The sequence below is a fragment of the Parambassis ranga genome, chromosome 19 (assembly GCF_900634625.1).
Source record: "Parambassis ranga chromosome 19, fParRan2.1, whole genome shotgun sequence".
NCBI lineage: Eukaryota > Metazoa > Chordata > Actinopteri > Ambassidae > Parambassis > Parambassis ranga.
This window is the reverse complement of record NC_041039.1, coordinates 6,867,053-7,083,626: the sequence shown is the minus strand read 5'-3', so window position 1 is coordinate 7,083,626 and position 216,574 is coordinate 6,867,053. Positions and strand designations below refer to the sequence as shown.

Here is a 216,574-nt window from a genome sequence, read left to right as displayed (position 1 = left end):
AGAGGCCACAAGGGGGACTGCAGTTTTTTCACTTCACTGTCACACTGCATAGGTTGCATTTTTTAGCTCATTGCAAGGCAAAGTTCTCCCATCTGCATCTACCCTTTTCCTCAGCTACTTGGTGGCAAACCCTGATCTGTCCTGAAGGTTTTACATACACTAAATTCACATGGCCACAGGGTGCACTAGGTCAACACAGGTTGTTTTAATATCATTTCAATATGGCATATTTTTCTATGTGAGAACGTGTCAGTTACAGTTTTCTTCTCACATTTATTAATCTCGTTCAGTGATACTTTTATCACATACTTATTAGCCTTTAAAACAAATTTACTTGTAGCTTTTCCATCTATGCAGACAGATCATGTCCGTTTATCAAGGATTTATAGCTTTACTAATCTGCCTCTACAAAATTGTACATGTTACCCTACTCTAAATGTGTGTTCTACCAGAATATTCTGTGGTGTTTTAACTGCGCCAGGAAGACATGGAGGAATGTTATTATTTGATAATGCCACTTGGTCCAAAAGGTCAGCCCAGTATGGGGATGGAGGAGGGTAGAAAAAGGGAGGAGTGAGGGAGGTGGTGGAGTGGCGATTGTGGACAGTCCAATGGGAAACCAGGTGGTGATGTTGAGATAGTTTCCATAGTAACTCCTCCTCCTCCTCCTCATCGTCTCTTCTTCTCTCTTTTCTCACACATAAGAGCACACACGAAAACATGTGAACAACTGCATGCTCAGACCACCCGTCTTTATCTCAGTGCTGGTCCCTGTGGTCAACCCCTTTTGCTTTAATATCTGTTGCTCGAATCAATTCGAGCCTTCATGTTTCAGCTTTGTGGTCATACTGATTCACTGTGGCTCAATCATAAATCTGCCTCTCTAACAGTCGTCTGTCTCGCTGGTGTAAATATATACATAAGCAAATATCTCAAACCACCAGACAGCCATTTGTCGGAACAATGCTCTGCAAACAGATAACAGGAATAAAGATTGTGTGTGTAAATGCATCTGTATATCAGCACTGTAAGTGCTCCATTCATTGCTTCGTTAGAGTGCAGCTCGAATTGGCATCACCATGGAGGTCAGGGATGTTCTTTTGACAGGATGCCCCAGTCTTCAGTTGCCAATTTCGCAGCTCTAGTACAAACCTTTCTCCTTCAGCTCCTGCACCTAGTGACAATGACGGTGTGATAAAACGGTGCTGTAGTAAGGAGTACAGCTGGCCAGTCTGAGACAGATCCAGTGAGAGAAAAAGAGCAGTGGCAGCAGCAGCAGCTGGCCCAGGGACACCAGGGAGAGCACCTTTGAGCAGGATCAACACAGCTGGAGTCTCTCCCTGGGACAAATGGGGATGGGAAAATGATCTTGAATATATACAAACAGTATATGTGGACACTTTGTTGGGATATGCCCGGTTTGCCTGTAGGATGTGATCAGAGTGATGAAGGGCCTATAAAAAGGTTTAAAATTTGGTACTAAGGAGCCCGTATCTAGACCATGCCAAGTAAAGTGTCCTCGTGCCTTCTGACATGTAACGCAGAATATGGCTGTTCAGATGGATTTTGTGTGTGTTCTCTATGCTAGAAGAGATACAGAGGTGTTTCTTTCTGTTTCCTTTTCTCCTCCCTAAAAATTATTTCTTTACATTCGCTCCTGTTGCGCGAGAGAGGTAAAGGCCACCATCGCTGTCACTCACGGGTTTAATCACTCGGATCTACCCCGGGTTCTCGCCTTGTTTTCTGCCTCCGGTAATAGCGTTTGTTTCTCGTGCGAGGCGGAGAGTGCGCGCTGTCCAAGGTGCTGCAGCAGCAGCAGCAGCGCGCGGCCCCGCCCATCCTCTCGAGCTCACCCTCTCTCTACCTCTCTCTTTCTCTCGCGCACGCACACATTCACACTCTTCCTCTCTCTTTGTGACCACGTGACGCTCCCTCTGCCGAGTCTCGCGGAGAGCATCAGACTGCACCTTTTCCTCCTCAGGAGAGCGGAAAGAGAGAGAGAGAGAGAGAGAGAGGGGAGAGAGACACTGAGAGTGAGCGCGAGAGGGGGAAGGAGAGCGTGCGAGAGAGAGAGAGAAAGCGCGAGGCGGAGAGCAGTAGCACCTTGTCGCCTTGGGGCGAGCCTGTGATAGTTTTGTCACTGTCCGGTAGACCGGTTCTCTCTGCCACCAGGCGCGCGGTTGCTCTTTCCTGTCTCGCGAATTCCATATTCTCCTCAAATGGGAAAGAAAATCGATGAGTCGCGCGCGGCACTGTTGCCACGGAACCGCGGGATGTGCGTGAGGTAGGTCAGTTCTAGCTTCATATACCTATTTACTGTGGGGAAAGGGTGGTTGTATTGTTTATAGTTACAGATGAAATATGAATTAAAACAGTCGGTCTGGTAACTGGTAATTAGCCGCCGCGTTACTGGTAAGTTACCGCTAAATGCTATAGGGCTCAGGTGATGTGACTGAACCTCCGGTGTAGTGAAATAGCGGGTGCCTTGAAGAAAAAATGGAGAGGAGGTATGGCCGCAAATCGAGAATCGATATTTCAACCGCATTCATTCACCCTGTCCATCAATAACTGAGATGTCGCTGCTTTGCGCCTTTCAAAAGACTCCGAGAAGAAAGTACGTGTAGCATACACTGTGTGTATGCATTTGCAGCCAGTGTGTGTGTGTGTGTGTGTGTGTGTGTGTGTGAATGTGTTCAGCTGTTAGAAATGAGCTCTGAAGCCGTTAATTCGATAAAGCGAGGCGGTTTGAGTCATCCGCCGCAGCGCGCGGTGCTGCTCACGCTCTTTGTGATGTAGATAAGATATTCAGTGGTGAGGTTGTAAATTTATGTTGAAAAAAATCACCACAAAAGTCTTTGCTTTCAACTGTTTCATGAAGATAGAACGGTGAAACATATGCTTAGTGACGTTAAGGCAGTCGCAGGTATGCCACCTTATAAAAATCTCCTGCGGCATGATGGGAGCTCTACTGTGGAGGTGCTGTTTGTATACGTCTTCGTGTACGTGCGCGCGGGTGCCTGTACTGTAATTGTCGGCATGTAAAAGTAGAAATCTTGTTTTTTGTTGGCGTGTATGTTGATTAAAAAGTCTAAACCTGGGCCTGTTAACTGAACAATGTGATGTCTACGTAAAAAGCACAAGTTAGTTAAAATAACAGCAGGATCATCTTGTGTGTGTGTGTGCGTGTGTGTGTGTTTGTGACCCTGGTTGATTGTGCCGTCTCTGTTCTCTCTGTAGGTCGCTGGAGAGAGTGATGACGCGGCAGTGAGAGACACACATATACCTTACTTGCACACACACATGCACGCACATATTTGCCCACACACACTTTAAGTCTTGCCCTACTAAGAGAGGGAGGAGGGGGAGAAAATACTGCTATGACGGTGTCATTTCTCTCCATTACCAGTGTGTGAGACACACACACACACGCACACACACACTTATACTCGTACTCCGTGGGGAATTGCCTGCATGGGGGATAAGGCCCTATCTAGGGCACAAAGATGGAGTTCACATCCTATTTGTCACATGTCTAACACTCACACAGACATACACAAATACACACACCTGGAATCTCATATGCGAGAAGTGAAGAATGAAAGACTGAATGGAGAGAAGGCATCTTAGAGAAGACACAAACACCACACCACGGCAAAAGATGTCCCAAGCGTGTTAAAAGGACGGAGGGAGCTGCTGTGTAACCCCTTCCCCCACTGGAGCTGTACAGGAGCCCCCCCTCCCAATAAAGTGAAGAAAACAGGGTGTACGGGAGACACAGAGAAAGTGTTTTACAAAGTGCCCTACAGTGGTCACCATGAGCTGTAGGCTAGAGGGAGCAACCCAGCTCTAGCCTCTATCTCCTCCTGTGTGTGTGAGAGTGTGAGAGCGAGTGTGTGTATGAGTGTAATGGCGGTTTGTGTTTGGGCGGCAGCCCCCCTACTCTTCCTGGGGCTGTGCCTGTGCAGTGTGGGGGGCCAGGCCCAAGCAGAGGTCCTGGAGTTTGGAGGAGTCTCCAGCCAGTGGGGGCGGTTCCCAGTGTGGAACGCCTGCTGTGAAAGTGTGCTGAGCTTCAGCCTGCGGACTCACAGCCAGGAAGGCTTGCTGCTCTACCTGGATGATGAGGGTTTCTGCGACTTCCTGGAGCTGCTGCTTCTCCATGGCCACCTTCGCTTGCGCTTCTCTATCTTCTGTGCTGAGCCGGCTGAGCTGCAGTCAGGCGTGGCGGTGAGTGATGGACGATGGCATGCAGTGCGTGTCAAGCGGGACTGGAGGAACACTTCATTAGAAGTAGATGGGCGATTGGAAGGATGGGCAGAAGTGAAGAGTAAGAGAAGAGACATGACGGTATTCAGTCACACCTACATGGGCGGGATAACACCAGATCTCCACTCCTCGCCCCTGCGCCTCACCTCTCCATCAGTGCGGGAACACGCCGCCTTCCGTGGCTGGATCACGGCAGTGAGCATCAACGGCTCGCTGGTGACGCTGGACAGCTCAGAGGGCATCACAGTAACGGCTGGCTGTGGGCCAGACCACCAGTGCCAGAATGGAGGGGTGTGCAGTGTGGTCAACGACCAGGCCGTCTGCGACTGCTCCGACACTGGATACCAAGGCAATGACTGCAGCGAAGGTAAGGCCCAAAACCATGCTGACTCATCATATGCATTTCATCCATACACACAACTTGGTACACACCCACACTTTAAATCTTGCCACACACAAGCCTAACAAACATATACATTTAATTTTCATTCATGCCTGCACAACCACTTTCAGTTGGTGTGTATGGACTAGCAGCATTCACAAACAGTACAAAACATGCATACTGATTTTATATTGATTTATCATGCTTGCCAAAGACTCTTAGTTTAGTACAGTCCTACAGAATCCAGAGGTGGGGCTACACCAGAAAAATGAAATCAGTAAAGCTGGAGATAAGAGCTTCAGAACAGCTGATATGCTGCATTCAGACTGAAATTTCTTAAACTGACTGAGATCTAGCTTAACCTGGCTGGCAAGAGGCTCTGTTGGTGTATTTGGCAAAACGCAATAACCCTTATAGATCCATTATGGACGTGGTTTGTTGGCTCCTGTTGAGAGACTTTAATTGGAACTGGGCTGAGAGGCTGGAAATCAGTGGTTGTTACATGCCTGACACCTGGCTGCCTGTGTTAAATAGATTTCCATTGATTCTAGTCAGCCTTCGGAGGTTCCATGCATGGGAGGAAGAAATGATGTGTGCACAATCCATCACCTGCCATTAATTTGAACAGTGTGTAGCCTGTTAAGATGTCTATGTGTGTCTGTGTGAACATGTATAGTATGCATTTTCGTGTCAGTCCTTAAACATAAAAAAGAAATAGTGTCCTGTTAGTAGCAGATGGTAAATATAAAGAAAGAGGCACTAGAAGCAGTTACATTGGACTTGACAAAAGAAACAATTTTTCTTAGGTGATTTAATATTTAACCCTATATACCTCTCCTTTATAGGGTAGGCGATTTTGAAAACTCAGTGAGAGTCAGCCAGATTTTGAAAGTAAACACACACCCCTTTCTCTCGGAACTCACCCCGAAGCCACGCCTCCCAACCAGTCTGTGACTTCGGCCATCATGCACGTACCTCTCTGGTGCACGCAGAGCAGGAAGAGAGCAGTCAACTAGCCAATAGTCCGTGCAGGTGCGCCTCATAGGATTGGCTGATGTTTTTAGCATTTTATAGCTTCCACAGATGATTAATGTTCTTCGTTTTAAAGCAAAACTGCCAAACTAATCGGTTGCTATCGGATTGTAAAGAGAAGTTACACTAATTTATCAAAAAGTGCATCAGAATGAAATATCCTACCCTACCTTTAATACTGCTAAACAAGTTTTGTGAGTACAAGTGCCAACACACAGGGTAGTATAATGACGCATTTACAACAAAGAGATGCCTAATAAACCGAGTTACCTTTTTTAAGCTGGATCCATACTCCACGAGAACAGAGAACTCCCTTCCCCCTGCCGACGTTACGCCCCCAAATGACGTAATTTTCTCTCTCGGACCACCCGTTGTGCAGCGCTCTCGGACACATGGCCCGGGCAGAACTTTTTCTCCCAAGGCTGTGCGTCAGCCATGCTGTTGGTCAGAATTTATTGTGGGCGTGATGAATGTGGTGAAGCGCAAGAGCTTCTTCAGATGCAGAACACACAGACAGAAGGAGGAAGTACAGCGACAATGGACAGTTTAGATGAGCAGCCGGCAAACAGCTCCTGGAAAGAGAAACACGGCGCACAGAGCAGAGTGTCTGTCCAAAAGGTGGCGATAAAAACTAATCCCAGTATTGATCACGGCGTTACAGTGGCTGGACGCACATTAAACACCGGGAGACGGGATGTATTATTGCAGACAGTCATCCACACGTTCACAGAATTAAACTCACACAGACCAGAGGTCTGCTACAGTCAGCTACACTGATCTTCTATCTATTGTCATGCAACCACGACTGTGCTCACAATTTGCAATACAACTGCATTGTAAACCTTTTGTGTGTGACGTGTGCTGCGTGGGAGGGCCGTATGAGGAGTTCTGCACACACACGTCTCATGGAGTATGGTACCTCCGTGCCGAAACAAACTTTTTTTTTTACTCTTACCACCCGTGGAGCGAGTTCTCTGTTCTCTGTTCTCATGGAGTATGTAACAGCCTTTAGCCCCCCACCAAGTCATGCCTGTTGTCAGCTTTTCTTCAGTTCATTCAGAGCCAGTCGGTATTCTTAATCAATAGCTCTACAAAGTACTGTATTTTTGTTGTTATCCACTAAAGTTACCTTTCAGCTTTGTCCTATCGATTGTTTTTTTAATGGCACAAACGCATCTGCCAAAAAAAAAGTGTGGCCAACACTTCACACCAACCTGACCTTCCACCCCTCCCAGCACCACTGTCAGCATCACACTTCCCCTTTAGCTGCCTACCACAATCACACCTAAGCATTTAGTGGACAGTGGAATGGACCTAGGTTACCATGGAGACATGACTAATAGGGAGACCTCATGCCAGGAGTGTTTCTTCATCCTTGCAAACCCTCTCCTCCCCTGCCCCTGACACTCATCTTTACCTGCAGCTTTTGCTTAGCTTTTAGTGACTTCAGGCATCATGCTGCACACAGATCTACTGTATCCACATGCTTGTGGTGGTGTGTGTATGTGTGTGTTTGTTTAAATGAAGAACGCATCTACTCAAGGCAATAATAAGTAATTTAGCAAGCAGGTGTGAAAGGTATTTGTTCACCAGTGCTGAAATAATTAGTCCACTGAGAGAGAAATAATGAGCTGCAACACTCAGTCAGTTAATCGATTAGTTGATGGAAATAAATTAGCAACAATTTGTGAGCAGAAATGCTAATAACTTGCTGTTACAGGTTCTGAAATGTGAGTGATTCATTTCATAGCCCTATAAAATGGTAACTTTAGACTGTTTTAGATATGGTCTTGGAGTATTTTTCTATTTAGTAGTTTTTAGATTGAGCATTAGCCAGCTTGGAAAATTTTCTTTTCTTTTATATATATGTATGATTTAAAATTGAATATCTTTGGCAAAAAAAAAAGTCAAATGATGACTTCACCTTGTTCTCTGGTCAACAGTGACAGACATCTTTCAGCAGGTTTGGGATATTTTATTAAAAAAAAGTCTGATCAATAATAAAATAGTCATAGTGCTAGCAGCTGCATGTGGGGGTGACTGCACGTTTAGGAAGTGACAGGTGAAGCTATCATCAGCAGAAACTAAGTGCTGCACTGAGAATTACGTGTAATCACAGCCAGTCCAATCCAGTCTGCTGTATTGTTGCTGGTTGGGGCAAACTCAGAGTCACATACAGCAGTCACAAACACACATGCGTGGATACATGTAACACCAAAAAAACCCAAAATTATTTTCTATATGTTAATAATGTGATCTAAACAAAAAAAGGTGGAAGTTAACAGTGTTTTTAAAAATAAGTATGAATGGACATCCTAAATTAAAAATCCTGATGAATTTTGGGGGAGTGCAGGCTATACGTGTGTCCTTTGGAACTGGCAGTTGGGGTCCATGGTCTAAACAGTGCATGCTCAGTCAGTTTAATATTAGGATAGAGAAAACGACTAATCAAGCTAATACATTCAGCACCATTTTCTGTAAAATAAAAAAATAATTAGTAAATGACTTTATTTGGGCAACTGTCAACAATATGTTTTAATGGTTACATTGGCTTCAATGACACAATGTCAGTTGTTTCATGTTGTATAATTTGTATCCAAAATGAGATTCCAAATTAATACAGTTATTGTCAGTTGTCATTTTATTAAATCAAAGTCTGGATTTTTACAGGCTTTTAAGGATGATTGTTGAGATGATGTTAAAAACTGAGACAAGTGGCTAGATAAGTGGAGATTAATGGCTGGTTTGGAAATGATAATTCATGTCTTGCTGTCAGTTACTCACTGGTGTTTAACATGTGGACATAAACCAGTGGATATTCAGAGCTAGTTAACAAAAACAGAAACCTAGGAGTAGATTATTAGCTTATCTTCTCGGATTCATGTTGTTCAATCTTAGTAAATAGTGCAAAGCGGTCTAAGGGGGACTGAGGAATGTCTGGACCTAGGCACTGTTCACTTTTGGTCTGACAAGATGCTGTCTCAATACCTCCAACCACAGGATCTGCAGGCTGAGCTAATACCCAGGCATCAGTATCAGAGTACCAACGCATATATCTCAAAAGAAATCTCATTTCAGGTATACTGATGCACTGCAGAAGAAAAAGAGTGAAATGAAGTAGAAGGCAATGAAAGCTGGAAATAAAGGCACAGGTTAAAGTAAAAAACTTGCATTAATCTAAGCTTGATTCTGTGTTGTAAAACTACTGATTTGTCTTTAAATACCAGGATGATTATTTGCAAGAACAAGGGTTCATGATGTGTAGTTGTTTTGTAAGGCAGGCAGTCAAGTTTATCGCTTATAGTACCTTGAACATTTCTTGTGTTATTTTGAACCCAGCAACCTCGCTGTAGCTGCACAATAAAGCTTTGAGATAAAATTATAACCCTCTGAAAATTAGAAAAAAAATCTGTTATGAATCTTTAATACAGAATGAATCTGCTCTGCTAGAGAAAAAAAGATTCTTGGCGCCGTGTCTGAAGCCTGATATAAGCAATTTGACTGTGGCAGTGTGAGTTTCCGCATACGTTTACAATTACACAATATCTTCAAGGCTCCCTAATGATTCACTTTTTATTCCTGCTCATATGTTTTGCAGATTTGTTTCAAGCTTAAAATCATTTGCAATGCAATATGATGTTGTTATTTGGTGCCGGCATCCTATTCATCCCCTGAAAGACTGCAGTATATTACATGTTTCACACCATCATGAGAAAGTACTATTTATGATGGTTTTGTTCCCAAGCAGAAACATAATTATTTGAGAGTATAGATGTAGCAAGTGTAGACAGTTGAGCAGGGCTGTGTATTACTGTAATTACTGTCTAAGCTATTTTGCCCTCCAGTGAAGGCAGAGTGAACCTGGCTTGTTAGGCCTGGCCTGGCTTGCATTGTCCTTGAGGGCAAACTGCTGTTAGCATGCTAATGGCTCCACCTGTTTCTGCCATGATACTAGCACAAGGGCAGAGGCAAGGAAGCACTCAGATGAGCTCAAAATATAAACACACGCACACACATGCACACACAAAACCAAACATCCATAACCACGCACACACACAATCTGTCCAGTATTGACCCATGCATGCTCCTTGTCTTCCTGCACTGCTAATCCATCCCTACATGTTTACCCTGCTATTGCACATCATTATAACTGCCATAGCTAGTGTGCGTTTGAATGTTTGTGACAGACAGACACAGTGTGAGAGAGGTTTGCAAGGGTCAGTGTGTATGTGTGGATGAGTGTGGTGCATGATATTTGTTGGGGGCTCTGGGGAGAGGAAGCAGCTACAAGGTAAGTTCTGGGGTAAACGGCTCTTGAATCCAAACCTACAGGTAGGAATGTATATATATACCCCCACTCCCCACATCCTTTCCTGTCCACCCCCCCCTCCCCCTTCTCCCCTCCTCCACCCTCAGTACCTCCAAGTGTGGGTGGGCGTGTAGGTGATGTGAATTTGTACACACATTGGAGAGAGATTTATTTATCTATATATATGTGTATGTATATTAGACAGACCTCACTTTTGGCTACCAGTGTAGCATGGTATCCAGTGTGTGACGTTTGGCGTGGACTTTGCATGTGTGTGTTGCCACGATAACCCTGGACGGGTGTGCATGTACAGTAAGTAGCCATGGTAACCCCAAGGGCTGAGCATGCATGTTAATGAATGTCTGTCTCTCTCTCTTCTCGCCTGGCCGCGACACCCTCCCAGAGCACAGCTACACTCCAGGTAGGTTGCACTGTCTATCTGTCTATCGAATCTATTTCTCAATCTGTATTTCAGTTTCACACCTTTCTTTCCTTCTTCATCTGATTACTTCTATTGATCTATTTATTCCTATATACTCATTTACTTTTTACTGTTTTCACCACCCATCTTCTATCTTTAACATTTTTTCAGTTTTATCCTTTATTCTGTGTCCTCCTTTCTGGCCTCCTTTGTGGTAAATACAGTAGTACTAAGTAGCCAGGGTTCAAGGTAACCAGCAAACATGTAAATACTGTAGGTGTCGGTCTTTTGTGGGTATGTTGGGGTTGGTTGCTGACATCTGGTAAGTACTACATCCCATGTGCAATCATCTGAAGTGCCTCAAGGTTATATAGACACAGACATACAAGTACTGTACTGTACAATTTAGGTCATGGCTGTGTGCTGGAAACGTCTGTGTGCATACCTGTTTGTACATAGGATCGCCGTTTAGCATTAGTAAGTGTCTTCAGAGAAAGGTTTTTGTATAATTTAGATGACTTACACCAACACAGTGAACTTTAGCTCCCACAAACATAGCTAACGCCTGTTAACTCATATTATCTTACACACACACTTCACGCCCCATGATCCTTGCTGTGCTGACTGTGCTCTTGTCTTCCTTTAAGGTCTGGCTCACCTGATGATTGGCGACCAAGGTATGGCCTCCTTATACCTCACTTCCTGTTGTCCTCTGCTATACCATCATCCTTTATACCTTCTCCCCACACACACTCCTTGTGTCCCCCCTCTCCCCTCTCCTCCACCTCATCACCACCTGGGGCGGAAGGAAGTTGTCTCTCTAGGCACTGAACTAAGGTCAGTTTTTTCTGTAACGGAGGTTTAAAAAAATAGTCAGTTTTATTTTTTAACTGATTTATAGTGGCGGAATTAAATAATAAGAGTATTTAGGTTTGATTTTTTGAAGATGGACCTGAGAGCAACTTCTGCTAATATACATTGCTCATGGCTGCTGATGTGGGAGGGAGGGTGTTAGATGGCTGCTGCTTGACAGTGCTTGGCTCTGGGTCATGGAAAAGGCCAACGACTGACACCATGGAGGGTTTGATTTGGTTTTTACTCTTCCACATCATTTCATTTTCTCTCATCTGTATGTAAGAGTTTGATTGAGTGGTCTGTCATGTGTATGTTTGTGCACGTGTCTACATATGTGGGCATGGGTTTAAATCAATGATTGTGGCAGTTTTCTCTCATCCACACTTGTCCATGGCTTTTTCATTGGCTTCCAGCATGTCTCGCTCTGCTGTCCCTGGTGCTCACATGGGCTCCCTTTTATATGTAGGTGGGCGCATGTGATTCTAAAATATTCCTGAGCTGTGAAAGCAATGCTGTTATACCTTTAATCTAACCCCCAAGTTGTGCATTGTTTTTTTAAAGCCCTAAAAAACAAGTGCCACTGGTTTAAAAAAAACTGTCCACACTCTAACTAAATCTCATAGTGCCACCTCTCTCTTCTTGCCCTCTTTCTTTTCCTTTGTTCCTGGAACACCATCCTGTGTGGTTTTAGGAAAGCTCAGAGGTACCCCACTGAATTTTCTATGTGTATGGCTAATGGGTTGGTTTGGGTGGTTTTAATATTGACAGGTTCTTGTATGTACGGTAACATAGCCCTTTAGAGGTGTTCAAATTTCTACTCGTGAGTTTGGAAAAATATTGTTCAGGTAACCTGTTGCATGTCGGTCTGAGCGAGCTGAGTTTAAGCATGCATGCATATGCGTGAGTAAATAGATGCTCCCAGCCTACTGTGAAAAAACTGAAAGGTAGGTGTTGCCCGATCGGTCGGCTCTGCATGACGCTGATGAATACACTGATTGGCCCACATGAAGACAGGCCCTACTGTGACAGGCTGATCTTTGTCTATTGTGCTCTTTGATTGGATGAGAGAAGACATGATGACGGCTGTCTCCCATTGTGCAGGGCTGCCATGTTTTTGGCATATTTAATGAAATGTTCATCCAAGCTGGTGGATAGAAATATCTTGAAGAGCACAAATGATGTCTCTAGCCATCTATCATGTGAGACATCTTTATTATGACAAGTATATTTCTATCTAAGCATTTTTTTCTTTGTATGTGATTTTGTTTTGATCACTAAATGAACTCCCCCTTGCTATGAATCATCCAGGTGGCAGTGAAAACTTAATTGCTTCATCTGGCTTATGCTCAGCATTTTAAATCAGCTACTTAAGGGGCAACATGTATTAACATATGTTTCTAGCATTATTACACAATGTATTCAGTGTATTTTATATAGTGGATGCTCTCACTATTACAGATGTTTGGATTGTGATAGGCTGAAAGTAGAACCAGTTCTTTTATTGTTATTTCTTTTAAACCTTTGAAGTCTCTTTCAGAAACTGTACATATGAAAAAGCTGTGTGTGTGTGTATTTGTCTGTGTGTGTGGGTGTGTGTTATTGCTCTGCATACTGAGATGTAAAGGCTGTCAAATGGTGCAGACGAAGCCTAGCTTAGGTTAGCTCAGCGTAAAGAGGCTTTTTGAGGAGCCTGCAAAGCTGAAATGAGTTTCTTTGAGGGGGCGGATTGGGTGCGGGGAGGGGTGTCTTAGAAAGATATATAGTGTGTGTGTGTGTGTCTGTGTGTGTGTGTGTGTGTGTGGACTGAAGAAATTGAGAAAAAAAGACTGTGCCTGTGAGAGAAGAGCTAAAGGAATGAATGATAGAGGGAGCAGAGGGAAAGAGGAAGCGAGGGAGAGATAAAGTGAGTCGTCTTCTCTTCTGTGATGTAGAGCAACTGCCTGTATCTGCAAAGGGACAGCGGTGCTCCTGTCTGCCCTCCCAGCCCAGTCATTCTACGAGGTACATCAGTCCTGATGGGGAGTCCTGGACCTTTTCCCCTCCTCCATAAAACACAGTTATCATTCTCCCTGGAAATGATACCCACAGATCACTAATCACTTTGAGTGGGTGAAAATGCACGAATTGTGGAGGAAAAAAAGAAAAGACAGAGCCAAATTGGATTTTCATAAGTATCAAGCAGCAAAAGGAAGAGGGGGAAATGGATTTTTTTCAAAAGTATTGAGCAGCAATAATCTGGATGGAAAATGTGCTTAAAGCCAAGTAGCAGATTTTGCCCTTTTCTCTTCACTCTGTCTGGCCAAGAAAAGACTGTGAAGGGTTCTGGGTGAATGAGTGATTGTAGATTCTGAATAGGATTGAGGAGTGGTTCTTGGACGTAATTGGCGGCTTTGCTTGTTTGTGATATTTATATGTTGTTTTAGCTCTGAGGCACTTAATAATGGTTGTTTGTCAGCATGTCCAAGGGCTCTCGATATCAATCCGATCTATGCATAAAAGAGACAAGTGGTCAGCTTTGCTTGAAGTGACCTTTAAAGACGCGCGTACGTGAACGGACGGACAAACAGACACACACACACACTCACAAAATAACCTTTAGAGAGTGCCCGCTGAGTAGGTGAGTGAGTGTGCGTTCGGTGTAAATATGCATGAGTAAGGCTGCCTGCACATATTCTTCACGGTCAGTGGATGAAGGCAGGAGAGAGTGCGGTGTGTTTGTATGCTATATGTGTGTGTGTTCAGGGGAGGTGGATTGTGAGTCATCACTTGTGACTCATAAAGCGTCGGCAATCAAAGTGGCTCATTTTAACACATTGTCTTATGGTGAAAACACACAGATGGACGCACATCACACAAACACACACACACACACACACACATGTTTAGTGTCGTACTCTTAGAATTTAAATTCTCTCTTTAGCTTTTATCCCTCCAACATCTCCCCCCTTTTGTTTTCTACTGGATGTACACATGCTTGCGCTTTGCTCACACACTAACACACATGCATATGAAAGCACAGCGGATGAGCTCCATGCTGACTCGACCATATGTGGGGTTGGGAGCGGTAGCAGACGCCAAGACAAGAGGAACTAGTCAGTACCAGTAAAGTACAGCATGTCTCCTACCTCTTACTCATCATCATCTAATAGGCCTAATAATAAATCACACACAGGCTGATTACATTTTTTAATAAACTTCAAGCCCACTGAAACTAAATTAAAAACATCTTTCTGTTTAATTATGCTTGCACTATAATTTCTCATCCTGCTCTTATGTCAGTGTTGTTTTACGTTAGGTAAGATTTAATGCTGTAAATAAAAATGATGTAAGTCAGCATAAAGCAGAACGTATCTCTTAACTGATTATTCTCAGTCAATCTACAAATTATTTTTTTGATCAGATTATATTTTATCTGTTAAATATGAAAAAAATATGTGTTGTTTTGTATAGTCAAAAATCCAAATTCTTTTTCCCTTCATGAATGACAAAGAACAGCACAAGAACTTGAACAAATAATCAATAGGGTTATAGAACATTGAATTGAATTGCAGTGATCATTTTAAGTAAAGAAATATACATTGTATATAATCTCACATCAATCTGGTTGACATTGAAGCATAACATGTGGCACTATTACACATCAACACTCGCATCACTGTACTTGGTTGACTGTCCAACATAGCAAGTGGTACAATTGCATTTTAAAAGTTGCTTTTGTACAGTTACACGCACTCTCTACCACCTGCTCTTATATTTTGAGTTAAAGATAAAACCTTCTAACTTTCATGCCTACTAGTAAACCCTGCACAGTTTTTTTTTGCACTTTGTTGTCAACAAAAGCTATATGTCAGATGCACGTCAGCCACCATTGCAGCCACAATGCTTACATAATTCAGCAAGACGGGCAAGTGAGCAGCGAGGTGAGAGAGAGACGCTTGGTGTTAAGAGGCAAGTGTCTGGTGATTGGCTGCCTGCCTCACTGACTGGCATGAAGTTGGCTCCTGATGGTCATATCTTGAGTTGTGAGAAAAATGTGGCCATCAGCTGTGGTAAAGCAATTGCAGCAAAGTTTTATTGTAGAATGTAAGATTTTCCTAGATTTACCCTCTCAGCTAATGGTGCTAATTCTGCCTCTACAGTACTGTAGTACAACACTCATTAATTCTTAACACCCATGCAGTTCTTGTAATGAAAGTCACAGTGCCACATACAGAGCTCTGCCCCCACATTATCAGGGAGATGAACAGTTACCGAATACAATATGAGAAATGTGCAACAATCCCACTGGTAAATGTGTACTTTTACTGGTAATTGTATGCAATTACCATCCTGTTAGCAAGTGTACACATTAACATTTTTGAACATTCACTGCAATGCTAATAGGGAACACAGAAAACCAATGCAGCCTGTAATCGCCTAAAAATAAAGACATCAAACGGACTCACCATTTACAGAGGATGAAGGGGAAAGATAGAGTGGAAGAGGCTGGCTGCAAGTGTGTAAGGGAGGGTGGGAGGAGGGGTGGGCGTGACGGGGTAAAGCAGTGTAGAAAAGTGATGGTGAGGAAAGATAGGAGCACATTCAGAAAGTGGGAAAAGAGAGGTGGAAAGAGAAGGTCGGCGACGCACTGGGAGACAGGAAGGGAGATAAGACTGCAGCGTTTCTCAGCAGGAGCACCACATGTCTCCTTGGGCTCCCCGACTTGATACAGTCGCACATCAGCCAGGATGGTATTCATCAGTGATGCATATGCTTTATCCGGCACACACAAACACACACATCATTTTTTAGAAAGGAATACTCTACTTGGTGCTTCAATTGTTTCCTACCTGCTCTAGCAGTTTCTATTGTGTCTTGGCGGGTGCTGAGTGTAGCGGCCCAATTGGCGATTCACTCCAGTACCCCATCTGGCATTTGAAGTTAATTTCTTTGCTGTTTGCCAAAACAAGAACAAACACTTGAACAATATTACACACACACACACACACACACACACACACTCATTTACTCATGGCCTGGCATACAGAAATAGCCATGTTATTCATTAAAAACCCATTATATTACCTTTATGTAAAGATGTCTTTATATCCTAACAACTTGCTGTAAGAGGGGTTTATTAGGTGTGTGTGGGTGACATTGCATTGTGTGTGTTTCTTCCTTTTTTTACAGTGTGCATTCTTTTTCAGCTGTGCATATGTGCTGTGATGTATGTATGCATGTTTGTGTGTGTGTGTGTGTGTGTGTGTGTCTAAAAGGGATGAAACTGACTCTGATCTTATCCAGCTTAAGACAAATACACTGTTCTGCCTGAAGACATTGTCATGGAAACAAGCTGGTTTCCCTGGGTACCAGAGAGAAGGCCAAATTCGAGTGACAAACAGACAGAAAGAGAGAGAGAGAGAGAGAGAGAGAGAGATGAGCACAGATAAAAGGAACAAAAAGGGACAAGAAATGGAAGAATGAACATAATGACAGGAAGTGTGCTGTGCAGTGTTTTGCCTTAAAGAAATCCAAAAGGATTGATAATATAAGGTATTATTTAGGTATGCTCTCTTTGTGTCTCAAAAATTAAATAACTACTATAAATTTTATACAATTTGTCAAGTAAAAGTGATCCTTTGTTCCTGCATGTTTAATATGTTTGATGGACATTTTAATTATACAGATAATTCCTTTTCAGTGCAGATTGTGTGTTTAATATTTATCAAATTGTCAGTTAAAGCTGCAGCAAACAATTTGTTGATGGGGATTCAAGTAATTAAAAGAAACTAACCAAGGGTTATGGCCTCTCAAAAGTTTGAATTTGCTCTCTTCATATGAAGTTAAGAAACATAAAGACAACTTTTCAAACTTCACACTGATATTTGACATTTAATGAAATGTCACTTATTCTTTAGTAAGTGAAAGCACAAACAGACTGGAAAAAATATAAAAGGGCTGTAGTAAAGAGTGAGAATGGACACCTATTTCCAATTCTTTACAATCAGTTGAATAATGAAGTTATTATTGTTGTTAGCTATAAATCACCTGAGATACAAAGGGACATAAAACACTATATACACTAAAATACAGAAAGGCAAATGACAAACATCCCACACTACAACACATACTCAGTTCAAGTGGATAAAACTCTTCTGTACTAGTCTTCACTTCAAACAGTATATCTCATATTGAGAGTGAATGCCTTCAATTTAACAACAGAAATAAGAGATCAACAACCTAGACAACCAATCTGTCACTTGTGTCCTGACAGTAATATCCTCCTCTACAGTATTGCTCCCTTGGCTGCGATGTGATAGTCCAATCGGTTCCAAAGCCAGATGCTGTATATCACTGAATAGAGATGGAAATGGCAGTCATAGCCTTTAGTGACTGTGTGAAATTCCTCACTTTAACTTAATATAAGGAACTATGCATATGTTAGCATACATTTACATGCAATTCCAGTTCTGGTCATCTATCTGTATACTGTACAAGAGCATAGTTAATCCACCTGTCTGTTATTAAGAAGGGATGCCTTCATGCAGGATGTTTAGGCTCTGTGTGTGTATGTGTGTGTGTGGGGACAGTCTGAGAGGAGGTGATAGCAGAACTGCATGGTGGGCTAAAAACGAAGTGCAGGGGAATTGCAGTGTGCTATCTTCAGAATGACAGGGCTGCCATGATTGAGGTTTGCTACACTAGGATTTAGATACACCAGCATTTTTCTCCCTTTCTCTAGCAACCTATCCCTCGTTCCCTGCCACTCCCTTCCCTTGTCTCATCTTCCCATCCTTGCACCTCGTCCTCTCTTCCTTTTTTTGTTCCTCGTCTCAGTGAGTTTCACCATCTCCTCTTTTTTATTTCTTCCCTTTTCAAATTCACCCTATGCATCTTGTGCCTTCTCTCCTCCACCTTGCTTCTTTCCACCCTGCTCCCTCTATCAGGTGCTGTATAATGTAGGCTCCCCTGATGTGCTCCCAGCCTCCATCCGCCATTTTGATTCAGTACAGCTGTCCATGATAATGTACTGTTCACTCAATCACTCTTTCTCTCTCTCTCTCCCTCTCTCGCCCTCCTTCTCCATCTCTCTTCCTGTCTCTCTCTCTCTTTTTCTGGAACACACATGCACATTCGTATTTGCTGGAGCCCCTGTAACACAGGGTTGCCATGGAAATTACAAATTAGTGTGTGAAATGTTGAGAAGGGGACCCACACGAAAAGACAAAGCCACAAACAACACACATGATCACCATATCCACACAAACACACATAAAAAACAAGTGATGTGTGTTTGATCATCGTAGGGGTGGTACAGTTGCAGCTGGCCCCTAAAGCAGCAACCATCAGATCACTCTTTTTCTCTCTCTCACTCTCAGTATCTATTCAGTGTCTATCCATCTTTCCCAGTGCATCCCCACAGACTCCTTTATTCCTGCTTTATTCATTAGAGGAGTAGTTTAATGATAGCCCTTAAGGTCTAATGCCAATCACCTTCCATCTTTACATTTCTGCCTATTCCCAACGCTCCTACAGTATAGCCTTTATTTGTTACTTCAGCTCTGTTGTAATTTTTTGTCCTTGTAAAATCTTCAGGTAATTCCTTTGACAGTTTCCTCCTTCCCCTCTTTTTTAATCTTCATCTTGTTTGCTTTTCTTTGTTATTAAACACATATCCTGTGTGAGATTTTAGTTTTCAATGCAAAGCGAGAGGCAGGTTCCAAGGCTGCAGTTCTAACTAACTTCCGCAAATGTTAAAATGCCCAAACTTATAGGTCTTTGTAATTAGACAAATAGTTCTGGATCCACTACTTAGGCATAACCTCTGCAATGTAAATAATTCATTTTGTATATAAAATGATATGATCACAGTGAGCTTCGAAACCAACTTGAAAACTTGATATATGCCAATGGCTACATAAAACCCCAAATTGTAGAAGCTTAAAGCTAGAAAAAAATACAACATTACAGAATTAGAAGGAAGCTCACTCTGAGCGTTTCTCTCCTGCATTTATTCGATTTAATCAGGTTGTGTTGTTAAGATCGGGCTTTGTTTGGTAAGAGAGAGACCTCAAGGCAAAGATCTCACACCATGCCATCTCAGTTAAACACATAACAGAAAAGATTACTACTTATAAAATAAAATCAATAAAATTATACTGTGTCAAATTCTCTTAATAAGTATTTAAGGAGGACTTTCTTTGCCTTCTGCTCACTCTCTTTGATGGACAGTGCTTTCCGCAGGATGAAGTGTGACATGTGGTGTGTATGTCAGTGTCTGTCTCACTGTTTACTCTGAGCTAATACTGACTCACTCCATTAATCTGAGCTACAACAGATCCACTCCAACCTGCTCACTTGAGAGTATATGTGTTTCTGTGCAGCGTTGATGCTTGTCACATGGCCTTCTTTGTGTCCGTGTCACCCAATGTGCATTTTCTTGTCTGATTTGAGTGTGTGTTTGTGTGTTGCTGATGTGCGTGTGATGTAATAGAACAAGGAGTGAGTGTTTGTGGGCCACAGCTTCCAGATCGATACAGAGATGCTTTATGTGCTCCTGTCTGGTCTAATGACGTGTCTGTAAATTAGCAACAGAATGGTGGAGCACCACACTGAAACCTAATGGCACCTCTGTAAATTACCGCCAGAATGCTGCTGGACGGCTGTGTGTGTTCTCATTGTGAATAACTTGCCCCCCTCCCTCACTCCCCTCCTCACTCCTCCACCTCATCTACATTTGTCTGCCCGTGTGTGTCATTGAGTATGTTAACATTTTGTGGCTGTTCTGTCTGTGTATGTGTGTGTTTATGTGTGTGTGTCTCCCTCCTCCTCGCTCCTCTCAGTAAAGTCTAGCCCGAGGCCCTGAGTTGGTAATAGCTTTTCTGACAGCAATACACCAATATTTACAGAGACCAGCACCCACCCACACCCAGCACATTTCATGCACACATAAAAAGCATATAGTGTGTCCGTGCACAAAGTCGCTCTTTTTTTCCCTCTCTTTCTTTTTGAAGCACACACATACACACTCTTAATTAACATTTTGTGAGGGAAGGAATCACACACTAGTGGGAACTCACACACGCTGGCAAACAATGTGTTGTTTCTCACTCATATATTGCATTCACACTTTGGATTTTTTTTCATGCAACAAAAGACACTTTGCAACAATCGGTCTTTGAATTGTGATATAAATTTATTGTTCACTCTGTGTGTTATATTCACCTGTGTGCGGCTGATACCATTTTAACTCTCCTCTTCTGTCTCTCACCACTGTAATAACCTATTACACCTTAGTATATTTTTAATGTGTATTCCCCCCATCCTCCTCATGCTCTCCTCTCCAGCGTTGCCTCACCAAGTTGTTCCAGCTACACCTAGTGTGTGCGTCAATCCCCCACCTCACAATTGTGAACTACAAGATGGTGGTTATGTGCCAGAGGCTCCACGGAGCAGAGAAAAAAGAGGCCAGCGTGATGTGCAGAGAGGAACAGTGGCATGAGGCCAGGAGGGAGGTGTTAGAGATGTAGGGATGGTGGCGAGGAGAACGCTAGAGAGGATGCAGAGGAAGGTTGATGGGGGATGGGTGTGAAGGAGACAGATAATGTCGCCCCTGCTTGTCTATGCCAGCGCAGTAGTATGATCCTTTCTGCTCGCAGATGTGTGTGTAGGTGTGCATATTTGCTCCTCTGCTGGCTTGCGTATATGGTTGTGTGAGAGAGCAGATAAGTGAGTGTGAGCTTAAGGATGATGGATTGCAAAACCTTGGTCTAGTGTCCTTGGGGGTCACCAAGGGTGTGCAAGGTAAGTTGCTATTGGCTGTTTGCCTGTTACTCTGAATTCTAATTGGCTACTCCTGCCTGCTTTGGCTGCCATGATGTTTGCAGGCTGCTGTTCTCCATCTTCATCATCAGTTTCCTCAAAACCCTTCTAACCTTTTCTGCACATACACACACACACACACTCTGGCATTTAATGAACGCCATCAAATGAGCCATGTTGTCAAACAAGACCACCTCACTTCAGACTGCCAGCACAGCTGTTCTCTCAAAAGAGAGGATGGCAGGTTTCATAACAAGTTTGGAATGCTACAGACTCACGACTGTCTCTGTCGCATCCACGCTGTTTAATCTCTAACCCACATGACTGATCAAAGCTTGTTTACACACCGCTCCATGGTACGATTAGAGGTATGGAAGGAAGTGTTTCTTCCAAGTGCTGGCATCAGTGAGGCTTTGCTTGACAACAACATTTTCAGCATCTTAAACAATGTGTTTTGTACTGCGCATCCGAATCAAATTTACCCAGGCCCAGCTGAGCTTTGTTTTACTCCGCTGGCTCCACTGAACACCCACCCATTTCATCACCTCTGAACATTTTGTAAAGACCAGTGTGGGAAGAAGCAGCATAGCTTGAATATTGTTCTAATCATTTTAACAATGTTCAAGAGCAGTCTAACACTTTCTTACTCTTCTCTCTTCCACCTCTCCTTGCCAGCCCGTGAGGAGTATGTCGCAACCTTCAAGGGCTCCGAGTACTTCTGCTACGACTTGTCGCCCAACCCTATCCAGTCTAGTAGTGATGAAATCACGCTCTCCTTCAAGACACTGCAGCGCAATGGCTTGATGCTGCACACCGGCAAGTCAGCTGACTACGTCAACCTGGCACTGAAGAATGGTGCTGTATCGCTTGTCATCAACCTCGGCTCTGGGGCTTTTGAGGCCCTGGTGGAGCCCGTCAACGGCAAGTTCAACGACAACGCCTGGCACGACGTCAAGGTCACCCGCAACCTGAGACAGGTAACCAGACAGTAGGAGTTGGAGGACTGAGCAGCCCAAGCACAGAGGAGAGGAAACACAGAATTGGTTATGATATTTGACACAACGGTGGGAAAAAGGCAGCAAGAGTATAAAAGGAATGGAATGGAAGTTTTACTTATTAGCAATTAAAGGAAAAGTTTGACTGCTATAATAATTAAGCAAAATTTGCCGTATATAGTTATTTGGGTTAAGAGATACAAGAGGGAAAATTGTGTGTTGAATTTGCTTTTTCGTGAAATAATTATCAGATTTAATCAAATGACAATGTTTATTAGTTCCAGCATTTAATTTTGATTCCTTGTGAAATAGTTTCAGTGTGTGTCTGACTGCTATGACTGCTGCAGATGCTCCAGGATAAGTGGCAGCTGAAAAAGACTTTAGTCCACAGCAAGAAACTAATCAATGTAGAAGCTACGGTCAGTGGTCTTTTGTCCAGCTGCAGTGGTGCTCTGGTAGTGAGGAAGTACCTGAGGTTTTAATCTTAGTTTACAGTGGGTTAACCACCAGACCAGCACTGCTTTCAGCTCTAGGTGAGTGTTTTTTTAATTGTGTGAGTGAGTGAGTGAGTGAGTGAGTGAGTGAGTGAGTGAGTGAGTGAGTGAGTGAGTGAGTGAGTGAGTTAGAGAGCATTGAGGGTCACTTGCACTCAGGTGCTTGTAACTTTCCTGTGCACTACCGTTTGCCTGTCTGTACTACTAACTTGACTACTAACTTTACTAACCTGCTAGTGAAACTAACCACCATCCATGGAATGATTCATTCTACTAACCTAACCTGTGCCCTTCTCCTAGCGAAACCACTCCAACCAACCTACTAACCTCACCAGAGGCCTTCTAGCTTTCCTTTTTTTGTTCCCGAAAGTTGTTCTGTTCACAGTTTTTTGCTTTCCTTTCTCCCCCTCTCCTACAAAGCACTCAGGCATTGGACACGCTATGGTAAACAAACTCCATTGTTCGGTAGATATCATTCTAATTGTTTCTTAGTTTGGGTTTGCCCCGTGTCTATTTCCTTTTGAACCATAGACATCAAAACTAAACCAATAAAAGGATAAATGCGGTTGGTAATCTTTTATGCTTAAAGAGCCCCTGTCCACCCTCCTTGCCAACCACTTTTTTTTCTTTAAATTCCCTCTTTACCCCTCCTCCCCTCTATCTCTACTGTTTTTTCCCCACCCCATCACTCTGTGACTGACATTTAGGCGTGCACTGATTGGCTCATCTCTCACCTGCACGCAAATGGCGAGCCCCCCCCCCCCCAAAAAAAAAAAAAAAATCCCACTTCCTGCATGGCGTGACTCAGAAACCCTTTGCATCTCTGATTAGTCCATAAATGGACAGAGAGGTGCCTCCTTCCCTTTTTATTTTATTCCTTTGAATTTTTCGTCCTCCACTCTGCCACTGCATGTTCTCCATGGTGCCTCTGATTCATTGTGTCCTCCGTGGTTGTTTTTTATCTGCTGTGTCCTCTTTGCCAGTGGTTGCATGCAGAGAGAGGAACAGGCTGCATGTTTATATATTTATGTGAGAGTGTGCCTGTGGAATGAGGCACAACCCATCTAACACCTGTGTGTGTATGTGTACATCAATATCCGTTTGTTCGTCAGTGTGTCATCTCATTCAGATTCGCTGATCTAACAAACCCCCCCAAGACCACAGACTAACGCCATCATCACAGCTCACCCTTTAACAATACAACAACATGACATCATTGCAACTACTAACAGCATTCAAATCATTAACCCTAACCTCAGTAACCCAACACAGCTTGGCCTGACACAAGTAACACTACTGTGGCTGCTAGCAGTGCAACAACTAACTACTACTAACAAGTAAATAGTACTAACAGCTACTGTATAGCACGAAGATGCCTGTGAAAACTTACTAACACCTGCCTGGCTGGGCAAATTTGCCTGGCAATGCCAAGCACCGTCAGTGAGAGTGCACTGTTTTAAAAAGCTCACAACACTTATAGGCAGTTGACGTGGTCAGTAATGTACTGTAGAATATTTCCGCACTAATTGCAGCATATTCATGACAGCAGTGGATATCAGTGACAGCTTTTATTTTTATATCATAGGATAACCAGTGTCACAATAGGCAAACGTACATTAGAATTACGTTATCTTACCTAACACTAAAGAACATAAGGCATAAACATAAGGTGGAGTTCCTCTAAGTGTTTACGGCTGCAAGAATTGTTGCATTAACAATATTAGTTCTATGTAGTAAAACTTTCAGCTTTCTGTTGAGTTTCGGTGAATCTTTATTAATCAAACAGGAATTATGAATCATTTTGATTTACTACTACTGATAGGCCGAGACTCCGGATTCCCAGAATATACAGGTGGTAGAGGGACTTCAGAGTGTGTTACTACAGGAGGACTACATTTAGCAGAATAGCACAACAGTTCAGGAGGCAACACCACACAGCCAGCACTGATACATCTGCACCAAATTAAAGGCTCAACAGCACAACTGGCCAATTCCCAAAACCAATCAGGCCTTCTCCCCACCAGAATGCATATACATTGGTTACCAGAGTAACGGGGGCTAATTTGGCTGGTCAGCGCCTAGCTAGCGCTTAGCGCTGCCTTTGGTGTGAGTATATAGCGTGTCCTTTCCCTGTGCTTTGTTGTGTAGGTCACCATCTCTGTGGACGGCATCCTGACTACCACGGGCTACACACAGGAGGACTACACTATGCTGGGCTCAGACGACTTCTTTTATGTGGGAGGAAGCCCCAGCACAGCTGATCTGCCAGGTTCTCCAGTCAGCAATAACTTCATGGGCTGTCTCAAAGAGGTGGGGTGTTTGAATTATATATATTTTTATTTGTTGGCAACAAAGTGTAACTAACGTGTAAAATAACACGGTTAATACATTGAGTTTCATTGTGGCACATGCATCTTTTTGGTAGATGGAGGAGACAAAAGTTTTGCATTGTAGCCTTAATTTTGTAGTTAAAACTATAATTTGCAAAGAATTATTATTATTTTGGAAATAATTTGCACATAGGTTACTAATAATTGAACTAGACCAGAAAATACTGAAATTGAAAGTCCATTGTGATATTTAATTACCCAGAATATCTGATAGACTACTGCTGCAACGTTTTAAAAAATGTTCGCCTTTTTCGTTCTCTTTCCCCACTTCTCTTTCTATCACACAAATATTTTACACACATTATCTATATGTCTCTCTCTCTCTCGCTCTCTCACACACACACACACACACACACACACAACCGCTTCCATTTGGCAGACTCACACAAACAGTTCAAACACACACACTCTCCCCAGCATCAGAGAGAATCAGTGATGAATGTCGTTGAGGGAGTAGATACAGCACTAAGCACTAACATGCTAATTAGCTACGCCACAGAGATGTTCCATCCATCCGCTGAGCTTGAAATGGGCCACAACGCTGCAGCAACACAAAACTCACATGACACACACTGACGAGAACACACTGAAAACACAATCTTTGGCATGTATACACAGATGTGTGCACAAAATGCACAAATATTCCCGGTAAAACACAAATAAACATACACATACATCCCATTGAATACACACCCTGTTTGACTCTCCCTTTCATTCACACAGAGGCATAAACAAACAACCAAACAAACCGACAGATGATGTGCCAAACAGAGAGCTATCTGTATCAGCGTTGAATGCACTCTGTGTTGCTTCATTAAGACTGATGGTGTTTAAACGAGGCTGCCGCTGTCAATGCGAACCCTCCACTGGCACATTTACATATTTAACACGATGATATGATAATCCGTGTGAGCGAATTAAGATGTATGCAGTGAATCACACGCATGAACAATCATGGCTGCAACAGTTCTGTGTGTGACGTGGCGTGGGCGCCCTCCTCCACGTGTAACGCCCTTGCACTTTGCACATTCAAGAATCACCCTCTACACCATCTGCTCAGACACAAAAAGTTTACAACTGAGGTGAAAAGCCAGTGCAGCTTTCGATCATTCACAGGGTAAAGAAAGAGGTGTGATTTAATAAAGCAGAGCCAGTGTGTGCTCGTCTTGTCTCTCAACATCAAAATGCTTACCACAAGTGCACCCCTCATGGCGCTGCTAAGTCAGAGAGCTGATTGTGTTAGTGAAAGAGAAACAGTAAAGCAAGGGAAACAGATAGAAGTGTGAAAGATGAGGCTAGAGTGGCTTGCTGGTCTTAAGGTTGTTACGTTTGTATAAAAATACCAGAGCTTCAAGTAAAGAAATGGATCTCTGGCTCTGGTTTTTTTTTAGCAGTCTCTCCATTCAGTCTATTTCTGATTGTTTGCCACAAGAAAAGGGTATATATCCTATCTTATTTCTCATGTCCCTCCTCAATCCTCTCCCCTGAAGGTGGTGTACAAGAACAATGATGTGCGGTTGGAGCTGTCTAGACTGGCTAAACAGGGAGACCCGAAGATGAAGGTATGCCCCTACAACAGCATGCAAGACTTTAGCCAGACAATACATTATCCACTTAAACACACACACCTTTTTTGTATCAACCTCCTGTCAGACCCTGAGAGACCGTAAGGATTTTAAGTAAATGGGATTATATTTTTGAAAGGTAGCCACAAGCTTTTGTCTTGTAGGCAGTCCACAGCTGGCTTTATTTCAGTCACAGACTACAAAGAACCCATTTTCACAGCAGTAATTTACACTACCCAATTCGTGTTAATCATTTGATCCTCTAAAACATTTGTACTTCCTGGATCTGTTCTAGGTAAGTGGGGTTGTGTCCTTTAAGTGCGAGAGTGTAGCAACGCTGGACCCCGTGACATTTGACACTCCAGAGTCCTACGTGGCGCTAAGTAAATGGACAGCAAAAAAGGCGGGATCCATCTCGTTCGACTTCAGGACCACAGAGCCCAATGGGTTGATGCTTTTCAGCCATGGCAAACCCCGACAGCAGCAGCGCAAGGATGCACGTACGCCACCCACACTCAAGGTAAAAAATGTGTTGTGTGTGTTGTGTTTCCATGGATTTTATCATAAATGTGCCTTGTTGTGGGTACTTCTGTCCCTAGTCTTATTATTTTATTCACCACCTGCTCTGACTACAAGTCAGGGTGACAACATAGCTTGGTGAATTGAAATCTTTACCATCTAGCCTGAGCACACCGGTCTGCCATTGCTGTTAATACTTCCCAAATCTACCTATCCAACTTGCACTCTTTTTAATAAGATAGAGATACTTAATTGTCTTCTCCAACATGCTACTGATATCTGGAGTGCTCCTGGCTTTAGTCTGCAATGGGAACAGTACAGTTGGCATTTATGTCAATGAAAGGAGTTTCACACAGCTTCCTGTCCTTGCATGTGTAATCATCCTTATTACTGTTTTTTACATAATATGCCTACTGTACACACAGGTGGATTTTTTTGCCATTGAGATGCTGGATGGGCACCTCTACCTGCTGCTGGATATGGGCTCAGGAACCACTAAAACCAAGGCTATTGACAGAAAGGTCAATGACGGAGAATGGTATCATGTCGACTTCCAGAGAGATGGACGCTCAGGTACACTCACAATGCTCTTAACTGTGATGCTAACCCTGACCACAGAGGTTGGTTGATGGGATGATGAGCGAATGTTTTTTTTTTTGATTAAGCAATGGCGTAGGAAGCTCATTTGGCTGCTATCTGTGAATCAGATATAGACCTTATTAACACAATTCATATCTATAGTAGCATTGTCAGGTTTATTATAATGTATTGATATAATTACAGTAACACAGAAGGTAGAATTAAAGCTACAGGTGGCTTCTTCTTGTAGACATTCTCCGTCACTCAATTATACTTTATTTGTAAGGCACTTTTTTAAGCAAATAATATGCTGACAATGAGCCAGAGCAAGTGTTGACAATAAGAATAAATAAATAAAATTACAGTCAGAAGATGTTTAAATATTTTGTAGTCTGCCATGGATTTCACATCATGTATTACACAGGGTATTTGTATTTTCAAATGTACCAGTATTTGTTTGCAACTCTATTAATTACAGTGTAGAAGTACTCAGTAGAGGCTGCCAGTCTTCTCAGTGGGGGTCTTGTTGTTTGCTGTAACTGCACTAAAAATAAACATATTAATGATTTATTGGTGGCAAAACGTTTGACGTTGCACTTTTAAAACAGCATGGACTACAAGGCAGTACCAGATGACTAAGGCCTGTGTCATTCTGCTTCTTATTATAGCTGTGATATGCAATGGTGGTGGTGGTGATGAGGAGACATACAAAGATGATGATGATGATGATGGCATAATGGTGGTGGTGGTGATGATGATTGTGATGAGGATGTTCTCCAGTGAAGGTCATATTGATTACTACTGTTGTTTTGATGTCTTGTGGTGTGTTCAGGAACTATCTCAGTGAACAGCGTAAGAACAGCATACACGGCCCCAGGAGACAGTGAAATTCTGGACCTAGACGACACCTTGTACCTCGGAGGGCTGCCGGAGGACCGTGCAGGACTCATCTTCCCCACAGAGGTTTGTGTCTTTACAGTCATGAGTCTACGGCATTTGTTTAGTTTTTCTGAGCAGGAAGACTAAACATTTGATGGTCGCAGCTTCCTAAATGGTTTTGGGGTTTTAAACTTGGGGTTTTAAACTGGCAGACAAATTCTTTCTTAATAAAAATACTTGTCGGTCGCAGATCTTAATCTTATTGTTATTATTAACAATAGCAACACAGGGACGGGATTAATACAAAAAATATAAAATACAACATATTAACATTGTTGTTCCTCCTCGTCCTCAGGTGTGGACAGCTCTGTTGAACTATGGCTATGTAGGCTGCATTAGAGACCTGTTTGTAGATGGGCAGAGCAAAGACATCCGGCGACTGGCTGAGGCCCAAAGGGCGGTGGGTGTGAAGCCCTCATGCTCCAGAGAGCCACCCAAACAGTGTCTGTCCAACCCCTGTCAGCACAACGGCATCTGCAGAGAGGGCTGGAATCGCTACGTCTGTGACTGCTCTGGGACAGGCTACCTGGGCCGCTCCTGTGAGAGAGGTGAGTGACATGTCTATTGTGACACTCAACAGAGATGAGTAAGCCAGCATATTACAGTCTCAGACATTACCAATACTTCACAATGTGAAAAACCATCAATATGACAGCTTTGTCATTCGGTCCAAGAACACTGAGTCATGCCAAAGGGGTGAGTGACAGAAGACAGATGGCGTAGGGTAGAATGTCTTAAATTACTCCATCAACTGTTGAAAATTTATTAAGATCATCAGTTATATTGGGCAGTAAAATTTCTAGTCATTAATGTTGTGTTTTTTTTTCCTTTTAAAAGGTCCATTCAGCAGATTACATCAGTCTGATGCTCTTATAGGTGCCCTCATTAAAATTAATCATAGGTAAAAATGTGACTAGAGTATTATTCAAAACAAAAGCTGGGTGACTCTCCACCACATCCCATGGTGATGGAGAATTAATTCTGAAAATGAAAAGAGGACAGTATGGCGCTGTATGAATAGGTGGCGATGGAAAATAGGAGCAAGGAAAAAAGGAGTCTGCTCGCTTAACAACAAAAATAATGTTTTCTATCTTTGGATGTTTTGGCTTTATTCAAAATTGCACATTTTCTGTGTCAGAGTAGTAAAATAAACACAGGAAAAGAAGAGGAGGATAACAGGTGAAAGAGAAGAGGTGGGTGGAAGCAGAGCCAGAGACTGGACTATTGAACTGCTATGGATGTAGTGACTGGGAATCGATGGGAGAGGAAATGTGCAGAAAGCAGAGAGCAGGAGCTGTGACAGAGGAGGGTGGAATCGCTGGGCTGGAACCACGGTATGACAGCAGGTGGGGAGATGAGGAGGAATGGGAGATAGGAGTAGAGAACCTGACAGAGACGGAGAGAGAGAGAGAGAGAGAGAGAGAGAGAGAGAGGATATAAATTCAGGGTGAGCGAGAGAGAGAGAAAGAAATGGAAAGCAGGAGAGATTGGCAGACGGACTGATACAGGCCTGTTGAAGGAGGCGAGATGCAGTCAGACAAGAAGAAGAGAAGAAATGTTGTTTGTGCCACAACTGCTGATGCGTCTCAAGTGATGATTGTACTACCATCTAACAGGAGATATATATGCACACAGACACACACAGTCACTGAAGGGTGTAGATATGAAACTTTTTTTTTTCATTGGACAAACATCCGCAGTGTATGTTTATCATAGCCATGCATCCTCTCCCTGTCTTTTCTTAGCCCTTTTTGTATCTTTCTTCATCCTTCTCTGTGTGCACTGAGGGGTCACTAACTGGTGGTTCAGTGGATTAAAGGAAGCACAGATGGAGAAGCAGATGGAGAGAGTGATTGGCCATGTTTATGCCTTCTACCTGCGGTTTCTCCCTCTCTTTTTTCCCCTCCCTCACTTTTTCACCCTCTCCTTTGTTCCCCCTCTCTATTTTAATGAATCACATTCCAAGATTGCTTTTTACTTTTTAAAGGGGGTGTATACTAACATAAAACAAGCAGTAAATGTGATGAAATAAATCAAAATTTAGACTTTTTAGTGGAAGATAAATCATGTTGATGGGTCACAACCTTGCACCAAAAAGACGTTTGATATTTATATTCATATCCATCACACAAGTGCCTTGAAATATGTGACAGTGTACCTAGAGTAAGAGGTGCTTTTTGCAAAGATTTGCTTCATTTTGTGTGTGACTTTCACTTTTAGGCTGCAAAGCAAAATGATCACAAATCAGTTTTTTCGTTCTTGAGATAGATACATATAAAAACATTTACAATTGAATTTGATGTAGCATCAACAATAGTACCAGGATTAAGGGGTAGCAGGTGCAATGATGCACACATATTTATGTTTACTGACTGTTTAAAAGCACAGCAGCCACCACCACAAGCCTGACCAAAAAGAGCTGCACTAATTGGCATGTAACAAGGCAAGCTGGTCTGGCTGAATAGCATCGTCCAGAAGTAACTTCTGAAAACTTTTTAGATTTAGCAAATATTATCTAGTTTATTTTTATTTATAAAAAGTGGGAGAGAGCCTGCCGCCTGAGGTTTGTTTTTAGCCTTGCTTGGACCCCTGGCCTTTTGCCTGTCTTCTTTTTAAAGTAAAAAATCTTCACTCAAAACTCCTTTTAATTGTCAGTGAGTAAATAAAAACAGGGTATGTCTTCAGCCGGGTTTCAGACAGTGGATAATATAGATACATAACATATCACTGGTTTTATTATTTTGTTGGTATGGTACTTTGTGAGCATGCTACAGCTGTCACGTGATACAACAGTATGTGGTACAGCATGTGTGCATTGTACTCTCAATTAATTTTTATTTCCTGGCATAAATAGGCCTTCATGCTTCCTCTGTCTTCTGTTTGGTAGAGTCAGGTGCCATGGTGAGGAAAATTTAGTCAGCTGTCTCCCTCATCAGAAATGTGTGTGTCTGTGTGTGCATGCATGTCTATGCGGGTGTATGTGTGGCTGTTAGTTATGTTATCTGTGATATAACAGGCCAACCACCTTCTTTTTTCCTCAAGTTAATGAGGGTTCATTTGCATTTTAGCCAAGAGCTTCTCTCCCTTCTCTCCCCACCCCTCGTTCTCTTTTCTCTGTCCCTATTTTCTTTCCCCCTGCTCTCACTTTACTAAACCCTCCTCTGTTCACACTTAAATTCACTCACTTATTCTGACATGCACACACACACACACACACACACTATCTCTCTCTTTCCCTCCTTCTTGGCTCATCAGTATTCATGACGCCTTCCTCTCTTCCTGTTCTCTTGTTTTTGCCTCGGCTCCAGCCGTCTCCCACAGAAACAGGGAGAGTGAAAGCGAAGGAAGACTGGAGAGGAGAGATATAGGAAAGAGGGAAGAAGAAAGAGAGGAAGAGATAAAGACACAGAGGCATGGAGAGTGTGTTTAGCTGCGTATGTAATTGGCCAATAAAAAACAGGGTCCTCAGAGGTAAACAGTTTAGTGGTCGGGGATTGGCCCCAGCAGGTAGCACGGAGAGAAGATTATGAATATGTAAATGAGTATGCAAAAGACATTAAAGCGGGATCACCTGAGCTTGTTACATTATGACTCCAGGGTCTGGGATGTCAGCGACAGCGGCTAACACACTCACCACTGTGCATTCTGATTTAACCGGATAATAGGGACCGTCAACCAGCTGTGGTTATTTTTACATCCTCCCCTGTACGGAGGAGGGAGTGATGATGAATTAGGATGGAAAGTGATGGGATAATTTTGTAGGGAGCAGGTTTTGAGTTTCAACATGTCGTGGCAGAGGATCAAGGGAGTGCAGCCCTGCTGCAACATACTTTGTCATGTTTAAATCTGATTCACTGTGTCAGATTGCCATTGTCTCCTCCCTCAAACATTTTTGCTTATCAGTCATCTCTTTTTTCTATCTTCTTCCGCTTCTCTTTCACATTCCCCTTTTGCCTTCTCACTCACCTCCTCTCAGATGCAACAATCCTGTCCTACGATGGCAGCAAGTTTATGAAGGTGCAGCTGCCTGTGGTGATGCACACTGAGGCAGAGGACGTCTCGCTACGCTTTCGTTCCCAGCGGGCCTATGGCGTTCTCATGGCAACCACATCCCGTAACTCTGCAGACACCCTTCGTCTGGAGCTGGATGGGGGCCGTGTCCGACTCACTGTCAACCTAGGTACACACATGATGCACACAAACATGTAGAATCTCACACATTATTTTAATTACTTGTCATGGGAATGCAGCTGATACTGGCCTCATGGCTATTTCTTGCACAGAAGTGTCATTAAATGTTCATTAATATTTTTATTTAATCCCTTTAAATACATTCTTTTTTACAGTAATAAAAATTTTAGACGTTTTTAGTTCATCTGTAAATGTGGACGTATAAAAACATACACAGTTGAATGTTTTTGGTTTTGTGTTGAACAGAGGGTCAAGCCTCAAGCTGCATTCTATGCTCACTCCCAGATGACCTTTGCATCCCCAACACCTTCAACAATCAACACAAACACACCCAAACACACACAACACAACACAACAGTCATTACACACACACAGCTGGTGTAACTTCTTTCAGGTTCACACACCTTTCACAGACATTCACACTTCCTTACAGAGGGGTGCATGTGTTGGTCTCTGGTTGTCTGCAACCACGTCTTTGCTGTGGTTGACGCCACACGACACACCAAGGCATCTTGGGAAAAGAAATTTAAAAAAACTACAAGGGTTGAATTGTCCAACCATTTGTGCTCTGGATGGGCGACAAAGTAAATGGGGTGTGTTCAGTACCTATCAAACTGACACACTAACCCATCTCAGTCTCCTGGTGCTTTTTATTGGTGACTGAAACTGTTGCTCAGGCCAGAGCAGCCAATGAGCATAAGGCTCATGCTCTGACAGAAATCCACCAATCATTACTCAGATTTAACTCCAAAAATTACAGAAAAACTGATTTGGTGTACACTGTTGTGAGTAAACATGCGGCCCGTCTTGTGACGAAGGAGAGTGTGTGTTTTCTCCACAGTGTGCGTTTGTGTGTAAACCCGCACAGGGTGTGTCGATGTGTGCGTCCCCAGGGCGTGGACAGTCTATGTATGTGTGCAGCATTAACCCTCTGCTCTGCTCTCCCTCCAGACTGTATCAGGATAAACTGTACAGCCAGTAAGTGATCCTGCATCTCACCTAACTCCTCCCCCTTCCTTCTTCTCCTCACTGTGTGTGTGTGAGCGTGTGTGTGTGTGCTTTGTTAATGTGTCTCTTTTCCACTCTCTTTTATCCTGTCAGTCCACTCGATCTCTTATTCAACATATCTGTGTGCCATGTGTCTGTGTGCAGATATGCCTGTGTGTTGGACAGCAGACGGAGGTGTACATATGCGTGTTAGTGTCTGCATGTTCAGCTACACTGCAGGAGAGGTGCGATTTTTGCTGAGGGCCAGGGTTTTCCAGGTCGGCCATTTTAGCAGAGACGGATACATGGAAGGGAGCATGGCAGGGATTGAAGGGAGGAGGAATTAAAAGAAAGACAAGAAGAAGTCAGAGCTAAAGAGCAGTGGTTGCTGCTAATTAGGCTAATTACTTCTCCTTCATGCTAGAGACAAAAGACTGTTATCCCTGTGTTTCTCTCCATCGCACCTTCATCCTAGCGTCTGTCAGGTTGTTTTTTTTTTTGTTTTTGTTGCTTGTTGTTTCTCTCTAAACTGTACATGAGGGATTTTAGTTTGTTACATTCAGAGAGTTCGCAGTGTGTGCCTGAGCGTTTTCTATTCTTTTCATTGCCAACCATCTGTGTGTGTGTTTTCTGGGTGTGTTTGCCTCTGTGTGTGTTTCTGTTCATGCTGCTGTGAGTGGAGCTGAATCCCTGATGAAGTTTAATTCCCTCACGTGGAGTTTCTCTCTGTCACGACCACAGAGAAAGCAAGAGAAAGAGGGAGGGAGAGAGAGAGAGAGAGAGGCGAATGCTCTGTGACGGCAAGGAGGTGGTGAAATGGACGACTGCAGTTGCCATAGAAACCCTACTAGCCACACAGCATTGTTGCTATCCTGCATGTCTGCTGGCCAATTTTAGACCGGTTGTCCCAATGAACATTTCAGTAGGCAGGCACTTTTCTGGCACACTGTGTGCATACAATAAATTATACATATGACATTCAAGGGGGGAAAGAAAAAAATTATTTAACAGTCAGGCGCCACTGAAATAGTCCACTCAGCAGTCAAATAAAAGCCTCGGCATGGGAGAGATTTGTGGCTTATCCTTCAGAAAAGCCATTTGTTATTTGCAGCTAATGAAATATGAAACGCTTTTTGTCATTTTGTTTTCATTATCCTGCTTTTATAATCTGCAGTAGCTCTTGTCGCTTGTCGCTTGGTTTGAATTGTATTTCCTCTGCAACAAAGGACCCCTTTGTCTTTCTGTTCCTCATCATCTTATAGTTTAACCTCCAGAGTGCAGACTTGTAGCTTACTATTAGCCTTAACTCACCATGCTGAATGCTCTTTTAACAATGACCCAATACAGGTGTGTGCACTTGTGAGTCTGTGTGCGTGTGTCTCCATCATTCCCAGGTTGACACAGATCACTGCCCTTCTCCTCACATCAGTCTGCTCATTCTTTGACTGTTCAGTTACATGTGCAAAAGCACACATACATACACATATTCTCTCCCTCACTCAGCGCTAGGCAGTGATCCATGGTAACAGGATGAGATGCTCATGCCCAGAGCACAGCTGAGTCTCCTCAGGGGAACCCTGTGTCCTCTCTGAACACACCACACACTCTTTTTAGCTTTGCACACACTCATTTCACACTGACATATCCATTTTGATTGACTTCTCAAATCTAATTATGTTTGCCTGTCAACTTGCCTGTATGTCTTGTCTGTGTGTGTGTGTGTGTCCGTGTGTCTGCCTACCTGTGTGCCTCCATGATTGATGTAGGCATGCTTGACATTTTCTGCAGCAGAATCTGTTCGGGTCAGTTTACTTCTCACCTCCCCCGTCATTACCTCCTATAGGTCACTGTAAGCAGCCACACTCCTCAACACAAGACAAGAAAGAAGGAAGGGGATGTGTACGTGTGTGTTGTGTTCAATGTTGGTGGGGGTTGGGCGCATAAAGAGCCAGAGCAAAGGGACGGTGAGGTTTTGGAAACAGTCAGTCTGTCAAATGTGTGCAGTCAACTATGCAAAGATATGAGCTGGTAGATAGGCAGAGAGAGAGACATCATGAGAGGACAGCTCAGCTTCTTTCATTCTGTTTCACATCAGCACCTTGGAGAGGGCTCTGACATTTCCACTGTGTGTCTACTGCCACCATGAGGCTAACGGTAGCATTGCGCTCCAGTGGAAAATAAAAAGAAAATGTGTATAACTATATAGCTTATGCTTTTCAGGCTCAAAACTAAACTAAACTAAACTAGTGGAGGCAGGAGAGTTTGTGGGGTGGTCAGGTCAGGTAATTGCACTTTCTGCGCGTGTGTGGGTTGTAGGTGGTCATCATGGACGATGTGATCTGTCCACAGATGGATTGTCTCAGCGTGAGTCTGTTGTGACTCACACTCTCCATCTTAGGCACCCACAGCATTCATTTATGTTAATCTTTCTGTTTGTCTGTGTCAAATCATCTGTCTCTGGTGTATCTGAGAAGATACCTGTCTATCTGTGAGTGTGTCTGCACTGAGGTGTTTGTTTCCCCCAGGATATGTATGTCCTCCCCCACCCCCTCCTGCTGATAGCTTCCATTTCCTTTAGTTTCTGTCTTTAAATTTTTTCTCAATCTGCCTGGCTTTCTACTTTTTCTTCTGGCTCTCTTTTTGTTCTGTCTCTGTCTCTGCCTCTGTACATTTCTGTCTCTCCCCCACCTCCCTGTGCATTATGTTAATGGTGCTCTGGGCTATGTGTAGGTAAAGGCCCAGAGACCATCTTTGCTGGTTCAGGCCTCAATGATAATGAGTGGCACACGGTGAGGGTAGTCCGGCGTGGCAAGAGCCTCAAACTCACTGTGGACGACCTGCAGCCAGTTGAAGGTAACCACAACCGATTATTTTTTTCCCCTATTAAAGGACACGTCACACATATTTAGACATTTGTTGTATTTTATGAAAAAAATATATTGATTTGTTATGTATGTAAATTATTATTATGTAAACAATATTAAGGATTTAATTCCCTTTTTAAGAGATCATCTGTGCCTGTGTAAGTGAAAATGATCATTTTATTTATGGTTGTGATGGATGATAGCATATCTGAATCAGACCCAATCCCATTGCCTATATTTTCCTCCCACATGTGGTGTCCCTTAGTGATTGAAATCTTCCCCTACAAAAGGAACAACCCTTCAAGATGGCTCTTTGTCACCTGCAGCTGATGTTTTTTTTTTTTTACCTACATACCTCATTTCAGTGATGATGTATATAATAATAATGATGTGATAGCTAGATACCCAGCTGTTCAGGCACTTGTAAATTCCTTGCAGTCCATTTCCCTCCATCCCAACAAGAATCGGGACACTCTACTCCTTTGAGGTGTGGGGGTTGGGCCTCAGTGTCTGTAACATATTTCAAGTCGGTCTGTCAGTGTTAGCTAGAATACTAAAGTAAAGTTTATTTTAAAACAGTTTTACTTAAATCCCAATTACCTGTAGCCCTCACCTTTGAGGTTTACACCCTTCACCAGGTCAAATGGCAGGCGACCACACCCAGCTGGAGTTCCACAACGTGGAGACGGGCATCGTGACGGAGAAGCGCTTCATGCCAGCTGTGCCCTCTAATTTCATTGGCCACCTCCAGGGCCTGACACTGAACGGCATGCCCTACATTGACCTGTGCAAGAATGGTGATATCGACTACTGTGAGCTCAATGCAGTCATTGGCTACAAGAGCATTGTGGCTGACCCCGTCACCTTCCGCTCCCGATCCAGTTTCGTCACACTGCCCACTCTGCAGGCCTACTACTCCATGCATCTCTTCTTGCAGTTTAAGACAACGTCACCGGACGGTCTCATTCTCTACAACAGGGGGGACGGCAATGACTTCATAGTGATAGAGCTGGTTAAAGGGTGAGCTGGACAACATAAGTCAGTCAGTCCATGTTACTAATGTTTGCTTTCTGTTTGACTTTTCCACTTTCATGTGGCTGTAGTGTTAACATTATCCTTAATGAACAAAAAAGATACATTCTTGACTAAAGTTCATACAATATGAAAAAGGCACAATTCAGGCAGCTCCTTTTCTACTCTTGTAATTAAGCTTCTACAAGACCAATAATATTACCCTGCAGTGAATAACCCTGTGTTGTTCTTGATCACAAATTCGATTTATTTTCCTTCTCCCTTTTCTCTTGTTTAATCCTCCATCCTTTCTTTTCCTTGTTCCTCCTCTAGCTACCTTCATTACATCTCTGACCTGGGCAACGGAGCTCACCTGATCAAGGGCAACTCTAACAGTCCTCTGAACGACAACCACTGGCACAACGTGCACATATCTCGCGACACCAACAACCTCCACACAGTCAAGATTGACACCAAAGTCACCACACAGACCACCATAGGTGCAAAGAACCTTGACCTGAAGGGTATGTAGAGAATACAAGCAGTGAAAAGGAAAAAGAAAAACAGGACCTTGGGTATTTATATGGTTTCCTAAAGAAAATTAGATGTGAAGATTGATAACATTGTCATGTGTGCATTACAACTGAGGGCATACCATCAGTCTAAAATCCCTAATTAACACCTGTTTGAAAATGAATGGGCAGCATGCAATTGGTAATTTATCATGCAAAGATTTCTTGCATTAGAATAGTCTCTGGTAAGAATTCAAGGGCCATGGGCTCACAGAAATCACAAGATGTGTTTAATAATTGTATCAGTCAATAATAAAAACTGGTTATTTTTTGCATTCATATTACCAATACAGTCCATGGCTCATAAAGCTGCCGTTCGTTGTGTTGCTTCCTGACAGGTGATCTGTACATTGGGGGTGTTTCCAAAGAGATGTACCGAGACCTGCCTAAGCTGGTCCACTCCCGCGAGGGATTTCAGGGTTGCCTAGCAACAGTTGATCTAAATGGCCGGCTCCCAGACCTTTTGGCTGATGCCTTGGCAACCATGGGACAAGTGGAGAGAGGTTGTGAAGGTGAGGTACAAACACAGCAGTCAATTTGTTCCAGGTCCCCCCACCGTGTCCCTACTGCTTCTTTCTTTCAGTTTTCATTTATCTCATGCTCTCTGTTATGAGGATAACCCACTAACCCAGCTGTAAATTTTACTCTGTTCTCATCTCGTCCTGTCTTTCTGCACATTTTCTCTCTCTGTTCCACACTTTCAGCAGTTCACAGGCATCTGTGTGCATTGACTAACCATCTAACTTGATTTGCTTGTTTGCTTTTTTGTTTGGCTGACAAAAGTTACATTGATGAAAGCTGACTTGCAAGGTATATCGCTTTGTGTGAGCATGTGAGACACCTGTGTGAGGGTGGGGAAATGTGTGTGTGCGCTCGCGTGCGTTCCTGCGTGCGTGCGTGTTGTGTGTGAAAACTACCCAGTGGTGTCCAAGTCTTGTTTGGATCCCAGTGATCCAGAGTCAAAGGTCAGAGGTGACCTGTCCTCTCCTAGCCACCATAGTGAATTCATCACAGTAGTGACATCACCACCACTACAGCAGCATGCTCTTTTAACCGTTCCTACGGACACACAACTTAAATTTCAATACTCAATTTGTGAATCATTTCATGCCTTTTCCCTACATTCCCTAGTGTTGAAAGTGCAGCAAAGGAGAACTAAGTTAGAGCTTGGGCATTCTCCTGTGTGGTTTCAACACAAGGTCGGGAGAGAATGGTGACAGGCTGCTCAAGAGAGAGTATTGAGATGTAGACCTTTAAACATAATGTTGTCCTCTTATGTTTAACTCCCGCTCCTCCTGTCCTGACCCCACTCATGTAGCTTTACCAACTGCATGCTTCACACTTTTCACCCAGTAACACAGTTTCCAGTCAGTTCTCTTAATATAGGAGCTAAAGTCTCACATAACATAACGTTAAAACACAATGAGTCTACTCAGCCATTTCAAATGGCTGGGAAATGCGGTCTAAGAAACACTGTCATAATGTTGAAAGCTCCTGACAAAACTAAAAGAAAAAGTGTGTATTTTTCCCTCTTCTCCTAACCTCTGCACCTTTTCACCCCACCACATCTGTCACTGCAGGTCCCAGCACTACCTGTCAGGAGGACTCCTGCTCAAATCAAGGAGTTTGTTTGCAGCAGTGGGAGGGCTTCACCTGTGACTGCAGCATGACTTCCTATGCTGGGCCACTGTGCAATGATGGTGAGTCTGTACTTTCAGGTGTTGTTTCTCTCTCTCTCTCTCTCTCTCTCTCTGAAATACAGGTTGTTTTTTCAAATGTCTACCATCTATCCTTTCATCCATGTTTAATGACTTAATTATTTATTCATTCATTTATTCACTTATTTATAAATCTATTGTGTTCTGTCTGACCATTTATGTTACATTATGATGTTTCATTGTTTTCATTTGTTTTCTTTGTAATCGTGCTTCACAAATGAATCATTACTTACATATTTACATTCTGTTAGTAGTGCTACTTTACAGTTCTCTCAAACCTTAACCCCCCCCCCCCCCCCCCTGTAGATGGGACACTGCTGAACTGATTTCATGTAAAGCACATTCTTTGTGTGCATTTTATACGAGCCACCAGGGGAGGGCACTATCAACTGTTGATTTTGATACGGCAAAAAATCACTACTTCCTCTGCTAGATTTTCTAATCTGTTATATGTCTGCAACATTAAATAACCTCAACATTCTCAGCCATAAATTATCCGCTGCAGCCTTAGAAGAAGCAAGATATTTATATACAGTATATGCTGTGGTTGTAGTCACCCTGTGAGTCACACAATTGCACAAGTTGTTATTTGTATGAGTCAGTTATTACACTCAGCCTCTTGCAGTATTGTTGGAGTAATTTGGGAAACACAATGGAAGGCCCTAAAATGTTAAAGTTTGAATGATTACAGAATGAGTCATGTATACAGCACCGTTAAATTTTTTTATCTGTGTGGACCAGCTGGGACCACTTATATCTTTGGCCGTGATGGAGGCGTGGTGGTTTACACGTGGCCCCCTAATGAGCGTCCCAGCACCAGGGCGGACAGGCTCGCCCTCGGGTTCAGCACTCAGCAGAAACATGCCATCCTGCTGCGGGTGGACAGTGCATCTGGCCTTGGAGACTACCTTCAGCTGCAAATAGTAAGTACATACAGTCAGTCAAAGATAAATAGTATAGTTCTGCATCCACACTATTACACTATTAGCCTAGCTGAACAAATGAGGCATTTTTTTTTATTTTTCTGACTGAACCAATGGTCTCAATAATGATCCATGTTGCTATAAGCTCCCACAAACCCTCATTGGCAGAATTGGCAACTACTGGAAATATGACACACAAAAAGGGTATCTGACAAAGGCTGGGCAAAAGTTAATGATGTCTAACAAAGCAGTTCACAAGATTATCTGTCATCATTTTGTTGCTGGATTTGTTTGATCTAACGGGAAATTTAATCACAGTAATCACAGTTCTTGCTTGTTTAAAAAGCACCTGATAAAGATTCCCCTACCTCTCCTCCTCCTTCTCAGGACAAGGGCAACATTAGAGTAGTGTTTAATGTTGGCACTGATGATATCAACATCGAAGAAAGCTCCAAGTTTGTCAACGATGGGAAGTACCACGTAATTCGGTTCACTCGCAGTGGTGGCAATGCAACCCTCCAACTGGACGATCTGCCGGTCATAGAGCGTTATCCCTCAGGTAGGCCCTTATATAAGCCCCACCCACTGACTCATCACAGCACTGCCTGTCCCGGGGCAGTGCTGAGAATACCTTAGTCCCAATCAGTCCACCTTCTGATTGATGATCAGTGTTACTTTCCATGTTTTTATTCACCACACTAAGGTTGAGAAATACGATTGCAGCTTTTGTTTTATGTTATTGTGTTTGAAATGAAATATGTGTGATCTGACTTGAAACTTTTTAAACAATAAAATGAGACAGTTATCATCACAATAGCTTGTATAGTAGCCAGCTATGTTATGTTAAATAGTGTTAATTTATGAAATTTATGTAATTTATGAAAATATTAGATACAGGTTGTTTTTCCTCACCATAAAAGAAAATAATAACAGTTGGTGCCTTTTTGGACAAATAATAATTAAAAAACATGTCATATTTTGAGATAAATGTTAAACTAGAGAGAAAAAATAAGAAAAAGAAAAAAGTGTATTTTGTTGAATATAGTCTTTGTTTTTATATTTGTTGGTTTTATATTTAAAGTGGTAATCTTAGGCAGAAGTCTTTAACACGATGAGGTTCAGGTTTTTAGGTAGCTGATAGCTAAAATGCTAAATGCTAGTTGTTGTGAGGTGTTTATGAGGGTTCTTCCTGTATGTAACTCTAAACTCAGTCACTCATATTAGACAGTATGTGGCAGCTGTAACATTATTTCCCTGTGGTCTTGCAGATGTTAACCCCTGAAATGTCTCTTTAAAGTAAACCCAATGAACAGAGAGTAAGAGTCCGCTCAGTGGAAATATAGTGAATTCAGCTCCTCTTCTTTTCAAGCTGACCTTTAACACAGTGATACGCTAACAATGAGCAGACCATTACTTTCTTTTCATTGCTGTTCTTTTTGTATCCAGCTCCTGTACCACGTTTGGATGTGCGTAATTACTACTGTGTTTTCATCTCTAAATTAAAGGCAACAATGATAACGAGCGCCTGGCCATCGCCAGACAGCGAATCCCCTATCGGCTCGGTCGAGTAGTTGACGATTGGCTACTCGACAAAGGTAAAAACCCTGATTAAAATTCCTTAAAACTTTGAGCTTAAAAAATACAATTTGAAGGCAGTTGACTATACTATATTGTGCACCATCAACTAACATCTAAAAATCTAAATCCATAACTAAGTATTTAAAAGTTGGGCAGCTGTAGTGTGTAATACTGTGTAAACTGTAGTGCCTGTGAACGTATCTTGCTAGTGTGTATATGATAATATCAGGTTAAAGGGACGATGGAGAGATTTAAATGTGAATAAATCAGAAAATAGAAAAGTACTGATAAAAGATGCTTTATTAAGAGTGGTAAATAATGTCTGTATATCATCAAATTGTAAACAATAAAGCATTTACTAAAGATTATTATGTTGTAATCAAATTAAAATACATGCAAAGTATTGTGACTTGTAAGAATTATGTAAATTTGAAATGACTAATAGAGCAATGCTTTTTGAAAAAATGTAAACTCCTAAACTTCAGCAGAGCTCCTTAAATTAGCCTCTAGTCCCTTTAACAGTGAGCAGTGCTAGAGCTTATAACCTGTGCATGCTTCATAGGGCTGTGACAACAGTTCTCTGTAGATCTCTGTCTCTCTGTCTGCCTGTCTGTTGCTTCTTCAAATACAATGTCGTGCTGCATAGCCATCACCATAGCGACCATCTGTCAGCCCCGTCTTCTCAGGGCCCTCTGACTCCTCTCATCTGCTGACTTTTCTTCCTCCTCATCCTATTCTTTGCCTCCTCATCCTCCTCCTCGACATTTCCTCACCCCCCCTCACCCCTCTGTTTTCTGTTCTCTTATCTCTCTCAGTCTCAGCCTTCTCCACGGTTCTCCACGGCTTCGATTTGCTCTGCCATGCTTAATCTATCCCATCCTCTCACCATAGCTTGGGGGTGGTGGATTGTGTAACACTCAAACACTCTTGTGTGTGTGCGTGTGTGTGTGTGTGTGTACGTATGTGACCACTGGTACGTATGTGTGCACCTGTCCACTTTTTCTCCCTGGTGCAACTCTGTGTGTGTGTTTGGTTGAACGTGTGTCTGTGTAGGGCGCCAGCTGACCATCTTTAACAGCCAGACAACAGTGCGAGTGGGTGGAGGTGAGCGAGGCGCTGCCATGTTCCAGGGACAGCTGTCTGGCCTTTACTATAACGGACTCCGTATCCTCAACATGGCTGCTGAGGGACACCCACACATCAAGGTGGAGGGCAGTGCACGACTGGTTGGTGACATGCCATCCTCCTCCATCACCCCACAGTCCAGTGCTGCGGCTGGAGGAAATCGCTCAGATTCTGCCCCCTCCATCAGTGACATCACAACCACCACGGCCACCAACAGGAAGCAGGGAGCTACACAACAGGTCAGAGTAGGACCAAGCTTTTCTCTGCTGTGTGTGGTCACGTAAAGACCTGCAAATATAATTCCTGTTATCTTGTATGTCTAATCACCTCACTGCTAATAATCACCCCTCAATGCAACAAATGCAACAGTAGGTAATTAAAACTTGGTCATTTGCTTTCATATGTTCCTTCTCAAACACAATAAGAGGATTGGCATGCATGCAGCCTGCTATTCAATGACCAGAAGATAGCAAGATATATAAGACAAAAGGAGTTTATCCATGTGACGTGTGAGGTGTTTCACAAAATGCAATAAATATAATGGTGGATGCTCAAGATCCAATCAAAAGAGTAAAGAAGTTGATCTTAGTTTGCTCAAATTGTTCCCCACTCAAACTCAGTGTTGCTCTAACATCAACAATTTCCACCTGAATTTAACAGTGTCAGCAAAGTCATGATTGAAATAGAATGTGGCATCATATATGTAAAACTGAACATTGAAAAAGTTTGCAGTTGCAGTTTTGATTATTAGTTTGCTCTTTTGTGTGACTTCTCTATTTTAGTTGTGGTAGCAATTGTATGCGAGAGAATAAATCATGTCAGATGTCTTTAAAAAGAAATGATTGCTGTTCTTTGAGGTAGGTGTTGCAGGATTTTTTTTCTGATGAGAGATCAATAGTTTTTTATCTGCTCTGAATACTGTCTGTCAGGCACAATGCCATGTTTCTTTTGGAGTGCATAAATAGATTGGAAAGCAAGACTTCACAACACAACTAAGTGGTCCCTCCCTATTAGATTAGTGGAGGAGAAATGTCTGTCCTAATGGAGAATGTAATAGCTTTTCTGTAATACTTGTTTAGTAAAGGGATGCAGATGGGACCATAGAAACACATAATTGTCATTAAGGTGTATTTGTGCTGGCTGTAGAACAGAGGCTGATGTAAGGTGAAAAATTATCCGCAGGTACACTTCAGACTCTTTTGCTCTATTGTTCAGATCCCTACTGAAAATGTTATCAAGCTCTTTGTGAGCGTGTGCTGCAGTTCTTATTCTGTGTTATAAAGCTGTGTGCCTGCCGCAATGAGAAGATTTTTTTCCTTCCCAGTTATACAAGTTGCCATGGAGATAGTGAGCCCCGCTACCGGCTGCTTGCTTTCACTCTCTCCCATCCAGACTCCCACAGAGACTAGCTCCTCTGTGTATAAACCGCCAGCTGTTTCAGACATAAATAATAGAACGCAGAGAGCTGTGAGCTAAGCCTCAGGCATCAATAATGGATATGAGAGGTGGATGGATGGTGCTGCAGAATGACAGTGTTGTCACAGGGACTTGTTTTCACACTTCACCTCTCAATCCCTCCCTGTTTGTGTGTGTGTGTGAGAGAGAGGGAGAGTGATCCAAACTAACCATTCCTGCTCTTGTAATATACTGATGTCAGTGCTAAATCTGGGATGCAGAGCTGTGCTGTGGAGTCAGGATGAGAACTAGGTCAAACCCACTATATGCTCAATATACTGCAGTGTGCATGTTTGCTCGTCTGTGAGTCGAATCACTCTTTGGCCCCTAAACTCTGTGTGTGTGTGTGTTAGTGTGTATTTGTCTTGTTTTAGAAGGATCTACAGCTTTTCCATTGAGGTTGCCTAGTGTTGCCTGGCAACCAACCTGGCCTTAAGCAGCACACATACAAATGAAGAGATGAACACGAAATACACACACACAAACACACAGGTGGATGGAGAACAATAGGTTTGAGTTTCAGTACATTGCATCAGAGGAGGGGTAGTGAGGGATGTTTTGCAGAGGTGCGACGGGTTCAAGCAATTTATTGATTTCATGCACACGCCTTAAGTTTGGATGTGTGTGTACTGGGACTGGATCCACCTAATTTGCCCCATGGGCTTACTCCTGCCGTCAGTACTTTGTGCAGCAGAAGTGTGTTATGCACTTCCTCCTAAAGTCCACAGTGTGTTGATTTTTTTTTGTGTGTTAAAAAGTAGAGGGGATTAATAATGCATGACAGCTGTGCACCAGCAAGGAGGAGAAGAAGAGAGGGAGAGATTGTGTGTGAGTGTTTATGCTACAGGCTTTTCTGAGTCACAAGGTTTCAGTTTTTGATGTTTGGTGTGTGTCGGTGGATGCGTACCTGTGTACATGTGTGTTTGATGGGAAGACTGATGGAGGAAACCTGAGGCTCAAAGCAAAGCTCCCATTGACTACTGGGAATTAGCTGACCTAGACACTTCCACAAGCTTTCTAAACATCTCCTTTGCTTCCTTTCTTTGCTCCCTCCATGTCTTCTCTTTGCTTTTTTATCCACTTGCTATCCATCTTCTGGAAATACTTTCTCTCCCTTCGCCTGCTCACTTTCTCTTGCTCTTCTTTGCTCCCCCTACCTCCATATCTTTTCATATTTACTCATCACTCCCTCCCCCTTCCTCTTCTCCCTCCCTCTCTGTCTGTGGTTGAGCTCCAGTGATAGGCTGTTAATGCAGGCGGTGTATGAGTCTATCTCACCATCTGCAGTAGTGGAGCTAGCTCCTCTCCCCTCTCTCTCTCTCCCTCGTCAGGATCTCTTTATCAGCCTGCCAACTTCAGCCTGATTAGGTGTATGCTTGTGTACCCGTGTAGATGCGTTTAAATAGAAATAGACCAGCGGAGCATGTTTTGCTATCGTAGAGTGTGCATGTGGATGTGTGTGTGATTTCCAGTTGTGAAAGTAGCAGACAAGCTGTTGAATCTTCTGCAAGAGTGTGTAAGGACAGAGTGAAGCTACTATGTGTGAAGTAGGCAGTCAGGGAGGCATGGACGGCCGTTGGCACTGTTCGGCTGCTCAGGTAGAGATTTTGCTCTTTAAGCATGCAGATATTCTTCTCATCACTACTGTCTCATTTTTCAGTGTCTATCTGTGTCCATCATTACATCTGCATGCTCTATGGATGGGACAAAGAGGGAGGGGCTTTATTGATGCGATTTAGGTCGTGTTTGACACATCCCAGGTTGTCCTCGTGTCCACTGTCTCCTATGCGATAGGTGAATCGATACTCCAATTGACACCTTCCCACTTGAATGGGATGGTCAGCTGACGAGGTGATGTCACTGATCAGGGGAAGGAACTTGTAAAATTTTAGTCAGCTGCGTTTGTTTGAATCGATTTTCAGATTCTACACAGGTGCCATTCAATCAATAATAATAATATAATCAAGCATGGTGGCTTGACATTGATTAGTGACAGATGTCAAGAGGTGATGTGTTTCCTACTGGCTGATTGGCCTGTATGCTATTTGGATCCTGGCAAAGGCACAGAGGTTTATTGACTGGCTGGATTCCAGAGGCTAAGCTTACCCGAGCAGTATTTGACAGCCCAGTGGGCAGAAATGATTGGAAAGGCAGTGGAGGAGAGAAACAGAGTCAAGCATCAATAAACTAATGTATGTTTCAGGCCAAACTAAACCACAGCAGACTTATCAGGACCAGCACAAAGCCATAGACCAAGGCCAGTGCAGGCTTTTATTTTAGTTGAATGGACTGCTCCTCTAATGTGATTTACGTGAGAAGAAGATGCAACTAAATGGAACAAGAAATGTTTAAAGAATTTCTGTTTGAAACACTGCCTATGATTTAATGCCTAAGACATCATCGACCACTTAGCGCTTTCCTTTTGGTCTGTATTCTCCTCCAGTTTGGTTACTGCCTCTGGAGCTTTTTGTCTTTTATAGCTGTACTGCACTCTCCCCTCTCTTTTATTCTGTGGGTTACTAACATCTACTGCAATGCATCACAATCCAATTTTAATTTAGCACTCACTGGCACTGAGCGCCAAGTGTGGGTAAAACACACACACACATGCACACATATTTCTCCTGCCAAAGCGTCATGGCGGGTGATGTTTAACAGTACTTCATGAATATGCGGAGCACATTAGCTCAGTGTTAAGTAAAGACCACAGCACTTTGTAGTCATCCTTCTTCTATCTATCCTGTTGTCTTTTTCTCCCCAGTCGCCCCCTCTTAAAATTCTTTTTATCATTCCATCTATCTTTCACTCCCCTCTTTTCCTCTCTCACTCTGGCTGGAATCGCAAATCAATGCACAGGTCCCCACTGAGGGTGCACACTCCCTTTTTTTATTCCTCATCATTTTTAACAGCCTGAACTTAGAGTTGCCATGGCAACAGGGGGATCAGGGATGGAGAGGAAAAAGGGCGCCTTTCCCATTGAAAGAGAGCGAGGCACCGCTGAGATGTCAGTCTGTTGATGCAGGTTAGAGGTTGAGTATAAGTAGGATATTGACAGTGCTTATGGAAGGGTGTTTGAATAAAGGAGATTTAAATCACTGAGTGCTTCTCTGCAATATTTACCTGGTTTCCTCACAATGCGCATTTTCCAATTTATGAACACTGCCAGTATCAGATGGTAAGGCCAGAGAAGGAAAAGAAAGAAAAAGAGTAGGAGATGATAACTGGCTGTCCCATGTGGTTTTACACAGGATTGAGTGTTCCTCCCTCCTTCTCCTTTCTTCTTCTCTCCTCAGTTTTGGCCGCATGCCCATTGCTGGGGGCTGTAACAGGCAAAAGTGTTTGTGACCAGCTGGAAAATAGTGTGGGCGATGGATAGATGCTTTAGAAAATAATAAATAGAAGGTTTTTTTTAATGTATCTGTCAGAGATGTTTGTGGTTAATGTGTCTGTATATGTGCATTTATCTCTCTTCACAGTCAGCAGACGACCTGCTGGTGGCATCCGCTGAGTGTCCGAGCGATGACGAAGATATTGACCCCTGTGACCCCAGTTCAGGTGAGAAACATCAACTGACAGACACGCAATGTCTGCCTTCTTTGGCTTTTTGTCCTCCACACTGCCGTGCCATTGTACCCCATTGCTTTGTCATTTGCCACAATGAATTTTTCATTTCCACTTAGGTTTCTGCCTCCAGGCAATACCTAACGTTTCCCATCCTCATCTCCATCTCCATCCGTTTCTTTGCCCACACCCCTCACCTTCACTTATCCATTGTTATCCTATCGTTTCCTTTCCCTATCTTCTTCGACAGCTCAAATAATTTATACGTGAATTATTGTTCAAACAATCGTTCCCTGCCTGTGTCTGTCATAAAATGTCAGACATATGTAATAAAACTTGATATAATGTGCTCTGGCCTTTCTCTCAACACTGTGTAATGTAATCTGTCTCCACATTATGTGATAATATGTAAACAGCTTCGGCTCTAAGCTGTAGCCTTCCCGTGCCAGCGTGTATCATTATGCAAAACGCACGTCAAATAATACATCATGGTGATGCATTGTGTCATCCTGTTCCAGCTCTCCACCTACCACCTTCACATGTAATCCAAATTAATAATGCATGCAGCAAGCTGTAAAAATAACATTGCTTCCCTCCGCCCTTTCAGCTCGCCCTCCTCTGCCGGATGTGAAGGTTTTCCCGGGTCCTTCTGAGGTGGTGCGGGAAAGCAGTAGTACCACAGGCATGGTGGTAGGCATTGTGGCAGCCGCTGCCCTCTGCATCCTCATCCTCCTCTATGCCATGTATAAGTATCGCAACCGTGATGAAGGCTCCTACCATGTGGATGAAAGCCGCAACTACATCAGTAACTCAGCCACACAGCCCAATGGCAGCGCCAAGGACAAGCCGCTGGGCATCGCCAAGATCTCCAAAAATAAGAAGAACAAAGACAAGGAGTACTATGTCTGAGGCTGAAGACTTCCGACATATACGCATACACCTTTATATATAATGGTATATGTACATAAATAGATATATTCTCCAAAAAATACACACATACACACTGACATAGACATGCTGATGTTAATGTTTACTCTCCAGTAATCACACCTGCACACATGCTGGCAAGCACAAGCATACAGTATACACACATGCATACACACATCCAAGCACAAACATACACACAGACTGGCCTAAGGGCACAAACCCTTACTGTACAGTATTTACCAATGAGCAGAGCCTCCGAGAAAGAGAGGCTTGTTTTATGAACACAAACACCATTCCAAATGATTTAGAAAGCACCAGTTCAACTCCCAGTTAAGAACCATTTTTGGGGCAGCCAGAAAAAAAAATAAAAAAGTCACTCCCCTGCCACCTCTCCAGTTGAACTCTGAGAGGTCAAGGAAGACGTTAAAGTGAAGCACATGGCAGACTGAGTGTGCTGAGCGAGAGGCAGAGCACCAGAACAAAGATGATGTAAAAGCACCAAGCCAAGCACTAAGTGTCTCTTCCAAGCTTTTTGGCCTTCCTCCCTGTTAGCAGACAGGACTCAATGAAGCTCTGAGGATGCTGAGGAAACAAGCACACCCAACGGTCCAAGTCTATCCCCAAGCAACAGGACAGAAATTCAGGATGTAGCCATAGAGACAGTGAATAACCAGCGGGATAGGCAGAGGCAGGGCTGGTGCCCGGTAATGTAATGGATGGGCTGTGGTTGTTATGCTGCAGAGCTGATGTTTTACGGTACCCTGAAAATCACAAAGTCGGAATCAGTGGAGATATTTTCTTCGACAGGAAACTTCAGATGCTACCTACAGACACCAGTCATGGAGGACTGCGGTGTCACACACACACACAACACACATGTATACATACAGTACCCATGCAGACATACACTTACCTGTGATGCTGAGGACCCACCATATCTTCATAACTGACACTGAAGACTATATCAAAGACAATGGTGAAAATGACAAAGATCATGATTATGATAGTTGTTACGGCAATGATACTGATAAATATGATGAACATTTGGGCAGAATAGACTTTGGGTAAGGGAGGGGGGATCTTATTGCACGTGAATTATCTTACTCCGTGTGATTTATATCTGCAAAGGTTACACCAAGGCGTACCACCATCATGAACTTACCACCTTGGCTTGAAGTATTCCCTAAATATGGTTTTTCAGTCTGTGGGATTTAACTATGATTTCCATCCACTCTCGGTTAAAAATCTTCATTGACAAAAGTGTGACCATCTTGAGTGCTGCATGCCTGAGTCTGAGCTGTGCTGTGGAGTGGTGGTGAATATGTCTATGGGAGGAGGAAGAGGGTGGTGTGGGTTGCAGTGTAACTCCGGAGCAATGCCTGGATGTACGTGGCCACATCCTGTTTTCTAGCCTGATGTCTTATAGGCCACACCCACTATACCTGCTCTAACCAACCACCTTTTATAGCAAAAACCAGCGAGGAAAAGAATCAAAAACACCACAAAGTAAATGTTATCATGTGTTGCTGATAGATAGAACGGTCAATTTATTTGATGCCATTGGCTATATTACAACTTGAGTTGTTTTGGTTTCATTGGCTCTCTCTCTCTGACTCTTTCTCTTTGCATTGTCATGTTTCCATACTATTGGTTGACTTGACCTATCAATACAGCACAGACAGATGTGTGGGATCTGTTCATGAACTTCTGCAGCATCTGAGCCCTGCAAAGCTCAAGAAGTGTAGCCCTATGAGACATCAATATATACAAACAATGCCATGATGTGAACAAAGCCCTGCAGTTCTTCCAAGCAATGTAACTAACCAGTCGGATGCATGCAAAATGGACCAGAACAAGGAAGGACATGAAACAAGACTGTGAGATTTCAAAGTGTAAGCGTTAAAATTTAACATTTTCCCATATTCTCTTCACCCTCTTGGGCCTCTCTGACCTCCCCTGTCCCTTCTCTTGTTTAGTACTGTCTGTTCTCCTACTTCCTCTGTGTCTCTCGCTTTCTTTACCCTCTATTCTCTGTTGTGTTGCCATCGGAAACAAAGGAGGTGTCTCAACCAATGGGATTCTACATCTAGGTGTTCATTAACCATGTTTATTTTCTATATGTACAATTTTTCTACAGTATTTACTTTTATTTTTATTGTTACGGTTCTTTGATGAACATAAAGTGGAAATTTATTATGAAAAATAGTTTTGAAGATTAATGAGTAAATAAAATATTACCCAAGTGAGCCTGGAGTGTGTGTTGGTTTTTGCTCTGCCTGCAGGGCCTGTTATCTGCTGTCAGCTGTGAGAGCACAACAGTGTCTTATTCAGACTAATTGGATACTAGAGAGCAGAAAGACAGTTTCTGGCAGAGTTTTGAATGAGAAGATTCTGGCAGATTAGAATAACATGAAACCCTAAAAACACCAATCCTGGAAAAAATGTCACGTCTGAACTTAATCTAATTTTGTCTTGTTTATCCATGTTATCCAGTGTAAAAATAGCTGAAAAAATGCTAGCTGCCAGTGTGGCGATACCACCAATCCACCTGGTCTCCATCTATCAGAGAGAGTAAGCTGCAGTTAGCTTTGCCCTGAAATGTTGCATTGAGGGTCTGAAGTTGTGCTGCTATCATCTTTGGACTTAGCCGTTAGGCTGGAAGAAAGAGAGTGACGAGGGGGTTCAGCTCAGCTAACAATGCTTGAGACAAACAAAATGAACAAAGTTCACGATGATTTTAAATTTCCATTTCATATCATAGTAATATTTTTTCTGTAATAATTACAAAAATCACAAAAGTGTGATTTTAATTTAAACATAGGGATGTGTTCTGGTGTCAAAACCATTTGGAATATTTTTTTTGGGGGGGGGGGGGGGGGGTGTTTTTGTTTTTTACCAGGTTTAAAAAAACACATGCAAAGATGTCTTTAAAAACATGATTGTTATAAATCTTTTCATCTTCATCAGGAAGGGATTAACTTCCCACCGACTCAAATCTACTAATTTCAGATTCTCCACGTTCTGTCGTTTCACTTTGTGTTTCATCAAAATGTCTGTCTGGGACTGTAGACACACATGAATGCTGTCACACAGTGAGCGAGGCTTTGAAGTCTGACTCAGTGCAGTAAACTATATGAAGTCTCTGCAGAGTTGCTGTTTGCTGCATGAAAGATCTCTGAGACTGCAGAGCTGAGCATGCATCCTCAGGTGAGAGCTATTTCAACAAACACTTCCCTGGACCTAACTATCTTGTTCTCTGGCTGTTTCTCTTTTTCTTTGTGTCTTCGCTGTACAGCCTGTGCTCAACAAAATGGCTTGTGTGAGGCTGTAGCCATCTGCTGCATCGCTGTCCTTGACCACAGCCAGAGATAAAGAAGAAGCCCCCGACTATAGACAGCAAAAAAAATCTACAGAAAGAGCAAACCCATACAGTTAGACCTGAAGAGATTGTAGCAAGAATGCAACTGTAGATTTTTGGATTTGTATCTTGTTAGTGGCAGACATTTTGACTCAATGTGTATCTAACAGTATTATTGGCTCAGAATGGCTCTTTAGACTCCATCCTCCTCTGCACAGGTGTAGCACACCCTTTCCTCAGTCCTTGGTGCAGTGTTTGACTTTGTTTATTCTATCTCACTCGCTTCTGTTTTTTGCCTTGTGTTGCAGCTGTGTGTGCGTGTGTGTGCGTGTCTGTCCGTGTCAGGAGCTCAAGGCTACATTTTTCCTGCTTTATAAATCACAAAGAGCTGTTACTCCACATGAAGTTCCCACAGTAAGACACAGGAGACAAAAACATGCATGGAAAGGAGCGGCTTAACATTTAAAGGGGTAATATGAGTGTGTATATGCATGTGCGTGGAATGTGTGTGTGTTTGTGTAATGTAGAGCGTCCTTGCACACTGGCTGCATATCCTGTGTGAGTAGTGGAGCAGAAAGGAATATTATGTCCATTGTTATCGAAACATGCTCATCATGCAGCACAAATATGAGACAGGAGTCAAAACTGATTCACACCTGGACCATATCATTTAGTTAATGATACAACTTGAAGCTGTAATGGAGACAATCAGCCAGAACAATCATATTGTCTCTGTTGTTCTCTGCAAATCTTTTTACTAAAAGTGATTCAATCCCTGTAGAGCTCTATGTTAAAAAGGCTGACTTTACACTGATAAACGTGTTGACAGCCTTGTAAAAAATACATTTTGAGTTCCCTCAGAGTCTGTTATACAGTTTAACTCATTTAATCATATTAGTATTTAGATTTTCCCATAATTTTGGTTGTCATCTTCACTATTAGCCAACACTATACAAACATGTTTTTGGAGCTTTGAAGTAGTTTTTACATTTGAATAATGTCTGTCACAGCATCCTGTAAATATCCATGCTCTGGTGACTTTTACTGGGCAGACAAACACACACACACATACACACCCCAGCAGAGACCTCCTACATCCTCATACACCCATAAAGCTTTTCACGCCCCCAACATTCGCCGCTGCATGGCAGAAAACACCTCCCATCGCTCCTCTCTCTTCAACCTGGCTCTGAGTTTGATAGCATGTAAACACAACGTGGGAGACAAAATCAGAGACACTGAAGAGTGAAATGACGACAGTACTGATCATGCTGATGCTTGTCGTGATAAAGGTGTCAGAGGCTGCGGCTCTGGGCTCAGAGATGGACATCAGACCTGGATCTGAGACCGTTTTGGCCAAACAATCCTTTTACTCGTGCTTCCAGGTGAGATTTGGGGCCACAGCGATTCCCTCCAACATCTCCAGCAACACCCACTGCCTGTAAGTACACACTGACACACACAAAACACTGCAGGAGACACAAACAAATGTCCGATGCTATGCCTCCTCCACCTCCTCCTTCTCTGACAACCTCTTAGAATACTAATGACACGTCAAGTCATGTTGTGGTGTTAAGGTAACAATCCTGCTGCTTAATAACTTCATAATTCAGCTTGACATCTGTACCAAAAACACAGGAAGGGTTTTTTTGTGGAGAAGTACTTCCATTCTGAGACAAAGCCTAAGATATTCTCTTGTGTTAGCCAAGCTACAATTATATAATAATGAGGTAATTGATGGTTCATTTTAGACCAAAGAAAGCACAGAAAACAGCTGTGTTTCTGAGCAGAACACATTCAGGCCACGTGCAGCATTCACACTTCAAAGAGCGTGCAGAATCATTAGGTTCTTCTCACTGGTCACATCTTTGGTTAAAATTTCTGCTCAACTTGCCAATGATGGTTTTATTAAAACTTCATTAACTCAGGGAATGTATTTAAGGCACCTGCTCACATTCAACATCCTGCAATGCAACCAAGGTTAGTTTAAATCCAGTGTCTTCTCTTTGCACCAAATGCACAAATGCATTGGCAAGAATTGGCAGCTACACAGCAATGTTATGCTAAAGTTAGCTAACGAACTAACCAAAATTTACTTTGTGGCCTTTCCAGCTGAATGCTGATTTCATCGTGTATGTCCACTAAACAGGATCCTGCTGGGAAAATTAGACAACATATGAATCTATATAACTTAGTAGAAGGCCAGCTGTAAAGCCGCAGTTCCACAGATAGCCACTGGAGGCTGTCTCTAAAGGCCTTTACAGCTGAAATAAACAAGTTTATAGTACAGCTTGGTACAAAAAGGGACGTGGAGACGTGCAAGAACATACGCAAATAAGACAAGGACACACACACACACACTTTGTGGCAGAAGTTGAAACTATTCTCAAGAGATATGTTGTGAACTCCCAGACGGCAATGCGTGTGTTCTCAGTTGTTCTGTTCTGCTGGAAGGTCAAGGCCAAAGCACAGCTTGGATATTTACAAGTGTGCAGGGTGGCCATTTCAGATGTGGTCTGTAACAAACAGGATGTAGCGCAGACATTCTTTATACACCACGGCTCCATCACGTGAGTGAGTGGTCACCTTTATTATTTGATAAGAAACGCTGATGAGTGCGGCTATTTCTGCATCAACAGGGACGTTCGGCAGACACAGATCAGAGTGATTTCCCACAGCCCCCTAACCAGCCTGCAGCACCTCAGAAGAGTGTGAGTATGTAGCTGTCGCTCATGCTTAGTCATTGATGTTGGAGCACAATGAAGAGAGGAGGTGATGCAGATCAGACCAAGAAGACATCAAGTTTGATAAAAGTGCATTCATCATTTTTATTCCTCTCATGAAAATGTAACTTTGAATCTTTTTGTTGCTACTAAAGACAAGGATGCACTTCACTGTGATGTTGTTATTGTCCATTATATGGAGATAATTTTCCAGATTATTTTGTTTTTTTTTAGACTTTATTGACTGTGAGAGCTCACCATAATGCATAAACAACATCATCATCTATCTATCATCAGAAAATCCAAGAGTCTTCAAAGATATGCAGTGTGTTGTACTTTCCAAACATGTTTGGAAGGCACCAGTTTTTACCCATCAATCCATTCTGTCCATTCTCCAAACCGCTTAATCCATCAGGGTCGTGGTAGCAGCAGGGACGCCCAGACCTCTCTGCCTCCATCAACTCTCCCTCCATCTCCTTCTGGGAGATCCCCCAGCTGATCCCAGGCCAGCTGGGAGATGTAACCCCTCCAGTGGGTCCTGGGTGTGCGTGGGGTCTCTGCCTAGATGAGACCTCTAAAGAGAGGAGCCTTTCCTAACCAGAGTCACCTCAGCTGGCTACTCTCGCTGTGGATGAGCAGCAACAAAAAACGTTAACATTTATCTCTTTTCCAACCTCAGTACCATCATGGAGAATGACATGCTTCAGAGTATCGGTGAGTTTGCCTTCGCCAGCCTCCCTTGGCTCACTAAAATGTGAGTATACTGATTCCTCGAATTCACCCACATGCAACAGATTTAATCCGTCATGCTTGTGTGTTTAGTCTTTGTAGAGGAACAAGAAGAACTGTTGAGGAGGGGGGTTGGAGACAAAATATGTTGAAAAATGAATGAAAGCCTGATGGCCTGTTTTTGACACACACCACATTCTTCTGTTTCTTTTAGTTTGATATCTGAGAATGTTGCTTTGGAGAGCATCGGAGCTTTTGCTTTTTCTGATCTCCCCAAACTCACTGAGATGTAAGTATATCTGGCAGCATAATGGCAGTGGCGAACCACTGTAATTGCAGAGCCAGCCTTTTATATTAATGAGTACATGAATGACCGTGTTTCTTTCAGAATCATAACAAAGTCAAAAAACCTGCATTTCATCCACTCCGATGCATTCAGGGACCTTGTGAATCTACAGTACTTGTGAGTATTCATATCTCCTTAAGATTGTGAGTCCAAAATAGGTCATGGTGGGTGACAGGCCTACTTCTGAAGACTCACACAACCGCACACATTATTTTTAATTAGATTGGATCCCCGAGAAGAGAAATCAAACATAGATGGGAAAGTTAGAGGGGGAGAAACCTTCCGTTTCAGACATGTCACACTTAAAAAACACTGTGATACTGTGCATGTTATTATAAAGCTAAAGTTCCTCTCTGGCAGTCTGATAACTATACCTGTTATATTTGCCCTAGTTTGGGAAAACTGGGACACGTAAACAGTTTATGGTGAAAAAAATACATTTTGTATCTATTTAGTGGAAGAACAAGAAAAACCCCATCATCAACAGCCAGTGTTGTTCACAATTGTTGAAATATGAATGATATATGAATGAACAACAGTAATTCAAGATAAGTGTGTTTATGTAAATATCTGAATTTATCTGTTTTTAAGTTGTACTATGATGTATATTTAGATATTTACACTGAGGTCTCTTCTCAGTGTTATGGACTGTGAAATATTTTACACTGACACTGAATGTGTGATTTGTCTCTCTGTCACCTTCACTTGTTAGTTTTTGTCTCAGTTAATACAATGAGTGGTACATTGTGTGTGATTTTTTTCACTATGAGTGTGTCATTCAGAGGTTGTGTGTTGTGTGAATGTAGTAATATTTGGCAGCTGAATCTTCACATCACAGGGCCATCTCCTACACAGGGCTGAGGATTTTTCCAAACTTCTCCAAGATCCACTCCATGTTCCACAATTTTGTCTTGTAAGTCTCAATGAGTGCTGGAATACACACATTACACTACTATTCCCCGTGTATAACTGAGTTTATAAGCTTATTTCAGGCACACAGAATTGATTTATGGTTGTAACACTGCAGTCTAGTCCTCACAGAAAGCAGATCATCTGTCCCTAATGTCTCCAGCCTTTAAAAATCCATGTTTAAACTGTCAGCCATCTGCCATCTATCAGCTTCAAAAACAAGATTTCAGCATGCTTTTGTGCATATATTCCTAGTGTATGTACACCTGCTGTTTTTCTACCTGAAGACGTCTCGGTGTTTGTTGTTTATTGACTGTTTTTGATCTCAGTGACCTGGAGGAGAACAGCTACATAAAGAAAGTCCCCGCCAATGCCTTCAGAGGCCTCTGCACTCAAACCATCTCAGAGATGTAAGGGATTCATCATTTTTTAGAAACGCACCCCGCTCACACCGATCCGAGTAGGCAATGCATGCGCAGGGATGAATGCCTGCCTGAGATGCTCTCTGCCCTCTTTACTGAGTCTATCTGCTCCTACTTCTTTCTGCATCTCCGACACTTTTACTTATTTTTTCTCACTTTTCCTTTTGCAGCAGATCAGAAATCCTGCTGAAAACATGGATCCCAGTTCAATTAACATGCTTTAGAATGTAGATATTTAATGACATATAATATATGACTGTATATAAAGCCTGTAGATGTAGTCATGCCTTTTGGCTCCTAAATTGTGCAGATTTTCACAGAATCCTGGTAGAAAATGGCTGGACGAGACACCAGACAGTACCTGTGCCTGACCATTCTGGCACACAACACTTACAAAAACATGATAATATAATTACTAATGATTCCTTGAAGCAGTGGCAGATTTTTGTTTTTACATCTTTTGGAGATAGTCTTTGTCTGAGCCGAGGTAACAGGGTGTAACTCATTTTCATGGTAATGTTTTGAGCACAGAGAGTTGGTTGGGAAGAAAAGACGCCGCCGAGAACAATCATTTACTTTGGGGCGTTCGTCTAAATCCTGTTTGCTTGTACAATCATCGGGAACAAAAGAAGTGCAAACACTAAAATTAGCATTGCTGGTCCAAATAATACGTTTACTGTTGGGAATGTTCTGTGCTGGCGCAGCGTGGCTGTAAGTTGGCTTCTCTTTCTAATGACAGACGGCTCACCAGAAATGGCATCAAGGAGGTGGCAAGTGACGCCTTCAATGGAACAAAGATGCACAGATTGTGAGTCACAGGCAGAGACACAATTACAAACATGAGATTTACACAAAAAATATTTGATTCCTCTCCTTCTCTCACTCTCTCTCGCTCTCTCTCTCAGGTCTCTAAGAGGCAACAAACAGCTTACTCACATCCATCCCAATGCTTTCGTGGGTTCCAGTGAGTTGGTGGTACTGTAAGCATAACAGAAACTCATGACTACATGATTCACCCTCATCATCATCATCACTTAAACTCTGAATGTTGGAGAAAACAACAAATAGAAGTAAAATATAGAGAGACTTTAAAGGTTTAATGTAAAGATGAACGTGATGAAATGAAACTGCAGAGAGGTTCTTTAGCTGTTTATTCCACAAACAGAGGCAGATATTTCTACTGAAGCAGGAATCAAACACAAACATTTGCTTTTTTCTACTGGGCTGCAATTAATGTTGTTTTTTTCACGTGGCAATCAAACAACAGCTCCTCAATGGTTTTATTTCTGTACCCTGCTGGTTGCGTCCTATGAGAAATGAGTTTGAGTTCATAGGTCTTCACATAAAAATGTTATGGATTCTAAAATTAAACTTGTTTGTTTGCCTGTTTGCTATTTGCAGGAACGTCTCCCAAACAGCTCTGAGCTCTCTGCCGCACTCCATCCTCGGTGGACTCAAGAGGCTGATCGCAGAGTCCACCTACAACCTGAAGGAACTCCCTCCTCCGCATCTATTCACCAAACTGCGCCGAGCCCAGCTCACATACCCGTCGCACTGCTGCGCCTTCCGAAACATGCACAGAAACAGGTGAGAGCAGAAAGGCCACAGTGCCAGCTGCATCTTTAAGTAACACTACTGACATGTGTTACATCATGTGTGTGTGTTGTGCTTTAGATCGAGTTGGAACATCCTGTGTGCCAACCAAGAAGCTAAGAAATACCCTCACTTCTACAAGGACCACTGCTCCAACTCCACCTCCATTACCTGCAGCCCAGTGCCCGACGAATTTAATCCCTGTGAGGACATCATGTCCACCGTCCCCTTACGAGTCCTCATTTGGATCATCTCTGTGCTGGCGCTGCTGGGGAACTCAATGGTTCTCCTTGTGCTTTTAGGTATGCGACTGACACTCGCATGAATCTTCAATGTTTAATTTGAATCTCGTGTGTATTACTGCTAATATGTGTGCTCATGGTGTCATCAGGCAGCCAATCCAAACTGACTGTTCCCCGTTTCCTCATGTGCCATTTGGCCTTTGCTGACCTCTGCATGGGCATTTACCTGGTCGCCATAGCAACAGTAGACATGCTCACCAGTGGCCAGTATTACAACCACGCCATAGTCTGGCAAAGAGGCCTGGGCTGCAGCACTGCAGGCTTCTTTACGGTGCGTCACTGGGAGTTCATCGCATTCTTCGGTGCTGAGTAGTTAATGACTTTGTGTTTGTGCAGGTGTTTGCCAGCGAACTGTCCATTTTCACACTAACTGCCATCACCGTGGAACGCTGGCACACCATCTCACATGCCCTGCGGCTTGATCGCAAACTTCGCCTGAGACATGCCTGTGTCATCATGACGGCAGGCTGGATCTTCTCCTCGATGGCCGCTCTGCTGCCGACACTCGGGGTCAGCAGCTACAGCAAAGTGGGTACTTCTTTCAGCCTCTGTTGTACTTTCCAGTTTTCTGTCTTGGGGTCTGTGCAGTTTAGGTTACAAGTAAGATAGAATATGCAGACTGCGTGTAAAAATGCACACTGATTGTGAAACTAATAGTTATTTTCATTTGTGGTTAAGCTGAGACACTTTTAGGCCCCTGAACATGTGTGTCCTCCTGCAGGTGAGCATCTGCCTGCCCATGGATGTGGAATCTGTGGTGTCCCAGGTCTACATCGTGTCTTTGCTGCTCCTCAACATCCTGGCCTTCTTCTGTGTGTGCAGCTGTTACCTCAGTATCTACCTGACCTTCCGCAAGCCCTCGTCTGTGCCCGCCCGTGCAGACACCCGTTTGGCTCAGCGCATGGCCGTGCTCATTTTCACTGACTTCCTCTGCATGGCTCCCATCTCATTCTTTGCCACCTCAGCTGCCCTCAAGCTCCCTCTCATCACTGTCTCGGAATCCAAGTTCCTGCTGGTCCTGTTCTACCCTATTAACTCCTGTGCTAACCCCTTCCTGTACGCCTTCTGCACACGCACCTTCAGGCGGGACTTCTTCCTCTTCGCATCTCGATTCGGCCTGTTTAAGACCCGGGCACAGATCTACCGGACAGAGAGCTCTTCCTGTCAACAGCCAGCATGGACCTCTCCAAAGAGCAGCCGTGTCATGATGTGCTCACTGGCCAACACACTGAGTCTAGATGGGAAACAAGAGTGCTAACTGTCGACATAACACCCACGGGTTCTGAAGAGTTTGTAACCTAAGAGTTTAAGCAGCACCCACATGGTGTCCAGCATCAGACCAACAGGTAAACTCCGCTGTGTGCACTATAGCAAAAATGACACAAAATGGCTGCAAAATCTAGGTCAAATAGCTGTCCTACATACTCCCTTGTGTTTGCATAAACTCTAATGGAGTGCTAGAAGGATGGAGTTCAGTGCAACACAACAATTTAGAAGCAAAACTAAATGACTTCATCTGCTGTCTTATGTAACAAACACCATCCATCTGGTGTCTCAAGATAACGAAACTTTGTGAACAAAAGTTTGGTACTTGGGATGTCAGCTGTGTGTTTAACATTTATGGGTATGTTTGAGTGATATTCATCAGAGCAAGGACCTGCTGATTAATAATCTGCTCATACACTCAGTCTGCTGTAGCTCTCCAAACCCCCTCCCTCTCTTCACTCTCTCTGTTTTCCCTTTAAAATTGAGGTCTTGTAATCTTGTTTATTGTTTGTAAATGAGTCATCGTGTCCGAGCCTTTGGTACAAAATATATCTTTTGGATAATTTTCATATAAAGTTGTTTCATATATCCTCTCCGCCTGGGTACATTTTGTGCTCTCAGACACACAAACAGGCTGTCTATCTTTATCTAGCTGTGCTGTCCTTCACAGCATCCAAAGCTTTTCAAGGACAAAGTGATCCTGCTAACCTCTGCTCTGTGTACCAAGGTGTAGGAGGAGAGACGACACAGCTGCTCTTTCTGCTTATTACAGGAGGATGGATATGGCAGCTAGATAAGGTGTGCACACATACACACACAGAGCGGCAGCAACCGAGCTTCAAGGCTGCAGCTGCAAGAAGGAATCCGAGCCCATCTCATTGATATGGAGACACTGCCTCCTACATGCCAACACAGAACATGTGCGTGCAGTTATACACTTTGACCACTAGATGATGCTGGAGTACTGTGATCTCTTCTCTGCTGGGACACATTCAGTGTATAAAAGCTAACAAACAATAGATTGTTAAGGTAAAGCACAAAAAAACAGTGAAGCTTGGAATAAACTGGATTTGAATAAACATCATTAAAGTTAGATTTTTTAATAAGAAAATTGACAAATTACACACAAGAATACATGAATTCTTTTAAAATAAATAATGTACTCACATCTCAGAACTCCTGCAAGGTTTACGTCACTGAGGCATACCCACAACAAATTAAAAAGGTGGAGCACAGAGACTGATGGTATCTTGTAGCGTACGCTATCTACCTGCATGTCCCCCCAGCTTCAGTTTCACTAAAAGAACTTTCTGTCCAAAAAAGGAATTGCATAGAACTACGACTGGGAGCCATTAGCTAGAAACCATAACAGAAGCACTGCATGGAGTGTGTCCTAATCCAAGAAACAACCTGAGCCTGCATTTATTGTATCTTGAAATGCTTTCAGTGTGGCATTTTTATTCCTGCAACTAAAGTAATTGCATAAATGCACACATGCACATGCAAACATTTATGTTACCCTTGCTTGAGGTCAGGCCACCATATATCTTTTGTATTTTTAGGTAATATTTATCTCAAATGTATTAACACAAGAACTGAAAAACAGACATGTAGATTTTCTCCATAGAGAACAAAAAGGATAACACAGTGTAAGAAACAGCCCCAGTCTGCTGCATTTCCATAACAAAGTTCGCAGACAATCAGCGCCCTCTGGTGGACAATTTACATCAAAACTTACTGATGAAAACGTGTTGAGTAAAGTGATATGCCACCCAAAATAGATAGCTATTATGTTATTATATTATATATTTTATCAAACAGAATTCAATGAAAAGCTGTGAAGAACTTCACATTACTAGGAATTTGCCTTACATACATAAAACATGAAACATAAAGCCAAACATATAATAATATAATTTAATAATTAAAAGAAGAAGTAAGCATGGGGTAAGATAAAATAAAATAAGTAAAAACTGATACATTGACTTATTGACACATTTTTAAATGACCAGAACAATGTGTAAGGGGCTCATACTTTTTTATGTTTTAGACCTAGAACGTTAATGTCCCGCTCATTCTCTTTCCAGACCTCAATACATGTGCTACTCTAAGATTAATTTTGTAATCATTTAAATGTAGGTAAGCAGTATACACAAAGTAATTGTCATTGCTGCACACATTTTTCTAAAATATGTTAAATAATAAATATCACCTCATCATAGGAGAGTGATTTTTTTTAATCCAAGCCAGTGTGTTCAATGATAATAATATGCACTGCAATGATCACTTTATTTGACTCCACATGAAGATGAAGTCCTTTGGTGTTTTCATGCATTGATCAAATCGCCGCTTGACCGATTCCGAACCCCAACAGAAAGGTTTGTCAAGACGTCTGATACGAGGCGTCTGATTGGCTGCCACAGGAGCAGTTTATAAGACATCGAGCCTGATTGGTCAAAGCGACATTAGTTTTTTTTTTCCTCTCGCGATTGTTTCCCGTGTGGGTTAATGGCTCCTCCTGCTACAGACTGAAACGGAGCTGGCACGGAGCAGTGAAACGGGGGGAGCTGTGACACCACGGAGGAGAAAAAACGCGATTACACCCCAAATACCAGCGGGTTTTTGATCGCAGTTCTTTGGGTGTATCTGGGAAAAGGCTGTCCGTGAGGACAGTTTGGGTGGAGGGCTAAATTTAGTAACGGAGGGTCGAGGATAGCGGTGTATTTTTCAACAACCAACTCCCCAGATGAACTCCGTCAGAGCCACCAACAGGAGACCCAGGCGAGTGTCGAGGCCGCGCCCGGTGCAGCCCGAACGGAACAACGGGGATAGAGGTAAGCTAGGCCACGGTCAGCCATTGATATCACGCGAAGCCGTGTCAGGCGACGCCAGTCTTTACATAGCCCCTGTTTTTGCTGGCTTGTTCAGCACGCATAGAGGCGGCGGGTTCAGCAGGAAAACCCGAGGCTTCTTGCTCTGTGGCTCAGGCCAGGCCGCGCTTTGTTTGGCTTGAGTGATTGGGGCTAGCTAACACCGCTAGCTAGCTTACCAGGTTAGGTGGAGGTTGGGGGTTGTCTTCGCTTTAACGTAATGCGTATGTAGCTACATGGACAACATTAATGGCTCATATTCAGGTAACCTAGGCAGAAGGCAAAATTATCGACTTCTCACACTGTGTTCACAATATTCATGTGTGCTCGGCTGCTGCATTCCCAGCTGTCACTACAGTTTCTGAGGGTGTAAATCTGCGGTGTCTTTGGACTGCCATTTTTGGGGTGTAACGTTAACAAAAACATTAGCAGCGAATGGGGGCAATGCTAGCTAGCTGCCCCAGCGTTGAGAGGCCACACAGATCAGCTGTGATAGATGATACAGTGTGATTTGGATGAATTTACCGGGTCCATTTTGTTTGTACGCGGCAATAGTTTGAAGCTAATGTAGCCGAAGAATGATCCATTATCCCCTTCCTTATTCTCGGATACTGCTAGCCGCGGCTTGATTTGTTTACACCGCGGATTTGCCTGCTACGCAGTTCAGTTTTTAGCCATTAGCCACACGTATGATCGGAATCATCTGCGGCCCTTTATTTGACAGCAACAATAGAATATTCTGCTAATGTAGGACCGTCCTAGAGACAAATGCACATTGACTGACATCTATTGGGAATGACCTAACATGAAAGACTGCGGCTGCAGGGGGTGCATCTGCCATTATCAATCACTAACCTTTGTCTGCCTCACCAACTAGTACCCTGTCTGTAAGCCTGCGCAGTTGGCATGCAGCGTGCAAGCTAAATGTGCACCATTGTGTGAGACATGGTAAAGGAAATTATCATTTTAAATGGTGCCGTTCCTGCAAATCTTTTAGGTGTGGAAATGATCAAAATAGAACTGATTAGTGATGGTTTATATTTAAATTATTATTGGAGACACTGCTCTAAATAGCAACTTTGTTCATTTAATTGCCAATTTAGAAAGTGGCATTTTTTGTATTGTTTTTTATCCTTACAGATTTATGTATAGTATGCTGAGTACCTGTACATTGTTGCTACAACAGTGGAATTTCCTTTTTGTTTGTGATCAGTAGATACTTCTATCTATCATGTATCTATATTTATCAGAATTTCTCCTTTTGTGTCCAGATGAGGAGGCTCCTGCAGCAGCTGCAGCAGAAATGGCTATTGAGGAGTCTGGGCCAGGTGCTCAGAACAGTCCCTACCAGCTTCGACGCAAGACCCTGCTTCCCAAGAGAACCGCCACTGCCTCTGCCACCGCCTCTGCCTGCCCCAGCAAGGGCCCTATGGAGGTTCGACCAAAGCATTTTTGTTTGGATTTTACTGCATGTGTGTGTTTGTGAAAGGCTGAGTGTACTCCTCCACAGGGACAATGATTGTGTGACAGAGCTGTAAATTTTCTCAGTTGATTACTTAGTGCCTGGATCTCAGCATGAAGTTTATATCCTGCTCATTTTCTTTTGCAGGGAGCTTCCACTTCATCAACAGAGGCCTTTGGCCATCGAGCCAAGCGGGCACGAGTGTCCGGTAAGAGCCACGACCTGCCAGGTGTGTGTTAAATCTCAGCTGGGCAAGGAGTGTTTTTGCTTTTTTGAGTCTTTATTGATTTTTCTGTGCCTCTTAGTAAATCTTGTTTATTTTCAGTCCATAAAATAGCATGACACTGTGGTTTAATGCGCTTGAGGTAGAGGTTTTCCCTAAAACTTAAATTTTGTGTGTATGTGTGTTTTTTTAGCAGCCCCAGCAGAGCAGTATCTGCAGCAGAAGCTTCCAGATGAGGTCGTTTTGAAGATTTTCTCCTACTTGCTGGAACAGGACCTTTGTCAGGCAGCTTGTGTCTGCAAGAGATTCAGCCAGCTAGCAAATGATCCCATCCTATGGTCAGTGCTGCTGAGGAGATAAAACCTGCTCACTTCTCTTTTTTGCATATTACAGTCACTAAAAGACAATTTTGTTTTGCATGTGGTATTTAATATCTCAGGAAGCGCCTGTACATGGAGGTGTTTGAGTACACGCGCCCCATGATGCATCCTGAACCAGGCAGGTTCTATCAGGTCAGCCCTGAGGAACATGAACACCCAAACCCATGGAAGGAAAGCTTCCAGCAGCTGGTATGTTGTCCTCTATGATTTTTAAGTGTTGTTGTTGTGCATTTGAGATACTGTGTCTTAAGTTTGACGAGTGCTTAATGTCGCTGGAAACTGCAGCAGGCCACAATAGCTTTCCTGTATTGCTTTTACAGTCCAGTTCAGTTTTACAGTGAAAGCTGCAGAGGCTGATCAGTTAATGTCATTTGTGTGTGTCTCTAAGGCTATGCCGATTATTTACACTTGAAGACTACCATGTTAAATCCAAAGTAAAAAAAAAAAACTTTGCAATTATTCAGTAGTTCCATTGTAGCAGGTGTTCTTCTCCTTGCTACCGACTGTGTGTAAATTTATGTTAAAAGTTAAGGAGTTAAGATCACTTTATTGCATTGTTGAATGAATGTAAGGTTTCTTTGCATTAGTAGTTTTGTTGTAAGTCATCAGACAAATGATGGATTAGAACACATCTCTTCTAAAGTATGGTTAGTTTTTATTAGACTTGAATATTGGTGATCACACAAAACTGACAGTAACTTTTTTTGTACAGTGGCATTCTCATATTTTATTTGCACATCCAGAAATCTACCAAAAATACTGACTTTGTTGCTCTGTGTGTTGCAGTACAAGGGTGCACATGTAAAGCCAGGCTTTGCTGAGCACTTCTACAGTAACCCTGGCCGATACAAAGGCAGAGAGAATATGTTGGTGAGTTATTTGTGTGTTGCACAACTAATTTAAACATGCTTTTCCAGTCCGATTAAGTGTGTGTGCGCCTTTCTCCTGCAGTATTATGACACCATCGAGGATGCACTGGGTGGGGTACAAGAAGCCCACTTTGATGGCCTCATCTTTGTCCACTCTGGCATCTATACAGATGAGTGGATTTATATAGAGTCCCCCATTACTATGATTGGTGCAGGTGAGCCTGATGCCTTTACATCACATTTCCCTGATGCCAGTGTTGCATACAATCAATATCTCTTGTTACATCAGGGATGTACTCTGAACTGTGTATATATCAGTGCATTTTAGGGTTTTAATGAGTGCTCTCTGCTTTTCCATCAGCGCCTGGTAAAGTAGCAGATAAGGTGGTTATAGAAAATACCAGAGACTCCACATTTGTCTTCATGGAGGGCTCAGAGGATGCGTATGTGGGATACATGACTATCAAGGTACATGACCTCACTTTTACCTCTTTCATGTAGCCACACTAGAAACGTTCAGTATTGTATTCTGGCTTATTCATATTTAAAAATAAAATAATAATGTCCTTGTTTGATATGTTAAAGGACATATATGGAGGTTTTAATGATTTACAAATTGTTATTTGAGAATTTTTTTTGTCAGGGTACAAAAAAATTAAAGCATTGCAGTTAATGTGATTATCTTGTCTAGTTGTGTAAAAAAAAAAAAAAAGCACAATTTCCTGATTATTATCTTTGAAGTGTTAGCGGTACTAATGCTGTGTGGAGTCCAGCGTGATTGCAGTGGGTGGACAGAACCTTCAAGTCTTGTCAGTAACCATAACCTTTGTGTGACATCTGCTGCTCTTCTTCTCATAGTTCAATCCTGATGATAAGTCTGCGCAACATCACAACGCCCACCACTGTCTGGAGATCACGGTCAACTGCAGCCCCAACATCGACCACTGCATCATCCGCTCCACATGCACAGGTATCTCGCACTCATACACCAGCCTTTTGTTACATAGTGATACTGTAGCTGTACAGGCCATGCACACATTAACATTTAGTGTAGGCTCTTTTTCTGTTTTATTGCCATTACATTGTTACAACTTGCATTGTGTTTTATGTGTGCTAGTTTTTGTTTTTATTTATTTTCATTAACTATGTTCCTTTGGCAGTAGCTAATTTTGTGTCATATTCAAAGGCACAAACATTTCTGTTAACAGTTGATTGCAGCATGTATGGATTTGACAAAGTCAAGTAGTTTTCTTCGGTGTGAAGGGGGATATTTTATATATGCTGGGTCAGATGCAGTGAGATTAAGAGCATGTACCATAAAATATCATGGCACAATGGATCATGGATCATGGATCATGGATCAGTAAATAGCAGGTCAAGGAAGTAATTCAAATTCTGTGGAATCCAGTTTGTCCCAGATTGACCTTTTGATATGTTTTGCTAATGAGTGCAGCAGACAGGATTATTTCTAATGTGAGAAGCACTGATTAATTTGCCTGCTTAAAAATGCTGAAAAGATGTGGTGGCTAGAAAGGACAAATTTGTTGATATACTCTTTAAAAATATATGGATGTTGGTTGGCCTCTGTGGAGCATCTTTTAGAATTTTTTCTTTTTCTTATTAGTCAGTTGATGATAAAAGTGAACATCACTCATAGCCTTGCTGTTGTGTGACCCTTCTATGTTCTGCTTTGTTTAGTGGGTTCAGCAGTGTGTGTGAGTGGACAGGGAGCATGTCCAACCATCAAACATTGCAACATCAGCGACTGTGAGAACGTAGGACTGTACATTACAGACCATGCACAGGTAAGAAAAATATATATACACATAAAGCATTCATGCCAGTGTAACATACACACAGAAATACTCACAGACTTTGCATCTACCCAAAATTCTGTTGTAGGGCATTTATGAAGACAATGAGATCAGCAACAATGCGCTAGCAGGAATTTGGGTGAAAAACCATGGTAACCCCATCATTAGACGTAACCACATCCACCATGGTCGAGATGTTGGAGTGTTTACATTTGATCACGGCATGGTAACTATCATCAGTTATGTCCTGAACATGTTACAGGGAAAAATCTACACCTGTGCTGATCTTTCTTCTGTGTTTTAGGGATACTTTGAGAACTGTAACATTCATAGAAATCGCATAGCAGGCTTTGAGGTGAAAGCATATGCCAACCCCACCGTGGTGCGGTGTGAGATCCACCACGGTCAGACAGGAGGCATCTACGTTCATGAGAAGGGACGGGGACAGTTTATAGAGAACAAAATCTATGCTAATAACTTTGCTGGAGTGTGGATCACATCCAACAGTGACCCAACGATACGGTAAGAGCACACTTCACAGGAGGCCACATTGGTGGTAATGTAAAGACAAATTTAAAGATTTTTAAGACATTTTTGTTTCACTACAGGGGGAATGCCATATTCAATGGTAACCAAGGAGGAGTGTACATATTTGGAGATGGGCGGGGTTTGATAGAGAGTAATGACATCTACGGTAACGCCTTAGCAGGAATTCAAATCCGAACCAACAGCTGCCCTATTGTACGGCACAATAAGATCCACGATGGACAACATGGCGGCATCTATGTGGTACAAGCACTCTACAATTCTAAGTGACGGCTAATGTCAAATGTCTGAGTTGGTACTTTATTTCAGTTTGATCCCACTTTGTGTTACAGCATGAGAAAGGCCAGGGAGTGATTGAGGAGAATGAGGTTTACAGCAACACGCTGGCCGGAGTCTGGGTGACCACAGGCAGCACTCCTGTCCTCCGAAAGAACCGCATCCACAGCGGCAAACAGGTAAAATGGGACAGTGAGGATGGCCACATCATCTAGAATCAAATAATAACATAATAACAATTATAATTTTTGTCATATGACACTCATTTTAAGACAGACACCTAAAGTTATTTATAAGCATCATAATCATGAGCTGTGCTGACCTTTATTGTCAGTTACTTTACTTTCAATCGTGGGAAACTGTAGATGCTGATTATTTTCAGAGATTCCTGATCTGAACAAAGATCAAGTACACCGTTTGTGAAAGGCAGCAGCAAAAATGTGTCCCTATTTACACTAGCAGTTGTCAAAAGGTGTCAACATTTTGTCAAAAATACTTAAATATTCCTTTCTAAAATATAAAACAGCCATATCACATGGACTATTCTTTTTATCCCCTTTTTCAGGTTGGTGTATATTTCTATGACAACGGGCACGGTGTGTTGGAAGACAATGACATCTACAATCATATGTACTCTGGTGTGCAAATAAGGTAATGTTACCTTCTTTCAGGTGTTTTTTTCTCACTGGTTTTCTTTCAGTTAAGGACATTTCCAGTAATTGTTGTTCATTGTTCACAGAACGGGGAGCAACCCAAAGATCAGGCGCAACAAAATCTGGGGAGGCCAGAATGGAGGGATTTTAGTCTACAACTCAGGTTAGTTACAACTCAACTCAAGTTACACTCCAATAGTCTTATTTACAGTCCGTTTAATCACTGTCTAAACTTCCTGTTAAATGTAACAGGTCTGGGCTTCATTGAGGACAATGAGATCTTTGACAACGCCATGGCTGGAGTGTGGATCAAGACGGACAGCAATCCAACACTGAGAAGAAACAAGATCCATGATGGCAGAGATGGAGGCATCTGCATTTTCAACGGAGGCAGAGGTGCTCTAGTCCTTAACAAGCCTCGCTGCACTCCACATGCTGTTAAAATTGTACCAGTTCCAGTACACGTGTAGCTTATTATGAATTCTCATTCTCTGTAGGTCTGCTGGAAGAGAATGATATCTTCAGAAATGCTCAGGCTGGTGTGTTGATCAGCACCAACAGCCATCCAATACTCCGCAAGAACCGTATTTTTGATGGCTTTGCTGCAGGTTAGGCTGTTGAAAATGAACTTTATTGAAGCCTGGTTTAGTCCTCCATGGTGCTCACAGCAGATGTGTCATTTGCTTCCACAGGTATTGAGATCACTAACCATGCCACTGCAACTTTGGAGGGCAACCAGATCTTTAACAATCGTTTTGGAGGCTTGTTTCTGGCCTCTGGAGTCAACGTCACCATGAAAGGTAAGAAGCTGCCTTGCAGGCTTGGTCCTAACCCTGTCTGCTCTCTAACCACCTTCTCTTTCTGTTTCTGTCAGACAATAAGATCCTGAATAATCAGGATGCCATTGAGAAGGCTGTGAGCAGAGGACAGTGTCTCTACAAGATCTCCAGCTACACCAGTTACCCCATGCATGACTTCTACAGGTAAGCAACATTAAATAACGAGCTCAGTGGTACTGGTATGTTTACGCAGAGCAAAAACAATAGTTCAGATATCTGTTCAGCAAACATAAATCTCCAATCTGTTCAGGAAACGACTTTGGTTTAGTATTTGAAAAAAATAGCTACCATTTTCATTGTTTTGGGTAATATGGGTAACAGAATGTGTAGAATCTACCACTGAATGCTTGAACATTTGAACATTTATGGGGCATTTAGTCCTCCGTGAGTGTCACTGTGGGAAAACACTCTATGTGATGAACTCTAACCCAGCACAGAGTGTTACCAAGAGGAATGTGGACACTGTAATGGCTGGGTCATTGTGTATGTGTGGGCCCTCTGCACAATGTTGCACAGTCTTGCTGTGTGATGTCCAGTCAGCAGCTTGTTCTGACATCAAACTACAAGCCTTGTGGCGCTCACCTCGTCCGTCTACTGTTTCTATGCCATGGGCTTTAGTTTATTTACAAAGCCAACACCACACCCCTGATGTCTGATAGCTGATAATCAGTGCAAAGAAGTTACTGTAATAACTTGTCATCGCAGGCCACTTCATTTTTCTTCAGGAAAAAGTGCTTTGGTGTAGGATTTTTTTGTCTTTTATCAAATATTTGCTGCTGACTAATAAGACACTGTAATAAAGTCCATATCTATATAGGGAGATCAGAACATACATTAACCAGATTTCACAGAAAGAAAAGTGTGTAAGCATGGAATATATGATTCTGTAAAAGTTGGTTATTTTAGTTTTAATTCTAAAAAACAATTCTTATTTCTGCAGATGTCACACCTGTAATACAACGGATAGGAATGCCATCTGTGTTAACTGCATTAAAAAATGCCACCAAGGACATGATGTGGAGTTTATAAGGCATGATCGGTAAGCTGCATGTTGGTGTGCATTTCTAAATTCTACAGTTGCTATCTGAGTAACAGTATATTTCTTTTAAAACTGCAGACGTAGCTTCTGTGAAGGTTGTTAATAACTGGTATCTTTTTGGCTCCAGTTTCTTCTGTGACTGCGGAGCAGGAACGTTGTCCAACCCCTGCACGCTGGCCGGAGAGCCCACACACGACACAGATACTCTGTATGACTCTGCACCGCCCATTGAGTCCAACACGCTGCAACATAACTGAAGACGTGACACTCTCTCACATGAGCATACAGACACATTAACATTGCACACAGCCGTAAACACATACAAATATGGACACACACCCTTACATACACACTTACACTTGCAGCCATAAGGACCCAGAGAGACTCTGATTGCAGCGCTCTCAGGCGGGCTCAAGGAGAAAGAGGCTGCAGGGGAAGCAGCTTCCTGCCGGCTGCAGTGCAGGCAGACATCACAAGAGGGAGCAGTGGAGCTGAGGGTAGACTGACCGAATGGCCACAAGAGATTCCTCACTGGAGTGTTTCTTATTTTGCAGCCTGTAAACAAAGATGGGAAGAGAAGGGCAGGGTGTGAGGATAGGATCCCCCCCCTCCTTGGTGTTAGTCCTCAGCTCCTGGCCCACTTCCTCCTCCTTTTCTTTTCAAGAACTGCTGTTAAAAAGACTTCCTGCTTCCTCACAGCTGCCATCCCTATTGGCTGCCCAGGCAGTTGTAACTAGGCAACGAATGGGTGGATGTTGCTCTGTTGTGTGTGTGCGTGTGAAGATTGTGTGTGTGTATGTGTGCGTACGCGTGTGTGTGATGGAGCACTTGAGCTTTTTTTTTAAACAATATATGTTCTGAACAGTGGATTTTATTTCAATGCTTTCTCATGTAGTTTTGTATTTTCAAGCAAAAAGCTGACTGTATTTGAATGTCTTTTATTTTATTATATATTATTATAATTATTATTATTTTTCTTTGGTTAGCATCCCTCCTTTCGCCCAAGCACCCCAGCAAACTGCAGACACTCTGACATCCCAGTGGTGAAGTTCTTTCTGTGAAAGAGAATCTTGTTTAAACACTAAAAACCCTCTCCAGTTGTTAGCTTAAACGGCAGGTGGAGCTGCTCCGCAGTTGTATAAAGGTGTGTGTGTAACTGTGTCTCATGTACAGTGCGTGTGTGTATGCGTGTATATGTTTATAAGTCAATGCAGTCAGTGTTTTGTGGAGAGGGTTTCAATAGGAGGCCTCAGAGCTCCTTCGAACTGGAATTAAAGAGTCAACTGCAGTCCCCTCCTGTCCTCACCCCCACCTCCTCCCCCTTCCTTGTGTATCGTGGTGACTGTGGCTCCTCATGCAGCCTGAATCGTATGCATGTACCATAACATCTAGACTTAATATATTGTGAAGTATTCAATAACCATTATGTAGATGCTAGTTGGAATTCAAAAAGGGGTATACTTTCTTAGAAAGACAAAAAAAGAAACAGGAAACTGGCCATTTCTAAGAAAATAAAACTTTATTAGATCAGAGGTGTCTGTGCTTCAAGTTCATGTCCTGAAGATTTAAAATGGTGTTTGCCAAAAACTGGGATGATGCTTGTTTTGTAAAGATTATTAGCCATCACGTGAAATTTTGAGATCTGCTGATCATGGTGATGAGCATGACCTGATGGGCTTACAGTCATGTTCAAAAGTTAGTACTGCCTCTTATATTTCTTCTGACAAACAACATATGTTTTCACTGTGCCGTTATTGATTTAGCAAAATGTATGCCACAAAAAAGTGTTTAATACGAAGTGTCCCCTTACTACTGCCACAGGATGTAGGTGAGCTGCAGCACCTTAATGAATTGATCATCAGCAGGTGTGCAGACGTTTTGGCAGTTTGCTGCTCTGGAACATTCTGGTGTGTGTTAACACAGTGCCAAGAGGGAAAGACCACAGCAGTTGTGAAACAAAGTCCTGAGGACAGATGAGAAGTAGAGTTGCTTGGCCTTAATGCAAACCACCAAACACCCACTCATGAATTCAGCCTGTTTTGCAGCCACAAAACTTTCATACAGAACTCATTAGTACAAATTATTGCTGCTAAAGGTGAATCTACAAGGTGTTTTATTAATGGGCCTACTTTTTTTTTTTCCTTTTTGGCTTTATTTTTGCTAAATAAATAATGGCATGATAAAAGCTATATGTTGTTTGTCTGAGGTTGTAATTGCCTGTAAAAAAAAACCTACTACACTCGATTTTATTTCACAAATTCAAAACATTTTTTTAAAAAGTAGGCACTAACTTTTGAGCATTACTACTTTCAGAAACATCCATAGATTAAATCCCGATGGTCAAACACATGAAAGTGTATGTTGATGGGCATTTAATTATATTGAATTATAATTATACTTTAGATGCTGTTAGTTGAAAACAAAATATAGTTGCTCATATTCTACTGCATTTGTAATTTTCATAAGGGATAAACATTACAGTAGACAAGAGGATTGGCAAATATTGGGCAAATAATATCTATAATAATATATTTCGAGGGTTTGAGTGGCTAAATACTTGTGATATCTGCCTCCTCAGATTTGTGGGGGCTTAAGTTTCAAAGACGGGCTGCTCTATTGAGCTCTAAGACTTAGTTAAATCTGTGCTGTCCTGAGCAAGGTCACTGCTGTCCTCTGAAAAGCTGCAGTTCATTTTTTGTCCACTTGAGGTCAGCTTAAGTCCAGTAGAGGTCAGTACATTTGGTTTTAATGCAGGACATGGTCTGTCAAAAAGCACACTGATTTCAGATGGAACTAAAGTCATTCTCTATGAACACATCAAAAGAGGTGTCACTGGTGTTTTAATTACTTAGTAATGTGACAATGAGGATCACTGGTGTGCAACAACAGATATTCAAATGACAGTGTGGGTCAAGAACATTCAACAGAAAAATCTTTATTGAAAAACTAAACAAAACAAGCGCTGTAGTGTGGTTTTGCGAAACCTAAACAAACCTCCAGCAGATTTCACAGGAACTCAGCGTGCAAGGATCTCACTTATGTACAAGTTATTTTTGGTGAGCAACTCCTGCTTCATTCTCTTGAGCTCTTTCTTCACCTCATTGTCAGTCATGCTGGCAGCAGGAAGCGACTTCACCTTAGACAGGAAGTCCTGGATCAGGTTTTCACCAACCTGAAGGAGAGACAGAACATTCAGAGTCAGGCTTTATGGATCGTTAAAGCAACATGAGCCATCAGCTGCCCTAATCATTGCCAAATAAAAAGTGTGACAGAATATGAGGTCACTGCATGTATCTGTCATCAGGACAACAGGATGGTGAAAAACTGAGTCTTACTTGTTTGTCCATCCGTCGCCTCTTGGCCTCAGGCTCCTCCTGCTCTGACTTCTCCCCTGCAGGATCCTGGAACTCCTCCAGCTCCTCCGCCTTCTCTCTTGCCACAGCTAGCACTGACGGTGGGAAGCACGCCAACTCGGCAACATGGATTCCAAAGCTTTGGTCACACACACCTGCAGTAATGGTTAAGTTAGGTTAAACAGTGAGTTTGTATCAGGATGGAAAAATGTGGGTGCAACTGACCAGGTTTGACTCTGTACAGCATTGTGAGCGTGTTGTGAGACGTTAGGGCGGTGACGTGCAGGTTGTGGACGGCGGGCTGCTGCACTGCGAGTGCTGTCAGCTCATGGAAGTGTGTGGCGAACAGGCAAAAGCAGCCGATTTTAGAGGCGATGTGCTCGCTGATGGCCCAGGCCAGGCCAAAGCCATCGTATGTGGATGTGCCTCTGCCGAGCTCATCAATGATGATGAGTGAGTTCTTTGTGGCCGAGCTGGAGGGAAAATGTAGGTGTTGAGAAACAGTGGTAGTATTTGTGTACTACTGTAAATTTCAGTCACACTGTTGGCTCTTACCGCAGAATAGTAGCTGTTTCCAGCATCTCTGACATAAAGGTAGACACTCCTTTCACCTGGCTGTCTCCTGCTCCCACTCTGGCCAGGACACTGTCAATCACACTAAGCTCTGCCTTTTCACACGGCACAAAGCAGCCGATCTGAGCCATCAGAGCGATCACGCCTACCTGCCGGATAAACGTTGACTTGCCGCCCATATTTGGTCCTGCAAACCCAAATCATGAAACTTAGCCAGTCTTTATCCTTCAGTAAACATTCTTTGCTCACACTGGCTCCATTTTCACCTGTAATAATGTAGAAGCTCTTCTCGTCCTGGATGAAGGTGACATCATTGGGGATGAAGGCGGTGTCGGCGTCCATCTCCATGCAGGGATGTCTGGCCTGCAGCAGCTCCATGCGCCTGCAGCCACCCTCAACTAAGAGGTGAGGCCGGACAAAGGGCACAGGAGCGGAGACAGAAGCAACGGCAAAACTCACAACTGCGTCCATCTGAGCGATTACATCGCTTAGTGTCTGCAGGGGATCCACGTAACCTGGTGGTTCAAGAGTTTAAAGATCACAAGGAGGAGATTTTTACTAGATAAAAAAAAGTCAGACCACAGTCATTTATCACAAGTTTAAAAACTAGCCATTGTAGAAAATGTGAGTGGAATCAATTACTAAATGTCAGCCCACGCTTCATCATCGCAGTGACCAGCATGTGATGGCATTCCTCACCTGAGGCGATCTTGATGATCTCCTTGACGATGGCATTCTGGGCCTCCTCATACTCCTCCCTGCTCTTGGTGTAGTCCTCGTTCAGTGAGCTTAGTTTGCTGTGGACACGTAGAAATACAGCAGAGCAGAGCATCAGCTGACTGCGTGGTTAATCTGGCGCGCTGATATTGATGTGTGGCAGACCTGTTCGTGAAGCGCACTCCATTCTTCGCTACATCCAGCGTGGTGAATTTCTTGTTGTTCCTCAGACTTTTCTCCTCCTTGCATGTGACTCGCAGATAAAAACCAAGTACAGCGTTCGACTCCAGCTTTACCGTTTTAGTAGCTTCAAGACCTAATATTGAAATGAGATCTGTGAGATTAGGTTGGATTAAATGCAGCTGTGTGTGTGTTTGTGCTGTAGTTACCCAATTCATTGGCTGCACTGTTGAGCACCGCCTGCATGCTCTTCTCCAGAGCGTCCATCTTTTCTCTCAGCTCACTCAGCACTGGATCGAAGGATGCTTTCACCAGAAACTCATGGTTGTCAATCTGCACATTAACAACGCACAGAATAAGCATTCTTACGTTTTACACATTTAGATATGCAAATACATAAGGGAGGAAAGTACTTGGTTCATGTCCAGTGTGGTTTCGATCATCTCCTGGTATTTGGCGAAGTCAGCCTGCAGGTCTCTGAGTGGGGAGATGAACAATGCGTGCAGCAGAACCTCATAGCTCCCTACAACACAAAGGTTTAGAGAGGAACAATGCACAACTGGACACCACACAGGTGTTCCTAGAGGTTACCTGAGTATCTCTCCAGTGCTGTGATGAGGGAAGGGATGTGGCTCACAGCCTGGTAGACACGGTAGCAGTCCTGCAGCGAAGCCGTGTGACGATGGAACTTCTTGGCCAAGCGGTGAAGATCAGGAAAGCGTCGCAGCAAATCCTCCTGACAGGTCTGCCTCAGCTCAGAGTCACACACAAAACTCTCCACCAAGTCCAACCTATACACACAAGGTTTAATTTTAGAAGGCGCAGGACAGCTGCTGAGGTATTCGATCTGGTGTTTTTGTCCACCATCATGCTTTACCTTTCCTCTATTCTGGCTTTGTCCATGAGTGGTTGTTTGATCCACTGGTTGACCAGCCGCTGACCCTGCGGCGTACGGCATTTGTTCAACAGGCCAGCCAATGAGTGAGCTCCATTGGTGTCGTCAGGTGAACCCTGGAGAATGTGGTTCAACAGGCAGAAGTGTCAGGATTTGAAGCTTCTGAGAATCCTCAGCTTGAATTATTTCATCACAGTTTATTCTACATGTCTACAAGATTCTGTGAAACAAAATATTCTCCCATGTTCATTCCTAGATTGGTAACAAGTATGGGTACTTGGAAACACGTTGTACATGCTGATTCCAGATTATTTTTGTTTTTGTAAAATCAAGAATTAAAAAATTTATATAATTTATATATTTACGGTATATCAAGTTAGTTCCAGCCATGGTTTTCATGAGAGGTGCAGGATTTATTACTGAAAAAAAGCTTGATACTCAGAGGAATCATAGTGGAAACTAGGCCTGTCATGATAACAGATTTTGCTGGGCGATTAATTGCCAAGCAAAATTATTGCGATAAGCGATAATATTGTCGTTTTGAGACCATGTTCAACTAATATAATGATAATGACATATAATGCAATACACCCTTTCAAAGATCAATAAACTTTAATTTCTAAAGGACATTTAACACTGGAAAGGCCCCCAATCATCAACATTATTATTATTATTATTGTTATTGTTATTATTAATGATATTAATATTAATGTTGATATTATTATTATGAGTAGTGGTAGGCCTATTACCATGGCTTATCTGGGCATAGTCAATGGAGTTAAGTCAAACCAACTAGCATGTCATGAGCAACAGAGAGCCAAACAGCAACACGCACTCTACCTGCTGCTGGGAGTGGGCTCACCTGTACACACATAAGTTTTTGTGTAAGCACGCTAGGCTTGTGCAAAATCGTATCGTGTGCAATTAATCGTCAGAAAAACTGTCATCGATTAATATTTGCCACTTATCGATTATGGCGATTAGTGCCTCGTCATGATGACGCATTTTTGTGTGCGGCGTACTCTCACCATCACCCGCGCACATGTGAGTCCACAATAACAATAATGGCGGAAGGCAGTGGTGTTCAGTTAAATAATGCGGAGCAGCACGTTCCTAACATAAGTTCAACGTCTGTCACCATAAGCCCGAGCACGAAGAAAGCACGAAGAGGACACAACGCCGGCTACAGCTGTATATAGTGCCACGACATGCATTAGGTGAAGCGTGGAGCGTTGGTTGTTGCCATAGTAACTGAATTTTTGCTCGTATCAAATGAATGAACTCCGATCTTTATTTACAGACTCCACAGCAAGATAGGAAACATTACAACTGCGAAGTCTCCTCTAGCAGATATTGGACAGAATTCCACTCAGCTGAGAATCCGCGATACGTTTAGTCATCGTGCTGCTTACGACCAAACGAAGCGCTGGAAGATTGTAACGCAGGTTGATTTGCACAGACACACGTTTAAATGTGAAATTGTCCGGTTTGTTTATTTGTTTGTTTTTTCTGCTGCTGTCTGAGTGAAAACATGCACTAGTGTGTGACATATTCCAGTCACAGGTTCATTTGCGCAGACACATTTTTTAACTTGAAATAATCACTGATGTGACTTTTCTGAACTTATTTGTCTATTTGTCTGTTTAATTTTAATGTTGACATGCTTTGTGACCTTAAGATAAAAAACATTTGAAGGACAAAGTTACTTTAAATGTTTGCTTCATTATTATTTTGAAGCAGTTTGTGCCTCAATATTATCAATACATATTTCCATGGCTGGTTGGTGCCTAATCACTACTCACCAGAATGAAGTAGTTCACTTGACTGATGATTTGTCGGTATCATGCTAGAACACTGTGCCAATTTAGAGTCAAAAACATGTAAGTGCAATTGTCATCAATTAATCGTCAAATTAATCGTTATCGGCTAAATGCCACAATTAATCATGATTAATTTTGCCAATATCGCCCAACCCTAAAGCATGCGTTTGCGTGTGCGTATGCGCATCAGGCCGTTGCAGACAGCTGCAGTGAATTTTAAAAACGCCACCATGTAGAAACACATAAAAGAAACTGATAGCAGAGATGGCACAAGAGGACTAGACTGGGTGGCGCTGCAGCGAGTGCCGCCAGTAAGAAGGCAGAGGACTTCACTCCTACAACATGGACTCTCTCTGATAGCAGGGTGTATACATAAGCATGTTTAGTCTAGTGGTGAATTGTGTCAAAGTGTTGAACCTGTGTTGTGCAGCTTCACAGCCCTCTGTGTTGCTGTAACCAGCATCCAAGCCCTGCAGCACTGTGACGCACCGTGGCGACGCAGACGAGCTGACGGTGGTCTGCTCAGAATGTCACGTAAACGTTACACAATGAGTTAAAAAAATAAGAACTACCTAGTGGCCTAGTGGAAACTGTTACAGCCTGTGACCTCACTCACAGTCACTGACCTGGAAGAGGTTAAGAGCTCTGATGGCAGCATTGTCCAGCCTCATGTACTGACTGAAGTCCAGCGTGGTCAGACTGAAGGAGTTGAAGTTGGAATTGTCTGAGAGCAGCTCGAGGAAACGTACCACTGCAGCCAAACATGACATGGCAACCTGAAAATGAACCCACATACACACCTTCAAACATGGAACTGACTTCATGTACACAGACAGTAGGAGGGTCTTTGTTTTGTTCACCTGCTTGTCCAGCTCAGGCAGTGCATTGCTCACCACCGTCTCTCCTTTCTTGGCTCTCAACAGCCTGTTCAGATCCTGGACCATGTCCTTGCTGCGGAAGTCTGCCCTCTTCCTGTCAGAGACGAGCACGCCGCCACGCTGCACCACCTGCACAAACACGTCTTTACTCCAAATTCACACAAACACACAGAAAAACGCAGCCCATCACATACCTCCCGCAGCTTGGTCCCCTCAGCATTGCCTTCTCCCTGGGCCAGCAGACACTCTTTGGGGCTGATCTGAACAAGCAGGGACTCCAGGTTGGAGAAGATCTCGTTGTCTGGAAACTCACACACTCCCATCGTCCTCTGTGCTGCGTCCACATAGCCGACCCCAACCACGCGCTGTCCGTCAGTTCCTGTTGCATATCGCACGGCTACAACCCCTGCACAGCCCTCCGCTCCTAATCCACCTCCAAAAAGGATCTCCTCAAGCTGGGTCAGGTTCCCAGGAGAGGCCTGCCACAACAAGACAACAGAGATCAGCTCACGTTGCAGAGTTGTGTCTGTTTTGTAGTGGCATGCATATCTAATAAAGTTGTTAAGCACACCCACACACTACCTTGTACTCGATCTTCCAGTCGTGCTCCTTGCTGCTCTTGCTGTGGTTCTTGTACACCTCCACTCTGTACTGCCTCACCAGCAGCAGGTCCTTCACAAAGGCCTCAAAGTTCAGCTTGCTCAGGATCACACTCTCCAGCTTCCGAGTCCCTGGTAAGTACGTTAGCATAAGGAACAACCTCTACAAACCCGATAGCACTGAAGCTGATGGATGCGCTTGTAGCTAGCTTAGCTTGCTAAGTATATGCCTCCAAGTGCAATTAAATTAACTTGCCCAACGGGACTGTTAGCACTCCGCAACCTTTAGCTATGCTACATGCACAGTTACATATACAGCTAGGCTGTAAACTAGCTTACCTGAGCCCAGATATTTGATGACCCCATTCGTCTTGAAAACCTCCTTAGCTGCGAATATGGCGTCTTTCCCGTGGACGGTGTAATAGTCGTTACGGTCAAATATTCGGAAGGTCGTGTCCGGTTTCTCTGGCATGGAGAAAATAAAGTTTAGAAAGCTTTTCTCGGCTGCACTGTCCATGGACAGGTTGTGTTTCGGCTGCACCGCCATGCTGCAATCTCCCGCCACCACCGAGACACAAACAGGAAGTACGTCTGATCGTGACGTGTCACCATGGAAACGAGAACCAAGATGCTGCTCTGCTTCCTCTGCTTTATTGTGAGTGACACTAACATTAACAACCGTTACTACCATCTATAATTTTAATAAAAATAAGATTAAGTTTCATTTTAGCCACTTCTTCTCCTGGGGGATATCACTGCAGCAGAAGTTTTATTTAAGTGACAGCAGCTTCAGGTTCAGCATGAATTGACTCCAAGCTGATACTGCAAGGACTGTCCTATAAACATCTCTCCTGTAGGGTTCAGTTAAGTCTCCCCTAAGTCACTGATCCACCTTAAGATGTGGTGACTGAAACACACCTGTGGAGGAGACTGCAGGATCTGCAGGAGAGGGGACCAAAGCTGATCCAGGCATCAGTGTGTCTGCCCGGGCCACACCAGAGCCAAGCATCCTGCAACAGTAGGAGTATGCTGTTCTCAGGGGTGTTGCCCACTGTTTGAATGAAAAGTGTGCTTTTAACTTTAAAATATTGAAATAAAAATGATTAATGTACTTAAAAAACACTGCAATGGCACTGAATTATTATTTTGTATCAGTCAATATTCTCTCTGAATGGACTTATCAATAATTCTCTAATTTTTTTCTAAAAAAAAAAACAAAAAACGATGAATTCATATAATTCTTAACTGGTTGCAATACAATTGTACATTTTTGCCACGTAAAATAAACATCTGCAGAGAAAGAACAGAGACTATAGTTTGACCTTCTGACTGAATGAACATCAAAGGTGGCTGCATGTGACACATTCTCCCAGGAACTGTAAAACACATGCAGCCATCATGATGCCAGGAAGGCTGTCTGCACTAATGACGTTAGACACAGCCCATCACACACACATCACACATTCGCTTTCCATTGTTAACTGTATGAGGGGGAGAACTAAATGTGAATAATGCGTGTAGACGTCCCCAAGGGCCACTCTGTTAAACATACAGGAGTTACTGTGTATAGTAGGAGGCCATTTCTCTCATCTTATTCTCTCCAATAACTTCAATGAACATTATTAATTTTGCTGCAGCTCTTCGAAAATGTATCGTCTTCATACATGTTGGAGCACAACTGCAATCACTCGGCGGTCTTTCTCTTTATGCTGCATGTGATGTACATTTATTCACTATCACTCTTCCTCGTGGATATAAAACTCTTTATATAAACTGATTTGCGTGTAATTTGAATTTAAGGGCCCCACAGCCTGACTTCCCCAAAAAAACACATGCGCGAGCTTCACGTGAAGTCATGAGCATCACTGGAACAAACAGAGATAAAACACGGAGGGTGTCAAATGATTGGTTGCATGTCTAGCTTGGTTCGGTGCGGGTGGACGTGCTCTGTGATGACTTGTAACCCCCCCTCCACTGACGACACTCATATTGTTTTGACGTATGCGTCCCCCTGACGAATAGGAAGCTGATGCGCACCCGGTCCCCGGCTTTAAAAACTCGGTGAGCACCGGCAGCAGCACACCAATCTAACCGGTGACATCTGTCAGACGTCTGTGCCAGAGCCCCAACACAAAGACATGAACAGCCACTGCAACGGGAAGGTCAGCGACGCCATGGAGCTCTGCAACAACGGCTTCAGTGAACTCATCATAGACACCAAGAACTCTGGTGTGCACCGCAAACACGAGACGTCCCGCAAAGAAGCCGAGGATGTGTCCCGCTTACCGGCGCTGGAGGCCGCCTACACCAACATCCTGCGGCACCTCGGGGAGGACACGGACCGAGAGGGGCTGCTGCGCACGCCGCTGCGCGCCGCCAAGGCCATTCAGTTTCTCACCAAGGGCTACCATGAGACCATCGACGGTGAGTTCCCCTCTGTATTTACACCGGGAGGTACTCATGTGTGATAGAGGCACGCGTGGGTTCATTTGTAGGACTGCGTGGAAGGCAGAGAGGTGACACATGTTTGTTTTTCCTTCATCCTGCTCCTGATAAAATGACTGACCTGCAACCCATTTAACACTCATGTAAACACCTTGTTTGTTGTTTGTCTTGTTTTTAAGTTAGGATGATGTTTATTAAATCATGTGTGTGTTTACATTCCAGACATCCTAAACAATGCCATATTTGACGAAGACCACGATGAGATGGTGATTGTGAAGGACATAGACATGTTTTCACTGTGTGAGCATCACATGGTGCCATTTTTTGGCAAGGTAAGGAATTCAGTAGGTTTGTGTGTGTCAGTGATGTCACTGCCCTATCAAACACTGTAATTTGGCACTGTTTCTTATATTTTCCAACCTTTGCTGCTGTTATGTGACCTCTGTCTCCTCTCTCTAGGTCCACATTGGCTATATTCCCAACAAGAAAGTGGTGGGACTCAGCAAACTGGCAAGGTAACATGAAAATGCTCTTGCATACAGACACATATGCACATTATACCCTCGTGCTGTGGCTGTATGTTTCTGGAGTTAGTGCCAGGTCGCTGCGTTCTTCTGTTATCTCAGTGCATTGACCTGGAGGCTTAGAGCCTAAGCCCACTGGCCATCATCTAGTCCCCTCATCAAGCACACTCACAGATACAAGTCTGAACTCTATCCGCTTTTCGAGCCATGAGAAAATCCCTTTGGACCTGTGGGAATCGGCCTTTATTATCACAGTCGCTCTGTGTGCTTCTGTCTCTTCCCTGAGTCTGAAACCCAGAATAACAGCAGTGGAGTCAGTGGGTTTCTGTTGTTGAATCTTGTGTGGCAGATTCAGAGAAGGGTGAATGATTCACAGATGAAAAGTCTGTACAGATGGATTGCCAGGATGGAGACCCAGGGGTCAGGGACTGATGCCAGTCTGTGTTTATCTATAGATCAATCATTTTATTGCATCTGATCTGTAATCAGTCCTCTCTGATTTGCAGGATTGTGGAGATCTACAGTCGGAGGCTTCAAGGTTAGCAACAAAAATGTTTTTTCTATTTTGGTCAAGAATGAAATTAAGCAACATATGAAGTTTACGTGTTATATTTTTGTCTTTTAGTTCAAGAGCGTCTGACCAAACAGATCGCTGTTGCAATATCTGAGGCTCTGCAGCCAAAAGGTGTAGCCGTGGTGATAGAAGCAGCGTAAGTACACACATTTGTTTAAAGGTTCTACAGTAAGTCTGGCATAACCACAAACGCCTGCCTGTCAATGAACGTTGGCTAACGCTGGCTATTGCTCTATAGCAAACATTACAGACCCACTTTGGCATTTACAGTTTCTCCCTTGTCCAAAGCAAATAATTCAGCCAGCAGTTTGGTTGGGGATGTGGTTTACTATGCTGGCTTTGGTTTGTTTTTAGACTGCCTTCAGTCCTCAGTGGTGCCTGATGCTGCTGACCAAGGGCTAGAGGCCTGGTCAAGCCAAGATTGTGTAGCTTATTCAAATCTCCCCTTTAAACACAACCTGTAGTTGGAAGAGTTTGCTTGAAGTGTGTCATATGCTGCATCTGAGATCTGAGACATGTGTGTTCGCAGGCACATGTGCATGGTAATGCGTGGCGTCCAGAAGATGAACAGCCGCACTGTGACGAGCACCATGCTGGGAGTTTACCTCGAGGACCCCAAAACCCGCGAAGAATTCCTGACCCTGTCACGGTGCACCTAACAAAAGTCAGATCCCACTTTCTCCCGAGCCTCTGAAGACAGAAGCACAATCTAGAGTAGCAGCAGATCTGCGACTGACCAAAAAACAGACGCAGGAAAAAAATAAAAAAACACCTCAACACACTGAAGCCTGAAAGATTTCAGACCTGCAGCTGAAGTCACTGTGAACACACAGACTCACATAATGGTGCCTTTGGTAGATATTTTACAGACTAACATGGCAATATTGTTGTTATAAAGTATAAACCTGAGTGCAATATTGTAATGTGACAACACTATGATTTGAATTTTTTTTTTTTGTCGATGAGACATTACATCGGTGCTTGAGCAGCGTGGTACTTTTAGACTTGATTTCCTTGATTTATTATTGTATTTACAATCATTGATTTTAATAATTTAACAAATTATGTGTCTTATCTAAATACATTTTTAAAGTCATATTATATAATTTAACATGTAAATTATTGTATCTGTGTTCCAAACACTAGAGCTGTTTAGATCGCTGACCACTGCTAAGTATGTTCTGAAAAAACCTCGCATAAATAAAGGAATAACAACTTTATAAAAGTTGTGTGTTTAGTTAATGATCATAGAAAGTGCTTTTGTTTTTACATCTTTAAATATGTTTAGGCTAAGACGATCTGAATTAAAAATGAGAGGAATTACCACAGTCCTGACATGTTATGACTGCTAACTACTTAGCTGAATTGCTAGTTGACTGAATTAAGGCCTATTTTAGCCTAAGTATTCAAAATATATTACTCACTTTAAATAATCAAACAGAATTCCTTACAAATTACATATAATGATGTGTAATCTGTAATGAAATACACTACAAGTGCACCACTGAGTGCACCATAAAGCTGACATGAAAACCTGTGTGAGCAGGTTTTTATCTGTTGTAGTACTCCAACATAAATTAATCAGTGGACATAAAAAATTATTGTGTGCATATGTGGCTGAAGGCCTGAGGGAGAGCAAGCCCTTTAAATATCACAGGAGCTTGTCGTCAGCCTGTAAACTATAACCTCCATCTCTGACAAAAGCGGGGGGATGGCAGGGTCACATCTGATCCTGCCACCCTGCAGCATCTATTTTCCAAATATGATTATATCAGAATAAACCAATTATAACAGACATACAGAGCAAATACAGATGTGGTGTGTGCAAAAAGTTAAAATTATACTCCTCATGTCTTGCAAGGCAGAGACATAAAACAACCCCATCAAATGTTCTCAACTGGAAGCTTTAATTCACTCAAAAGGAAACACACAATATATTATATACAGAAAGAAAGAAATTGGATTTAAAATACCCAACAAGCCTTGACTAGAGAATTGGGGGATAACAGGTTGGAGAGAGCTGTGCTTGCCTGTGTATGGCTACTGTAATAGGTTCAGCAGCATTATGTGATATTTTGCAATAAGAGGACAAAGCCATGTCCAGATCTCTCTCTTTCAGTCTTTGCAGTCCTCTCTTCGACACGCTGTCACACAGACGTCTGTTTGTAGTTCTTGGTGTCCAAAACCTTCTTCCCGCACATTGCGCAGATTCCTAATGTGACAAAACAAGAGGATAGAGCTCATTTAGAGTCACTGTCATGATCTAACCTATCTGGCCATTAAATAGAGCACATGAACCTGGCATACATGTGTACATTATACACTGTTTATTGTTTGTCTCCACAGCAGCTTTATCTAGCTGAGATAGCTCGCTTCAAGGTTCATCAAGATACGACTTTTGAGATGCGCCATTATTTGGATTTCATCATCCACAGTCGATAATGGACAGAACTGGTGCCAGCTGATACACTATGAGACCGGTTTTATATCTTAATAAAAAAGATTGGGATTTGTTTTTGTATATAATGGTAGAAGAAACTGAGAGTGAGGTTATACCTTTCTTGTACGCACAGCCCTGGCAGTAGTGTGATCCAGCCTGATGGACAGAGCTCTTGCAGATCCTGCAGATTGCAAAGCCTGACTTGCTGTATGGGTCAAACCTGAGTATGAGAAGCATTTCAGACGCATAAGTACAGATTCAGCTCTTCTTTTATGAGACTCGTAACAGAACACAGGGAAAGTGATCACGGCAAACTATATCCAAAAGTTTAAAATCAAGGCAACTGAACTCATAACATAAGTCTTTCTGAAGATGTTTCATCACTCCCCCTAGTGGCTGCATCAGCTGTGCAGTTGTGGCTTGATTTTAAGCTTTTGAATATGACATGACCTGGATGAATTACTCACCTAGCTTTCTTAGAAGTCAGCATCTTGTTTTCATTCAGCTTGCGCCCACCACTTTCTAAGGGAGAATCCAAAAGGATCACATTAAACACCCTCTGCTACTTTAATAAAAGCTGAGCCTACCCCACCATCATTTTATTGGCAAAACTGAACATTGATCATTCATTTGGATTTTCCACTTTTAATTAAATCTGTAAAGGAGATCAATCATTTATTTTTATTTATATTTTTTATTTATATTTATCTCATGCCGCTCTCTCTCTCTCTGGCGCCCCCCTCTATATCAAACAGGAATTAGTTTTTAAACAGTAGTTATCACTTGAAATTTGACAGTAACAGTTTATGTTTTAGTGATTAAACTAAAAAAAGGCACAAATTGCATACAATATTAATTATGATCTAACAGAAAGATACAGTAGGTTAGAGAGACAAAAATACACAGGACTACAATGCCATAGGATTAATAGTTCAGTATCAAGCTGCTGAACAGTGGGAGTAACTGATGGCATTGCCTTTTTAGATAGATACTTCCTTTCTTTCAGTCAACAACTTCTCACAATTCGGCTGTAATTATCTGTACTGATCAATATCACACATGAAAAGGAAAACCTTTACCCAGTCTGAAAACAAAAGAATATATAATTCACCTGTTGTATTCCGTGCTCCATCCTTCCAGGTGTCAGGCGTGATGACTTTACCAAGCTTCTTCTCGCCTGGAATAAAATATATATAACACTTAATAGCCACTAGAAAAGCATTTCCTGAAGAAAATGCAAGTTTGATTGCTGCAACTGAAGCATTGCTTTAAATGCTGATGTGAAGGATTGCTCTAAATTGCTGGAGAATCTGCAATCTGTATTTGAATTTGCTGAAACATGATTAAGAATTTAAAAAGATGACGCTCTTATTTTGAAAAGTAGAAAATCTTTGAATATTAGCAAGATATGGAAAACAAACAGCTGAAGACAAGAACAGTATGAAGTCATGACCTTAAATAATAGCCTGTGAATATACCATATGAAAGTTCTGAGGCTGGAATAATACCATAAGGCTATAAGAAGCTCAGGCTGTGTGATTTGAATGTGGAAAAGTAGTATACAGCTGAAGGATGATCAATATCACATATATAATGCTTAAAGTCTGATAAAGACTACAAATATGGCTGATTTGTATGCTTCTGTGTGTCAGCCTGTCACCATGGTAACAGCTCTGCCTGCCTAATTAAGCCCTAATTAAGACACCTGTGTGATTCTCCTTTTACTCCTCTCAGAGCAGATCCTATGTATTTTAATGGGGGTTGTACCCTCCGAACAACTTCTCTTTTTGTCCAAACCGAAGCCTTCAGACAAAAAATAACATCAAAATCACAAGAAGTTGCTCTGCACACGGTATAATTTTTAGGTCTATAATGTCAAAGATGTGGAGATGGCAGCGAGTTAGAAAATATGGCAGCTCTGTTTCTCTGTTTTTGGTTTTACATTATGTCTTAATGAAAGAATGACCGGCACTCTGCCCAAACAACTGGCTGTACCGGCAAAACGTTTGGTGTTCAGTTTTCAGTTTTTTAGGCATCTCCTCAGCCTCTCTTCACTCTGAGTGATGACATCACCCACTCTGCCTTTAATCATTCCACGCAATACACACTAATGTTAAACTCAGAGGAGATCTCAAAAACCACTCCTACTTTGAGAGCCTGGCGTGCGGAAAGGATTCAGAATCAGAAAATTCTGAATACAAGTTTGATAGAGCAGCATCTAATGAGCGTTTTAAGACTAAATGGAGTATGTAGCTTGAAATCTGTAGGAGGAGATACATTTGGCAGATGACCCTCGTTAAAGGGCTCTCTCATAGACTTTAATGTTAAATGGCTTTTGAATTTTTATTAATATTTTGAAAACGAAACGTATTTGAACAAATCTGAATACAAGTTTAATAGCCCTCGAAGAGCTGAAAAGAATGATGTATGAACGGTTTCTGTAGCTGAAAGCATGTGGAACTAGTTACATGTCAAAGTTGAAGGTGGTTTTGAAGGCTCCTCCATAGACTCCTATGTTAAAAATGACGCTGAAATTGCTTTGTATTTGAAAAATTATAATTTTTTGAAAAAAGTTGACCCGGAAAGCCCTCTGTAAGATTTACGTTTTGATAGTTGAATGTACGGTCAATGTATGCTGAAGATACGCTGCGCCAAAAAACGTACGGAAGAATAAAAAGAAGAAAGAAGAAAAAAAGAGAAGAACAAGAGTTTGATCGCCTTGCAGCAATCGAACTAAATATAAGCCAATATAACTGTATGGACAGCAAGAACTGTTAGCATTATATGACGTTAGCCAGCTCTCAAAATTCTCTCTAGCCTTTTCTAACAGCAAACAGATGTTTGTATAAAATGCACAGATAAGACAACAGAGTGATACTCACACTTTTCACAAACCATCTTTCCTCTTTGTTTGTTCAATCGGTCAAAACAAAAATACACGGTTAGCTAGCTTTAGCTCGCTCGGTAAATGTAAACTTCCGGTCACGTCTTCCGCTTTCTCGCAGTCGTATTGATTGGTCAAAGCCGATATTTTATTCTCGGATTTTATTGGTTAATTTTACTATCCGTCACCGAAGGTCAAAAGAACAGTTTCTGTGATTGGCTGTAAGATGTGTTTTGCGTTTGTTAAGATTCCTACAAATTAAAATTTCCTGGTTGGTGACAACATGCAATTTTTCTTCCAAATTTTAGTCTTTTACGGCACCCTAGTTTTAAAGAACGATTATATTTCAAAAACAATATATAGAAATCTTGGTTTTAAATCAAATGAAACAGTAGGGACACTGATGGACAAATTAAAATGGAAATTTTACATTTTATTTAATGGAAAAATGTTAAAAATGGACTGAGGAATTATTTAAATACAGCGACAAATTAAAAATAAATTACAGACAAGTAGCTATTTTATTTAAACAAACCTTTATAATATTCTGAATATATACCTGAATATACCTGAAATTGAGTTTTATTCTGAAGTCCAAGCGGAAGTCAATGTCGCTCGATGTTTACGGAAATCAGGTCAAGAGATTCATCCATGGGTTCAACCTGTTCTGTTCGTCCGCTGTCATTTTGACTTTTAAGGTATTTTATTTTATTTTCGTGCTCCGTGTTCACTCTCTTGTCGTAAATAGGAACGTTTGTCATAATGTGGGACCATGAAATTAGAGCAATGGCGTCCAGCCACGCCATCATCGCCGCCTCGATGTTAATGGCGACCGTCATACCTGCAGTGGCTTTGCCTGGCTTCTCGGTGTACGGTACTCACCTGCTTTGGCTGTACTTGGTGTCCGGTGCGGTGACCGCGGTCAGTGTCGCTGTCTTCTGGCTGCTCGGCATCACGCCGCCTACTAAGAAGCACACGCTGGGATACAAGGTGAGGACAGACATAAAACAGACGTTATGTTTACTGTCACTGCTGGCTGTTTGTGGTAGTTAAGTTGAATGGAAGGCAGCTATATTATATTTTCAATTATTACCCAGCACTAATCAGCCATATCCTATGGCATGTTCATGTTGTTGAATATGTAGGGAATGTGTAACAACACTTGACTGGTTAAGGCTTAAAAATGAATCTATCTTTGTGTATGAAAAACCATTTTAAAACACTTTTAATTTTTAATCTTTTCAAACTTTTTTAAAAACATCTTGAACATTGGTCTTCATCTTTGTGCAGCTGTCCAGGTTTTTTCGTTCCTGTGTGTACTTCTTCCTGTCGTGCCTGTTCTTTCACACAGTCGTAGTTCTATATGGAGCTCCACTGATAGTGTGAGTAGCTGGTGGAAATGCACATGAAATTTGCACATTGTATAAATATTTACACCATTTATTTTCATTTAATTATGTACATTTAGAGCCTGTAGTTATTCAGGCCTAAACATGACTGATGCTTTGTGTTTAAGGTCCGCTCTAGAGACGTTCTCCCTCGCCGTGCTGCTGACCTCGCTAACCACACTGAGGTGTCTCTGTGTCCTTGGCCCCAATGTCCAGGCCTGGATACGAGTGTTCAGTCGACATGGGTAACCCAAATCCCTTCTTTCTTGTTTATTAACGCTTCCCTCTTTGTTTACTGTTCACATTTCTAAACTGTCTTTCTTTCACCCTGTTCTCAGAGCTATGTCAGTGTGGGACACCTGTCTGCAGATCACAGTGGCCTGCACATTGGTGGGAGCCTGGGTGGGAGCATTCCCTATTCCTCTGGACTGGGATAGACCTTGGCAGGTCAGAGCTAATGTTTAACTTCACTAACAGTATTTCAATTGTTATACTGATGACTTGTAGGAGAGTTAGATCACCAAATTCTGTTAACTGTACAGATAGTTAAATTGCTCGTTTGAGCTTGATGAATGCTGCCCAGTCAAATGGAGGCAATTTAATTATTAGTAGCATTTCTGTTGGTGCGTTTAAAGGTAGGGTAGGAGATTTCATTCTGATACACTTTTTGTTAAATTAGTGTAACTTCTCTTTACAATCCAATAGAAACCGATTAGTTTGGCAGTTTCGCTTTAAAACGAAGAATATTAATCATCTGTGGAAGCTATAAAACACTAAAAACATCAGCTAATCCTACGAGGCTCCTCTGCGCGTATAGTTGGCTGGTTGTCACTTTCTTCCTGCTCTGCGCGCACAGGAGAGGTACGTGCATGATGGCCGAAGTCACAGACTGGTTGGGAGGCGTGGCTTCGGGGTGAGCTCCGAGAGAACGGGGGCGTGTGTTTACTTTCAAAATCTCTCACTGAGTTTTCAAAATCTCCTACCCTACCTTTAATGCATGAAAATGTCACCCAAGGAGCAATAAGAAGGATAAATGATCACAGTGACAGAGCAGCAGTACTCCGTGACAGAAATAAGGTAATGACACTGTAAAATCATGTAACATCGGGCTGACAGTGACTTGTTTTAATTACTTAATACTGTAATCAATAAATAGCCATTTCCTTTAATTCGACACATTATTTGTTCTCTACAAAAGGGGGAAAAATGATTTCGAAGGGAATTTTCTGTGAAATGAAGGAAAATGCAAATTAGAGACAGAGGTTCTTGCAACATAAGTCAGAATGACACTTTTAAAATGTTGACTTTAAAACAACAACTTTTAAAATTTGTTGTGACAATAGTTCAGAGCAGTCATCATGCTCAGCGCTACTGGGTGATCCAACTCACAGTTGTTTCCTTCTTGCAGGTTTGGCCTGTTTCCTGCAGTCTGGGTGCGTTGTTTGGCTACCTCAGTGGGCTTGTGGCTGCACCCGCATGGATCCACTACCATCGCAAGCAGCTAATATATAAGTGCAAGTGACGTGACAGACGTGTGCTTTTATGCCTGTGTTGGTGCGAATGTCTGGTATTGCTGAATTTCTTTTTAATAAATTATTAATGTTCTCTGATGGTCATAGAACGATTTTGTAACAACACATTATTTTGTATGTGTGAAGGCTGAATATTTTTGACATTAATAAAACTTCGTTACATTATTTTGAGTCACTGGTTTTGAAAAACAGTCAAACCTGTAGGTGGTGCTGTTGGATCATCACTTCTGTTTGTACGTGCATGTATGTATTAGCAAAAGAGCCTTGCCTGCAAAGAAATACAAAGTAATCAGCAATCATTTATTGTGTCAGAGTAAGTAAGAGTCATGAGGGAAAGTTAGAAAGTTAAAGACAGAGTGTGCTTCCTCTCGTTGCGCACACACACACACACACACACACACTGACACCTTTCTACACCTGAAGCTGGCTCCTGATGAATACTGTTCCTTTTTAAACAACCATTAATCTTGTTCCAACTCCATTGCAGTGCCCTTCCTCCACCACAGCACTCATTCTAATTCCACCTTTTTACATCCTCGGGCAGCCATATTGATTCACTTTCATTTTAGGGACATTAATTTTCCTCCTTTCATGCCGCCCACATCTCTTGTTCTCCCTTTCAGCCAGAAACCACAATGAAACCTAAATACTGTAATAAAGCTTTGTGCATTGCAGTGTCAAATTGCAATGTTACAACTTCACTGTAACAGAAGGCTGGCAGTCATGTTTGCAGTTTGAACATAGTGTTGAGATGCTTGAACTCTTAACAGAAGGTTGTTGCCAGGGAAAGGCTGGGGGAAATAACCTTGGGAAAGGAAGAAGGAAAGAGTACAACACCAATCAACGCACCTTTTTATGCTTCAGTCTCTCCCTTCATCTCTGATAAAATTCAGTCTGGCCTCATGCTGTTAACTCCATTACCCTTGTTCTCCATCCTTTTTTTCTATTTTCCACCTCAGCTCTGACAAGTTGTTACCTGCGGAGAGGCGAGGAGCTGGCAACCTGGGACCTTGGAGAGAAAAAGGGTGTGATGATCTGGCCCTAATCACCAGCACGATGGATGTATCTTTTTAGGAGAGCTGAGATGACTCACGAATGTCACATCTGGTATAATCAATACACTTAAACTTTACTGTGATCAGAAATGTGGTCAGACTTGTTTTATTCATGGATTGGTTCCACATAAGGACATTCCCACTTGCTCACACAAAAGCTGCTGCTGCACAAATTGCTCCCCTCATTCAATCTCAGAGAACTTTATTTATTCATTATTTGTTCTCAGCCAGTGCTATTGTGGCAAGGCATTGTGAGGAGAGGTAATTTGTCACTCCCCGCCCTGCCTCTCTCAGCAGCCTTTTTCTGCAGGGCGGTTGTTTGTTGTATTCATGTATTTGCAGATCTGTTATGTTTCTGTTTTGTTTCTCTAAGGAGACAGACTCTAAACTACATCTGCTCTCTTCAGTGGACACTATCATACAAAATGAAAACTGAACAAATGAACGGAAATTCCACACGGTGACGCAGATTTAACACTAAGTCACATCCAGTTCTGTGCAGCTTGAGCTTCATAAAAACATTTTCTTCTTATAATTTAATCGCATCGAAGGGTTGAAACCAACAACGACTTGAATGTATTGTGCTCCAAACACACATCATTCATCCACACTGTTGCACTGGCTGACACGTTCCTTATTAATAATTGATTTATTAACTCTACAGAGGAGGAGGAGAGAGGGTAAAATATTCCATATGGGTGCTGTGATCTCACTCATCATTCTGTGCAGGATTTAAAAACAAGATTACAGCAGAGACTTGGACACAGTGGGCTACAGAAAGAAATCTTACTTTTGCTATTTGCTTCTGCACATTTACCTGTTTGATGAGAGACTGTGTAAAAATGGTTTAGGATCTCCAGCACAGGAGGAAGAGATTAACCAATCAGAGCACAGTGGACTTTTCAGGAGGGATGTCTTCCCTAAACTACTAAATTTCACAGTTGAGTTGGAAACATCTAATCTATTTCCCTGAAGAAAACGTCTCTTTATAATTAGAAGGATTTTGCTAGGGGGTTTCTAGAAAACAAGTAGGTAATCTGGCTGTGAATATTAACAATAATTATGAAATGAAAATTCTGTAATTACCGCCCCTCTGCTATAAAGGGCAATTCTTTCAGAATGGAGACAAATCTGACTTGAGAGAAAAAAAGACTGTAATTTTGTTTTTTTGCAGTAAAATGAAAGCTATCAGAATAATCTGCTGTAATTACAACATCATTTTACACAAGCTAATTTCCACATCAGTATGTGTGACAGGTTGGATGAAAGGCATAAGCATCTTTTTTTTTTTTTTTTTTTTTTTAAATTGGGCTTCTTTTCTGCAAAGCCAGATTTTAAATTTCCTGATGTCACACCCATCCTCCATTTGACAGCCTTCTCCTCACACTCATCCTCCCCCTCCTCACATCCGATCATCTTCCTCTTAAATGTCTCTCCTTTTGCCCCAGCTTCCTGTTTTCACACTCCCTCCACATTCAGTATATATGTGTGAGCTTCATTAACAGTTTGAGTGCTGTGTGTGTCTGTGTGTTACCATGTTACATGTAAACATGTTATTGCAGAGCTCTCATGTCTCAACAAAAGGACCCATTGTTACTGAGGAAAGCGTAAGTGGGTTGCCGTGACGCAAGGAGACAGTGTTAATGGGGATGCTGAAGGATTCTTGGATAAAAAAGAGAGAGAATTTAATGTCTGCACATAATCGTTAGGCTTAGAAAAATCCTATTATCTTTAGTGATTCCTGGATATTTTTAATTACATGGCTTTAATATTTTTTCTAACTTAAACAAAACCAGGATTTAGTCTCACAAATGCAATGCAGCAGACAGAGCAGCATGCATGCTAACAGAGTAAAATGAGCACAGGGCATACATAATAATGAGAAGCTAAAGTGACAAAGACAAAGTACAACAATCTGGACCACTACCCTTGTCCATGTCCAATATGTGCTTAATGTAAAGGCATTAAGGCAAAGTGCAGGTCATAGTGACAGTTAAGTGAAGAGCAGGCCCAGAGGGGGAGATTGACCTTTGACCTGACCAAGGCTATAAGTAGAGGATGAGTGCAGGTGTGAACCCTTTTCCTCCACTCACCTGCAGCAGGTTCTGTCGACATCAGCTGTATGTCAGTGTATACATGTGAGTCTTTGTTTGTGTATATTACATTTACATGCATTGCTGAATGCTTTAATTAAAGTTAGATTGATCCGTTTCTCTTTAAGGTAATACATTGTATATTTCCTTCTGTTGTTGTCTGCCTCTACCTCCCAACTTGTACCAAGCATAATAAATTGATTGGATTGACCTACGGTGTTCCACTGTCCGACCGCACAACCATAGCGTTCACCCCGTCCTTGGACCCGCCCTTAACAGAACAGTGGTGCTAATGCTAAATTTAACAGTGACTGTGTCCTTTGATCTATCGGATTATAACCGCTTCACCTTGATTCCAATTGGATGTTTAAAGAAAATGGCCTCCCTTAGGTATTAATCATTTTCTTTTGGGATATCAGGTTCACACAAAGAGGACAGTCTACACTGCACTCTAATAATAATGATGGCTTGGAATATTCTAATTGGCTTTCCAGCATTCATAAGATGTCTGCTGGTCAGGAGGTACATTAGGTGAGGAAAAACAATAGATGTAGTAAAAAACAAAAGGGCTTGTAAAAGTCCCATTGAACGAATTTTCTGTAAGGTGTAATTTCTTTACTTCAAATTTACAACTTTTTATTCAGCAACACCCCCAGGTTTTAGTGGCATGAACTGTGCAAGATGTTGTACAGTTCTTTGACATTCTGCTCCACCCTAACATGACTGCATCACACCCCTTCTGGTAAATCTCCCCTTCAACCAATAAGGCACTCTGCTGGATTGAGTCCGGTGAGGCCTGAAATCCACTGAAGACCATTACACCACCAGCAGCAGCTTGGATTGTTGACACGAGGCATGCCAGGTGCATGAATTCATACTGTTGTCGCCACACTGTGAGCCCACCATCTGTGAGACCCAGATTCTGCAGACAAGGCTACCAGGCTGCTTTTTTTGTCTTTTAAACAACATTTAGATGTCCAGGGTCAGATTTCCTGTTTGGCTCACAGGACACAAACCTGACACCGTCTTCTCATCAGCAAGCTACCATTTTTTTTTTCCCCACAGAGAAAATTGCTGGACTTTTGCCATCACATGATTGCGTGTCATTTGAATACAAGGAAGAAGGCAAGGCTACAAGGCAGAGACTGACATGCTTGTCAGATGAGATGGCGAGAAGCATCTGACATCACACCAGAGCCCACATGTATAAATACTATATGAGACATTACTTAAGCCAAGTGAGCAGCAGCTACGTTCCAGACGGAGTGTCTCCATCATGCAGGCTGCATCGCCGCAAGCTTGTTGAAGCATGTGAGTGACAAAAGAATAAAATCTCTGCCTTTTCTTAACGAAGCTCTACACCCTATAAACACTGTGATGTATGTGACACCTTTGGAACCACAGACATATACATGAAAAAGACTGTTTAACCTTAAAATTTATTAATTTAATTACACAGACATTAAATTGTTATCATTGGTTTGAATTATCCTGATAAATTCTTTTCTACAAAGAGTCCCAAGAGGTGGCATAGCGAGGGCAAGATGGAGGCTGTGAAGGTTTATTGTGGCGGCGACATGTCGGAGGTGTCGAAGGAAGGAGGATCCTGGGGGTTTGGTCACTTTTTGTTGGGCTGGGATGCAATGTAAAGAGCCACCAGACAGTAGAGGACGCCTCCTACGGTGAGAGCCATTGTAGTGCGGTACAGTAGCTTGTCGGGGACTCCACGCTTCAAATGGACGGGGATGCCGTCTGATGTCTGATGGTGGGGGAAGATGGGCAGGAAGAAAAGACAATGTAAATGTAAATTCATTTAGATTTGAGTAGAGTATTCTAATTTTTTAAGTCAAGAAGCCTGCATGTTTTCAATCTTTTTTTTGTAACAAAATTACACATTTTGCCGTTTGAAACATTGACTCTAAAATTTTTTTTTGAATAGCTGAAATGAGTTTAAATGAACAGCCAAACACCTTTTCTTTAAAAAAACAAAAACATTCTCTTAATACTGCAGTGGTCGATTTGAGTGATTGCTGTACCAACTTCACTCACTCTTTATTTCTCTGACTGCCTCTGCAATGATCAATGGGGTGTGGAAAGAATCAGAGTGAAATAAATATCAGCATTGATCTACTGCTAGTGTTGTTTCACACAATCTCAGCTCCACCCTTTTTGCCTATACTTTGATTAGCTGGGGGTTATGCAGGGTCAGGCAAGATGGTGGCAGTGCTGTGATGGTATTAACTAATCACACCCACAAAAAGACACACAAAAAAATATGTGGACCTTGTTTCAGTCATTACCTGGAATAGCTTCTGGAAGTCAGGAACCTTGTTTGTGCCCATGTACTCCACTGTGCCCATGGCTTCTGACACCAACTTTGTGGGTGTGGCAAAGATCATTGTTGGGGCCTCTGCTGGCAAACCTGGTTTAAGCCCCTGAAAAATAAATTCAGCACAATCAAAACATTATTCCTGCACTATATGAGATGATGTACGCTAATTCAGCTAACTTTGTATTTGCTTCCAAAAAATGAAAAGAAAAAGCTTGTACACTGGATGTGAACTGCTTTTTATATTTGACCTTATATCACAAAAAACGTAATTAAAATGTTATTCCAGCTGCAATAAAAAGTAGTCATCACATTACTCACTACCTTTGAAAACCCACAGGATTTTTAACATAACACTTACATAACCTGCTCTACTTCCCCACCCACCCAATCGGGCCCCGTGGCTAAAAGACCTGGTCAGAAACAAAAGAAATGAAAAGGGAAGAAAATGTGCCAATCTCAGCATCATGAGGCATGATTTTCAGCATAATAATAATGCATAAGTCTTTAATTCTTAGGTGAGCCTTTAGCTCATTAACTAAGGTGTAATCAAGGTTTGAAAATCAAGTCCAGATGTTGGGGGATAATCAAAAGTTTGTACTGAAGAGAAAAGACTCCTAACATTATATTGATTTTCTGTACATTTAATAGTCATTTGTAAGCTCTATAGTGAGCTCAATGCTGTTGCATAAATACAACTGATTACACAAGGGCTTGATTGTTCTGCTCTCGAAAGTGGCTCCACTTCTGAGCCTGTGTAAGTGCCTGTTTAGATTATTAAAGAGCACTTCAAGTAGCTGTTCAGCATTATAAAGTGAATTGTATTAACATCCAGGCTCAAAGTGTCCTGTTTAAAGCAGCTCAGTGATACTGCTGGCTGCTTATTTGAAGCTTTTCACCGCTTTTTCTATGGTTCTATATGCGGAAATCTTAAACATCTCTGAGGCACAGAGATGTGTGGTGGTGTTATTCCTCCTTACTATTTTCTCATTTGCTGGAAAGCTTTGCTGTTGAAAGTTACTGGGACATCCATTACCTTGGTTAGAGCATGTGGAGGCAGATAGTGTGGGAGCGGGGAAATTAAATCTGACATATGAAAATGCAGAGGCGCTGGCAGCAGAGTACTTTTACTTGCCATTTAAAGAGGCTGTTACTAAATGTGTGTGCACAGCAGGAATGTATCTTTGTGGATTAACCAAAAATAGAGGGATGATGCTTCTCTGTTTTTTCTACAAGTAAAGGAACTAAAATGCTGCCTTTAGGCATCTGAGGTGAGGTTAGATAAACTGAAAACTGCCAGAATACCTGCCTCTCTATATACGTTCTAAGAACGCTAGTCAAGGCGATGCTCAGAGGACAGATGGAGCTGAGGTCACATGACCAGCTTTCTTGGAGATAATTAGCAAGAAAAGCTGCGGTTGCCATAATGTGACGTTGGGTGCTGTAAAAAGAATTTGTGTGAAAGGGTTCTGGTAAAGGCAAATATCTCCTATTATACACTCCATGCGGGGTCAACACTAATGTGTGGAAATTCTATTCACTGCTAGACACAGGAATAGTGCAAATACACAGCATATGTTTTAATTTATTGAAGAATTATCATTCATATGATTATCTGGGGTTTACAAAAACAGTTCAGATCATCAAGCTGTATTTTTCTATGTTATTGTCATACTCATTTTATAATACCTATAATATAAACTATATTTTCTGTCATTATAAAAACAAATGATAAAATGTGTAATAAATGTTTAGATTCAGAAAGCAGCTTTTAGATCTGGTTTGAAGTTAGTAAAATATCTGGGCTTGTTCATTTCTGATCAGCTGATCATTTTAGATTTTTTTAACACCTTTTTAACACTAACTGCATCTGAAAAATATGTGTTGATGTGTACGAATTCAGCAACATATCTGATAACAAGTCTGGGTGACTGGCTGAATATGGCAAAACACCTCCATTTAAATGTGTGTGTTTGCTTTCCTTGAGTCAGCAAAACTGTGAAACATCGAAAAAAAAATTTACAATGCATTTGAAAAGATTAGCTGTTTATATATTTATATATAGCCTGCCCTCAGTGGTGAAAAACACATGGACATAATGGAGAAATAAATCAGCATAATGCAAAAAAACAGCACAACTGTTACACTGCGTCAGTGTGTGTGTGTGTGTGTACCAACAGCATCGTAAACAACACATTTCACAGACTTGTGGATGTGGAAAATGTAGTGTTCACCAGCAAGCTGTAAAAATGCTGAAATAAAAGTTTAGTGCAGCATCTCCACCACCTGCTGCTGTTCGGTTATCAGCTAACAGACTCAGTGTCTTATCTGACACCTGGAACATCGTCTGTACTCCACGTTTAACCAGGTCACGGTGTCCGCATTGGTACATAATAAAAACCACACAGGTTGAAATAACTTTTTGTCACTTGTGTGATGTACTGTTGTATAATGTTATTTCTTGTGGACGAAGTTTTGTCTGAGGAAGAAAGTCTTCCTCAGACAAAGCATAAAGATCTCAAATGTACACTACAGAGTATTTTAACATCTAATCTGATACAAATGCAGTAAAGTAAAAGAAAACCACATTTACCCAAGACCAGGAAAAATACATAACCTGCAGGATATGTCGAAATAATGCATACGGTTATGTTACATATTCATGTTACAGGTGGATTTTCCTTCTTTGATTACATTAAAGAGCTTGAAGGTAGACCAGACCTGCCCTGTGTAAAGGACAGACAGAGGGGCCATATTAAAGGTCACATCTGGCAGATGCTGTGGGAGGCCATTGAATTACGAAATTGGCTGTAAAATCACATAAAGGCCAGATCCAAAGATTGGGAATAACCTTTCAGGATAAATAAAGGTTCAATGATAACACAGTGATTAAAAAGTGGGAATAACACTGCACAGATAAATTACAAATGAAGGCCAATATTTTTATATTATTGGTTTCCAACGTTAGATTACTTGACATTAAAAAAAGTACAAATTACTTTATTTTATTTTTATTTAGAAGATAAAAGAGCCGAGTCAAGTCGAAGTCCATAAGAGGACAGGATGAGGGTTCACCTACTTACCTACTAGCTAACAATAACTTTTTTTATAACTGGTTTTAGAAACAACACACACATTTCTGCATATAGTTATAAGCAGTATACTCTACGTATTTAAACGTCTAGCTATCTGCAGACTATATAGAGACCATATATTCGTTTCGTTATCCAATACAGTAATATCAAGGTCATTCCCGCTGGTTACCAAATCGGTCTTTTGCCGACAAGCTGCTTCTCCGTCTCACCTGAGGGCTGCAGGCAGCCGCAGGAGGAGATCCCGTCAGTTTCTGGGTAAATCCGCTGAACTTATAGTACATTTTAACACCGAAGGACAGGGAGAGGGAGAAAGGGATAAAGGTGTTTTCAGGGTGCGATCCGGTAAGGGCCTTTCTGCTGTGACCGTCGCGGGAGAGTGACGTAGGAGTGAGCTGGCTCAGCCCTGCCGGATTAAAATTTGAGTGGAAGGATGGAGGAGGTATGAAAGTGTTCTAAAACAAGTAAAATGTCCAAGGCATCTCTCTCTCTCTCTCTCAGCCAAAGATTCGCTGTTTTAATGTGAACTTTAATGATTTGAGGTGAATTGAATTTTAATGATATGATATGAACTTCACTGACAATAATGAGATTGATGTCACCTGATACTCAGAGCAACACATTTTGTTTACAATATTTTGTTCCCCAGTTAATTTTAGTGATCTCTGTATTACCAATAGGCCTCTGCGATATTGAATTTCACAGATAGCAAATTTATTTATTTATATTTGGTGCTTACAATCCTTCAAGAGCTAAGTGAGAATAAACACACTTATCTAAAAGTTGAAACCCTGAGAGCAGCGAGGCAGCAGCAGCCATCTGTGTTTCCATTCAGCCTCATGGCAGCACTTTGTGAAGCAGACTGTGGTGTAATGCTCACCCTGGTGTGAATCTGGTGAGCACAACCAATGCCCTTGCCAGCGGGCTCAGGTGCTCCTCTTATTGAATGTTACGTTCCATTGCCTGCAGGCCTCGGGGTTTAAACAGTCATCATCACATCCAGACTTTTAAATCAGGAGGCTTCAAATGCCAAAAATTCCTTTCCCCTTCTTATGTCTGGAGGCCATCCAGAGAGGCAGTAATTAGTTTTGTGAACACTGATATTCAAGAGGAATATTTTAAGGTTACAGATGAAAAATATGGAAAGGTAATGCACTGAGAGCAGACTGCTTCGCAACACTTATCATTTTTATAAGCTATAAGCCATTCACAGACATTTTCCACAGACGGATTTTATTATAAAAGCTCACACATTGATCACTTTTAATTACAAGTCCATGATGAAAAAGTTTCGATTGATGGTATTAATCAGGCCTGGCTAAAAGTCACTGGGTTATGAACTATGCTACATGACTTATTTATGGTATGGTAGGTAATAAAATATGAATTTTATTTAAAGGGAAAGTTCAAAATCAAAATGTATCAATATTTGCATATCACAATGCCATTTATCCATTGAGATTTGGAGAAGCTGGGTGCCGAGATTTTTTAATAACATCAGTAATGTCTCTCCAAAACTTATGATCAGGGAGTGTTTCCTTCTGGAAACAGTATCACAGCTCAGAAGGCAGCACATATTTATGTAGTCTTTAATGTTTACATCCAGTCACACTGTCACAAGGACAAGCCTGTCATCATGGATGGATACATACCACAATCTTCAGGGCTGATCAATTGATGAAAACCAAAAGCTGCAGCTCAAAGGGCCACTTAATGCTGGATCCAACAGTGAGACCTCCATGGTAAAACGTCAAACTTTACAGCAGATGTAAGCATGTTCATAGCCTGCTGTAAAAACAACAATTCCCTCTGTACAGAGGAATGTTTTTTTTAAGAATTTCTATAGCTCACAGCTGTATTCATTTAGGCTTTTGCATAATGATGAATGTGACTGCTTGAAGTGACATGGCGAACACTCAGCTTGTGGAGTTTGTGCAGCTGCTGGTTCACTTCAGTGTCATGGGTCCTCCAACACACTGCGCTTAATAACCTTTGCATGCTACCTTCTGTGCAGTGAGTGTGTTTTATATATTTCCCTGAAAGAGAAGTTACTGTTATTATTATTTTTTTTAATCTGGATGATAACATCACTGCAGGTTACAGATAATATATGAATATTAGATTTTTTGGTAAACTGTCCCTTTAAAATTATAACTACGGTAGTTAAAAAAACACAACAACAACAACATAGATATTGAGATGTCTACAACACATATTAAAATCTGCAGAGATAATAGGGAAATAACAGGTAGACTTTAAGGACAGACAGATAATAATGAGCAGTTAATTGTTTAACCTCCTTTGCAGAAGAAGAGCAGGACTGTGTTTGTGTGTGAGCATGTGTGTGTGTAAAAAGAGGATAGTTGATTGCACAGGAGGAAGAGGAGAGGAGATGCAGAGAAAGACTGTTGTGTGGGAGAGGTGTTGACTTGTTTGTTTGGATCATGTGTCTCTTCAACAAATCCTATCATCCTGGCAAACTACAAACAGTGCAAACATGTCTGAATCACGAATGTCAGAACCATCATCTGTGACAGCCTCTGCTGTTCTTTTTTCCATCCATGCTCGTCACATTTCTTTTTTTCTGCTTAAAGTAACTTCTCCCTCCTGTGATGTGATATTCAATAACTGCAGAAGACACACACACACACACACACACAAACATAGCAGTGTGCCAGTCAGGAGGTGTGCGTGGATGTAGCCTATTTGTGTGCACACAAATCAACCACCATTATGATTGACACACTGGAGGATGAGGTTGCCTTGGAGACACAGAAATACAAAATGCCTTACATTCTCTCACAAATAAAGAGGGAATACACTTTACCGCTATTCATTCTTTGTGCTTAGGCTTGCTCCACATTCTGTCATTCTTCGTTCCATACTCTTTTATCCTCCATTTCACACTCCATCTGCCTTGTCATATCTGTCTCCCTCTTATTGTCTGCCACCTTGTACAGTCCTCACTGACCTCACTCCATCGTTCATTTTCCCCAGCTTAAGCCCCTCCTCTGCGTAACCCCCTTCTACATTCTCCACTTCGCACTTACTCGTCCACCCCTCTCTCTTGATTCTGCAGGTTTAACAGGATGCATCGAGGTCACACATCAGTCTTGTGTAACTTGTACCATCTGGGTGTAAAGCTTAGACAAAAGTGAACGGCTGATGGTCAGACAAACACACAGCACATTTACACCCTGATGGAGACAGCCTCTACAGGCATTGTCACCATGGGAATACAATGTAAACTCAAAACCGGATCGACCACACCTGTGTATGTTTAGTAAATAATTATTTGTGTATTCCTGTTATTATGCTCAAATAGTGTTGTTACGGAGACGGCCGCTTGAGCGCGATGGTTGAAGGCGATGATGATTTGAGTTCATCAACTCAACAGGCAGAAACTGGGCACAGCAAATACATGTTGGTGCCACTCAGGCAGGATACAGGCATCAGCAGCTTTACTGGTGTGTGGAGATTCGGTCAGGCGCAAAGATGTTTTGGTACAAATATTCATTGCAGCATCTCTGCTGAAAGGTTCCGTGCATATCTGGCAGAGCGCAGTTTAAGTTCATGGTAGCACTGGACAAAGCTATGGTAGATGAAAGTTATGGGCAGTGCCAGCAACACAATGCCACTCACTACACACATTCCCCCAAGTACCCGTCCCCCAATTGTCACTGGGTACACATCCCCGTATCCCACTGTCGTCATGGAGATGATAACCCACCAGGCAGCTGCTGGGATGCTGGCGTAATCATGGTTCTGTGTGCCCATGTCCAAGCCGTGCTCCAGGAGCTGGGCCAGAGCACTGTAAATCGCCATAGCGACGAAGACAAACACCATCAGCATGACCATCTCCCGGTAACAGCGCCTGAGCGTCAGCCCCAGTGTCTGCAGGCCCAGGAAGTGTCTAGCCAACTTCATGAGCCAGAACACTCGCATCATCCTCAGCACCCGCAGTATCACTCCTGCCACCCCAAGACCAGCACCCGGCATCCCTGCCCCAGCCATCGCCATGGTAACATAGTAGGGAGTGATGGCAATCACGTCAATGATGTTCAGCGGCCGGCGGAGGAAGTCCCACTTGTCTCTGGCCACCAGAAAACGCACAATGCACTCCGCTGTAAACCAGCCAATACACACTGCCTCCACTATCCTGCAAAGAGGAGAAAAATGAGTTGAAGTCACTGTACACAGGAAATGGCAGAGAACCTTCAGAGAGATACGAATGATATGAGATACCGCTTGACAACCAGTAAACATGGGTGAACTATATTATTGGAAATGAGGAGCATATCTGACGTAATTCAGAGCTCACACAAGTAAACAAAGGCAGGAGGACAGGCGCAGAGCGAGGACAGCAGATGGGTAAACTGACAGAGGGAACCATTAAAACCTTCAAAAGAGTGGCTGGGACAAAAACACATGCATGATTAGCTCATTGATTAACACAGTAGGGGCAATCAAACTGAATTAAACAGAGGTGGTGCTTATCTGTGAAGTTGAAGCCTGAAGTGCCTAAAGGCCAATATCAGCACAATTACACCAAACCAAATTATAGCAGATGAAAGAATTGAATCACAGTGACGTAAAGCTACATTGGAATCATGTTGATGAAGATTCTCAGTCATCCAGGTCATTTTCATTTAAAGGGCTGAAGTGAGGCATCTGGACTTGTAGAATTTTCTTGTTCGTCTGTCTGTGTCTGACATAGACAGTCAGACCAACACAGGTAAGTAAGGAGACATTTAGAACTATTGTTTTGTCAGTTTCACACAGACCCACCCACTGAGGTCTTCTAACACATATTAACCATGTTTCCTCCAAGCTGCTTGGATGAGCAGAGAAACCTCTTCAAGAGAACACTACAAGTCCAGTTGCCTAGCTCCAACCTTCTGAAGAAATAAATGGGAATCCTTTTGACCTCGAGTGTAAACAATACTTTTGATTGATTATCTAACCGCTGTAAACTATGTCCAGTGAACATAACCTGACCTTATATAGAGAATGGCTTCTCAGAGAAGACATGCTGTGGATTACTTTCACCCTGTGTGGTCACTGAGAACAACAGTCCAAATGCATACTTTATACTGAGGGTGATTCTTGTGAGTGGTTTGATTATTCCTTGTTTGCTTGTAATAATGTCAAACCCCTCTGTACACATGCTGTCATCACCTCATTACCCCCTCAAATATTATGAAACTCGGATTATTTAATATGTTTGTCCTTCTGCGAGGAGCACTAAAATAAAAATAATGATCTCACGATGAGCGGAAGCTAAGAGAGTAGAGAAGAGCTTTTTCTGTTGATGATTAACGCGTTATTGATTTGTCTCTTTAGGGGCTTCTGTCATGTGATGATCTTACTGTAGGTTGACTGAAAGTTGTCAACGTGCATATTGACTTAAGGGGCGTCACGTCTCTGTGCACACAGACATATCCTTGCACTGCAATTCTGGCTATAAGCATTTATTCTTTTTTATATTAAATTTAGCATCATTTTTAATATCCAAAACCAGAAACGCGTTAGTGCGCAATTAGTTTGACCACTGCCGTGAGCGCAAGCAGGCACTCGTGACATTGTCAGATGCTTGGGAGTGTGTTTATTTGTGTTTGCAGTGACAGGATCGCCATGATTAACCCTGTTGATACCACTTTGATGTCAATTATTTCACATTCGCGTTGCTTTACACCTCTCACTTGTAGAATTTCCGCAAACCATTTGCAGGATTTTCTGTTCTCTAAACTAAACTGACCCTTGACTAACGCCTACCTTTGCTCCTCCACTGTGTTTTTCTTGGCCGTGTCCCAGTCCGGCAATGTGCTGGCACACAGCATGATCATAGAAACGATCACAAAGATTACGGACACTGTAGCCAAAAGCTGCGCCGCCAGAGAAGAGTTGGGCTCCTCAAATGTTTTGCGCATTATCTCGAGCCATCGTGCGCGACCGGTTAGCGCAGTCCCTTGCGCGGAATCGCCAGGGGTCTGGGACTCGTCCGCTGACACCCTCATGTCCCCCTCAGACAGACTGTCCAGTCCGACGTCGGACATCCTGTCATCCAGGCGCTTCTGGCAGCAAGTGTCCAAGTGCGCGCTCTCCAGTCCCCAGTAGAGCATCTCTGTGTAGAAGGACAGCTCACAGACTCCGGGCACAAATCTGAGTTTCCCTGAGCGCACGTACAGCATGATGAACACAAAAGCCTGTGCATGACGGTCGAAGAAAAACTCATTCCGGTCCCGGTCGTAGTCATCGCATAGTTCAAGGACCTCTTTCTCGGTTGCGCAGGCATGCAGGCGACTGACGCGCCGCAAAGGGAAATCCCTTATCACCTCACGGGTGAAGGCGTACCGGGTCCCCCCTACGTTGAGCACACAAATGCTCTTTCCGAACTTCATGTTGTCACAACCCGTGCCCTAAAAGTCCCCCTCACGGTGTATCCCCGCTTCCATGACAGGAGTTTAGGAGAGTTGGGGAGCTTCCAGTCTGTCCCCCTCTGCCCCGGGGCGTGGTTCGCTCTTAGTGGAGGTGTCCCCGAGCGGAGGTCCGTGGCTGATGGTTAACTCTCCCCTCTGTTCCTGACTCTCCTCTCCTTCTCCCTCCGTAAAAGAGACTCTCCACCCCAGTCAGGGCGAGCCAATCCCATCAATGATGTCACATTCGCGCGCGCGCACGGGCAGCGAGAGCAAAATTTACAGGAACGCGAAATTTACGCACGTTCGTCTCCAATCTGAAAGCTTTTAGATACACATCGACTTACATGAAAGCACACAAACAAACATAAAACTAAGTAAAGTGAAACTCAACTAATTTGTTGATGGACACCTGCAAAATATATTGTGTGTATACTGTGCTATACTGTACACTGTGCTGTTTGTATTTGTGCATCTATAGTTAACAGTAGTTTTAAATACGTGTCTTGTGTGTGTGTACATACAGTAGGTGTTTGTGCCTGGGTTTGCGCGTGCGCGGCCCCTCGCAGCGTCAGTGGTTTTTCGGGTTGCTCCGACTTCTTTTGGCTGCTGTGAGTTCACTGTATTGTAAAGGGTACTGTGAGTCGTAGGAGGAGGGGGGGTTGAATAAGCAAAATTCTCCCGATAGGGCACACATCCGGAGACTCGACGGTCCTAATTTATCGCACCGCTTATCCTTTTAAAAACTGAGTTTTATTGTTTTTATTAATTTATTCTATTTCTTTCTTAGTTTATGGTTTACACTCTGGGAGGGCAGAAATGGCGGCCAACATGTACCGGGTCGGAGGTATGTATGTCAATGTGGATCTTTCTTTAATCAAACTGAAACCCTTACAGTTTTGCATCATATCGGTGTTATGTGTCGTTTTTGCGGTTCGTGTGCGTTTAATGGCGAGGTTCGACTGTGCCACACGAACAGAGATGCTTTGAGTTGATAGAGGAAGGTGAGAATTTCTAAATATTTGGGATTCAAAATGGGTCAGGCCTCGCGTCTGTCGTGGCCACAGCAGCTAGCCGCCAGCTTGCTAAATGGCTAGCTTACAATGTAAACATTTTTTCAATTGTCGGCATCTTTGGTGCCCTCTTAGCTTTTTGAACACTCGCATATACGAAGAACTGATGCAGACCATGATTTCACAACCAGGCACAATTTTAAAAGATTGTTAAAATGCTACCACAGGCAGTCTAAGGCTGCCTTTGTATTTGCCTCTTCTGGCATGCAGCCATTAGTACGAGTCCTTATTTAGCTAACGTTAGCAACAGCAAATGGCTTCACTGATTAGCATCACCGCTTCGACTCTCGTTTATTGTGTTTTAGCAACAATGTTGGTAACATAAGATGCAGGCATATGCCTCACTGCCCATCTACTTTTACTATAATTGGAATTAATTAGCTGATTGTGTTGCTGGCCGGCTAGCTAGCTCGTTAGCACTCCTGGCATTCAACATCCAAATTATTGTCTCGATTCATGGCGTCGTTGCGTCTGCTTGGATTAAATCTACACCTCTGTTAACACCTACCGAGCTTTGTTTCTTTACAAAAAATGATATACAGTAGACGCAGAATATGCCATATATGCGATGCATATCTTGACTTCCATGTGATATCTTTGGAAACACTTTATCACTGGCGTTTTTCAATGTTGATTTTTTTTAGTGAAGTGCTCCTGCCTGCTGCTTTCAGGTGCACTTTGTATATTTCAACTCCTCATGCGTATTCAAGTTTTTGCCCAGTCCTAACAACTTTGTTTTGCAACATGCAATGTTAAGCATAACTATTATTAATCCTGATGCTGCTGAACTAATGCAGAAGAAGGTATTATTTTACAGTACATTGTGAGCCCAGACAGTGTTATTGAAATATTAACATAATCATTACATCTCCCAATTAATTTCTGTAACATACTAAAGCAGTTTGGTAACTGTATTACAGGCTGTGAGAGTCTCACAGTATACATCTATTCACCTTGGGCTATGATGTTCTCCTTGGTGCACTCAGTTATCAGTAGATGGTCGCTGATGGTCATTGTGTGTGTGCTGGGTTGCATGAATAGCATGTTACTCAGCCAATATTGCCAGACAGTTATTCACAATGTAAATATTTAAATGTGTTTTCTCCTGCTGTATTACTATGAAAGAGAAGTAACCAGTGTGTGTGTGTGTTCCTGTTGCAGACTACGTATTCTTTGAGAACTCCTCCAGTAACCCTTACCTAATCCGTCGGATAGAAGAGCTCAACAAGGTAAAGAGATGTTTTTTGTGTCAATTTTGTATGTGTTTATGCCTGAGGGTGCATAGCTTGGATTCCTCTCCAGTCCACCCCCACCCCTTTCTGTTTGCTATTGTGTGTCCATTTTGTGACATTAAACACCAGACAGGTGTGTTCAACTGCCAGTAGCATACACCTGTTGGCTGTGTAGGTGTGGATGTTATTGTAATGAACACTTCAAATGGTAGTAGCTTCAGAATAGAGTATATAGTCTGATACTGTTTTGTCACTTGACTAACACAAAAACTATACATACATCTTTAATGCATGTGTGAAAGCTTTTCTTTGAGTTGAGATTGTCGGATAAATCCAGGTCTTTTTCTGTATGTGTGGGTGGGATAATATTAGATCAGGTCTGTATTACCCTGAAAAGTGTCTGAAGGGCTGTAGATAATAATCCAAATGTCTTTGGATTGGAGTGATGTTATATTTATTTATGCGACGAAGAGGAGAGATGAGGTAGCATAAACGTAATGTATGTATTTGTACACTCGCCCCTGTCTACAACTTCCACAGAAGAGCAGCCAAACTTTAAGGCTGCCACTTGGGGATACGTGGTTTCAGTCTTTTCAAATGCTGCACCTCCACATCCACTCACTCCACATCAGCCATGGCATTTAATACTAGCTGAGTCTTAAAGCCTGTCGGCCTAATTACATGGCAAGGCAGTAAATCAATCACTAGATCAAAAAACACAGTAGCTGCCCTGGTCAGCCTGTCATAGCAGCATAGCTTGACGAGTACACAAAGGGTCTCATGGAAAATTAGAGGGTTATGCAAGGAAGTGTTGCCACTTCTTTCAGTCAACCTGGATCTCTTTCTCTCTTTTTCTTTCTGTCTCTGTTTCAGACCGCCAGTGGGAATGTGGAGGCAAAGGTGGTTTGTTTCTACAGAAGGAGAGACATCTCCCACAGCCTCATCCAGCTTGCAGATAAACATGCAAGTGAGTAGTAAACACCTTTATGCTTTTTTAGACTCAGGCACACCAAACTGAAGGAAAAGGCAGCAACAAAGGCTGGCTCTGGCAGGTCAGAAAGCTGCATTCAAATAGACCACAAAGATCAATCAACCTGGAGGTGGCAGTAGTCTGTATTTGTTTATTGCAAATTATAGTCAAAGCAGCGTTTATTCACCAAGTTTACACCAGTCTTGCTCATTGCAGACAAATGGTCTCTAGTCTCTTCTTTCTGGATGTCTTTTGGTAAAAATATTATTTTGTTAAAATATGATAAAGATGAACGATAAGAAGGGCTTTCTTTGAGCGTCCCCTTGGCTTTATCTTTGTCTGCTTGTACGATGATACACTAAGCTTACTTCGGCTGATGGGCAGTCAGAGTGTTGAGTGGTGGCTTTTTGTTTACATGTCACAGATCACACCCTAAGCATTTATGACTTGTTTAAAACTGTGGACTAATAGATTAGATGAAAGGTTATTGAAATTATTTGGTGTTAGCTTTATAACTGTGGAATTTGATGTATTTTTGGTTATTAATTAGTTGGTCTTTTAGTCTTGTGGTGGCTACAAATAGTGAAAAGGGATGAATTCAAATATTTAAAAGGTTACAAAAAAGAATTGTGTATTGATTTATTATTAATTCACTAAAGGACATTTTACTACTAAGATGGCCCTGAGTATTTTTCAGCTAGAGTTGTAAAATAAGCCTGCTGCCACATGTCAAAGTGCAACCACCTATGTGCTCCAGTATGACTGAAAAAAAGTATGTCACCATTCATGCTTATATGACTTATTTTTGAGTGTACCAGTATGAGTTTAGTTTTGTTCCCTGACAGTTAGAATGGAGAAGGTGGAGATGAAGAGCAACAGGAGGCCTAGCGAACAATGCATTGTGTGCCCCAAACATTCTGTGTGCTGATTTTGCCAGACTCTAAACACAAAGTAACCTTAAGAAGAAAAATATGAACTATACAATCTGTAAAGACATACGCATTGATCGTATTGCTGTGCCAATTCTGGAAGCGGTGTTAAGTCATCATCTGCCAGCTGGTCAGAGAAACAGAGACTGAAATAACAATAAACTGTATCACTGCCTACCAAACTGTAAAAAAATAATCACTCGGTTAAAAGCTCAGATTAGTTGATAGGGAAAACAGCACAATAGTCACTAAATCTGATTTACACAAGTAGAACAGAATGTGCAGAGTTAAAAGCTGAAACTTACCAAAGTACTGATCTACAGATTGAGAAAAATGAGTGTGTTGTGGAAAATGATTTATTTATAAACAAGAGCACCGAAGTCAGAAAACTGAACTCGTGGCTGAGATTGAAAAAAGCTGCAGAAGTTACAGATACCCTTAAAGAGGTCAAAATTAGTGTCTCCAGCTGGGAGTCACATTCACACTGCTGCTGATAAACACTAACTGAAGTCATTTCAATCAGGACTAAATGCTATCATGTCCCACTGAGTTTCTCGTTCTGATTGCAGAATTACATCTGTTATTGTCCAGTATCTCCGGTTTTTACAGGGTTTTTGTGACTACACCTGGTAATAAATGTGTTTAATATAGTTCTAATTGCAGTTTATTCATTCCTAACTCGGCTGCAGCAAACCTGTTCGTTCAGTATTAATGGATGATTTGCCACTGCACAGCACATTTCTGAATACCATATGAAATCTGAGGGATACACTTCGATTACTAGTTTCTCAGTAAGTTGTCGGTCAGGTGCTTGCCTCTGTCTTGATACTATTTTCCTCTGTGTGCGCCTATTGCAGAGGAGTTGGAAGAGGAGAAGGAGAATCCAACAGAGACAGAGCTAACAGAAAAACAGAAACACCAGCTTCGCCACAGAGAACTCTTCCTCTCCAGGCAGTACGAGAGCCTACCGGCGACACATATCAGGTACGCACCACTGTCTACAGGCAGTGCCCATAGATAGTCACTCATTCAGCCATGGAAAAACAGCTCACTTCCTTTGATTGTGATTTATATGGTGCATCTCTTTCTCTATCAGGGGGAAGTGCAGTGTTGCATTATTGAATGAAACAGAAGCTGTTCTGTCATACCTTGAAAAAGAGGTGAGTGGAGAAAATTTGACGTCTCTTGCAGAGTCTGTAATTAAACCTGCCACTAGTTTTCACAATACTGTTGATGTTTTTTTTCTACCAAGTGTATGTTTTAAAAAATCTTTGTGTTAAAGAAAAGCCCAGAAATGTCTAAAAGAAGAGGTCAAGAGCTGCAACTCAAGACCACTGTCATAGTTGGATAAAGAGTGTATGCTAAAACAAAATGCAGCAGAGGGTAAAAATGCCTTGTTTTGTGCTTTTGGTTTTAATGTTAAAAATGCCAGATGTTGTTTTCTTCAGGATACCTTCTTCTACTCGCTGGTGTATGACCCAACACAGAAGACTCTGCTGGCTGACAAGGGAGAGATCAGAGTTGGACCCCGTTTTCAGGCAGACGTACCTGAAATGTTACAAGAAGGTATGTCACACAGTTTGGAGCAGATAAAACATCTGTTCGGTACAATTTAAGCATGTTATTTTCTCGAGGGGTTCATTATCATGAAGCTGCTGCTGCTTCTGTGTTTTGCAGGTGAAGCAGATGACAGGGACCAGTCCAAACTAGAAGAGAAGCTGTGGGATCCTGAGTGTCCACTCACCAACAAACAGATAGACCAGTTCCTAGTGGTGGCACGGTAGGTCACCTCTCTGTTTGTGAGGTTTGAGGCCCACGATCCCACCTGGCATCTCACCCCACATTTGCAAGCTCATGAAGATTTGCATGAATGAAGTTCATGAAAATCTTAAGCTTGAGCTTGTTCCATACTCCACAAGAACAGAGAAAATTGTTTGTGTCCCTGAGGTAGCAGGAACAAGAACAAAGTTTGCTTCGGCCTGGACTTTTTATACTTAACGTGAAATGTGTGGAATTCATCATATGATCCTCCCACTGCAGCTCGCTGTGTGTGTGTGTGCAGCGCGCAGGTTTTGAACACGTTTCACTGCTGAACAACGGCAGAAACAGCTGTCTAGGTGAACGTTATCTGCTTACCTGAATGAGGGATGATAAGAAGCTAATAATGTTCAGAGAGGTTGGCGCGTACGTGCTCATAGCATAATAAAAGATCGAACAATACGTCTGGCAAACAGTATTATTGTTTGACCTGTGTGTATTCTGTGCTGCTGGGGAAGCTTTTCTGCTTCTCCACACTGACCACGCCCACTCTAAAATCCCGGCCAATCACACAATAGTTCTTGGATCTGACTGAGAAAAAGGCCATGTGTCGAGAGCAAGCTGCGTCAAAGTGATGTCATTTTATTCTTGGAGCGCAGAGAACAAGAAGAGAGTTCTCTTTTCTCGTGCAGTATGGAACAGCCTTAACTCACTTGCATTTGACACTTTATGGACCCCTGCTGTTATGAAGTATGCAAAGTTGTACTCGGTTGTTTTGCCTGTGTGTAATAATGCAAAAAATGGCCGGAAGAATAATAATGCACATAGTCGTGGGGCTTATTTTCATTCCTATTCAGTGTAGAAGTGTGTACAGGTTCTGTTTATAGAAGATGGGTGAGAAATAATTAAAAACAATAACTTTGCTGTAAGCATGTTTGTAGCACCTTCTGTGCATAGGTAAATGTGCGTAGTGTTTATTCTGTGTTCATGTGTGTGTATTTTTGTGCTTATTTTGTAGGGCGGTCGGGACCTTTGCCCGAGCGTTGGACTGCAGCAGCTCAGTCAGACAGCCAAGCTTACACATGAGTGCAGCTGCAGCCTCTCGAGATATCACGCTGGTGAGTTTGGAAACACACGTTCACCCTGCAGAGTTTAAATCTCTGTTTAGATCGTTTAATTGTTACCCTCTCTCTCTCTCTGTGTCCGCTATTTGCAGTTCCACGCGATGGACACACTGCATCGCCATAATTATGATCTGTCCAGTGCACTGAGTGTACTGGTCCCAGCAGGGGGCCCCGTGCTCTGCAGGGATGAGATGGAGGAGTGGAGTGCCTCGGAAGCCGCCATGTTTGAAGAGGCACTAGAGAAATATGGAAAAGACTTCAACGACATCAGACAAGACTTTGTAAGTGTTGTTTTTAACACTGTGGGCTGTAAGAGGGAGGTCAGTTAGCATTTTGTTAAATATGTCCATTAGAAAGAAAATCAACCAGTCAGTGTAAACCCCAGTTTAAACCTGAGGTCTGGGGAGTTTTTAGGAATTTCTATAGAAACGTACTCCTCACTTAAAGGTAGGGTAGGAGATTTTGAAAACTCAGTGAGAGTCAGCCAGATTTCGAAAGTAAACACACGCCCCTTTCTCTCTGTGCTCACCCCGAAGCCACGCCTCCCAATCAGTCTGTGACTTCGGCCATCATGCACGTACCTGTCTGGTGCGCGCAGAGCAGGAAGAGAGTGACAACCAGCCAACTATACGTGCAGGGGCGCCTCGTAGGATTGGCTGATGTTTTTAGTGTTTTATAGCTTCCACAGATGATTAATATTCTTTGTTTTAAAGCGAAACTGCCGAACTAATCGGTTGCTATCGTATTGTAAAGAGAAGTTACACTAATTTAACAAAAAGTGCATCAGAATGAAATCTCCTACCCTACCTTTAAACTCAGTCATGGTTTCAGTCCATTGTATTCATCATAAATTTAAGCTGCTGTGGCTGCTATTCAGCAGAGGACAAAGGTATAAATTTTAATACTCACCTTCCAGTTTCATTAGATTCTGTTGAACCTGTATCCCTACAGACTACCTATACTGTACAATAAAGCCAGGAAATGGGTGTATGCGTTAGCACCAGGTGCTCATGAATACTTATTAACTGTGTGAATCGCTGTGTGTGTTTTTGTCTGGGGCTCAGATCGAAACAAAGGCAGTGGCAGCCTCAGCCTGTGTGGTCACGATGTCTCTCTCTCTCTCATGAATATACATGATGGCTTTTTCACCCAGATGGCAAGAACATGAGATATTAATATCATTAATTTGCTTGCTCTCTCTCTCTCTCTCTCTGTCTTTTTTGCCTGTCTCTGTCTCTCCTTATTTTTTCTCTTTGTCAAGCTGCCATGGAAGTCTTTGACCAGCATCATAGAGTACTACTACATGTGGAAGACCACAGACAGATACGTGCAACAGGTGAGGCTTCAATGTTTCCAGAATATTTTTTATTTTTTTGTGGAAGAACCAGACAGTACTCAGTTATAATCAGTCTATAGTGCTTTAAAAACTTTATACTGCCCAAAAAAGTATTTTAAGGTTCCTTTTTAGGTAGCCTAAACTACTGCAAAAATAGTTTGGAAGGAATACATCAAAATTTATTTTGATCCATAAGAGATTATTTTTTTCATTTAGATTGTCCCTTTTTCACTAAAGCCTGTTATCTCACGAGAACAGAGTTCTCGGGGACATAAACACAACTGTTTGGGTCCAATATAAAAATATGTGTTGGTGTTGTACGTATGTATACAGGTGCTGCGTACAGGAAGCGACCGTGACGCATATTTTGACAAAACATTAAAAGTTTTATTTTAATATCACAAGAGCATCTCCAAAGAAATAACTATTACTATGAAATAAACTAAATGAATAAAATAAAATACATTTAAATTAAACAGCCATTATTTATTCACATTATAAGTATTTTTTTCCAAAAATGAGCTTGCCACCTGGGAGCCACAACAGAGGGATGAAAGAGCCTCATGCGGCTCTGGAGCCACGGGTTGCCAACCCCTGGTCTAGGTGAACGCTATGTGTTTACCTGCATGAGGGATGATAAGCTAAAATCTCCACGCTCAATCTGCGTGTACGTGCTTGTAGCATGATAATAGATTGAATATTAGGTCTGCCAGACAGGAATTCTGCGCACATGAAGCTTTTCTGCTTCTCAACATTTCAGAATCAGAATCACAAATACTTTATTGATCCCAGGGGAAATTGCTTTCATTCCAGGTGCTCCATGTATACTCAAAAAAAACAGGTTAGAAATATAAAATAAGGTAAAGTAGTAAGTGTAAAATAAAAATTAAACCTAATAAATTCTAAACATTAATAAACATTCAAGTAAAATCCAGGCAAGTGAAGACTGATAGTCATATGTAATACAACTTGTACCGTGTGCAGTAAAATCTTGTCTACAATAAATCCAATATGGATGTCTACAATAAATCCAATATGGATATGATTGTTAGACAGTGTGTTAGATTTTCTGATCTCAGAGGGAGGAGTTGTACAGTTTGATGGCCACAGGAAGGAATGACCTCCTGTGGCGCTCAGTGGTGCATTTAGGAGGGATCAGTCTGGCACTGAAAGTACTCCTGCACCTCAGCAGCACGTGGTGGAGAGGATGGAAGCTGTTCTCCAGGATCCCCTGCAGCTTAGACAGCATCCTTCTGTCTGACACTGCTGTCAGGGAATCCAGCTCCACAACATCTTCTTCTGATCAGTTTATTGAGTCTGTTTGTGTCCGCTGCTTTCAGTCTGCTGCCCCAGCACACAACAGCAAACAAAATGGCACTGGCAACCACAGACTCATAAAAAATCCTCAGCATAGTCCGACAGATGTTAAAGGACCGGAGCCTCCTCAGAAAATAGAGGCGGCTCTTGCCCTTCTTGTAGAGGGCTTCATTCAGTCAAGTTTATTGTCCAACACCCCTCCCAGGTATTTGTAATCCTCAACAATGTCCACACTTTGCCCACTGTTGAAAACTGGAGCCGTGTGTGTCTTGGTCCTCTTCAGGTCCACAACCAGCTCCCTTGTCTTTGCCATATTGAGCAGCAGATGGTTCTGCTCACACCATGTGACAAAGCTGTCCACCACAGTCCTGTACTCAGACTCTCCACCTTTGCTGATACATCCCACTATGGCAGAGTCATCAGAAAACTTCTGAAGGTGACATGACTGTCTGGTAGCTGAAGTCAGAGGTGTAGAGCGTGAAGAGGAAGGGAGAGAAGACTGTCCCTTGTGGGTCCCCGGTGCTGCTGACCACTGTATCAGACAAACACCGCTGCATCTGCACATACTGTGGTCTACCAGTTAGATAATCCACAATCCATGACACAAGGGGGGGCTCTACCTGCATCGCTGTCAGTAATCACCCAGGAGAGCCAGCTTGATAGTGTTGAAGGCACTGGAGAAGTCAAAAAACATGACCCTCACAGTGCTCGCTGGCTTGTCCAGGTGGGTGTAGACACGGTTCAGCAGCTAGATCCTCAACTCCCAGCTGGGGCTGGTAGGCGAACTGGAGAGGGTCCAGGTGAGGCCTAACAGTAAGCCGGAGCTGTTCCAGAATGAGTCTCTCCAGGGTCTTCATGATGTGTGACGTCAGTGCCACTGGTCGGTAGTCCGAAGAACCACTGGTCCGTGGTGTCTTCGGCACCGGCACTATGCAAGACGTCTTCCACAGCACAGGGACCCTCTGGAGACTCAGGCTCATGATGAAGACCCGGTGAAGCACTCCACAGAGCTGGTCCGCACAGTCTTTGAGCACCCGAGGGCTTAAACCAGCAGGTCCTGCAGCCTTGCTGGTGGGGAGTTTGCTCAGCTGTCTTCTAGCATGGAGAGGTGTGAAGAGTGGAGACTGAGAGTGCGGAGGAGGGGAGTGCACAGACAGAAGAGGGCCGTTAGAGGAGGTGATTGGAGGTGGGGGTGGGGGGCCATTGTAGGTGATGGAGGCATCAAGAGGGGGGAGAGGAGGGAGCAGTGCAGGTTCCAAAACTGGAGAGTCAGCAGGGACCGGGACCGCAGTGTCAAAATCTGTTAAAGAACAGGTTTAATTCATTGGCGCTTTCCACGCTACCCTCAACCCCTCTGCTAGCTGGTCTGAAACCTGTGATGGTCCTCATACCGCTCCAGACATCCCTCATGTTGTTCTGCTGGAGCTTCCACTCCAGCTTCCTCCTGTAGTTTTCTTAGCCTCTCTGGTTTTCACCTTCAGGTCTCTCTGAATGGCCCTCAGCTCCTCCCTGTTGCCACCTCTGAAAGCCTGCTTCTTTTCATTGAGGATGGCTTTAATGTCCTTCATGTCTGTTGTCTCAAAGCAGCCCTGCAGTGCCAGACAGCTGTCCTCTGACCATCTCCTCACTTGTGGTCACAGGCAGCCTCTTAACCAAGGGCTCGTAACAGGGGGTGAGGTGAATCAAGCTGTGATCAGATCTTCCCGGGGGGGGGGGGGGGGGGGGGGGTGGGTACAGCTGTATGCATCCTTCACGTTTACATACAGCAAGTCCAGGGTCCTCTCCTCTCTAGTCTTACAGTCACATACTGGGTGAATTTAGGGAGTGTTTTGTCGATAAAGATGTGGTTAAAATCAGTCTAACATTTACCAGGCCCACTCTGAAATTCTGACCAATAACTCTGACCACAAATCTAGACATGATCAAGAAAAAAGTTCTGCCCACACAATGTATCGAGAATATGCTGCGAGAGCTCCCAAACCAGTGATCTGAGAACAAAGTGACACCATTTTCTTTTTGGAGCGCCGAGAGCCAGACCAAGTTTCCCTGTTCTCGCAGACTTTAAGATTGCTGCATATAGATGCAGGTATTTTTCAGCACAATAAAACCTATACGTGTAAGGCAAGTATTTATATTCTATAAGTTTTTCTATTCTATTAAAAAAGTCCTTTAACATTGGCACTAGGAGACTTTGACTTGGTGGTGTGGAATGTCAGTGCAGATTCTGAAGTCTTATAAAATTTATTCTAAAATAAACAATATGATCAGAATTGTGCCAATGATTTGCAAAAGTAGCCGACAGAAATGCACTGAAATCCATTCACATGTCATACCATTGTTGGCAGTCTAACCACTGCAGTGGGAGTAAAAGTTGATTGTATTTTTCCTCAGTAAATGCAAAAGCCAAATTTTCGTTGTTACACCATGTTCAGGAAATGTTGCCAGCAATTGATAATCTTGTTACAATTAATTGTTACTGGAGCTTTACTTTTGTGTCTAGTTTGGAAGAGGCTGTAAAAATGTGTGGACAGCCTCTTAAATGTGACAGGTTCAGCTGCATTAACTGTGTAAAGGTATTTAAGATGAAAATAGCAACCATAGTGTAAAGTGGTTTACTGACAACAAAGGGTTAACTATTTGTCTGCAGTGTTCACAGAGGAAGGTAGCTGCAAACTCGCATGCAAAGACAACAGGAAACGGCACCTTTAAAATGCACTGACACATTTCATGATCATAAATTCCTACTGTGCTGTTTTCAGGCTGCAGATTTGAAAGGTGTCTGAGGGGATGTTTGTTAAAGACATACAAACATGCTTTTGTTTACATTTGTTAATGAGTAAATGCTTTTGATTTATGGTGTTATTAATGAATAAACCTGCTGTTTCTCCATGAGCAGAAGAGACTGAAGGCAGCAGAGGCAGAGAGCAAACTGAAGCAGGTTTATATCCCAACATAGTAAGTCTCACCTTTCGATTTTTCAATATTTAAAGGTGTTATTACTGTATCCTCAGCAGCAGAGCGCTGCAGTCACTCTGTCTCTTAAACCTCTTCTTCCTCTCTCTGACAGTAATAAACCTAACCCCAACCAGATCTCAATGACCAATGGCAAGATGGCGACAGTAAACGGAGCAGGCCCTGGGACCTACCACACAGCGGGTGGGGGACGAGCCTGCGAGAGCTGCTACAGTGAGTTTACTTTCTGAGATTGAGTGTGTGTGGGCATGGCAAGTGTGAAATTAAATCACCAGGGCAGTGAAGAGAGATCAATTGCAAATGAAGTGTTAGACAGCTGAATGATTCAGTTTCACTCTGATCTTCTCTGCAATCTAAAAGCAACCAAGATGCCGAGTTCAGTTTTTTAGTATTATGTATTTATCTTAAGTTAGGTTTCAGCTGGCTTTAGCTTAATTTTAATTGTATTTTAGCTTATTTATTTGCTCAGGGCAGGTGAAATATTCAACTTTAACAAGATGTATTGCACATAAAGAATTGGAGTTTTCTATGTTATCACCGTGATTGTATGGAGTTGTCCTGTCTGTCATGTATGTATTGTACTGCAGCTGCTCAGCACCGTGCCCAAGACAAATAAATAAATATAGTTGTATATTTTATTGTATATTTGATTTGAGATTACTTTCTGTCCTCTGACAAGCACTGATGCATTTTGCACATTTACAGCCATGCAGTCAGCCCAGTGGTACTCATGGGGGCCTCCAAACATGCAGTGCCGCCTGTGTGTTTCCTGTTGGATGTACTGGAAGAAGTACGGTGGTCTGAAGATGCCGAGCAGAGCCGAGGGCCCAGAGGAGAGGACTTCTCCCAGTCCAGCAGGCAATGTAAGCTCGGTGAGAAAGCGCACACATGTGGGGATGGGGAGAGGGGTCTACTTAAGTGTTCATAAACCCTTAAGCTTTTAAGGAACAGTTTATTTGTTCATTCAGTTAGTATATTTCCTACAGTCTCTGGTGGCCAACAGGACAATATGCTGCTGTAGACAAGTCAGCAGAACATTATTACAGCTTACTGCCAGACAGTTTTTTTCCAAAATTGTATCATTCTACTCATTCTACTCGCAAAAACAGTCATTTTATTCTGCAGCTTTAAGGAGTTGCTGGCCTACTGCTGTATTTATTTGGTGTTTTAAACACAGTAATTTACATCTGAACAAACAGGCAGCAATAAACCAAGAAAACGTTGAATACTGTGAGATAAAATTACTCTTTTTGTCAATGGAGGCTAAAGGTTACATTTTACCATTTGAGGGCTGACAGCATGAGAAGGCAGATGATACTCTTAATATAGTGTGCACATTATCTGGTATTAATTAGGTGGGTCTATCAACCTTTAAGTAAGTACTGGATGTATTCACACAAGTGCAGGTAAACTGTAAAGCAATGCATAGAGCTGTCAACATCAATTATTCATGGAGCTCACAACATGCTGTGCTGTATCTCACATATTAGCTTGTTAATAATTTCACACACTCATTCCACTTTTGCTGTGTGAACATTTCCCAAGTGTGAATATGGTCTGGGGAGGAGAGACTATGATCCTTTTATTTTAAGTGGTAGTAAAATGACTTCAGACAACTGTCAGATATGTCTTACCACAAGTCTATGTGCAATTAGATATGTGATGCAGCCCAATGTAACAGAGCTGCAGTAAAAGCTCAACTTAATGGTTTTGGAGACTAGTGATATTCTGTGGCTCAAACTTGAAAAAATTCCAACCACAGTTTGGTTGCACCACAAACTGCAACATCCACAACTCACACTGAATCAACCTTTGTCCTTGAATGCGTTAAAACTGTTATGAAGACAAATATCCAAAAACTGGGTGAAGTTTCTGCGTTGCTGTGATAAATTTAGCAAATGAAACCGTGTTGGTTACATTCAAGTGTGAGTATTATTCTTACTCTTACTAAATCTGCTGCAACTCAGAAGAGAGGGTGCTGGCAGGTAGATTTGATGATGCCCTTTCAAAGTGTAGCTACACTCCAAGGAGCTGCATGTCTAGCTGTGGTTAATGTTAGTTATCTTTAAGCCTTCTGCGAGCCTTTGACATTGGTGTTCTTTGAAAATAAAAGATGTTTGAAAGACACTGAAGTGGGGCCTTTTGTGGAGGTAGCACAGTGGAACGCAGCTTATGCATTACACTGCTGTCTGTGAAGAGGCAAAATAATGATTTTCAGAGTGGCATTAAAGCTCAATCTCGGTGTGTGTAGGGTCTGATTCTGGTGAAGCGGACAATAGGCTGGACTAGGAGTGGGCTCTGTACCATTTTAAAAGTTCTCATCATGTCGTTGTTTCTCCATGTGTTGTCTCAGGAGGCCCGCTTGAGGGGTCACAGTCTTCGCCAATCCAACCACATGGTGCCAATGCGAAACAGTGGGAGCCCTAAGTCCTCCATGAAGACCAAGCAGGCCTTCCTGCTACAGGCCACCCGCCTCACCAAGCTGGCTCGGCATATGTGCCGTGACATCATCAAGCTGCGCCGCGCCGCGCGCCGGCCCTTTGTCCCCATTAACTGTGGGGCCATAAAGGCAGAGTGTAAGAGCTCTTTCAATTCCTCCTAACTTCTGCCACATGGACGCACACAGACACACACACCTGCAGACAAACCACACACACTCACCCACCACCCCTCCTCACCTCTCCTCACCCTGGCTGCCCCACCATCAACCTCTCCATCTCTTCCCCCTGTCAGTCTCTTTCGGTTTTTATTATTATTGTTATTATTATTATTTTGTTTTTTGTATTCTCCCACCCCCTGTTTCCAATAAAGACTGCCTGTCCTCATAACTATGAGTTTTGACCATCTTTTCATTCGTGTTTTTATTTTGTTTTTGTTTTTTTTTCTGTTTTTTGCTCACTGTGAACTGAAAGCTGAAAAGATTTAGGGTTTTTCTAAACACCTGCACAAATGCGCTCATGATAACTGACTTTGCTCCTGTCATTAACAAGTAGATTTTAAGAAGCCATTAAAAGTCATATTCCAGTCTGAGCTGTATATTTGCTGACGTTAGTTGTAGAAAGAGAATGTATTTTGCTAAGAGAGAGCTCTATTTTGCACGGCGCTCCTGGAATTGGCGCGCCCACTCTGCTGTCATGACTGAGCGAGTGTGTCTCAGCCACAAATGTAAAAACTAAACCTCAGCTTCCGTGTGTTTGCCATCACCATTTTTTTGTTTTTCACCTCACTGTTAATCATGTGTTTTTGTGACGAAATGAATTGTTTTGGATTTGACTGTGAGCTTGCTGAAACTTGAAAAAAGTGAGGTTTAAAGAGAAGGCTTGATAACCTGTAGCTGCTCTTAGCTGTTGGCTGCATCGCCCACTGTAGCACAGGCTATAAGGAGCCCAGGAACCCTCATCATCCATCCTGTTGCCTCCTCCTTTATCCTGTGAATCCTGCCGCTCAGGATTTGCTGCTCATTTCCCTCCTCATCTTTTCATTTTCTAACTACTGGCGATATTCTCATCTCACCCTCTTCTACCTCTTTTTTGCTCTTTTTCTTTCATTACTGTGTGAATGTGAGAGTAGACCTCAAATAAAGTCACACCTGAAAGCATCTCTTCCGAGTCCTTGTGCTTCATGTGTCCGTGTTATCTGTCCATCAACTCCACCACACTCAGAGGAGCGACTACCCCAACCTTCCCAACCCCCCTCTCTGGCATGGACTCATAATGGCTCCACATTTTGATGTATGTGTGTGGGGTTTTTTTGTTTGTGCATGTGAGCATGAGCTGACATCTGTATGTGCATGTGGGGGAAGGGGTATTTGCACATTAATACCTTTGCAAGAAGAGGTCATTTTCATCTGCAAAAGATGTCCTTGGTCACGTAGAGGAACAGAGGGTGTGTGTGTGTGTGTGTGCGCGCAGACACTCCTGACTGATTTAAATTTCTGTGTGTAGACATGTTAAGGGTGTCTGAAGGGCAGGGGACTCGCCTACCCAAAACCAGAGCCACCCAAAGGAGCACGCTGACCAGTGTTGTGCAGTTTCTAGGTAAATACACGCACACAATCAATAATTTGCTGTGTTAAGGTGATCAATAGGAACCACTTGATGCAGCCCCAGTGTGGTGTCTCTTCCAGAGTCCCGCCCGGCGACCCAGGCCCCTCGCTCCCACCGCACTCCAGGGCTGCAGACGCCTCCTCCTCGACGCCTCCTCTCCTCCCTCCCACACGGCCCCCATGGCATGCTGGGGAAGCGCAGCTACCATCACCACAGCAGGGCTGACCCGGACAGGCGCTCAGGTACACGAAACACACACAGACTGCTTAACTTATTCCACCGAAATAGACTGTTATTGTATGATTTAAAGGAACAGTTCACCCCAAAATCAAGTTTGATAATTTTCTCTAGCATGCAGAGCTATTTATCCATCTAGATTACTGTAGTTTAGGAATAATATGAATTTTTTATTTTGGGTGAGCTGTCCTTTTAATCCTCTCCAGAAGCAGAAAGTTATTACTAGATTCTGTTAAAGCCCCCCTCCAAACCGTAATTAGAAACTGTATCCCCTCTTTCTTTAAACTGCTCGTGATGTGAATTAACCTTGGGGGCCCAAACAGTATTGATATCCAATGTGTTTTTTTGTCATCTTTTTTTGCTTAATACAATCAGATTAGGAGTTGATAACCTTTTCTGCCATTTCTTATCTAAACTAGCTCGTTGGAGAGAATGACAACTAATTCTAATGAAAACGAATCAGCAGATGGGGGTCATTTGGATAATTTGGATGATTCAACTTCAGTCTGACACTTTGTTTTTTATTGGTAACTTCACTATTTCTACTGATATTGAAACATTTGCTGCACCACTTATAACTAGGAAAAGTCACAAACTAATCAATACTTTTTCACAACTGACAGATTCCCTCATGCGTACTTTGCATCTTTCTCTCACTGCTGTGGCTTTGTTTTTGCAGAGAACCCTGGTACAACAGGTGGACCTCTCATGGTGCGTCTCTGTCTCCTTTATTTGACATTTTACCGCACAGCTGCTTCATTGACTATTTTAATAAAATATTTGTCTTTTTTGCAGCATAATGGACGCAGCAGCGGCAGTGGGAACACCCGGGGTGGTGTAATGATCCGCAAGAGACGCCCTAACTGGATTGATGCCCCCGATGACAGCTTCTTCCTCGTCACCCGGGAGACCAGGTAAGCAAAGGTGACCTTTTATTGACCTCTGCATGATTCCATGTGTGTGCGTGTGTGTGTGTGTGTTGGCAAAGGAAGTGATGCTGACAGTCGAGCAATAGCAGTGACAGGAAATTATTTTTATCCTGTGGTGACTTCAGTTAGCTGCTGACTGTGATGTCTGCATTGGGTATACAAAACACCTGTCAAAGACGTCTGCTCAGAGTTTGGGACTCATTCTTAAAAATTCCTGTTCTCTTTGCAACATGGAAACATTTTAGGTTCCATTATATTGAAATTTGACAGTATTCCACCAGTATTTGTCATCAATGTCTCTGTCCACACCGACCAAAAGCCTCTGCAGGTGCTCAGAAGTCTCTGCTGCCTGCACATTGTTCTGAGATGTGCACACCAGAGTTCAGAAGATGTTGTAAGAGATACTGTACGTATCTGAATGTTATTCTGTCGATACTTTAAATACAATAAAGCCACCAGGGTGCCCGTGCCGACATTTAAATGCCATCAGGAGTTCAGGTCTGAATGGGACTTAAGCTAAATCTGAGGGTGATGAGTGTTAGTGTCATGTGGTATAAACATCCAAGTCCACTCCTGATGAATTGGATTCATTTGGTGATAACCAATCTGTCATAACTTCATAAATGTGATTTGGTTTGTAGGTATTGTAGATCTGTGCTAATAAGAATATATTAGCATGCTTACTACAAAGATAGGTGCACATGGTGGGGATTACAGCCAAGACTCAAATGGCATACCGTACTTTCATACTTACATGTGCTGTTTTGTGTTTTTGCTGCGAGGTATACAAACCTAACCTAGGCTGTGTGTACCATGTAAATGGACCTGACTGGGTGCCATCTTGAAAGCAGAAGGGATCACCATGTAAACATTATGTTATTAACATCATTGCAATGTGTTGATTATACTCAAAGCAGCACTATAAAATATTGTCAGCTGTATACATTAGTCGGTTAAATCATATTTCCATAACCCAGATACATGTAAATTCTGACATTTGCTTTATTTTAACAACTCTTCTGACCCAAAAGAACATGTCATTGTGAGTATATCAGTCATATCATTTCTATAAATGTAAGTTAGGATTTGCCACAGCAACATTCAGCACAAAAAAAGAAAGAATTTTTTTTATTATTTTGAACACAGACATCCCTTTGTGTTAGAGATGGCTCTTAAAACAATCATAGTCCATTCAGCTTTAAAACACTGACCTGCACTACATTTTCGCTCACTTTCTCACACAAGCTTTTGAAGGTTTGCACGTCCGCATGTGAGTAAGAAATATGTTCTCCCATTAAGCCTGTGTCTAAATGAGCCATGGCACCAGGCTCTCACAGCCGCTCTCGGACTGCCGTGGCTAAAATTAGAGCGGCTAACTGGTGCAGATGGAGCCAGGCACTGCTGGGTCCTGAGTGGAAATATCATTACCACATTAACCATGGCTACACTTGCATGGATCACTCACTCAAAACCAAGATGGACATGGCTGCATGTGTCAGTCCCTGTCTGAAAAAGACAGCATCATCTGCATTCCCATTCTTACGTCCTTCAGTCTCAGACAAAAAGACATTTATAGATCTGATCTGAGTGGGGGGGTGCTAATGAGAGATGATCGGAAGTTTCATTTTCTCCCCTTCTCTGCCTCTTTATCCGTCTCTCGGTGTGATGAAGAGCACAGCGTGTCACAGAGGGAATGAGTGGGAGTGATCTCCCACTCCTTCAGGGAGGACAGAGAGATAAATGGAAACAGAAATAGAGATGACAAATTAACACTTTCATTAACAGAGGGAACACAGTATGTCACAGGGTGGTATATAAAACAACCAGGGTTTCTCTGGGTGGTTAAACATGTCAGGGGATCACCAGAGATGGTGCACATCATACTCTGGAGTACATCAGCAATCCATAGAAGGTTTCATGGTGTTGCATAGTAGTTCCTATTAAATATTTAGATGTTATACATCTGACTGTCAGTGCAGTTTCAGCCCGTCCTTGCCTTAAAGATGCACACTCTTGGTGGTATAGTGCATGTGGTGGGGTTAGGTTTTTTAAATCCAAACTATGATGTTAAATTTAACCAAATAGTGACTGAAGTCCTATCCTTCTTATAGGAAATAAAAATACTGAATGTATAGAGGACTTTTCTTTCACATAGCTGCAGCTACAGCCAGACCTCTGTTCTTTTTTTTCAGATCATGAAAGACACAAACTGCCACATTCTCAACTCCAAAAATAATCGTCAGACATCATATATTAGATTATTATCCTCTTGCCATTGACACTGACATGGTCTGCATCACTGGAGGGGGTGGGGCCTCACCCTGCCACTCCTTCAGTGATGCCTGAGGAGCTTATTGTAAGGACATTGTAAGTGAGCCCATGGTGCAAAAACACTTTGGGACACTATTTAATTTCTCAATGGCATTATTGCTGTGTAATTGTCACTACACATTCAGTTAGACTACAACATGGCGAACACACTACGTTGTGAACTCAGACACACACTTGGTAACCATGGTAACCAGGAAGTGTATTGAATTTTTACACCATTTCACATTTTTCTTCTACTTCTACTACTAGTTTTTTCCTTATTATTATTAACAATAGGAGACCAATGGTAAAAAAAAACAGAAATGTTAATGAGCCAGCCTGATATGTTTGAGGATGGATCTCTGTGTTTGCTTTCCTCCTCCCAGCAGCCAGCTGAACAGACAGGCAGCAGAGCTCTACATAATGTGCCATTCTGTTCCCCCATGTGAAGTAATCAGTCTGCAGGGAAGTGTGTGTGTGTGTGTGGGGGGGGGGGGGGGGGGTGCACATAATTGCTGCATGCACATTCAGACACATTCACTCTTCTTGTACAACACAGAGGCACATAATGGTCATGGCCATGTTATTAGCAACAGGGATCTGCAGGAAAAAACATTCAGTGTGCCTGAAGGGGGCGACGAATAATCACCTCATGCATTGTGTTTATATACCTTGCATTTATCTCCAGTTGAAAAACATTAGAGCTGCTTCCATTTTTTTTCTTGTGGGCTGCTCAAAGTGTCTTTCTGTCAGAGCAGGCAGCCCACTGCTGTCTGGGAATCCTCCTGCAGAGACAGCCCCCTCTGTTAACTACAGAAACAGGCGTCATGTTTGTGCCTCTGCTCCTGATGCTCAGTAAATGCTGTGCCGTCCTTCAGTGAATCCTCCTGTAATGAAAAGATAATGTTTCTATTTACTTTCTCGGCAGCCTGGGACTGCAGTTCGGTGCCCTCCAGCTGAACTGTTGTGCTCATATTAAATCACGTAAACTTTAAACTCCTCTCTCTTATGAGTTTTTGTCTGAAATTGATCGATCTGTTGCTGTTGAAGCTTAAATAAAGATTACAGAAAATGAAAGTAATAGAGGCACTCCTGGCTCTGTAAACATGTGATGACAGCTGTTTTCCAAGCTCAGTCAGTGTAACTTGCTGACCCTGCAACATCGTGAAGTTGTGGACAATACTAAATTTAACATGCACACAATTAAAAAAAAATCCCTCAAACGTGGAGATTTTACTGTTTATAACCTTGTCTCTCGTCTCCTTCCAGGCGGGCTCGACGAATGCTGTCGCGCTCACAGCTGAGGCATGCCTGCCGCCAGCCCTGCGAGCAAATCACCCTACGCAGGGTCTCCCAGGGCCCACCGCAGGGGTTGGTCCTGGCACCTCCGCACCCTCACCCCAGCCTGAGGATGCGAGGCCCCATTGTCATCCACGACTGATCGCATACAGGACTCCCTGACCTCCTGCAGACACACTAATCGACTCTCTTCCTGTTTTCTCATTAGATCCTCCACCTTTCTTTGCTTTTTCCGACCCCTGACAACACTTAAGCTGTCTAACTGTTTGACAACAGAAGGATGCGACAAGCCCTGATGCAATAGAAACAGAAAAAACCTGACCTGACTGCAGTGCTGCCTGTCTTTAATCCCCTGGGAATGTGTTTGTATATACTGCATCTGAGAGCGAGTGTGTGTGTGTGTGTGAGTGCTGTGCATAATGACAGAACTTTGTGTGACCTTTGTATTGATGGTGAATTGTTGTGAAATTTTATCAGTTTGTTATTTTTGGGGTGGGGGCATGGGGCTGGATTAAAGATTTGGACACATGTCCACTGCTGACATAAAAAAAAAAGACAATGTGCACTATACTGAACTGAACCAGCAGCCTTTAGGACACGGCTGCATTACATTGTGCTTCACACTCAGTTTTTTCATGCTCATGTTGAAGTCTTTAGATAAATGAGCTGAAGCTGGTGTTGAAGAATGATGACCCGGAGACATCGTTTAGCAAACCCCCTGTGTATCTCAAAAAGCTGCCAGTTGTTCATGATAAATCTGCTGGTTTGAAAATATAGAAATAGAGAACCAGCTTACATCAAACAGCATAAAGCCTCCTAATGTATAATATATTGTATATCTCATTGCAGCACTGTAAATTCTACTCATCCTATTTCTATGGCCGATCTACCTAGCCCTGACATGGGTACTAAAACACTTCTTTTGCAGCAGAAAAGGGCATGGATCTGTCATATTTCCCTCTAGGCTGTGCTGCCTGGCAACTTTTTGAGGCAAAATCAGTACATTTTCTTTATTTATTTAGCTTGTTCTTAAAAGGTTTGATGGGTAAAGGTTCTGTAACAGCTCATTTTAATGTAAAGAACTCAGGGCTGCTCCTGGTTCAGTGCTTGTTATTAGCTTGCTAGCAAACTGTGTTAATAGATAGCATCATGTACTTTATCCAAACTCTGAGAGTTTATCAGGCTGGAAAAAGTGGCAAGCTTGCATTTAGAAAATTCAGCTAACATCACAAAGTAACACCATATCCATGCGCTGTATCTAAGTTAGCTGGTTAAGCTTATGCTACTTGTTTGCAGATGTTATCACTGTCAAAATGCAAATTCATTAAAACTCCCAGGTTTTATCTAATTGGTAAATTGGCTAGCTTGCAGTTAGCAAAAATACATTTTCAGCTAATGTCACAATGTAATACCATATCCATGCACTGTAACTAATTTATAGCTAGCTGGTTTTACTAAAACTGATTTTGTGCCTATGTTATCACTAACTTATCTTAGCTTGCTTGCTCACTAATGTCATTAATAGCAAAATACTGTCTGTACTGACTAAACAATGGCGTGCATTCATCTTTCTTTGTGTTTCTATGGTTAGCAAATTGGCTAGCTTGCCATTAGCAAATTACTTAATGTCACAAAGTAACCTTAGAGCCATGTAGTGTAGCTACGTTACAGCTAGCTGGCTAAACTTCCCTTGCTTTGTCGCTAATCTGTAAAATGGTAACAAAATGCAGTCTGAGCTTTCCATAACACAACCCACAATACAAATTTATGAATTAACCCAAACAATGTAGATTATAGGCAACCACAAAATACAAATTTCATAACTTTACTTTCTGCTAAGTGTGATGGAGGGCAGGAATGATTATTTAGGTAGCAGTAACCGCACCGAATCAGTCCATCCTTGTAGCATTCAATACAACTTGTTCTCATAATAATACTCAGGTATTAAAAAAAGCCCACTGCTAGGTACTCAAATTGGAACCATGACACAGTAAGACATTGACCTGATTGAACTGCTGCCCAGGAAGTTTCAAGTGTGAGCAGCAGGGTGCAGGGTGCAGTTCACTTAATGGCCACAGGAGTCACTATTACCAAGAATACATAATTTCAACACCTTTGAAGCTAACAAAACTAGCATTTTTTCCTGTTTTAATGTTTCTCCCTATTGCCTCAGAAAATTGCTGGTTATCCACCCACAGCCTTCAGGTGTGTTTATTCTAAGTTTTTAAACTGGCTTCGCCACCGCATGTCTTTGAGGTGAGAGCCTTCGCTGACCGATGGGGGTCACATGATTTCCTCTCTTTCATTCAGAATGTTTATGTTAGTGTTTCCTGTATGTCATGTGTTGAATTATGAATATGCTGACAACAATAAAAAGAAAAAAACAACAACAGAGCAGCCGGAGTGTGGTGTCTGTTCTCAGGGAGTCATGTCGCTGGTGTCTACCAATCACCTACTCCATCTATCTCTCCATGGCTCTTTGTATGGCTCTTGAGGGGGAGTGTGATGGATGGGGCCTGATACACATTCTGTGGCCTATGCCACAATATATAGTTTGACAGACACGTGAGGAATGCGCTCTAGTGTCAGCTTGCCCTTAGCTATGTCGCTGTGTGTGTGTGTGTATACAGGAGAAATGCTGCAGTAGATGCAACGACTTTTATTTCTTCATAGATGTTGTTTTGAGTAATAGTAACTAGTTTTCATTCATTTTGATCAATGAATTTTTCATTCAGGCATTTCGAACATTATGAGGGGTCCCTGAACGCAACACGTGAGTCTGTGGGAACAGCTACGTGTCTCAGCTCTTTGTGGCCAGCGTACAGAGATGTTATCATGCAGTCTTGATATTTTGACTCGCTGCACCTGAAAACTATTTTTTTGAAAAAAAAGTATCAAAATAAAACACATCAAGTCTTTGTTTTGGCCTTAAACCGATTTCCTGGCCGCTTTCCGCCGAAGCTCCAGTGGCGCAATTGGTTAGCGCGCGGTACTTATATGACAGTATTCAGCGAAGCAATGCCGAGGTTGTGAGTTCGAGCCTCACCTGGAGCAGAGTTTTTAGCACAACCTTCACCCGGTGGCTGCAGTTTAACTCATTTCATGTCCTGAACAACGCTTACACCAATCAACCCCTCATGAGTACCTCAACTTAACACCCTGCATTCTTACTTCTTGTGTGAGTACACTTTTACCATACGTATTGTTTTTGTTTTAAATACTTTTTAACTAATGTATTTTTTAACTAGAATTCAGATTACATGTGTAATATTGCAAACGTTATTGGATCAGGGTTTAATTCAAATAGAATAAACAAAAATTAGCTAAAATGTGCTCATTTAAAAATGTTTCTGAACATTTTTATACATAATTTTAATACGTTGTCAAATAATGACAAAATAATGATATTACAGTAACTTATTTAGTTGTCAGTTATCAAAAAATGCGTATTCTTAATGATAACATTTTAGACCATCGTGTATTAATAATTTAAAGAATATAGAAAAAATATCATCTGCTTCTATCCCGTTTTGTTGCTCAGTAACGCCTCCTGTCCGCCAACAGGCGTGGGTGGTGCTGCTTCGCTGTGAAAGCAGGTGTCTACCACTAGAGGGCGGTGTAACTACAGAAAACAGGCTAGAACTCCTGTGAATCTCAATTTAAAAAAGCATCAAAGAGATATACTATATTTATGGCTGATGGAAAGATGTGCTCATCCTTATTAAATATTACATATATGACATTTTAAATCCTGTGATTCCGAAAATGTCACACACACCTTCAGAGATGTCCCTGCAGCCTTAGTAAATCTGTTATCAAACACACTACCCAGCTCTTTAATCTTTTTTAAGATGTAATTTTCACAACCGTTACAAGCTGTATACACATCTCAATCTGTGTGTGTGTGTACTTTGTGCAGGTCTGTCACTCTAAGCCCTCTAAAGCTGGGAATGAACAAGCAGAAGATTGCAGTAATGATGTGACCCAGATGTCCCTGGGTTGCAGCTCTCCAGGCTGAAAATGAGAGTGCAGATCAGGACCTCATACCCCCCTCCACCCTGCTCACACACCACAGACACACACCAGCCTCCCTCCCTCCTTCCATCCGGCCCAGGACACAATCATGTCGTATTTAGCAGTGGGGAATATGTGTGCATGCGTGATTTGAGATGGAGTGTTTTAGTGTGTGTGTTTAAGCTCATCCAGATCCTTGTAAACATCAGATTTTGGAGTGTGTGCCACTTGTTCTTGGAGCTCCGGATTAGATGTAACAGTTTTTTTTAATTTACTCTCCTTAGCTGGTGCCTTAAGACACTAAAGCCCAGCTTCAACCCAACAGAAACCACCCTCCCACCTCCCCCCTACTCCTCCCCTCTACTCACCCATCCCTTGAGGTCACCAGGTGGCTAAACAATCACATAACACACGCCAGCCCGGCGGTAGGCTCAGCGGGCCACTTTACTCAATGAGAAGCATGGCAGTTGGAGTGGTGCAAGCATCTGTGAGTGTGTGTTGGGGATTGAGGGGAAAGGGGACAAAAGACGGAGAGTTTAATATTTGGGATAAGCTGTGATTGAACATCCTGAGATCAGAGCAGAATGATCAAATTCTGCCAGTGATAATCCCTCATCTTGGAAAATTAAATACCACTCCACTGTCCCTCTTTTGCTCTCAGTCACACTCCATATCCTTCACACACACACACACGCACACACACACACACATGCAGTCTTTAAACATGTGTCTCATAACCCTGATTGGTTCCTCAGGGAGCTGTTCTGATATCTGATGAGTTTTTCATTAATAAGACACAAGTCTAATCCTGTGGGAGAAACACAAAATGACAACGGATAAGCCCTGCTTTTCCATCCTGCCTTCACACACAGAGAGAGAGAGAGAGAGAGTTTTACATTTTACTTCCATGCACATTGTTGTGTTAAACAATAATTGTTATTGTTATTTTGAGTTTTGACATCAGAGCAGTTAATATTTGAAATATTTACCATATATGACATCCTGCAGAAATGATATATGGTGTCTTTGTCAGTGTTTAAGTGTCAATTTGTCCCCGATGAGGTGTATCTGTGACATTGACAACCAGACAAGAAGCAACAATACCCACAAAGAAAGACAAAGATACAGTTCAATGAAGACACTGTGTGGGAAAAGTGTGTGATGGTGAGCATTTCAAGTAATTATCCAAGAGAACAGAATGAAGACTAGAAATTTTTTTTATGACAACACGTTGGCCTGACCAATACAATCTGATACGATTTTCCCTGAGAGGGAAATCTTTATCATGCTTGTGGCTTACGTTACACCGAGGGACTGAGCAAAGCCTAATAATTACGTGCAAATCCTGCAAATAGCAAAATTACAAGAGGATTATAGTGACAATTCATCCTTCTGTTGAAGACTGTAGAGACTTAATTCATCCATGCTGTACGTCTTGACTCCGGTTGCATCTTACTACTGTGTGGTAACTTATAAATCCTTTAGACGTAGAATAACTAAAGATTTCAAACCAACGCTGCCATGTTTCAAATAGCTATTTTTAAGTCTTACTCGAGAGAATGAAGTCAATCAATTCGTGCGTCTGAGTCCGGTGATTCTATTTCAAGTCAGATTCCGCCTAGACAGAGTGCTATCGGTGTATGCCGGTGAAAATCCCGAGTGTACACTACAGACCCTGAACATCACAAAACTTCCTAGTTGACCAATACGAATGTAGTATTAGACAGGGGCAGAGCTAATTGACAGAAGAAGCAGCCAATTAAGTGCCGCTTGGCGTAGACCTTGCAACCAATCACCGCGCGGATGCCAAAAATAACACCTCCTCTTGTTCAGCACCCAAAGTCGAAGGATAGCTCTGGCCTTTCAATGGAAGAAAGTGCTAGATTTGTCCGTGTTGTATAATATAACCAATTCTCAGTGTCCATATTTGTTTTGGAACGATCGGAATTGTCTTCATTTATTGTGAGAGACAGAACGGGCGTCAAAAATGCTTACATATCAACGCTGTCCAAGCAGGGAACCACCGAGAAAGGAATTATCGCCGCTCATCTGAGGCCAATCTCAATTATTTTTTTGTCAAATAAGGAAATATATCATAGCTAGCTAGCTAACGTTAGCTTCGTAGATAGCTAGGATAACGACATATCTTCACATAAAGGCAGAATCTAGCAAATAATCAAGATTGGATCTACATTCGCAAAGCAGCAGGAAAACGTAAGTAGCATGCTAGTATGAGCGCTAACGTCATTAGCTAGAGTTTGACAACCCGGAGATGTGCGTTGGCTCCAACAACAGCTAACTGTTAGGTTAACATTAGCATGCCAGCTAGCGTTAGCTAATATCAACACACTAGCGAAGTAGGCCTTTCCGTAGAAGGACCATGGAATGGAGTTCAGCATGTGGTCAGTGGATTGGTATTTAACACAGAAACGCATTTCCAAAATCAGTCACTTGGTTAATGTAGCATAAAATGTGTTGTGCAGTAAACCCAGCGTAGATTTAGCCAAACTAAATCCTGACCCTTGTTGAGAAGTTTGTAACTTGGGCACAGTCATCGTTAGGAAGCCATTTATGAATGAAGCGAATTTAACGTGATACTTATGTTAACTGTGTATGATAGTCTCCAGTGTTTAGTCTGGTCCCAGGCGAGCTAATCTAGCATGGTAATGTTATAGCTTATACAAGCTATAACTAGCTAATGACAGCTTAGCGGACTTTGTCAAATGGGTGTCACTGGTTAGCTATGTGACGTTAGCTTTGCAGCCAAATGGTACATGTAACGGTATGACATATTTAAAAAAAATAGGTTTACTAACATTAGCTTAATAGCAAAAATAACCTTCAGAGTTGATTAACATTATTTTGTATAGCAGTACATGCATGTAGTGGCAGCAGGTACAGTGTGTTCTGATGTGCATGCTGCGCTTCTGGAGGGTAATTACAGCCACAAGGGCGCATTTTTATGAGAAGTATTTATCTAGAAATGTTTCTGTCTATATACTGTGATCACATTAGACAATCATATTCACAAGGCGTTTACTGGTGCTTTTGATTCACTGCGACATCAGCACTGCTCCTCCCAACACACCACTGATTCTCTACTTTCTCATTATTTACCGAAAATATTTCATATTAACTAAGATATTAACACTGTAACGACATATAGCAAGCGTAGATATGTTGTATAACTATATAATTATGAATAACTGAAATTGATCATGTACTGTATAAACTTTTTTTAAGTGGTAATTATTACACAGTTACAACAATTGAGAATGTATTTATGGCAGCATACAGACATTGATGTCCCATGATTGTATAATAATAATAATTATAAATCTTTCTATATCATTTCTATAAATAAATTATTAGGGGACTGTAGGTTAATTGACAAAAACCTTAGACATGGGTTAAATTTAAAATATTAGTTGAATTTGAATTTGTAGGAGCTATTGATGTTTATAGTTATATTACTCTTATTGACAGAAAACAGAACTTGTTGCTGTTTACTACTTGAACTTTCTTCTACAAATCTATTTTTCAATTCAATTGTGTTTGGTACATTGGAAAGTTTGATCGTTTATTCCCTGACAATCTCTACTCTGCTAACCATTCTCCTTCTTGGAGAAACATGTTTCTTGAGATTTTAAGGGTAAGAGGACAAAGTCTCATTCTCATTCCATTATTGTAATGTATTTTATAATCTTTAAAATCCGACCGTCAAGTTATCCATATTATTAAGCTGTTCTGAATTGCCCATCAAATCATATGCTAAAATTTCATCATCAATTTTGTATTGTGCAGTGCTGAAATGTAGCCACCCTTCTCACCTTGTCCTGTATATCAGATTGCGATAAGGTGCCCAGGTGACCGGTATATGACATCACTTGGTGTTGGGCCTTACCCTGATAGGCAGATATGGGAGGAGTTCAATAGCTGATAATCTTATCTGAGTCAGCAGTCAGTGTTTAAAGACTGAGGAGCAGATGAAACATAGTGTCTGTAGGAGACTGAGACAGTCACTAAGCTCTTATTGGTCTTTGCTGTGCACTGATGGAACGGAAGCATCACAAGGTGCTTGTTAAAAATGGGTCATCCATTATAGAAAATGCACTGGTGTAAAGAAGTTTCACTTAATATTTTAATAAGTAGGTCCTACTAACAGTGTTTTTGTTTTGCTTTTTTATATGTTACTGGCACTGGAAGTGGAACTGATATTCCAAAATGTAAACTGTATCACAATAGTTAGAGGCTGGCTTGCTGTTTATATTTGAGCATTGATGCTTTGTGTTTCATATTGAGCTCAGGCACACCCACATTTCTTCATCCATCCTGCAAGCTAACCTTACCAGCACTATGTATTCAGAGCTAGCCTGCTCTGGATTTGTCTGATTGGTCCAATGGTGTGAATGCTTGGCCCATGAATCAAGGGGCTCGATCTGATGGGTCATGTGAATATATTTCACTGGTGGTTGGAGATGTGAGAAAAATCTGATCAAAGTTTTATTTTAGTTGATACCTATATATATCAGTTTCAATCAGATCACAGTTTCGGTGCACACCAATGTGCTTGTCTTTAAATATCCAAAATATCTATATGTCTCATCCCAGGCTTGCACCAAATTAAGCTGCTCACCACGAAAACCATTTGCTGTCATTTAATGCTTCTCTGTCCTCTCCTTGCCCTGTGGGAGGGTTTGGCATGCCCAAGACTTGTGGTGTGAGCTGTACCGATGCAAAATTGGTGTGGAACATAGGACAACGCTCCTTCCTTTGAAAAAGCCACTCTGCACTCCGTCCAACATCGACCCACTCAGGCTTCGTTCATATGCTCTGCTACAAAATTCAGTGGATGCACCTTTTGAAGACTCTCCGCATCTTCTGCACGTTGCACTCATTTTTCATTAACGCTGATGATCAAGTTTTTGTTAACATTTTCTGTCTACTCCTGATGTACAGATTTGCATGGTGGCAGTAGGTCGAATATCAGTATGTGCTACTGGTGGCTGATGCTCCTGCGCTCTGTGCTGTGTGCATCAACATAACCTTATGTGATTGTTATTACTTGGCCACATGACTGGTTTGGTGCTACAATATTCTCATTGACTTTTGTGTTGTTTGTGTGAACATGGGTTTGGGTTAGGGATGTAAACCATGAATTGACTATCGATTAATTGTTGTTAAAAAACTTGCCCTCACTGTAAACGGGCTGTGCACATGTAATTAATGAATCGATAATTTGCATCCTAGGTTAGGGTTAGGGTTTGATTCATTGTCAGCCACGTTGTATTGATAGCCATGTTGATTCTTTTATCACCCGGCCATACATGGCACTAAAGAAGACATTGTGGTCTACTGTGTTGTGTGAAGTAGTACAGTAAGGAAAATAGAACTACAGTAGTTTAATTTCTTCACCTTTTATATGGTTCCACCTCAGACTTCATGAGTCTCAATAAGTTGTGTGTTTGTGGTTTTCACTGTCACACTCACTGAGGATTCCTTAAATATACTGGCGTCACCATTAGCTTAGTTTTGTAAACGGTTTTCTTTGAAAATATGTGCCAAGTATAGAGGAGCCCTATGTACAACTGGTAAAGTTAACCCTTCATGCAGTGTTGCAGATTATATGCATAAAGGGCAGATACAGGTTAAAGATGTGCTCCTGTGTTATTTGTGTAATGAAAGAAATGTAAAACCTAAGGCTAGGCAACGTTAGGGTGCTTTCAGCAGGAGCCTTTGTTTAGACTGTCAGATAAGATTCTAAGAAGACACCTTTGAATGTGTAGCATTATGTTAAGGGGTGTGAGTAGATGTAGGTATGGAAGGTGTGGCTTCAGAAGGCATTACAGTTACACCAGGACCAATTACACAACATGAGCTGTGTCCCAGTTCAGGGTTGTCCTGCTTCAAAGTTCGTAATTTAAGACTGACTACGTCACTGTGTCACTAGGCTGTCCCATTCCAGAGACTCCTCCAAATGCGGCTGTGAAATGTGACCTGGTGTATCCTCTGCAGTCCTCATTCACTATCCCACAGTCCTCTCTGGATCTGTTAGTTCACTCTAGTGGTGCTTTGACAGCTTTCTTCACCATGCAAATATAAAGAAAAATCATGTGAGCATGTCAGGTGTTCATACTGTTCCTAAAACCCACTGCAAAATATATATTCTACATGACAGAATTTCCACTGTTTTTCTTGGTTGAGGTGTTTTAGGCAGCAGTTGTTAGTAAAGTGAAATCTTGATGTAATTTTGTTGCCAAGGTGAATGCCATGTTGGTGATATATCGCACACGATCCTCTTGACTTGACCTGTATATTTTGTGAGATGCTGCAGGTGTGAGAGGGGCAGAGACACTTATATTAAACATGGGGATGTTTTTTAGTTTGATTTGCTCATGACACAATAACCACATGGCAAAACTGTCTATGTACAGTTTATTTGAACCTCTGCTGATTTTGTAAGTTTGCCCACTAACAAAGAAATGATCAGTCTATATTTTCAGTGGGAGGTAGGGGTGGGCGATATGGCAAAGATTTTATATCATGATTCTTTAATGATAAAATCACGATCTCGATTTTATCACGATTTGTTTTTACATTGACACTAATTTGCATGTTTCTGTGTAAATGACGTCAGGTAGCTAGATTTTAAAGGCAAACAACAACTCTGATAACGTGCACTCAGTGTTAGTTTTCAATACACATGAAAATTTAAATAACTTACAGAACAAAAATAAAGTTTTATTTCAAATAGGTTAAAAAGAAGACTAATGTAATTCTGTAAAGTATTAAGTAAGTAACTCCTAAAGTTCAATGTGATTTAGAACAAATGATCAAACTTTAATGGGAATCATATCTAAGGACAAACGGAGCTGCTGCTGTCACCTCTGTCCACCGTTTACTAGAGTCCTCCTGGAGCCTCTTCATCAAATGCCTGAGTTATTGTTTTGGTGACGTCATTAGCTGTTGCCTCTGTCTGCATCTGATGTACACACACACACACACACACAGGTGTAGAAGAGCTGCTGATGGCACAACAGCAGCGAACCTGAATATAACGAGCTGGTAATGTTCAGAGAGGTGGGCGCGTACGTGCTCGTAGCATTATAATACATTCGTATACACACGGCCCTTCCACTGCGACACACGTCGCGCGCGCACACACACACACACAGGCTTAGAAGACGCGCCGCTGCTGCCGGCAGAAACAGTACCGAACATAAAGGTGGAGTTCGTTTTAGGGACCAGTTCCTCCGTTCTCTTTTCGTTTTCAGCCGTAGCTTCCTAACAGGGAGGCTGTCACTGGTTGGTCGTGTTCACAAGCGCACTGAGAGTTGGACAAGTGAAAAAAAACTCATGCATCTGCGCGAACATAGAACTGCAATTAATAGAACATGCTCTATGGACGATAAAACGATCTGTCCGTTCTGGTAGATCGCCGATACGTTCAAATCCTTCACGATCATTTATCGTCAAATCGCACAGCCCTAGTGGGAGGTTTATTTGAACAGTGAGAGACGGAACAATAACGAATAATTATTGAAATAAGTATTTGATCCTCCATCAATCAGCAAGATTTATGCTCCCAGGTGTTTTTTTGTACATGTAATGAGCTGACATTGGGAGCCCTCTCTCAAGGCAGCTGTGACCATAGTCACCAAAAAAAAACTGTTGTTAACGCACTAAGCCATGAAGGACTGAAATTCTGCAGTGCCCGCAAGGTCCCTCTGCTCTAGAATGCACATGTACAGGCCCGTTTTGGGTGAGAACCTCCTCCCCTCAGCCAGGGCATTGAAAATGGGTCGTGGGTAGGTATTCCAGCATGACAATGATCCAAAACACATGGCCAAGGCAACAAACGATTGATCGAGAAGAAGCATATTATGGTCTTGGAGTGGCCTGGTCAATCTCCAGACCTTAATCCCATAAAAAGGGAGGAAGGTTCAACTTGCCAAGCATAAGCCACGAAACATTAATGACTTTATGAGTGGGACAAAATGTGTGCAAACCTTGTGGTCAACTACAGAAACGTCTGACATCTGTGATTGCCAACAAAGGTTTTGCCACCAAGTACTAAAGCACGTTTTGTGAAGGGATCAAATACTTATTTCATTCATGAAAATGCAAATTAGACATTCATCACAAATATAGAGCTGTAACAAACAACAAATAGCAGGAGTCCCACAGAGGTCCTAGCTTGCGTGTTTAAACTTTGAATAAGGTCAGAAAGTTCCCATGCCAGAGCGTCCTATTTACAAATGCAGCACATGGTGCCTTTGTGAAACATGCAGAAGAAGGAGGGCTCATGTGTGATGACGGTACTTCCGCATGTAAGTTGCATTAGCCTAGTGGCCAGCAGTCAAGAAGCAGTAAGACAATCCATCTTGCCAGGCTTCAAGTTATACATTTGGAACATCTTCAGAGCAGTTTGCATTCTCCAAGGAACAACTGGCTTATAGCATGTTTTACATGTGATTATGGTCTTTGGTCATGTTTATGGTCATCCCACAATAGACAGATTGTCCAATCACCTCAAGTTTTTAAAGGTGCTTGCTTTTTCCAAACAGTGTGCAAGGATGACTTCCAAGATGTGTAAAAACTAGGGGTGGAATGGTTCACAAATCTATGGTTCAGTTTGTATCACAGTTCTGATGTCACGGCTTTCAGTCTGGTTCGGTTCACATTGTTGAGGATTTTTCTACTTCTAAAACACTGGAAATACCATAGATCAGCATAAAATATATAGCATTTATTAATTATCCAGCACTTACCATATTTAGGAATTAGTTATTACACTGTTTTGCTGTTGTTGCCTCTCTGAAGTTTCCTTTCGGACACTGCTTGTGCCAGTGTTGCCAACTTTGTTTCCTGAATCGTCCCATGCCTAGTAAAACCCAACCATCTAGCGCATCATTACATCTTTACTGTTCCCCTTAAACAGTCATATTTTTTATCTAGCCATTAAAATGGTTATTCATGAACGCAGGACCCAGCTAATTGGTGTTTCTCTACAAAATTTAATATGTAATGCTTAGTTCTGAAACATCCCTACCGTCATTTCATATGGAGGTTACCACAACACTTTAAACCGTCAGCAGTCATTGCAGCGCCTGTATCTGTAAAGTTAGGCATGAACATAAAAGGATAGTCACATTGAAATTTAGCTTATTAATATGTACATATGGAGAGTGCTGAAAGCAGCAAATTAGCCTGGCTTCCAGAATTGCTTTAGCTGTTTTGCTGTGTGACTGCGCCTGCTCTCACAGCAGTATTTGGTCTCTGCAACATTATGTAATCCCCAACCTTCCACTTCCCTCTTCAGAGCCAGTAGTTTTTGGCAGACGTGTGTCTTATCATCAGGGGGTGTTGGTTTCGACCTGTGGTCACAGTGTAGGTGACAGCAGTTTTGAGAGGGGTTAAGTGGTTCCTGGTTTCAGTCTGATGTCTTATTGGAGACGATTTTATTCCTTGTGTGTGTGTGTGTGTGTTTTTCTCCAGCAGTCTGTTGTAACATTCATACCAGAAAAATCTCACAGTGTCTGCATCTGTTCTTCTAGTCCACATGTCTCCTTTTCAGGGTCTGGCTGCTGCAACTGCTTTAATGGATGGATGATGCAACGCCCCCTTCCTCTCACCACCAAGTGGCTGTGTGTGTATGTGTGTCTTTTAGAGCAAGTGAGAGAAAGACATAGAGAGGGGGATGTCGCTGAATGAAGCTTAGCCTGGATGTTTGCACTGCAGGGTGGGTGGTTGCTAGGCAATGGCAGTGTGTTTGTTTTATTTTTAGAGAATCACTGCTGTTGAACATAACAGATTTGTCTTTCTCTCATGCACATATGCAAACTCTCTTTCTTACAATACATGAAAACATGCAGCTGAGTGGTAAATGTTGGAAGCCTCATGTAGGACCATTTTGTTGTTTCAATTACACTGAAGAAAAGTAGTGGAAATGTGAATGATGTGGCCCATTGCCTCACCCTGGTCATGAAATCTAAACCAGCCTGGTGTATTTATAGATCATCTTTTTCTTGCACATAGACTATGACACTGCACACATGCGCAGAGCTGACACAAACACACACACACAGGTTAGCCTGAAACCAGCTGTAGTCACTCCTTGCATGTAACAGCCTTTTTTGGGCACATGCCTGTCATGCCGTGTGAGCGCTCATGTGGGAAGTAATGCAGAGTGAGAAATCAATATGTCAGGGAAAAAAATAGACTTTTTTTCATTGATTTAAAATCTCATGAGTGCTTCAACTGCAGCCAGGAAAAGTACATTGTAAGTAGCTTCATACAGAAGCAGCTGCTGACATTTAGGACAGAATTTGATTGTTATGATGGGAAAACAAAGTGAACGTCAAAACACCAGAGATGCACTAAAAAGCAGTTAAACATTTGGAGACGCTGAAGCCGTGGTGTGATACAATATGTATATTTCACCAAAATTGTACAGTAGACATTTTTTAGAGGAATTCAGGCATTCTGAAGGAACAGACTCCCGGGGAAGACTGCAACAGACTCCAACAGCTGTGAGTGGTGGACTCATAGGCTGCATTGGTCCATTTAGAAGCAAGGCATGTTTACTACACACATTTTCTTCTGCTGAACCAAGAGGATCCTGTTGTATTTGGAGGTTGTTACCGACAACAGATCATCTTCACCTGCCGACACCTAAAAAATATTTTGATTGAATTTCACATAACATCTGCTCTTTATCTCCTTCAAGGTCTCTGTAAGATACCAACATTAACAGAAATGAAAACCCTGCCACTGACTTGTGTGTTTGTGTACACAAATATGACACAGTGGCACTTGCATTGTTGCACAATTCAAGTTTAATAGATGAAGGTAGTGTGGTGACAGTTTATAAGGCCGGGAAGGCTGCACTGCAGAAAAGTTTTTTTTTGTCACTACACTAGACAAATTAGTGCATTAGTCCTGGTAGACTTATTCATAATGTGAATACCTTTGTCTCAACTAAAGATACATCACAGTATATTATTTACAACACTTACATATAATAATTACTTTCTAGTTCAGATATTGTTTTTTATTGTTGTGATGAGTAAGATTATATGGGGCTGCTATATGTCACACTTGATAAAAGAGGGAAAAGTATATTACAAAATACATAAATGCAGCCTAATTTATTTGAGCTGTAGGTAAAGTGAGCTTTACAGCTTTACAATATTTGTTGGACCAGCTCAGTCAGCTTCAGCGTTTGTGATTAACTTGTGTTTAAAGAGAACATGCAGCTTTGAATGGACAGCTTATGTACCAAATCTACTCTAAGTCAGATGTAATTTCCTTTTCATCTCCTGACAGTGGAGAATTTAAAACCTTGCTGATTCAGTAATGTCACACTATTTCCTGCCAGCAAGTTAACTAGTAGTATTAGTTACCTTGTGTTGAGGGAGGCTCTGTGAGCTCAAAGGAGCTTTGTAGCTGCTGTGTAATCCTCGACTCTGTGGTCCCTCCTCTGCTATCTTTGTCTTCTCTGCTCTCTCCATCCGTTCAGTAATTAAAAGTGCTCTGTATTCACAGTATGCAGCAGCCTACTGAACTACTGACATCAAATAATGATTTACAGGAAGATCTAAAGGAAATTGTTTACCATATAGGCTTCATTATATACAAATAGTAATATATCATTAATCAGTTGCTTGCTTTAACTTTTATTGGCAAAGTAATGCTTTGGAATAAAAGTTATTTTCTCCATGCTGGTGATGTTGCAGCATTCATTCTAATGTTTCTTTCTTCTCTTGTTTAATCTCCAGCTATAGGCAGCAATGGGTGCATTCCTGGACAAGCCGAAGACGGAGAAACATAGTGCCCACGGCGAGGGCAATGGGCTGCATTACGGCCTGAGCTCCATGCAGGGCTGGCGGGTGGAAATGGAGGATGCCCACACTGCTGTGGTGGGCCTTCCCCATGGACTCACCGACTGGTCCTTCTTTGCTGTCTATGATGGCCATGCAGGTTCCCGGGTGGCCAACTACTGTTCCGCCCACCTGCTGGAGCACATCTTGTCAGGAGGGGCTGACTTTGGTTCAGGGCCTGGCTCCGTGGAAGGCGTCAAGGATGGCATCCGCTCGGGCTTCCTGAACATTGACGAGTATATGCGCAGCTTCTCTGACCTGCGGCAGGGGCTGGACCGCAGTGGATCAACAGCTGTGTGTGTGCTGCTCAGCCCGAACCACCTCTACTTCATTAACTGTGGAGACTCGCGAGCTGTGCTGAGTCGGGACGGCAAGGTGGGCTTCTCCACCCAGGACCACAAGCCCTGCAACCCTCGCGAAAAAGAGCGCATCCAGAATGCTGGCGGCTCAGTCATGATCCAGAGGGTAAACGGCTCCCTGGCTGTGTCCCGGGCCCTGGGGGACTACGACTACAAATGTGTGGATGGCAAGGGCCCCACAGAGCAGCTGGTGAGCCCTGAACCTGAGGTGTGTGTGTTGGAGCGGGCGGCAGAAAGAGACGAGTTTGTGGTGCTGGCATGTGACGGAATCTGGGATGTCATGTCCAACGAGGAGCTGTGTGACTTTGTCCACTCACGACTGCTGGTGTGTGATGACCTGGAGAAAGTCTGTAACTCAGTGGTGGACACCTGTCTGCATAAGGTAAGCTGTTTTTCTCATGATGTATAATACACTGATGGTGAGGACTATGGGTGGAACGGTGAACAAAATCCACAGTTCGGCTTATTTCAGGGTTTTGAGGTCACAATTTTCAGTTCAGTTTACATTGTTGAGTTTTTTTTTTAACTTTTTTAACACTCTGGAAATACCATAGATCAGCATAAAATATATAGCCTTATTATCCAACATTTACCACAATTAAGAATCAGTTATTACATGGTGTTGCTGCTGTTGCCCCTCTGAAGTTTCCATTCTGTCACTACTTGTGTTTGTGCTTCAGAGAGATGCTCCAGTGTTGCCAACTCCTCAGTAAAAAAGGAGCATAATTTGCATAATTGATAGTGTTCGAACTACCACTGTTTTTTTTGTTTGTTTGTTTTTTACCAATAAAATATGATTTTACATCCCGCTCTGTAAGCCATGACGGGACAAGTGACAGCTGGCAGTGGTGTGCTCTGCCCTGACTGCGAAGCTCTTGTGCGACTTGAGCTCAAGGTCGCACCAGACAAAGTTGCTAGATTTGTTGCGAGTCGCTTTTGACAAAAAAAGATTTGTAAAGTCACCAGATTTAGTGAGAGTCACCAAATTGGCAACACTTCATCACTGTGCCAGTGGGGGAAAAATGCCTCCCTGCATTACTTGATGCGCATGTCCTGAAACAAACAAAACACACGCCCTGCACCGAGACACCGAGCGGTTTGGATTTTTTTCCTGAACCATCCCATGCCTACTGAGGACACACGTAGGATCATGCTGGTTATATCCGCTATTATGATGCACGTGCAAAATAATGACTACTTAAATTTTGAGCTTTACTGGTCATTTTAACAGGGTTTAATATTTGCACCTAATTGCGTTTCCTAAAACATAACATCTCAGTTAGAAATCAGATGATGAATAATGCATTAGTTCTTGAAATTCCATTCCTGCCTATTAGACTTCTCAGCTATCGATTCAAGGTAAAGCAGTAATCCCTGCCTTAGTAGAAATCATTCAGACTACCATGTAACACTCATTTTGAGTTGTAGGCACTCCAAGAACCAGTGAGTACTGGGCAGCCTGGTTTATTTTTACCTTACTGGATGGGTTATCTCAAGTAACAGCCACACGCTGTCATAAATCTCCTGCTGCCACTGCCTTTTGTGATGTATGTGACACTGTACACCTACAGAAAGTTATTGTGAACACACTGACTTTTACAAGGTAATGACAAGGTGACTGTTCATTCGGTTCAAGGCTGGCGCTCTGCAACTGCATGTGTGTTCAGTAAATGTCAATTAAAATTAAAATTCTGCCTTAGTGGCCTTTCAGCTAAAGACTGTGCTAATGCACAAACTCCCAGTCAAATGAAAGTGTTAGAGGTTAATGATGAAAGTCTTTAAAGTGATCAGAAATTCTTGGGTCTTCATTTCATTGATTTCTAAAGAGCTGACTTAATTAATCCATAAAAAACTGTCACATTGATCATCACTGAAAACAGATACTGACACACGCTCTTGCTCACTAGAAAAACAAAAGTGCTGATGGCTTAAAACAGCAAGTGTCAACATAGCTATGTGCACTCTGAATAAATGCTTAAAAGCCAAGAGCCATAAGTTGTGACAGGCTCTTTTAAAATTCATCCATGATTGTTTCTGAACCTAACCAAGATGATTTGGTTTTGAGTGGTCTGGGTGAGGGTCAAGTCCTTTTTACAAATTAATGGTCAGTCATTATTTTTTCTCCTCTCAAGAGTTTACTGCCATCTGTAGTTTGTTGGAATAATGCATACCTGTATGCTACTTGAAAATGACCCGTAATACTTCACAGGGTGTGTCTATTTTGTGTTTGAACAGGTTTACAGCTGCAAGTCTAAACATTGACTGTTAAAACCGCTGATTAGTTAAAATGAACCAACAAGCTAGCATTGCCTGTTTTAATTCTTACACACTGATGCTTGTGTTATTTTTTTCTTTGGCTTTAGTGAAGTGAACCAGAACATTGCTAATATCTTGTGTCACCGTTGTGTAGGGGACATTAATTCAAACCGTACTATTCTATAAATTTAATACAACTCTTGGTTGTCTCTGTCCTTGTTCTACAGGGGAGCAGGGACAATATGAGTGTGGTGTTGGTGTGTTTACCTGCAGCTCCCAAGATTTCTGAGGAGGCTTTGAAGAAGGAAGAGGAATTGGACAAATACCTGGAGACCCGTGTAGAGGGTCAGCACATTTTCACACATACTGACGTTTCTTTTTTTTTTTTCTTTTTTTTTTACATAATAACAGTAAAACATCTAAAATAAGATAAAATAAGTACAGTAACAGTACTGCCACCACAAAAAAACTAAATCAAATTCAACATGTCAGTTTATATAAATAAAGTGTGCAAAGGAGAGTATAGATTATGGATGCATGCCAGGCCAGGTGCACCAGTCTGTTTAAGTCGTCTGTAGAGAATGTCTTTCTCCTTTGTTGATATGATCCATAAAGGGACCCCAAATGGCACGATATTTGGAGTAAGCATCAGAAAGTTTGTAATGCACTTCTTTGAGATACAAACAGGAAACCAGTTCTTTCAGCTATTTCTTAGAACAAGGAGGAGAGGTAGATCTCCATTCCCTTAGTATTATTCGTTTAGCAACAACCAAACCAAACATTAGGGCATGCTGCAGAGTGGGGGGAAGCGATAATAACTCATTGGAGCATCCTAATATCACCAATAGGGGTCAGGGGTCATCCTTCTATTTGTACAAATTAGGCTGACGTTTCTTATGTTAGTTAGAGGGCAGTCTTGCTTATTAGATTCACGGTTACATATCAAGTACACTGATATGTAAAATATTACTGATATTGTATAATTGAAAAATGTTGTATGGTAAGGTAAATACAGGGAAACATGCTGTGCTCAGATTCTATGTACATAACCAGGACAGTGCAAATATTCTTTAGGTAGTTCAAATATTTGAAACCAGTCTGCGGCAGTGTTGTGTCTGACTTCATCCCACAGTGTGTTATTTCTAAGCATCCATAGACATATAGACATGCATGTATAATATTCAATAACACAACCTCCCTTATTTTACAATATAACCTCTAAACATAGTGCTTTGTGTTTGTTTATAGAGCTCCTGTCAAACTGCGGCGAGGCGGGAGTCCCTGACCTGGTGTCTGTCCTAAGGAGCATTGCCACAGAGAACATCCCCAACCTTCCACCTGGTGGAGGCCTGGCCAGCAAGTAAATATACAGTCAACTTCATTTCTACTCTTCATATATATATATATATATATATATATATATATATATATATATATATTTTATTTTAAGCATTAATTTCATTTGTTGAGCTGCCAATTTAATCATTCACTTCACATCCCACACCTCACACATTTTTCTATAACCTGAAATAAAGTTCTACATTCAGAAAGCTGCAAGTCTTCACATTGGAAATGCGAAAACATCTTTCTAAATGTCACAACTCCCTTCTTTTTGCCGTCTAAATAAATAATACTTTGAGTTACTTTTAGAGTTTGACGATGCCACCTTGTTCTCTGGAATGTTGTTTCTTTTTTTCACAGTGAATGTTTTTGACGTTTTGGATACACTAATTTTGTGAAAAACATATGTTGTGCCAGCACAAACAGCAACATGCACCACTGCATGAACCACACGTGTAGTGGGAAGCTCAGAAAATACACAGAAACCACTCATCAGAACGCTTGAGATGCATTCATGTATAGAGATTGTGCAGTCTCTTAATGCATGAATAGTGGATTCTCAAATATTGACCGAGTTGCCGTTTTAGATCCATTAAACTCTCAAATCAATACACATTTGCTCAGAATAAAGAGACACTGTAATATGTTTGGGAGTTGTTTACCTACTCTAAGCAGCGAATTGTGTGCTGTTTGTGTGTTTGCAGGCGCAGTGTGATTGAGGCGGTGTACAACAAGCTGAATCCTCACAGAGAAGAGGAAGGGGTGAGTTGATCTTTCTAAACCCCTCACCTTTTCGACTTTTCACCCTCACTCATCATGGCTATATAAACACAGCCCAGACAAGGACACCCTTTTGTGTGTGTGAGAGAAAAAGAATGTGGTTTAGTGTAAAGGGGAGGGTGAGCAATACTCTGAATAACCTTGGTGAGCTCAGTGAAACTCAATTGACTGCATTTCATGTTGAAAAGCACTAAACCTCTGAGCGGAACGTTTCAATGTTACAGAAAGAACATATGATAATATGAAGTGAGACCCCACAAGACATGTTGAACCTTTAAGCTTTTTGTTGCTCCCTGGACCTGCTTTACAATGTAACAGAAGTTAATAATAGAGGATTTCATACTGCAATTTGATTGAAACTATCTTGTTAGGCCAAATAGATGATATAATATATTTGGTAATGGACTTGATAAACTAGTATTAGACTTTAACTGTTGTCACTGCCCAGCAAAGGATATCCCTAGTGAAACATGTCCATAGGGATACAGACCTCAGGTTTATACAAATAAGGGAACAGCCAAAATGACGTTAGCTGGTTAGGCTGGGATTCTCATGTCATTTGTGAAATATCAAACTTCATCTATCTGTCCTGTGAGGAGGTAAGACAGTTATGCACATTTTAGACGTTTGAACACCTACCAAAACATTTATTTACTTCAAGCAGATGCTTGACATGGTACACAATTTGACTCTCCAGAAATAAACAAACACGGTTATTAATCGTAGCTTTATTTTGTCTCAAGTTCAGGCAATTTTAAACCCTAGATGTGTACCTCACATCCTATATCTGTTAGGAATAGATCAATGTCACAGATCAGTGTCAGATCTGAAGTGGGTGAATGTGTGTGTGTTTGTGATATTAATGTCACCTTGCAGGCTCTTTTCTCTGGGCTGTGTGGGTACTGACCAACTCCCCCTGTTAAACCACACAGCGAATATCACAAAGGGTTGTTGGTCACTGGGTCAGAGGTAGAGTTTGCATGGACCTGTCCAACTGGTGCAAGAATGTCTCTGACATTGTCACACTACTGTGTGGTAGATATTTGTGCGATGATGATGAGAGTGAGTGTGGCGCTGCTTTTTTAGATGTGTGTATGTGTGTTTGACCATGGAGCGTGCCTGCAGAGTCTGACCCTGGCGTGTCACCTCAGGCCTGTGCGGGGGGAGAGGAGGAGGAGGAGGAGGAGAGTGAGGAGGGAGGTGGAAGCACGGCAGCTCATTTGCTGGAGGCTCTGCGGCAGTTCCGCCTGCACCACCGGGGGCAGTACCGCATGGTGCTGGAGGAGTCCCTGGCTGCCTACCACCTGCGAGGGGAGAGTGCTGCCGAGGATGCAGGGGAGAGTAGGAGGACCTCCGACGATGGCGACGATGACGACCCGGAGCAGCCCGCCTCCCCTCCCTCTCCCCCCTCGCCCCCGCCCACACCCACCACTGCGGAGTTGGAGGCCATCCAAGATGCGCCCGCCCTAACATCTGATCGCTCCTCTGACTGAGCACCCGCCCGCATACCCCCCCACCCGCTCATCCATCCTCTAGTCCAATGTGCTATGACCTCTCCTCCTCTTTCCCTTGTCACAGAACTTGAATGGGCACTTTGGTTATTTCCAGCTCATAATTATTCATAAATATTCTACTTATTCAATTGAAACAAACACGGTCATTCTGTCCATTCAAATTCTGCTCCTGAGTCAAATACACCTTTATTTTCTTCTTTTGTTTCTCCTGTCCACCTTAACTTGGTTTCCCCAACATGTAGGTCACTCATACAACATGACCGCACTGGCTGATGTTTACAGTAGAAAACAATTTATTACTACGTGCGAAAGTGGGCTGTTGAAGCTAAGGTGCACCTTGCATTATCTGGCCTACATTTCCCACTATTTGCTTATGGCTGACCCCCACCTCTCCCTGCCCCTCCTCCCCCAACGATTACATGCTTAGAATGAATAAACTAATAAAGGAAAGGATACACCCTGAACTGCACCATCTCCAGGCCATCTACAGACTCTAAACGTGTATCTGTTTGTATGTGTGTTTGTGTGAGTGAGCAAAAAGACCAATCAACACTACTGATTTTGTTTTGTTTTGTTTTGTTTTTGACAGTTTGTGGTACTTTGTACCAGTTTTGACCTATATATCAGCATGCACTAAAACATTCTTTACATTCATCATATCACCAAATTTCCTGTTATTCAGGTGTTAATGTGTCCATTAAATTCTAGTGGGCTCTGCAAGGTGCATTGTACTGAAAAGTTACACAATTCAGGGTAATTTTGCTTCCAGCAGTATTAATTTTTAACATAGTTTTTTCTTTATATACAGCAGCTGCTCAGGCACTACATCAAGTGAGGTGGACTGTTTTTGATTTAGGCTATCAGAGGCATATTAGCATGATGGTTCATTTGGTTCAAAGCACAGCTGAATTTTCAGCACTGTGTAACGCTGAGCCTGACAAGTTAATAATTAAAACTTAACATTTTGCTCAAGTTTAAAAACATTCTGTGCTCTGCTTACATGTTAACTATTGAATGCTAATGCGGAGGCCAGTTCAGTGTAAGCTAAGAGAACCTATTCAAATAGGCAAACAGAAACTAATCAGCCACATCAATTTGACAGTGCGTAACCTCACAGTACTAAAAAAACTGCAAGCAGTGCAAACCATAAGACAGCGATTCGGTCCGATTATTTAAATGGACAGGTTTAAAACAAGCCAAGGGATAATATAACCATAAATAATAAAAGTTATGTTTCACCCCATTTCCAAAAACTAGTGCCAAATTGAAATACTTCAAAACCCTGGAATCATTTCCATTGACAGTTGTGCCACTTGCTGCATGCATCTGTATTGGGTTACGTTTGAGGATATCCACTGTCACATTGATATTCGTAGATGTTTTCGTATGTTTTATCTGACTTTGTGTGTGTTTTCTGAAGTTGCAAAGTTTTTTCTACATTCAGTCATCATTCAGTAATTGCACTAAAAAGTTATCTACCTATTTTGAGCCATGATGACCAGTTCAGGCCTTATAAAGTGAAGTTTTCATCTTCCTGTGGCAACTGTGGCGGTATGACAGCCCTTGCTGGTTGTGTTACTGCCAGTTTAAAATGACACTGCTCAGCCTGCTGTGTTTAAGTGGGTAGAAACGGGTTATTGTGAGTCCATATAAGCTTGGCAATGCTTGCAGAGCACTTATCTTTTCAATATCTAAAGCACTTAGCTATCAGATGGGAGGTTACGCTGAACACTGGGTGTGTGTGTGTGTGTTTGTGTATGTATGAGTTGTATTTGTATGCAGTTATGTGGGACGAGTCAATCCTGCAAATGAACAAATAAAAAGGATTTGAGGTATAATGCTATGATCTGTGTATGAGTATCTCACTGTAAACTGACTGCTTAGTTTTCCTGTCTTTAGGGGTCCTGTACCAAATGGGTCATTTTAACGTGCACAATTGATTGTATTTCATTAAACGCTTAAAGTATTATGGTTGCATTTGATACAGGCCCATACCCTGAAATTTTCAGTGTACCTTGCTCTTTTGAAATGTGGTGTATATGTCCTCTAAAGCAGAACATGAGTAAGTAACCGTTCTCGCTCTCCTCTGTCAGCTTTTAGTTGTAACTCAGCTGCTTTGAGACATTATAAAATGTTGTCTTAAAAAAAACTGCAAAGCTGCAGCATTCTGGTATGAAATTAAACACTTGCATGAGCTGATGGTGAGGAGCGAGAAGGAAAGCTGCGTAGACTGTAGGGACTCCATTCTCTCCATTCCTCCCCTGTTTTTCAGTCTGACAGTTGGCCTTGTGATTCTCCGCAAGGTGAGTCATCTGAGGTTCTGGTTGCACAGGCTGGGCAGGGGAACATCACTGTCTTTCACCATTATCCATTCAGTTTGATTAAAAAAAAAAAAAAGGAACGGGGAGTCAGATTCAAACTTTATTTAAGGCATCACGAGTCGTTATGTAATGGCTAGCAAGACAAAGCAAAACAGATCTAATACACCCCTCTCCATCTCTTTCCCCTCCTAGAGTGCCTGTGACCTGGATGACCCCTGGTAGCCATGGCAACAACCACCCCCCCCTCCCCAACTCTCCTCCCCAGTGATGTGTGGATCCACCCAGAGGGGGGAGCGTCTCCATTTCGCCATGTCTTTCTCCACTAAAAGAGGACATGTGGTGTGTGCTGGAGTGCGTGAGTGTGCGTATGTTGGTTATGTGTGTGTGTGTTTACAGCAGTGGGACAAAGATGACGACAACTACACACATGCGCATACTGCTTTAAACTTGGAGGAAAAACCAGAATCACTTTTCAGAAATTTCAAGATTTTATGAACTGAAGCATTGTGATGGTAGAGATGATTTTTACCATTGAGGTGTTTTTCTTTTCTTGAATGTTGACATTGGACACCTGACTTCACAATGACATGAGGACCTATCGTGTGTAAGTGTCTGTGTGTGTGAAAGAGAGTGAATTTGTGTGTGAGAGTGTTTCAAGGAGGAAGACAGGCAGTGGATAATGACTTTGTATGTAATTCTTCTTCTCCTGGACATTTTTTGTGTGTGCTCCTGGGTCTGATAATTGCCTAACACTCTTGCTTATTCCCCCTTAAAAGACACACACACACACACACACTCACTCACGCTCTAACACACACAGACACATAAAATCATAAACAACCACCACCCACCCCCACTTCCGCCTGTGCACGTATGTGATGTGCCACCTTCGCAGGGCACTGCATGAGGACTTTGGTTCTACATGTACAGCTACGTGGTTTTCTAATCGAGCTGGATGGACAGCCATTGGTTGACTGAACCCGAGGGACCTCTGGACACTGATAGGCTCCTGACGTGTGAGAAGAGGAAATGGTGTGGATTCTATTTTTGTTGATACTATTAGGATGACGATGATAATCATGATGGGGGGTTGGGATAGGACGTTTTCACTGAAGAGCCGAGTGCAAGTTGGACTCATGGCTTCAAGGTGGTGGGTTAGGTGGGGAGGGGGGTGCTGTTGTATCACTGGTTGGACTACCTGTATGTATAGGTTGGGAGAGGAGGGGGTCCAACAATGGGCTTTCCCACCATCGTTGGAGGTGCACATGACAGCAGACTGTCCTGACAGAGGAAAGTTTTTTCTTTTTAATGTTGTCCATGAGGTTACTAGCTGCTCGCTGTATAGAGTGAGTGAACTCCCTGTTTTAACCCTGTTCCTGGTTCTCAGACTGCATTGATAATGTTTGTATTGCTGTTGTTTGATTGCACTCACATTTGATTACAGAAAGCGTCTATATATGAAATAAAATACCTGCCAAGGATCCACTGGTGACTGTGTATTTTAATAAAAGACATCATTTCCTGTTTTTGTTGACCACATTCTCGCTTACAAGACAGATGATATCACAGGAACCCTGAGCCTATGATATTTCCAGCCTCCATAACTTCATAACTCGTCTCTTGTCCAACCAAAAAAAAAATAAAGTAACCACCGGGATTTAATTGATCAAATAGCTTTTAGTTTCTATAATTTTCTTTAAGATCTATAATATCTATACAAAAACAAGTCCAGCAGACAAAAGCCAGAGATGCTTAACTGGCCTTGCATAGAGGCAACTTTTGAACTTAATGTAATTAACATTTGTGCATTTCCTGTCCCCACTTGAGTCTCCACACAGATGTTTGCTTATTAAAAATGCCTACTTTCACATACACACACACACCCTGTCTAATCTGTCACTCTGTCATAATTTGATCATAATCCCTAATCATAATCACATCGTATCTTAAAGGTGTTCTCAATCTGGAGTGGGATTATGGGATTGCAGAGTATGTGTGTATTACAGTGTGAATGAGCAATCCAAATAGCTGGTGTGTGTTTTTGTGGATGGTGGGGTGGGGTGAAAGGGGTAAATTTAATTTGCTGATGGCGGGGTACGGAGCGCACCCTCTCACCAAGTCACCCAGGGAATCCACTTTAAGCCTGATATGAGGAAACAATAGGCAGACAGTGACCTGTTAAAATTGTGATTGTGCACCCCGGTTTGGTTCATCTTTAATCTCCCTCACTTTAATACAGAACTACATGGCACAACAAAACAAGATGATTAACCAAGATTGTGTTGCTGCGTCTTCCTCATTTTCCCCTTTCTCCTCTTGTTTTGATTTAATAGCAGCTTCTGTGAAAACATCCAACCCTGTCAGTCCTAAACCTTTAACCTGTAGCTGTTACAAAGCCACATCAAACATCATTGACAGGGTGCATGCGTTTTTAACCCGCCTTCTCTCTGCAGCTCTATTATGAGCTTTGCTTTGCTACAAAGATGTTCAGTGCCAGCGGTTGCCGCTCTCTGTTTCATTTTGAGATCCCCCTGACCTGGATAACCCCAGCAGCTGAATTGCTTTCGTTTATAGGGAGAAAAATGCTGGAGGTGCTTTTCACTTAGGTTCTTCCTTTTCTTCTGCCCACTCTTGTCTTTTCACTGGGAAAGGATTTTCCACTCAGGGCCATAACCTTGTGTGAGAAAAACGGCAGCTCAGAAAACAGCTCTCTAGTGAATTTGATTTAAACCTAACAAATTAGAGCTCATAGGAGAGCACACACTGCGACATGTAATCTACTGAGGGCTCCCTAAAATCTGTGTGTGTGTGTTCCTCCCTGTGTGTTTGTGTGTCTCAGCATATGATTTTGAGTGGAGTAATTTAGCAGATGAGCGGGTGGCCATTGTTAGAGGGATAATCTGGCTCTTGCTGCTCAGATAGGTTAACATCCAGCAGATTAGACCAGATTACCCCCAACCACACCAGACAGGACAGGGGCGTGCCTCCTCCCTCCCTCAAGCTTTCTCCACTTTCCCTCCCTCATTTTGGCTCTTCATTCTGACCCCAGCAGCATTTCACTTTGTTCTGTAAGGCTTCTTATTTCAGCAGCGTTGTCCCACTTCCCCCCCCCCCCCCCCCAAAAAAAAACCAAAAAATATTCCAACCAGTTCTTATTATGTAGCGCAATATTGAACCTATAAGACAATGTTTATTTTTTTCAATTCCTTTTGTCAATGTTGTTAATAATCTATTATTTATTATTTAAAGTAAATGTTTTCCAGCCTGTCAAAAATGAATTTGTATTCATTTTTAATCTGTGGGATTAAATCTCTTTATATTATATATTATTCTATATATATCTATTCTATATATATTATCTATATATTATTATACTCTATCTATCTATCTATCTATCTATCTATCTATCTATCTATCTATCTATCTATCTATCTATCTATCTATCTATCTATCTATCTATCTATCTATCTATCTATCTATCTGCATTTGAGTCCATCTAAATTCTCTGTTAGTTAAAATACAGGCAAGGTCACTCAAAGTGCTTACACTCTTAGTAAAAGTCTTGGTATTATGAAAACAATTAATTTATATAAAATGTACCCCTGCATCAGGCTGTGAACATGTTTACTTCTGAACTGTAAAGTTGGACACATACACATAGAGGTCTAGGGGCCACAGGGGGAACTGCAGTTTAGAGGACACAATTTTCTTTAGAGTAAGTAAAGTTTAAATCTGACTTTTTCCTTTCTCTTTCATTTTCTTCACCCACTGAGTTCACATAATTATGTATCTGGAGTGTGTGAATGTATTAGCTCTGTGTGGGTGGCTGTGTCATTACACAGTGTCTGTACCACTTGTGTGTCTGCCGTGGAAAACCTGAGAGAGCTGTTTGTTCAGGCTCCAGCTGTTTGTATTTTTGGCCGCCAGTCTTTGTTTGTCAGGTCGCTGCTGTGTTGTTAGTGAGATGACACTAACAAAACACAGGATAATGATGTCATTATTGCTCTTACATCTGGCCTAGCTGTCCTAATCTATGGAGTCTTTAAAGCAACCTCAGAGGAACAGTTAATCAAATTATCTGATTATATTGTTTATGCATTAAGATGTTTGTGTCACCCATCTGTCATGTGTGGATGCATATACACCGTTGAGCATCTCTGTGTGTGAGTGTCCAAACACAGCTGGATGAACACCTCACCAGTAAACCAGCAGGATTAACATGGAATGAGGCGTCAGGTTACACACCAAAACCTTGGTGGGATCACTCGCTCAGGTACAGTTACATGAAGTCCTGAGAACAGAGGTCAAGATGTGGTCAGACAGTGACCACACACAGGCAGTGCAGGCAGGAAGGTGTGCAGCTCTCATTTTGTGCACATGCAATTCCACTCTTTGAGAGATTATTTTAAAAAGTCAATCATTTTGTGGTGTTTCTGTTTTGGGTAATCAGATCGAAGAGATCCATAAGGACATGGTGGCATCATCAGTGATCATTTCTGCCAGCATAGTTAAGACTGCTGGATTCAAACATGGCAGAAAGAGCCTAAAAGATGGAAGGCTGGTCACAACACAGGAGACCTCTGACAGGATCCACCACAGAGCTGTGTATCTACTAGAACTGTATCTGTGCAGGTACCCACAACAACCTCCGGCCATGGTGTCACCTCTCTGGGTCGTGAAACTCCTTTGCTCTTCCACCCCGGTTGCTACTGTCCAACCCTGCCCCAGCCCTGTTTGCCTGACTTCTTCTGTGTCCCCAAAAAACTCCAACTTGATCTATTTTGCTGTTTTTTGGTAGAGTTCAGATCTTACAGCTAATCATTGGATGGTTGGTAACAGACATTCTGAAAGTTTAGTGTCAGGTTAGTGTGTATAAAAAGAATTCTTTCCATGTCCTAACATTCGTCCCTCTCAGTCTGCAACAATTTACCCCCTTCCTTCCTTCTTTTGGGCCACCATTGTGCAGCAGACTCTCCTGGAGCTCTGTAAGAGCACAAAAGCACAACAAAGACTCAGGAAGTGATTAGTGGCTTAACGAGGAGGAGGCTTTGGGGGGCAGTTAGGGGGCTGTACAGCCTCTTCCAAGAGACGACGAGGGGGTTAAAGTTTCAGGGCTTAAGAGGTCAGTGTTAAGTTGTGGAGGTCAGTGGAGAGGTTAATTAGGAGCCAGGCTTTTGTTTATGAGGGATAAGGAGACGCAGAGGCGATTCACTTCATCCCCTCATGGTGTTCCTACAGCTACCCTGGAGGTGTCATCCACCTCATTTAAGACAGCTCTGCCTCCTGATAATTGTCCTGTAGCTGAATGGAGATGTGGCTGAAGTAACTTAATTGTCACCATTATGGTGCCCCATCACCACAACACACACACCACAAGTGCCTTTCCTGGAGCATGTTTGGCATGTCCTTCCTGCTTGGATGCAAGGGATGTCTTTTCAACTTGGAGGAGCTCTGAACATGACTGTCGCTCAGAGAGCCTGTTGTGTGTGTGTTTGTTCATTGTTTGGCTGTAACAACACACACACACAGATAACATGCCGAGACTGGAATGCAGACACAACCGTCTCGAGTAGAACAGAATGAGTGAATGTGTGTGGTGGATTTGTTAGAGCTGAAGAGGAAAGCAACCTGGTGATGGCAACACGGAGTGTGTGTCCAAGCACAATGGATGACAAACTGAGAAAGTGTCCAAAAAAAATGTTTACGGATAAAAAAAGTTGTTCTGTGAAATTCTGTGATCAAAGACAAGCATGCATGTAAATCCCAGACTCATATTCAGAAATCACAATAAAGCAGCATTAAGGTAGAGGGAATGTTATATATTTTTGTTTTGATTTATTACTGTAAGACTTTTGACAAGCATGAACCATATGCCATCACCGTGGGTGAAAAAACTGGCACACTCCAGGGACATCTGTCTGTTAGGGGTAATTGGCATTAACCCTTTTAAGCTGGGTGACCCCATTTTTCACGCCCAGCACATCTGCACCGGGGCATTTAGACCAGGGCATGTGTGACAGAATTGGAAGGTAAAGAAGAGGTTAGAGTACTTTTGTTTGATGAATGCTCTTCAATTCAAAAATGAGCTTTTCCTGGAGACCATATCTAGTTAACCCCAGCTCTTCTAACCCAGATTTAACATGAGGAACACACACACACACACACATACACATATACAGCTATGCCAAAGGGTGCCACACTCCAAAGCATATGGCTCAGTGCAGTCAAAATGTGTTAATGTTGATTGAATATGCTGCTCCATTACACTAATGTTACCGGGCTGTACAGGCCCAATGCTAATCCAAGGTAACAGAATGAAGACAGAGCATCGGCTTATCTCTGAATTTACAGATATTAGAAAATAGAAAAGTGATTAGAGTGGCGGGAGACCACTTAGAGAAACATACGCTTTCAGGTTGGGATGAGATTTCCAGTCACACTGCTCCTGTCAGCATTACTGCTATTATTGATGCAAGCGGCTTACAGGCAGGAACACAGAGGTTATGAGATTTAGTTAATAGTAGGCTGGGATGTCAGTTTTAGGAAGTTTGCTATTTGTTCGCCTGATATCCTTTGTTGCAAGCTGGTTTGTTTATTAGGATTTTAAAGTGATTGTTACTGTGTGCCTTCAGGGCTGATTTGTTTTCTAGTCAATTTATGATTTGGAATCAAGAGGAGATGAAACAACAGAACAGAAACAGAAGTCTTATTTTACCAGCGGAGGAAGTGATGCAGCATTTTTACTTTGATTCTGAATTTAATGGCTGTTTTGTTTTCCACTAAGGTGAAAACAACTTAGAAGGGCCGTTCAGTGGAGACATTGTATGTCCAGCTTGTGCCTAAAAGGAGGGAGATAAATCCTGTTTGATTGACAGTGCTGCCATGACAACCCTGCATCAGCTTCAAGCTGTCCAATGAGGAGTGAGATCCAGAGTCCCTCCCTGACTCCCAGGTGAGCTAAAGAGTCAGACTTGAGCAGATTTTTGTCAGACTGTTCCCGAAACGCTCCTCTTGTGTGTGTCCTCTTTGGTTTTACTCACTTATCCAGATGGTGTTCAGATCGCCGCTCGACTTTTTCTCAGCCTCTCGCCTCCTCCTGCCGCACTTTGCCGATGGGCCCCCGGTTCTCCCTCGCCCTCGGTCCCCGGAGGACCCTCCCACCGCTTGCCCTCCTCTAGCTCTTCCGGGACTCTGCTTCTCTGCGGCACAGATCGCCAGCGTGTGCGAGACCCTGGAGGAGACCGGAGACATTGAGCGGCTGGCCCGCTTTCTCTGGTCTCTCCCGGTGACCGCGGACGGCCGTGACTCCATCTCTGAGCACGAGTCCGTGTTGCGAGCTCGCGCCGTGGTGGCCTATCACACGGGAAGTTTCCGCGAGCTTTATCACATTCTGGAGACGCACCGCTTTACGCGCGCGTCGCACGGTAAACTGCAGGCGATGTGGCTCGAGGCTCACTACCGGGAGGCAGAGAAGCTCCGGGGGCGGCCCCTCGGACCCGTAGACAAGTACCGTGTAAGGAAGAAGTTCCCGTTGCCTCGGACCATTTGGGATGGAGAGCAGAAGACCCACTGCTTCAAAGAGCGCACAAGGGGACTGCTGAGAGAGTGGTACCTGCAGGACCCTTACCCCAACCCAGGGAAAAAGCGGGAGCTGGCACACGCCACCGGACTGACACCGACTCAGGTTGGAAACTGGTTCAAAAACCGGAGACAGAGAGACCGCGCGGCAGCAGCCAAAAACAGGTCAGTGACTTTGCCTATAGCAATAAACTTTCTTTTGAGAGTCATAGTTGTACACATGCAGAGACCAATCATAGTAAATGGCATGCTTTAAATTAAAAAGACAAAAAACAATTTGCAACCATTTAGGCCCAAATTCTCATTATTTCTTTTGACATAATTACTCCTTGGACAGTTTCTTCTCCACGGACTGCTATGCGTAAAAGGGCCATCCATGCGTAAAAGCGCACATCCATTCAGCTTGCAGCTTTTTGTTTTCCTCTTCTGACCCTGTCGATCTTTCTTTTACTGTCTTTCACTCATAATTTGCTTCAGGGTCAGTGTGTAGGTCAATCATCCCAAGGCATGAATGAATGGGTGCAAATTACTTACCACGCAGGAATAGGTTCCAGACGAGACAGATAGTTTGTTATTATGAAGTTTCTGCAACAATAAAAAATAGAACTTTTGCACCTAAACACCCACATGATGAAAAACATCCACTTAAAGCTCTTTTTTTCTTCATTTTCAGGTTGCAGCATCACCGGATGTGTCCCGACGCTGCGCGTATACTGAGCGGAGGAAACTGCAGTCCAGACGGCAGCGCCGAGCGAGCAGATGGAGAAACTCTTCTCTCAGTAACAGACAGTGACTCTGACTTGGATGTCTGAGATGTTTAATCTATAAAATGGACCTTAAGAGACCTACGATGAAGATGGACAAAGGCTTAGCAGGGTTTGGTCTGCAATAAATGTTCACACACAAAATATGATGTCAGTCTATCAGACAGATTATGAGCACAGACCACATATAAATGTAATATTGTCTTTGTCTTTTTTCCTGGTGGTCTCCAGGTATTTTTTTTGTTCATCACAGGATGCAAATCTGTTCACCCTGTGGACCCTGTTGGACTTTAAACCCATGGACCCACACTCAAAAGACACCTTTACAGACTGAAACCTGCCAGTGAGCTCATTCTTATTTTCTCTGAACATATGCCAATATGACTTCTTTTCCTAAACTAGTTGTTTCTTTAGAGGCCCTGGAGAATCCCCACTGCTATAGACAATCAATACCACAGTCAATGAATCCTACCTCCCTGTTCATTTCTTTGCAATCTTTTTCTTTTCTTTTCCCTGTTTGTTTCTTTCGGTTTTTTTATTTAAAGTTCGGTGTGCAGTCTGTCATTATATGTCCCATTTAAAGCTGAATAAATGTTTTGGCATTTTATATAAATAAAATATTTAATATATGACTAGTAGCTTTTTTAAATGGGATTATCTTTGTATGTTTTGCTGCATAATTAAAGACCACAAAGAAAAACAACAACACACACACAATACATCAATTTATCCTAACAGCATTTAGATCAACTCAGTATATATATGTAAATGTATATAGATTGCCCTTTTTATCATTTGGCAAAACTTTGTATCTCTCCAGGAAGTCCTAAAAAATAAAAGAGTGAAAATGCTTTATTTTAGGAGACAATATTATTTCGCTGTCACTTTCTGTCATTAGGGCCCGAGCACCGAGTGGTGCGAAGGCCCTATTGTAATTGTTTTTTTACCATTGGATTTATTTTCCCCTGGAAAACTCTTGAAAGTAAGCACACATCAGCACCATCTAGTGGCCAAATGAAGGTCAAACTTGTTTTTTTGGAACCACCAACAAATTCCATTTGAATTCCCTTCGTTTACGTCACTACAGAGCATTAATGGTTTGTTGTAGTTTTTTTGTTTATTTTTTTTTCAGCTCGACATAATAATATCTGTCATGAACTGACCCCCCCGATGAAATGTAATCTCCGAGGTGTACTTGAACACAGCATAGTAAAGTGACATCACAACCGGACCTTTGTGGCAATGTGCCCCGTGAGCCAGCAGGGGACGCTGCTATCCAGGTCTAATAACCAACTTCCCGCAGTTAAAGCATTACTCCACATTAATTTGACAACTTACTTTGCAGATAAATTATGATATTTGAAACGATTGTCAACAAATTAATAATAAACAGTTATTAGAAGCAGCGTAGGATAATTATTTACCATTGATTTGTTTATTTACGGGTAAAAAAAACACAATTGGATATTTATATTATGTCCATCAAATTCCGATTATATTGTGCGTACTTGAAATTCCTTGATATTGATCAACTTCTGAGGGTGTGTGAGTAAGGCATGAGGACGCATACATCACACTCAACACAGGAGAGTGACAGTTACCATGGTGACCTGACCAGCTTGTCACTCGTTGTGACCAATCAAAGAAACAAAAATATGCCGATCGATGGACGGATACCTGTGTGTGTGCGTGCGTGCGTGACCACGCATAAGGACCGACTGATTGACTGGCCCTACATCGGCTGGCTGGCCATTACACGCGCGCTCACACACACAAACACACACGCGCGCGCTGTCCATGCCTGCGGGTGAATTCCATCCCCCCCTCCCCTCTTCGTCTCGACAACACCTCTTCCATCGAAACACACACACACACACACACACACACACTCTTTCTCTCTCTCTCTCTCTTCTCTCACCCGGCAGCTCGGGTGACGCGTTTTGCGCATTTCCTGCAGCTCGCGCTCAGATTCAGGAGAGAGGGGACGGGAAACGAGGGGCGCGCGCAAGGACCGAGAAGAGGAGGAGGAGTAGAGGAAAAAGCGAACGGTAGCGGAGCACCGTGATGTGTTTAGGGTGCTCGTGAGCCCTAAAAAAGACTGCAGCGTGGGGCTTAAAGAGCATTGCCTGTCCGAGAATACGCGCAAATATCGCGTTGCCGTGAGGTCGCAGCAAGGAGATTATCCCAGAGAAGAGCGAGGGTGCGAGCGAGCCGCGACGGGCTGGAAACGGAGCACCAATCCCGGATGGCTAGGCGCGGCTGCTCGCGCTCTCTCCCACCCTGACCCGGGAGAGACACACACGGACCGTGGGGGGAGCTCCCTGGACTTCCCATCCATGTGTTAAACCTGCGTCCCCCCTCACTGCCGCTCATATCCCGGCCTGTTTCTGCCCAAACGGGAATTTTGCGTGGCGCACGGGACCGACCATAAACAAACAAGGCAGGCGCTCTGGTGGGAGAGTGTTCAGCAAGCGACATCTGAAGGGTGTGAGTCTGCGTTAGTGCTGCGTTTTGCAGCCCATTACAGGTCCATTAGTCTGTACAGTTAGCGTGTGTGTCTGTCTGTGTGTAACATAGTGTTCAGATATGGCTGTGCTAGACTGAGAGTCCAAGGAGCCAGCGGCATTATGGGATGTAACAGGACTGTGCAGTGACCCCGCTCATTGGAAGGAAACAGTCTGTGTACAGGAGCAGGAACAAGCAGACTAGGCTAAACACACACACACACACACACTCTCATCCTTTTATACACACACCCCACAGCAGCGGCCATGCCTGTGTTCAGTGGGCTCTTGAAGGTGCGAGTGTGTGAGGCTGTGGACCTTAAACCCACCCCATGGGCTCTGCGTCATGCTGTGGGGAAGAGTGGGTCCTTCCTGCTGGACCCTTACCTGGCCCTGAACCTGGACCAGACACGGCTGGGACAGACCGCCACCAGGACCAAGACTAACAGTCCTGCCTGGCACCAGGAGTTTTGCACTGAGGTGCGTGAGGGAAGGAGCCTGGAGCTGTCCGTTTTCCACGATGCACCCATCGGGTATGATGACTTTGTGGCCAACTGCACCATCCAGCTGGAGGACCTGCTGCAGAATGGAACCCGGCACTATGAGGACTGGGTATGTGTTTGATTTGGGACTGTGTGTGGGGTAATGGCAGCTAAAGGTTTGCGGGGCAGTTTAAAAACAGGGGTCAAAGTTTATCAGACAGTCTGATTAACACATTATTATGTCTGCCATGAACACATTTATATACTCATCTTTCTCCTGAATTGCTACCTTTGCTTTTTTTTCCTAGTTTAAACATTATCACCTTATCAGTAAGACCTCAAAAGGGATTTTAGCTATGAATGTGGACCAAAAACACTTTGCAGTTCCTCCAGTGGCCACTTGGGGATTGGCAAAAAAAACCTCCAATCCCCACAGACCTCCAGGGTAAAACGTCCTGCTTTACAGCAGAAATAAACAAAAGGCATTGTAGGGTTCATTACATAATTTCATTATTCAAGATTATTTGCATTAATAATTTGCATAATTTTTTGGTGTTACCACTTTGATTGACAGGTGTATGTGGCCAACGACTGACAGGCCATCGCCAGAGCTTCCACTCTGAGATTGAAAACCTTCTTCTTTGGGTGGAGAATTCATCCATATGTATTTACAGTCCATAGTCATTGAAGTCTATCAAGATAGTGTGAGCTTAGAAGTCTGGAACCATCTTCCACTTTCATCAGCATAGGTGGAGGTGCTTGTTGTTCACCCTTCTTTATCTGAGCTGATCTCAGGTCTGGCCTGAAGTCTCAGTCCCTCACATTCCTCCTCCTCCTCTTTCAAACTCTGTTGTTGTTTGGAACTATAGAATCCACGTGGATAAAACACATGCCTCTAGATGTTGAGCAGCAAAGTTCTTTCCATTATTTGTGTAATCTCATTTTTGTGCAGACTGTGATGTCCTATCTGTGTGTGCGCGCGGGGGGATAAAGAGCTGTTTGTTTTTGGGTCTGCAAGCTGTATCTCTACTTTTAAAATGTGGCCTTGTTCCACTTTTATGCTCAATTTACTCGCTTTAAACGTGCAGCACTCAAAGGTATCATGTAGCTTTCAAGTCAGCACAGACCCTGTGCTCAGATGGATTGACATATGAATGTGGTGTAATGTTAAAAAATGGGTGTCTGTTGTGGTGATGTCTTACGGTCACGCTACAGTCATGTAAGATTGGCAGTGAGTTTTCTTAATGTATGACTTCAAAAGCACGCATGGCTGCCCAGTGTGGTTCGTTAGGTGGGGGTTTAATTGATGTGCAGGTACATAACCTTATGCTATATCAGTTTACATTGGCATATATAAATAGGCTTGCACACATAGGCCTCGGTGCCCAGTCCTCCCAGAGTAAGGTCAGAGCATATGGATCACTCTGTTGATTGACCACAGCCCATTGATCAGCCAGTCGGCTCGTCATTACATATGCCCCAGAGCGACACGGTCCCTCCCACTTCCCCTGCATCACTCCATTACTCACCACTCCTGCCTTCCGTGTCTCCCTCACTGCCCCCCCCCCCCCCCCCCCCCCCCCCCCCAATCAGAAAAGTTTACCCCCCCCCCCCCCTCCTCTGCTGCTGTTCGTTAGCCGTCATCTTCTTCCTCCTGCCTTACTTGTGGATCTTAAACTCTTCTTTTATCTGGTACTTCCTTCTCCAGTACGGAGGGAAGGATCTGAAGCTCTGGCTCAATGGAGACATATCAGTAGAAACATTAAAAGCCTACCTCATATGCTGATTTTCTGCAGTGTTATATGTTTCAGAATAATGCACTGGTATCGAATGTATTCAGCTGTTTACTTCCCAGTGTGCAAGATGCTGCTTTCATTAGCCGTGTCTCTGTGAAGGGGTTTCATAAAGGAAAGCCCCTGAATCCAAGATGGGTGCTCTGCCTTTTATCTGTACACCAACACATCCTCACGGATTGATTTTCAGTGACTCCAGAAATGACAGATGGTCACATTTTTGCTGATTTTTGATCATTCCATCAAGCATCTTTTTTTGCATTAAGTTCTATAAAAGTAAAGTTTTTAGATCCATAAATACCGACCAATATTATCAGTGATAGTGTAACAGATAGGGGGGGGTATATTCTTTCACGCCATAAAACTCATTTTGTAAGATACAACTGTCCCATCTCCCTCTTTGCCATTTTCAGCTACCATGGTGACAACGCCCCCTCCCTGAACAACATGTCTATAATATGCTGTGTAGGTACGGCCACAGCTGGGTGTTGAATGCACACACACGGGTTGCCCCTAAGTATGCTGTCTTTCTTGGAGAGGATAAGTTGCTGTGGATGTGCTGTTATCTTTTGCTAACACTAGCTAATAATGTGGTCAGCTTAGGTACGACAGGCCAACTGCATGGCAGAAGGCTTTCATGATACAATAAGCCCAACCAAATGGTACACTTCCTGCTGTGCAGTTGAGTGCTCGGGCTGGTGTACTTCAGCTCAGTCTTTCTCACTTCCTCCGCCCTTCTGCTGCCTCTCTCAGCTCATCTCATCATCTCTGTCATGTCTCTGCACTGTTATCCCCCCGTCCTCTCTGCTTCCTGTTCTTCTTTGTCTCCTGCCACTTCTCTCTCCACCAGCCTGTCTCCTGTGGACTTGGGCGCAGGTTCCTGGCTGCTCTGTGCCACCGGTGAAATATTAACCAGGCCTTTGATGCTTATTAATTGTCCCACTCCAGTAATTGAGATGCTCTGCGGAGCCTATCCCCATGGTGACAGCCTCTCACCCACAGACTCACCAGAGAGAGAGAGAGGGATGGGTAGGTGAGAGTTAGAGGGTGTAGAAAGAGAGGAAAATAAAGCAGAAGAGCACCTTTTAAGAAGTCATTTAAAACCTGGCCACTCTTTGAGGGAAATATCAATTTAGTTCACCAGCATGGTTGTGGATGTGGATACTCAGCATTGGTTACAAGCTTTGGGCAGGTTCAAACAAGTTTTTAGAAGTAAAAAGTCAAAAACCTGCTTCTATAATCACCCTTTAGAGTGGAGAGCTTGTTCCTGACACCACACACCCTTCATTGGTCTGCTTATAATCCATGTTTTTTGCACATGTTGCATTTTAACACAAAGAGTTTACTTTGAGTCTAAAGTGCTGTATAAATAAAATTGCCCTGCATCGCCCTTGTTGAGGTGAGCCACACGGACACAAAACTGTGTCAGTGCATTCCTGTGGCGGCTATGGTATGTTAGTCAGGCCCGGCAATGCAAAGCATAATAACAGTTGACTTTTCTAAACAAGATGCTTAATATTTGGCTGCTGATGTTTTTATTATTAAGGCAGATGTCCATGGCTGAGGAGGGGAGAGCAGGAGATGAGGTGTAGAAGTGAGTTTTGTGTACATGTAAATATGTCCATGGGTATGTTGAGAGCTTTTAGGATACTGGAAGCTTCTCTTGAGACTGGATGACCACACAGTTTCCTCACAGTGACACGGACCACGTCACATGTGCACAGGCTCATGATGGAAGGGCCAGCATAAAAATATTTAAACAAGTTTTTTTCCTTGAAGCAAAACCTTTATGAAAGGAAACCATTGCTGAACCACTTGAGAACATTATTATTTATCTAAGTGATGTGATTGACTTTAGTTCAATGTAAGTTTGAAATCGCAGTTTTGATTTGAATGCCGTTAATTCTTCTGACTTTTCACAGCATCAGTGTGTCTAACACTGCTGCAACTTAGAAGCCATCACAAAGCAGCCTGATGATCTGCTGGAAGAGCAGGGTCAGAGCGGGGAATGCACTTCATCACTAGAGGTTAGAATAAAAGAAAGGTCTGGTTAGCAACTTTGCAACATGCCTTAAAAACACATCACTCCTTATAACCCACACCTAGGCCATTGTGGGGTTATTTAAACTACATTTAATGTTAGGCTCTTATCTTATATTAACTTCTATATCAAATGAATTAACAAACAAAATTCATCTTTTTTTGTGAAAATTTGCTGACAGTGCAGACATTTACTTGAAAATCACACAGACAAAACTAGTATTTAAAAGATCCTGCTGTTTATTCTGATGTTCAGTTTGCACATGGTTTAGTTTTTACAAAAGTATGACAGCAACATGTCATGACTTCAGACAACTACAAATATAGCATGAACATTATTAGAAAGCTCTTTCTTCTAATATGGAAAGGATGAGTGGGTAGTTTAAAACCACCTCCCTGTGATGAATAATAGAGATATGCAACAGAAAAGAATTGTTCATTTTGATGCAAATCCCAGATGTAGGCTTGCGGTTTTTAATCAGTTGTTATTTGTTAAGTGGACCTAGGGGGGTGACATGTTTCGGTACAAAAGGTGTCACAACAAGGTGTGTGTGAGTGACTGCCAGTGACCTTTAGGGGAACTTTGAGACAGACGGTCAAAAATACAGTCATTGTTTTAGTTTCAGTGTATTTTTGAACTGACTTCTCCACATAAATTTAACAAAAATATTCTTTGGTGTATCATCGTGCCATCCTCTGTCATCCACCCCCTCCCACTTTCCCCTTTCAAGACATAACAATCCTTTGAGGTTACATCCATGTTATCATCACGACCCCCCCAGACGCCATTCCTCCTTAGTGCAGCTGGTTGCCGGACAATGACATCATGGGCTCCACCCTCTCAGTTAAGTAGGACAGAGTGGATTTAAGATGGGCTGTTGTCACAGTGACAATGAATTACACACCCACATACACACACACAGACAAATACAAGCATGGTGCTCTGCTCACTGATGCCAAATCAGGTCAACTTTTGGTGTGTGTGTGTGCTGCAGAGTGTTTATTGTGAAAGGGAAGAAACAAAGACCCCTGGGACAGCAGGTGAAAAGCACAGTATGTGTGTCCTCTCTCTCGTACCACAATGGAAGATGCGTTTGGATAGTATACTTATTTTAGGCAAGGAGAGTGGTTAATCAACAGAATGCAAAGAAATGACAAATATGATGTTTATTATGTTGCGCTGATATCTACTGAAGTTAGAATGGTATCCAGCTAGCCACGGGCAGACTGCACCATTATTTAACTCCAGTATGGGCTAGCAAGTCATGCACCATGCAGACCAACTTAAATTTAAAAAAGAAATGGGACCGACCAGTGTTTTTTTTTAGTATAGAAATCATTCAATAACCAACATATATGTAGCTGTGCTGGATAAGTTATGGGTTGTTGGGGGTACCAGCCCTCTGCTCCGCATGAGGTGAACTGTGATAAAATACTACAAGGTACAGACAGTGTTGTATTGAGTCAAAGACCATAGCCTTGTGACTTGTTTAAATGTTAAATGATGTTTGTGTGTCAAAGTATGCCTTAGCTGCAGGGAGACCAAGATGACCAGTTTGCCTTTTTTTTGTCATCCCTGATTGAGCCCAACATTTTTGTTGTATTTTTGGCTGTATTGAGCTAGCAATAGTATGGCTGTATAAGACACTGGCATTCAGCCGGACTGCGTGTGTTAAGAGCCTACTTTTCACAGTAGTTGATGCTTCATTTGCGCAGCTATATAGAAATGCAGTTACTAATTCATTGATGGAATGACTCACCTCCTACTCTGATTTACTTGCCCTTTGATTGAGTAACACAAATATATGTGCTTCATAAACGACACCTATTTTTACAAAGTTACATGTAGTTGCATATTTTCCTGTAGTCTTGCATCCTCGGGGCAGGGCTTCCTCCTGCAGCGTGAATCTTTATGAAGTGTGTTTTCATCCAACAGTGATGACAGTGTCTGATCTACAGAGGCCTCGTCGGACCGTCTGCCAGTCCATCTGGATATCACAAACACACACACACGCACACACACACACTCCTCTTTGAGTGTATGTGATCTCTGAAGATGACTGAGCAGGCTGGAGAGGATTGGACTGGGAATGTCCAGTCTTTTACGTTTAATTCTCCTCCTGTCTTGGATGCTGCACTGTTGCCATCATTCAAAACAGGGTTTTGTTGCAGAGCCGAACACCAAATTAGAACCTCTCCCCTCCTCCATCGCCGCACAGCTCAGCTCCTCTTACATTATTAGCCGTCTGTGATGTTACATTAAAGATGCATGACTCTCACGCTGTCTCACTCAGCATGGGCCTCCTGTGTGTGTGTGTGTTGCTGTGCGATAGAAAGAGGGACAAACACGCACACAGACATGCTATCGTGTGAATGCGGTCAAGCTCTCTCAGAGCTGAAATTTGTTATTTGACAGATGGATGTGGGAGGCTGTCACTGAGACTAAACGCTCCTGAGAGAGACGCAGAGAGCTGTCTGGTTGGACAGAGATAGCAAGCTGCATGGACAGAGAGTGGGAGGGGGTTAGCTCCACAGTATTGATATAATGCAAGCTTTGAGTGCCCTGTCTGCCTGGTTGAGTGCTTCTCTGTGCTGCTGCATATGGTGTGTGTGTATGTGTGTTTTATTCTGTCACTTATGTGTGAGGAGACAGAACTAACGTTAAGCTTGTATGTGTGTTTAACGCTAACCTCTCTCTGAAGTCCGTTTAAAAATTCCCAAACAACACACACTGTGCTTCCTGTATGTGTGTGAGAGGGAGAGAGAGAGGGTTTGTGAAGTCTTGTCTACCTGGCTGTATCGGTGTCCTAATTGGACTAACAAGATTAATGAGGCGAACTAGATTCTTCGGCTCTCCCTCCTCCCATCGTTTGTTGTTGGGGCGGGGATCCTTGGCGTACGTGTGTTTCTGTACACACAGCAGGTTAAATCCAAGTCACGTTACAATTCATTTAACAGGGCTGGTGATGTCTCCTGCGCTTAATTTTATTAGCGCTGAAGCAGCCAGTCGATTAATCAATTACAGAAAATGAATGAAACTGTGGACTAAACTCAATTATGCACCTGGAAATCCAACGCTTTCCATCAAATCCTTCCTTTATGTGAGTCAGAGTTCTAATAGGACCTCTTTCAGTGCTGTTTTTTCAGTGGTGCAGGGCGGGGCTCAGTGCTGATTGGTTAACACACAACAAAAAGACAGCCGAAGAAAGACGAAGCACAGCCGAACCAGCGTGTTTTCTGAGGTCACAGAGACTCTGACATCTGACATTGTCAACAGCCTAAAAACACCATGCCTCCAATCTGGGTCATAAAGGTAACAATTAATGTAGAAGGTATGGTAATTATGGGATGTTTCATGGCTCACAACTTGATGTGTGATGTTTGGTTTAGGTTGTGGCATGACAAGGTTAATGACAGTTCAAACAGAGACAGGTGAGCTTAAAGTTACTGAAGAGAAAGAGGAGTTGACTCTCATGGAGACGCTGCAGAGTGGGACTGATAGCGTTACGCGTTACTGGTGGTTTGGTTCAGCATGCACAATAATAAGATCCTGAAACCTGTGCCTAAAAGAAGGCATGCAGCCATGTTTGGTTGTAGTTACTGCAGTTAGTATACACTTTCCCATGACTGCTTTTTTGTCATTGTTTGGCTAGTGACTGAGATGTTTAGTGTGACACATGTCATATGAAACCATCAGATTAGATTGCACGGGACTTTGTGACTTAGTGACTCTGCACCACTTTAAAAAGTGATCCAGAATACTTCCCTGCACAACAGATCATTCAAAAACTCACCACACCTTTTTCAGGTGACTGCTGGTCAGGTGTCAATCATGCTGTGTTCAGGAACCATTGGATAAGTTAACACTTGACAATTTTTCATGATAAATGGTGTAATTGTGCTTTTTTTACACAACATAAGTAGTGCATATATATATATATATATATACACACACATCTATATTCAGTCTAACCCATTGTGTTACAATATTCCACCAAAAACAAAATTGGTGCAGGGCTGCTACCATAGAAACATCTGTTGCTAGGATACATGCTAAACTACAGTACAACATTAACCACAAAAATGTCTCTATAGCTAACACTGGTGAAGCTTCTGTTTGATTTTAGCTGACATATTTTTGAAGGTTTAAATTTCTTAGCATTTTCTATGTAGTTGTGTGCGTACAATTTAAGAGAATCTGTGCCAGATTCATCTTCATATGTGTGCGTAGATAGTAATTCTGACTGATCTGGGTATGAAATATGACCGATGCAGGTCAAGTGGCTGGTAACAACTGGTGATGTGTGGAACCTGTGCGGTCTTTGGCTGGCGTGCTAAGTCAGGACACAAGCACTAAATCAATGGTGGTGCTGTCTGTTTGCACCGCTCTATTCCAAATTGCGCTCGGTCCATCTTTCAGCTGAAATCCCTGCTGAGATGTGTCGTTATGCAAGAGGTTGCATTTGGGGGATTAGCACATCATTTTCAAGGGTAGACGTCAAGAATCCAATGGCGTTTATAGGTCACAAATCCCATGCAGTTATGTGTTATACATGGAACAAAGGGATGATACCATGCTCTATGTGCACACTTACTCATGTAGCACGACATTACCTGAGTTACCCCGCTGGGATCAATAAAGTATCTATCATCTATCCATGAGGACATTCATTTTATTTTTAATAAAGAAGGGCTGAGTCTCATTATCTCTTGATTTTGCTTTAAAAACAATTAAATACTTCCTGTTTCTCCTATTTCTTTTAGCTGTTATTTAGGTTTTTTAGTTATTAATAGTATTTATGGCAAAAAACAAAAACATCTTTTCAAAATTGTGCTTTACAAAAGACAGAAAATATACAGATCATATCATAAAATAAATGAAATTAGAATTTGATGAAAATGTGCCTTTGTTCTCACAGCTTTAATTCCAGGAAATATGTAGGTAACAGACTGGATTATGCGTCAGTGTCATGGTCGGTTGTTGACATAAGATATCAGTTCTGCGAATTGCGTTCCACATGATTGTGTGTCTATGCAGCGTGCCTGATTGTCAGGGGATGGGAGGGATGTGGGGGTACGGACTTCGTATTTGTTTGTGTTCTTTGTGCCTCATGTTCAGCAATGCATGGAGTGTGTATGCAAGTGTGTGTGTGTGTTGCTGCCTGTGTGTGAGTCTGACTGTTGCATAAGAGGATCTGCTGCTGTCCCAGAGCTTAACTAAGGATTTAAAGCTCTCTTTCTCACTCTCCCTCTCTCTGTCCTGCACTCTCTCGTCCTGCATCGTCTGCCTCTCTAGCGCTTTCTGTTGCACTTTCAATTTAATCTCTGTTACTGCATGTGTGTATTGTAGGCGGGTGATGTAAGTATTTGTTGGATTAGTCAGGATGTATGCAGATTGTATGTCTTCTCGCCTTGGTTTTGATGCTCGTACCTGCTGTTTCTGGGTTTTTATCTGGTCACAGTGGGCCCATTTCTTTATTGCAATCAAAGTTCTCTTATGGAGACATCACAAGTAAAGGGTACTCAGACATGTACAGTATACACCTGTTCATACTACTACATTTTTTTTTTTACAAAAATGTAAATGAGCTCCAAAAGCAGCGACGATAATTTCTGGAACCTAAAAGGATTAATTGATCGCTTCTGTCATCCCTCAACAACTATTCTTTGTGTTTGGCAACTCTTAACATCCTACAAGTCTAACAAAGATATTTATTCTTACCATTTTGTCAGCACAGAGACGGTCTGATTCACTGATGATCTAAAAATAAGAAGTTTGGATGAGATGTTACTTTGTCCAGCATGCAGTTTGCTGCAAATGTTTTTTTGGCTGCTGATTCTTTTTTTAACATGAGAACATTTTGTCAAAGAGCAGATGATAGGACTCTGTTTAAGCACCAAAAAATATATCATATACAGAAAGTTAAAATGATTCCATATTAATTCTGTGTTTGGATGTCTTCTCTATTTTATAAATTGTATTTAGGTTTGGGTAGGGTTATGCTGCTGATGTTTTCTTGCGTATGCAGAGAATTCAGTTCTTGAGTGGGAACAACAAACCACAGAGCAAATTCCATCCATAATAAAGCTGTGGTGATGGTGAAGGTGACGTTAGTGTTAGTGTGAGTAATAATCTTCTGTTACTGTTTCAATCTTCACTGAATAATGAGTTAAAATGAAACCAAAATTATAACAAAAAAATCCTTCCACTGACATTTGGCCCTTAATAAACACCTGAGACATCCTCAAACCACAGTCTTCATCACAGAGACTTTCACACACATGTGGTTTTCAGCAGTGATAATGTTGTTAATTGTGATAATGATACGACTGTTGTTAATTCTAGTGAAGATAATGACCTGGTTTATGTGCACTGGTGTGTTTGTTTGTGCTGAAAGACGACCCACTCCCTCCTGCTGTGCTGCTTCTCACTGGTTTCCTTTCTGTTTCTCCTTTTTTTTCTTTGTTCTGCACAGATTGACTTGGAGCCGGAGGGGAAGGTGTACGTGGTCATCGACCTGTCTGGATCCTCCACAGAGGGTGAGATCACCACAATGCGACACAATATTTGATACATGTATGTTTTCTGCAGGCATTTGCAGGGCCATGACGCAGATGATTTGCATAAAATAGCGATCTTGTGCATGCCATAAACATATACATGCAATACTGTAGTCTTAAAACAGCATCGAGTTCAACTGAGGTCATTAAATTATTTCTTTTTTACATCAACAACAACAAGGAGTGCCTCACTATTGCCCGAAGGTGGTGATAATGCACGTGAAGAAGGAAGACCTTGTTGCTACCACAAGGTTCCTGTCAGATTAGAGTTGGAGGTTGTTGCAGCTTTAACATCACGTCTTTGCCTGGAGTATGCATGGCCTTAGACGATTCATACATTCTTCTTTTGTCCGCCTCATGTCGATCAAACACAGAAACGTCCAGAATGTCTGCGTCAGTCAGTGTTTCTGTCTCTCTGTCTCCACTCTTATCAAGCAGACAGTGATTTTCACCTGCACCTGTGTATCTTCACACCTGGTTATAAATAGAAGCTGTTCTCTGCCTTCCAGCGAAAGTGTGCATGCATTTATCTGTGTGTGAGTGTGTGTGAGGGTGGTGGGATAGCCTGAATGGAGGGAGGGCGCAGCAGCACACAGAGGATATTTCTCTGTGCAAAGACGGATGAAGAGAGCAGTGCAGAGGGAGTAGATTCTTAAAATAGTAGGTGAGATTGAGCCACGGATTACACACACACACACACACACACATTGAGACTCAGGCGTCCATGTCTTCTTGACCTCCACATCGATGATTGGACTCTGCTGTGACCGAACGACCCACTCTCCGCCCACTCCTGAACTTCTTCCCAGAGTTCGGCTGGCTCGAGAGCTCGTCATATTAATGCATGCTGATAAAAACAAATGGTGTGTATGTGTGTGTGTGCTTATTGGAGAGATGGAGAGGAGTAAAGGATGGAGAGATGAAGGGTGAGAACTAGAGGAAGAGGTGATATTTTTAGCAGATTTATTTTTTTTCCCTGGTGCAATCTGTTCTCTGCAGTTTCAGAGGCTGGAAGGATATGTTCCTCTCATTTTTCTTCCTCCTCTCCTCTCCTCTCCTCTCCTCCACCTTTTTGCATCTGTTGGGAAGTTAACAGCAATAATCTGACCTAATCTGACCATCTACACTCTTTCTCCCCTCTTCATTTCTGCATTCCCTGCTCTCAATTTCTCCATCATTTTTTAAATCTTATTTATATATATATCAAAAATTATTTATTGTTCGGAACATGAATTTTGAAGCTCTGGTACACGTAATGTGCAAAGAGGTGGAGCCTGAGTGGAGTTAAAACTTAGCAACCATAGTTAAACTTACCATCTATAGCTCTATGTCTCTGTGTGTCTGTGTGTGTGTGCATGTGTGTTTGTTTGTTCGTCCACCAGCATTTATTAGACTCCCAGTTGGTCAATCAGTGAGTTCAGAGTACATGTGTCTGCACGACGATTACTCTTAACTCAGTTGTTATGCCTCATCACCCCTCCTTGTCAGCATGTCCTCCTTCTGTGTGTGTGTGTGTCCGAGACAGATGGATGATGTATTATGTAAAACAAAGTGATCCCAGTAATGGCCTGTTTAGCTGCCCCCGCCCCCTGACCAAAACACCAACACACAGAATTGACACACACACACACACACACACTCAGAGTCCCTAGACAGCCTGTCTGTAATCGAACTCTGGAGAAGCTCAGCAGTAACCACATCTACAATGCACCCTAGAGAGAGAGATGCCGGGAGAATAAACGAAAAGGAATCTAGGACAGGAGCGCAGAGAGAAACGTGTGTGTGTGTGTGTGTGTGTGTGGGAGTTAGAGTGGAGGTGGTTCTATCGTCTTAAGGTTACTCTCGGAAAGCATTTATCGTTCTGGGGGAGATGCAGAGAGGAAGTGAACGGCTTCTTGGACGGAGGAGTATTTTAATATGCTGTCCCTCGTTTTAGTGCCCACACATGCGTGTATAAATAGGATACATAGGCCTGTGGTAGGTGTGGGGTGTTTGTGAGGAAGAGGGAGGGAGGAATGAAGGAAGATGAGAGGCCGCTGAATGATTAAACACGCTGAGCTACGCGATGCACATGATCCTTTTTCGCACAGGAAATAAAATCACACATTGTCTCACCTGAACACAAAACTTCTCTTGATTAACTTTCTTTTTTTCCTTCACAGCTTCGGGGACAAATGAGAATGAGGAGCGTGTGTTTCGAGAGAGGATCGGCCCCCGCCGGCGACAGGGCGCTGTGCGAAGGCGCGTCCATCAAGTTAACGGACACAAGTTCATGGCCACCTACCTGAGACAGCCGACCTACTGCTCACATTGCAGAGATTTTATCTGGTAACACACAAACACACCTGTCTGACCTTACCTTACCTGCTGCTATGATTCATTGAACCAGCCCGGCTGAAATGCTGACTCCTCCTCTGTGTGTGTGTGATCTGATAGGGGTGTGCTGGGGAAGCAGGGATACCAGTGTCAGGGTGAGTACCTTTCTCTGGCGGATTCCAATTTCTCAAGTGACATTGCACATAATTTATTATTTAAGCCAGAAAACACAAGAGGGATTACATGTTACTGAGTGACAGCTGTGATTTACCAGCATCCATAACAATATATAAGTTGTGAACACTTCTGCACATTTAATAGAAAACAAATGGTCCCTGAATGCATCACGTGTGACTGTCAAAATCTCTGATAAAATCATCACAAGAATGTTATCCCACATACTTCAATTAAGAAAATCCAGAAAAATAAATTGTAAGGATTCTATAAAAAAAAACTAAAGAATCTTTCTCACAATGTACATGATCTTACAAGCCACAGACCAGATGCCACCCTGGAAATCAGGCTCTGTTGTCCTAAAGATATTCACTAATTTCCTGATGTTGCTGCTGTGCTTTTAGTGTGTACGTGTGTCGTCCACAAGCGCTGCCATGAGCTCATCATCACCAAGTGTGCCGGGATGAAGAAGCAGGAGGACACACCCGAGGAGGTACGCACAGAACTGAACTGCAGGGTTTGAATTGGTTAAGATGTTGACACTCAGACAGAATATGGAGCTCACCGTTCAGACTGTGAATAAATGTGACATGTCCGCTCTGTACTTGAGCCTCATGTTTTATTCCTCTGATAATTCCACAATGACCTCTTTACACCTATAGTGTGTTTCTCTGTGTGTGTGTGTCTCCCTCTGTAGGTGGGTTCACAGCGGTTCAGTGTTAATATGCCCCATAAGTTCAGCATCCACAACTACAAGGTCCCCACCTTCTGTGACCACTGTGGCTCCCTGCTGTGGGGCCTCATGAGGCAGGGCCTGCAGTGCAAAGGTGGTTTTTATGTGCACTTGTCTCTCTGTTCTACAGGTCTCACATAGAAATGTGCTCAGGATAAACTGTACAAACAGTAGTCTGGCAGTCACATGTCAAAAATTATTTTTGGTTAAACTGCATGATTTCTTCATTCGCTGTGCAGATTAGAATAAAAAAATGGTTTGTAGAAGCTGCAAAATGTCCCCATCATGTTGTCTAAGCTTATATAATTTTGTGTAAAATCAATAATTTTTCCCTTATTTGTTTTTTGGCAGTGTGTAAGATGAATGTGCACAGGCGTTGTGAGACCAATGTAGCTCCTAACTGTGGTGTGGATGCCCGGGGAATCGCCAAGGTCCTGTCTGATCTGGGAGTCACACCCGACAAGATCTCCAACACCGCACAGCGCAGGAGGAAGGTAAAGTCAACTCTCTTCTCACAGCTGAATTAAAAGCCCAGTTTTGCTGGCTTTTTTTATTGCATTCACAGTTTTGCACTGCAAGCTGCTGCGGTCCTTCAAACTATGCATGCTCATTGGTTAAAAAGTTCACAATTGAGATGTGCCGGTGCTTTCCAGTTTCCCACTTTCCAGATTGTTTAATGTAACACACCATCTGGCGCATTGTTTATCTCAGTGCATATTTAGGCAATGAAAAGTTATAAATCAATAACCAGGTTTTAACTGATTTGTATAAGTCTCCACCACTTTTCCCTAAGACTAACTACAAGACCTAACTGTTCTTTTAGTGGAAACATGCCTGAAGGTGTGGCCAGTAGTTTTGTCAGTTGTGGGTAACTCAGTAGTTCCTGCAGTGGAAACATGCCCAAACATGCAGGCCACCTTAAAACAACCCAGTGGTTCCTGCAAGGAAAAACTATTGGGCCTGCAGCGGAAACACCTCCAAATCAGCAGGCCGCTCTAAAACAGCTTGGCAGCTCCTGCAGGGTAAAACACCTTCTGTATGCTGCTCATTGTTTGGGGAAGAAATTTAACTGAGGATTCAAGTAAAAGTTTATAAGAGGACAGCCATGCATCTTATCTGTCTCTCCCACTTTCTGCAGTTGACTCCAGGGCAGGACCCTCCCCAGTCTCCTCCTGAGCTCTCTCAAACTGAGGAAAACAGCTTCAGCCAGCCAGCTGTCCCCACCTCCCCCTCGCAGCAGGGTAACACAACACACACACCACCAATAAAACACACACATTTCAAAGTTTGTTTAGATGGTTTCTTATCAGCATGTGGTTTAATATTTTAATTGAGAGGCACTGGTTGGTTTTCTGTAATAATATTGTTGCTACTTTTAAAAGATAAGTTGTTAAATGTGTTTCTGCAGATACAAGACTAAACTTAAATTGTCCCCCACCGCCCACCACCATTTGGTTGTCACAGTTAGTCATCATATTATCACACATTGCAAGCTGAGAAATGAAAAGTTAACTTTTTCTTTGTGGAAATCTTCCAGTTTTTTTTTTTGCTCTGCTCAAGCCAAATGATGATGACAACAATGCTGCTGTTATTTAATCACCCTGCTCTCAGATACTGTAACTGAGTCATACCAGGTTTTAGCATGGAAGATTTCATCGTTTTTCAAAGTTTAATGAAAAGTGTAAATTTGCAAAATGTGTTTTTTTTATAATAAATCGAACAGTGACAAGAAAAAAAGGGAGTCAGCCTGTTTGCACTGATGTCTGATCTGCTTTTCCGACAACACCCACAGACTTGGCTGAGTTAGATCGCCTGCAGGACACACTCTCGCTCGACCAGCAGGGACCCCAGCACACCTCCTCCTCTTCCTCTTCCTCCTCCTCCACCACCTCCTCTTCCTCCTCGTCCTCCTCCTCGGCAGCCAGAGAGAACGGACAGGGCCAGAGGAGGAGCCTCAAGGACTTTAACTTTATCAAGGTTCTCGGCAAAGGCAGCTTTGGCAAGGTGCGACAGCTCTGAGGAGGCGTTTGAGGGGGATGTTTGTTTGTTTGTTTGCTGCTCATTATGTTTATAATTAAAATGTTTACCAAGGTTCTGTTTATGCTGAAATTCACATGTGCATTACATTATACAGTACACAGAGCTTTAGTGACAGCTCAGTAATTTCACCTCATGGCCTTTGGATTTTACTGAGCAGTCAGAGCTGTGTGGTGCCAGTGTGGACACGTGATTTCACAAGATTTCATCCTCTGCACCTACTTATCCAGGTGATGTTGGCGGAGCTGAAGGGGACGGAGGATGTCTACGCCGTCAAAGTTTTGAAGAAGGACGTGATCCTGCAGGATGACGATGTGGACTGCACCATGACAGAAAAGCGTATCCTGGCCCTTGCTCGCCGACACCCCTACCTCACCCAGCTCTACTGCTGCTTCCAGACACGGGTAGGACCATAACGCAGACCTGCAGGGATTGTGGTGGTCGGCATGAGTCTTTTTTTCTGTCTCACACTTCTGTCTGTCTCCGTGCAGGACCGTTTGTTCTTTGTAATGGAATATGTGAACGGAGGAGATCTGATGTTCCAGATTCAGCGGTCCAGGAAGTTTGATGAGCCTCGATCGCGCTTCTACGCAGCCGAAGTCACCTCAGCCCTCATGTTCCTGCATCGTAACGGAGTCATCTACAGGTAAACAAGCCCCCACAGAGCATTTTTCAGTAACAAAAAAAAAAGTGGTAGAAATGCTCACTTAAACATCAGGATCAACTCTGAAGAGAGAGTTTTAATTATTTGTTTGTCTCTTGCAGGGATCTGAAGCTGGATAATATCCTTTTGGACGCAGAGGGTCACTGTAAGCTGGCAGACTTCGGTATGTGCAAAGAGGGCATCATGAATGGAGTGACCACCACCACCTTCTGTGGCACTCCTGATTACATCGCTCCCGAGGTGAGTGTCAAGCAGCTGTGGTGGAATGATTGCTGAATGAGGTGTGTATGTGTTCACATAAACTCTCAGTAAAAAATATGAAAAACGTTTTAATTTTAGCTACTTAATTAAGCTGTTCACGGGAGTATTTTATAGTAAGTAGTAAGTAATTTATAATCTGCCTTAATTAAAAAGTAAGGTAAAGTAATGGAAGGCAGGATGCTACACAGGTGGAAGTTCTCCGTGCTGAGGCCAGTCTTCTTCTTGTATTCAGATCCTGCAGGAACTGGAGTATGGGGCCTCCGTGGACTGGTGGGCACTAGGTGTGCTGATGTACGAAATGATGGCTGGACAGCCGCCATTTGAGGCCGACAACGAGGACGACCTGTTTGAGTCAATACTCCATGACGACGTCCTCTACCCCGTGTGGCTCAGCAAGGAGGCTGTTTCTATCCTTCGAGCGGTTTGTCACCTCCTTCGACAATTTATTTGCTGTATTATAAGAGCTATTATTGTTTATTATGGTAGTAGTTTATTGTCACTTTACAATGGTTCAGATGCTCTGAAGTCAATCATGATATTACTCGCTTTCCTAGCCCATTATTAAAGTGAGCATGTCAATGTTGTCATCACATTCCTGGTAAGTGTTGACATGTTAAAGTACCACATGTTTAAGTTTGCTATTAAAACAAACAGCTCACTTACAGCCAGATGCAGCCAGGTTTTAACCTACATGGCTTCATGTCTGTGACCTCTGAAACTTTCCCTCTTCACATCTTTAAGCCTTTAGCTCTGCAGTCGCATCATTCATGTTTCTGTCCTGAGAGCTGCACTTAATGCAGAGGTGTTACGGTGCACTTTGAGGAATAAAAGTCAGTCAGAGAGGGTAAAGTGGTAACAATGCAATCATAAAACCAGAGCAGATCACAAAGTGCTTTCACAACAGACAAAACAAAAGCGACAGTAAATAACACCAGCACTCCGCTGACCTGCTTCATCACTCTACGCCTCTGTTTGTACCATCCACACAGCCATTAATGCCTCATGGCTATTATTAGCAATGAAATGTTTTTTCCTGTCCTCGCTCATTTTATGGATGAAAACCACAGCTAAGCGTCTTAAAGGGGCTGCTTTTCAGACAATATCATCTAAGTGTTTTCTCCCTCTTTGTGTGTGTGTGTGTGTGTGTAGTTCATGACAAAGAACCCAGCCAAGCGTCTGGGCTGTGTCGTGAGCCAGGGCTGTGAGGAGGCCATCAAGACCCATCCCTTCTTCAGAGAGATAGACTGGGTGCTGTTGGAGCAGAGGAAAATCAAACCACCTTTTAAACCCCGCATTGTAAGAAACACGCACAAACGCCTACAAACTTGAGACAGATACTGAAGCAACAAACATAACAACAAACATATTGACTATAACAGAAAGAGACAACTGTCGCCATCTTGGCAAGGCCAGAGCCTTAACCTAACTCCTGGTTAACCCATATGCAGGCAAAGAGGTTTTAGTTTAGAGCTCAGATGCTCAGTCAGCGCCCACCTGTAACTCAAAGCACCATCACTGGTAATGTAATGCAACAAAGCAGATCCATGCTCAAAATAGATAAAAACATACACAGGAAATGTCACTTGTTTCAGTATATCTGTCCCAGAGTCTATTTTCTGTCTTCTTTAACATCCATTCATTCATCTTCTGAGCCGGCTTTGTCCTGTAGTACAGGGTCACAGGTTGTTTACAATCCATACCTTTGTGAATATTGAAAAGATTTTCAAATCACTGAATCAGTTGTGCAGCTGCTTTGTGTAGACAGATGTCTTCGACTTACTCTGTTAAATATATTTTATTGTGAAACAAATTAGAAATTGGGGTGTTAAAAAACTGGAAGACACTGCTGGCTATGCATTGTGTTAATGTGTGTTCAGTCACCTCAAAATGTAGTAAGCATTAGTGGTCAGAAGGTGTCGCTGTAATCTTATTTATAAAAGCACTAGATTCACTGACAACCTTCTACTCTGTGTGTGTGTGTGTCTCTGCAGAAAACCAAACGAGATGTGAATAACTTTGATCAGGACTTCACCAAGGAGGACCCTGTGCTGACACCCACGGACGAGGCCATCATCCGACAGATCAATCAGGAGGAGTTCAAGGACTTCTCCTACTGCGCCCCTGAGGAGACGCAGACCTAACACACACGCACTCGTACACACACTCATGCACACACAGATCCAACACCGTGGCATGCACGTATGCACACATGCTGACAGTAGATCCATAAATCCCTTTACAAACTCACACACACACACACACAAACAGAGTCAATCCTTTACTTTGAAGCTTGGTTGTTGTTACTTTTGGAATATTATTTACTTGCATTGTGTTGTTGATGTTGCCTGGGTTTGTTATGAATATGAATATAAATATGGATATGCACACCTGCACATGCTCTGTCACACACGTGCATACTTTTTACACTACATACACCCTACAAGCTCACTGCACATGCTCAGACAGCCAGACACACACACAAACACACACAGACACTACTTCTCTCCCCGGCACCCGTACATATGTGGACTGGATGGTGCCGGGTGCAGAGGCTTGTACATAGCCTGTGTTGAGTGGCTGTAACGTGTTGGTATTGTCTGCTAGTAAAGGAGCGTTGTGGCGCATGGACAAGCACCCTACCTGTGTTACTATTACTGTCCTTATTGTGGACCAGTTAGGGCCAAATTCCCTTTGTGCAATACCCTGACTATCTATATATTTTATGATTTGTTTATGTGTTTATTTCTTGTGCGTGTTTTTTTTTTCAGAAATTTTTGTGGCATGATTGAAATCTTGCTGTCGAATACACTCACTCTCTGTCCTGTGTGTGTATAAAGTGAATGTCAAGCTTTAAAGGGACAGTTCACCTCAAATGAAACATTCATACTTTTTCTGTGGCATGCAGGGCTGCACGTGTTGTTTTGGAGCGAGTCCGGCTGTGAATAAATACTGCGGTTGCCGCCATATTGGCAACATCTGAGTCCACCTAAAGGCTGATTTTTTTTGGTAGCACATTCACACTCACTGTGGAGGATTATCAAATGTAGTCGACAGACATGCTCGGGTGCAGTCCTCCATCATGCCAAGCATAACACAGCATGGCTGTATATATAATAAATCACTGTTCTGCACCAAATGTGTTACAGTAAACACAAACAAGAACACCCCACGGTTTTGTTGCTCCACATGTTTTTGACACTGCCTCCTGTGGCGAAATATGGCTACAACAGGTAGATGTGCAAAGCTGTTTGTAGCAACAATGAAGAGCTAAGCTGCACCCATAATACTTAATTCATCCAAATATGTAGACATGGAACATGAGTACAGGTCAGATGCAACTTTTATGCCTTAGTATAGCTCAAACAAGTTATTTAAAAATTCACCCCATTCAGTGACCACAACATTTCTGCTGGAAAGTTGGTCATTGTAACACAGAGGACTGTGTCATGTTAAAGCCACCCTCGAGTTGCCGTGGTCTTATGATCCTATAGGCTCAAACAGTTGGCATCCACCATAACATAGACAGAGTGTGTAGATTTTCAGTGACAGGCCACAGGAAAACTATGAATATTTGATTTTGGGGTCCCTTTAACGAGTTACAGGCTATTGAACTAATTATGTGGAGCATAGGCAGCCTGTGTAGCAGTGAAAAGCCTGGTTTCCAGTTATTTCATCCATCTGTTGGTTTCAGAGACCACATCTGTCCTGTCGGTGTGAATGTGTTGGCCTGTGGGCGGTTTTTTTTTTTCATTGTGAATGTAAATTTTTGATTTTTTGCCCCTGCTCTGTTGCATGTGACTTTTTTTGTCTTCAGCATTTCTGTTTCTATAGCAACCATCAGTGTTTGCTTTCCTTCCGCCTCACCTCCAAAGCACCAGTTCCCCCTTTTCCCGCCTCCAGCAGCCGTCTCACTCAGCCAAAAACACTTGCTTTTCTGACTTTTGCTTTTTTCAAGAATGGCTTTTCTTTCTTATTGCTCTCTCTTTTTTATTATTATTATTATTATTATTATTATTGTAAAGTGTATCTGGAGGAAACCTTTGTGTAAAATACTATAACTATACTATTATAGGTCTGTTACAGCCAGGTGATAAGAAATGTGGAGAACCAGCAGCTGAATTACCTCTCATTTCGCACACACACACACACACACACACACACATACAACACCACACATGCACTCTCTCCTTTCCCTCCTCATCCCACCCCCTTCTTCTTCTCACTGTCTCTCTTATACCTCTTATACACATGTGCACACACACACACACGCACACACACAAAAGGACTGTTGTGTACTGTATGGAGATCTGAATGTGAGCTGGTTACTCTCTCTTTGCAGTAGAGTCGGTGTGTAGTGAAGCTTTGTGCACCCAGGGGTAGGGCTGTTCCTGGTCACACTTATCTTAACTCTGTGCCAAAATGTAGTGCAACAGCCAGGCTAGTCCTGTCTGGTCTGATTCCAATAAAACACTGAGCTGTCTACATCAATCCTAAACCTCCCCGAGTTTGTTTTTTTTCTATGTGTGTGTGTTTAGTGGGATGCTCAGAAATTTGTGTGAGTGTAGGGGAGAGGGGGAGGAGGGAGGAAGGAGAGGGGAGGGTGATGCTTCTGCTGGCCAGCCTACCTATCACTGTGCTGCAGCTTTAGAGGCCCTGTAGGTAATTTGCATTGCAGCGGGGAGAGGAGACACACACCAGTGTCATCTGTGCTGTGAGGGACCGCTTGCCTAGTGACATTTGGCAGCTCTAATTGCCTCTCTGATGAATTAGGCTACCTGTGATGGTGCAAATTGTTTGTGGAGGAGATTCCCCCACTGTGCGGTGAACTCCCGCTGACACCATCTCTCTGTTTTCTGAGCCAGCATTCAGCATGACATCGGATAGAGACGTCTGTGGGACACGATGACGGCCGACAAGGAGAAGAGGAGGTAAAGTTGAGACATTTTGATAATTACTGTGTGTCTCATACATGCTATCAGCCCGAACTGACACGTGCCTGTGGTTTGTAGTTTGTTCAGAGGTGAAGCTGTGGCCACACTGGGCATTTTGACCCTGTGTCCTTCCCCATTAGTGGTAGAAGAAGTACTCAGCTCTACCACCCTGATGTAAAGTTCAGAGTGAAAGCATGAAAATAACCCAAAAGTAGAAACTGAGGACGCTGCATTTTGAGAAATTCTCAGATTGGTTACCGAAGCTGAAATGTGGCTTTTAAGACTTCCTGAACAAGTTGAGAAACTTTTACAATTACAATTTTTCTAGCTGGTGCTATTTGCATTAGGTATGTATATATATATATATATATAAACGTTCTGCCAAACATTATAAAATTGTTCTTAAATCTGTATGACTACAGTATTTGACCTAAGTTACAGGAGGACTTTGAATTGCTGTACTCCGCAGAGCAATTAGCCGTGAGGCGGCCAGGAAGAGACGGCGAGTGGAGTCTGATGTATTTGGAGATTTGTCTCACCTCCTGCCGCTGCATCCCTCCGTCCAAGCTCACCTGGACAAACCCTCCATCATTCGCCTGACCCTCAGCTACATACGCATGCACTCACTGCTCAAAGGTAATGACACAAGGCATCATCATGCAGGACTGACACAAATGATATCACTTATATAAAATCATACAAAAACTGCAGACACCATGATCTTATGTGAGTGAAATATTCTGTTATTGACCATTTGACCAATTCTTTTTATATTTATCACTGTTAAAACTTTCTAGCAGTGTATTTCACAGCTAGTAACTAAACTGTAATGTGTCCTGATTCTGATACCAGAATCAGAATCAGAATTCCTTCCTTTTTTGTTACAGACATGCAGATCCTGGCCTGAAGTTTAAAATAAATATTTAAGTAACAAAGTAGCATTTAAATCCCTGAGGTATATGTAAAGAAGAACATATTTACTGCTGTGTAAACCTTTACATAGTAAAGATGATGTCGATGCATAAATGGAGATGAAACATGCTTAAACTATGTGATGACGTTAAGTTATACAAACACCTTTTTTGACCTGCTTCAGCAAATGTATACACTGACTGCCATGTTTGAAAAGACAATGTGGGCTGATAAGTGTGGCCAGTATATAAATATATCAGTTGTGCTGCATTGTATGCTGCATTGGGCTAGTGTTTATAGAAAAAGATGCAAACTTTTGACTTTGGTTCACAGCTGTAAAGCTTCTGGTGCTACATGTTATTCAGGATGCTAATTTTAAAGACAGACTTTATCTTAATGCAAAATAAAAAAATCTCTTTGTCTTTAAAATGTCTCTACAGTAAATATTCACATGATGAATTTTAGTTTTTTAGGTTTGCAGCATATAGGTAAAATATCACCGAATAGATATGTACATATGTACACTATTATGAATACTGAATCCAGTGAAATAGAATCAAAATGTTTCCCATGAACATTTTGGAAAATCTTTGTTTCAGAGAGCATCAGGACAACAGCAGAGTCCACACACATGGTGAGATATGCACAAGTGGCTGAAGGCAGGGAGGAACGGAGCGACTGTGATGGAGGACAGGATGAGGAGGAGAAGGAGACCAACATGTACCTCAGGATCCTGGAGGGATTTCTGATGGTGTTGTCCACTGAGGGTGACATGATCTTTCTGTCTGACAATGTCAGCAGGTACATGGGCATGACACAGGTAAATGCATGTATATAGTTAATATGATAAATGCAGGCAGGGTGATTAACATGTGAAATGTATTTATTTGTTTACGCCAACAGACTGAGCTGATGGGACACAATATTTTCGAGTACACTCACCCATGTGATCATGAAGAAATCAGAAATAATCTACGTCTAACAGCAGGTGTGTGTGTCTGACACACAGAGAACTATTTATCACATGCTTAAACAGGTTTAACTGTCAATAAACTTGCTTGTTTTTAGAGGAAGTCTGGTGCGGTGAGAAGAGGGACTTTGTCATGAGGATAAAAAGCGCTCTGACACACAGAGGAAGGAGCGCCAACCTCAAGTCTGCTACGTGGAAGGTTGGTGTGAAACAAAACCACCTTTTAGTTAAGTTCCACATTTGCATTATGTTGTTTTGTTAACAGATTGTAATGCAACTCAAAAAACTCTTTGTTTTGGTTGTGTAACATCCTCTGGACTGATTTCTCCTGTTAGCTTGCCCACCAAATGTCACAACACATGTCTGTGCAGTGTAGCTACATTACAGCTATTAGCTTTCTCGCAAGCAAATCTGAGTGAATGGTGGTTAGCATGACCTATTATGTCATTATGTCACCACAACGTGATCCATATACTTATTTATTAAATCCAATTACCTGGATTTTAGCTTTCAGCAGTGATGCATTGCAGGGATAGTTAGCCAGCATGACCCTTTAACATGTGTCAATATACATTGTTACATGCAGCCTATAGTCCATCACAGTGCAGAGGCTGTTAGCAACTGAAGAACAGTTCAAACTGATGTCCAGGCTGCTTGCTCACACTCTGCACACTGACTCTTACATTTAAAACCTTTTCAAATAAAACCTTTTAAGTTAAACTCACAAGTTGAATTCTCTGCGTCTCAGGTTCTGCACTGTCAGGGCAGAGCAAAAATGTGTGTGTCCCCTTCTTCAGTTTCCTATCTGCTCCTGACCTGCCGGCCTCTGCCCCTCTCACACACACTCCTCAGCACGCACACCTTCACCAGCCAGCACAGCATGGACATGAGGTTCACATACTGTGACCAGAGGTGTGTATGTAGTCCTAACTTGTACTTGATACTATGCTTATGTTAAGTGAGAAGCAGAAGTAATTATCTAGTATAATTGACAGCCAGGTATGACAGACTGGATGACATTAAGGGGATTTTAATAGGTTAACTTTGCATGACAATGATGACTCTTATTACCTTCGCCATTTTCTCATTTTGAAACTTGTGACTGCATATCAGTGAACCATCAACTGACCCTGCTGCTTCTAGTCCGATTAGGTAATACTCATACAGAGAACTAATTCATTCACGTGCACTCACACTGCTGTGTGTGTTTGTGTGTGTGTTTGTGCAGAGTGACTTCACTTTTAGGTTACAGCCCAGAGGAGCTGCTAGGCCGTTCTATCTATGAGCTGTGCCACACACTGGACACACACTGTTTGAACAAAAATCATCTGAACTGTAAGCCCTGACACACGCATACACACACACACACACACAAAACAACTACACAAACCTCTAAACTTCTGCTTTTGGCCCTCTCTGCAGTGTGTCTGAAGAGTCAGTCAGTCAGCGGTCAGTACAGGATGCTGGTCCGTGGTGGAGGTTACGTCTGGGTGGAGAGTCACAGTGCCGTCATCCCTGCTGTCAGACCCTCCAAGTCCAGACCCAGCGTCCACCAGCCGCTCTGCATCCTCTGTGTTACCTATGTCCTCAGGTGTGTGTGACATTAACTGAAATTTTGAACTATCATTGAACCCCAGTGGACTGGCGTTTGGGAGTTTTTCTCTCCTGTCACATTTTTAGTCACTGTGGGCTGTTTGTTCACACTAGTGTTAACTCCTGCACCTTGTCCTGCACCTCTATGGAAACAACACAATCAGGGCTATAAGCAGAGAGAACTCAACCATATCTTTGTAAAGTAAAACAGTTAAAAATACATTTTGTCATGTGTCAAATATGGCTTAGACGTGGTTACAGTTTCTGACATCACACATGTGAAAGTTGAATGTTTGGTTATTCTGTCGCTGCGTAAAGTGTTGAATTGTGCAAATATTTTTCATAGTGTGCATTGTAAACCTTTTGTTAGGCTGAGTTGTTTGAAAGGATAACCCCTGTATGCATTTGTGTGTGTGTCACAGTGGAGTGGAGGAGCCGTTTCTGCAGCTCTCTTTGGATCAGACCATCCACAGACATGTGAGCTGAGACCCTGAAACCCACCGTCATCTGAGACACCAGCACCCTGCTCTACCTCCTTCTGCTTCTTTACATCAAGTATTTTTCTCAATCTTTTATTAAAGAAAAAAAATCCAAATGACTGTGTGTAGTCTTTCATGTTATCTACATAGATGCTACATTTTAAAATTTCAGGTTTTCGGCTCAACACAAATAATGTTTTACTTCAGAGTTTTGCCCTCCTGTCTTATTTTAATCATCGCATTCTGAAAAGAAAGAAAATGGAGATCTTTAGCTGTGGTTGTCAGACAGTTGATGGGGTGGGGGGGGGGGGGGGGGGGTGTTACTGAGAGTTCAAATCTGTTGGTGGTTTGACTTCACTTTGACCTCTCTGGGCCTGACCTTACTTCCTGTGGGGTTTCTGGGCCACCTGAAGTGTGGAGTGACATCTGTCTGTCAACTAATAATGTACAGTGCACACACACACACACACACACAATATATATATATATATATATATAGAGAGAGAGAGAGAGAGATACACATTGTGCTGATGAGGAGATGTGAGTAGACGCAAGTCAAAGCCACAGCTTCCTGAATAGAGACGCTTGACAGGAAAGTTCTCGTGGGAACTTTGTCAACTTTTTACCTCTCGGTTTCTAAACACACACACACACACAGTATTGCCACACTACCTCATGTTTCAGTTCATCTTCCTTTACTGGTATAATACTGAATTCAAGTGAAAACAATCTACAGTGTCCTGATGGAGACACTGTAAAAGTGTTGCCACAGGTCCTGCTATACTCTGTACACTGCTTAATGGCTGCTGGGCTCTGTTTTCTTAGACACTGCTGAATCACATTTTTTTTTTATATCACCTGAAACAGAAAATATGTTACCAACCCACACAGGGTTGAACAGCATGTGCATGTAATGACAGCTGTGTACTCCATGTCCTTCCAGCTAAGGCTATAAACTTATCAATCAACCTATTTGATGAAATCAGTCATCTAAATCTACTCAATAAGAGTGAGGCAGGGCATTTAAATGTAAATGTAGTTATACATTCATCTGTGTGTATGTAAGCAGCAGGCCTCAGTGGATTTGTGTTCTCATCCTCATACTGGTGCCCCATCTAGTGTTTAACTAAGGTCATTAAAATGAAACCATCTGCCTTCACTCACATGCAGGCAGATTAATATCCCTCATAATTTATAAGCCAAAGTCCACCCTGTTTCTTTTTTTTTTTAAATCACTAAAAATAAATGATATTGTCTTGCATGTGTAATGGGCTCCAAGCTCCAGTGGTATAATCTCAATAGTGATTGTTACATGTATACATGTATATAGCTTATTTGTTACTTATCTTATCTGTTTCTACTCTAGTAGCACATTGTGCACTGTCTTTGTATTTGTTTTTCTGCTGTAACCACTTAATTCCCTCCGGGGATCAATAAAGTCTAACTTATCTCTTATCTGTTTGTCAGAGAAATAGATCAAAAACTTTATTATTGATCCCAAGACAATTTATTTGCTGCCTACCCTGTCTCCTGCCTCCCTTACACCCAAGAAACAACCAATGTGTGATGTATCTGCTGCTGTTAAAATATGAAACTGTGACAATACCTGACATTGGTGCAGTAGGTTGAATGATCGAAGGTGGCGATAATGCTGTCAGTGAAACGGGAGAGGTGTCATTCACAGCAGTTGTTTAGTTACAGGGGTCATTTTTATTCATTAATTAAAGCACTTGTAGTTACGGCTGATGTCTTTGCTTCCTTCCAGAAAAGGATCATGTGACATCCAAACAGGAAGACCTCTGGGACAGGAACATTGTGGGCTTATCCAGGATTTGGGATACCTGAAGTGCTCTCACAGAAACTGTTGGTTTCTGCTGGTATTTATAGGTGAGTGTGTGCACTGACATTCTGCTCTATTTCTGTTTGAAAAGAAATCAAAGAGATTGATTTTATGTATTAAACCTTTACTTTATTATTAATGAAGTAAAGACTCTGAGGGTGGAAAAGGCCCAAATTTTCATTGTAAAGTCTGATTTCTGAGAATGAAAAACACATCTCAAAGTCCAACACTGAATTCCCAAAAAACGTACTCCCGTTCCCCTTTATAGCTTCTTGATTAACGTGACCCTGGGAAATTTATCCTTGTCTGCAACCATGCTGGTTTTTCAAGGTGACCCTGGCAGCAGTTGAGGGAACAGCAAGTTGTGTGATAGGCTTGATCAGTCCTGTAGCCTGTGTCTGCACACGAGGTGGAGATTAGAGGAGGTCACAGTGATGGTTCTTATTTCATACTGTGACCAAAACCCAGTAAAACTGACACAAAACGCTGGCAGGACGGAGGCCTCCGTTCCTTCACAGTGTGTTTCCATTGAGTGCACCATGTGACCCTTGTTTACCTCAAACCTCGACACCCACCTCCCCTCCCCCAGTCACACCCCCATGGTTTGGTGGGTGTTGTCAGGCTGTGAGCCAATGACATGACAGGGTTCACCCATAGAATCAAACCATGATAAATCAGTGCGTGACAGTGCAAAGTGGAAAACACACAGAGGAGCAATGATTTGATTAAAGATAAACTTAAAGCAAATAAGGAGGAGAAGACTAATAATCAGAGTTTCATGTAGTGCTACTCCTGAAGTAGTTATAAATTAGAGTGGAATTGTTATTTAAGTATAAAAAAGGTAAAGACAGACAGTCACTGACCTCTGGTGCAGAGGTCACAGTTTAAAGTTCTGCTTTCATGTTTGCTAAGCTAGTGAAATAAGATGAAATTACCTGATGTTAAAAACACTAAAATTGACTAAAGCTAATAAGTGTAGAGTAAGATCCTGTCTATGTGAAGATATTTGTTTTTTATTGTACCTGTACCACATGTGTGAACTATCATTTAGGTTCAGATTATCTTTACTGCTGTTTGCTTATCTGCCTAAAAAGGACCAGGACAAACAGGTTTATGTTTAAACAGTCAGGTCCTTTCTGTTTCATGAAGTAACATTGTTTCATCCTGTCCTTGTATCAGCCAATAAAGCTATATGACCCTGTGGTGCACAGGCAGAACAAAGAGGAGATATGCTGTTATTTATTATATATTATTGCATTAGTAACACTGAAATATGACCCCAGTGACAATGGAAACATTTGGAGCCTAACTGTACATACATTATCATACATGCTGTGTTCTCCGTTTTTGATTTTCATGCTGTATTCTCTGTATTTCCATTGATTTTTATATTGTGTAATTGTTGCACCATTTAAGCATATGATTGGATAATTGCACCTGCGTCACAGGAAATTGATCTAATCTTATCTCATGTGCAGAGTCCACAGGTGTGAGCCTGGGTCAGGGCCTCTTCAGCCGAGCTCAGCACTAAGATTCTGTTTCTCTGTGCTGCCGTGCAGGATGTTAAACAATGTTCACATATGTTTGCATGGGTGAAATCATTGTGGTGTGTTATATAAGAGCCATGCTTTGACAATGGGAGCAGATGTACTGTCGTAGTGTTTATGCATGCATGCACCACATGTAGCCAACATATACATACAGGTATTTATAGAGAAAGAGAGAGCAGATCTCACATTTACTCTAAACAGAGCATGAACATGCCAATATAATAACATACAATAATCATTGGTGGTAGACAATACACTTTTATTTTTAATTTTCAGTCATGCTAGAAGAGGTGTAACTCCAGGGACTTGGGTGTTTGTCCAAATCAAGCATAAACCTCTGCAGCAGAGGAATGCATGAATGTGAGAAATGTCAGAAATAGCAGTACACTGTGCTCACATCCAAAAGCAAGTCCATTCCCACAAATCTCCACATTCAACTGTCCAATATTACAACAGAAAAAACATGTTTACAGCTCGGTAATAATAATAGGCTAATAATATACCCTGTCACCAAAATTCCTGCAAAACTAATGGTACCAAAACATCAACATGTTATTATTTTTATTTTTTACACTTGCAGAAAAACATAGGTAAACTGCAACTTGCATCAGTTTGCAGCAGTCCAGTCATGTTGATGTTACAGTGTCGTACATTTTTGGCTGTTCATTTTTTTGAGGTGAATATGGACAGTTTCAGTGACAGCTGGTAATATTCACTTGCTCACACTGTACATCACCAGATCAGCTCCCCCATTAATTATTGCTGCTCATGGAGGAGGTTAATGAGTGATACAAGTACAATGGGCCTTTCAACATCTCCCACCTGATGCCTGCACCCTCTCCCTCACCCAACAGATCAGAGAATAACTGCTGATGACAGCAGGCTGCACAGAGATCCTTTGATCCAACCTCAAAGTACAAAACTCTAATGCTGCTGCAGCTCTACAGAAGCTAATGAGTGACCAGGCTGGTTAAACAAAAAATTTATTAGTATCAGTGCAAACAATTGAGTAGAATAAAGTACATAAACATTACTGCAACATTACAACCTTCATTGTATTCTTCTGTTGCATTCATCTAAATGCTAATCAGAATCAGAAATACTGTAATAATTGCAGCTATGGCATGTTTATTACATACAGTTGAAAATGATCAACTAACAATATAGATAATTTATTTTCTATCAAAAACAACAGCACAGACTCGGGAACGCGCGCTGTCAGTTGCTTCACACGGGCACGTTGGTCCTCCTCCTCGTTCTCTTCCGCGTGTGCGTGCCCCCGCTACCTTCCTTGGCTCGTGCTGCCTTTTAAAGCAAACAGACGCAGCATGTCATTCTCCACTCGGCCAGAAGACGGGACACGGTGAGGAGTCGCTGTGTCGCTCATTCTGCCCCCTCTCCTGTCGTCACCCCCATCGTCCTCGTTGTTTTGTTGCCTTTTTTATTAGTTCGTTTACACGGTTAGCTAGTTCCAGTCATGTATCGGTATTTCGGGGAGATGCTAAGCCGCTCTGCGGGCACTGTTCTGGCCTCTGGCTGCGTGGACTCCGCTCTCCCGGTGTCCTCGTCCCTGATGCGGGTCCGGCGCTATGCCGACGCAGCAGACCAGCCCGACGACCCCAACTTCTTCAGAATGGTCGAGGGTTTCTTCGACCGCGGTGCCACCATCGTAGAGGACAAGCTTGTGGAAGACCTGAAAACCAGGGAGAGCCCAGAGCAGAAGAGGAACCGTGTGCGGGGCATCCTGCGCATCATCAAGCCCTGTAATCACGTCCTGAGCGTGTCGTTTCCTATCAAGAGGGATAACGGAGAGTGGGAAGTGGTGGAGGGGTACCGCGCCCAACACAGCCAGCACAGAACACCATGCAAAGGCGGTAAGAACCAAGCCAGACCTCCCCCACCGGCCCGCTTGACAGCTAGCTTTAGCAAGTTTCTTAGCAGTAGTTAGCCTAGCATGTTAAAAAAAAAAAACACAAGGCAGCTCCTGTCAGCAGCTGCTACTGTGGTTCAGCATTACACACAGCTTTACGTGTTTTACCCTTAATTAGGCGCAATTAACTTCACTCTCTGTTTTTCTGATAACAGTTACTTGTTTGTTGTGTGTGTTTCCTGATGTCATGTTTCTGTGCAGTATACAGTGACCTTCCTTCCCACCTGTGGTTGTAATTGTACTGTATTTGGTACCTTGCAAGCTAGCAGTCAATCTGCAGTAGCCCATGGCTTCATTGGTTTTAAGTCACTAGTTATTTTTTTCCAGCACAGAATTCAATTTTTGACTCCAAATTGGATGAATGTTATGAAAAAGGAAAGCCCTGAAGATACTGGGTTATCATAACATTGACTACTGTCTCAAACCTCTGCTGACGGCTGACCATTTTGTCCATTCGCTGGAGCTTCACACACGGGTCAAAGCATGGCATAAAATGGTTCAGTACAGTGTAGAATTGTCACGTCATGTCATGCTCTTTGGCTCAAAGTTCAGCGCAGAGGCATCATGGGCTACTTCTGCACTGCACTATGGGTAAACTGTGACGCATGGGATATGATGTATAGGAAGATGGTAGGCATGAAACTTGGGAAGGGGTGGTTGTGTTTCCAAGCACTCCTATTTGTCAGCAGTGTGACAGGTGGGGGAGGGTGCAACGGAGAAGAAACATTCCCAGTAGAAAGAGGCATGCCACTTGGTTAGCCAGCCAGTCAAAGGACATGTTTCACCACTGTGGAACGGACGTTGGCCTGCTTTTAACACTATGAAACTCTTCCACTGCACCTGCTAGATGTCGACCTATTCTGGGGAGGCACGTTTCTGTTCACAACATTCACATTGAAAGCTCTCTCAACATAATAATTTAATAGGTCAGCAAATTGGCTCACAGTGTGTGTGTCAGAGTGGTATCATTTATGAAATATCCATTACATATTTCTCCACCAAACACTTAGCAGTAATGGCACATTTCTGATTTTTATAGCACCAATGACTGTCCAGCTCAGGAGCTGGTGCTTTTTACTGTGTGTAAAATCAATAACATTAAAGCTGTTCAATCCAATACTAAATCAAAACCATTCTGCACTGTCACTCTCTCAGATTGCCTTATCACTTTTTATTTCTTTTTTTTTCTTTTTTACAATGCACTGATAAATATTAGCTGCAATATTGAACTGCATAATCACATAAATTCTCACTGCAGAAAACAGCAGAACTGGTATTAACACAGGACATCTTAAGAGGACATCATGACTGTATGAATAGGTATAACATCTCTTAATAGGAGGCATAGGAGCGGTTATCTTTGAGTGGGTTTAATCATTAATACACTGCACAGACCCTTGGTTGTGTTTGATCAAACTACAAAGGGCAAAGGCTGTTGTTGTGTGTGCGTGTTGTCCTCATCCTCCTGCTTTGAAAGCCACACAAAAAGCTGCTAAGCTAGACCACTCTGCTCCTGACTGGACTGGATGTGGTCTGTGTGTGTATTTGCACACAAGGCCACTCAGATTTTGTTTGTTCTGATGAATAGTGCTTTCTGCTTTCTGTGCAGAAGTGGAAAAGACCATTTTGACCATGCTTTAGCTTTTAGTCATGCCAGTAGAACATTTCTCCGATTACTGCAAAAACTCTATTTATTAGAGACTATTTCAGAGGAATGTATTTACAGGTCTGTTTTGGTTCTTGTTGCTGTGGTGGATAATAAATGGGTGCTAGAGTGGGGGATGGTTAGACAGCCAGGCTTTTTCCCCTCCTTTTAATTTGATCAGTGAGCTTAAGATTGTCTGCTGCTGGCCAATTATCTCCCTCTGAAGAATGGGGAAGAGACAGAGAAGAAGGGCCGCGGCAGCACTCTGAAAGATGAGGCCTTGTTCTGGGATGTTTCTCTTTTCCTTTGCACGTGACCATCATGTAATTCAATCCTGCAGCAATGACGGGCCTGGGCTGGAAGTCCATGAATGCAATAACACAAATGGTTGGAGGTGGGCAGAAAATGAGGTCATCAAGTGGCACTCAAAGATGACTTCATAGTGGGCGGGCATTTAATTGTGTTTCCTGTGTGCTTGCTTGCAGTTGAACACACATGTGGAGACACTGGCAGTGCATTTGTCCTCACAGCAGTCTTCTCTTTGTGCTGGTTGCCCTTGGGTTTCTTGGTGTAAGCTAACTCTGGATGGGCTATTCTTGGTATTGCTGCCGGGCTCAGACATGCACACTGTGCATACGCAATTCGGCTGTGCGTGCTTGCATGTGTTACTGAGGCAACACTTGTAAACGCTACACAACAGGAAGGTGTAACTACAGATCGAAGGCCAGGCTCTGAATAGAGGGCTGGGATTGGTTCACCTGGGCTCCACCTGCCCATTGCTGTTACCTTAACTGCCAGACACAATTAGTGATCTCTGAGCTGTGGTGCAGATATGGAGAATATACAGGTCTAATTTTTCTTTTTTTCTCTCATTAAGGTCTATTCGATATATATCTGTTCAATATATCCCCATGTTGCATTACTCATAAACTTGTGTTTTCTTCATGTGGTGTTTTTAAAATCGCTGCCGTCCTTGTGTCCTAGGTATCCGTTACAGTACAGATGTGTCTGTGGATGAGGTGAAAGCGCTGGCCTCTCTGATGACCTACAAGTGTGCTGTTGTTGGTAAGTATCAAAGTCTGCCATGAAGTCCCATGTAACATTTAATAGTTCAAATTTCCACTTTGACAAACTAAAGTTTCTGTTTTTACCCTTAAAGTAAATAATCTAGCACTACTGTTGTTGTTGTCAGGCGGCGGTAATGCATCTTAATACTGGTTGCCACCCACAATAAAACAGAAACAGAAAGTAGCTTGTCAGGTACTACCACTACATGTAGCTACTAGTGCCAGAAAATGATGTCAGTGGAGTGGAGCACATGTGGGAGTTTCACCCACCTGCCCCTCCTTCACAAAGCTGAAGATGAATTAAATGACAGTGTTTTTGTTATTATATGTTACAAATCTGTAGTTTTTTTCTAGAGAGGTGCTTCAAAATATGGTGCATTTTAAGCTGTATTGTCTTCCTTTAGATGTGCCATTTGGTGGGGCCAAAGCTGGAGTCAAGATCAATCCCAGGAATTACTCTGTAAGCCCTCTAATGTCAATCCATCTCTCTCACACACGCGTAAAAATATACTGATATGTTCATTCAGAAAAGCAACAGAGCCTATGATGTACATGTCACATTGGATGATTCAGTCACACTGTAATGTGTGTGTTACAAATTGAAGGACAAGACAATATAAAAGAGGCTAAAGATGAGGAAAGGACAATAAAACCTTAAATATGATGGAAAGGATTGCTGTGGCATGCTTTCCCTAAAATCTATGATCACTTGCAGGATAATGAGCTGGAGAAGATCACCAGAAGATTCACGATTGAACTGGCCAAGAAGGGTTTCATTGGTGAGTTTCTGTATGTTAACAGTTTCCACTCACAGAAGTAAACATATAATGCAGCAGTGTAGTTGTGGGTGTGTCTGTGGGAGCCTGTTAATAATAGTGGAACATGGAGGGATTGGGACAAAAGTTAAACTGATGTATTTATTTACATGATCACAGTATCCAGATGTCAGATATGGTCCAAAAATCTACAGAGAAATCTGGACAAGACCCCATTGACTATGTTGAGTCAGTATGTTTACTCATGTACCTGGATGCACATGTTCATAGTGTGTTTAGTCAAAACACAGCAGAGAGAGGTGTAGCTGTTGGTTATGTATTTGGTAAGCTGCAGTAGCTGTAAGGTTTTATAGGACCACCACTCTATATCCTGGAGGCAATGCAGAATGATCTCTCCACTTCCCCTTCTTCTGATTTTATATTTGTCAGGTTTTTTTTGAGGGTATATGGATATGACACAAGGACACAAAGACTCTGTTTGTCTGACATTGAAGACTGTTTCTCCAAACTTTTAGGCTCAACAACAGGCTTGTTTGTGATACCATACTGTCTGTGTTAACCTCCTGGTGTAGTTTTCTGAAACTTTCCCACTTACCCCTCCCTTCCTCTCCTTCACATCTTTACCAGGACCTGGCATTGATGTCCCTGCCCCTGACATGAGCACAGGAGAGAGGGAAATGTCCTGGATCGCAGACACATATGCCAACACCATTGCACACACTGTAAGTTCAAGTTATACAGGCGTACTATACATGACATATCTGTCTGATGTGGCTGGAGTCTTTTGGTACATTTTTTAAAAACAGGCCAGAATGGAAAATAAGGCATGAGTCACATGTAAACCATGCACAGTGGTTTCCTGCCTCTCCCTTTCCCAGCCAACCACAGAGACATTCCTCCTCTCTTTAGAAGCAGCCTCTCAGTCTAAAGCCAGCCTGTGTGTGTTTTTGTCAGTCATTTGTTCTCTTATCAAAAACTCAAACTTAGTTAAACAGCATATATTTGACTAAACATGGAAAATATTTGTACATGTGTTTGTGTACGTATCAAACAGACCCAAGCAGTCAGCAGGCATAATGGTCAGGATCTGTAGAGGTTCTAATATAATGGCTGTAGATAGACCCAGTCGGCTTGTGTGGCTGCTTATTGATTGCCTATTTTCTTTGTCTTATGATCCATGTATAATCCAATATAAAATGTGTACAGTATATCAACCAACACTTGCAAATGATTCAGTGTGGTTTCCATTCAGCTCTGCTCTATTCTCTTCTCACCTTGTCGAGTCATGCGCCCTCTGCTCCTCATACTTCTCACAGGGCTTTGGAGTGGGTAACACATTCCTCCTCTGGGTATCTGTGGGCAGAGAATTATGGGTAGTGTGTACTGTCATTCAGTCAGCTGCCACACTGCATGGCACAGCTGAAATTTGATGCAGGTGAAGTGCAATTCCACTTTACTGTATTGAAGAAGCAAAAGTTTTAAATATAGCATGTTTATCTTAACTGCTTACGATAAAAATGTACTTAAGCAGTTTTGAGACCCACTTCATTCACCCAGCCTTTGTGAGCTGTTTGTTTTGGCCTGTGTTTATTTGAGATGTGTGCTTTGTGCATAATTATGTATGTAATCTGATCTTCCTTGCATGTTTGTGCAGGACATCAACGCCCATGCATGTGTGACAGGAAAGCCCATCAGCCAGGGAGGAATCCATGGACGCATATCAGCTACTGGACGTGGAGTTTTCCACGGCATTGAGAACTTCATCAATGAGGCATCTTACATGAGCATGCTGGGCTTGACTCCTGGTTTCCAGGACAAGACCTTCGTCATCCAGGTGAACAGATTGATCCTAGTTGAAACATTGTATTTACAAGATACTAAGTGTACTGTTATCTGGTCACTGATACTCACAGGAATTAAGTTTACAGTTGAAATCAAGATGAGGGATTTTAGAGCTACGCCTCAATCAGAGCCATGCCATCTGTTTTACCCTGGCCCTGATCTCCTCTCACAACACAGACTGCAGTGAGCTGAGCTTTCCTTTCTTTGTTAATGGAAAATGATGATTCAGTGATATACAAAAAAGAAAGTGCTTCATGCTGAGCTTTGGGAGAATAGCAGGATTTTGCTGGTCAAAAGTTTGTGCTGAGGAAGGCAGATTTTGTTTTACAGAATCTTGTTTTTGAATTCTAAGAGGTATAAACTGTAAATGTATGAGAGAAGCCTTAGTGTCTGCAGGAACAAAAAGTCAGAGCACAATTCTCCTTTTTTCCACTTCCTTTTGTCACATGATTCTCATGTGACACACAAACACACACACGTGTCAGTTTTCAGTGGTCTGTTCTCTTAGTCTGATATCCTTTGCCCTGTTAGGTGCATTTTCACTCACAGAATCATAAAAGTATGATTTCCAGGTTCCTGGATAAGCATTTCTCAGTCAGTCTCCTCAGTCCCTATTTATAGCATGATTCACATTTTTTTTTTTGATAAACAGAATGTTCGATTTTAAAGGCAGGTGGTGTTAGTGGGTTGTTTGGAGCCAGTGTGGTAGTGAAGGAGCAGTGAGAACAGCTGAATCATGTCATGGATGTTCAAAAAGCTAATCCCTGTATGTGAGGATTACTTTGTGCTTAGATTAGATTTTCTTAGAGATTTATCAGTGAGAAACAGAAGAGCAGATCTCTACTGTGGTATTAAGAACAGCCATTTTCTCTGTTAAATATGTGTCACTGTCCTGTATTTCCAGCGTTTTTATTGCACACAGGAAATGTGCTGCCTTCCAAAGAGGTTATAGCTAGAGCTGGAGGAAAATCGCCAGTACCACTCTGAGAAACGGATGTAAACAGGCAGTAGTAAATATAAATAAATGATTGTTAGTGGGTTTCAGGCATCATTGTCACTATTTTTTATAAATGATCAGAAATAATAGACCTAATATAGCAATAGAAAATAATACTGTAGAATATTATTTGACAACATACTCTTTAAACCATCTGTATTAATCAGCCAAGAACCAAAGTTGATGTACCAAAACTAGCCACACGGTGGCACCAGAGTACGTAGCTGTGTGACACTGATCACTTTTTGGCTGTATGCAACAATTGATATAATTTAAAAGTGGTCACAGTTGTTGGAGCATGTCAAATTCACTTCCTCATTGTAACTTTTCACAGGGCTTTGGTAATGTAGGTCTCCACTCCATGAGGTACCTGCACAGGTTTGGCGCCAAGTGTGTGGGTATTGGTGAGATTGATGGAGCCATCTACAACCCAGAGGGTATCGACCCCAAACAGCTGGAGGACTACAAACTGGTGCTTTTTTTAAATTCTAAAATTAATCAGATTCATTATTATTTAATGATATCACCATAGTATTATACTAGAATAATACTCAAATATTTATTATTTCTGCAGCAACATGGCACGATTGTGGGTTTCCCAGGAGCCAAACCTTATGAAGGCAACATTTTGGAAGCAGACTGCCACATCCTGATCCCTGCTGCTGGAGAAAAGCAGCTGACACGTCACAACGCCCCCAGAATCAAGGCCAAGGTGAGTCTGTTACTCTGACAGACCAATAACAGTGATTGTGAAGTTGTCATTTAGATTTGAACTTGGTCACATTCTTTAAGTGCTTTCTGTTTTTTGTTAGATCATTGCGGAGGGTGCTAATGGTCCCACCACACCAGATGCTGACAAGATCTTCCTGGAGAACAGTGTCATGGTTATTCCTGTAAGCACACAGACACTGACTAATCAGATTTACATGAAAATCTCAGCAGAATGTGAAGACATGACAGCTCTGGATGCACAACTGTAGTGTTTGCTAGCTTGGTGAATCATGTCTATTCTGCATTCATTCCTGTCTACAGAGCTATTTCTTTTTTTATACAGTCTTATTCTTACATGTAAAATGTAAACTATTGCTAAGCCACCCTTTGATGTGTGACTGTCAAGTTAATAACTTCACACAAGCAATTGTTTTACAGTTTGCAATACCTTTATTTAACAGAAAGAAGATAATGCTTGCATAGGACAATATTACACAGAGAGGGGTGAAGGCTGTCCAGAGAGGCAGATTTCTGATTGAGTAATGCTTCTTCTTGCAGGACATGTACCTGAATGCTGGTGGTGTGACAGTCTCTTATTTTGAGTGGCTGAAGAATCTGAACCATGTCAGCTATGGAAGACTGACCTTCAAATATGAGAGAGACTCAAACTACCACCTGCTCAGTGAGTATAAGACTTCACTATAATTCCTACGACACACAAACAAGATGAGGCAGCCCCACTAATACATTATACCAAAAGAAAGACCAAGAGCAGATAATTCACTAGTGGACAGATAGTGACATATTTTCAAACCACAACCAGACATTTGATTGATTTTACCACCCAGTTATTTTTTTGCAGTAAGTGTAATGTTAGGGAAAGTAGAGTATTACTCTAGTCCTCGGCCTCTTTCCAGCTTGGGACTTTCTCCACCATTTCTTGGACTTTTTCTTCTTCTTCTCTTGCTTTCACGCTCGCTTCAGTTTTCATGCCTTCAAACTTCTCTTTAAACTGCCTTCTCTTTTCTGCTGGGCCATGAATCACCACCTTTCCATTAGAGTGCAGCATTATGGTGCCATCAGAGGTGTGAAATTCATGTACAAGCCAGGTATCAAATTGGTTCTGATACTTATCACAAAACACATTTTTCCATGCATCTGGATTTTTAGCATAAAACATGTATCTGTCTTCTTCTCCATTTTTTATAGTGACAAAAAGTTGTTCTGGCTTGAGCTTCATTTGTACTTCTTGCTGCTTGTTTTTGTGTGCAAACTTTTCATCTTTGCTGTATCTGAATCTATGAGGCTCCTGCAGGGAGACAGACAGAGAAACACACATGTGAATTCTTAGTCTCTGACATTAAAATGAGTTTCTGTCTCTGTTCATCTGACACCAAGTCTTGTGTAGAATCTCTTCTTCTCAGGGTACTTACAGCTCCTGCCATGTCGAGGTGTGTACAGTGACAGTCCCGCAACTGCTTCCTGAGGACATATAACAAAGCTCACATTAGCACTTATTATCCTACTTGTGGAGAATAATGTGCCATGTCAGACACCTAATAAATGTTATCCTGTTATCTTGAATTTACTGGTCTATTGCTGAAAACAAACAGTTAAAGATTTAAAGGACTGAATATAGATTCTTACCTGATCTGGTGGTTCTTGCAGCACCTGCAGCGTTGTTGTGTATGGAGTGTGTCCAAGAGACGACCTGTCTTGAGAGCTCTTTACCTCTTTATTTATACTCTCTCTCTGTTCACATTCAGCCAATCCTAAAGTGGTTCACCTTATATGGTGATACAAAAATAAATGGGGCGTTGTATGATCAGTCTGTGTGCCATCACAGGTAATCATTTCATTCCTCCTTCTCTCCTTTCTAGTGTCTGTGCAGGAAAGTTTAGAGAGGAAGTTTGGCAAGCAGGGTGGACCCATCCCCATCGTGCCCACTGCTGACTTCCAGGCCAGAGTTGCTGTGAGTAACATGCAGACTTTTGCTCATCCAAAGTGAACAAACAATGTTTTCTTTGCAAGTTGGACAAGTTGCCATGTTGGCACTGCTGAACACTGCCACATGTTTGCACTAAGATTTGTCCCCTCTATCCAATCACCTTCTGTTAACGATGAGCTGTTTAATCACTTCAGGTCAGAGTGCTGCAGGAATGAGTCTTTGGTTTACTTGTTGTAAATGTACTTTGTCTTAGTTGCCTGATGCCTGAAATCAGGATCTGTGGTTAACGCAAGCACACATGATTTTCATGTTTTTTTCTCAGACACAAAATACACTGGACACCAGCCCACTGCTGATTTATGTTCTGTGTCTTATAAAAGGTGGTTACTAATCAGTGTGACCCTGCTGTAGTTCATTTAACATTAGTTTTTACTTCTGCTGAAAAAATCTTATCAGTAGTTTCCTGGTGAAGAAGACCAACTTTGGTTTTGGTCTACAAAAACATAGTTTGCATTCTGTTTATGAAGTTCCCTCTGTGATGGTCCCTGTGTGGTCAACATATAATCCTCCTTTGCAGGGTGCCTCTGAGAAGGACATTGTCCACTCTGGGCTGGCCTACACCATGGAGAGATCTGCCCGGGTAAGTGACTGTGTAGCAACGTGACACCAAAAGCCCTCAGTAATAATAGTATAATGTAAAAAAAAAAGTTCCCAAGATAAACTGTTCTCTGTCAAGGACTCAATACAGACATCCAGTAACAGCTTAGTTCCTCCTTGTGCACACGGCACACCGTTATGTCACACCATATCTCACCCGAATCAATTCATTCAAGAGCAGTGTGCCATTGATGCATGTCTGACATGATGCCTATAAAGCCTTTTATGCTATGCACAAAAACCCATAAACATCTGGCTTTTGTTAACAATGTGAAAGGGGTGTGTTTTTATCAGCTCCTCTCCAGTTGGCAGTGATTTAGCGTCTCCCTCTCCATCAAAACAACCTTCACATATTGCTCATTTAGCACCAACTGCAGGAAAAAATAACAATCTTCAGCCTCCATGTTTTAGCAGAGTATTCACTGTTATGACTACTGGTATATGAACATATTTGGAGGCCTTGTTGCACATTTCTCCTGCCAGCTGCCTGAGCTGTGAGCCAGCTTCTGTTTTCTTCTGTCTTTTTTAGCAAATCATGCGCACAGCTAGCAAGTACAACCTGGGCCTGGACCTGCGGACAGCTGCTTACGTCAATGCCATTGAGAAAGTCTTCAAAGTCTACAATGAGGCAGGGCTCACCTTCACATAAGCGGCCAATCTCGACTTCACACCTTTCTCCCTTCCTTCTGCTTATTGATCCCCCTCCACTCCTGCCTTCAGAACATATCACTGTTTACTGCACACAAAGCATATGCAGCAACACTAGCCTGGTATTTTATCATCTCATCTCTGCGCTGCCATTCTATCTCTGTTTTTGTTTTTGCCTGAGGTTAATGCTGACATTAAAACTTGTCCCTCCCTCAGCCTTCATTATATAAATGTTTAGCTTATTGTATGGCAGCCATGTACCCAGTGCCCTTTGTGTGTTTGCTGAATGCCTGTGTAACCCTCCACACGAAAGATGCCTTAGGTCTGCTCTGAAAGGGAGACAGCAACTTCAGTTCATTTAAAGGGATTTAGATTTAACTGAATAAAAAAAGTCATTTTATTTGTCTGGAGTTCTCACTGTTAGTGCATAGTTTACAGTACAGTAGACGCGCCGCTCCTCTGCCTTTCGTTTTTTTTTTTTCCTCCTGTTCCTGCAGCTTCTCTCCAACTCCTCCACTGGCCAAGAAAGAGGGGCAGGGACGTGGCAAAGTGTCATCCATGTGATCGCCCAGTCCCTGGTTTTAACCGTCCACCTCCTCACAATTATTTTGGAAGAAATTCCTTTTTTTTTATTTTATTTGTTTTTTGGAAACCAATAAAATGTTCAGAAGAAGATATTAAATGTGTTCCTTGTGATTATTAAATGCGTTTCTTTCACCAAATGTTTTGCTTCGACTTGCTTAAAAGATGCTCTCTATGCCAAAACGGGCATGTCAAAACTGCCTGGTGGTTCTGTGAAAAAGGCTTGAGGGGTTCTATTATTGGTGCCTTTCCTTGGAAGTGAAAAGTAATTAATTACTGCTGGTTAGATGCATTTGACTGACTACTTTTTTTGGGGGGGAGGGGGGTTGTGTATGTATCACTATTATAAAAATTGCTGCACAGCCTCCTTTCAGCTCTGTCTTTTAAAACAAAAATGGAAATAGGCTAAAATCAGAATGTACTCTATTGGTCCAAGTTCTCACCAATCTTCACAGCCTCTACAAACCAGATTTTACTCTACCCTGCACATTAAATTTGGAAAACCTGCAGCCAGCAAATTACTGAAGTTGAACTGAACATTTGTGACTGCCAATCACATGTTTGTTAATCATTGCTAGTTGTGCTGCAGGGTGCAATCTTATAAAATAGTGTTTGTGCAATTGCTTTATTTGAAGTGAACTTTTAATTAACACATGTAGAACCAAGTGCAAATTTGGCAGTTTTTCCAAACAAAAAGAAGAAGCAGAGGCATGCATTTCTAACCCACTTGTGGGTTCTGGGGTTTATAATTTGTCTGTGTTTACCTGGCTGAGAATACAAACTTCGTTATTGATTCCACTGGTACAGTTTATAAAATCGTCAAGTCTGCTTTGATGCCTGCATCGTGCATGAACACATGCACAGGTCAACACATGTATGTATGTGCGTCATTGGCCTTATCAGTTCTTCTGTTGTCCTTGGTTGTTGTGTTGCACCATAACTCTGTTGGCTATTATATACATTCGTTGTGTACTACTAATTCTATTGTTGGCAGAATAGTTAGTGTTAGCCGTCACTGTAATAAAGTCTTTATTGTCATTCTACAATAAGAATTCTCAGCCCATTGCTCTTCACATAGCTGACCTATGACAGCAATCTCATCGTGAAGTTTGCAGACAATACAGCAGTGGTTGGACGCATCACCAGTGGTGACGAGCATACAGACAGGAGGTGGACAGACTGAGACTCTAATGCAAGAAGAACGACCTAGTCCTCAACATCAAAAGGACTAAGGAGATGATTGTGGACTTCCGTATAGGTCTGGCACTATTCCCACAGCTGTGGAGATGGTGGACAGCCTCTCTAACAAATTGACATGGCTGGACAACACCAGGAGCATCAGCAGGAAGGCTCAACAACACCGGTACTTCCTGAGACATCTAAAGAGGGCGGGGCTGGCTGAGCAATAATTCACTCAGCTCCTTATATAAACTTGCCATGTTATCACAATAAACTTTTTTTCATGCTGTTTACATGTTAATTTTGTATATAGTTATAATGTGAACATATCTTGGTATAACATAAATATATCTTGTTATAAAAACAACCGTTGGAATTATAATATGATACTGAGCATGACAGTTCAGTGCTTCCATAGAAAATTAATATCTGAGAACCATTATTAATGCTGTGCCCATAGCCATATTGTCAACCATAATTTGATCTGAATGCTCATAAATTATCCACTCTGCTGTATCCCTGGCAGGCTTTGGCTCTTACCTCCTTTCCTGCCCTGATCCATCCCTCCATACTGACAAGAAGACTGAGAACAAATTACATATGGATGCCAGGTGTGGAGTGATGTGGTGAGGGCAGGATGAGTGGCCGCTTTCACTCTTCAGTCTTTTAAGACAACATTATTTAATTATGAGCTGCTTGACTTCAGTGAGGCCTCGTTATATGACACATTTTCAGTTGAATTATAAAAAAAACACACACCCAGATAAATGTATCTAAACCTTTACATTATATCAGCTTTTATTCATTCTGTTTTCCTCATGCTGTTATGTGTGAGAGGCCTGAAGTTTGGCTTGTTTTCGATTAAATATGAATCCTTATTAAAATACATTTTAATGGTGGGTTACCAATACTAAGCCATGATTGCTGCAGCTGCAAAAGCAAAATTCACTTAGTTGTTGGCTACAGGTTTTCCAAATTAAATTGGCTGTGACAATGCAGATACGTAAATACTGATAACATGTTTTTTTTTATCTGAAGATGGGTGAGAATGCACAAAGGCATGTTTGAGTTTGCTTAAAAATAAAGCCACACAGACAAAAAGTGTGAGTTAAAATGTCTGTGTGTAAACAGAGCTGCTGTTTGTAATCAAGAACACAAGAATCTTTAATGGTGTTTTTTTCTTATAACACACATTGAACAGAAACTAAATGGAAAACTGCTCTGTTGAGGAGTGATCTCAAAACAATGAACTTCTTTAGAATACATGATTAGAATACAGTTACATCGTTGAAATCAGTGGATTACATGATGGTACTTTCACATGTTTTCGCTTGTCTCATTGTGTGGTCATATACATGTGTATGACAGTGAATAGTCATTGGAGTGAGAGCTCTTACCGTCAGTCATGATGTTAGCGTCACTTGAAGGAGTGAACTAGTTAGCTGTTAGCTGCTAGCTGCTAGCTAACAGCATCCAAAACTGAGGCTGAAGTAGGAACGTGTCACTTGATGTCAGCTAGTTTTATACATGGGCCTGTTTTATGTAATATTCAAACATTGTTTCTGTGTGTAAAATGACCTTTGGTTGCATTGTTTAAAAATGTTATTTTCACATCATTACGTTCTGTGTCTGTTTCTCTAACCAGAATAACATTGATGTGAATGCAGTCAGCTGTCATATTTTTATTGTTTTATACTGTCCTCTGTAGTAAGCAGGCACTGATCGCTGCATTTAATCACTTCAATGTGTGAGTAATCGAAGTCACATCACGTTATATGTTATATACGCTATATGTAGGTCATGTGTGTTTGTCTGATTTCGTGCTGGCAGGTTGGGGTTTGAGTCCCGACCAGTACCAGTGTGGGCCCTTAGGCAAGGTCCTTAATGCTCCTATCTTCATGCCACATAAAAACAAATGAGAGGGCTGGTACAGCAACCTGTGGCTAAAAGTTGAAAAGGACACAGCAACTAAGTTGAAGATTGGTATAGATTTTTTTTAATTGTAATTGTAAATCTTTGCTCTTTATTTCTTTATTAGTTCTTCTATTTTTTGTTTTTATATTTTCTTCTATTTACTTTTTGGCTCAGCGTATCTTGGGCCCTCAGAGGCAGGGCCATCATGTAGGGCCAGTGGAGAAAGTTCTATTGCTGAGGTGAGTGATGATGGGAAAACTCTATCAGGTGGACATGAGGGAGATTTGCCAGTTTTTTGTCTCTGTAAATGAGAGTAGGCGGCAGATATGGAGGCTTTGTATAATCTGTTAGTGTAGTAGCACCAGTACTGTTGTTTCACTTGGAAATAGTTTCTGTATGTCACCGTGTTTTAAAATCAATGAGTTTTTGTTGAATCTGTCTCTGAAATGGTCATTGAGTTAAGTGTTTACTTTTGTAGGTAAAATAGTTTAACAACCTGTTAAAATCAGAAAGAAATCGCAATTACTTCATATTATATTATATTTCATAATATACTAATGTACTTTTTTTCACCACCCACCCACAGAAGGTGCGAAAAAAAGTTGGAAAAAAAATAATCTGCTAAGCGGTTTTCTATGTATATTATCGATCACTGTGTGGAGAATTGGCAAATTAGCGCCCCCTGCAGCTGCAGGTGCCCCTGCTTGCTGAGAAGTTGCCGTACACAGAAGCTGTCAAAAATATTTGAAACTTTAACTAAAGAAAAACGATCAACTTAATGAAACAATCACTTCTGTGCACCATGGGTATTTGGTCAGGCAGGAAAAAGCTCAATGTCCAAATCTTTTTGATGGCAGGTTTATTTTGTCCATGTTCAGGCAGACAACCAAACAAACATTTTCCCTGCTGTCTCTCCTGTGCTGGTAAAAAACCATTTGCCCACCCAGGTGCATTCTGGTCTACCCGTGTCTAGTGCTTCCCTAAATAACCTTGGTGCTCCCTACTGACGCTAAATAGCAACAATAATTAAATAATATAATTATATATATATATATATATATATATATATATATATATATATATATATATATATATATATATATATATATATATATATATATAATTTATATTTATATTTATATTTATATTTATATTTATATTTATATTATTTATATTTATATTATATTATTATATATAAATCTTAATAATACAACAACCACATTAAAAGCAGCTGTACACACGTCCCATGGATCAGGCTGGAAACGGCCAGGATGCAGTGATGTCACATTCATTTGGGATCTTTTAAAGTGGCAGCAGTGGTGACACCCATGTGAAACATTCACAGGAAATTACTTTTAAGTGTGTCTCTTTGTGTCTGAAAAATCTGTGTCTCTGGACCTCCCAGGTTAAAAGCTGTGATGAAGCACTAATATTGTCCCAAACACAGCAGAACTTAATAGAATTTAATGGCATTTATTTGTCAAGGACAGCAGACTGTCTCTTATCACTATTATAATCATTGATATAAAAATATGTTGATGCTGTACATAAAATATGCTGATGCTGTAAATATGGTGATGCTGTACATCAAATGAAAAATATGATGGTATGTGAAATAGCTTTGAAGGATTCCATTAAATTAAGCCCTTTTTGTCAGCACAATGCCATTATCTTTTTCTAACTTGATAGCAATCAGCAAGAGTACATCAAAACTAAAGTCGTCCACTGTTATTTTAAAAAATGTCTACCATAGCTGCTTTATGTGAGTGACCATTTTGTTATCCCAAACAGTACCATACTGTATGGTGGATGGGACAGGTCTAGTAATCCAGATGTCTACAGCATAACTGCGAGCCTAAAACATACATGCAGATTGCATAAGAGTGGAATAAACAGATAATATACATTTACAGCCAGGTACTGTGACAGTATTGTTACATCACTTCATACATTTATTCATTCATTCATTCATATTTATACAAGATATCTGTGGATGCTCTCATTCATCCAGGTCATAGACATTTCCAAGAGTTTAAATCGAGGCAACTGGACTCAAGGATTGTTTTTTGAAGACGTTTCGCCACTCCCCCAAGTGGCTTCTTCAGTTCTGCTACTTTTCTCCCTCACATGACTAAGATCCCTATACTTGGTTAATGGTCGGTTAACGACCAGAAACTGTGGGATGAAGGGGTAGGGTTGTGAACGGGTGAGAGCTGTTGCCTCACTAGTTGCTCGTTGATGGCCCATCATTAGAGTTTGAGTGGGAGTGAAGTCTGCTAGGAAGGGATGAAAGGACAGAGTTGTAAACAGGTGAGAGCTGATGCCTCAGCCCTCCTCCCCTGTTTAGAGAGGGTTTTTCCAATTTCACATAGATGGCTTCTTTGACTCCTCTTTCATACCATCTGTCCTCCCTGTCTAGGATTTGGACATTATTATCCTCAAAGGAATGACCACTGTCTTTGAGGTGGAGGTGAACTGCTGAGTCTTGTCCTGAGGAGGTGGCTCTCCTGTGCTGTGCCATCCTTCTGTGTAGTGGTTGTTTGGTTTCACCAATATAGAAATCAGAGCATTCCTCACTGCACTGAACTGCATAGATTACATTGCTCTGTCTGTCCCTGGGAGTTTTGTCCTTGGGGTGGACCAGTTTCTGTCTCAGTGTAGAGCTGGGTTTAAAGTGTACTGGGATTCTCAGAAACTCCTGATATATGTGGGATGACAATGTTTTTCCGGCATGAGTGGTCCTGTTCTGGTTGGGCTGTCTGCTGCTCTTACCTTTTGCCAGCTTTCACCAGGGCCCAGTTTGGGTAGCCACAGGTTCTGAGCGCTGTACTTGTTTTTGCTCCTACCTTCTGTTTTAGTGGGTATTGTTTGTGCCCGGTGTTGCAGGGTCCTGATGACTCCCAGCTTATGCTCCAGTGGGTGGTGTGAATCAAAAAGTAGATAATGGTCTGTGTGGGTTGGTTTCCTGTAGACCTCAATGCTTAGGCCCCTGTCTGCTTCAGTGTGAACAAGGCAGTCAAGAAATGCCAGACTGTTGTCTTTGACATCCTCCCGAGTGAACTGGATGTTTTTGTCCACTGCATTTATGTGTTTGGTGAAGTGCTCCACTTCACTAGCTCAGATCTTCATCCATGTGTCATCCACATATCTGAACCAGTGGGATGGAGCTGTTCCTGGGAAGGAAGCTAGAGCTCTAGCCTCCACCACTTCCATGTAAAGGTTGGCCATGATTGGGGATACAGGTGACCCCATGGCACAGCCATGTTTTTGTCTGTAGAATTTTTCATTGTATTTGAAATATGTGGTGTTTAGGCAGATGTCCAGTAGATCACATATGTGGTCTGGTGTTAAGAGGGTTCTGTCTGCAAGTGTGTTGTCCCGGGCTAGCTGTTCTCTCACCAGTTCCATTGCATCTGTAGTGGGGATGCATGTGAAAAGCGAAGTTACATCATAAGAGACCATGGTGTCGTCTCTGTCCATTTTGATCTGTTTAATTTTATCTGCAAAGTCCTGTGAGTTGTGTACATGGTGTGGCGAGTTGCCAACAAAAGGAGACAGGATTGCTGCTAGATGTTTGGCCACATTATATGTAACTGAATTAGTGCTGCTTACAATGGGTCTAAGAGGAACCCCATCTTTGTGTATCTTAGGAAGGCCATAGATACATGGAATAGATTTTCCGGGGTAAAGCTGGTAGTACAGCTTTCTGTTAATTACTTTCTCTTTTTCAAATGTTTGTAGACAGTTGACCAGTTTTTTCTTATATTGATTAGACAGAGCAACGTCCATGCCGCAGGCCTGAGACCACTCCTTCGTCTCACTGTCATAGTACTCAACACTAGAGGTGGTGATGGTGAAGCGACTGGAGCCCCCGACAACAAAGAGCCGGTCCTCAACTACTTCGGTGCCAAAGTTGCTGCGGGGGGTCATCACAGAGGACACGTGCCAGGTGTTGGTGTGAGGGTTGTAGACCTCAGTGGTCTGCAGATAGCTGTATAGGATCGAAGCCACCAACCTTTGGATTTAAAGATGAGAAGAAGATGCATCGCTTATCAATTCAATTGTCACATAAAAAACTAGCCGCTTTAAACCGCTGTGTTGCTCACACATTTCTTTCATGCACTTACTGCATAAACATGGTTCTCGTGTGCAATGACTCCTAGCCCACAGTGCTGGCTGCTCATGGGAGAGATCAGTGTCCACTGGTTGGTCTCTGGGTTGTAGCACTTTGCAGTTCCCCATTCCTGCCAAATCCACTACATATGTAGATCTGAAAACAAAAAGGGGGGGGGGGCAATAAGAAATTGTCATTTTTGTTGGCTCAAACTGGCAGCAGTGTTTTGTAAACAAATCTTTCTGTTCTCTGTTATGTTCCATTGTGTTCCACCCACCTTGCCGTTGAGTGCTGTGCACCTTGGTGAGAATGCCATCACTTTTGTTTTCTCTGCATTTAAGACCAAGTTCAATGATTGCAGATGTAATTGAACAGTGTTAAAAGCAGGCTGTAAAAACTCAAAGGCTTGTGCAAGTAAAGCAGAGCAGCAGTAAATGACTGTCATCAGCATAAAAGAGATAAGTGGCATTTGACAGATTAAAACACATATTATTAATACAAATAGAAAATAAAATAGGTCCTAAAACTGAGCCCTGTGGCACAAATGGCGGGTTCTGTACCGTCTTCTCTGGGGATCACAAGGGGATTGTGATCCCCAGAGAAGACGATACAGAACCCGCCATTTGTACACACTGGGATCTATTTGAAAGATAGTTGGCAAACCAAGCAGCAGCTTGGTTTGAGAAGCCTATATTTGACAAGGTTTTAATCAGGAGAGGGTGGTCTACCATGTCAAATGCCTTTGACAGTGTTGCTTGTGGTCCAGAGCATGGATAAAATCATTTAAAACTTTTAAGGTGGCTGTGACAGTGCTGTGCTGCTTTCTAAAACCAGACTGGAAGTCGGTTAAAATGCTGTTAGAATCTAAAAATGCCTTCAGTTGAATACTGACAAGCTTCTCAAAGATTTTTGCTAAAATGCATAGTTTTGAAATTGGCCTGTAGTTGTTTAGTTCCGCAGGGTCGCCTTTTAAAAGAGGAAGTATAAAAGCAGATTTCCATACATTTGGAATTTTGTTAGAGCTCAAACTTAAATTAAAAATGTGTGACAGAGCTAGCTCTGAAGCTAGCTTTAAGAATTGGGAGTCAAGCTTGTCTGGCCCGGCAGACTTCTTGATATCCAGATCCTTTAGGCCTTTGAGAACATCCAGAGCAGACACGGGCGAAAAACTGAAAGTGTAATTAATAGGACTTTTGTCCATATTTAACGTTTCTGCAGTTGTAGTGGGATTCTTAAAATTTGAGTCTAAAAAGTTAAAACAAGAACCGACAGATATAAAATGTTCGTTAAAATGATTTAGCATGGCAGATTTTTCAGTCACTTTACCATCTTTGACCAAGAAGTTAGGGAATTCATTTTCATGAGCAAAATCCGAAGTGGATTTAATGATTTTCCAGAACTTCTTTGGGTCATTTAAGCTTTTAGTTGTCTCAGAAAGATAGAAGTTGGATTTTGCTGTTTTGATGAAAGAGGTACATTTATTTCTTAGCTGACGAAACCTGAGCCAGTCAGCTTCGGATTTACTTTTCCTAGCTCTGGACCAAGCAGCATCCCTATCTTTATGAAGACTGCCAATTTCAGGTGAAAACCAGGGAGTTTTACGCCTTTTTACTCTGAATTTTCTAAAAGGTGCATGTTTGTTAATTAAACAACCAGATGAGAATAACAATGACTTTAAATATACATATATTAGCATGTAGTATATCTACAAATCTGTACATGTGAAGGGTATGTTTTTTAATGCTAGTCAAGTTTCCCATAATTCAGTTCTCATGGGTGCAAACGCCTTGGGCAGATTTTCTGCTGCCTTCTCATTGGGGCAGAACCACAGTTAACCACTGCAAGAGTAACATTATACATGGACAAGATTGGTTTCATTAAGTGATGTATGAGTGATTCATATGCCTTCTGATCTGTAGCAACAGTGACATGTGACTATACAATTTAATCACCACATACAAATACTTACATTGTTCTAGGGATGGCTCTGATGCATTATTCTTGAATTCCTCTGTGGCGTTCTTTTGCTAATGTTGCTGATGCTGATGTAGCATTTTTCATTCTTGACAGATTGTTCATCCATGAACCTGATGACAGTTTTAGACAGTTTAGTATGGTTTTTTTTTTTTTTTAAATTTTATTTCTATATAATTAAACATCCATCAAACAGGCTTAGGCTCTTTTAGTTAAGTAAATGGACATAATCTTGACCTTTGGTTCATTAATAAATCGATATATTTCATATCTTGCAGACATGCTGACCCAAGAACAAAAGTCACAATGACAATGCTTTGCTTTGGTGAAGCAAATTGTAGTTGTTTTAAAATGTTAACTGAGTGTAAACTAAACACCATCCTACCACTTTGATGTTTCCAGGCTATATGTGGCCTGCATGTAACATTTTACTGATGTCCAATATTCATTATCTGTCATCTCCCAGAGGTCTCCCCTGGTTACACTGCGAAACCCTGTATAACTGGCTGCTGCGTTCAGAGTGATCATATATTAGCCAATGGGTTT

The 216,574-nt window shown here is 42.3% G+C and overlaps 15 protein-coding genes and 1 non-coding gene across 26 annotated transcripts; 12 read left to right on the top strand and 4 right to left on the bottom strand.

Annotated features, from left to right (window-relative positions):
• Nucleotides 1–3,885: 3,885 nt before the first annotated feature.
• Nucleotides 3,886–51,493, top strand: nrxn1a (neurexin 1a). Of its 4 annotated transcripts, XM_028431075.1 has the most exons (24): nucleotides 3,886–4,630; nucleotides 10,390–10,407; nucleotides 11,055–11,084; nucleotides 21,739–22,040; nucleotides 22,973–22,996; nucleotides 24,701–24,862; nucleotides 26,433–26,504; nucleotides 26,803–27,027; nucleotides 27,452–27,599; nucleotides 28,438–28,568; nucleotides 28,840–29,092; nucleotides 32,521–32,724; nucleotides 33,687–33,713; nucleotides 36,453–36,575; nucleotides 37,225–37,606; nucleotides 37,931–38,121; nucleotides 38,508–38,681; nucleotides 39,750–39,869; nucleotides 40,629–40,810; nucleotides 41,198–41,369; nucleotides 42,316–42,405; nucleotides 43,442–43,752; nucleotides 48,445–48,523; nucleotides 49,137–51,493. In XM_028431075.1, the coding sequence occupies exons 1-24, from the start codon at nucleotides 3,898–3,900 to the stop codon at nucleotides 49,436–49,438; spliced, it is 4,455 nt and encodes a 1,484-aa protein (XP_028286876.1). In that variant the 5' UTR covers nucleotides 3,886–3,897; the 3' UTR covers nucleotides 49,439–51,493. The 4 variants fall into 4 exon arrangements, with proteins under 4 accessions (XP_028286876.1, XP_028286877.1, XP_028286878.1 ...); XM_028431076.1 differs by lacking the exon at nucleotides 10,390–10,407; XM_028431077.1 differs by lacking the exon at nucleotides 22,973–22,996.
• Nucleotides 51,494–54,064: 2,571 nt separating this feature from the next.
• On the top strand, nucleotides 54,065–61,151 carry fshr (follicle stimulating hormone receptor). The gene is made up of 14 exons (XM_028430129.1): nucleotides 54,065–54,255; nucleotides 55,454–55,525; nucleotides 56,217–56,291; nucleotides 56,481–56,555; nucleotides 56,655–56,729; nucleotides 57,451–57,525; nucleotides 57,851–57,931; nucleotides 58,683–58,751; nucleotides 58,849–58,923; nucleotides 59,345–59,530; nucleotides 59,618–59,838; nucleotides 59,928–60,109; nucleotides 60,175–60,366; nucleotides 60,560–61,151. The coding sequence occupies exons 1-14, from the start codon at nucleotides 54,065–54,067 to the stop codon at nucleotides 61,094–61,096; spliced, it is 2,106 nt and encodes a 701-aa protein (XP_028285930.1). The 3' UTR covers nucleotides 61,097–61,151.
• Nucleotides 61,152–63,605: 2,454 nt separating this feature from the next.
• Nucleotides 63,606–73,607, top strand: fbxo11b (F-box protein 11b). 3 transcript variants are annotated; one of them, XM_028431010.1, is made up of 22 exons: nucleotides 63,606–63,938; nucleotides 65,246–65,409; nucleotides 65,584–65,644; nucleotides 65,853–65,997; nucleotides 66,099–66,228; nucleotides 66,826–66,909; nucleotides 66,991–67,123; nucleotides 67,270–67,376; nucleotides 67,767–67,878; nucleotides 68,607–68,713; nucleotides 68,811–68,948; nucleotides 69,027–69,244; nucleotides 69,331–69,511; nucleotides 69,601–69,723; nucleotides 70,110–70,195; nucleotides 70,284–70,360; nucleotides 70,450–70,593; nucleotides 70,695–70,805; nucleotides 70,890–70,997; nucleotides 71,072–71,180; nucleotides 71,977–72,075; nucleotides 72,203–73,607. In XM_028431010.1, exons 1-22 carry the CDS (start codon nucleotides 63,851–63,853, stop codon nucleotides 72,330–72,332), a joined length of 2,655 nt encoding a protein of 884 aa, XP_028286811.1. In that variant the 5' UTR covers nucleotides 63,606–63,850; the 3' UTR covers nucleotides 72,333–73,607. The 3 variants fall into 3 exon arrangements, with proteins under 3 accessions (XP_028286811.1, XP_028286810.1, XP_028286809.1); XM_028431009.1 differs by having other exon boundaries at nucleotides 65,584–65,665; nucleotides 65,856–65,997; XM_028431008.1 differs by having other exon boundaries at nucleotides 65,584–65,665.
• A 1,387-nt stretch (nucleotides 73,608–74,994) lies between these two features.
• msh2 (mutS homolog 2 (E. coli)) lies at nucleotides 74,995–82,087 on the bottom strand. 2 transcript variants are annotated; one of them, XM_028430918.1, is made up of 17 exons: nucleotides 82,009–82,087; nucleotides 81,430–81,555; nucleotides 81,074–81,222; nucleotides 80,686–80,970; nucleotides 80,474–80,620; nucleotides 80,240–80,389; nucleotides 77,776–77,909; nucleotides 77,490–77,689; nucleotides 77,312–77,421; nucleotides 77,108–77,231; nucleotides 76,884–77,034; nucleotides 76,701–76,798; nucleotides 76,268–76,516; nucleotides 75,984–76,188; nucleotides 75,654–75,901; nucleotides 75,411–75,583; nucleotides 74,995–75,247 (listed from the first exon to the last, which is right to left on the bottom strand). In XM_028430918.1, the coding sequence occupies exons 1-17, from the start codon at nucleotides 82,061–82,063 to the stop codon at nucleotides 75,092–75,094; spliced, it is 2,760 nt and encodes a 919-aa protein (XP_028286719.1). In that variant the 5' UTR covers nucleotides 82,064–82,087; the 3' UTR covers nucleotides 74,995–75,091. The 2 variants fall into 2 exon arrangements, with proteins under 2 accessions (XP_028286719.1, XP_028286718.1); XM_028430917.1 differs by lacking the exon at nucleotides 82,009–82,087 and having other exon boundaries at nucleotides 81,430–81,658.
• A 1,011-nt stretch (nucleotides 82,088–83,098) lies between these two features.
• Nucleotides 83,099–85,822, top strand: gch2 (GTP cyclohydrolase 2). The gene is made up of 6 exons (XM_028431436.1): nucleotides 83,099–83,514; nucleotides 83,758–83,867; nucleotides 83,995–84,050; nucleotides 84,566–84,597; nucleotides 84,685–84,769; nucleotides 85,163–85,822. The coding sequence occupies exons 1-6, from the start codon at nucleotides 83,229–83,231 to the stop codon at nucleotides 85,290–85,292; spliced, it is 699 nt and encodes a 232-aa protein (XP_028287237.1). The 5' UTR covers nucleotides 83,099–83,228; the 3' UTR covers nucleotides 85,293–85,822.
• A 696-nt stretch (nucleotides 85,823–86,518) lies between these two features.
• cript (cysteine-rich PDZ-binding protein) lies at nucleotides 86,519–90,088 on the bottom strand. Its single transcript, XM_028431329.1, has 5 exons — nucleotides 89,956–90,088; nucleotides 88,185–88,250; nucleotides 87,541–87,595; nucleotides 87,190–87,293; nucleotides 86,519–86,845 (listed from the first exon to the last, which is right to left on the bottom strand). The coding sequence occupies exons 1-5, from the start codon at nucleotides 89,969–89,971 to the stop codon at nucleotides 86,781–86,783; spliced, it is 306 nt and encodes a 101-aa protein (XP_028287130.1). The 5' UTR covers nucleotides 89,972–90,088; the 3' UTR covers nucleotides 86,519–86,780.
• Nucleotides 90,089–90,560: 472 nt separating this feature from the next.
• Nucleotides 90,561–93,042, top strand: pigf (phosphatidylinositol glycan anchor biosynthesis, class F). 2 transcript variants are annotated; one of them, XM_028431383.1, is made up of 6 exons: nucleotides 90,561–90,626; nucleotides 90,706–90,947; nucleotides 91,248–91,339; nucleotides 91,474–91,590; nucleotides 91,684–91,792; nucleotides 92,754–93,042. In XM_028431383.1, exons 2-6 carry the CDS (start codon nucleotides 90,720–90,722, stop codon nucleotides 92,865–92,867), a joined length of 660 nt encoding a protein of 219 aa, XP_028287184.1. In that variant the 5' UTR covers nucleotides 90,561–90,626; nucleotides 90,706–90,719; the 3' UTR covers nucleotides 92,868–93,042. The 2 variants fall into 2 exon arrangements, with proteins under 2 accessions (XP_028287184.1, XP_028287183.1); XM_028431382.1 differs by having other exon boundaries at nucleotides 90,573–90,947.
• Nucleotides 93,043–97,445: 4,403 nt separating this feature from the next.
• On the bottom strand, nucleotides 97,446–101,817 carry cox7a2l (cytochrome c oxidase subunit 7A2 like). Its single transcript, XM_028430955.1, has 3 exons — nucleotides 101,659–101,817; nucleotides 98,326–98,460; nucleotides 97,446–97,784 (listed from the first exon to the last, which is right to left on the bottom strand). Exons 1-3 carry the CDS (start codon nucleotides 101,728–101,730, stop codon nucleotides 97,644–97,646), a joined length of 348 nt encoding a protein of 115 aa, XP_028286756.1. The 5' UTR covers nucleotides 101,731–101,817; the 3' UTR covers nucleotides 97,446–97,643.
• A 946-nt stretch (nucleotides 101,818–102,763) lies between these two features.
• kcng3 (potassium voltage-gated channel, subfamily G, member 3) lies at nucleotides 102,764–107,847 on the bottom strand. Its single transcript, XM_028431053.1, has 2 exons — nucleotides 107,222–107,847; nucleotides 102,764–105,605 (listed from the first exon to the last, which is right to left on the bottom strand). The coding sequence occupies exons 1-2, from the start codon at nucleotides 107,845–107,847 to the stop codon at nucleotides 104,960–104,962; spliced, it is 1,272 nt and encodes a 423-aa protein (XP_028286854.1). The 3' UTR covers nucleotides 102,764–104,959.
• A 574-nt stretch (nucleotides 107,848–108,421) lies between these two features.
• On the top strand, nucleotides 108,422–130,345 carry mta3 (metastasis associated 1 family, member 3). 2 transcript variants are annotated; one of them, XM_028431136.1, is made up of 19 exons: nucleotides 108,480–108,709; nucleotides 110,097–110,164; nucleotides 111,041–111,134; nucleotides 112,924–113,050; nucleotides 113,163–113,226; nucleotides 113,515–113,632; nucleotides 113,744–113,846; nucleotides 114,843–114,942; nucleotides 115,041–115,229; nucleotides 116,210–116,284; nucleotides 120,498–120,556; nucleotides 120,669–120,787; nucleotides 121,280–121,437; nucleotides 122,928–123,150; nucleotides 124,519–124,611; nucleotides 124,701–124,862; nucleotides 125,537–125,568; nucleotides 125,653–125,771; nucleotides 129,366–130,345. In XM_028431136.1, the coding sequence occupies exons 1-19, from the start codon at nucleotides 108,682–108,684 to the stop codon at nucleotides 129,535–129,537; spliced, it is 2,103 nt and encodes a 700-aa protein (XP_028286937.1). In that variant the 5' UTR covers nucleotides 108,480–108,681; the 3' UTR covers nucleotides 129,538–130,345. The 2 variants fall into 2 exon arrangements, with proteins under 2 accessions (XP_028286936.1, XP_028286937.1); XM_028431135.1 differs by lacking the exons at nucleotides 124,519–124,611; nucleotides 124,701–124,862; nucleotides 125,537–125,568; nucleotides 125,653–125,771; nucleotides 129,366–130,345 and adding an exon at nucleotides 108,422–108,473 and having other exon boundaries at nucleotides 108,653–108,709; nucleotides 121,280–121,446; nucleotides 122,928–123,408.
• A 2,010-nt stretch (nucleotides 130,346–132,355) lies between these two features.
• Nucleotides 132,356–132,449, top strand: trnai-uau (transfer RNA isoleucine (anticodon UAU)). The gene is made up of 2 exons: nucleotides 132,356–132,393; nucleotides 132,414–132,449. It is a non-coding gene; the product is annotated as a tRNA-Ile (tRNA).
• Nucleotides 132,450–135,234: 2,785 nt separating this feature from the next.
• Nucleotides 135,235–155,343, top strand: ppm1bb (protein phosphatase, Mg2+/Mn2+ dependent, 1Bb). 2 transcript variants are annotated; one of them, XM_028430617.1, is made up of 6 exons: nucleotides 135,235–135,623; nucleotides 145,190–146,032; nucleotides 148,134–148,251; nucleotides 149,155–149,266; nucleotides 149,952–150,009; nucleotides 154,055–155,343. In XM_028430617.1, exons 2-6 carry the CDS (start codon nucleotides 145,202–145,204, stop codon nucleotides 154,082–154,084), a joined length of 1,149 nt encoding a protein of 382 aa, XP_028286418.1. In that variant the 5' UTR covers nucleotides 135,235–135,623; nucleotides 145,190–145,201; the 3' UTR covers nucleotides 154,085–155,343. The 2 variants fall into 2 exon arrangements, with proteins under 2 accessions (XP_028286418.1, XP_028286419.1); XM_028430618.1 differs by lacking the exon at nucleotides 154,055–155,343 and adding an exon at nucleotides 151,179–153,998.
• A 5,567-nt stretch (nucleotides 155,344–160,910) lies between these two features.
• On the top strand, nucleotides 160,911–162,252 carry six3b (SIX homeobox 3b). Its single transcript, XM_028431448.1, has 2 exons — nucleotides 160,911–161,605; nucleotides 162,114–162,252. Exons 1-2 carry the CDS (start codon nucleotides 160,911–160,913, stop codon nucleotides 162,250–162,252), a joined length of 834 nt encoding a protein of 277 aa, XP_028287249.1.
• A 2,723-nt stretch (nucleotides 162,253–164,975) lies between these two features.
• prkcea (protein kinase C, epsilon a) lies at nucleotides 164,976–186,264 on the top strand. The gene is made up of 15 exons (XM_028430567.1): nucleotides 164,976–165,320; nucleotides 175,500–175,563; nucleotides 177,747–177,912; nucleotides 178,021–178,055; nucleotides 178,479–178,567; nucleotides 178,772–178,901; nucleotides 179,159–179,301; nucleotides 179,946–180,048; nucleotides 180,600–180,811; nucleotides 181,075–181,248; nucleotides 181,336–181,490; nucleotides 181,610–181,748; nucleotides 182,002–182,190; nucleotides 182,919–183,065; nucleotides 183,761–186,264. Exons 1-15 carry the CDS (start codon nucleotides 164,976–164,978, stop codon nucleotides 183,908–183,910), a joined length of 2,241 nt encoding a protein of 746 aa, XP_028286368.1. The 3' UTR covers nucleotides 183,911–186,264.
• Nucleotides 186,265–186,449: 185 nt separating this feature from the next.
• On the top strand, nucleotides 186,450–190,770 carry epas1a (endothelial PAS domain protein 1a). 2 transcript variants are annotated; one of them, XM_028430568.1, is made up of 9 exons: nucleotides 186,450–186,697; nucleotides 187,170–187,336; nucleotides 188,212–188,432; nucleotides 188,516–188,600; nucleotides 188,681–188,781; nucleotides 189,331–189,494; nucleotides 189,811–189,917; nucleotides 190,005–190,173; nucleotides 190,598–190,770. In XM_028430568.1, exons 1-9 carry the CDS (start codon nucleotides 186,672–186,674, stop codon nucleotides 190,659–190,661), a joined length of 1,104 nt encoding a protein of 367 aa, XP_028286369.1. In that variant the 5' UTR covers nucleotides 186,450–186,671; the 3' UTR covers nucleotides 190,662–190,770. The 2 variants fall into 2 exon arrangements, with proteins under 2 accessions (XP_028286369.1, XP_028286370.1); XM_028430569.1 differs by lacking the exon at nucleotides 186,450–186,697 and adding an exon at nucleotides 186,916–187,047.
• Nucleotides 190,771–195,360: 4,590 nt separating this feature from the next.
• On the top strand, nucleotides 195,361–206,670 carry glud1b (glutamate dehydrogenase 1b). The gene is made up of 13 exons (XM_028430324.1): nucleotides 195,361–195,918; nucleotides 198,604–198,684; nucleotides 199,091–199,146; nucleotides 199,402–199,465; nucleotides 200,090–200,184; nucleotides 201,117–201,296; nucleotides 202,636–202,773; nucleotides 202,876–203,013; nucleotides 203,114–203,194; nucleotides 203,571–203,694; nucleotides 204,893–204,984; nucleotides 205,538–205,600; nucleotides 206,147–206,670. The coding sequence occupies exons 1-13, from the start codon at nucleotides 195,522–195,524 to the stop codon at nucleotides 206,264–206,266; spliced, it is 1,629 nt and encodes a 542-aa protein (XP_028286125.1). The 5' UTR covers nucleotides 195,361–195,521; the 3' UTR covers nucleotides 206,267–206,670.
• Nucleotides 206,671–216,574: the final 9,904 nt, after the last annotated feature.

Bases quoted from the DNA above. Each gene is read 5' to 3' on its own strand.
- mta3 (XM_028431136.1), top strand. From the start codon at position 108,682: ATGGCGGCCAACATGTACCGGGTCGGAG. The intron at 110,165-111,040 runs GTAAAGAGATGT...TCTCTGTTTCAG, and splicing joins GGATAGAAGAGCTCAACAAG to ACCGCCAGTGGGAATGTGGA. The intron at 116,285-120,497 runs GTGAGGCTTCAA...CTCCATGAGCAG, and splicing joins CAGACAGATACGTGCAACAG to AAGAGACTGAAGGCAGCAGA.
- kcng3 (XM_028431053.1), bottom strand. From the start codon at position 107,847: ATGAAGTTCGGAAAGAGCATTTGTGTGCTCAACGTAGGGGGGACCCGG. The intron at 105,606-107,221 runs GTAGGCGTTAGT...TCCTCTTTGCAG, and splicing joins AACACAGTGGAGGAGCAAAG to GATAGTGGAGGCAGTGTGTA.
- msh2 (XM_028430917.1), bottom strand. From the start codon at position 81,637: ATGGCGGTGCAGCCGAAACACAACCTGTCCATGGACAGTGCAGCCGAG. The intron at 80,390-80,473 runs GTGAACAAAACA...GTTCATTTTCAG, and splicing joins TGCCTGAGCTGGACAAGCAG to GTTGCCATGTCATGTTTGGC. The intron at 77,690-77,775 runs GTAAAGCATGAT...TTGTGTGTATAG, and splicing joins AAAGCCAGAATAGAGGAAAG to GTTGGACTTGGTGGAGAGTT.
- ppm1bb (XM_028430618.1), top strand. From the start codon at position 145,202: ATGGGTGCATTCCTGGACAAGCCGAAGACGGAGAAACATAGTGCCCAC. The intron at 148,252-149,154 runs GTCAGCACATTT...GTTTGTTTATAG, and splicing joins CCTGGAGACCCGTGTAGAGG to AGCTCCTGTCAAACTGCGGC. The intron at 150,010-151,178 runs GTGAGTTGATCT...GTGTCACCTCAG, and splicing joins CTCACAGAGAAGAGGAAGGG to GCCTGTGCGGGGGGAGAGGA.
- six3b (XM_028431448.1), top strand. From the start codon at position 160,911: ATGGTGTTCAGATCGCCGCTCGACTTTTTCTCAGCCTCTCGCCTCCTC. The intron at 161,606-162,113 runs GTCAGTGACTTT...CTTCATTTTCAG, and splicing joins GCGGCAGCAGCCAAAAACAG to GTTGCAGCATCACCGGATGT.
- fbxo11b (XM_028431008.1), top strand. From the start codon at position 63,851: ATGAACTCCGTCAGAGCCACCAACAGGAGACCCAGGCGAGTGTCGAGG. The intron at 65,666-65,852 runs GTGTGTGTTAAA...GTGTTTTTTTAG, and splicing joins TAAGAGCCACGACCTGCCAG to CAGCCCCAGCAGAGCAGTAT. The intron at 69,512-69,600 runs GTACAAGCACTC...TTTGTGTTACAG, and splicing joins AACATGGCGGCATCTATGTG to CATGAGAAAGGCCAGGGAGT.
- gch2 (XM_028431436.1), top strand. From the start codon at position 83,229: ATGAACAGCCACTGCAACGGGAAGGTCAGCGACGCCATGGAGCTCTGC. The intron at 83,515-83,757 runs GTGAGTTCCCCT...TTTACATTCCAG, and splicing joins CTACCATGAGACCATCGACG to ACATCCTAAACAATGCCATA. The intron at 84,051-84,565 runs GTAACATGAAAA...TCTGATTTGCAG, and splicing joins GGACTCAGCAAACTGGCAAG to GATTGTGGAGATCTACAGTC.
- glud1b (XM_028430324.1), top strand. From the start codon at position 195,522: ATGTATCGGTATTTCGGGGAGATGCTAAGCCGCTCTGCGGGCACTGTT. The intron at 200,185-201,116 runs GTAAGTTCAAGT...ATGTTTGTGCAG, and splicing joins CCAACACCATTGCACACACT to GACATCAACGCCCATGCATG. The intron at 203,695-204,892 runs GTGAGTATAAGA...TCTCCTTTCTAG, and splicing joins CTCAAACTACCACCTGCTCA to TGTCTGTGCAGGAAAGTTTA.
- cox7a2l (XM_028430955.1), bottom strand. From the start codon at position 101,730: ATGTACTATAAGTTCAGCGGATTTACCCAGAAACTGACGGGATCTCCT. The intron at 98,461-101,658 runs GTGAGACGGAGA...TTTATTTTTCAG, and splicing joins CGGCTGCCTGCAGCCCTCAG to GGGCTTAAACCAGGTTTGCC. The intron at 97,785-98,325 runs GTAATGACTGAA...CCCCACCATCAG, and splicing joins ACTTCCAGAAGCTATTCCAG to ACATCAGACGGCATCCCCGT.
- epas1a (XM_028430568.1), top strand. From the start codon at position 186,672: ATGACGGCCGACAAGGAGAAGAGGAG. The intron at 188,433-188,515 runs GTAAATGCATGT...TTACGCCAACAG, and splicing joins GGTACATGGGCATGACACAG to ACTGAGCTGATGGGACACAA. The intron at 189,495-189,810 runs GTGTGTATGTAG...GTGTTTGTGCAG, and splicing joins TTCACATACTGTGACCAGAG to AGTGACTTCACTTTTAGGTT.
- nrxn1a (XM_028431075.1), top strand. From the start codon at position 3,898: ATGAGTGTAATGGCGGTTTGTGTTTGGGCGGCAGCCCCCCTACTCTTC. The intron at 42,406-43,441 runs GTAAAAACCCTG...GTGTCTGTGTAG, and splicing joins CGATTGGCTACTCGACAAAG to GGCGCCAGCTGACCATCTTT. The intron at 43,753-48,444 runs GTCAGAGTAGGA...CTCTCTTCACAG, and splicing joins AGCAGGGAGCTACACAACAG to TCAGCAGACGACCTGCTGGT.
- pigf (XM_028431383.1), top strand. From the start codon at position 90,720: ATGTGGGACCATGAAATTAGAGCAATGGCGTCCAGCCACGCCATCATC. The intron at 91,591-91,683 runs GTAACCCAAATC...CCCTGTTCTCAG, and splicing joins CGAGTGTTCAGTCGACATGG to AGCTATGTCAGTGTGGGACA. The intron at 91,793-92,753 runs GTCAGAGCTAAT...TCCTTCTTGCAG, and splicing joins ACTGGGATAGACCTTGGCAG to GTTTGGCCTGTTTCCTGCAG.
- fshr (XM_028430129.1), top strand. From the start codon at position 54,065: ATGACGACAGTACTGATCATGCTGATGCTTGTCGTGATAAAGGTGTCA. The intron at 59,839-59,927 runs GTATGCGACTGA...TGGTGTCATCAG, and splicing joins GGTTCTCCTTGTGCTTTTAG to GCAGCCAATCCAAACTGACT. The intron at 60,367-60,559 runs GTGGGTACTTCT...GTCCTCCTGCAG, and splicing joins GGGTCAGCAGCTACAGCAAA to GTGAGCATCTGCCTGCCCAT.
- prkcea (XM_028430567.1), top strand. From the start codon at position 164,976: ATGCCTGTGTTCAGTGGGCTCTTGAAGGTGCGAGTGTGTGAGGCTGTG. The intron at 178,056-178,478 runs GTGAGTACCTTT...CTGTGCTTTTAG, and splicing joins GCAGGGATACCAGTGTCAGG to TGTGTACGTGTGTCGTCCAC. The intron at 180,049-180,599 runs GTAACACAACAC...CAACACCCACAG, and splicing joins CACCTCCCCCTCGCAGCAGG to ACTTGGCTGAGTTAGATCGC.
- cript (XM_028431329.1), bottom strand. The intron at 87,596-88,184 runs GTGAATTATATA...ATTCTCCCTTAG, and splicing joins TGGAGCACGGAATACAACAG to AAAGTGGTGGGCGCAAGCTG. The intron at 87,294-87,540 runs GTGAGTAATTCA...TCTCATACTCAG, and splicing joins CTGACTTCTAAGAAAGCTAG to GTTTGACCCATACAGCAAGT.